This window comes from Trachypithecus francoisi, unplaced genomic scaffold (assembly GCF_009764315.1).
Source record: "Trachypithecus francoisi isolate TF-2019V2 unplaced genomic scaffold, Tfra_2.0 Lachesis_group12, whole genome shotgun sequence".
Lineage (NCBI taxonomy): Eukaryota > Metazoa > Chordata > Mammalia > Primates > Cercopithecidae > Trachypithecus > Trachypithecus francoisi.
The window spans coordinates 88273759-88557041 of NW_022681457.1; the positions used below are offsets into that span (position 1 = coordinate 88273759).

Sequence of the window (283283 nt, forward strand, 5' to 3'; positions counted from 1 at the left end):
GTCTCAAACTCCTGACCTCGTGATCCGCCCATCTCGGCCTCCCAAAGTGCTGAGATTACAAGCTTGAGCCACCGCGCCCGGCCGAAAATTTTTTAATATAATACAAAATAAGACAGTTTTCCATAGAAAAGAACTAGAAGCGGCTGCCAGAATAAGTGTCTTTCCCCCTTCTTAGAACAAAAAAGCCGGGCGCGGTGGCTCAAGCCTGTAATCCCAGCACTTTGGGAGGCCGAGACGGGCGGATCACGAGGTCAGGAGATCGAGACCATCCTGGCTAACACAGTGAAACCCCGTCTCTACTAAAAATACAAAAACTAGCCGGGCGAGGTGGCGGGCGCCTGTAGTCCCAGCTACTCGGGAGGCTGAGGCAGGAGAATGGCGTAAACCCGGGAGGCGGAGCTTGCAGTGAGCTGAGATCCGGCCACTGCACTCCAGTCCGGGCGACAGAGCGAGACTCCGCCTCAAAAAAAAAAAAAAGAACAAAAAAAATGACAATGCTCACATTTGAAATTTGTGCACTGGATTCCCTTCTGAATGAATAAAAAGGAAAGGGTTTGGTATAATTCCTGATGGGTATGTCTTGTTTTTCGTGCCACCGTTTGTCATTGTGGTTTTCCATTTTGCTGTCATAACTGGACAGACATTTTTGTAAATTCAATAAAAATACAAAAAAAAAAAAAAAGGTTTTAAAAAACTGGAAGCACATGGGTAGAAGTTACCAAAAGCTTCCTGACCGTGAAGTGATCAGCTGGCAAAGAAGTAAGTTGCTGTCACTGGAGTGGTTCAGATAGAGGTTAAGGGAGCATCACAGAATGTCATAAAGAGTATGTTGGCACTGGGTGGTAAATTGGAGCAGGTGACCTGGGAGTCGACCCTAACTCTCAGGATTTTGTGATCCTCTGACAACTGGAAACAGAACCACAACAGAGCTCACCTAAAGAGAACAGAGAGGCTGTGTGCAGTGGCTCATGCCTGTAATCCCAGCACTTTGGGAGGCAGAGGTAGGCAGATCACCTGAGGTCAGGAGGTCGAGGGCAGCCTGGCCAACATGATAAAACCCTGTATCTACTACAAATATAAAAATTAGCTGGGTGTGATGGTCTACGCCTGTAATTGGGAGGCTGAGGCAGGAGAATTGCTTGAACCTGGGAGGCGGAGGTTGCACTGAGCCAAGATTATGCCACTGCACTGCAGCCTGGGCAACAGAGAGAGACTCCGTCTCAAAAAAAAAAAAAAAAAAAATACAGAACAGAGAAATTCAAGGCTCCTGGAATGAACTCATTTCAAGTGTACCTTGTACTAGTTAGGGTTTTGGCTATAAAAAACTGAAACCAGTCCTAGCTATTTCAATAGAAAAAGAATTTACTGAAAGGACATCAGGCAACTCAAGAGTTGTCAGGAAGACGGGAGAACCATCAAAAAATGGCCAGGAACCAAGGAAGGGCGGGCAGTGGAGGAAATAATTCCAGCACTAGAACCACCATCGGAAATGCAGCTCTGGATGACGCAGACACCAGGACAGAGCCTAAACAGTTCCTGGTGGTTTGTGTCACTTGCTCCTGATGTAAACTCTGATAATGCTTGAATTTATGTCACAAGCCCACATCATAGTGGACAAGAATCAAAGACAGTATCTGGCCTTTAAATCATCCATTGTGATGAGATTCCCCCACTGAAGTCCATGGAACGTCAGATTTCCCCAAACATAGGGAAGGAGTTCAGTTGCTGAGTAGCTAAACAGTGAGATCTCCTCCACGGGCAGCAACCCCAACTCCACCCCTCTTATTATTAACGATCTCTCCAGATACCCAGTGTTAATTTTTTTTTCTCTCTTTTTGAGATGGAGTCTCTCTGTCGCCCAGGCTGGAGTGCAGTGGCGCAATTTCAACTCACTGCAACCTCCGCCGCCCAAGTTCAAGCGATTCTCCTGCCTCAGCCTTCTGAGTAGCTGGGATTACAGGTGCATGCCACCACACCTGGCTACTTTTTGTATTTTTAGCAGAGAGGGGGTTTCACCATATTGGTCAGGTTGGTCTCAAACTCCTGACCTTGTGATCCGCCCACCTCGGCCTCCCAAACTACTGGGATTACAGGTGTGAGCCACCACACCCGGCAATTTTCGTTTTTTTGAAACAGAGTCTCACTGTGTTGCCCAAGCTATAGTGCAGTGGTGCAATCTCAGCTCACTGCAGCCTCGACTTCCTGGGCTCCATCAAGTGATCCATCTCAGCCTCCTGAGTAGCAGGGATGCCTGGCTAATTGGCTAATTTTTTAAACTTTTGTAGAGATGGGGTTTTGCCATGTTGCCCAGGCTGGTCTCAGCCTCCTGGGCTCAAGCAATACGTCCATGTCATCGTCCCAAAGTGCTAGGATTACAGGCATGAGCCACCGTGCTCAGCCTCAGTGTTAAAACTGATTCCTCCTTCCTCCTCCTTCCACCCACATTCCAGATGTAATCAGCCTCCAAGATTCCAGCTGGCTCTTCTCATGGGTCTTTAACATTCATCCCTCCTTTCCATTCCCGCTGCAACTGACCATCTTCATTTAGAACCTGATCACCTTCACATTCATAAAACTAGTGTTCCTCATACAATTGCAGTTTACAGTGTGAAGCATCTGGGCCTCCTAAGGTCTTCTCCCTGACCAACATTCAGGAGACTAGCAGAGGTGGTATGATTTATATATTAGCTGGGCATAGTGTTGCCTGCCTGTAGTCCCAGCTACACAGGAGGTGGAGGTGGAAGTATCACTTGAGCCCGAGAGGTTGAGGCTGCAATGAGCCATGATCACGCCACTGCACTTCAGCCTGGGCAACAGTGAGACCCCGTCTCAGAAAAAGAAAAAAAAAGAAGATTTACGTAACACCTATGGTGAAATCTGCATGCAACAAGCAAACTAGGAAAGGTGTGAGCAATATGCTATAGGGGTCAGAAGAGAGACATCGCTTCCAGCTCAGGTAGCAAAAGCAGAGGTGAGAGTGTAGGGTTCCGCTGTGGATTGCTAAGTGGCTGAGTCTGACTACAGAGTAGGCCAGTGGGTTTCAAATTTTAGTGTACATTGTTAGATGTGCAAATGCATAGGCCCTACTTCCTATTCCATAGGTCTGGGATTGGGTTAACAAGCATACCAGATAGTGTTGAGGCAACCCATTCTCCTACCACACTTTAAGGAACACTGAATCCCAGCATTTTGGGAGGCCAAGGTGGGCGGACCATGAAGTCAGGAGTTCGAAACCAGCCTAGCCAAGATGGTGAAACCCTGTCTCTACTAAGAATACAAAAATTAGCCGGGCATGGTGGTGGGCGCCTGTAATCCCAGCTACTTGGGAGGCTGAGGCAGGAGAATCACTTGAACCCAGGAGGCAGAGGTTGCAGTGAGCCGAGATCACAACACTGCACTCCAGCTTGGGTGACCCAGCAAGACTCTGTCTCAGAAAAAAAAAAAAAGAAAGAAAGAAAGAAACACTGACTGGGGAGTTTGGGCAGAGAACCTAACAGAGATCCAGCTAGAAGATCAAATCAAATTATGGAGGACTTACTTAAATGTCAGCATTGGAATCTATTCTGCTAGTAAATTGAAAGTGTTCTTAGAAGGTAAATGATAAGATCAGAACTGCGTTTTGAATCTGTTGGCAAAAAATTGTAAGCGACACAAAGACCAGTGAGATGGTTTTGATAATAAATTAAGGCCAGGCACGGTTGCTCATGCCTATAATCCCAGCACTTTGGGAGGCCGAGGCAGGTGGATCACCTGAGGTTGGGAGTTCAAGACCAACCTGACCAACATGGAGAAACCCTGTCTGTACTAAAAAATACAAAATTAGCTGGGTGTGGTGGCACATGCCTGTAATCCCAGCTACTCGGGAGGCGGAGGCTTAGGCAGGAGAATTGCTTGAACCGGGGAGGCAGAGGATGCAGGGAGCCGAGACTACACCACTGCACTCCAGCCCAGGCGACAAGAGCAAAACCCCCATCTCAAAATTAGCCAGGCATGATGGTGTGCACTTACAGTACCAGCTACTCAAGAGCCTTGAGAAGGGAGGATCATTTGAGTCCAGGAGTTGGAGACGGCAGTGAGCTGTAATCACTCCACTGTACTCTGGGCTGTGCAGCAGAGCAAGACCCTGTCTCTATTTAAAAAAAAAAAAAAAAGTAAGTAAATGATGGCAGAGATACTTCCAATAATTTGCAGGGCTAGTGATTGAGTGATTGTGACAGCTGTGGGGGAATCAAGACACTATAGAAGTTATCAGCTGGGCGAGGTGGCTCATGCCTGTAATTCCAACACTTTGGGAGGCCGAGGCAGGAGGATCTCTTGAGCTCAGGAGTTTGAGACCAGCCTGGGCAGTGTGGTGAAACTCTGTCTCTACTAAAAATACAAAAGAATTTAGCCAGGTGTGGTGGTGCATGCCTGTAGTCCCAGCTACTCTGGAGGCTGAGGTGGGAGGATCACTTGAACCTGGGAGGTGGAGGTTGCAGTGAGCCAAGATCACGCCCCTGCACTCCAGCCTGTGTGGCAGAACAATAACTTGTCTCAAAAAAAAAAAAAAAAAAAAGCAAGGAAGAAAAAATTATAGAAGTTATCAAGGTTACTCAAGGTGCCCAACTTAGGTAGCTGAAAAATAGTGGTAGCAACTGCAGAAATGGAAAAACTCAGAGCAGGAGCTGATTTGGAAGGGACTTGATGAATTTTCTCATAGACCTACTGGGTTTTGAGTAGCAGTAAGACATCTGGGGAATAAGCAATGTAAGACATGGGAAAATGGAGATCCAGAGAGCACTGTGGGCTGGGGCACAGACCTGGACTCGGCAGCATGGGAGGAGACAGCTCAAGACAGCTACCCCCAGGCAGAGGAAATACAGCCCCAGAGGAAACACACACATTAGGGGACAGGAGAATGAAGTGGGCTTAAAAAGAGAGAGAGAGAGAAATGGAAAAGAAGCAGTCAGAGAAATGGGTGAAGATAAGTGACACAATGCCCAGAAAAAACAAAACACCAAGGAGGAGGGTGATCAGAATGCTCGAGCACTGAGGGGGATGCCAGAAGTGAGGACTACAAGAGGGGATTTGGGTTTTAGGAACAAGGGTATCATTAGCAACCTTTGCTGAAAAAGTTAGTGGGGGCTTGGGAATAGAAACCAGGTTCCAGTAAGCAGAGCCATTGGTGTGAGAAAGTGGAAGCCTCACTGTTCAGCAGCAGTTCTCAAACTTCTCGGTCTTGGAACCTCTACATACTCTTCAAAATGATTGACAGCTTTTGTTTATGTGGGTTATATATATTATCTGTCATATTGGAAATTAAAATAAAAATAATATTAATTCATTCAGAAATTAACTCATGAACATAAATTTATATTATATATAAAATAAACTCACTAACATACATTTATATATAAAATATATATTCACTTACAAATTTATATACATATATAAAATATATAAACTCACCAGCATAAGTTTATATGTATATAAAATGTATAAACTCACATAAATTTATATAAACTATATAAACTCATTATCATAAATTTATATAAATTATATAAACTCACTAACATAAACTCACTAACAAAAATTTGTATGTATATAAAATATATAATCCACTATAAAAAAGTATAAATTTTTTATATATATAAAATTTATAAACTCACTAACATACATTTATATATGTAAAATATATAAACTCACTAACATAAATTATATATATAAAAATATAAACTCACTAACATAAATTTATATATATAAAATATATAAACTCACATAAATTTCTCTCTATATAAAACATATAAACTAACATAAATTTCTATATATAATATATAAACTAATATAAATTTATATATAAAATATATAAACTCACTAACATTAACTCACATAAATATGTATGTATATAAAATATATAAACTAACAAATTTATATACATAAAATATATAAACTTGCTAACATAAATTTATATATAAAATATATTAACTCACTAACATAAATTTATATAAAATATATTAACTCACTAACATAAATTTATATATAAATATATAAACTCACTAATAAATTTGTGTATATAAAATATATAAACTCACTAACACATTTATATATAAAATATATAAACTCACTGACATACATTTGTATATATATACAATACAAAAACTCACTAACATACATTTTTATATACATAAAATATATAAGCTCAGTAACATACATTATATATAAATATAAATATATAACTCACTAACATTAACTCACATAAATATGTATGTATATAAAATATATAAACTCACTAACATAAATTTATACAAATATATATATTTATATATAAAAAATATAGGCCAGGTACAGTGGCTCATGCCTGTAATCTTAGCACTTTGGGAGGCTGAGGCAGGTGGATCACCTGAAGTCAAGAGTTCGACACCAGCCTGGCCAACATGGGAAAACCCTGTCTCTACTAAAAATACAAAAATTAGCCAGGCATAGTGGTACGCACCTGCAATCCCTGCTACTTAGGGAGCTGAGGCAGAAGAATCGCTTGAACCTGGGAGATGGAGGTTGCAGTGAGCCAAGATCGCACCACTGCACTAGCCTGGGTGACAGAGCAAGACTGTCTCAAAAAAAAAAAGTATACATATATATAAATTTATGTTAGTTTATATATATTATATATATAAACATAAACTCACTAACATAAGCTTAAAACTTACGTAAGTAGCAGTATTATCACTAATGAAGTTTATCTGAGGCACAGTTCTCGCTCACTGAAAAATCCCAGTACCCAGCCATGAAAACTCTCAATATAGTCAGCACTGGCAACTTTTGACAGTCTCTATGGAGACTGAATATTTAAAAGAAGAGAAGCAAATCCAGTCTCAGATAGCTGGAAAAGTGATCATACTTGAGGAAAGGCTGGCATAAGGGCCTTTTGAGAAGTTTGACTGTGGAAAGTAAGAAAACAGTAGATTGCATGGAGGAGAAAGACAATTTTAGTTTTAGAATAAGAGGAGCCCAACAGTGATTGCTGATAAAAAGGGAAGCCTCCTGGGGAGATGGAAATCAATGAATGAGAGAGTGAGGGAATGAAAGAAGCCTTTTTTTTTTTTTTGAGACAGGGTCTTTGTCACCCAGGCTGGAGTGCAGTGTACAGTGGCACAATCATAGCTCACTGCAGCCTCAACCGCCTGGGCTCAAGAGATCCTCCAGCCACAGCCTCCCAAGTAGCTGTAATGGCAGCAGAGGCCCATCTGGAGCGGCCAGCATCAACCACTTCATGCCAGCTGCAGCAGTGGAGATGCAGCCAGTTCTCTGCTGCACAGGGGCTGCGTGCTCTGTGGAGTCAGCTGGAGCCAGAAACAGGTGATACCAGCAGGAGCCCCACACCCTACCAAGTTGGCAGGGCATGGAGCCCTCACTCCTGGGCACAGCTGCAGCCGCCCAGCCATGGTTCCAGAGTCGGGCATCCCTGTGCTCTTGAGGGCCCAGAAAGCCCCTGCCCCTGTAGGTTCAGAAGTGCCTGCTCCCACTCCCTGGCCTCTCCCCACTCCTGGCGCCCACTCCAGTGCAGAGCAAAGTTGTGGCTAAGCCCGGCCACTGTTGTGACCCAGCTTGGGGTGTGTGCACTTGGGGTGACACTGACACACCAATCCCTGCTGCCTCAGCACCTCCCCCACCCCCAGACTTTGGGTGCCAATAAGCTTGGGATGGAGGCCAAGGGACTGAGGGTGGCTTGGTGCAGGCCTGCAAGCCCCCATCAGCGAAGGCAATCTGGGCACCAGCAGATGGCATGTTAATAGTGCCAGGAGGCAGTCAGGTTCCTAGGCAGAAGGGGCAGATCCACCACCTTCAAGCCAGGGGTGGCCTGAAGCCTGAGGGTGGGGCTGTTCCAGGTGGAGTCCAGGACAGGAGTAAGAACTTCACTGATGCCTTCCAGCCAATTGGATGGTACTTTTTCCAGGCCCACCCATGGCCACCCATGGGCCAACCAGCATGCACTTCCTCCATTCTGAGCACATGAAAACCCCAGACTCAGCCAGCCTCAGACACTCCACAGGACCTGCCTGCAGAAAGCAGCTACCCACTTCAGGGGTAGGAGAGCTGTTCTGTCACTCAATAAAGAACACTCCCGAGAGCTGTTCTGTCACTCAATAAAGCTCTCTCCAGCTTGCTTACCCTCCAGTTATTCACATAATCTCATTCTTCCTGGATGCGAAACAAGAACTTGGGACCCACCAAACAGCGAGAGTGAAAGGAGCTGTAACATATTCCTGGCCAGCTCAGCTGAGCTGTGGGTGGTGACACACTCCCAGATTGCAGGAGTGAAGAGTGGGGACCCTTCTGGGGAACCACCCTCCACCAGCGGGTAGCTGCGCCACATGACAGGAAGCAGTGGCGGGGCCCAGCTAGCCCAGGAGCCACGAGCCAGAGCAGGGCTGCACAGGGCGGTAGGACTGAAAAAGCTGTAACACACATGGACTGAAACACGTCCCCGCCCCCCAACATGCCCCGCCCCTGCTCCTCGGGAGGTGAAAAGCAGCAGCCCTTTTTGGGACCCAGTCCTCGGGGCTCCCCAAGCCAGGGCTGTGACACACTGTAACACCCTCTCTGGGGCTCTGTGGTTCCTGGTGTCTCTGAGCTTTTGGCCACCACTGTGGTCCCCTTGTCCAGATGCTGGTGCCCACAGCAGAAGCCACTGGCGGTATGTCTGGTCCAGCTGCAGCCTTGCACAGAGCCAAAGCCTGTGCCGGCGCCTGGAGCTGCCCACCTGCGGCAGCAGCCATCATATCTGGCTGTGTGTAGTGGTCGGACCCTGTGCTCACTCACACACCCCTCACTGCTCCACACCTGGCACGCCTTTGGCAGGCGTGGTATCCGGGCCCGTAGTGCGAGCTGAGCTCAGCCTCCAGACTGAGTGGGCAGAACGAGCCCAGCAGGCACAAGCAAAAGTCAAGCACAGGCGCTGCTAGCCACAGAAGTTTCCAGATGGCAAAGTGACACCCTAAGGTTCTTGTGACAGCTGGGACTATCGGCACACCCACTACACCCAGCTAATTTCTTAAAACATTTTTGGCCAGGCTCGGTGGCTCATGCCTGTAACTCCAGCACTTTGGGAGGCTGAGGAGGGCAGATCACCTGAGGTCAGGAGTACGAGACCAGCCTGACCAACATGGAGAAACCCGGTCTGTACTAAAAATACAAAAATCAGCCGGGTGTGGTGGCACATACCTGTAATCCCAGCTACTTAGGAGGCTGAGACAGGAGAATCACTTGAACCGGGGAGGTGGAGGTTGTGGTGAGCCGAGATTGGGCCATTGCACTCCAGCCTGGGCAACAGGAGTGAAACTCCATCTCAAAAAAAAAAAAATTTAGAGATGGGATCTCACTATGTTGCCAAGGCTGGTCTCAAACTCCTGAGCTTGAACAGTCCTCTTGCCTTGGTCTCCCAAAGTGTTGGGATTACAGATGAGAGCCACCCTGCCCAGTCAAGAAGCCTAACTTACTGAGCGTCTTCTCTGTGCCAGGTGCTTTCACACATTAATGAAGGTCACTCAAATCTCCCAGTTCTCTGAGAAAAACCTTATTTTTTGTTTTCATAATAAGGAAATTGAGGCTGAGGAAGAAAGTAATTTTTCCAAGGCTATACAGAATGACTTTTTAAAAATGTAAATTAGGTAGGGCACAGTGGCTTGTGCCTGTGGTCCCAGCTATTCTTGAGGCTTGGGTAGGAGGATCACTTGAGCCCAGGAAGTTGAGGCTGCAGTGAGCTATGATCACACCACTGCACTCCAGCCTGGGTGACACGGTGAGACCCTCTACGAGTAAATCAAATCACGTTGCTCCCTTTCAATAGCCTATCATAGCACTTCTAGTACTAGTTGAGAAGACTGAAGCACAGAGAAGATAGCTAACTTGCCCAGTCACAGTTAGCCAAGAGCAGATTTGAACATAGGCACTGTATCCAGAGGCTGCACTCCTAACCATGAAATCTAAACTCCTTACCTTGGCTCACAAAGCCCTATGTGCTCTGGCTCCTGTTTCCTCTCTGGTCTCTTGTTATACCACTCTCCCCAGCTTCCCTGGCCTTTCCTGTGTTCCTAAATTGTCAAGATCATTTCCCCCAGGTTCTTTGCATGAACTGTGAAAAGAAAAAAATTGACTTTTAATTGGTGATTTGGCTTTATTTGCTAAACGTGTTAAATTTGGCTTTTATTTGCAACTCCAGAATTGGGCAACACCTCATTCTATAAAACGGAATGAGTGTTCAAATAAGCTGAGCAGAGGAGATTAGTTTTACCCACAGAAAAGGGCTGAGGAAAACAGAAACAGAAAACAAAAAGCACATTGGTTGTTTCAAAGTTACTTTCCTTGTAACTTTGAAGGCTAAAGCAGAGGGGACTTCCTTATCCTGCCAGCTAAAACTGGATGATTTGGAGATCTAACTATCTCTCACTCTTCTGGTTTATCTGAACATCAGATAAGCAACTTAGTTTCCACTTGGTGATGTGGAACTTTAGCATGAGTGACTCCATTTTGGTTTTGTCTTTTGGGCTTGGTGCAGGAGCCCTGTCCAAACCAATGGCTTCCTTTTTTTTCTTTGAGGCGGAGTCTTGCTCTGTTGCCCAGGCTGGAATGAAGTGGTACAATCTGAGTTCACTGCAGCCACCACTTCCTGGGTTCAGGCAATTCTCCTGCCTCAGCCTCCCAAGTAGGGGGGACCAGAGGTGTACACCACCACAGTGGGCCAATTTTTTCTATTTTTTGTAAAGACAGGGTCTCCCTATGCTGCCCAGACCGGTCTCGAACTCCTGGGCTCCAGTGATCCTCCCGCTTTGTCCTCCCAAAGTGCTAGGATTACAGGTGTGGGCCTCCGCGCCCGGCCCTGCCTCCTATAAATTTTATTTAACAAACTGTTCCCTCTAATTGCAATGCTCCTCCCATAGTTTTCACAAGCTTGGCTTCATGACACTAATCTCAACTCAAATGTCACCTTCTCAGGACACCCCTGACAATCCAATAAAAGACCACCTAGTCACTACCACGTCACACTTTTAATCTTCTGAAGAACTTTTTCCCTATTTTTCTTGTTTGTTTTCCTAAGACTCTCTCCCCTGAAGCGCCATCAGCTCGGGGAGCCACTTGATCTTTGTCACTGCTCTATGCCGAAGCCTGGGAAGGACCCCGGCCCAGGGTGTCCGTTCAATGAATGCGTGCGGAATGAATGAACGACTAGTGAAGGAGACTTCAATGACGCAGGCCGGCATTTGCTGAGGGCGAGCCCCGCGCCGCGAAGCATTCTGGGAATCGTAGTTTCTCCGTGCCGCGATGACTCGCAGAGCACTGACGCACTCCGCGCCCGGAGGACAGAGCGGCCCGGTCGCCGGCGTGGTTTCTCCGTCCTGCTGCAGCCGGCGGGAGGCAGCCTGTCCAGGCGCCCGCTAGCTTCGGCGGCGACCCAGACGGGGAAAGCGGAAGGAATGTCGCGTGGTGGGTCCGGGTTGGCGGTGCAGGGAGCCCCGGGGCGGAATGCGGGGGATGCCAGGACCTCCGGAAGGAGGTGCCGGAGCCCAGGAAGCGTTTTCTTCCCCATTTACCGAGTATAGCTCATTTCCCCAGACCTGCTCCCGCTGCTCTGAGTAAGGGGTGCTCATCCCGTTTTACCGGTAGCTTAGCTAGCTTGGAGAAGCTAAGTGGTTTGCTAAGTTGGTCTCCCTCCTAGAAGGTGGCAGAGCCTGTCCTAGAACCCGGGTCTGACTCGAGGTCCGGTGATTGCTCTTTGCAGTCACAGCAGCAACCCCCTACCTTTGCTTAATCGCAGATTCGTCAGGCTGCAGCCGAGTGGCTGGTCGTTAGGCCCTGCCCAAGGACTTAGCTCCCAGCTCCGCTCATCACTGGCCTAGTCTAGCTTGCCACGCTTAGTGCCACACAGCACAGCCCTGGACGGGATGCTGAGTGAGGTCGTAAAGAGATGAGCGTTTCACCCCCGTTAACTCAGGGTCTGAAAATAAGGGATAGGTAAGACATAGTGCACTAATACAATATCGGGGTACGTTGAAATCAAAGGAGAGTACCTTCAGTGGAGTGTGATTCTGGTAGCTTTATTTCTCCTGTAGTTTAATAAATGTGGAAACAGGTTCAGAGACATTAACTTTTCTAGGTTTACATAATTCGAGGTGGAGTGAGGATTCCAACCTGGGTTTCTCTACCTTCAAAACCTATGTACCTTATATACTACCGGTTGGGTTTCCCGCCCCCCATTCATTATCTAGATTTATTTTCTTTCTTTTTTTTTCTGAGAGTCTCACTCTGTCACCCAGGCTGCAGGGCAGTGGCACAATCTTGGCTCACTGTAACCTCTGCCTCCTGGGTTCAAGCGATTCTCCTGCTTCAGCCTCCCAAGTAACTGAGATTACAGGTGCTCCCATGCCCAGGTAATTTTTGTATTTTTAGTGGATACTGGGTTGGCCAGGCGGGTCTTGAACTCCTGACCTCAGGTGATCTACTCCCCTTGGCCTCCCAAAATCCTGGGATTACAGGCATCAGCCCCTGCGCCCGGCCTCATTACCTAAATTTCTACTTATGTAACAGCTGCGTGGTGTAAACCAATAGTTCCCAGAGCGTGGGCCCCTGACCAGCAGCATCAGCATCACCTGGGAATATGTTCGAAATGACCATCTCTGGCCTCACCTCAGACCTCCTGAGTCAAAATGGGAGTGCGACCCAGCAAGCTGAGATAATAAGCCCCTCAGATGGTTCTGATACACACTAATGTATGAGAACTATTGGTGTCAAGCACTGAGTCTCAAACCTTCACGTGTATCTAATTCACATACAGGGTCATGTTGAAATGCAGAGTCTGTTTCCAGTCAGTGTGGAAGAATAGCAGTGAGCCACTCAGTGAAGGAGTGGATTATCTCAGAACAGGCCTGGGGAGAGACCTGAGATTATGCATTTCTAACCAGTACCCCTCAGCACTTTGGAGTTACCTGGGGAGCTTTTTTTTTCTTTTTTGTTTTCTTTTTTTTTTTTTGAGACAGAGTCACTGTGTCGCCCAGGCTGGAGTGCAGTGGCGTGATCTCGGCTCACTGCAAGCTCCACCTCCCGGGTTCATGCCATTCTCCTGCCTTAGTCTCCCGAGTAGCTGGGACTACAGGCGCCGCCACCATGCCCGGCTAATTTTTTTGTATTTTTAGTAGAGATAGGGTTTCACCGTGTTAGCCAGGATGGTCTCGATCTGACCTCATGATCCACTCGCCTCGGCTTCCCAAAGTGCTGGGATTACAGGTGTGAGCCACCGCGCCCAGCCGGGAACTTTTACAAAATAGGAAATCTGGGCCCACCCCTCTAACCAAATGAATCAATCTGGGGTGGGGAAGGTCGAGTTAAAAACTCGCCAGATGATTCTAATGTACACCTGGTGTGAGGTTTGGAGCCAGGCAGCTATGGATTTTTTTTTTTTTTTTTTTTTGGAGACAGTCTCTCTCTGTCACCCAAGCTGGAGGGCAGTGGCATGATCTTGGCTCACTGCAGCCTCCACCTCCCGGATTCAAGCGATTCTCCTGCCTCAGCCTCCGGAGCAGCTGGGATTATAAGTGCACACCACCATGCCCGGCTAATTTTTGTATTTTTAGTAGAGACAGCATTTTACCATGTTGGCCAGGCTGGTCTTGAATTCCTGGCCTCCGGCGATCCACCCGACTCGGCCTCACAAAATGCTGGGATTACAAGTGGGAGCCACTGTGCCTGGCCTACGGCTACGGATTTGAATTCCAGCAATTCCACTTATTTACTGTGACCTTGGGCAAGTTACCTCTCCTAGCCATATTTTTCCTTTTTAAAAATTAATTGATTTATTTAAATTAATATATTATTAGGAATGATACTGACTTTTGTTGTTGGTCCTAATAATTTATCTTGAATTCTCAATGTAGATAATCATATAATTGACAAGGACAGTGATCTTCCTTTATAATTATTGTTTCTCTAAATTCTTTCCCTTCCCTTCTTTCTGTAATCGTTTTTTGAACATTGCATTGACCATTACCTACGTTTTACTGTTGATTAGAAGCCATAAGGCATCCTTTTCTTGTCCCTGGCTCAATAGAAATGCTCATCATTTTCTTTATTTTATTTTATTTTTATTTATTTATTTTTGAGACGGAGTCTCGCTCTGTCGCCCAAACTGGAGTGCAGTGGCCGGATCTCAGCTCACTGCAAGCTCCGCCTTTCGGGTTCACGCCGTTCTCCTGCCTCAGCCTCCCGAGTAGCTGGGACTACAGGCGCCCGCCACCTCGCCCAGCTAGTTTTTTTGTATTTTTTAGTAGAGACGGGGTTTCACCGTGTTAGCCAGGATGGTCTCGATCTCCTGACCTCGTGATCCACCCGTCTCGGCCTCCCAAAGTGCTGGGATTACAGGCTTGAGCCACCGCGCCCGGCCTATTTTCTTTATTTTTTGAGACAGAGTCTTGCTCTTGTTGTCCAGGCTGGAGTGCAATGGCGCAATCTCGGCTCATTGCAATCTCTGCCTCCCGGCTTGAAGCAATTCTCCTGCCTCAGCCTCCTGAGTAGCTGAGATTACAGGCGTGTGCCACCACGCCCAGCTAATTTTTTGTATTTTTAGTAGAAATGGTGTTTCACCGTATTAGCCAGGCTGGTCTCAAACTGAGTGGATCTTGCTATGTTGCCCAAGCAGGTCAGCAGAACTCTTGGGCTCAAGTGAAGCTCCTCCCTCAGTCTCCTGAGTAGCTAGTACTACAGGTGTATCCCAGTGTGCCTGGCCATCCTAGCCATATTTTTCTCATTCATAAAATAAGCATAAGTAATCTTTGCCTTGCAAGTTGGTGTGAGGATTCCATGAGACATGTGCGGGAAGTATCTGTGTCCACAGATACAAAAATTGCAGAGGTGGTCTGTGGTGGGAATTTTGTTTGAGAACCTGGTGGAGGTGAGTTGGCAACTGTACCCCCTACTCTGCTATAGCTGCCATCTGTGTGCTCCTGTCCACAGCAAGCAGGTAGCTGGTGTGGAAGAATGGCACTGAGCCATTCAGTGAAGGAGCGGACCATCTCTGAGAACAGCCTGATCATCCTACTGCAGGGCCTCCAGGGCCGGGTAACTACTGTGGACCTGCGGGATGAGAGCGTGGCCCACGGACGCATAGACAATGTCGATGCTTTCATGAACATCCGCCTGGCCAAAGTCACCTACACGGACCGTTGGGGGCATCAGGTCAAGCTGGATGACCTCTTTGTGACAGGCCGCAATGTCCGCTACGTCCACATCCCAGATGACGTGAACATCACCTCGACCATTGAGCAGCAGCTGCAGATTATCCATCGGGTGCGGAACTTTGGTGGCAAGGGCCAAGGCCGGTGGGAATTTCCCTCCAAAAACCATAAGTGAGGGCCTCAGCAAGCCCTGGCCCCAACTCGGCTTCCTCCAGTGTTCTCTGGAGCCAGCTCCCTGCCCTCATACCCTGTCTGGAACCCGAGAAGAGAGCAAGGCCAGGCCAGAAGCTGGTGTCCAACAGACACCACCTGTCAAAGCTGCCTTTCACAGGGTTCCACCTCCCAGACTGCCTCTAGGACCCAGAATCCTATCTGTCTGTGGCCTTGGGGTAGGTGACAATCCCCCTTTTTGATGATCTGAATCTCTGACTTATTGATCATGGAACCTGTCAAGTAGTTTTCAACTCTCCCAGTGAGGATAATTAAACATGCTCAGTCTAACTGTCTCCATTCCCCTTGCAGTTGTGTTCATTTTCTTGTGAAACCCAACTTGAATACAAACAGGTCCATGCCCCAGGCTTTCCCTTCTGTGTGCTGGGCTCCCAGACCGTCCTGTGTAGTCGGGGGCAGACTCAAGCTTGGCTGCACATTGGAATCACCTGTCCCACTCTCAGAGATTCATATTTCGTTGGTATGGGGTATGGTCTGAGGGCTGGGAGTTTTTTTAATTTCCTAGGCAATTCTAATATGTAGCAATTTGAGAATGGTAGGAGAGTACTTCAGTCTGGGCAGGTGGAAAATGGCTTTTCTACTCAGAGTCCCTGTTGAAGAGGCTGTTAGTCTCATTGCTGTTTCTTGAAGCAGGGAGATTGGAGTAACCTGGGCCCTCCCCGGGGTGTGAGAGCGCTGCTAATAGCAGGAATTCCATCTCTGATCTGAGAGTTATTGGGTTCTCAGGGTTAGAACCCACGTCCTTGCCGGGCGCGGTGGCTCAAGCCTGTAATCCCAGCACTTTGGGAGGCCGAGACGGGCGGATCACGAGGTCAAGAGATCGAGACCATCCTGGCTAACACGGTGAAACCCCGTCTCTACTAAAAATACCAAAAAAACTAGCCGGGCGAGGTGGCGGGCGCCTGTAGTCCCAGCTACTCGGGAGGCTGAGGCAGGAGAATGGCGTAAACCCGGGAGGCGGAGCTTGCAGTGAGCTGAGATCTGGCCACTGCACTCCAGCCTGGGCGACAGAGCGAGACTCCGTCTCAAAAAAAAAAAAACCCACATCCTTGTAGTAGCTGTATTGTTGTCATTCTAGGCCTGCCACAGGCAAACAACTGTCTTAGTGAAAGTGGCTCACTTGTGGTCAGGAGTTCGAGACCAGCCTGGCCAACATAGTGAAACCCCGTCTCTACTAAAAATATAAAAAATAAAAAAAAATTAGCCAGGCGTGGTGGTGCACACCTGTAATCCCAGCTCCTCAGGAGGCTGAGGTGGGAGAATCGCTTGAATTGAACCAGGAGGTGGAGGTTGCAGTGAGCCAAGATCACGCCACTGCACTCCAGCCTGGGCAACAGAGGGAGACTCCATCTCAAAAAAAAAAGAAAAGAAAGAAAAAAATGGCTTTGTCCCGTGGAACCAGAGGTTTGAACTCATCAGATATCCACAGCACACCTGCCATGTGCCAAGGCCTTCTGCTAAGCACACATCATCTTTTTGTTTTGTTTTCAATAGAGATGAGGTCTCACTATGTTGCCCATGCTAGTCTTGAATTCCTGGGCTCAAGCCATCCTCCTGCCTCAGCCTCCCTGACTGGTAGGATTATAGGCGTGAGCCACTAGGTCTGGCCAAGCACACATTGTCAAGTGAGATTTGAACCTTTTTATATAGGAGCTTATACCCTAGTGGGGGAGGTGGTCAAAGAAAACAAAGATGAGGCTGAGCAGAGTGGTTCACACCTGTAATCCTGCATTTTGGGAGGCTGAGGCTGATGGATCACTTGAGGCCAGGAGTTCCTGACCAGCCTGGCCAACATAGTGAAACCCCATCTCTACTAAAAATAGAAAAATTAGCCGGGCATGGTGGCGTGTGCCTGTAATCCCAGCTACCTGGGAGGCTGAGGCACAAGAATTGCTTGAACCCAGGAGGCAGAGGTTGCAGTGAGCCGAGATCATGCCATGGCACTCCAGCCTGGGCAACAGAGCAAGACTCTCAAAAAAAAAAAAAGAAAGAAAAAAGAAAACAAAGATTAAATCCAGCTTGAGAACTGCTGTGGCAGAGTTTTGAATAAAGCAGGGCCCCTGACCTTAAGATGCTGTCATTCTTGAGAGAGATTTGAGAGGAATGTTCATGTGGACATTAGCAGCCCGAGGGCACTGCATTCACATTCTGGTTCAGTCTGTCAGATGTTATCTGCAGACCACCTCATCAGGACCAACTGGGATGTGTGTAGGAAATGCACTTTCCTGGCTCCTCCTCACCTAGACTTGAACTGGAATCTAGCACCCAGGAATCTGCATTCACATCCACCCATCCACTGTGATTCTTTTGCATACTGTATTTATTTTATTGCCTACAGGTCTAGAAGCCCCTTAACTCTGCCCTTTGCCTTTAGGGAGAACTTCTGAGTTTTCCAGCCCCTCTGACAACTGGAGTTAAGAGGACTGACCCCACAAAGTGACTGCTGGAAAGACAAACCAGAGGGCAGGCGCAGAGGGAGGGCCTTCACTGTGGGAACGTCACCATACCCTCGCAGGTGGGGAGAGAGATGAGGAACTGGTGGGAGTCCCACAGCAGCTTCCCGTGTGTGAGAAATGGAAGAGGTCTTAGCTGGGGGTTCAGCTTAGGGATGCAGGAAAAGTCGAGCTCTGAGTCTGTGATGACACTGGGGGCTTCTCCGTCCTCAGCAGAGCAGCAAGGAAAGCAGTAAGGCTAGTGTGGGTGCTGAGAAGAGAGGCTCAAGACATGTTCCTTAAGTGTCGTGTGTCAGACCTCAGTGGCCCTCTGTCATTCCTAGGCAAGGTCTTGGGAAGACATATGAGAATGAGGGGAACCAGGCCCTGCAGAGACACGTTTTTGCCAAGCCCCTGGGTTAGAGCACAGCTGAGTCTTCAATCCCCAAAGATGGGTCTTTTGTAATCTGGTCTTGGCTTGCTGGAAAAGGCTGTCAGGGGCCCAGGAAGGGGCTCACCAGCCTGTGGGAAGCCAGGAACTCCCCAACTGTCACTGGTCAGCCATTCCACAGGTCATTCTTGAGCAGCAGCTATGTACCAGGCACAGTGGTAGCAACTGATGAACATCAAAATGAACAAGGGTCTTGCCTCAGGAAGTGAACATTCTAGTGAAGGAAACAGATAAACTAAAAAAGTAAAAATATTTACAGGTGCCCTGAAGGAAATAAACAGGGCCTTTTGAGACAATAACAGGTAGTTTTATTTTGGAAAATGTAGTCTGAGGAAGTGAAATCTTTTTTTTTTAAGACATGGGGTCTTGCTCTGTCGCCCAGGCAAGAGAGCAGTGGTGCGATCATGGCTCACTGCAGCTTTGAACTCCTGGGCTCAAGCCTCAGCCTTCCAAGTGGCTGGAACTGCAGGTGCATGCCACCACACTGTCTTAATTTCATAACTTTTTTTTGTTTTTCCCTAAGAGACGGTATCACTATGTTGTCCAGGCTGGTCTCAAACTTCTGGCTTCAAGCAATCCTCCTGCCTTGGCCCCAGTCACTGGGATTAAGGGCTTGAGCCACCCCATCCAGCAGGAAAGTAGTTAAACTGAGAAGGAGGCTGTCATTTAAAAAGCCAGGGCAAGGCAGAGGAAACTGCCTGTGCAAAGGTCCTGGGGTGGGAAAGCTTGGGGATTTGGGACAATAATAATAACACTGGCTATTGTGGGGGAGAGAGGCAGATGAGAGTGGAGAAATGGGAGGGGTGGGGCACATGACACAAGACATGTGGACAGAGTGTAGTTGGTTCCAGTTCCTGGTGTGCACGAAACAGAACTTGAATTTTCTTTAACTCACTTGAATTCCTGTATTTTGCCCCACTCAGTCAGAGTGGCAGAAAGTTAATTGCAGTCAATTCACAGTTCCTCCATTTTCCTTGGCATTATGTTAGAATTCTAGGCTCTTCCTTTCAAGGTGCCAAAGCATGGGAAGCGTAGTCTGATTTGGTCATCCAGTCACACTGGCATCCACTGAGACACTCGCATTTGGTTGTGATCTTTTGTCATCAGCCCATGAAGGTTGCTGTTGAGTTGCTCCCCACGCCCCCCCCCCACCAAAAGACCCCCTCCAAGTGTAACCCATACCCCTCTCAGGTATGCAGAGTTTTGTTTTGTTTTTCTGCTTTCCCCAGGCCATGTTCGGCCTAGGACACTCTTGGGTCTTAGGTGAGTTAGGTCCTGTTTGTCCGAAATGCAGCATACAGCCATTTCTCCAGAGGGTTTTGTGACTTCCCTGGTGCCCCACCCAGGAAAAGGAGCACAGCTCCTCTCTGCTTCTCAAGCCCTTGGGCCCAGGTGATATTCCCAGTTAGAAGACTGAGAAGAAGCTTCTCTCTTCTCAGGGAGCCCCCTCCTCAATCTCAGACTCCCAGATCCCCCTGTTATACAGTTTTCTAAATTTGTATCTGCACAAAAATTCTGTCCATTCCTCCCTGAAAGCTAAGCTTTTGCAATTCAGAAGCTAAAAATGGGCTTAGCATTCTGTTGTATCCTTTGTTTCCTGAAGTAATGAATACAGAATAACCTATCTGTGTGAGAGAAGGAGGGGAGAACACCAAGGAAAAGATGAAAAACAATGCAAAGTGTTACTCTCCCACCAGATTCTGGATCGTGTGGAGGCAGAGGGAAAAAGACTAAAAAAGGCTTTGAAGGTGGAAGGTTGGGAACTGCTGCTACTGAACCAGTCCAACTCTGTCATTTTACAGCTGAGGAAACTGAGGCCCAGAGAGGGAAAGGGTCTTTCCCCAGGTCCCATGGCTAAGTTAGAGGCAGAGTGCCAAGATGGGCACCATAATGGTCAGGAAAAATAGCTACTGGCCAGGTGCAGTGGCTCACACCTATAATCCCAGCACTTTGGGAGGCTGATGGTGGGAGGATCACTTGAGTCCAGGAGTTCAAGACCAGCCCTGGCAACATAGTGAGACCCTGTCTCTATAAAAAAAATTTTAAAAATTAGCAAGACATGGTAGCACACACCTGTAAGTCCCAGCTACTCGAGAGGCTGAGGTGGGAGGATCTTTTGAGCCTGGGAGTTTGAGGATGCAGTGAGCTGTGATTGTGCCACTGCACTCCAGCCTGTATGACAGAGCAAGACCCTGTCTCTAAAATAAAATATATAAAAAACAGCTACTCTTTGTCGAATTGTACTACTTGCCCTGTGCTGGGTGCTCTGATGCTCCACGAGGGCAGAGCTGTTGTCTGGTTATGCCCAGTCTCCAGCATCCAGCTCAGTGCTCTGTACATAGTGGGCACTCCATCAATCTTGTGGAATGAAAGTAAGCCTTTTTTTTTTTTTTTTTTTTTTTTGAGATGGGCTTTCGCTCTTGTTGCCCGGGCTGGAGTGCAATGGTGCAATCTCAGCTCACTGCAACCTCTGCCTGCCAGGTTCAATTGATTCCCCCCACTCAGCCTCTCAACTAGCTGGGATTACAGGTACCTACCACCACCACGCCCAGCTAATTTGTGTATTTTTAGTAGAGATGGGGTTTTGCCATGTTAGCCAGGCTGGTCTCAAACTTCTGACCTCAGACAATCCACCCACCTCGGCCTCCCAAGGTGCTGGGATTACAGGCTTGAGCCACTGTGCCCGGCCCTGAAAGTAATCTTATTGTATCATTATAAAAACCCCATATATTGGCCGGGCGCGGTGGCTCAAGCCTGTAATCCCAGCACTTTGGGAGGCCGAGACGGGCGGATCACGAGGTCAGGAGATCGAGACCATCCTGGCTAACATGGTGAAACCCCGTTTCTACTAAAAAATACAAAAAACTAGCCGGCGAGGTGGCAGGCGCCTGTAGTCCCAGCTACTCGGGAGGCTGAGGCAGGAGAATGGCGTAAACCCGGGAGGCGGAGCTTGCAGTGAGCTGAGATCCGGCCACTGCACTCCAGCCTGGGCGGCAGAGCGAGACTCTGTCTCAAAAAAAAAAAAAAAAAAAAAAACCCATATATTAATAGCACCATTTTACAGATGAGCAAACAGGCTCAAAGAAGTTATGTGACCTGCTCAAGGTGAACAACAGAATGGGGATTTGAATTCAGGCCTGTATGACTCCAACTCCATGATCTTAACTACTGTGCTATTCCGTTTCCCAGCACTCTTGGCATCATACTGATGATAGAGTATGATAAGAGGTGCCTTTGTTCATCACAGTGGTGGTACCTAGCCACAGAGTGTAGGTCTGACACTCCGAATTTGCCAGACTTAGGCCTTGCGATTTGGTGACAAAGAGAAGCCAGAGCCAACCAGTAAGGCAGACTGGGGTTCAGAAGCCTGAGGAAGCCCCTAGGGGTTAAAGGTCTCTTTCCCTCTTTCTGTGATAGGCAGATCTGCCTATACCTCGTCAAGCAACGATCTCATGCTGTTGTGACAGGCGTCACTTTGTTATGGCAGCACCGTCTGCCAGTAAGCCCAGAGTTGGAGAGCCAGCAAGAGTATGTCAGCGTGAGTGTGAGTGTGTGTGTGTGTGTGTGTGTCCCAGCGTTCTCCTCATGCTGGTGTCCTGATGACAGTTTCTCATTTCCTCTGGCTGACACCTTTGGTTTCTATTCATTACTTCTCCTCCCAGCTTTCCGTTCCTCCTCCTCTCCTTTGTTAAAATCCTGTATTTTCAATCAGCTGAGAGTCTCCTGGGGGTAGGGATGGTGGTGTCAGCACAGAGTGATTCATCTAGCTGATAATTAGAGCTCTGGAAAACCCAAAACTCATTTTTGTCAGAGTCAGGGCTTCCGGAATCCCTAGGCTTTTTGTTTTGTCAGAGAGAGGAGTTTGGTGGGCTGGGGCCTTCTTTATGCCTGTCTTTTGGTCACCCACCTCATTGAAGCCCTTTAACTGAGATGAGTATGAGCACTCGCTGGGTCTTGCAAAAAGCTGTTTCCATAACTCCAAGTCCTCACAGTGATCTCCCAATCGTTATCCCTATTTGGACAGAAGGGGAAGATTGGGCAACTTGCACATGGTCGCCCAGTTTGTAAGTGATGCAGCAGGGATTCAAAGCCAAGCTTTTTGGAATCCATCAGACTTGATTCAAATCCTAGCCCTGCCATTATTAGCTGTGTGTGTTTGGGCACATTAATTTCCTTTTCTGAGGAGCACTGGCTTCCTCAGCTGTAAACAGCCGCCTACCTAATATTAATGTCTCAAGTGCTCCATGCAGAGCGTGGCACAATGGTGGGAGCAGTCCTGATTACTCTTGTTATTCAGCCCCATCAGCAGCTCAGTGGGCATCAGGCATTCAGAGACAAAGGACACAGATAGAGGCAGCCAGACTTCACTCATACCAGCTCTCATGTCCTGGCACTGCCTAGGTGGAGATGACAAATGCACACACACACAAGTGGCCACACACCCTAGGAAAACCCAGCGATGCACACAAGCTTAGACACGTGTGCCCACACATGGATATAGAGTGACCCAGGGGACAACTGGAAAGACAGCCAAGAGTTACACATCATAAGCAGCAAACATCCTGACTCACACCTCTGGGACAAGGGAGTAGGGCTATGGCCGCTGGTGCTGCTGACACTGAGCCCTTTTAGCTGCTTCTGCATGCCAAGGGAGGGAAGCCAGGCTCTTAGAGGGCCCCAGTGAGTCACTTGCCTGATGCAATCCCTTTAAAGGGCTCATCTGCTGGTGCAAGAAGCTGATTCATGGAGGGCGTGGTTGCTGGAGGAGGAGGAGAAAGGGACCGAAACTGCAGCAGGAGGAACTAAGGTTAGATAGCTGTAGTCGCTAATAGGAACGCTTCACTGTCAACCTCCCTGGTCAAAGCTTCAGGGATCTCCAGGTTGAAGCTGGCCATCCTCGGGGTTTCTACAAAGGCGAGAGACCGAGAGGGAAATGAATTATGAGCGTTGCGACAGGAATTTCTGTCTTTTATTGAGCCTAACTGCAGCGCTTTCCTCACAGAGTTCCACAAACCGGGAAATGGGGATCAAGGATGAGTCACTTTTCTAATAAATACACTACAATTGGCCGATCTTCCAACCGCCGGGGACTTCAACCTCGGCAGGGCGAGTGTGGGGCCGGCGAGGTTCTGTGGGGTCGGGCGGGGCGGTGCCTCACAGTCCAAGCCTCGCCGCCGACGTAGATCAGCAGTAAGTACCGCCCCATTAGAGCCCCGGCCTCCAATCGTATAACAGGTTTCGCCCAGGCCCCACCCTGAACCAATCCTCAATCGGACTCTGGCCTGTTGCCTGAAGTCTTCCGCCCATCGTCAAGATGGCGCCCCAATCCGAAAGCCGCCGGGCTGGAGGCGCAGGCAGGGGGCGGGGCCCGAGACGCAGGCGAGGGGCGGGGCCCAGAAGGGGCGGGGCCGCGGCTAAGGCTGGGGAGGAGGGGGCGGTGCGTCACTTCCGTTGTCAGGTGGCGGCGCCGCAGCCATGGAGGGAGGCGGCGGCGGCGGCGGCGGCTCGGTTGGCTGCGCTGGAAGGCGGCGGTGAGCGACTCGCACGCCCCCAGCCCGGCCCCGGCCCCCCGGGACGGAGAGCCGAGCAGCCCTGGCTCTGGGCTACGGACTATGGGCGAACAGCTCTGACCACCCGGCGAAGGTGAGGGCAGGGGTCCAGGAGCGGGGAGCCGGGTGGGGGTTGCGAGGAGGCGGGGCGGGCCCCGGCGGCCGCGGCGGTGGAATCGGAGTGACAGCCTGAAGCCATCGGGTGCAGCAGAAATGGCCCCGGCGAATGCCTCCTCCTCGGCTGGGGGCTCTGCCCTTCCCCGGCGGCAGGGGCGAGGGCTGCCTCGCGCCGGGTACCCGGAGGCCGCGGGAGCTTCAGTCCCCGCCGCAACTCTGGGAAGTGGGCACTGCCAGCTTTGCCCAGAGTCACCCAGCCAGTGAGTGAAGCAACCGGTGTGTGAACCCAGCCAGATTTTTCCAAAAAGACACCTTCTGCCTCTCCGTGCTTCCCTCCTAATCCCAAGAGTGAGTTGATAGAACGAGTCCCAAGGGAGGGCCAGCCAAGGCTTCCTCCAAGAGCCCTCACTCTTTGGCACGGGCGCTACCGTTGCTGGGGAATTTTTATATCCCGGGCGGCGTTCAGGTACGAGTCACAGCTACCTGCTTGCCAAGGCCATGTTTGGCCGGCCTTTTCCAAGGAGAGCTTGCTGTGGTCAGTGTTTCACCTGCCGAGCCGGTCAGGCCCGCCCATTCCCACGCCACTTGGCCCCGCCTTCCAGCCAGTAAGTAGGGACATTCGGATTCCCGATGCCGAGTTTTCTGCCCACCCCAATCCCCAGGTTTGAAGCCCTTTTGTTAGCGGAAGGAAGAGATGACAGCCGCCCTCTGTGTGGCAGGATAGACTTTGCTCTGTTTTAAGTCACTAGGGGAAACCGGTTGGCTTTACTTTGATTTTGAGAGCCAGTGGGGAAGAGGGTAGGCATACTGGGCTGGGCGCCTTTCCCTCTGAGTAGTTTTATGTGAGATAAGGAAGAGCAGAATGTCTAATTGTAGGGCCAAAAGAATCTTGTTTGTAAACAGTGCCTGTGAGCTCCTTTAGTGCTTCCTGATGGCCCTGCTGTGCAAGTTGTTGGTTGGGTTACTCTAGACAGTCCTCATTCATTCATTCATTCATTTCTCACATGACCACAACAAGAGTCCTTGCTTACAGGCAAGTGCTAGACAGTATAGTGGTTAAGAGTAGGCTTTGGAGCCAGATTTCTGAGTTCAAATTCTGGCTCAGCAACTTTCCAGCTGTGTGTCCCTGAGCACATTGCTTAGTCTGCCTGTGCCTCAGTGTCTTCATCTATAAAACAGGGATGATAACATAGAGAGACATTATGAAGAGTAAAAAGTTAACACGTAAAACATACAACCGTGTTTGCCACATAATAAGGATTCAATAAATGTTACCTATTTTTATTTCAAGGAGCATACAGTCTAGTTAAGGGAAATTGACCTGTAAACAAATGGTTGAAATGTGGTCTAAAGAAGCTAGTAGGCCGGGCGCGGTGGCTCAAGCCTGTAATCCCAGCACTTTGGGAGGCCGAGACGGGCGGATCACAAGGTCAGGAGATCGAGACCATCCTGGCTAACACAGTGAAACCCCGTCTCTACTAAAAAATACAAAAAACGAGCCGGGCGAGGTGGCGGGCGCCTGTAGTCCCAGCTACTCGGGAGGCTGAGGCAGGAGAATGGCGTAAACCCGGGAGGCGGGGCTTGCAGTGAGCTGAGATCCGGCCACTGCACTCCAGCCTGGGCGACAGAGCAAGATTCCGTCTCAAAAAAAAAGAAAAAAAAAAAAGAAGAAGCTAGTAGTGGCCGGGCGTCGTGGCTCATGCCTGTAATCCTAACACTTTGGGAAGCCGAGGCGGGCGGATCACCTGAGGCCAGAAGTTTGAGACCAGCCTTGCTAACATGGTGAAACCCCATCTCTACTAAAAATAGAAAAATTAGCCAGGCGTGGTGGAACAGCCCTGTAATCCCAGTTACTTGGGAGGCTGGGGCAAGAGAATTGCTTGAACCCGGGAAGCAGAGATTACAGTGAGCCGAGACTGAGCCACCGCACTCCAGCCTGGGTGACAGAGTGAGACTCTGTCTCAAAAGAAGAAGAAGAAGCTAATAGCAGCAGCATCAGAGTGCTGTGGGAGCCCAGTGGAGAAAGGGAGAAAGGTGCTAGCTCAGCCTTGGAGGTGCGGTAGGGTCCGGAGTGTGCCATGGGAAGGCTTGGCAGAAGTGATGCTGGAGCTGAGTCTAAAAGGAGAGGAGGAGAGGCTTAGCTAGGTGAGAATGAATACTTAGAGGGTGAGATAGACAAGTAAACTCTAGTTTATTCCAGAAATCTCAGCTTGTTCAATCTAGTGGAATGGAAGTTGATATGGTACAAGTGAAGCAGTATAGGTGGATGAAAGAATGCCATATTAACAATTTGAGATATCATGCCCAGGGCAGCCAGGAGCAAGTGAAAAGGTCTGAAGCAGGGGAATGACGTGATTGGTTACATATTTTAGAAAGATTTCACTGGAGTCCCAGTAGAGGAGCGAAGGAGGAAGACAGGAGGGACTGAAGGGCTGGAGAACTCTTCAGAGACAAACCTAGGCTTCTGAGAGGAGAGCTGGTGCTGGGGCGATGGATGTTTGCTGAGGAAGCACCATGTGCAACCAGTGCCAGATGGCAAGCTCCCTGCATTGGCCTGGGCTTCTCTGCCTGGCGCAGAAGTGCCTGGCACATGTGCCCCTCTCTTCCTGGGATTGCAGGTTGCTTGAGCATCTGGGGAGATAAGACTGCCCTCTCAAAGGCCAGTTGTAAAGGGTGCTGTGTTTGCTAACTTGTGCTTTTAATTTGACCTTTGGGGAAGGCAGTAGATTGTAGTAGTTAAGAGCTTATTTGAGGCCAGGCGTGATGGCTCACACCTGTAATCCCAGCACTTTAGGAGTCCGAGGCGGGCAGATCACCTGAGGTCAGGAGTTCGAGACCAGTCTAACATGGAGAAACCCCTTGTCTACTAAAAATACAGAATTAGCCAGATGTGGTGGTGCATACTTGTAATCCCAACTACTCGGGAGGCTGAGACAGGAGAATCGCTTGAACCCGGGAAGTGGAGGTTGCAGTTGCAGTGAGCCAAAATTGCGCCATTGCACTCCAGCTTGGGCAACAAGAGCGAAACTGTCTCAAAAAAAAAAAAGCTTATTCGTCTCTGCCATCAGACAGATCTGTGTTCTACTCCTATCCATGCTGGTCGCTAGGGGTTACTTTCTCCATCCCAGCTTTCTCATCTGTAAAATGGGGACAATAAGAGTACCTTCCTAACAGGGCAGTTGTGAGGAGTAAGATGTTACAGGATGAATACTTAGCAGACACTGAATAGTAAATGTTAGCTCTTATTACAGGCTACAGGAAAGAACTTAGGAATTAGTTGCAGCAATTCATGGCAACTAGAACTATGTCCCATTGAGCTGTCGGAAGTGTCCTGAGGGATCACAAGATCACAGAATTTTATTTTATTCTTTCTGAAAAGAAAATCTAAGGGGAGTTTACCCAGTCTGTATGGGAGCCATGCAGATGATTCAGCTTGGCTCTTTAAAATAACTATTTTTAAATATAGAAGTAGGACTGCTGAGAAAAAAATAGTACTTTAAAGTATACATGGGTTGGCCAGGCGCGGTGGCTAGTGCCTGTAATCCCTGCACTTTGGGAGGCTGAGACAGGCAGATCGCTTGAGCCTAGGAGTTCAAGACCAGCCTGGGCAGCATGGCGAAACCCGTCTCTACAAAAAATACAAAAATTAGCTGGGCATGGTCATACGCACCTGTAGTCCCAGCTACTAGGGAGGCTGAGATGGAAGGATCTCTTGAGTGCAGGAGATCGAGGCTGCAGTGAGCCAAGATTGCACCACTACATTCCAGTTCAGGTGAACAATGAGACCCTGTCTCAAAAAAAAAAGTATACGTGGGAGAAAATGTATTTAGAATTTCTTCTCTGTGTGTCCCTGCTAGCAACCCTAGTCTGGTACCTGATTAAGCAGCATCAAGAGGCGTCACACACGCTGATGAGTGTGGTAACTCAAAATATAGAGCCCTGATTCCACATACATGAGCTCCCATGTGTGGCTGAGGCTGTGCTGGGTCCTGGGGGCAGGAGGAGGATGGAGAGGCCGGCCCTACCATGGGGGAGGTTGTGGTCTAGCAGGACGGGGCAGGCTTCTAACCAAGTAACATGTGCACAGTTTGGCAAGTCTCTCACAGAAGTCTGTAGCATGTGGGGGACCCCAGTGGAAGAAGTGATTGAGCTCTAGGATGAGGAGGAGACTGGGGAGAACTTCAGAGAGCCCTTAGAACTTGGACTGGGACTAGGTACAGCAGCTCACGCCTATAATCCCAACACTTTGGGAGGCTGAGGCAGGAGGATCGCTTGAGCCCAGGAATTGAAGACCAACCTGGCCAACATAGTGGAACCCTATCTCCACAAAAATTAAAAAAGAAAAAATTAGTTAAGCGTAGTGGCATGTACCTGTAGTTCCAGCTACTTGGAAGGCTGAAGTGGGAGGATCATTTGAGCCTGGGAGTTCCCAACTCCCAGTAAGCTGTAATCACACCACTGCACTCCAGCCTGGACAACAGAGTGAGACCCTCAAAAAAAGAACTTGAACTGGATCTTGAAGAATGAATAGAGTTTTCTGGGGGTCTATTAAGCCCCCCAGGCACGGGGAGCAGCCTGGCACAAGCATGGATATGTGGTAATTCATGTGTCACTTGAGGAACCACAGGAGTTCTAGCCCAGAGTGTGAAGGGACAGACTGCAGGACGTGCCTGAGAGGTAGGCAGGCACTAGGGCTCAGATGCTTGAATTTTGTATTCTGTTGGTGATGGATGCCTTGCATTAAGTGGAGGAAACATACCATTAGACCTGCATCTGCTTTGGAGGATGGAGTGGGTCGAGGGGAGGTTGGAGTCCCCATAGGAGGCTTTTGCAGTAATCCCAGCAAGGGCTGAGAGGGGCTTGGATCAGGGCAGAGGCAATGGGGTTGAGAAGAAGAGCAGAGATTAGCTGTTTAGGGGGAAATCAACTGGACTCTGGGAGTGTCTGGAAGTGATGCCAGAGGGAGGAGGAATGGTAACAGTGACCTTGAGGTCCTTGGTTTTGGTGACAGAGTGAATAATAGTGCAGACACAGGGATGGCTCAAGGAGAAGATAATGGCCAGTGAAATCTGCCAGCTTCATTCAGTAAACCCTGGGCGCACCCTCTTGGGAAAGGATCAGTTGGAACGTCTTACAGAACCCTGTCTGAACTTGGGCCAGGCTTCCCTTTGCTTTCACCTGAGTCAGCACCAGGGAGAAGGGCAGCTTTCCGTCCTTCACCTGTCCTCTGCCCAGATTTAACCAGGGAGGTGAACCTCTTCACGTTTCACATCTGTAAAATGATAAATCTTCAGCTTTCCAATGGCCCTGAGAGCAACCCTTCCCTCTGGCAATATCCACCCCAATTCAGCATACTACGGGGTCCTGAACAGCAGAGACCCTCAGGGAGAGAGGCTTTCTCTGTGTCCCCTGGAGATCTGATCTAGAGAGAGGTCTGGAAATTGAAGTTGCTGCCTGATGCTGGCTCAGCAGATTCAGCCCCTCAGGAAGGATTGGTATCTGCCAGAGGCCACCCAGGACTTGCTCAGAACCTTTAGGGAAGGGAGAGAAAGCTGCCCAGTGTCCTTGACCCTTGAAGTTCTAAGGGAGCCAGAAGCTGTCCCTCAGCTGGATTGGACTAGAGCAAGGGGTGTGCTGGTGGGCGGGCCTTCAAACAGACCCTTTGGAATTTGGGAGATTTTTTTACATGATTTGTCCTTGGGTTTGTCGTGTAAAGAAAGTAAATGAGAAAATGGCCTGAAACAAGAGCATTTCTTTCTCCTCCACCTGCTCAGGTGAGACTCTGGCCTTGAAGGTAGCTGAGGGCCCACAGCACCCCCAGCGTATCCTCCTAGGCTCTGTAATCAAGATCCAAGAGGGGAAAGGATGGAATTGCTTGCTGTAATTTACTTACCGTCTTAGAGATAGTTCCACTTCGGTACATGCAGGTCTGGGTCGTTTGTGGCTATGATGTGTCCCACTGCGAATGTAATTTATTCAACAAACTCTCTGCTAACACTTGGGTTGTTTTCTGTATTCTACTCTCTAAACACTTCTGCTGAAGTGACTTTCTTCATACGTATGAGTTTGCCCACCTTAGGTATCATCTGCAGGATAAATTTCTAGAAGTGAATTGCTGCCTCAAAGACTATCCTTTATTATTATTATTTTTAAATAATTTCTAGGCCTCCTTTTAATAAATTGGGGCAGCCTTATTTTTCCCCCAGCAAGTGAATCTATTCTTTTGGGATGAGGTCGTACTTCCTGAGGGGAACGCAGGTGTTCCCTCTCGCTAAAGAGGCTACAACCCAGGCCAGCCACGGTGGCTCACGCCTGTAATCCCAGCACTTTGGGAAGCCAAGGCGGGCGGATCACAAGGTCAGGAGATTGAGACCATCCTAGCTAACATGGTGAAACCCTGTTAGAACCCTGTCTCTACTAAAAATACAAAAAATTAGCTGAGTGTGGTGGCAGGCGTCTGTAGTCCCAGCTACTCTGGAGGCTGAGGCAGGAGAATGGCATGAACCTGGGAGGTGAAGCTTGCAGTGAGCCAAGATCGCGCCACTGCACTCCTGCCTGGGCGACAGAGCAAGACTCCGTCTCAAAAAAAAAAAAAAGGCCACAACCCAATGGTGTTCATTCTGTCCTGGCCATGACAGTCAGTCTTGGGTGTGAGTTCAGGCTCCCCAGAGCTTAGCAGTCCACAGGCCTGATGGTTTCAAAGGAACTCTAGTTGTTGGAAAGCAGCAAAAGTAGAAGAACTGAGAAGGGGTCTTGACATGCAGAATAAAGCTGTCCCCTCTAAATATGTTTACACACTGCCATCTACTTGGCAAAAGACATAGAGGATCTTCAGCTTTTAGAAAGTCTGGATCAAGGGTCCAGAAGGCAGAGAGAGTGGACTGGTCATTGTAATGGGAATTGGCAAGAACAGGACTGCTGTGCTTGTCATTTCTCTCTGGGACAGAGCTGATGTGAGGTGTGTTGAGGGGACAACAGTGCCTCTAGGGATAAACTCAGTTCAGCGCCTTGGGGACCTTGGACCTGGTGTAGCCCAGCATTCCATGGGGCTTTTGGAATCCTGTTGCTGGCATCTGCCAACTCTAGGGAACAAGGGTCCTGCTACTTTTTGCAATAAGTGTGGCGCTCCCAGCATTACTGAGTTTGGGGTAAGTTTCATAGTGTGCGTTCTTTTCTGACTCCTGGAGTGGGCCCTTCTGAAAAAACAGGAAGGAAACCAGCAAAAAAACAAGGAGGCCCGGCCAGGTGTGGTGGCTCACGCCTGTAATCTCAACACTTTGGGAGGCTGAGGCAGGCAGATCACGAGGTCAGGAGATCAAGACCATCCTGGCCAACATGGTGAAACCCCATCTCTACTAAAATACAAAAAATTAGCTGGGCGTGGTGGTGGGTGGCTGTGGACCCAGCTACTCAGGAGGCTGAGGCAGGAGAATTGCTTGAACCCAGGAGGCAGAGGTTGCAGTGAGCCAAGATCACGCCACTGCACTCCAGCCTGCTGACAGAGCAAGATTCCGTCTCAAAAAAAAAAAAAAAAAAAACAAAAAAAAACAAAGGAGCCCCACCACCTCGCAGGTCCTTTGCAATACTGCAATACATTATTGACTCTAAGGAAGTAAGGGTTGTCTCTTATTTTACAGCGAATACCCAGGCTCAGCATGGGGGTAAACAGCCTGTCCACTATTACACAGCCAGTAAGGGCAGAGCTGGGATTTCCAACTCAATTTGTATGACTCTAGAGCCCATGTCCCCTTCCTCCATCCTGGCCGGCCTCTGGCCCGGGGAGTCCAGCCCACATAGAATCTTGGCCTCATAGAGCCAGCCCCAAAGCTGAACCAGTCCCTTTCTTGCCTGAAGAATGGAAACCGCCACTGCCTTGAGACAAGTCCCTCCCCGACCTGCCCTATGGGTACTGGGCAAGGAGACTTGCAACCATGTCACCCAGCAGTTAAGGGCCTAGGCTCAAATCAGATGTGGCTTCAGATACTGAAGTGAGTGACCTTGAAAAAGTCACTTCCTGCCTCCAACCCCAGCTTCCTCCTCTGTAAAATGGGCATAACAATTTTTGCACTTAAGGTAGTCATGAGATACAAGGCTTTATGGCCTGTAGCACGTTCAGCCTGGTGCATGACAGGCAGACAAGACCCAGGGGCCAGCTCTAGCAAGGCCCAGGTGAGTTCTTGCCAGTGAGCCTGTGAGTGTCCCAAAAGAGGCATCCTGAGCCAGTTTTCAGCCTTTATGGATGCCAGGTCGCAAGCAGAAAGTTCCTTACAGGCATGTTTGCAGGCTATCTGGAGAGCTGCAGGGGTGTTCGCTTTGTCCTTCTGCCTCTCACTCTTTTGCTGCACCATTGCATTGGCACACAAGCTCACACATCCAGGGCACTTATGCTTACACCTCTTCCCAGGCCATACTCTCTCAAGTCCACCTTCTCTGAGGCCCAGCCTCGCCTGATTCCACTACTACTATTTTTTTTTTTTTTTTTGAGACGGAGTCTCACTGTGTTGCCCAGGCTGGAGTGCAATGGCATAGTCTTGGTTCACTGCAACCTCCGCCTCCCAGATTCAAGCAATTCTCCTGCCTCAGCCTCCCGAGTAGCTGGGACTACAGGTGCGTGCCACCACACCTGGCTAATTTTTCTATTTTTAGTAGAGACGGGGTTTCACAATTGTGGCCAGGCTGGTCTTGAACTCCTGACCTCATGATCCGCCACCTGGCCTCCCAAAGTGCTGGGATTACAGGCGTGAGCCACCACGCCTGGCTCCACTACTACTCTTAATAATTCTAATGGGTTCAGAAAATCTTTAGATTTTAAAAAATTATTGTCGTTTTAGTAGTTTATGGTACAATAGTTAAACAATACGGAAGAATATATAATAAAGCTCTCCCTCCCCTCTTTGGGCCCTTAGTTCTATTGACTGGAGGTGTCCACTTAAATTTCTTCTAGGCTGAGTGCGGTGGCTTATGCCTGTAATCCCAGCATTTTGGGAGGCCGAGGCTAGTGGATCATGAGGTCAGGAGTTCAAGACGAGCCTGGCCAAGATAGTGAAACCCTGTCTCTACTAAAAATACAAAAATTAGCCAGGTGTGGTGGCAAGCACCTATAATCCCAGCTACTCGAGAGTCTGAGGCAGAGAATTGAACCAGGGAGATGACGGTTGCAGTGAGATTGTACCATTGCACTCCATCTAAAAAAAAAAATTTCTTCTAGAAGTTTCCTATGCGTATTCAAAGGTGTATATAATCTTTTTTAACCTAAATAGGATTATGCTATACATATATTCCTTCAGTGTGCTTATTTTGGTAACATAGATGTCTTTATCAGCAGGCGTGGACCTAGTTGGAAAGGCTGCATAGTATTCCATTGTCTAGATGAACATAATTAACCAGTCCTCTCTGGGTGGCCATTTAGGTAGTTTCCTGCCTTGGGGGCGTGTGTGTGTGTTGATTTTTATGGTTTTGTTTTTTGCTGCTACACGTGTCTCTATTAGGGACCCTTGTTGAGCACATTATCTTTGTGAACCTGTGTGAGTATATCTGCAGGATCCATCCCCAGAACTGGCATTGCTGGGCCCAAGGCAGGTACATTTTCTTTTTCTTTGTTGGCTATGGTTTCACCCCTGTTTTCTGCATACCATCTGGGCTTGTGCAGAGCCTGGGAGGCCTGAGGTGGACCAGACCCTTCTCGAGACCTACATATAAGCAGACACATAATGAACACGCCCTCAGTGCATGGACATAGTCTTGCAGTGGTGGCTCCTGGCCCTCGTGATCTGCCACGTCCAGCTCTTGGTGATTCAGAGCAGGGGAGGCCAACAGAGGAGCCCTCTGAAGGGACCGCCTGCTGTTGGCCTTTCTAATCATACCAGGCAGCCTGTTGCCCCTCTGAGCAGCCATCGCCCTCAGCATTCAGTCAGACTTCAGAAAGTGAACTGTATTGTTCACTGTCAAAGTTGTGAAATTTTTTTTTTTTTAAGACGGAGTATTGCTCTTGTTGCCCAGGCTAGAGTGCAATGGCACGATCTCAGCACACTGCAACCTCCGCCTCCCGGATTCAAATGATTCCCCTGCCTCAGCCTCCCTAGTTGCTGGAATTATAGGCACCCGCCACCATGCCCAGCTAATTTTTGTTATTTTCAGTAGAGACAGGGTTTTGCCATGTTGGCCGAACTGGTCTCAAACTCCTGACCTCAGGTGATCCACCCGCCTCAGCCTCCCAAAGTGCTGGAATTACAGGCGTGAGCCGCCGCGCTCGGCCTAAAGTTGTGAAATTTAATTTAGCTTTTAACAGAGGCAGTTAAGGAAAGGCGATTTGCTGGCCCCAGTCCAGATTGCCTTTCTCACAGGATAATTGTGGTGATTTTTGCTATTGAGAACAGTATGAAGAGAATCGCAGGCACCTAGGCCTGGCCTGGCTGGGCTTTCCTCTCTGTCACTCTGGAAATCTGGGATAGAAGGAAGGAAACGTAACATTTCTTTTTTTTTTTTGAGACAGAGTCTCACTCTGTCACCCAGGCTGGAGTGCAGTGGCACGATCTCGGCTCACTGCAGCCTCTACCTCCTGGATTCAAGTGATTCTCAAGTGATTGTCCTGCCTCAGCCTCCTGAGTAGCTGGGATTACAGGCGTCCACCACCGCACCCAGCTGATTTTTGTATTTTCAGTAGAAATGGGGTTTCACTGTGTTGGCCAGGCTGGTCTCAAACTCCTGACCTCAGGTGATCATCCTGCCTCGGCCTCCCAGTGTTGGCATCACAGACGTGAGCCATCGCACCTGGCCAGGAAAGGTAACCTTTCTAAGTTAAGCATCTAGTGCCTCCTATGTGCTGGGCCCTGGCAATCCTGAAGGGAACTGTTTTTGGGAGTAGCGCTGTCCCCGTCCTCTAGACAGAAGACTGCAGAGCAGAGAAGCATGTGTCCAGGTCACACAGTGAACAGAATGGTGGCTTTTAGACTCAACCAGTGGTTGTTTGCTGCTTTCTCCTTGCCTGATTTGGGCTATTGAGGGTGGTAAGAACTTGAACTCCACATGGGACCCCATGGCAGGCCTTATTCCAGGGCTGAGTCACTGCACAAAGCAATAACTGATGGTTGGAGCTGAGGGGCCTCTTAGTCACATGCCCGTGCCAGGATCTCCCTTGTTGCAATCTCCTCTTCTAGTCCAAGTGAGCCAGAGCAGGCCAGTATGACAGGGAAGACCTGCCAGTGACTCAGTCTGCCTTCACTGCGCATGGCAGAAGGCACCCTGCAGAGCCAAGGGGCCACCGCAAACATCCCCTAAGCCAGTGTGCTTGGCTGCTTTCCCAGGCTACTTCTTGGGATGGAGATGCCAGGCCAATACGGCCCAGAGAAAGAGCTTGTAAGTCTGTCCCTTCCTTCTCTGACACCCACACACAGTGACGGATTATTTGTTGTCACATCAGCTGCTTCCGGAGGCCCTTGGGAGGGGAGAGCCAGTGGCAGGTCTGGCAGTGCTGCCCCGGATTCTGCTCTGGTGGCTCTCATCATGACTGCTGGTAAAGCGCTTTGCTCCCAGGAGCAGCCGGCCTGGTTCAGGGCAATGGGGACCGGTCTCTAACTCCATTTATCTTTCCCCCAGGAGAGCCTGCAGAGAAAGCTCCTCCGTGTGCACAGCCCTGAGACTTTTCTTCCAGAATTTCTCTGGGATGCATCCCCTTGGCCAGGGGCCTTTAGCTTCTAGACTTTCTTTGCAGCCTCCAAAGGAGGTCACAGAAAAGCCCAGTGGGGACTTCCTGGGGGCAATGGGATGAGGAGGGATATCACTGATTACACAGTCTCCTTTTGTGGGGCTAACTCATGAACCTTGCCTCCTGGAGGAGACTAGAGCTAGGTCACCAAGCTGCAGACCCTGGAGTTTCAGGCCCTGCCTGGCCCCCAGGCCTGCTGTGCTCTGCACATTGGACTCCTGCTGAGGAAAGGCAGCGGTGGCAGAGGATGTGCTGGGGGAGCAGGCTGGGCGCAGGGCCCTCTTGCTGACCGCCCCTCCCACTTCCCACTGGGCTGAGTCACTTCCTCTCTGGCTGCAGCAGGTACTCTCCCACAGGCTGGGAGCAGAGCAGGCCTCAGGGGGTGGGGTCACCCCATACAAAGAGAGCTCTGGTTAGAAGCAGCCAGTTCACTTATAACCCCCAAGGCAATAAAGTGCAGCATTTGGAGATGTGATATTGTGCATTAGATGATGATATTATGTATTCTTGACAAATTGGAGCTATACATGTCCTGCGTTTTAAAAATGAACAAAATCATCGCTCTCTTTTGGAACAGTGAAGATGACAGCACATGCATGAATCTTTGTCATCAGGGAGTCCTGGCTGAAATCGAGGGATTACTAATCCTCCTCTCTATCCGCCTCCCCAGCCTGTCAGCATCTGTCCTGAGCACAAAACAAATGGCTTCCAGTGGGTTCCTAAGGAGATTGTTCACAGCCACCAAGCTCCTGGGGAGAGGGTGCGTGCCTCCTTTGGGGCTGGCTGTCATTCAGACTCAGCGAAAAAGCCCTCACCAGAGCCTCGACCTGGGCCACAGTCTTTAGGCTTTGCTTTTTCAATAATGGAAGGGGAGAATCCACATCAGAAAGTGGTGCCAGTTAAAGAGAGAATCTGGGAAACACTGGGAATGGTTTCTGGCAAGCGGTGGGTGCCCATCAAATAATGAAAAAAAGACACACCTGCAGAGACTTGTCACAGGGAAGCGTCCTCAGCACGGAGCAGGGAGCACTTGCCCTTCACCTAGCAAAGACCTGGTGATACTGCCAGCCACAGCATCATTCAGCTGTCCTGTGAAGGGAGGCATACTACCATCTCTGTTTTACAGATGAGGAAACTGAGGCCCCCAGAGGGTAGGTGACTAGTGTAGAGTCACAGGAGATGTGAGTGTCAGAAGTTGAAATTTGAGCCCAGACCTCCATGACCCCCAAATCCATCTTGTTATCCCAGTTGGCATTTGCGTCACTGGTCCATGGCTTGAAACCCTTGGTTCTCTGAGCTATGAATTCCTCTGGGTTTCCTGGACTGCCTTTGTGGATGGAGAGCAGGTCTGTAGGTGTCCCTGGTAGAAGCGTGTAAACGTGAGTATTAAGTGCACCAGGAGTGGTGCCCAGAGTGCTTGTGTCAGGGAAGGGTGGGGGATGCTGCCTCTTGGCTCATGGAGGGATATCTCAGTAACCCAGCCTCTGACTCAGCCCTTTTCTCCAGAGAGGCCCCAGTCAGCAGCCCCTGAAATGCCTCCTTCCGAGGGAAGCATGGCTTATCTCCCTCCCTGCTCACCTGCAGCTTTCTGGCTTGATGGCACCTTGGTTGCAGGAGAATGATTGTTTAGAAGTAAGTCTAGAGGGTACTGTCCTCTCTATGCTTGGCATGCCTGGAACTATGCAGACATTGGGTGGAGAAGGAACAATTGAGGAATCAGTGTAGTCAGGGAAAAAGAATATGGGATACAGCATTGGAAAAGCTGTTTTTATATCCCAACTCTTCCAACAGCTAGCCAGGTGACTTCAGGAAGGTCTCAGAGTTCTGAGTGTCAATTTCTTTTTTCTTTTCTTTTTTTTTTTTTTTTTTGAGACAAGGTCTCACTCTGTCCCCCAGGCTAGAGTGGTACTGTCGTGGCTCGCTGCAGCCTTGAACTCCTGAGCTCAACAATCCTCCAAACTAAGCAACCTAAAACTCCCAAGTAGCCGGGACTACGAGCTGTGCCCAGCTTTGAACTCCTGGGCTCAAGTGATTCTCCCACCTCGGCCTCCCAGAACGCTGGGGTAACAGGCATGAGCCACCACGCCCGAGCTCAATTTCTTTTTCTAGAAAATGTTGTGTTTTGTGTGTGTGTTGGGGGACATGATCAGTTGTCATTATGTACCAGCCCTCTACATCCATGGGTTCTGCATCTGTGGGTTCAACCAACTGCAGATCAAAAATGTTCAGGAACAAAAATGGATGGTTGTGTCTGGACTAAACATGTACAGACATTGTCTTTCTCCGTGCCCTCCCCTCCCCTTCCCTCCCCTCCCCTCCCCTCTTCGGTGGAGTCTCGCTCTGTCACCCAGACTGGAGTGCAGTGGCGCAATCTTGAGTCACTGCAACCTTGGCCTCCAGGTTCCAGCAATTCTCCTGCCTCAGCCTCCCGAATAGCTGGGATTACAGGCAAACGGTGCCACGCCCAGCTAATTTTTTTTGTATTTTTAGTAGAGATGGGGTTTCACCATGTTGGCCAGGCTGGTCTCGAACTCCTGACCTCAGGTGATTGCCCACCTTGGCCTCCTAAAGTGCTGGGATTACAGGTTTGAGCTACCGCACCCAGTCCTTTTTTTTTTGGTGACAGGGTCTTGCTCTGTCACCTAGGCCGGAGTACAATGGCACGATCACATGATCTGTGATTACACAGGCATGACCCATGGCACCCAGCCATACTGTTTTTTTCTTGTCATTCTTTCTTTTTTTTTTTTTTTTAGACAGAGTCTTGCTCTGTTGCCCAGGCTGGAGTGCAGTGGTGCGATCTCGACCCACTGCAAGTTCTGCCTCCCAGGTTCACTCCACTCTCCTGCCTCAGCCTCCGAGTAGCTGGGACTATAGGTGCCCACCGCCATGCCTGGCTAATTTTTTGTATTTTTAGTAGAAATGGGATTTCACTGTGTTAGCCAGGATGGTCTGGATCTCCTGACCTCATGATCCACCTGCCTTGGTCTCCCAAAGTGCTGGGATTACAGGCATGAGCCACCACACCTGGCCCTTCTTGTCATTATTTCTTAATACAGTATAATAACTACACAGCATTTCCATTGCATTAAGTATTATAAATCTAGAGATTATTTAAAGTATATGGGCCTGGGCGTGGTGGCTCCCGCCTGTAATCCCAGCATTTTGGGAGGCCGAGGTGGACAGATCACTTGAGGTCCAGGAGTTTGAGACCAGCCTGGTCAATATGGTGAAACCCCATCTCTCCTAAAAATACAAAAATTAACTGGGCATGGTGGCGTGCACCTGTAATCCCCACTACTCAGGAGCCTGGGGCATGAGAATCACTTGAACCCAGGAAGCGGAGGTTGCAGTGAGCCAACATCGTGCCACTGCACTCCAGCCTGGGTGACAGAGCGAGACTCCATCAAAAAAAAAAAAAAAAAAAAAAAGTGTAGCATGGGAGTATATGTACGGGTTATATGCAAATACTACATTATCTTATATTAGGGACTTAAGCATCCATCCTTGGATTTTAGTATCTGTCAGAGGTCCTGGAACCAATCCCCATGGATACTGAGGGATGATTATATTCGCAAGTGCTTTGTAAACTATAAAGCCATGTGTAAAAATTAATTATGTTGGTTAATCTGAGAGTGTGAGCTGCCCTTGGCGGGTTCTAAGTCTGAAATTCACCACCCAGAGAGGTGCACAGCAGTCTACAAGAGACCTGGCAGCCACCTAGTGTGGACAGGTGGTCCACACTAGAGCATGGGTGGTGACCTCAGTTGGATCACACATTCAGATTTCACATCACTCACCTCGAGTGTCATCTTTTCACCCCAGGTGTAGTCAGATAAATGCATAGTTAGGCCAGAAGTTCTCTTCAGAGAAGCGAAAGTGGTTGAAATTTTTCTGACCAACAGAAGGACCTTCACACCACAAACCTGGAGTGGCATGGAGGACCTGTCACCAGTGTGAAGGGACAGGCCAGGCTGTCACTCCCACACTCCCCACATCTTGTCGCAGGAAAGCAGATCGTTTGGCTGGATTTGGGGCATTCTCCCACACAGGGCCTGGTCCATCCCTTCATCAGTGAGGGGTTCTGCACAGCTGCAGGCGTGTTGTGAATAGGTTTAATTCTTCAGTAGGGGTTCCTCTCCAGCAGCAAATGCTGTCTACGCGTAACCCCTGGTGACCAGCCAGCTTAGACCCCGTTCTGCCTCCTGCGTTTCTGACGTGGGACTTCTCCTGGACAGACCATCGAGTGCAGCCCCAGTTCCCTACAGCTGCGGCGCCCTGTCTCCAGCCGTGAGTTGGCAGATACTGGCTCGTCTGACCGTCTGTACTTGCTTCAGCGTCCCACTCCAGCCACTGACCTCTCCTTGGACATAGCTTTCCTGTGAATCACACTTTGTACCTCTTTATTCACCTGCGTCTGTCTCCTGCCCCAGCAGGAACCACGGTGCCTTATGGATGCCCAGCAAACAGCCCCACACTGTGCTCTCTTCCAGCTTTGCCCGGGCAGTGGGCTGGGTGCAGGGAGGCAGCAGTGGGTGGGAGTTGCTCCCTCAGGGGAGCCCACAGCCTGAGATGGGGGAGTCAGACAGATACACCAATGTGCAGCACAGTGGGAGGGGATGGAGGTGTGCTCAGGTGCTCTGGGGGTTGGAGGAGGAGCAGCCAGCTTTGGCAGGAGGCCTTCTGTGAAGACTTTCTGCAGCAGGTGACATTTCATTGAGGACCGAGGGAGAAGGATGTGCCAATCAGGGAGAGCGGGGCGGGGCAGGGGTGTTCATGGCATACTCGGGATTGTGTCATTTGGTGTGGCTGGATTTAGGGTGCATTTAAGGGCAGTGAGGCTGGAGAGGTAGTCTAGGTCTGGTTAGGCTCACTGAGGAATTGGGGTTCTTCCTGAAGAGCATGGAGCCTTTGGAGGACCTCCACAGTGGGCAGAGAGACAGCAGCCTCCTGGGATCTGATTGCCCAGCCCCACTCACGAACAGGTGGCTGAGGTGGGCTGTTCGCATGGCGTGCATCCTTCCTGATCAACCTGCGGAGAGCAGGGCCCCACCATCCTGCACCTGGTGCAGAGAAACCATGTGAAGATGCACTGCAGAAAGACGCCACCAGGTGGCAGGCCTGGAGATTGCATGGAGGCCCCCCCACCCACCATTTCCTTGATATAGCACAGTACTGAAGAGAGGGGGCCATACAAGACTGAATTCCTGTTCATGCCAGGCTGGTTCTGCCCAACATATATGAGACTGCACGTTCTGCCACTGTTGGCTGTGTACCCACAAGCCACAGGTCCCTCTGAACCTGTGAATCAGGTCTTGGTAGCTATTTGAGCAGGTTGGACTTTCTCCTCTACCTCCGGGGACCTGAGAGTAAGTTACAGACTTCATGACCGTTCACCCCGAAACACTTGAGTATGTATCACCTAAGAACAAGGACATTCTCCCGTAGAACCACAATGCAATTTGCAAGTTCCGGAAATTTAGCTGATACAATACTATTATCTAATAAACAGTCTGTATTCAGATTTTACCAGTTGCCCAGTCATGTCCTTTATACCTTTTTTCTCCAGGATCACCCATTGTATTTCTTTGTTGTATGTCTTTAGTCTCCTTTAATCTAGAATCATTCTTCAGCTTTTCTCTAACTATCTGACATGGATGTTTTTGAAACATACAGGCCTATTGTGAATGTCCTTCAATTTGGGTTTGTTTCATGAATAGATTCGAATTATACATTTTTTTGGGGAAAAAAAAACTGCATGAGTAGATCGGGGGCGGTGGCTCACGCCTGTAATCCTAGCACTTTGGGAGGCCAAGGTGGGAGGATCACTTTAGTCCAGGAGTTCGAGACCAGCCTATGCAACATAGCAAGACCTCCTCTCTACAAAAAATTTAAAAAATTAGCCAGGTATGGTGACGTGTGCCTGTAGTCTCAGCTACCCAGGAGGCTGAGGTGGGAGAATCACTTGGGCCTGGGAGGTGGAAGCTGCACTGCGGTCTGGGTGACAGAGCAAGACCCTGTCTTGGAAAAAAAAAAAAATAGCATAAGTAGGACATGTTGATTAAGGGCATCATGTCAGGAGGCATGTGATGCCAGTTTGTTCTATTATTGGTGATAGTGACTTTGACCACTTGGCTAAGATCGCAGCTTGCCTTTTAAAAAACGTAGGTGTATTTACACACAGTGATTTCACGTCTTTTAACTGTACTGTTCAATTGTTTTGACCAACGCACACACTCAGAAGCTATGTCCTTCGGCAGTAAAAGTTTTACAGCGCAATATATGTGCTCTGCCCTCCTCCTGCAATCCAGCTCCAGGAGATGTTAAGCTGGAGGCACCAGGTCTGAATTCCAGACTTCTCTCCACCACCCACACTTCACCTCCAACTGGAGCATGACCACAGACCCCTTCAGGGAGGCTGGCGGCCTCTTCATCCTGGACAGTCCCTTACTGTGTGCCAAGTAGGTAATTGCCAACATGTGTGCGCTCCTATGTGGCCGCCTGTGGGGATGCTTCTCTGTGTGTGGGGGGGACCCTCCATGCCTTGGCCAGGCTTCAGCTGCTTTGTAGTTGGGTAGACATGAGGACAGACTGAGCTGGGGAGATCAGTGGCGACGTTTCATCCACTCAGTGCCATCTTTGTTTGTATCCCACATCCCTTTGGAGATTGGTGTGTCCACCAGGTTGAACCATGGGGTAGAGCTATCCCTGCCAGCTCTCCTGGACCTGGTCACATTATACCACTGGACTCTGGGCATCTTCAGCCTTGGAACCCTTATGTAGTTCTGATGGCCTGACTTTCACTGCCTTGCTGGGAGACCTGGGCTCACATAGCCCAGTAGCTTTAGGGTGAGATGACTTTAGCCCCAAATTGACAGAGTAAGATCAGGTACCCCCTACTCAGGCCGTGCAGTGGGAGCTGTCCCACAGGTGAGGCCCTCTCACCCTGAGGCCCATGCTTGCTCCCCAGGCTTGGCAAAGCAATGAAACCCCTTGCTTTCAGAATCGGGCACAGCTACAGCCTGCGGACGGCGGGGTGCCAGCTGGGCTCTCTTGCTTTCTCCTGGCCTCCTCCCCTTACCCTCATTGTTGCCTCACTGAGCTTCTTGTTGAGTTCAGGTTCTAAGGGGACTGGTGCTGACTTGTGAGGATAGAATGTAGAAGAGTTGGCCGGGCATGGTGGCTCATGTCTGTAATCCCAGCACTTTGGGAGGCCAAGGCAGGCAGATAAGGTCAGGAGTTCGAGACCAGCCTGGCCAACATGCTGAAACCCTGTCTCCACTAAAAATAAAAAATAAATTAGCTGGGTGTGGTGGTAGGTGCCTGTAATCCCAGGTACTTGGGAGGCTGAAGCAGAAGAATCACTTGAGCCTGGGAGGCAGAGGTTGCAGTGAGCAGGGATTGCGCCGTTGCACTCCAGCCTGGGCGACAGAGCAAGACTGTGTCTCAAAAAAGACAAAAAAGAAGAATGTAGAAGAGTTAACAGATTCAAAGCTCCAGAGACTGCTAAGCAAGGACGGTTGAGTTCCTGGGGCACTGAGTAGTGGGCCCTGCACCCCAGCCTGTGAACCAGGTGTCTGGGGGGACCTGGCCTCCCAGTCTTCCTGAGACCAGAGTAGCCAGGGCATCATCATCACAGATCTCGCTGTGAAGCCAGGGTCCCTCTGAGCGGGCCCCCTAGAGGAGTGTTTGTGGACCACTTGCAGGCGTGTCTCTGGTGGGACGCACAGCTGTATGATTGGAGGATGGGGCAGGGAGAGGAGGGTCTGTCCCTGGGAACTGTGTCTTTGCTCACCCTACTAGTAAGTCTGCAGCAGCTTCCGGTTTTCTGGGCCTGCCTCTTCATGACGCTTCCTTTGCTTCAGTCAACTGTGGGTAGCATGAAGGGGTGGCAGGAAGGGAGGCAGCCTTGCTCCCTCTTCCCCCGCGAGCGTCTTTTTCGTCTCCCTGCCCGTCTGCTGCCATCCTTCTGTCGGCCTGTGTCTTGGAGCAGTTCCCGTGCCATTTGCTTGAGTCGAATCCTGATGGGGGGAGGGATGGGTCAGGCTGAGCCCACTCATTGTCTGTGCTGCAGCTGCTCCCTACAAACTGTTGTCTAGACCATGCCTGTGCGTAGGCGTGTAGGCAGCGTCTACACAGATGTGACACGCCTCCATGATGCTCTCCAGAGACCTGGGAAAGAAAGAGGAGGCTTACTGTTCCCAGGAAGACAGGGAACAGGGTCAGAAGGGTGGTGATACCAACTTACTACTGGAGGCAGTGGGCAGCGCAGGACAGGCCCAGGGCCACCGACCCTGGCAATGACTGTCACCAACTGGAGGGAGGGTATCCATTCACTCATGGAGTATCTGCTAGGCCAGGCAGTGGGCTGCAGTGGTTTTGTATATATGTTTATACATTTGTTTTTCCTTGTGAAATGTTTAGCTGTGGTGGAATTTTTCTGGTGGAGGGGGGGCAGACATTGAGCATATAAACACAAATAAATACATAATTACAAAATTTGGAAAGTACTATGGAGGAAAATTACAGACCACCGTGAGTGAGACTAACTGGGACCCACTGGTCATGAGGCTATCAAGGAAGACTTCTCTGAGGAAGTGATACTTACATTGAGAAGGATGCGTGGGAGTTAGTCAAGTAAAGAGCAGGAACACAGTGCCAGACACATGACTGCCCAGCTTTTAAAGATGTCTCTAGAAGCAGTTTTACCCTTCTCTGCTTTTATGTGAATGACATTGAATCTGCTTCCAGCATGAGCCTCTTTGGCAGAAGGCCCAGCCAAGCCTAACTGTGGCTTCTGCTCCATCTGGGGACTGTTGGGGCTCAGTGAGTTACACAATCCTAGTTATTCTCAAAATTAAGTCATGGCTGTGCTCCCCAGTGGCACAGCTCTGAAAACAAATTGGGATGATGGGAGGTGAGCCTGGTAGATTAGACCTGCAGTGCATTGGATCATCCCTCCTACTTTCCAGTTCACCACATATAGTCAGTCTCCTAGAGTTTAGAATAAGGGCCAAAACAGGCCTGGCACGGTGCTTACGCCTGTAATCCCAACACTTTGGGAGGCCGAGGTGGGCAGATCACCTGAGGTTGGGAGTTGGAGACCAGCCCAACCAACATGGAGAAACCCCGTCTCTACTAAAAACACAAAATTAGCTGGATGTGGTGGCACACGCCTGTAATCCCAGCTACTCGGGAGGCTGAGGCAGGAGAATCGCTTGAACCTGGGAGGCGGAGGTTGCGGTGAGCCAAGATCACGCCATTGCACTCCGGCCTGGGCAACAAGAGCTAGACTCCGTCTTAAAAAAAAAAAAAAAAAAAGAATAAGGGCCAAAACAATAGTATGTGAGGATTCCACCTTATTGGTGAAGACACACCTGTTCTTAGAGTAGGAGACGGCTTCCAAGAGTATCAGCAAAAACAAACTGAAGGAAAAGACTGAAATATTTAACTACATAAAAAATCAACCTTATTTTAATTTTAATTTTAAAAAAATTTTAAATGTTATACTAATTTTATTGAGATGGGTCTCGCAACATTGCCCAGGCTGGTCTCGAACTCCCGGGCTCAAGCAATCCTCCCACCTCGGCCTCCCAAAGTGCTGGAATTACAGACATGAGCCACTGCACCCAGCCCTTAACCTTTTCTGTTTTTTTTTTAATTAAAAAAAAGGTTAAAGATGAAAAAGCTATATATTAGTTACATCCTTACGTAGAAAGAGCTTCTAAAAATCAGTAACACTAATACACACATAGCAGTAAAAAATAGAAAAAGAATATAAAGGAAATTCGTAAAAGAAATAATAAACACAGCCAGTAAGCGTATGAAACAAATTCAATCTCAGAAATAATGAAAGAATTACGGATTTTAAAATGCTATGCTTTTTGTTGCCCACCAAATGGGCCATTTATAAGAGTAAGGAAATAACTGAGTCCTGGTGCAAGTTCTGGAACTCACTCTCCCACACTGCTGATGGGACTGTAAATTGGCATAGCCATACTAGAAGCAGCCTGGCAACATATGTCAAATACCCTTAAAAACATGCCCCCCTTGTATTAGCCTAATGGGGATTTTTTTTAAATGCGCCCCACTTGACTCTGCAATTCTGCTTCTTGGAATTTATCCAGAGAGAGACTTATCTAAGTATGACAAGATGTATAATTGTTTTTTTTGAAATGGAGTCTTGCTCTGTTTCCCAGGCTGGAGTACAGTGGCGCAGTCTCAGCTCACTGCAAGCTCTGCCTCCCGGGTTCATGCTGTTCTCCTGCCTCAGCCTCACGAGTACCTGGGACTACAGGCACATGCCACCACACCCGGCAAATTTTTTGTATTTTTAGTAGAGACGGGGTTTCACTGTGTTAACCAGGTTGGTCTTGATCTCCTGACCTGGTGATCTGCCCTTGGCCTCCCAAAGTGCTGGGATTACAGGAGTGAGCCACCGCACCCGGCCAACAAGATGTATACTTGTATGTGCGTGACTATTAATTCTTTTTTTTTTTTTTTTTTTTTTGAGACGGAGTCTCACTCTATCGCCCAGGCTGGAGTGCAGTGGCGTGATCTGGGCTCACTACAGGCTCCGCCTCCCGGATTCACACTGTTCTCCTGCCTCAGCCTCCTGAGTCGCTGGGACTACAGGCGCCCGCCACCACGCTCGCTCATTTTTTTTTTTTTTGGATTTTTGTAGAGACAGGGTTTCACCGTGTTAGCCAGAATGGTCTTGATCTCCTGACCTTGTGATCCGCCCGCCTTAGCCTCCCAAAGTGCCAGGATTACAGGTGTGAGCCACCACGTCTGGCTAATTCTTTTTAAGTGGAAAGAACCTAGATGCCCATAAATAGGGAATGGTCAGAGAAATCACTGTATATTGTACCAAGGAACCTGTGTAGCTATCTCAAGTGATGTTGCAAAAGAATATTGTGATGCAGGGATGTTAATGGGTTTTTGTTTTGTTTTTTACAGCTTTATTGAGATGTATTTCACATACTATGAAATTTATCCTTAATGGTTTTTGTTTGTTTGTTTTGAGATGGAGTCTTGCTGTGTTCCCTAGGCTGGAGTGCAATTGCGCCATCTCAGCTCATGCAACCTCTGCCTCCCTGGTTCCAGCGATTCTCCTGCCTCAGACTTCCGAGACAGGCGCCCACCACCATGCCCAGCTAATTTTTTTTTTTTTGAGACAGAGTCTTGCTCTGTTGCCCAGGCTGGAGTGCAATGGCATGATCTCAGCTCACTGCAACCTCCGCCTCCCAGATTCAAGTGATTCTCGTGCCTCAGCCACCAAGTAGCTGGGATTACAATAGGTGTGCGCCACCAGGACCAGCTAATTTCTGTATTTTTAGTAGAGATGGGGTTTCACCCTGTTGGCCAGGCTGGCCTTGAACCCCTGACTTCAAGTGATCCACCCACCTTGGCCTCCCTAAGTGCTGGGATTACAAGCGTGGAGTCACTGCGCCTGGCCTCCCTTAATGTATTTTAGGTGGGAAAAAAGGAAACTTATAAAATAGCATCACAGTGTGGTCCACGCGTTTGTGATAATAAAACTTTCTGTAAGCACACACACAGTCACACACAGGAGAAACATGCTTCAATGTCAACACAGCAGTTACATCTGGGAGGTAAGGTCATGGGTACCCTATTTTCTTATTTTTGCATATGTGTATTTTCTAACGTTTCTACAGAGAACATCAGTTACGTTTTTTTGTTTTTTTTTTTGAGGCAGAGTTTCACTCTTGTTGCCCAGGCTGGAGTGCAGTGACACGATCTCGGCTCACCTCAGCCTCCGCCTCCCAGGTTCAAGCAATTCTCCTGCCTCAGCCTCCCTAGTAGCTGGGATTACAGGCATGTGCCCCCAGGCCCAGCTAATTTTGTATTTTTAGTAGAGACAGGGTTTCTCCATGTTGGTCAGGCTGGTCTCGAACTCCCAATCTCAGGTGATCCACCCGCCTCGGCCTCCCAAAGTGCTGGGATTACAGGCGTGAGCCACTGCGCCCGGCCTATCAGTTACTTTTATATGAAGAAAAAGACAGGAACAGGCTGGGATTCTGTGTTTTTGAGTCCATTATGGAAGGGTAAAGGCTACACTCCTAAGGTGGATGTCAGGCCTCTATCCTAGGCCACCTCTCACCACTCCCTGCCTCACGTTGGATGCTTCGACAGCACAAACTACCTGGAGTTGGTTGCTTGCATGCCATTTCTTACCTGGGCATGTTTGCTCACTGAGGCCCTCCTACCACGAATGTCCTTGCCCTTTGCCTGGCCCACTCCTGTATCCTTAGGGAAGTTTTCCCGGAGCCCCCCGGCCACACTGGGCATCCTGTGACCCCCAACCTTCCCCACGTGGAACTCGTCTGTACACATCTGTTCCCTTGTCCCGCTCGGACGCTGCTTTGCCAAGGTGTTTGACTTTGGAGAGCTGGAAGAAACAACTCCTCTTTTGTGTTTTTATCTGGTTTTTTTTTTTTTTAATCTGTGTCCAGAGGTGTCTTTTAGTCTCTGGCCCCAATGTCCGCCTTTCATTTTTACACGGGAGGATCTCGGGATTATCAGGCAAATCAGTGCTCAGTGATCTTCAGTAGTGTTCTTTAACTGACTCTTAAATACACAATGAATTGTCTTTTTCTGAAAAGTAATTCAGGAAAAGTTTGAGTTTATGAAGGAAGAGAAAGTAAACCCTGCCATTGATAGCTTTGGGGAGTTCTTTCATCTGAGAGGACCAGAGAGTCAAGGAAAGATGGGAAGAGGGGTTCTCAGGGCTGTAGTCATCAAACTCTATGGGCATAAGAAGCCCCCAGGCCTCATGTGTAATAAACATCCCATTCCTGGGGCCCACTGTCCAGATATGGGCCCGAAATGGGCACTTCGGGTCATTAGGCTGTAGGTATTTGGAGGGCAGGTCTCACTTTGGGAATAGTTGCTCAGGGTTGGTGTTCAGCTGGATGGGGCTGGCTCTCCTCTGTGTCTCTGTGGTGGTCTCTTGGGGCTCTGTTTGGCATTAGCATCTGCACAAAGCCCAGTTTTCTTCTCTCTGAATTTAACTGGATACTTGGTGGTGGTGTGTTGGCTCCCCACCTCTGTACCCTGTATATGCTGCCTTAAAGGATGTCCACCTTTAGCATCTAATTAATCCAAGTAAAGGAGCTGTGGTTCTTTGTCACTTGGAGCCTTGGATGCTCCTCTGGGAGCGGGAGGAGGTGGCAGCTGCAGCAGAACAGCAGAAGCGGCAACTGTGTGACGCATCCCAAGTCAAAGACCTGCAGGCTGGATTAGCATAAGGAAACTCGCTGACTTACTCAGTGAGAAGGGGTCTTTCTGTCTTATCTAGAGCTGAGAATGAAGCGGAGAGCATCAGACAGAGGAGCTGGGGAAACGTCGGCCAGGGCCAAGGCTCTAGGAAGTGGGATTTCTGGAAATAATGCAAAGAGAGCTGGACCATTCATCCTTGGTAAGCCTCTGACCTTTGGGAAAAATGGGTGGCCTGGGAGGCAGGGGCAGGGTACATTGGCTCACATGATCTGACCTGCAGACATCAGAGTGGGGTGGCCCACCCTCAGCAGTGTGTGGTCCTGCCCTGCCCCAGGCCTGGTCCCTAGCCTCACTACTTGAAGCGGAGTGTATTTATATCAGTGGAAGACCCGAGCCTTAGGTCACTCTATACCAGGGGCTGTCAGTGTTTTCGCCGCGCCAGCCTTACATCAGTCTTAGCCAATAGCTAGGCTCCGTGTCTTCCCCCAGAGAATCCTGTGTGTGCCCCTAGAATGTTGATGTGCCCACAGGAAGCACACCCATTAGAAGTCATTAGCTGCATTAGAACCCAAGCTCTGGCCAGGTGGCAATAGCTCACTTATGTAATCCCAGCACTTTGGGAGGCCGAGGTGAGAGGATAACTTGTGGCCAGGAGTTCAAGACTCTGCAAGTTTGGGCTCGGGCAACATAGTGAGATCCCGTCTCTACAAGAAAAATATAAAAATTAATTGGGCATGGTGGCACCTGCCTGTAGTCCTAGCTACTTGGGAGGCTGAGGCAGGAGGATTACTTGAGCCCAGGAGTTTGAGGTTACAGTGAGCCGTGATCACACCACTGCATTCCAGCCTAGGAAACAGTGTGAGACTCTGTCTCTAAAAAAATAAAATAAAAACCCAAGATCATCCAAGGCACTGCTTTATGCCATTCTTGGATGGCATAATTTCACAAAGCATTTTGTATAGCCCCCCAAATTTCTTTAAGTTGGCACAGAAATCCTGGCACAGGTGTTGGCAGTTGGCCAGAGGAGCAGCAGAGCATTTCTACATGATACGTAAGGACCAGCAGTCCAAATTGCTTATAGTCAGAGTTGTGGCCAGAGACTGGGCGTGAGTTTTACTTTGGGAGAGCATTTTGGACTTAAAGGCACAGGATAGTTCCAGCTCCAGTCATTCAGTACATAGTTAATGGTGCATGCCTGCTACATGCCAGGCCTGTGCTGTTTGCCAGGCATGCAGCAGTGAATAAGACAGACAAGTGCCTTCCCTCACAGAGAAACAAACAACTCACCAGTCATCACCGGTGGTGCAAGTGCCTTGAAGAAGTTCCATGATGATGTGAGATGAGAAGGGCCTGTGGGTAGGGCAGGCAAGAAAGGCCTGTCTATGAGGAAGCTCCATGTGAGCTGACACCTGAGGAGGACGAGCAGCATCTGTGGGAAGAACATTGCAGACAGAAGAAACAGCACTGCAGAGGCCCAGCAGCAGGAAAGGGCTTACCACGTTGGGAACTAGGAGCCCAACATTAGGAGCTGGAGTATGGCATGGGACGGGGAATCCTCGCTTAGAAAGGTGGGAAGGAACCGAATCATGCCAGGCCTTGGAGGCCAAAGAGTTTGGGTGGTATGTTAAGAGCAGTGGGTCTATGAACATGTCACTGGTAAAAAGGAAAACAAAGAGCAGCAGACTTTGTTAAGAGTTTTTCACGCAGCAGTGGCACTGTGACATCAGGTTTCCACTCTGAAAGCTCAGGCAAGGCGCTGTCAAGGGACAACAAGCGCTGTGCATCTCCAGAAGTACAGAAGGTCCCCAAAGCTGGCACTTGAACAGGGGCCAGGTGGCTGTCTCAGAATCACCAGGGAACCTGTTGCAGCTGTAGTTTCCTGGATCCTCATCCTGAAGTTGCTCTTCAGAGGATCCAGGATCTCTTGGGTTTGTTGGTTTTTTTGAGACAGGGCTTTGTTCTCTTGCCCTGACTGGAGTGCGGTGGCACAAACATAGTTCACTGTAGCCTCAACCTCCTGGGCTCAAGCGATCCTCCTACCTCAGCCTTCCAAGTAGCTGGGTCTACAGGTATGCTCCACTGTGCTCAGCCAATATTTTATTTTTTGTCGAGAAGAAGTCTCACTATGTTGCCCAGGCTGGTCTCGAACTCCTGGGCTCAAGCAGTCCTCCCACCTCAGCCTCCCAAAGTGTTGGGATTACTGTAAGTGTTGTGAGCCACCGCACCCAACCTGGATCTCTTGTTTTTTTTTCTTTTTTTTTTGAGACGGAGTCTCGCTCTGTCGCCCAGGCTGGAGTGCAGTGGCGCGATCTTCGCTCACTGCAAGCTCCGCCACCTCCTGGGTTCACGCCATTCTCCTGCCTCAGCCTCCCGAGAAGCTGGGACTGCAGGCGCCCGCCACCACGCCCAGCTAATTTTTTGTGTTTTTAGTAGAGACGGGGTTTCACCGTGTTCGCCAGGATGGTCTCGATCTCCTGACTTCGTGATCCGCCCGCCTCAGCCTCCCAAAGTGCTGGGATTACAGGCTTGAGCCACTGCGCCCGGCCAGATCTCTTGTTTTTAATAGATGCTCCCCAGAGACTCCAGCGTGCACCCAGGGTTGAAAACCTCTCTTTGGGAAATGTGCCTGCAAACGCTGGATGTGCTCCAGGCAGAGCACACATACCCCTCTATTTTTGGAGGGGAGACCTTGAAAACTCTACCAGGAGACCTTGGCGGGGGGGGTCAGTTCAGTGCACGTGAGCTATGGTGCCCTCCTGAATAGAAGGTCTAGTAAGAAAGACCACATGGTGACCTGGCATTGTGACAGCCAGAGCTTCTGAAAAGGAGACCAGCAGCTCTCTCTGCCGTAGGTCCTCGTCTGGGCAACTCACCGGTGCCAAGCATTGTGCAGTGTTTGGCAAGGAAAGATGGCACGGATGACTTCTATCAGCTGAAGGTAAGTGAGACATGAGGGTGAGGGTGCCTCAGAACCAGGGCCTGTCATGCCAACCCACTCCTCTCTCCTCCACCTTCACACCTGCGTCATTGTGAACAAGAGTAGTGCCATTTCTTCCCGAGAAGCAATCAAGTTCACAGTCTCCCTCAGAACAACTTCTGATTTAAAGAGTTTTGTCTGTGCATAAATTACATCACCATCATATTAAGAAAAACTATTTCACTTGGTGTGTCTATGTGTGCGCTGTGCGCAAATGTCATGTGGTAGAAAGCCCCCTGCTTCCTCCATTCTGGTTGTTCTGCTGTGTCAAGTGAGGTGTTCTGGTTTTGGTTTTATTTTTGTGCTTTCCTAAAGATCCTGACCCTGGAGGAAAGGGGGGACCAAGGCATAGAGAGCCAGGAGGAGCGGCAGGGCAAGATGCTGCTGCACACCGAGTACTCGCTGCTCTCTCTCCTGCACACGCAGGACGGCGTGGTGCACCACCACGGCCTCTTCCAGGTGAGTGGCCTGCCCACCCCCCCCCCGCCAACCCTTCGCACCCACCTCTGACTGGCTCCAGGGGCTGCTACTTGCTGGGGCCGCAGCCATACGAGCAGCTCACGTGACCCTTGGGTGTCCCTGCCATGCTGGGTACATCAGGACTTCCAAGGTGGGTGGCTGGGCTGGGCTGGGCTGGGCTGGAAGTCAGGCTGGACCACACTGGCTGTGCTCCTGTGGGGATGGTTACAGCCTAGCCAGGAATGCATACAGTTTGCATCTTACAGCAGCCAGGCTTTCTTTGAAGAGCCACTTTTCTGAGAAAAGAGGAAAGCAGGAAGTCACTTAAAGACACTCGGGCCCAGGCCAGGCATGGTGGCTCACGCCTGTAATCCCAGCACTTTGGGAGGCTGAGGTGGGTGGATCACAAGGTCAGGAGATCAAGACCATCCTGGCCAACAAGATGAAATCCCATCTCTACTAAAAATAGAAAAATTAGCTGGGCGTGGTGGCACGTGCCTGTAGTCCCAGCTACTCGGGAGGTTGAGGCAGGAGAATCTCTTGAGCCCGGGAGGCAGAGGTTGCAGTGAGCCGAGATTGCACCACTGAGCTCCAGCCTGGGCAACTGAGTGAGACTCCATCTCAAAAGGGCCCTCTTGTCCTTTTTTTTTTCTTTCTTTTTTTTTTTAATGGAGTCTCGCTCTGTTGCCAGGCTGGAGTTCAGTGGCGTGAACTTGACCCACTGCTACCTCCGCCTCCCAGGCTCAAGCGATTCTCTTGCCTCAGCCTCGCAAATAGCTGGGACTACAGGCATATGCCCAGCTAATTTTTGTATTTTTAGTAGAGACGGGGTTTCACCATGTTGTCCAGGCTGCTCTCAAACTCCTGACCTCAGGTGATCCACCCACCTCGGCCTCCCGAAGTGCTGGGATTACAGGCGTGAGCCACCGCGCCCAGCTCCAGGCCCTTTTTAGCTGCATCGTCAGAAATTGGCCAGGCTAGGGTGGGAGGGAAGGCGACAAGGAGGAACCAGCATTTGGGGCCGTCTGTAGATCTCCACAGTTGTTTTGGAGCCACCTGTTCTTCCACCTGCTCAGGCATTTCCATTTGTCCAGCAAATGTGCCTGTGCTCCTGTGCTCAGATGTTCCAGGTCCCTTAGGAAAGGCGTTGATTAACTGTGTGTACCTGACAAGAACCATTCTTGGGGCAGCACTGAAGTTGTCTCTCCAGAAATGAAGAGTTGGGTTCAGAATGACCCGAGCCCTCGTTAGAGGCCTGGGAACAGCCTCATTCCTCAGCTGAGCGTCCACTGAGCCCTCAGCCATTTGCTGGCCAGGACCAGCTCTTGCTAAGACAGACCTGTTTCAGAGGCAGCACAGTGCCAGAGAGAGCACTCAGGTTTTGATGCTGACAGTCCTGGATTCAGCTAGTATGACCTTGGGCAAGTCACTTCAGGTCTCTAGGCCTCAGATTCCCCATCTGTAAAATGGGGAGAGTGATACCAGTACCTACCTCCAGTGGTGGTTGAGATGATGAATGAGAGTGTGTCAAGCACCGAGCTGCTGCTGGAACTCTCTCATCATCATTGTTGTTCAGGCAATAAAAACTCCTTGTCAGCTTGAGTTCCTGAAATAAAACAAACGGAAAGCACTTCCCACCCCCCATGTATACATCCCACCAAGGTCTTCGTTCTTATATTTGCAATTAGAGGTGACTCAGAGTATTATTAGGCAACTCCAAAAATTAAGAGTATCCCCGTAAACATGAAAAAAAATTGAGAGTGGTTGTGGTTTCTTGGTATTTTGTCTCTGATATCTTCAGAAGCTTGGCCTTAATTCATGTCATTTTGGATGAGAAAACCTGGGTGATCAAAAGTGTTTCTAGTGTACCGTCTGTGTGCCAGACACTGTGCTAGGGCCTCTGAGAAAAGCAAATATGAGGTGTGGTCCTGCTCTTAAGAAGAAATGTGGAGACTGGGCTCAGTGGCTCACACCTGTAATCCCAGCACTTTGGGAGGCTGAGGCAGGTGGATCACAAGGTCAGGAGATCAAGATCATCCTGGCTAACATGGTGAAACCCCGTCTCTACTAAAAATACAAAAAATTAGCCAGGCGTGGTGGCGGGCGCCTCTAGTCCCAGCTACTTGGGAGGCTGAGGCAGGAGAACGGCGTGAACCCGGGAGGCGGAGCTTGCAGTGAGCTGAGATTGTGTCACTGCATTCCAGCCTGGGCGACAGAGTGAGACGCTGTCTCACAAAAAAAAAAAAAAAAAAAAAAGAAAAGAAAAAAAAAAGAAAAGAAAAAGAAGAAATGTAGATATTTAGTTCTCCAGGAGTTCCCCAGAGGGGACAGGTCAGTCTACCCTGCATGACACCAAGGACTTCCTCAAGACGGTCAGATGAAGTCGGCAGGTTGTACCTATTTTTTGTCTTACTTGAAATACTTTTCAGCAAGGAAAATGGGTCTAGAGCTTGCTAGCATTGTGTCCATCTCGCAGCCACAACATTGGTGACAGTACCCACTTACTGAGCCCTGGCAGTGCAGGACCTAAGCACAGGACATGGATTGTCTTAAATTTACTTCTCTCGGGCTGTGAGGGAGGGATTACCAGCTCCCTTTTACTGATTAGGAACTAGAGACCTGGAGAGGGTAAGCAAACTGCCCAGGTCCCACAGGTAAAACAAGGTGGCTGGGGCCTGAACCCAGCAGTCTGAGGTCAGAGTCACTCTTAGCCACCACTGTGTGACTGTCAGGAGCACTACATCCATGAGGAAAACAGGTGTCCTGGACACAAAGAACCTGTGTGGCCTCTGGAGCCTGCCAAGATTGACCTCTTTCTAACTTCTACATCTTAGACATCAAAAGGAGGTTCTGTTGGTAATTACTGGAATCTGGGTGCTCTGGAGGGAGGATGCCATTTTTGCTGCTTAAGCACTGGGCTGAGAGGGCCCTTGGGCTTTAAATGCCCAGACCTGATCTGAATCCTTTGCATTATTTTTTTTTTTTTTTTTTTTTTGAGGCGGAGTCTTGCTCTGTCGCCGGACTGGAGTGCAGTGGCGGATCTCAGCTCACTGCAAGCTCCGCCTCCCGGGTTTACGCCATTCCCCTGCCTCAGCCTCCCGAGTAGCTGGGACTACAGGCGCCCGCCACCTCGCCTGGCTAGTTTTTGTATTTTTAGTAGAGACGGGGTTTCACCGTGTTAGCCAAGATGGTCTCGATCTCCTGACCTCGTGATCCGCCCGTCTCGGCCTCCCAAAGTGCTGGGATTACAGGCTTGAGCCACCGCGCCCGGCCTGAATCCTTTGCATTATGATCGAAGCATTAAGCTTTCACCTGAGATGTTTTAGCTTCAGCCTCTTGCTGGTCCTGGCATTTGGCACACAAGAGGCTTCACAGTGCTGAGCCACCCCATGGTCTAGGCTGCCCAGGCCTCAGTCCTCTATGGCCTGCACATGCAGGCTAATTCCAGGCTCCCTCACTGGTTTGAGTGTCCAACTCCAGAGAGTCCCAAGCCCTGGCCTTGGCCCTGTCGAGTTCACAGCCAAGCCCTGTGCTGCCCCCTTGCCTCCCAGGACCGCACCTGTGAAATCGTTGAGGACACAGAATCCAGCCGGATGGTTAAGAAGATGAAGAAGCGCATCTGCCTCGTCCTGGACTGCCTCTGTGCTCACGACTTCAGCGACAAGACCGCTGACCTCATCAACCTGCAGCACTATGTCATCAAGGAGAAGAGGCTCAGCGAGCGGGAGACTGTGGTCATCTTCTACGACGTGGTCCGTGTGGTGGAGGCCCTGCACCAGGTGAGGCCACACTCTGCTGTCACACCTTCTGGCCACAGAGAGCCACCTTTCTTGCTGCTGCTGAGCAGAAGGCAGCTCTGTCCTGCGCACCTGGGTGTGCTTTGCAGCTAGGAGTGTCCAAAAGAAGAGTGGCTGAATGGCAGGTGCATAGGGGGAGGCACAGTGCCACCCTGCAGGCCACCTTCCTGGAGAGGGCTGACCTGCAGCCCAGCAGAGCCCGTGTGGTAATTCCCCATCAGTTAAGAGGCCTGGTGTCCCCCATGTAGTGATGACAGTGAGATACCCCCCCAAGCAACTACAGCACGTCTGAGTTTTTTGTAGGATTAGAGGTGTCAGACATGCCGGGACAAAGGGTAGGAGGGCCTGAGCCTCTTCCCGGTGCACCACTAATGTGGGCCGAGCCTGTGGTACTTAGTCACAAAGCGATGACAGCTCCTCCCCGACCCCCAGATCCATCCTGTCTGTGGAATGTCTAATGGAGATGAAAAGATGAGTGACTTTCCCCACCAGCCGCTGCCCAGAGGGGAGAAAGAGCTGAAGAAGCCGCTGCAGATGGGGAGACACTGACTAGGTGCACATTTGTTCCCCATCCAGATGCATGGGTCATGTGAACTTAGAACTGTCCTGATCTGCCTGTGGATGGAGCCTAAAGAGACACATCATAGAATTTTTCCCACCTTCTCTAACACCGGGAGAGCCCCCATCTTACAGGGTAGGCCCTGACCCCACCTCTCACATTGACAATATAAACCATACGCCTGTTGTTTTGCAGAAGAACATCGTGCACAGAGACCTGAAGCTGGGGAACATGGTGCTCAACAAGAGGTAAGATCCCTGTCTCTTCGTCCACGCTGTTACCCTAGGCCTGGGGCCGGCTACACATTGCAACTCTCTGGTGCCCTGCAGTGTCCTCATGGAGATTCCGACTCAAAACAACCCACTTCCTCCAGGAATCCCAGGACTCTGGGGATGGGATGAACATGGGAATTGGAGGCTTGCTGAGACTGGGAGTTTTGAGCCACAGAAAGGGAGCTCTGGGAAGAACTTTAGATCTCCTCCTTGGTCCATTTATTTGTCATGCCTGGCTCCTGGTGGATACTCAGAAAATTACTATAAAAATGGACTAAATGATCAGGCACAGTGGTTCCTGCCTGTAATCCCAGCATTTTGGGAGGCTGAGGCAGGAGGATCACTTGAACCCAGGAGTTTGAGACCAGCCTGGGCAACATAGCGAAGACCCCATCTCTACAAAAATATGTCTTTTTTGAATGGACAAATGGGGTGAAGGAATGAGCAAAATGAGGCCTTGCTGTAGGTCAGTTTCCTCAGGAGACAGACTCTGAGGTTTACGTGCAGGAGGTTTACTGTGGAGTGCTCTCAGGGTGACGGGGTGGAATTAGGCAGAAGGAGAAGCTGAACCTCAGTGAAGTCCCAGCAGGGCCTCAGCCTGAAAAACTTGAGAGTGGGATGGCCCTGCAGATGGCCTGCGCATGGCCTTTGTGCCCCGCTAGCAGTCACTGAATGTCTGCTGTCCATAGGGAGGGACACTCCCTTAGGCAAAAGGCAGCTTCTTTTGGCTAAAAGAGCCTCCTGGAGAGGGATGCAGCTGTGAGTAGTTACTGTAAAATTTGACCAGCTCTCTCAGCAGCAGGGAGAGCATGCCTTAGACTTGGAGGGGATCAGGCGGCCCACCCCAACATTGTTGGTGAACCAGCAACAGAGGGAGACCAAGCATGGCCCTGGTTTCAGGTTGTCATCCCACCTCAGCAGAGGGTCCTGGGCCTCTTTGGAGTGATCTGGGACAGTGCTACCACTGTCTCACCATGTTGGAGGGACCACCAACCATGTAGGGACCCAGGACCGACAGGAAGTGGGCCCACTCTGTGGACTACCACCATCCTCGAAATGCAGGGCTGGTAAGGGCGCATCTCCCCCAGCCTGCCCTGCCCCCACCCATTCTTCCTGAGCCTCCCTCCCTCACCTCTCAATTCAGCGTTGAGCAGGTTGGAGGGCTTACAAAGGCAGCCCGAATCGCCCAGCAGAATGGTTGTGGTGGGTGATTCGTTCCATGATGTGGCTGTCCCAGCCCAGCCCAGGAGGGGCCTGAGGCCCACTGTCCTCTAGAGGGGCCAGAGCCACAGTGGTCAGAGGAAGGAGCTGCCTGAAAGCTGGCCTCCGGGGAGGGGCATTGCCTCGTGCCCCATCTCAGCTGATGGCGAGTTACTGCTGGGGGCTCTAGACCCACAGCTCCAGCCTGAGAGGCCATTGGGACGATGCTGTGCATCTCAGCAGCTAAGCCTTCTCCATCCTTCGACTAGCACCACCTGGTGCTGGGGCTGCAGACAGAAACTCTCAGTGCCACCACTACCCTCTGGAGCCCACCATCTGATGGGGTACTGACCAGAAGATGGTATCATGTGTGGAGGACCAGCATACAGAGGGCAAGGGGCATGTGGAGGGACAGTGGCTGCTGCCTGAGTTGATTCGTGAAGGATGAGTTGGGATTTGCCAGACTGAGAAAGTGAAGGGATGAGAACCTTGCCCTGCTATGCTCTGCAGGGAGAAGGGAGGGAAACAGGAAATTCCAGGGCTGCTTAAACCCTGGACTGGCTGAGTGAGTGAGTTGGGGAGGACGGAAGCAGCACTGACATGGGGGTCAGACCGCTCACTTCCCAGTGCCAGCTCTTCATTATCTTGGAGACTGTGAGAATGTGTTCGTTTGGTTACTTATTGATTGAATTCATTTATTGAGGTACCAAGCACTTCTCTGAGCTTCCGTTTCCTCATCTGTGAAAGTGAAGGTCATCCTGGCTTCCCGGGAAGATTGGCCTGAGATGCAAATAAGTGGATGTAAGGCTACCTAATATGACGGGGTTTGGCGCATCACAAGCACACCCCAGTGCTAGTCTAGCCAGGACTGGAGAGCCTGTGGCTGAGAGACAGGAGAACAGGACCCATGGGCTCACGTCTCTGGAAATGAGGCCTGCTGTGTGTTGAGCGGCCAACGAGGACACCCCTGGTGAGGGCCCAGCGGTCCCCCAGCCATAGCTCTGCACCATGAGAGGAGGTTATAGGGAGCCCCGACCAAACCAGCCCTGGACTATGGAGAGCCAGTTGTCATAGAGTTGGGAAATTGGGTCCTGCCCCTTCCCCTGGCCCTCTCTGGGGCCTTGGGGCAGTCCCATCTTGCTGTGGACTATAGGCTCACTGTTCACAAAGAGGGCATAATTTTTGGGCACCTAAATCCATCTGGCCACAGAGCCCATGTCCCCTCCAGCTGGACTAGAGAGCTCCCAGGCCTTCCACAGCAGCCATTCATTGGCTCTAAATGAGCATCGTGGGGTTGTCATGGGAACGTGCCGGGCCCGTGCCTGCTGACCACACCAGCACTCCTGGCCCCTCTGTGTTGCTGGGGGATTTGCTTCCAACTCACTTCTGCAGGCCCCCTTGGTCCTGGAAGTATAGTCAAGGGGTCGCACCACCCTGCAGACACTGCGTGCTCCTCGGGGTGCAGAATGCCGACGCCTCACTCACACCCAGAACCAGACAGAGGTTCTGGCTGCCTTCCACTTGAGTCATGGGCACTCCAGAGGGGCAGGGTGGTGTGGTGCAGAGAGACTCACTGCTCTGTGTGTGTCCTCTGGCACATCTTCTGCTCTGGGGCCCCACTCTCACCTCGCTCAGTTGAGAGTTAACCTGAAGGAGCTCCAACCCACTCCAGCCCCTTCCCACCGGTCATGCCAGGCTCTACCTGCACTGGAGCAGCAGGCAGGCCAGCTGGAGGCCTTCTCAGCAGAGCAGAGAGCTCCCAAGGAGCAGACAGGGGAGGTGTTGGCAAGGCAGCTGCAAGGACAAGTTCATCCTGCTTTGGATTTTAAAAGGATCGAAATTCGAAATCCTCTTCTGGGGTTATGTGAGGTGCTGTGGGGTCTTTCTGCTTCCTCCTTTCTTTTTGGTAGGCAGGCAACATACCAAGTTCCTAGAAAAGGAGAAAAACACTGTGGCAGCCCAAAGGGCCATAGCTAAAGCGTGACTCACTCAGAGCCAATCCTACTGACAGACGTCCCCTCCCTGTCCCACTCTGCCCTTGCCCCCTCCTGTCAGGACCAGACTAGGGGGTGTGGGACTCCCAGGGAGCTGTGCACCTCCTGCTTGGGTGGTGGTGGCGGGGCAGGGGAGTGTTGCCAAACCTCAGGAGGCCTTGGAGCTGCCCGTGCCGCTTCCTGTGGAGAGACTCCAGTGCTCCTGCCGCTCAGCCCTGCAGAGCCTCAGCTGTGCCTGCCCGTGTCCTGACAGAGGGCGGGAAAGTCCCACCAGCAGTGTTGAGTTGAAAGCTCAGCCACACTGGCGCATGCTGTCCCAGGCCTGTTGTCACACCATGGCACCTCTCCTCTGCTGCCTCCAAGACGGAATCTTTCCCACCAGGTGTGCCAGCCACCAGCTGCTACTATTTGTCAGGCACTGGACAAGAGATTCATACAGCAAGGACGTGGCAGAGCCAGGACTAGGAACCTGACTCCCAAACCCACCATACTCTCTCCTGAGCTGTCCTCCTCCCAGCATCTTGAGCCTCAGAGACCCACAGGATGCATTTGCAGCTTCCGCAGCCATCTCCGACCAGGAATGCCTCTGCTCTGTGGGAGCCTTCTGGACAAGAGGCCTGAGCAGTCCTATATTCAGGGCAGCGGCACTGGAGCTTCAGAGCTAGAGCAGTCCACTCCTTGACGTGCACGTGACCCTGCGCTGTGACCCTTCACCTGTGCACTCAGGCTCTAGCCACCCGTGGGTCACCAGTCAGATTCCTATGGCAGCTGACAGGGCAGGCCTGTGTAGGTGCTGGAGTCGGCGTTTCCATGAGGAATCCAGAGGACAGACTGGCCTTTGTTTCGCATCAAGGCCTTTGCCAGCAGAATTCCCCAAGATCGCTGAGGGCTCTCAGAGCCTCCTGGACGCAGCTCCTGGGGAAATCCACCGGCAGCCACGCATGTGGTGTGCCTCTGAGAGCTCTGAGAGTTGATTATAGTGAGAGGCAGCCCAAGGCCCCCATGGAGCTTTCCTTCCTGCTGTCCTCCCAGCTTTTCCCCCTAGCTTCTCCACCCAGCCAGCCAACACAGGAGCTGGGCAGCTGGGCAGAGAGGCACCCTTCCTCATTGCCTGCCCCCGTGGGCCAGGAAACCTTTCCCAGGCCTCTTAGACAGGCCCTGCCCACCCTCCCAGCCCCCGGTGTGGTGCAAGGTCCTCTCAGGGCACTTCCTTTTGTCCACATGTGAGTTTTCTCCAAAGGATCAGAGCCCAAAGCTGCTCTGCCCCACGCCTTTCAGAGGGAGAGTCTGTGATGTTCTAGCCAGGGCAGAGTCACAAATACAAGGTAAGGGATGAGTCAGTTTTGATGGAACAGAAGGAAAAGTCATTCAGGGCCTGGGGCCTTGCCTGGGGACACATCTGGGCATGAGGCAGCTGTCAGTTGTGTGCGCAGCTCTGGGACCTCGCAGACCTGGGCTTGGATTCTGCTGTTCTGCTCACCAGCTGCATGACCTTGGCCAAGTCCTTTCACTTCCCTGTGTCTTTGTTGTATCATCTGAAACCGGACAGTGAGAAAATCCCCCTCACTGGCCACTGTCAGTTTCTTCCTCTGCAGTGGTTGTGGGGCCAAGTGAGACAGTGACCTGACAGACTCCGTGGTGTGGGGGTGGCTGGGGCCAAGTGAGACAGTGACCTGACAGACTTCGTGGTGTGGGGGCAGCTGGGGCCACCCTGGGGTCACCTCCCAAGGTGGAGTCACTCATCTCTGCTGGCCTTCCTTTTCCTCATGTGTGAATGAGGAAATTGAACTAAATCTCAGATCACTCCCAGTCTAGAATATTACACGAGGCTGTTTTTGGGAAATCTCTGAAAGTTGTTCTAAGCCCTGTGCTGTACCCCGAGATTCATCCAGGGCAGCGGGTCCGGGGATGGCCTGTGCAACACTCAGGACCTGGGAGAGAAGCCAATCCCTGCTGAGACAGCTTGGCTGGTGGCCAGAAACGTCTGGGGCCTGATTCCTCTGCTCCCTGGAGAGGGGGTTGGGGCAGCTGCTTCGTCCTCTGGCGAGAAGCCCGCCTCCGGCTGTTCAGGATCGAGGACTGGCCCAGCGAGGTGTACCCTGCCTGTGTGTCTTGTGCCCCTTGCTATAGACACTGAGGTTTGTTCACTCTCTGTCTCCCACTCCTAGGACACATCGGATAACCATCACCAACTTCTGCCTCGGGAAGCATCTGGTGAGCGAGGGGGACCTTCTGAAGGACCAGAGGGGCAGCCCTGCCTACATCAGTCCTGACGTGCTCAGTGGTACGTGTGTGCCAGGCAGTGGGCCTCCGAGCTCAGTACAGCCAGGCTCTGTGACAATCCACTCAGCAAATCTGTGGGCAGGCCCTGGGCAAGGTGCTGGCGCTTCACTGGGGGCCCAGACCAGTACTGTCCCTCCCCATACAAAATGTTTGCTCTGTTGGAGGTGGAAGACGTAACGATAACACGAATGCATGTTTAATTCCTCTGAGATTAGTGCTAGGGAGGAACAGGATTGCCATGAGCGTGGATGAAGGGTGCTTGGAGGACTTTCCCCACAAGGTGACAGTTGAGCTATGATCTTAAGGGGAACTAGGAATTCCCTGGGTGTGTGTGACTGGGCTGAGGCGGAGGGTCCCAGAGGCAGCACAGCACATTGGAGCAATTGCAAGCTGCTCAGAAGTGAGCCTGGTTCAAGAGGAAGCCAGAGAGGTGCGCAGGGGCCAGATCAGGCAAGGCCTGGCGTAGGCCTCGTTAAGAGACGTCATCCCTTACTTCAAGTGCGAGCGGAAGCCTTTGAACAGTTCTCAACTGAGCGTGCCACTGTGAGTTTGCGTTTCAGAGCCCTCACTCCCTGTCTTTGTTCACTCATTCTGTTACTATTTGCTGAGTGCCACCTAGGCCCAAAGCTCTGTTCGAGACAACAGTGAACAAAGTAGACAAACATCACTGCCTTCATGGAGCTGACTTTCTAGTGGGGATGAGACAGATAATACACAAAACAAATAAATAACTTACGGGCCGGGCGCAGTGGCTCACGCCTGTAATCCCAACACTTTGGGAGGCTGTGGCAGGCAGATCACAAGGTCAGGAGTTCGAGACGAGCCTGGCCAATATGGTGAAACCCTGTCTCTACTAAAAATACAGAAGTTAGCGGGGCATGGTGGCAGTTGCCTGTAATCCAAGCTACTCGGGAGGCCAAGGCAGGAGAATCGCTTGAACCCGGGAGGCGGAGTTTGCAGTGAGCTGAGATTGCACCACTGCACTCCAGCCTGGGCAGCAGAGCGAGACTCTTATCTCAAAAAATTAAAAAAAAAAACTCCCAAAGTTACTGCCCACTGATCTGATTTCCAAGTTCCAGACACAGTCCTGAGTGTGACTCGCATTATCTGTTTAAACCACACAGCTATCCTGTGTGGTCAATATCTTAAGTCCTTTTCTCACAGATGAGGAAATTGAGGCTTAGAGATGACATCTCTTGTCCAAAGTCATAGCTAATAAATAGTAAACTGGAAAATGGAGGCACAGCCCCAGGGCTGCCTCCTGCTAAAGCCCATGCTCCCAACTCTTTCACCGTAGACTCTGTTGCTTTCCCTTTCCCCCTTGTTCTCGGCCCAAATCCTTTAGGGAACTGGGGCTTACACCCACTCCCATCCCTCCAACATGGAGAACTTGGGGTTGTCTCCAGGATCCTTCACCCCCACCCCACACATGAGTGCGCCCTTTCTGTGCAGTGGCAGAGCCAGCCTCGTCCCAGGTCTTCACACACATCCTGGTGAGCAGGCTGCTGTAATATAAGCACTTACAACTCCCTCAGAGGCTCCCCCAACTGCTGCTTCTGCTGGAGAGCCAGGCCTGTCCCCAGGGCTGCCCGTGTGCAGACAGTAGCACCATTCCCCAGACCTGGGGGTTTTGGTTGGAGTCACCACAGCCTCTGCTAGAGGGATCTGGGTGCCAAGGGTATACCCTAACTCCCTGGGCACCACCCCCATGGCCCAGCACAGCCTGGCACCCTCCACAGTAATCCCCAAAGCATCCCTATAGGAGATAGAGCCACTCACCCAGCCTGTGAGTGGGGCTGTGGCCGTTTGCAGGGCTCAGGCTGGGGGCTGGCCCTGGTTGGGACTCTTCTCTCGCAGCACCAGGCTAGAGTGGCCTTCATTTGCAATCTGAAGCTCTGTGGGCCTCCCTGCTGTTGCCAGCAGCCTATCCTGGCTCTTCCAGACTCGTGCCAGTCTTGGAGGATGAAACAAAGGGATCTGACTGAATCAGAACGAGTCCTCGACTGGGAGATCAGAGACATGGGTTCTCAGTCTGGCCTTGCTGTTGAACAAGCTGTGTGATCACGGCCTCCAAGCTCCTCCCTCCTGGGTTAGAAGCTGAAGTACCAGCCCTGCCATGTGGGTTTCGGGCCCAGGTCTGCCCTTTCATTTATTCTCCATGTGCCCAGCATGGGCATGGGGCATGGGGCTGTGAAAAGGCAGACCTGGTCTGGCCCTCATGGAGGTGATAATCTGGCTCATAACTGTGCGAATTTGGGGAAGTTACAGACCTTTCTGGGCCTCTGTTTTTTCATCTATAAAATAGGGATGGCAGTAGTAGTAGTACCTGAGGGATTAAATAATGCCCTTAACCAGCCGGGCATGGTGCCTTACTCCTGTAATCCCAACATTTCGGGAGGCCAAGTCGGGTGGATCACGAGGTCAGGAGATCGAGACCATCCTGGTTAACATGGTGAAACCCCGTCTCTACTAAAAATACAAAATATTAGCCAGGCGTGGTGGCGGGCGCCTGTAGTCCCAGCTACTCGGGAGGCTGAGGCAGGAGAATGGCGTGAACCTGGGAGGCCGAGCTTGCAGTGAGCTGAGATCACGCCACTGCACTCCAGCCTGGGCGACAGAGCGAGACTCTGTCTCAGGAAAGGAAAAAAAAAAAAAATATATATATATATATATATATATATGTAATGCCCTTAACCTAGTGTCTGACATGATCATTTGCTGAAAGGGAAGCTTGCGGGTGCAGTGTCCCCTCAGAAGCCAAGCCCAGGGAAGGTCGCCTGCCTAGGTCAGGCTCCCAGCGAGTTTGTCTGGGGAGGGGCCAGTCATACCTCCAGGTCAGGGCAGAGGCTCAGGCTGAGGGAACCCTCTGCAGGTCCTGGAAGCAGATCCTTCCTGCCTAAGCCAGCAGGACAGCTCAGCAGGAAGCATCTTCCAGACACGGGAAGAGAGGCAGCACCTTTTTTGGAGCCATACACAGCTAAGAATGGTGGCACAAGTAATCAGTTCTGTACTGGCGACCCCACTTGATGAAGCAAGTTCTAGGAAGAGGGGGCTGTCCTCGAGTCAGCCATGGGGTCAGCCACACAGTCACCGCAGCTGCTCTTTGGCACTGGGGGCTGGAAAGAGCCAAGGATGACACAGCCTGGAAAGAGCGTGGGAGAAGCTCGTCTTCCACAGAACTACCTGCTGTACCAGCCAGGGCAGGTGCTTATTCCCCACAACAGCCCTCTGTGGTAGGCGACAGCGCTATCCTGAAGGTGCCGTGGTACCTTCTGAAGACACAGGCTAAGGCCTGTAATGGCACTGCCATGCACACATGGCACACCCTCTCCCGGTTAAACTGCTTGCCCTTCACTGGGCCCTGGGCGCCCAGGGAGATGCCGTTAGGGTGCCTAGCAGCATCTCTTCCACGCCCACGGAGAACAAAGTTGTGTTCTGACGTCCAGGCTGCCACAGCCTGCTGGTGTACCAGAGGGTGCATCGCAGGGAGTGGGGCAGGGCCAAGGACTTTCGAACGCTCCAGTAGTCCTCATATTTCGCATTTGGGGGAGTGGGTCAGAAAATGGCTGGCACATGGGAGGTGCCATATTGCTGCTGGGTGGGTGGACAGGTTGCCCTGAAAGCAGGCAAGCAGCAGGGCCTGACGGTCAGATGTGGGCCCACTGAGCAGCCACGTGGCCTTGGACAGGGCAGAGCACTGGGCCTCAGTGTCCTCAAGCCATGGAGTACAGTTAGTGAAATGAAAGTGTTTCTTCCAGTGCTGTCCTAAAGCGGGTGCTCAGTTAGATGTCTGCTCCTTTTTGCTTTACAGATGAGGAAACTCTCACAGAGATGTTAATTAAGTGGACATCCTTCATTTGGCAAATACTTGGGTCCATGCTGGGCACTGGGGCTCAGCAGTGAACACCGCAGGGAGGCACCTGCACCTGAGAACTTCCCTTCTAGAGGGCAGACGGGGAGTCACAAGTAGACAAAGGAGGGGACTCTGCAAGTGGTCATCCGGGTGGTGAAGGAGGCAGCAGGGTGTGGGGATGGTGACAGGCGGAGTGGCTGGCTCATCTGGAGCCAGCTAGTTACCTGCTGTGCCAACGTTCTTGACCCCCTGCTTGTGAGCTGTTGTGCTGGGTGCTGGGGCTGCAGACCCAGGCCTGGCTCCCAGGGGCTTGCCGTCTGGCCGGGCAGGGCAGGTGCTGTGAGCAGGTGCAGAGTGAGCCCTCTCCTCGGGGGTCAGGAGAGGTGCATCCTGAGGAACAGGGGAGCGGGGAGCACAGGCAGGAGCTCAGAGGACGGCTCGGGGGGGACCGGAAGTGAGGGTGGCAGGTGGAGGGCCCCGGGTGGGGTTCCAGGCTGGTGAGCCGTGGCGGTGCTGCAGCCTGAAGGCTAAGTGTGGTGTGTGTGCCTGCAGGCCGGCCGTACCGTGGCAAGCCCAGCGACATGTGGGCCCTGGGTGTGGTGCTCTTCACCATGCTGTATGGCCAGTTCCCCTTCTATGACAGCATCCCGCAGGAGCTCTTCCGCAAGATCAAGGCTGCTGAGTACACCATCCCTGAGTGAGTCCTGCCGCCCGGGGGGCGGGGGGCGGCCAGCCTGATGGGTTCAAGGCAGGGAAATGACACAGTGAGCCTGGGCATCCTGGCCACAGACCCAGCACCACCCACTGAGCCCTCCTTCCCAACTCCCTGCCTCAGGGATGGCCGGGTTTCTGAGAACACCGTATGTCTCATCCGGAAGCTGCTGGTCCTTGACCCCCAGCAGCGCCTGGCTGCTGCCGATGTCCTGGAGGCCCTCAGTGCCATCATTGCATCATGGTAAGTGGACGGGCACTGGGCTGGGCACAAGGCTGTGTCCTCAGGGCCTCTGCCCATCCTACCCAGAAAAAGCAGCCTGCAGTCAGCCTGCTTCTCTGCCAGTTAGAGTCCGATTTCCAGATTCTCTGCATGGGCAAGATCGGGAAGGCATAGGCAGAGCTGAAGGTTGAGCAACTATGGGCTGCCATAGCTGCCCAGGCCATGCCAGTGGGGGATGGGCATTGCCTCACTGAATTCTCACCACCTGTAAAGGAGAGATTGTCCCCCTTTATGGATAAGAAAACTGAGGCTCAGAGAAACAGAGTCTTATGGCAGGAACACAACCCAGGTGTGTCTGACTCCAGCTAAGTCTGGGATCCATGGACCTGGTCTCTCTGCGGCCAGCCTGACCTGTCTGCCTCCCTGCAGGCAGTCCCTGTCATCTCTGAGTGGGCCTTTGCAAGTAGTTCCTGACATCGATGACCAAATGAGCAATGTGGATAGCTCCCAGGAGGTGAGTCGGGGAGAGCAGATGGGCCGCCACCCAGCCCCAAGGGACGGGCTTCTGGGGGCAGGCAGGGCAACGGCAGAGGTGGCAGCTCTCCGCCGTCCGCAGGGTTTCCTTGGTCTTCTTGCCCAGCCTGGGGGTGGGAAAGGGAGACTTCAGTCCTCAGCCTGAGCCGCCTGGGGCCTGCCTTGGGCTTGGTGTAGCTGGAGATCTTTGGCCAGAGAGGCCTGTGGGGCAGCCGAGCTCGAGCCAGTGCCTGAGTGGCCCAGGCCAGCCCCCTCAGCTTCCTCCTGCTGCCCACATCACATTTCTCTGCCCCTCTGAGTCAGAGTTCTCTCTCACCCTTCCTGCTTTTCATTTTTCAGATGATTCATTTCTCCCTGTTTCTTTCCTCCCCATTCCCTGCACTGGAGAAAGTGTTGGGCCTAGGGTGGGGGCGGAGACTTGGCACCAGGCAGCAGCGGGCAGGTGATCTTAGGGTGCCCCCTGGAGGGCAGGACTTGGCCAAGCAACAGCATTGCTGGGCCCTGGACATTGGAAGGACCTTCCCTCCCTGGCCCACCTTGGAGCTCCACAGTGAGCAGTGTGTAGGTAAGACCAGCAGGGCCGTGCCTGGGAGAGCCTCCCAGAGCCTCCTGGCCTCCGAGGATAGAGAGTTCCAATCCCTGCCCACCTCCAGCTTCCACCCTTTAGCTGTTTGGCTAAAATGATCATCACTAGCCTGCAGTGAGTACCTACCCCGAGGGCACCTCGTTCAGCCCTCAGTGTGGGCCTGCGTGGCCTGTGTTCTTAGCCCCATGTTACAGAAAGGAAACAGGGTTAGAGAGGTAAGGACTTTCCAAAAGCCACATAGCTCAGAAGTAGTGGAACTGAGCCTTGAACCTAAGTCTGATCCTGAAGCCCTGCTGTCCTCTGTGGTGACTGGCACGGGGACACCACTTCAGCTTCTGTTACCATCTGCCTGGACCACCCCAGGGACTCAGCATGGGGCTCCGTGTATGTGGCTCCCCCAGGTGCTGAGCCCCTAGCCCAGGGCTTGCTCGTACCTCCTGACATGCATTGGCCGCCTCAGGGCTCAGAGAACCTTTGTGAGGGGCCAGACAGCTGAGGCTTCTGAGGTAAAGTGACCTCTCACGCAGCCAGTGAGTTAGGAAGCGTGAGTCTGCGTCAGTCCCAGATCCACAGGGTGGCCTGCAAGGCGAGTGCTGGTTGGCTGGAGGGTGTCAGGGACCTGCCCTCAGCGCTACTCCCGCCCTCTGCCTTGAGGCCTGAGGCTGTGGTGCCTGGAAGGGTGACTGCAGCAGCCAGGCTGCCAGCACTCATGCCCGCCCTCCGCCACGCTGCCTTCATCTGGGTTTATCTTTGTCTTGCTCCCTCCCTCTCTCCCGGCCTCAAAGGCAAAGGTGACGGAGGAGTGCTCCCAGTATGAGTTTGAGAACTACATGCGGCAGCAGCTGCTGCTGGCCGAGGAGAAGAGCTCCATCCACGACGCCCGGAGCTGGGTGCCCAAGCGGCAGTTCGGCAGTGCGCCTCCGGTGCGACGGCTGGGCCATGACGCACAGCCCATGACCTCCTTGGACACGGCCCTCCTGGCACAGCGCTACCTGCGGAAGTGACAGCCTCAGCCAGGGCCACCAGCACTGCTGCCACCTCTTCCAGCCCCAGCCAAGGGCATGGCTGTCAGGGCTGGGCCCTGTAGTGCTGGACTCTCCCGGGCGCAACAGGGACAGGGCAGGGACAGGGACAGCCCAGGTCACATGTGGGGTCAGCAGAGGTACCACGAAGCTACCTTTTGGGATGATTGCTCGACTGTTTGGTTTTTAAATCTGAGAAGCCTAGATAACTAATCTGCTTTTAATCATGATGTTTTAATCTACCTCTGTCTCTTTAACCATCCTGTCTCTGGACTGAGCAAGAGGGAGGAGGAGGGAGCCCGCTCACCCCGCCCCAGGGCCTTCCCCAGCGGCCACCACCTGACCTGGGGCGCTGCTCCCCACAGTCCAAGTAAGCTGAAAGTGCAGCTCGCTGCGTGCCCCAGAGCGAGTGGCCCCTTCTCCCTGCTCTCCCAGGTCCCTGCCACAGCCTCTTTCCATCCCTCTCCTTCTGACCCGGGCCCCTCAGTCCAAGCTTTGGAAAACCTTCACCTCATCTTAAGCCGAACTCAAATATATTTATTTTTTTACCGTACCAACTTCTCTCCCATCTCTAGGTGGCGCAGCCCATGGCCACTCCCTGCCCCCAGCCTGGCTGTACAGCAAGGAGTCCACAGCCCACACGTGGGCTCCCTCCTCATCCCCAGGCAGGGAAGCCCCTCCTGCTGGCCCCTGTCCCCTTTCAGCCCACCAGTCCCTCTCTGCTGCCGGTGATGGGAGGCCTTTCTAGACCTGGCTCTTTCTCTCCCGTCTCAGTGGCTTCTCTGAGGTGCTGTACACGCGCGTTAACCTGTTCCCTTATCCGTCCTTCCCTGTGGTACCAAGCTCACTTGGACTCCCGATGCAAAGGGGCCCAGGGGTTGGGCTGCAGGCCTGGCTGTGAGTGGGGGGCCTGCCGGTATGCTCCCCTACCCTACTCTTGGGTTTAGAGGATGGTGAGGACATCTCCTGTGCCCTTGCCTCATAATAGATGTGGTGTCTCTCCCAGTAGACCCTAGCAAGGGTCCTCCATGGGCGGTGGGGCCTGGGAGAATCGTAGGGATTAGGGGAGCCTGCCTGGCTTGAGAACAGCCCTGCTGCCCTTTTGAGCCGAGATTTTGAAGTGGATGCCCGTCTTGCCAGAAATGCTGTTCTCACCAGAATGCCCCCTCCCCTTGCCCTCACTGGGCTTGGCCCTGCCTGATGCCAAGCAAAGACCCTTCCCCAGAGGCCTCCCCCCCGTATGTCCTCAGAGAGGCTGAGGGTCCCCTCCAGGCAGTCCTGGGCCCTGAGGCCCCTCCTGCCTGGCCCTGCTCCCCAGTGGGGAGGCGACTGTGTTTCCCAGAGTGTGAGCTGCTCTCCTCCCCCTAAAAAGCTGACTCACTGTGAGTGACCTTGGGCAAGTTCCCAAACCTCCTTGTGCCTCAGTTTCCCCATCTGGAAAAAATGGGGCCACCTCTTGCCAGCAGTAGCAGGGCTGCCCACGCCCCTTTCTCCCCATGCCCCATCCAGCACTTGGGCGCCTCATGCCTCTGCCTCAGTGGGCCTGTGGGAGCCCACTGGAGCCCAGCACTTACTCCCCATGAGCAGCAAGCCTGCGTCTGTCTCAGCTGTCCAGCACTGAGGGCCAGGGTCTTGTGCTGTGGGGCTGGCGGATGCCCTCTTTTCTATATTTATTTCATAAAAGTCTCCTGCGGGAGCGGAAATGCAGTCCGGCCTAGGGCTCCCAGCCCTTGACTGTCCTCCTGTGAGGGCCTGAAGCTGGGCCAGGGCCCGTTGCGGCGGAGCCTCCGCTCTGCAGCCCACCCGGCCCCTCCAGGCTGCTGCCCATGCGTGGTCTTTCTCCTCCTTTTCAAAGCAATAGCCACCGGGTCTGCAAAGCCCTGCCAGACAGACTGGGCCCTTCCAAGGTCAAGCCATGTGTCTGATTACATTTCTGGTGAAGCAAAGGAGAGGAGGATGGGCCAGCCCTCACTGGGTGTCACACACTGAGAGAAGTCCTATTGTAAAGAAATGGAAAAAGTCACAAAAAAGTTTGTATAAAGACATATTTTTGTACTACATGGGGACTCTTCCTGCATGTCAGCAATAAAACTTCCTGATCTGGAACCACTGTGGCCTGTGTCTCCCGCGTTCTTGCCTTCCCTGCCTGCGTCTCGGCCTCTCCAGCCCCAACCCAGCCCCATCTCTCGCCATCGCAGCCGAGTGATGCAGGATTCCCAACTGGCTTCCCGCAGCTCTGAGTGTGCCCCCTCCCTGCTCTCCGCAGCCAGCAGGTGGCACCTGGCACCACTGTCTTGGCAGGGGTAGGGGAACCTGAAGCACCCAGCAGTCTCTTGAGACCTATGCATCCGCCCACTGCCCAAGTGGGAGCTCCCTGCTTGGCTTGGCCCACCCCTGACCTTGCATGCAGGAGGTAGCGGGGCATCCCAGGCAGGGTATTGATCATATCTCTGCCGAACTCCATCTAGGGTGGGGGAGCCTGTTGCCCCAGACTGCCCATATGCCCATGTGCCCACCAGGGCAGCCAGGGAAGGAGAAGGCCCAGCCAGGACTCTTCCTGCTCCACCCACCCCCTCCCTCTCCTCAATAGGAAGCCAAAGGCTTCCTTCCTTCCTTCCTTTCCTTCCTTCCTTTGCTTAAATTTAGACTTTGGGCCGGGCACAGTGGTTCATGCCTGTAATCCCAGCACTTTGGGAGGCTGAGGCAGGTGGATCATGAGGTCAGGAGTTCGAGGCCATCCTGGCTAACACAGTGAAACCCTGTCTCTACTAAAAATACAAAAAATTAGCTGGGCATGGTGGAGGGCGCCTGTAGTCCCAGCTACTCTGGAGGCTGAGGCAGGAGAATTGCGTGAACACGGGAGGCGGAGCTTGCATTGAGCCAAGATGGGCCACTGCCCTCCAGCCTGGGCGACAGAGCGGGACTCCGTCTCAAAAAAAAAAAAAATTAGCCAGGCATGGTGGCGGGTCCCTGTAATCCCAGCTACTCAGGAGGCTGAGGCAGAGAACTGCTTGAATTTTCTCAAAAAATAAAAGAAAAAAATACAGACTTTGCAGATTGCACTTCATTCTAGCAGTGAAGCTAGAGGTAGGCTGGCCCTTCCCCGGCACACCACAGCACCCATGTGGACCCACTTCAGTGTCCAGGAGCCACACCCAGGCCACCCAAGGAACAAGATCTGTGCAGGCAGAGCCCCTTCCCAGTCAGGGGTCCACAGGGCAAGAGGGGCACCTCCAAGATGTGAGAACACGCTGATCCCCTGCAGTGCTTCCGAGCACAGCCCCAGGCCCCTCACTCCTCCCTTCACCTCACAGTTCCACACCTGCCCCAGCAGCCAGCTGTCCAAATATTTTGCCCATTACATTTGGCCCATGCCTTACCCATCCTGGATGCTCTGCTGGGAGGTGCCCCCGCTCCCAATCCACCAGTGCCACTCTCAGCTCTGGACCTTGTCTCTGTTCAGCCTCACTCTTGTCCCGCCACCCGTTAAGCCTCTGTTCAGGGCACAGATACCTCCTGGGCACCTACACGTGTCATTCTTATATTCAGCAAAGCACAAGACAGGAAGCTCCCTGCAGGCAGGGGCTTTGTTTTGCTCACCCTTAACCTCCTCAGCACCTGGGTCTGGGCCTGGTACACCTGGGCACTCCTGAACAGTTTGGCGTATTGATCTAAACTTCTTGGCTGTGAGTTGGTCAATTGAAAGAAAAAAAAAGTGCACTTCTTGGATTTCTGTTCCTTCACAGGTTTTTACTGTGAGCCCTGTGGCAGCAAAGGAAGGGGAAAGTACCAGAAGGATGGATGGGACTAGTGCGGTCACACTGACCACTCTCATGCCCCTGAAAGGTCAAACCAAATGACAGCTGAGAAGCTGGCATTCCCCTTTAGCCACCCTGTCTCCAGTGTCCCTGGGAAGAGTCAAACCGGACCTGTCAAAGTAGCGGAAGTGGGAAAGGAAGTGAGGAACGGTCTTGGTGGCTGGATTGTTCAGGCTCTGAAGCCAAGTTGGCCTTGACTTTCTTTGTCCCTCCGTCCCTCCTTCCCTCCCTCCCTCTTGTCCTTCTCTCTCACACCCCATGTCCAAGCCACTGCTACTCCTGTCGGCTAGCCCTACTTTCAGAACACAGGCAGAATCTAACCACTTGTCACAGTTCCACTGCAGCCACCCTAAGCCTCCATCTCTGGCCTCCTGGTCTCCCACTCTTCCCCTGCCACAGCCCAGGCAGCACGTGGTAGCCGGAGTGAGCCTTTAAAAGCCCTGATTGTGTCCCTCTTCTGTTTACAACCCTCTGATGGCTTCCACTCCGTGCAGGAGAAAATCCAAAGGTCTGTGTGGCTTATAAAGCTCTACACCGCGAGTCTGCACATCTGGGTACCTCCCCACCTTCCCAGCCCTTCACCCCTCACTCTATTCCTGCTGCTCGGGCCTCCCGCTCCTGAACAAGCCAAGCATGCTTCCACCGCACGGTCTCTGTGTACAGTTAGCCAAGAGAAAGGATGAGTAGGCCCTAAGTCAGGCAAGCCATTTTTATTTGTCCTGCCAGGCTGCTCCTTGACAGGCAGAGGAGGCAGCCCCACTTACAGACTGCAGCAGGGCTTTACAGGGCGAGGAACTGGGTCAAGGTGTGTGAACCGAGTTGGGGCTGCAGGTGTCTTGATTGCATCCTGGAGATGTTTTTGCCAGCTTTAGTTAGCAGGTGTTCTGACCGCATCTTGGAACCATTTGCCAGTTCAGCTGAAGTCTTCTGGACAAACAGGTACTCGAAGGGTCAGTTGTGGCGGGGGGTTTGCCGTTAGCCTTGGGGGAGCTATGTGGAGGTCACAAAGGACTGTATTGTAAGACCCATGGGAAAGGAGGGGAACAGTCTGGTTGGGGTGACCCTAACATTCCAGCCTTTTAATAGATGATAGAAAGAAGTTGTTCTCGTCAGGCTGCTTCTAGCTGAGAGTGGGTGGTGGTTAGGGGGAGAGGCTGGAAGGTAGGGGTTAGTTTTGATTCTGGCTTTGAAATTGTTGGTATTCTTGGAGTAGCATCATGTCTTGTATGGTTCCGTGGATGAAGGCTCAGATGCGGTTCTGTAAAAACTTGGGTAAAGAGGCCGGGCGCGGTGACTCACGCCTGTAATCCCAGCACTTTGAGAGGCCGAGGCGGGTGTATCACGAGGTCAGGAGATCAAGACCATCCTGGCTGACACGGTGAAGCCCCGTCTCTACTAAATATACAAAAAACTAGCCGGGCGCAGTGGCGGACGCCTGTAGTCCCAGCTACCCAGGAGGCTGAGGCAGGAGAATGGCGTGAACGCAGGAGGCAGAGCTTGCAGTGAGCAGAGATCGTGCCACTGCCCTCCAGCCTGGGCGCCAGAGTGAGACTCCGTCTCAAAAAAATAAAAATAAAATAAAAATAAAAACACTGGATAAAGAGATGTAAGAGGCTAGACCCAAAGATTAGGAAAAGGAGAATGATTATGACGGGTACAGGGAGTGGGAGTAGCCAGGAGGTCCGGGAGCTGAAGGGCCATAGAGGCCAGGTGGAAGAGCTGTTTTCCCGGATTTTTTGAGCCCGATCCTTCCATTTTTTTTTTTAAATGGAGTCTCGCTCTGTCGCCCAGGCTGGAGTGCAGTGGCCGGATCTCAGCTCACTGCAAGCTCCGCCTCCTGGGTTCAGGCCATTCTCCTGCCTCAGCCTCCTGAGTAACTGGGACTGCAGGCGCCCGCCACCTCACCCAGCTAGTTTTTTGTATTTTTTAGTAGAGACAGGGTTTCACCGGGTTAGCCAGGATGGTCTCGATCTCCTGACCTAGTGATCTGCCTGTCTCGGCCTCCCAAAGTGCTGGGATTACAGGCTTGAGCCACCGTGCCCGGCCTTTTTTGTTTTTTTGAGACGGAGTCTCACTCTGTTGCCCAGACTGGAGGGCAGTGGCACGATCTCGGCTCACTGCAAGCTCCGCCTCCCGGATTCACGCCATTCTCCTGCCTCAGCCTCCTGAGTAGCTGAGACTACAGGTGCCCGCCACCTTGCCCGGCTAATGTTTTGTATTTTTAGTAGAGACTGGGTTAGGTAGGATGGTCTTGATCTCCTGACCTCCTGATCCATCCACCTCAGCCTCCCAAAGTGCTGGGATTAGAGGCGTGAGGTACCATGCCTGGCCAGTCCTTTCATTTTTTAACTGAATCTTGAACCAGGCCTGACTGGTTGAAATAGAAGTAGCATTCTTCATCTAGGAAGATGCAGAGACCTCCTTTTTCTGCGGTAAGTATATCGAGGCCCCTGCGGTTTTGAAGGCCTACTTGCAGCTAGGGAGTCTAGTTGGGCCTGCAGGGTTGATACGGTGGATGCTAGGTCATCAATGTTATCGGACGGGTCCTTGGATAGGGATTTGTAGTAATAGGTAGAGGTTGCAATTCCTGCAACTCGCGTTCTTGCAGCTGCTGTAATGCCTAACCCTAGTAGCAGGGGAATGAGCTGTACGGCTCGGTGTCTGCGGGATAGTGTTTGAATTTGGAAGGGTAGGGGTCTATCCGCAGGGGCTATGTCTATTTTTGGACTAAAGAAGACTAGTGTGCAGGTTCCTGTCCAGTTAGTGGGTAAGCAGAGATTGGTGGAAGTGCCCCAGAGAAAGAATATGCCCTGGCTAGGAAGGCAAAACTGGAGGTCTGTGGCAAAGAGGGGCTTTAGGATTTTTGTTTTCTGACCACCAGCCAGAGAGGAAGACAGGGCCGCCCGGGTAAGTGGTTGGAAGGGGCGGGTTGAGGTTAGTTGGCTAGCCCTACTGTTTTGTTTTCCCAGTGTAGGAGGAAACATTGTGTGTCCACTAAAAGTTGTTCCCCAGTGGGGGCTCTGGCTACCTGAGCTTGTAGACAATTGGAGGTTGGGTGGGGGCTAGGGCACGCAGTCCATCCTGCAATTGTCATACGGGGTTTGTGTCGATCGATGCAGAAACCCGAGTTTATTGTGTTGAGATTAGTGGTTTGGATTTTTGGGGGGCCAGAAACTTTGAGTACTTGAGTGGGATTGTATATTGTTAGCATCTGGATACCAGCAGGTGGGGTGAGCTGTAGGGTGTAGTTGCATGAGCCTGTGGGGAGACTGCCTAAAGGGGTTCCTGAGGGAAGGTCGCGCTGTATACAAAGGGGTGCCTGTTGGTCTCATTTGGTATCAGATGTAAATGCCCCTAAGATAACTTTGTTCCTGCAGATGTAGGGAGTGAGGTCAGTTTTGTAACTTCTAAGTGCATTTACCCCTCCGGAGCGTTGATAGCGAGGATGGAGTGTCGTGCTGGTGAGGGTCCAATCTTGAAGTGGGAGCGGGAAGGCATTTTTTTCATATGGTTTCTGAGGGACGGACACAAAACCAGCAGTTTTGTGCGAGGTCAGGATTGGTTTGATTAAGTATTGTGTGTGCCTGTTGGATGGTTCGTTGTAGATGGAGTGATAGTGAGGAGGAGAAGGGAAGGAGGAGTAAGCAGGCAAAGGATAAGAGTGAAGGTGAAGAAATTGATTTCATCTGGGCTAAACTCACACAGGGCCCTTTGGAAGGTGAGATCAGTCGCCCAGTTACGGAGTGCTGTGAGAGTGGGTTGTTCTGGGTAAGAAAGAGAGTGAAGTGGCAAGACAGGCAAAAGCAGGACATTTAGGAGGGGCAGTCACTTATTAGTGGCCTTTATTCTGCTATGAGGAGGCTTATGAGGCTAAAGTTCCACCCTGGGGGTGTTACAGTATATATTCCTATGGCAAAGAGCAGAGTAAGTGAGGCAACTATATGGACAGCGCAGTAAAGGATTTCCATTAATGAGGGTTTCGATATTTCACAGTAAGGGGTGGTAACTTACCTGTTATGTTTCATGGAGGGTAGGGGGTGGGGTCTTCTGGGATGGGTGTAAGGCTGAGTCAGGTGGGTCCAAGGAGGGTGCTGGAGTATTTACAGGGAACAGCTGGTTACAGTATTTATAGGGAACAGTTGGTGGCAGGTCAGCTGCAGGCGCCCTTTTTACCTGGAAAGATGGTGCCAAGAGTTACGTCCCGACAGCCTGGCTGCAGTGGGGATAGTGAGAAGAACTTGGAAAGGGCCTTCCACTTTGGTTTAAGGTTTGTTGGAGTGAGGGTTTTTAGGAAGACATACTCTCCTGGGAAGAGAGTTTGGTCGGGGGGGGCCTCGGTGGGGTTTTGGAAGGGCCTGGTCAGCTTGCTCGTGGAAGAGATGACGGATAAGGGAGTGTTGGGAGGTATTCTCCTAATTGAGAGTTAGTGGGGATATGTTTTGTAAGAGGAAAGGGGCCGGGCGCGGTGGCTCAAGCCTGTAATCCCAGCACTTTGGGAGGCCGAGACGGGCGGATCACGAGGTCAGGAGATCAAGACCATCCTGGCTAACACGGTGAAACCCTGTCTCTACTAAAAAATACAAAAAAACTAGCCGGGCAAGGTGGCGGGCGCCTGTAGTCCCAGCTACTCAGGAGGCTGAGGCAGGAGAATGGCGTAAACCCGGGAGGCGGAGCTTGCAGTGAGCTGAGAACCAGCCTGGGCGACAGAGCGAGACTCCGTCTCAAAAAAAAAAAAAAAAGAGGAAAGGGCGTCCATACATTAATGCAAATGGACTGAGGAAGGAGAGGGCTTCTGGACTGGCTGTGATGCGGGCCAGTGCTGTGGGTAAAAGGGAGGTCCATGGTTTTTTGACTTCAAGAGCGAGTTATTTTGGTTAACTGAGTCTTGAGAATTCCGTTTGCCCTTGCGACTTTTCTGGATGACTGGGGTCGGTATGGGATATGGAGATGCCACTGGACACCAAGGGACTGAGAGACTTGTTGGGTGATTTGAGAGATAAAGCTAGGGCCAGTGTCTGATTGTATGGACCGAGAGGGAAGAAGTCTGGGGATGATTTCTGTTGTAAGAATTTGAGAGACTTCTGCAGCTTTTTCCAACGGGGTAGGAAATGCTTCTACCCAACCTGAGAAGGTATCTATGACACTAAGAAGATACTTGGTTTTTTTGACGAGAAGCATATGTGGGTGAAGTCCACTTGCCAGCCCTCCCCTGGAAGTGTTCCTCTGAGCTGATGCGTAGGGATGGAGGGAGAGCCGAAGGCCCCTTGGGAGCAAGTAACAGAACATATACGACAGTTCCAGGTTACGTCTCTTAGTGAGGTGAATAGATGGGGGGAGGAGAAATAAGGGCGAAGGAGCAGGTACAGGGGGTGCGCACCGATATGGAAGGATTGGTGAAGAGATATCAGAATTAGGCCGGGTGCGGTGGCTCATGCCTGTAATCCCAGCACTTTGGGAGGCCAAGGCAGACGGATCAAGAGGTCAGGAGATCGAGACTATCCTGGCTAACATGGTGAAACCCCGTCTCTACTAAAAATACAAAAAATTAGCCAGGTGTGGTGGCAGGCGCCTGTAGTCCCAGATGTTTTTGCCAGCTTTGGTTAGCAGGTGTTCTGACTGCATCCTGGAACTGTTTGCCAGTTCAGCTGAAGTCTTCTGGACAAACAGTTACTGGAAGGGTCAGTGCAGGGCGGCAGGGGGGGGTTGCCTTTAGCCCTGGGGGAGCTGTGTGGAGGTCACAAAGGACTGTATTGTAAGACCTATGGGAAGGAGGGGAACAGTCTGGTCAGGGTGACCCTAACACTCCGCACCGGTTATTCTTTCTTGAAGGCTCTTCTTCCAGGTATTTCCGTGACTCCTCCCTCACTGAGGTGACTGCTCAAAATACCACCTCCTCAGAGAGGCCTTCCCTCACCTGTCCACCTGGTCTTCTCTAACCCCTTACTCATTTTTTGTTTTCATTGTGTTCATCACAACCTGACATATATCCAATTATTGATCATGCCTGTCTCCCCTGTTCAAACGCTGAGCTCCATGAATAAGGGCGGGAATCTTTCCTGTTGTGGCCACTGTGGGGGAAGGGGATGAGGCGACTGGTCACCACAATGACTGGCAGTTACAAGGGTGGCGCCAGGGAATCCAGACAGCTTGGAAGGAAGGCAGATTCTACATCCTGCACAACATAAGTGAAAGGCTTGTTTTTAATTACCAGAGCCAAGGCTCTAACTCCATTTTGCATATAAACACAAAGTGTATGCATTCTAGTATACATTGAATTTTCCAGGAATGCAACTACTGTGTAAAGAGGAGGAAACGTGCACTTCATTGTGTTCAGAAGTTTACCAAGAGTTCATCGTTTCAGACGTTGACACCACCACACTCCAGCGTCAGTCTGTGCACAGAGCTTCCCCAGCAATTGGGCACTTCACAAACACACTATCATTACCTTGTATTTCTTATATATTAATAAGGACAAAAAAACCATTGGATGAATTTTAATTAGATATAAAGGTTGGCATATTAGCCGTAAATTTCATTTCAGAAGCATAAAGGGAGCAACAGCAAGCATTATGAAAAGGCAGCTTTGGGTCTGAGGGGTGGAGAATCATGGCCTAGAGTTGCCCCGTGGAAAGTGGTGGGGAGCATGGACTCTGCAGTCCAGTCCAGGCCACTACTTGCAGCCATGTGACTCCACAGGCACTGCTTAACCTCGCTGAGCCTCACTTCTCTCTTGGCAAACGGGAGCCATGCTATAAACTGCACAGGATTACTGGGAAGACTGAAGGGTCGGAGCGTGCCCAGCATTTGGCAGAGTGCCAGGTACCAGAAAGGGTACTCAGTGTCCCTATTATTGTTTTCTTGTTGTTGCTGTTTTGTTTGTTTTGAGACAGGGTCTTCCTCTGTCATCCAGGCTGGAATAGAGTGGCACGATCACGGCTCACCGTAGCCTTGATCTCCTGGGCTCAAGCGACCCTCCCACCTTAGCCTCCTGAGTAGCAGGAACTATAGGTGTGCGCCACCGTGTCCAGCTAATTTTTGTAGTTTTCTGTAGAAGCCGGGTTTCGCCATGTTGCCCAGGCTGGCTGGTCTCAAACTCCTGGACTTAAGTGATCTGCCCACCTCGGCCTCCCAAAGTGCTAGGATTACAGACATGAGCCACCACACCAGGCCTATTATTGTTCATTTAGCAAATTTTTGCCAGTACCCTCTTTCCAGCAGCTGTGCCGGTGCTGGGGTCGTGGGGACACTCAAAGGACTCAGGAGGCCCCTGGTGAGTCCCCCTCTTCCCTCCATCCAAGACCTATCCCCATGGTTGGGTGAGGCCCATGTCAACAGCAGAAAAGACACGGTCAGCCTTCAGTTTGGCCACTGGGGCTGGGAGCAGAGCTGTGCTTGGGTTTGCACCGGGTCCTGAATATGCCAGAATTCCCAAGGCCCCTCCCATAGGCTCTGGATCTCTCAGCCCCCTGACCTTCCATCAAGGCCTGTCCTTCCCGTGTTTCATCTTAGGAGCACTCTCCGTGCTTTCCAAGGTGACAAATCTCTAGTCTCACAGGCAGATAGCAGTCAACAAGCAGGTGGGTGAGCAGACGGCAGGTAAGTCCTGGGCAGACAGGCAGCGAGGAGGTAGGGAGGAGATGGGCAGGTGGATAGTAGGGATGAGGGCCAGAACAGCAGGTGACACACCTGCAGAGAGATCCAAAGCAGGTGGCTGGGCTGACCCACTGACAGGCTGGTGGGCTGGGGAGCAGCAGGCAGTCAAGCAGCTAGGCAGGGGGTGGGGAGGGCATGTGGACCGTGGGGACAGCCACATTGGCCAAAGGTTTCAGGCACGTTCCCCAGGTCCTCCAGGAGCAGTGCTTCTCAAAACCCTCCAGGGCAAGGCTGCCGCTTCTCTCACCTGGCCTGGCTTGGCCACAGCAAGCCCTTGGAGAAGACAGCACTCTGGTTAATGTGCGTCCCTCTCTTTGAAGCAACCAGCAACCATCTCAACCCTCATCCTGCTCCACTAGGGCTGAGTCATACCTGACGCACTACAAACACATATGTCACATACCAACCCAGACACAAACACAATTTTGCCTGCAGGCAGAGATACAGAGAGCTGCATAGCACAGAGGTGCATGCAAACAGCTTAACAGAAACAGATCCAAAATGTTAGACTGCACATAGAGGAGCACACACGTGGACTCTCACAGACACAGGTATGTGCCACATGAACTGAGGCACACAACACATGTGGTCATACAAGCACCCTATAGCACACACCGCTATTTCCGTGGATGGCAGGCATTAAACATGCTCATGCACTCCCAGCAATGCTGCACATAAATAAGCTACCTGTGCAAAGAGTCAGTGGCACACATCTCTTGAAGAAACAGGAATACAACCCACAGAAACAATATTGCTGACGGTCTTCAAATCTCGACCAAGGCAGCGGGCAAATTCTGGCCTCATCTTCATCTCTCAGCCCGATCACACTTGGCTGATCACATCCCTGTTCTGGCCTGTTTCTCCTCCTACTTCACTGGTCTTTCCTTGCTGACTTCACCTCCAGGAGACCCTTCAGTGGGCTTGAGCTTCAGACCCTTCTCTCTCTGCCCCCTCAGCCCAGGTGTTTGGTCTCATCCACTTCTGGGGTGGTAAATCCATGTTATGTGGTAAGGACTCTCAAATATCACTTCCAGCCAGATTCCTGGGGGTTCTACTTGCCTTGCCAACACCTGCACCTGCATATCTAATGGGCATCTCAAGTCTAACCTATCTACAGTGAAACTGACTTCCCCCAAACCTGCTTCCCCACATGGGCTTTCCTCAGGTGCCCCAGCCCAGTGTGAAAGTGTTCTAAACTCCTCTCTCCCTCACGTCCAAGTCCAGTGCAGGAACTCCCCTCAGAACACCACCTGAGTCTGAGCCCTCTCGCCTCTCCACTGGCCCCGTGAGGGCTCGGACAGCTGCCAGCCTGCTCACTGCCCTCCCTGCTCCCCTTCTTGCCCACAGTGGCCCACCCTACACTGAACCACCACAGGGATCTTTCCAAAATGTGTATGGGACCATGACACTCCCCTGCTTAATGCTCCAGGGGCTCCCCACCACACTTACACTAAAAACCAAGCACCCGGGCACGGTGGCTCACACCTGTAATCCCAGCACTTTGGAGGCCAAGGTGGGCAGATCACCAGAGGTCGGAAGTTCGAAACCAGCCTGACCAACATGGAGAAATCCTATCTTTACTAAAAATACAAAATTAGCAGGGTGTGGTTGTGCATGCCTGTAATCCCAGCTACTCGGGAGGCTGAGGCAGGAGAATCGCTTGAATCCGGGAGGCAGAAGTTGTGGTGAGATTGAGCCATTGTACTCCAGCCTGGGCAAAGTTCATCAGCAAGGCCAGTGAGTCCCTACTCTCCCCTGCACCCACACACCATCTACATGGCTTTCTGCCCTTGGAGGGAGGTATCCCAAGCACGCTCTTACTCCTGCCCACTCTCCCCAGATCCTGGCACAACTGCCCCCTCCTTAGGATTCAGGTGTCACTGTGTATGTCCCTGTGAGAGCCACCCCCAGGTGTTTTCCATCACGTTATCCTATCCTGTCACCCCCCCCAGCACTTAAAAGCATCTGAGATTATCTTCTATTATTTCTTCAATTTAGTGTCAGCTCCATGGGGGCAAGGATTTGTGTCTGTTCTGTTTATTGTTAAATCCCCATTAAAACTGTCCCTCAGGGCCGGGTGTGGTGGCTCACACCTGTAATCCCTGGACTTTGGGAGGCTGAGGCAGGCGGATCACGAGGTCAGGAGATCGAGACCATCCTGGCTAACACAGTGAAACCCTGTCTCTACTAAAAATACAAAATTAGCAGGGTGTGGTTGTGCATGCCTGTAATCCCAGCTACTCGGGAGGCTGAGGCAGGAGAATCGCTTGAATCCGGGAGGCAGAAGTTGTGGTGAGATTGAGCCATTGTACTCCAGCCTGGGCAAAGTTCATCAGCAAGGCCAGTGAGTCCCTACTCTCCCCTGCACCCACACACCATCTACATGGCTTTCTGCCCTTGGAGGGAGGTATCCCAAGCACGCTCTTACTCCTGCCCACTCTCCCCAGATCCTGGCACAACTGCCCCCTCCTTAGGATTCAGGTGTCACTGTGTATGTCCCTGTGAGAGCCACCCCCAGGTGTTTTCCATCACGTTATCCTATCCTGTCACCCCCCCCAGCACTTAAAAGCATCTGAGATTATCTTCTATTATTTCTTCAATTTAGTGTCAGCTCCATGGGGGCAAGGATTTGTGTCTGTTCTGTTTATTGTTAAATCCCCATTAAAACTGTCCCTCAGGGCCGGTGTGGTGGCTCACACCTGTAATCCCTGGACTTTGGGAGGCTGAGGCAGGCGGATCACGAGGTCAGGAGATCGAGACCATCCTGGCTAACACAGTGAAACCCTGTCTCTACTAAAAATACAAAAAATTAGCCGGGCGTGGTGGCGGGCGCCTGTATTCCCAGCTACTTGGGAGGTTGAAGCAGGAGAATGGCTTGGACGCGGGCGGCGGAGCTTGCAGTGAGCTGAGATCTGGCCACTGCACTCCAGTCTGGGCCACAGAGCAAGACTCCATCTCAAAAACAAAAACAAAAACAAAAAACCCTGTCCCTCGGTATTCTCAAGGGATTGGCTCCCTCCCATAAACACCAAAATCTGAGGATCCTCAAGTCCTTGATGTAAAATAAATTGGTTCAGTATTTGCATTTAACCTACACACATCCTCCTGTATACTTTAAATCATCTCTTGATTACCTTTAATATCTAATATAATGTAACCGCTATGAAAATATACTATTGGCTGACACAATGGCTCACACTTGTAATCCCAGCACTTTGGGAGGCTGAGGTGGGTGGATCACTTGAGCCCAGGAGTTCAAGACCAGCCCTGGGCAACATGGCAAAACCCCATCTCTACAAAAATTAGCCAGGCATGGTGGTGCGTGCCTGTGATCCCTCCCAGCTCCTTGGGAGAATGAGATGAGAGGCTCACTTGAGCCCAGGAGGTAGAGGCTGTGATGAGCTGAGACAGCACCTCTGTACTCCAGCCTGGGTGACAGCATGAGACCCTGTCTCAAAGAAAAATAAAATAAAATATATCTATTGTTTAGGAAATAATGACAAGAAAAAAATTCTGTACATGTTCAGTACAGATGCAATTTTGGTTTTGAATATTTTTGATGCAAAGTTGGTTAAATCCACAGATGCTGTGGACTAGACTAGGAAGTGCTAGGCATACACAATATTTGTTGACTAGTGGCTGCACAGATTTATATACAGACATACTCGCCCCCACAACAATACTCAAATACATCACATCAACAGACAAATATACAGATGTGGGCAAAAATACCTCCCCGCATATTCACAGAACAGACTCAACAGTCACAAAGACACCCAGGAGTCCCTTTTCCATCCCCATAGGAGTCACTCCTGGTCCTCCCCCATCTAGATCTGCCCTCCACTTGAACCCAGTCTCGGGACTGGGGGAGTAGGGGTCTGCAGCCCGGACAGAGAAAGGGTCGCTGGCCCACAGGCCTCAGGCAGCGCCTTCAGCTATGTCTGCAATTTCCTCTCCCCCTTCCCTCCTCCTCTCTAAGGCTCCCGCCAAGACGGCCTCCCCCTCATCCTAGCTCCAACAAGGGAGGGGAGGCCCATGATGGGGGGCCCCAGGGAGACAGGGCAGAAAGAAGCCCCCAACCACACACACTGATCACACACCACATTGCATGCACAAGCCCAGGTGGGAAATGCGTGTGTGAGCACAGGTAGGTTTAGCCTTGGGGTGGGGGCGGGATGGGGTGGGATCTGCCACAAGCCGCCACAAGCTGCTTGGTGCACAAGAGCGCAGGAGCTTGCAGGCACAGAGGCCCCACGCTGGGGACTGCGAGGCTGCTGGACGGTGCCTGGCTCAAAGCTGGAGTCTAACAATCATTAACCCTGCGTGACCAGACCAGAGCTCGGCCGGGGGGCACATTCAAGCCTGGGCCCAGGGAGGAGGGGTGGACAGTCCCCTCCCTTCCAGACCGGCATGGGTCTAGGGAAGAGAAGCAGCGCCTTCCCTGGATGGGGCCTCCTAGAAAGGGGAGCGGTGGTTTCGAGCTCAGGCTTTAGGGTCAGAGAACAGCAGGTTCAAATCCCGACAGTTTTTGTAAAGTCAATTCAATCTCTCCAAGACTCCGTTTATATTATCTGCGAAGTGGAGATAATGGTACCACGTCGCAGGGTTGTCAGCTGGAGTAAGTCAAAGAACCTGTCCAGGGTTTAGCCCTTGGTCCGCACGCAGGCAGAGCTCCATCCTCACTGTTGTTGTTAGTGGCCTGGGGGCGGGTCCCTGCCGCGGCCTCCCCGGCGGTTTCCTGTGGGGGACGGACGGCCCGCGGGCCGGGATCTCCCTCCTCCCGGCTGCCCGCTCCTCTCCCCTTCCTCTCCCAGCCCTTTTCCTCCCCGCCTCCCCGCCCGCCCCGCCCCGTCCCTCCTCTTTCCTCGGAGGAAACTTTCCGCAGGCTGGTCCCTCCGCCCGTGTCCCGCCCGCACTGCCGCGGTCTGGGAGCCCAGCGGGGCCGGAGGGGCGGCGGGACCAGAGCGGGCGGGGGCGGCCGGGCCCAGTGTATGCGACCGCGGGACGCGCCGGGGCCGGGCAACAGGGAAGCGGGGCGCTGACGGTGAGTGAGCCCGGCCCCGGGCCGGTGGGTCCCCGCAGGGCGGCTGGGCGAGGAGGGAGGCGGCTTCCCTTCCCGGAGCCCGCCTGGGGCGTGGAGGCTCAGCGTTCCTATCCTCCATCCCGCCCCGGGACAGCGGAACCGGGCTTCAGCTGGGGACCTCACCAGGGGGCGGGGCCTCCCGAGGGCCGCGACGCTGCTCCCCGGGCTGGAGGGGCGTCCGCGCCCGGGAGAGGGGTTCCCCCGGGCAGAGCCCAGGGCCGCCACGAAGTTAGGGAAGCGCTGTTTCCAGGGTGGAACCTGGGGCCGCGGCTCCCGGGAGAGGAGCTGCCCGCCGAAGGGGTCGCCGTGGGCTCCAGCCTGGGAGGAGGATCTGACTTTGCTGACCTCGCAGGCTGGCAGGGGAGCTACCCCCCAGAGCAGCATGGATGCCCCGCGAAGGGACATGGAGTTGCTCAGCAACAGCTTGGCTGCCTACGCGCACATCCGCGGTGAGGGCGGGCGCCGGAAGACTGGGGGCCTGAACCCTTCCCTGCCCACCATCCCCTTCCCTGCCCACCATCCCCTTCCCTGCCCACCATCCCCTTCCCTCCCCAGCGCCTTGCCCGTCCCCTCCACCCCGCTCCCCGCCCCTTTGCCCGCTGGCGGTTCCCTAATGCCCTTGAGTAGGGGTTACAGGCCTCGTCCCCACACCTAGAACCTGGGGTCTTATAGAAGTGGGACGACCCCCGCCCTGTGCCCCGCAGCCAACCCCGAGAGCTTCGGCCTCTACTTCGTGCTGGGCGTCTGCTTCGGCCTGCTGCTCACCCTCTGCCTGCTCGTCATCAGCATCTCGTGGGCGCCCCGCCCGCGGCCCAGGGGCCCGGCTCAGCGCCGGGACCCCCGCAGCAGCACCCTGGAGCCTGAGGACGACGACGAGGACGAGGAGGACACGGTGACGCGGCTGGGCCCCGACGACACGCTGCCGGGCCCCGAGCTGTCCGCGGAGCCCGACGGGCCCCTCAGTGTCAACGTCTTCACATCGGCGGAGGAGCTGGAGCGGGCGCAGCGGCTGGAGGAGCGTGAGAGGATCCTGCGGGAGATCTGGCGCACCGGGCAGCCGGACCTGCTGGGCACAGGCACGCTGGGGCCCAGCCCCACGGCCACGGGCGCGGGCACCCTGGGCCGCATGCACTATTACTGATGGGCCCCGGCTCCAGCTGCAAGGCGCTCGGGGTGCCGGACCTGCACATGAGCCCAGATCTCCTCCGGACCTTCGGACTGCCACGGCCCCTACGGCTCCCAGGTGCTACTGGGCGTGGACCGCCAGCCCCCGCGAGGCTCCCTTCCCCAGTCCTGCCAGAAGACCCCGGGGGAGGGGAGGGGGCAGGATGCAGGGTCCCCACTCCCTCTCTGGGGATGATGAAGAGGTGAAGTGACCAAATGAAAGAAAGCTGCATTCTCAGTGACTCAGTCTCTCCCTCTGTTACTTCTGCCCCCAGCGGCCCCCAGGCTCCTGCCACGCAGGGGTCCCAGGGCTGAGGCCCCCCTTGACTCCCTTACCCTAGCTGCACCACCCCCACCCACCAACCCCACGACACAGCACACCTGCCCGCGTTCACTTCACAGCCAGCAGAAAGGCAGAAGGCCACAGAACTGCACCCAGCCTCACACACAGAGCAAGTGCACGCGCATTCCTCACTCATAACGCATTCCTTACCGGCAAACGCATGGACACATGCAGCCCTGTCCCCACAGTGCCTTGGGTTCATACATTGCAATGACACACATACACCAGGCCTCGAGACCCTGACCTCGAGGCTAAGGTCCTACTAGTCCCGGTGTAAGCATGCGCGCTGGGCTGGGCCGTGAACTTCACGTCTGCGGCGAGGTGCGTTCAAGCGAGAGGGCAGGAGTCCCTCAGGCCCGCTCGGCTCCTCCCCGGCGCACAGCTGGATTCCGGAATCTAGGCTGGGCGTCAGAGCCCGACCCCGCCTGGGCCCCTCCTGCCCGCCATTTCTCCAGCGCGCTGCTGACGTCCGAAGGAGACACTCTCCCCCGCCCCTCACCATCCGGTGGATAAAAATAGCCGCGCGCAGGCCTTGGGAACGGTAATGGGAGCCACATGTTGGACAGATGTGCCCGGGAGGGACCGTTAGGAATGCGGAGGCCCAGGCCCTGCCCCCGCGCAGGCCCCGCCCCTAGCGACCAGACCGGCGTGGCGCCTTGCAAGGCAGAGTTTACTTTCTCGTGTTTCCCAAAGTCGTGTGCAAAGGATGTGGGTGGCCCCAGCCAGGTCGGGCCGTGGTCCCTTCCCAGGCCCGCCCTCAGTAGGTCTGCGTCTGCGCGTGGATGATGCCCGGGGTCTGGGACTTCTGGGTCCCCTGCATCACCTGGACCTGGCCGGGAGTGAGGTGGAGACTGTGTCAGGGGGCCACCCGCCACCAGCCCCCTCCCGCCAGGACCCGCGCCTCACCTCCAGCCGCCGGCGCTGCTCCTTCTCGCTCTTAAGCTCCTCCCTGATGTCGGTCAGCTTCCTCCTGCGGGCCAAGGCGGAGGTGAGGCGCTGGGCAGGTGAGAGCTAGGGGGGACCCTACCTTCCACAACCCCCGCCGCTACCCACTCACTCCAGCTGCACCCCCATCAGCTCCAGCGCTCTCCTTAGAGACTCCACTTCGCCCCTCAGCGACGTTACATCAACTCCCTCATTCTTGTTTTCCGTGCAATTTTGCGGGAGCAAGGAGGGGAGCGTGAGTGTCTCTTGGGAGTCTGGAGACGGCTTGATAGGATGTTTTTGGGCAAAGGCTGTTTCTATAGGGGGCACCTCCTCTTTTGGAGCCACTTCCTCTTTCGGGGTAGCCTCCTCTTTGGAAGCCACTCCCCCTTTGGGGAGCACCTCCTCTTTGGAAGCCACTCCCCCTTTGGGGAGCACCTCTTTGGAAGCCACTCCCTCTTTGAGGAGCATCTCCTCTTTGGAGGCCACTCCCTCTTTGAGGAGCACCTCCTCTTTGGAAGCCACTCCCTCTTTTGGGAGCACCTCCTCTCTCAGAGGCCTCACCTCGTTGGTGGATGCCTCCTCTCCAGGGGTCCTCTCCTCTTTGGAAGGTGCCTCCTCTAGAAGGGTTGTAGCCTCTGCCTGGGGGTGGGGCTTCTCAAGGGCAGGCCTGGATGCTGGCCCAGACTTCAACTCAGCCTGGTGTGGGGAGCTGTCCCCTCTAACTAGGGGACATTTCATCTCTCCCAGACACCCCTCTGAGGAAGGAGGCTGGAGTAGGGGTGCCTGTGGTGTGTGGGCCTTCTCCTGGGATGATGGGGCCTCTTTGGCTACAAAGGACTTGACCTTCTGCAGGGCTTCCTCCGAAGAGAAGTGATGGAATTGAGTGTCATCTCTGGTGGACACCTCTTCTTCAGAAAGCTCTGGGGTCAGGACCTTTTCTAGGGTGGGGGCCTCATCCCCCAGAGGGGCCATCTTTGGATCAGGGACTTTATCCATTGGTGGGACTTCTGGGGCATTGGCCTCTTCCACTGAAAAGACCCTCTCTGGAGTGGAGGGTTTGTCCACAGTCAGGGCCTCCTCTGGGATGGAGTTCTCTGGGATAGAGGCCTTGTCCTCTGGAGTCACCATCCTCTCTGGGGTGGGGACTATGTCAGGAGCTGGGATCTTCCCTGAGGTGGAGCTCCCTGGGATAGAGGCCTTGTCACCTAGAGTGAGGTTCTTCTCTGGGGAGGGGACCTTGTCAGGAACCGGGATCTTCTTGGAGCCGGAGGCATTCTCTGGAGCTGGGGGCCTCTCTGGGGTTGTGGTCTTGTCCAGCATGGGGGTTCTCTTCACAGAGGGGGCCTTTGCCAGGCTGCTGTGCTCTTCCTCCTGCCATGATGGGAGGTGAAGTCTCAGCTCAGGTTGAGTCTGGTTCCCCTTGGCCTGGGAGACTTCACCCGTGCACACCACAGCTGGGAACCAGCCTCTGCCCAGCGTCCCCACTCTCCCATGTCTCCTGCCCCTCACCTGACTGGACACAGAGCGTTGTTGGGGAGTCTGGGTTTTGGATCGCTTTCGGCCAGGGTGACATGAACCCCCACTTTGGAAGCCACCATTGGGGCCTAAGAGAGCAGAACTTCAGGGACCCAAGCCTACTCTGACCCTCAGTCTCTTCCCACCTCTGTCCGTCCGCACAACCACCCCATCCCTGTCCTCCAGTCCTCCCTGCACTGGAGGGCAGCCCTTACCTGAGTCTCGGGAAGTGAGCTTCTGACTGTCCCTGCTGGGTGTCCGAGATGTCCTGGAACATATCTTCATCAGGCCCTCAGGGTGGGGCACAGGGAGGGGTGTTCCTTCTACCCTCCTCCTTCCCCCAACCCCATCCTGCTCCTTACTTGGCTTTGCTGGGCCCAGTGGCAGCTGTCACTAGTTTCTTGACTGTGGGGAGGGATGTTTTGGGCATCAACTTTTTTGGTTCCTTAATAGGAGCTGGGAAGAAAGAGGAGTGGAGCATTCATCCATCTGACAGTCGCTGGCCCTGTCTTGTGCTGTGTGCAGGGGACTGTGGGCAGGAGGCTAATCTTGTCTGAGTATGCGCCACCGCACCCGGCTAATTTTTCTATTATTATTGTTATTGAGACGGAGTCTTGCTCTGTGCCCAGGCTGGAGTGCGGTGGCGCAATCTTGGCTCACGGCAAGCTCTGCCTCCCGGGTTCACGCCATTCTCCTGCCTCAGCCTCCCGAGTAGCTGGGACTACAGGCAGGCGCCCGCCACCATGCCCGGCTAATTTCTTTTTGTATTTTTAGTAGAGATGGGGCTTCACCGTGTTAACCAGGATGGTTTTGATCTCCTGACCTCGTGATCTGCCTGCCTTGGCCTCCCAAAGTGCAGGGATTACAGGCGTGAGCCACTGCGCCTAGCCAATTTTTGTGTTTTTTTTTTTGAGACGGAGTCTTGCTGTCGCCCAGGCTGGAGTGCAATGGCGCGATCTTGGCTCACTGCAAGCTCTGCCTCCCAGGTTCACCCCATTCTCCTGCCTCAGCCTCCTGAGTAGCTGGGACTACAGGTGACCGCCACCACACCTAACTAATTTTTTGTATTTTTAGTAGAGATAGAGTTTCACCGTGTTGGCCAGGATGGTTTCGATCTCCTGACCTCGTGATCCGTCCACCTCGGCCTCCCAAAGTGCTGGGATTACAGGCGTGAGCCATCGCACCCAGCCCACCCCCAGAATTCTTTATCTTCTCTCTCATTTACTCTCTAAGAGATATCACACATTCTTATGGACTTAATTATCAGTAAGTCAATGATTCCCAAATTTTCATCTCTAGCTCCTTCCTCTCTGACTCCAGACTCATATCTGACTTCCCTCTCAATATTTACACTTGGAGAGCTGATGGGCATCACACTGTTAGCATATCCCAAACCAATCTCTTGCTTCCCAAACCCATGCCCCTTAAATCTACCCCTCTCCCCACGGTCCCCATCTAGCCCATTTACCCACTTGTTTGGATGACAAATGACTCCTTTATTTCCCTGTGAGGTACATCCAAACCATCAGCAAATCCTGTCCACACTACTGTCCAGGTATTTCCTGAATTCCATCCCTTGTCACCACCTCCACCACTAAGTGCTCTAGGTCAAGTCACCATCACCTTCACCTGGACATTCCAACAGCCTCCAGCCTGGGTTTTGGCTGTACCCACCCCACCTAGTGTGTTCTTCCCACAGCAGCCAGACTGAGCTCGTGTTCTATTGGGGAAGCAGACATAAATACGAGGAGTAAAATACATAGTGTGTTAAAGAGTTATTAAGTGTGACTGACAAGACTAGGCAGAGGGGCTGGGCACGGTAGCCCACACCTGTAATCCCGGCATTTTCTTTTCTTTTTTTTTTTTTTTTGAGACGGAGTCTCGCTCTGTCGCCCAGGCTGGAGTGCAGTGGCCGGATCTCAGCTCACTGCAAGCTCCGCCTCCTGGGTTCCCGCCATTCTCCTGCCTCAGCCTCCCGAGTAGCTGGGGCTACAGGCGCCCGCCACCTCGCCGGCTAGTTTTTTGTATTTTTAGTAGAGACGGGGTTTCACCGTATTAGCCAGGATGGTCTCGATCTCCTGACCTCGTGATCCGCCCGTCTCGGCCTCCCAAAGTGCTGGGATTACAGGCTTGAGCCACCGTGCCCGGCCAATCCCGGCATTTTCAGAGGCCAAGGTGGGCAGATCACTTGAGGTCAGGAGTTCAAGATCAGCCTGGTCAACATGGTGAAACCCCGTCTCTACTAAAAACACAAAAATTAGCCAGGCATGGTGTCGTGCTCCTGTAATCTCAGCTACTCCGGAGGCTGAGGCAGGAAAATCGCTTGAACCCAGGAGGGCAGAGGTTGTAGTGAGCCAAGATTGTGCCACTGTACTCCAGCCTGGGCAACAAGAGTAAAACTCCGTCTCAAAAAAACAAAACAAAACAAAAAAAAACACTAGGCAGAGGAAGGAACCATTTTAAATGGGGTGGCCAGAGAAGGGCACACTAAGGTGACATGAGCATTGCCTGAAGGCAGTTACACACAGCGACATTCAGATCCACAGAAAAACAGCCACTCTGGCTTGTGCACAAGTGCTGATATTAACTCCTATATCTAATCACACGCAGATAGGTATACACATCCACAAATCTGACGGTGGGGGCACGGATCCCACAGCCTGACACCAAGCTCTGAATTTCAGGTCCACTCCTTGCTAGTTGTGTGAGAACTTGCCAAGTGATCTATGCCTCAGTGTCCTCATTTATAAAACATGGACAACTAACACACACCTTTGTAGGGTGGTTGTGAGGTCTGAGTGACTTTTATTTTTATTTATTTATTTATTTATTTTTTTTTTTTGAGACGGAGTCTCGCTCTGTCGCCCAGGCTGGAGTGCAGTGGCCGGATCTCAGCTCACTGCAAGCTCCGCCTCCCGGGTTTACGCCATTCTCCTGCCTCAGCCTCCCGAGTAGCTGGGACTACAGGCGCCTGCCACCTCGCCCGGCTAGTTTTTTGTATTTTTTAGTAGAGACGGGGTTTCACCGGGTTAGCCCGGATGGTCTCGATCTCCTGACCTCGTGATCCGCCCGTCTCGGCCTCCCAAAGTGCTGGGATTACAGGCTTGAGCCACCGCGCCCGGCCCTGAGTGACTTTTAATACATGCGAGGTGCCCAGAAGACTGTTTGGCATCCAGATGGTCAAAGCTCAGTAAATGTTAACTTTGACTTCTGCTTCTTACACAGTATGGCTGATTAGATGCTCTGTAGGGTGCTCCCATCAGAAAGCAATTATATCCTGCTGAGGACACAATTTTGAGGCACTGTTGGAGTTAAAAGAGGTAAAGGAGGTCTACATAAGAGAGGACTGGGCCAGGTGCAGTGGCTCACACCTGTAATTCCAGCACTCTCAGTGGCTGACGCCTATAATCCCAGCACTTTGGGAGGCTGAGGTGGGAGGATCAACTTGAGGTCAGGAGTTCAAGATCAGCCAGACCAACATGGTGAAACCCCATCTCTACTGAAAAATACAAAAATTAGCCAGGTGTGGTGGCGGGCGCCTGCAGTCCCAGCTATTTGGGGGGCTGAGGCAGGAGAATTGCGTGAACCTGGGAGGTGGAGGTTGCAGTGAGCCAAATCACGCCATTGCACTCCAGCCTGGGTAACAAGAGCAAAACTTAATCTCAAAAAAAAAAGAAAGAAAGAAAAAAAAAGAAGGCCGGGCGCGGTGGCTCAAGCCTGTAATCCCAGCACTTTGGGAGGCCGAGACGGGCGGATCACGAGGTCAGGAGATCGAGACCATCCTGGCTAACACAGTGAAACCCCGTCTCTACTAAAAAATACAAAAAACTAGCCGGGCGAGGTGGCGGGTGCCTGTAGTCCCAGCTACTCGGGAGGCTGAGGCAGGAGAATGGCGTGAACCCGGGAGGCGGAGCTTGCAGTGAGCTGAGATCCGGCCACTGCACTCCAGCCTGGGTGACAGAGCGAGACTCCGTCCCCAAAAAAAAAAAAAAAAGAAAAAGAAAAAAAGAGAGAACTGAAGCCAGAAAGGCAGAGAGAGGGCAGCTCTGCTCTGTGGCTACTGAGCCTGGGCCCTGTGGGTGTGAAGCCAGGGCCCTGGGCTCTGCTTCCTCAGCTCACCACAGGCTCAGTACCACACAGCAGTGCCACCTTTCTTCAGTAGGACCAAAGCGGCTTCTGGTGGGTGGTGTTCTCTGGCCACTGGCAGAAGTAAAAGCAAATTCTTGGCCAGGCACGGTGGCTCATGCCTGTAATCCCAATACTTTGTGGGGCCGAGGCAGGTGGATCACCTGAGGTCAGGAGTTCGAGACCAACCTCGCCAACATGGTGAAACCTCATCTCTACTAAAACTACAAAAATTAGCCGGGCATGGTGGCACGTGCCTGTAATCCCAGCTACTAGGGAGGCTGAAGCACGAGAATTGCTTGAACCCGGAAGGAGGAGGTTGCAGTGACTGAGATCACATCACTGCACTCCAGCCCAGGTGACAGAGCAAGACTTCATCTCAAAAAAACAAAACAAAACAAAAAATAAAAGCAAATTATCGCTGGAAGAAGCCTTCTTCTACTAAGACCTGCAAGAGTCCCACAGATTAAAATCCAGCTATCAGCTCATAAACAAAGGTCATAAAACACGCCAGAGGGCAGGTCACCAAGAATGGAGTCAGCAGACACAACACACAACAGATAGTGGAAGTGTCAGGTAGAGAATACTGCATAGCTATGTATAACATATTTGAAGAAATTCAGCATGTGCATGCAACAGAGGACAATCAGGAATAACCACACAGGTTTGGAAAATTACCACATAGAAAACGGAAATACTGGAGATTAAAAATAGCATTCTTGGAAAAAAAAATGCAATATAAATCCACTTATTTACATGCATATTGCTTATGTTGCCAGTACAGGTTACAGAGCAAACAGAGCCAAAAGGCTAGAGAGAGAATTTATAAACTAGAGGTGCAGTGAGACAAGGAATGAACCAAATGAGAGCAATGTTAGGAGGGAGGAATGACAGAAGCAGGGCTTGGCTCTGGCTGAATGAGGTGGTGGACAAATCCTCTCCTCACAAGGCAAGTATGAAGCTGGACAAAAATGATCCAACAGGCCGGGCGCAGTGGCTCACGCCTGTAATCCCAGCACTTTGGGAGGCCGAGGTGCGTGGATCTCCTGAGGTCAGGAGTTCGAGACCAGCCTGGCCAACATGGTGAAACCCCCCCCTCTCTGCAAAAATACAGAAATTAGCCGGGCATGATGGTGGGTGCCTGTAATCCCAGCTACTCAGGAGGCTAACGGGGGAGAATCACTTGAACCCAGGAGGTGGAGGTTGCAGTGAGCCGAGATTGTGCCGTTGCACTCCAGTTTGGGAGACAGAGCGAGACTCCTTCCCTACCCCCAAAAAAAGAAAAAAAAAAAAAAATCCAACAACCATTTCAATGCTCTGGAAATTATCCAAAGGCATGAGATAATTTGCGAAGGATTTTTTTTTTTTTTTGAGACAGTCTCGCTCTGTCACCCAGGCTGGAGGGCAGTGGCGCGATCTCGGCTCACTACAACCTCCACCTCACAGGTTCAAGCGATTCTCATGCCTTAGCCTCCCAGATAGTTGGGATGACAGGCGCCTGCCACCACACCCTGCTAATTTTTGCATTTTTTGGTAGAGACAGGGTTTTGCCACGTCGGCCAGGCTGTCCTCAAACTCGTGACCTCAAGCAATGTGCCCGCCTCAGCCTCCCAAAGTGCTGGGATAATTTGCAGAGCATTTTGTATGCTTGATAATGTTCTTGCCTAGGGCTGCTTTCATCCCCGGCCCCTCAGCTTGGTCCACATGGATGTTCTGCTGGGTAGGGCAAACTGAGGATCAGCAGCTTCACTGGCTAAGTGGAAGGCATCTCAATTTGGAGTGTAATCTTGGGATTTGACATTGGTTCAAAAGCACAGCCAACCAAAAAGTTAGATAAATGGGACTTCATCAAAATGTAAAACTTTTGTACATCAAGGGACACCATCAAGAAGTGAAAAGACAACCTGAAGAAAGAGAAAAATTTTGGGAGGATGAGGTGGATGGATTACAAGGTCAGGAGTTCAAGACCACTTGGGCAACATGGTGAAACCCCGTCTCTACTAAAAATAGAAAAATTAGCCAGGTGTGGTGGTGCACACCTGTCATCCCAGCTACTTGGGAGGCTGACGCAGGAAAATCGCTTGAACCCAGGAGGGGGAGGTTGCAGTGAGCTGAGATCATGCCACTGCACTCCAGCTTGGGCAACAGAGCAAGACTTAAAAAAAAAGGGGAGAATGGGAGAAAATATTGCAAACCATATATGCATATATGTGATTAGGGACTTCTATCTAGAATATATAGAGAACTCTTCTAACTCAATAGTAAAAAGACAAATAATCCAATTTTTTAAATAGGCAAAGGATCCAAACAGACATTTCTCCAAAAGAAATAAGCACATGAAAATATGCTCAGCATCATTAGCCATCAGAGAAATACAAATCAAACCCACAATGAGACACCACTTCATACCCCCCAGGACAGTTTTCATTAAAAAGGTAACGGAAAGAGCTGAGTGAAGTGCCTCACAACTGTAATCCCAGTATTTTGGGGAGGCCAAAGCAGGAGGATCACTTGAGCACAGGAGTTCAAGATCAGCCTGGGCAACATAGCAAGACCTTTTCTCTACGATAAACTTAAAAACTAGCCAGGTGTGGTGGTGCACACCTATAGTCCTAGCTACTCAGGAGGCTGCAGTGGGAGGATCACTTGAGGTCTGAGGCTGCTGCGAGCTCCGATTGTGCCACCACACTCCAGCCTAGACAACAGAGCAAGACCCTATCTCTCCAAAATAAAAGAGTATACTATGAACAACTTTATGCAAATAATTAGAAAACGTACATAAAATATACAATTAAAAACATGTAACTCCACAATTGATTCAAGAATTTTACCCTGACTTTAACTATTAAAGAAATTGAAGAAGTTGTTTAAAATAATCCCATAATGAAAAAAATATGGCAAGATGAATTTACAGACAAGTTTTACTAGCTTGCAAGGAAAGATGATTCCCATCTTATTTATTTATTTAGAGACAGAGTCTCGCTCTGTCACCCAGGCTGGAGTGCAGTGGCACGATCTCAGCTCACTGCAACCTCTGCCTCCTGGGTTCAAGCAATTCTCCTGTCTCAGCCTCCTGAGTAGCTGGGACTACAGGCATGTGCCACCACACCTGGCTAATTTTTTGTATTTTGAATACAGACGGGGTTTCACTGTGTTAGCCAAGATGGTCTCGATCTCCTGACTTCATGATCTGCCCGCCTCAGCCTCCCAAAGTGCTGGGATTACAGGCATGAGCCACCATGCCCAGCCGATTCCCATCTTATATAAGATCCATCAGATAGACCAGGCATAGTGGCTCACACCTATAATCCCAGAATTCTGGGAGGCCGAGCCAGGCGGACCACAAGGTCAGAAGTTTGAGACCAGCCTTGCCAACATGGTGAAACCCTATCTCTACTAAAAATACAAAAAAATTTAGCCGGATGTGGTGGTGCACACCCGTAGTCCCAGCTATTTGGGAGGCTGCAGCAGAATCAAGTGATTCTCCTGTCTTAGCCTCCCAAGTAGTGTGCACCACCATGCCCAGCTAATTTTACATTTTTAGTAGAGATGGGGTTTCACTATGTTAGCCAGTCTGGTCTTTGAGACCAGGGCACAGTGGCTCACGCCTGTAATCCCAGCACTTTGGGAGGCTGAGGCAGGCGGATCACGAGGTCAGGAGTTCGAGACCAGCCTGACCAACATGGTGAAACCCCGTCTCTACTAAAAATACAAAAACTAGCCAGGTATGGTGGCGCACACCTGTAATCTCAGCTTCTCGGGAGGCTGAGGCAGGAGAATTGCTTGAACCCGGGAGGTGGAGGTTGCAGTGAGCCTAGATGGCACCACTGCACTCCAGCCTGGGAAACAGAACAAGACCCTGTCTCAAAAGAAAGAAAAAAGAAGAAAAAGGAAAACTAGATTCAAAATCAGGAACATGACAATGATGTTCACCATCACTATTTCTATTTAACATTGTATGAGAGATCCTAATTACTATAATAAATTAATAAAATGAAATTAAAAGGCAGGAATGAAGAGAATGAAACAAAATTATTATTCACAAATGACATGTCTGTCTTCATAGGAAAGACATGTAAGAATCTACAAATGAATTACTGGAAATAATCAGAGTTTAGCACCATGGCTGGCTATAAAAACAATATACAAAAATCAATGCATTTCTGTATTCCTGCAATAAACAGAAGAATGTCTGTTTTTTTGAAGACACATTAAAAACTCTGAGATACCTAAGAATATCTGGGAATAAATCTTATGAAAATTATAGTTTTATGGCCGGGGGCAGTGGCTCACGCCTGTAATCCCAGCACTTTGGGAGGCCGAGGCAGACAGATCATGAGGTCAGGAGATCAAGACCATCCTGGCTAACATGGTGAAACCCCATCTCTATTAAAAATACAAAAAATTAGCCAGGTGTGGTAGCGGGCACCTGTAGTCCCAGCAAGTCGGGAGGCTGAGGCAGGAGAATGGCATGAACCTGGGAGGCGGAGGTTGCAGTGAGCCAAGATTGTGCCACTGCACTCCAACCTGGGTGACAGAGCAAGACTCTGCCTCAAAAAAAAAAATTATATAGTTTTATGTATAAAACTAAGTCAGGCACCGTGGCTCACACCTCTAATCCCAGCACTTTGGGAGGCCAAAACAGGAGAATTGCTTGAGCCCAGGAGTTCGAGACCAGCCTGGGCAACACAGTGAGACCCTGTCTCTACAAAAAGATTAAAAGATTAGCTGCACATGGTGGCTTCTGCCTGTAGTCCCAGCTACAAGAGAGGCTGAGGTGGAAGAATCACTTAAGCCCAGGAGGTTGAAGCTGCAATGAGCTACAATTGCCACTGCACTCCAACCAGGGTAACAAAGACCCAATGACCCGTTCTCAAAAAGAAAAAAGAAACCCCCAAAATTGTATAAAACTCACATGTAGAAAATAATAAATGATGCTGGAACAACTCATTGTCCATAGGGAAAAAGGTATAATTGTATCACTCATTAAAATCATTACTATATGAATAAAAGCACTAATATGAAAAACATTTTAAAAGTTTCAATATAGATGATTATCCTTCTAAACTTGGAGCGGGAAATGAGTTCTTTTTTTTTTTTTTTTTTTTGAGACAGAGTCTCACTTTGTTTCCCAGGCTGAAGTGCAGTGGTGCCATCTAGGCTCACTGCAACCTCCATCTCCTGGGTTCAAGCGATTCTCACGCCTCAGCCTCCCAAGAAGCTGGGATTACAGGTGCCTGCCACCATACCTGGCTAATGTTTGTATTTTTAGTAGAGACGGGGTTTCACCATGTTGGTCAGGCTGGTCTCAAACTCCCAACCTGGTGATCTACCTCACTCAGCCTCTCCAAGTGCTGGGATTACAGGCATGAGCCACTGTGCCCTGGTCTCAAAGACCAGACTGACTAACATAGTGAAACCCCATCTCTACTAAAAATACAAAATTAGCTGGGCATGGTGGTGCACACTACTCGGGAGGCTAAGACAGGAGAATCACTTGAACCCGGGAGGCAGAGGGCAGTGAGCTGGGATTGCACCACTGCACTCCAGCCTGGGATTACAGGCATGCCCACCACGCCTGGCTAATTTTTATATTTTTAGTAGAGACAAGGTTTTGCCATGTTGGCCAGGCTGGTCTTGAACTCCTAACCTAAGGTGATCCACTTCCCTTGGCCTCCCAAAGTGCTGGGACTACAGGCGTGAACCACTGTGCCTGGCCTGTGGGTGTTAAATTTTATAACATATGTGTTACATATACTTTTGACATGTGTCAAATATTACATTAAAAGATAAGTAAGGCTGGGTGCGGTGGCTCACGCCTGTGGTCCCAGCACTTTGGGAGGCCGAGGCGGGTGGATCACGAGGTCAGGAGATCAAGACCATCCTGGCTAACACGGTAAAACCCCGTCTCTATTAAAAATACAAAAAATTAGCTGGGTGTGGTGGCAGGCGCCTGTAGTCCCAGCTACTTGGGAGGCTGAGGCAGGAGAATGGTGTGAACCGGGGAGGCGGAGCTTGCAGTGATTCGAGATTGCGCCACTGCACTCCAGCCTGGGCGACAGAGCGAGACTCCGTCTCAAAAAAATTAATAAAAAAAGATAAATAAAAAGATATTCTACACACTCACGGACAGAGCTATTCACTGACAGATAAGACATGTGAACATATACAGTCTTATATATGAAGAGACAGATTCATACGTTTCCTCACAAAATGAAACAAGTCTATACCCACCAAGAGCCACATTCTCAAGACACACAGAGAAACACTAACATATTAACACACACACACACTGACCCACACATCGATTCACATACACTCCTACCCAGCTCTTGGCCCACAGGTGAGGGGACTCCTACAGGGGCATACTGGACCACTGGGGTGCTGTGGGTGTTTATAAGCAACCGGACTGGTGGGTCTCCCAGAGAACACCTCCCAATCCCGGGTTCCCTGGGCACTCACCTGATTGCCGAGATAGCACTTTCCGTGGGACCAGCTTCTTGATCTATGCAGAAAAGAAGTAAAGGGTGAGCATCCCTAATCTAAAAATCAGAAATCCAAAATGCAGGCCAGGCACAGTGGCTCACACCTATAATCCCAGCATTTTGGGAGGCCAAGGTGGGTGGATCACTTGAGGACAGAAGTTCAAGACCAGTCTGGTCAACATGGCAAAATCCTGTCTCTCCTAAAAATACGAAAATTAGCCAGATGTGGTGGCATGCACGTGTAATCCCAGCTACTCTGGAAACTGAGGCAGGAGAGTCGCTTCAACCTGGGAGGTTGCAGTGAGCGTCGATCCTGCCACTGCACTCTAGTCTGGGCAACAGAGCGAGACTCTGTCTCAAAAAAAAAAAAATAATAATCGAAAATGATCCAAAATCTGAAACTTTTTGAGTGCCAATATAACGCCTTAAGTGGAAAATTCCATACCCGACCGAACTCATGTGACAGGTCTCAGTCAAAATTTTGTTTCATGCACAAAATTATTAAAAATACTGCATAAAATCACCTTCAGGCTATGGTTTAAGGTGTATATGTAACATAAATGAATTTCGTGTTTAGATTTGGGTCCTAAACACCAAATTTCGTGTTTAGGTTTGGGTCCTAAACATGAAATTTTGTGTTTAGGTTTGGGTCCCATTCCCAAGCTCTTTTTTTTTTTTTTTTTGAGATGGAGTCTTGCTCTTGTCACCTAGGCTAGAGTGCAATGGCACGATCTGAGCTCACTGCAACCTCCGCCTCCTGAGTAGCTGGGATTACATATGAGCGCCACCACGCCCAGCTGATTTTTGTATTTTTAGTAGAGACAGGGTTTCACCATGTTGGCCAGGCTAGTCTTGAACTCCTGACCTCGTGATCCATCTGCCTCAGCCTCCCAGAAGTGCTGGGATTACAGGTGTGAGCCACCGCGCCTGGCAGCTATCTCATGTATATGCAAAAATTCCCAAATCCGAAACACTTCTGCTCCTGAACCTTTTGGATAAGGGATACTCAACTGGTATTATATTCCAAAAGGAGCTGCCACATGTCTAGGTCCACCCTCATTTAGTGACCCTCCAGTTAGGTCTGGAGAGTGCCATGATCCCCACCTTTGTCCAAAATAGCCTGCCCCCACCACCTGAGTCTTGGCTGTGTACTCACTGGCGGTGGTGGGAGTACGAAGTTGTCTGGAAAAACTCCTCTTCGTCCTTGACACTCTCCTTCCCACCAGCCCTTATCCTCTGTGGTCTGGGAAAGAAACACGCCGGTGGGGAAGTGAGCCAGGTCCCCCAAGGTCCTTTCAGGGGTCCCACTCCTTATAGATGTAATTTCAACATTTATTTTAGATTCAGGGGGTACATGTGCAGGTCTACCCTTTCTCAACACCCACTTCCCTGGGCCCCCCACCCTGTTCCTCTCACACCTTGCTGAGTACTTTCACCACGTCCCCCCTCCGCAGCGTCAACTCGTCTGGGGCCTCAGGCTGGTAGTCAAACAGGACCCTGTAGGCCTCAGGGTGGGAGACTGGGAAGAGGTCAGTCCACGGTCCACTGAAGCCAAGCCTCCCCCATTCATCAGCAGCCCCCGCCTCCATCAGCCTAGCTGGCCCCAAGTCACAACCTTGGGAGTGGCTGAGGGGGTGGGGGACCCTTTGGATGGGTGCTCACCTGTCTGCAGGTAGTCTGGAGGGCTGTCATAGGCCAGGCTGCTCAGCTAGTGGGGGAGGGGCAGGGAGGAACCAGATGAGCCTCCAACTACCCCAAGAGGAACTCACCACCTCTGTGCCCACTCTGAGCCAAGTTACCTTGGGAGGTCGCTGGGGACCAGGGCTGACTGAAGCCATGTCTGGGTTATCAAAGCCTGGTGGGGGATAGTGAGGTTAGGAAGGGTGCTAATTCACAGGTTAGGTCATGGGAGAGGGTCAAAGGGGTCACAGGGTCAGGATATGTGAATCACAGGCTCATGCCACTGGGAGGGTCATTGGAGATTGCGAGTCACAGGGTCGAGGTCTCACTTGGGGGCCCACTGTCCAGCAATTCCACAAAGTTGGATGGGAAGGCTCCCAGCTGCCCGTTCTTCTTCCCCAGCCACCAGCCGTCCTCAATCTGGGGAGGGGGAGGACGCAGGGGCATCTGGTTCTGCCCCAAGGATCCCTAGGATAATCTTCCACCCTTGGTTCTGCCCAAGCACCCCTTCCTCCCTCAATCCCGTGCTTCTCCATATCTGCGCCGTTGCCATTCCCACCGTCCACACCCTCACTTCCCACCCTGCTCACTTGGGAGGCGCGTTCCATCATCTTTCCCCAAACGGTCCCATCACCTCACCCCTCACCTCCTTTATCATTTCCACGATCTCCCCAGCTTGCAGCTTCAGCTCGTCCGCCTGCTCTGGGCTGTAGTTGAAGTTCACTTTGCACCATCTTTGGGGCCTCGGGTATTTGGCAGGATGACCTAGCACCGGACAAGCGCAGCAGAGCTGGAGCAGGACACCCCAGTACGAGGAGCTGGGGGTAACGCGAGGCGCGCACGTAGCCTTTGGTACCTCCAGCCCCGCCCCAGGGCGGAGCATTGTACTCGAGAACCAATCACAGGCCGCAGAGCGGGCCCCGGGGCCCCGCCCAGAGCCGCGCCCGTCACCAAGAGCTAGAGGCGCCCGGTTAGCACTGACTCCGCGCGCCTGCCCACCGGACCCCGTCCCGGCCCTTGCACTCACCTCGGCGGCGCTCACAGCGCGGTCTCCGCGCCTCTCTGGAACCCCGCAGGGTTTCTGGGATCTCCTGGGAATCAGGGCACGGGGAAGGCTCTCTCAGCTCCCGCGGGGCGCGCGCTGAGACCCCACAGCCCGCCCCTGTCTCGGCCTCACCTGCACCAGGCGCTCGGGGAAGAGGCCATAGCGGCCCCCTAGCTCTCCGCGAAGCCAGCCCCGCGCGGGCACCCAGCGCACCTGCCGGACCACGTCCCCGGGCGCCAGACTCAGCTCGTCCTCCTTCTGCGCGCGGTATCCGGTCAGGACGAGGACCTCTGCGGGCGGAAGAAGGGGCCGGCGCGCGGCTCAGAAAGGCGCAGGCGGGGCAGCCTGGCCAGGGCGGGCGTGTCCCCAGGCACCGTAGAGGGCAGCGGGGGCCGGGGGGTGGTGTGGGCTCTCGCCATGTCCACGGTTGCAGAGAGAGGCCACTCAAAGCCTCCGCACTTACCCATGGTTTCCGGGCCGCCCTCCAGAGCTTGGCAGCTCCCGCTGACGGCCGAGTACTGGGCCCGCGCAGGGTGCGACCGGAGGCAAGACAGTAGGGTAAAGGAGGCGTAGCTGCCAGCCGATAGGTCGGGCCAGGTGCTGGGAGTGGGTGTGGAGAGGGGGCGGCCCGGCTCAGCAGGTTCAACCCCCAACCCCGGGGTGAGGAGGACTCTAGGGTCTCTGGCCTGTGCAGCGGTTACAGCTCCGTCACAGGCTTTTCCCGCCTACCTAAATTTTAGGCCAGCCGCCTCTCCCTTTCGCTCAGCTTTTGCCCGGAGGCTCCCAGCTACAATTTGCACAGAGCCTTCCCAGGCCCACCCTCCCCCAGCTCACAAGCTTTTGGCTTCAGGGGAAAAGGTGGAGAGAGGCACATACCAGGGTGGGGTCCCCCAGCAGGTAGCAACCGCTCTAAACCGGCCTTGAGTGAACGAAGTGGCTGCCCTTGTACCAGCAATAACTTTGAGTGGACACTTCCAGTCTTTCTTGCAAGGCGTACTCCTCTCTGGCCGCGTACCCACCCTCTACCCCCATATAGGAAGGAGACAGCAAAGACCCCTGCTTTAGGGCCAGAGGTCTGGTTTGGTTTCAGAAAACACCTCCAGGTTCTCCCTGGGAGTTAGGCAGGGAGAATGAACTTTACGAGCTTCCAAGGTTTCTGCTCACAGTTAAGCCCCCAGCCAGCAGGAGTCTGAAGGTTAGGGCCCACCTATGGCCAGTTCATGTGGGATAGGCTCTTTCAGGAAGAAGGCTGAGCCTACTAACCACATCCCTTGACCCCTGCCCCACCACCATGGAGGAAGCCAAAGTCCTTGCCTATGACACCAGTGGAAAAAATGTTTCTCCTGGGGAGTCCAAGGTACACAATGCTCCTCCCAGGAACGAGTGTGTCTGTCTGGGAGGGACTTCAGCAGCCTGCGCAAGGCCCCACAGGCCCTTTGTCTTTCAGGTTTTCTCAAACTGTTGTGGGAAGTTATCTACCACCCTCAACACACACACACACACTCAGGGTGACAATGAACAAAGCCCGTTTACATCTGCCACTTCATTTATTTTATTTGCAGGAGGAGTTGAAACAAATTTTAAGGGAGATTTTCATTTTCCCCCTAAACATGAATCATTCAAGTAAAACCAACTTAACTATAGAAATGTAGCAAAGTAAGGGGAAAGCAGCACAACAACCCAAGAGGCAAAGGCTGGGGGGAGAGGTGGGTGCAGTCCGCATATAACATATGCATAAATGCCTTATGATTCACCTGCTCAGGACCGCCTCCCCAGAAGGCAAGCACAAGGACCCATTTTAAGAGGTTGTTTCCCCCCAAACATCTGAGAATGCTTCAACTTAAACAGCTTAAGGTTAAAGACAAAGAAAGAAAGAAAAAACCCAAAAAAACCCCATGAACCACTCAGCCATAACCACCTTCCTAATCGATCACAGGAGTTTCTTTTCATTTTATAAAAAGATTAATAAAAAATATTGAAAAAATTTTCTCATATTTGTAAAGATAATAGAATTCATAAGTTTCTTAGAAAACAGACCAGACACTGCCCTCCAGTTTCCACCCCGTTGCTGGGAGGATCAGCAGGACTAGAAAGTTTGGGATACTGGAGCTGCTGGTGGAGAATAGGGAAGTCCAGCCCAGAAGAAATCAGGAAATAGGGCTCAGGGGCACGTGAGGTGTGGTTAGGAGCAACTCCACGTGATACATGGCTGCGCAGAAAAGGGGAACACAAGGTGGTCGGAAAGGCCTTAAACTCCTCCTTGACATACAAAATCGGTTTTTACAAAGATCCAAGCAGTTTGGTCCCAAACTGAGGTGAACACTTCAAAGTTTATTCACATGCTTTGTTTTCTCTTTCAAGAATCAAAGTTTCCCAAATTAAATGTTTCTAATATTACTACATATGCCTAAAAAAAGAAAAAAGAAAAAAAAAGGGGGCTTTTTAAAATCAGGACAGGGGAGAAGAGATTGAAAATCATCGAATTAGTCCTCTTAGCTCCAAATGAAAAGAAATTAGAACAGAACTGTTGGTTTCTAATAGGAAACAAAAATCCAAGCATCGCTCTCCCGCCCTACCCCTGCCCCCACCCCCACACACCAACAACAAATGAGAAAAACAGCTAAAGCCCAATGCATTGTGTTCTGCTCAAGAGCTGGGCCTGACCCCGGGCTCCACGGCCAGCCTCCTCTGTCCAGTGGGAGACAGTGCCAGGGATGCCTTTTGTGGTAGTACAATCTGCACGGCTGGTGGGGGGTGGGGTAGGATTTACGCAATCTTCTTGAGGTTCCTCTGTGAAGCCAGCCATCTTCCCAGTGCCTCTCTCCCCTGGGCAGGAATCCCGTCAAGGGTGGCCCCTACTCGGTTGTGGGCTGTATATTGTCCTTCTCTTCTCGGTTCTCTGTCCCACTCTCGTCGTCTTCAATCTCCCCTTCCTCTCCACTGAACTTGTCATGGGCCCACTTGGGGCTGGTACTTGATTTCCGGAACATGAACCGGCCCCGACCCCGAGGAAAGGCTCCTCGGCCCCGGCCCCGGCTCACCCACTTGTCACTGCCTTCTCCTTCACGGTCATCATGCTGAGGGGAAAGAAAATTGCCATCAGTGCCAGAGTGAATAAGATGTGGCCAGAGCTCTCTCCTCTGCACCCACCCAAATGTGCCTTTCCCAAAAGAACCAGTGCCCTAAACTCCCCCTTTTGCTCCTTTTCTGCACTTCTCCCTGTCCCCTGCTCCAAAAATGCCAGTGGTTCAGATCCACAAGAATATCAGTTGAGTGATGTAGAAATTTTAAGGTAACAGCTTGAGCACTGTAATGATGACAACGATGACGATGATGATTCACTGAGCATGAACCCTTCATAGTTTAAGGAAAATAAAGTCACTGAGCACTGAAGTAAGACATTTATATACTATCTCATTTAATCCTCATATCTACCCTATCATTATCACTTCCCACTCTGCAAATGAGGAAAAAGCTTAGGAACTTGAAGCAACTCCATATGATTTAGTACATCCTCTCTCAAAGGATGGGTCTGAGAAAGCCAATCACACCAAAACGTGAAACTCCATGTGAACCGGGTTGTTAAGCAGTTAAGAAAGGAGGCAGGCCGGGCGCGGTGGCTCAAGCCTGTAATCCCAGCACTTTGGGAGGCTGAGACGGGCGGATCACGAGGTCAGGAGATCAAGACCATCCTGGCTAACATGGTGAAACCCCGTCTCTACTAAAAAATACAAAAAACTAGCCGGGCGAGGTGGCGGGCGCCTGTAGTCCCAGCTACTCGGGAGGCTGAGGCAGGAGAATGGCATGAACCCGGAAGGCAGAGCTTGCAGTGAGCTGAGATCCGGCCACTGCACTCCAGCCTGGGCGACAGAGCAAGGCTCCGTCTCAAAAAAAAAAAAAAAAAAAAAAGAAAGGAGGCAATGCGGCTGGGTGCAGTGGCTCATGCCTATAATCTTAGCACTTTGGGAGGCCAAGACAAGCAGATTGCCTGAGGTCAGGAGTTCGAGACCAGCCTGGGCAACACGGTGAAACCCCTGTCTCTATTAAAATACACACACACACACAAAAAAGCCAGGCATGGGGGTGTGTGCCTGTAGTCCCAGCTATTCAGGAGGCTTGAGGCAGGAGAACGGCTTGAACCCAGGAGGCAGAGGCTGCAGTGAGCCGAGATAGTGCCACTGCACTCCAAATGCTCAGAATCCAATGCTGGGGCTGGGGCTCTTCCTGACCCTCCAACCCCACTCTCATTTTGTATCTCCCCTGTTTTATGCAAGGAGGCAGTGTGACAAAGTAGAAAGAACACTTAACCTACATTTCATTTTTTTTTTCTTTTTCACTTAGTTCAAGGAAAGGATTAACCTACATTTCAAACAATCCTTGCTCTGACAATCTCATGAGACAGAAGGAGGGATCCAATCAAACAACGAATGAGAAAACATTTTGAAAACCAGCAGTCATTACCTTATCAGCCCCAAGACTTCAGAACCTAAACCACCCCCCACACAAGCTAGGGTCTTAGGCTGTTGGAGCTCAGCTCAGAGGAAGTGTCAGCTTCTTCTGACCACGGCTGCTTGTTCACATTAAATCAATCAGGCTGGCAATACTCTCTCAGGTGGCAGATGGGGCAAGGGAGATGGCCTTTAATTCTTCCCCTACAGTAGTCCCACTCCAGCACCCAACCTGGGCCCAACCAACTACAATTCCCTAGAGATAAGTTCAAAGGTCCTCTAGTAGCCTCAAAGCAGCTACCAGCAGCAGCAACTCTAGAAATGGGATGGTGGCCATGCACAGCCATGCACAGGAAACACACAACCTGTTTCCTAGCTGTCCAACTGACAACATAGATTCATTCCAGCCATTCTAGCAGGTGATGGAGATTCAGCTGCTCCTTTACCTTAGTTGTAACACTCACACCGGCCTGGATCTTCGCCTGCTATTACATACCAAGGCCAAGAGAGCTCACTCAAGGCCAGGAACTCCAGCCTATAACAGTCCTAATCTGAAGGAGGCCCAGAGTGCAGGGGAATGATCAACAGCTTAGATGAGACAAGCCCCAGTGGCATTTCATTTTGGAGAGACATCCCTTTCCTCAAAGAGATCCTGAGCTCTCTTTCTGGTCATTCTTGCATGAAGGAGTGGCAGTGAGGGACAGCAGCATTGGGGAAGGGTTATGGCTCTATCCACAGGAATGAGGGAGGCTGAGGGTGGGGTGGTGGTTGAGCAGTAAAACAAGTTCACAGACTAAAAAGACAAGACCAACACTTCTTGGTTATCTTGGAATCCATAAACATCTTCAATGATAAACCCTTTGAAGACCAGGACTGCCTCTCTAGAGGACACCCATCCAGTTAGCACTATGCAAGTATACACGCCTCAGTGCAATATTCCTGCACATAAATTTAATCACAGTTTTGGACAAACTAATTAAGGCCTGGTATCAGCTACTGTGTGTGTCAAAGGCCCTCTGACCCTTCCTGGTTATCCCCAGACACATACCAAGTAATACTTCTTGCTTTTGGGTGTGTATTCTGGGTCCCACTCCTCTTCCCGGTTTCTTTTTTGAAAATCGTTGTTGCTGTTGTTGTTATTGTTCCCAGAGTAGTTGCCTCTGCCCCAGCCTCTTCCTCTGGCTCGAAACTGCTATTGCAATAAATGAGGGAAAAAGGAACAAAGGATCATGCCAGGAATGGGGAACAAACCCCCCTGCTTTCTGTTCAAACACTTTTCTGGTGTGGAAGAGACAGCTGTCTTCCAGTCATATGCTGGTCAGCTGGTTTCCAGCCATTCCCTTTCTGCTCATCTCAAGTCTGTAGCCTGCACAGAGGACAAACCTGCCCCAAGGGCCTCCCTATAAACAGCAGTAGTCGAAGTAAGTGGGGGAAGTTCTGAGACCAGAAGCCGTAAGAGGCTTTCTAGCTAAGTGATTATGAACAGAAAAGCAACAAAAAATGGAAAGGCCAGGAAATGTGGGAAGGAGAACCAAAGATTCCAGGGTCTTTGGACTGGATTACTTATGTCAAAGGCAACAGAACTGGTATTCTGATGAAACATAATCAGAGTTGGTAGGAGCAAGGGGCTTAGAGAAAGGGGGAGAGGGAAGGGTCTTACAAAGGTTCCTCGAGCTCTGCCACCTCCTCTTTCACTTGGACCCACAAAGTCTTTGGTCCCCAGTCTTGATTTGTCAAAGCCCGTGGTGCTCTCCTCTCTTTCCTCTGTCTCTTCAGTGTACTCTTCTGCTTTGTAGGAGTGAGACGACTGGGAGGAAGAGGAGGAGGATCTGGACCTGTCTCTTGCTCTCCGATGCTTCCTGTGAAAAGAGAAGAGCCAGGGTAATCAATCATCCTCTAGGGGACACTGCTTGGCTGGGGCCTCATGGATAAGCACAGGACAATCAAAAGTGTGCCTGTGATGAAGAAACTGATGATGAGTAACCTTATAAAACCAGCTCACCCCCAACCTACCCACCCAAGATACTTCCCCTCAATTCTGTCAGTCATGTTCACATGACACATCTATGTTCACAGACACATCTATGTCTGAGTCTGTGATAAACATATGACATACACAGAAGCAGGAACAAAACACAGTCCATGGCCTCCAGTAGCTCAGTCTAAGATACAGGTATGAATTAATAAGGGAGAAGGAAATTAACACTATATTGAGAGCTCCGAAGTATCTGGCATTGGGCCAGATAAATAGCTTTGTATATTATCATTGGTTAGTGCCTTCTATTACTTTTTTTTTTTTTTTTTTTTGAGACGGAGTCTCGCTCTGTCGCCCAGGCTGGAGTGCAGTGGCGCGATCTCGGCTCACTGCAAGCTCCGCCTCCCGGGTTCACGCCATTCTCCTGCCTCAGCCTCCTGAGTAGCTGGGACTACAGGCGCCCGCCACCACGCCCGGCTAATTTTTTGTATTTTTAGTAGAGACGGGGTTTCACCACGGTCTCGATCTCCTGACCTTGTGATCCGCCCGTCTCGGCCTCCCAAAGTGCTGGGATTACAGGCGTGAGCCACCGCGCCCGCCGGCCACCTTCTATTACTTTTATTTCTTACAGGAATGCTACCTATCTTATAGGGTTCTCTAAATAAACAATGTGTTTAAACACTTTATACCAACATAGCTGGCATACAGTAAAGTGCAACATGACTCAGTATTATTTCCCTCATTTTACAGGTAGGAGGCTCAGGTGAGAGAGTCAAGCAGAGCCCGGATTCTAACCTAGCTCTAATTATACGACGACTCCACATATTACCTCCCACTGAGCTCAAACAGGTTGTGTCACTAAGCCTAGGATCTGGCGTAACTCTCCCAGAGTTATGTCCCTTCCCTTTCCTTCATGTGGGGGAAATTACAGACTAGGGCAAATTATCTTAATACGATGAGTCACTGTCTATGTACTAAGGTCAGTACCAGCCCTGCCATGTGATAGTGGAGGTTACTGCATACCTCTAGGGGGCAGCAAGGCCAGGATCCCAGGAGTAGAGGAGTAGCAGAGCCAGCCAAATGTCAGTAACCTATCATTGTCCTTCCCTCCCTCAGTCTTCCATTATGAAAGGTATCATGCTCCCTGCTCCTCACCTACACATACTTACTCATACAAAGGGGAAATATAAGTTACTGTCATAGAATTCACATAATTTCAACTCTGACCCCACTAAATATCCGTGCTACTTCAAGAGGTTTTCAAAAATAAGACTCTCTGGCCGGGCATAGTGGCTCTCTCCTATAATCCCAGCACTTTGGGAAACCAAGGCAGCTAGATCACTTGAGGTCAGGAGTTCAAGACCAGCCTGACCAACATGGCGAAACCCCATCTCTACTAAAAATACAAAAATTAGCTGGGTGTGGTGACAAGCATCTGTAATCCCAGCTACTCGGGAGGCTGAGACAGGAGAATCACTTGAACCCAGGAGGCAGAGGTTGCAGTGAGCCGAGATCATACCACTGCACTCCAGTCTGGGCGACAGAGTGAGACTCTACCTTAAGAAAAAACAAACAAAAAAAAACTCTCAGAAGGCCTCAAATTTGAGTCTTAGCATTGTCTCTCTTTTTTTTGTTGTTGAGACAGAGTCTCCCTCTATCACCAGGCTGGAGTGCAGTGCTGCGATCTTGGCTCACTGCAACCTCCACCTACTGGATTTAAGCGATTCTCCTGCCTCAGCCTCCTGAGTAGCGGGAATTACAGGCGCCCACCACCATGCCCGGCTACTTTTTGTATTTCTAGTAGAGACAGGGTTTCACCATGTTGGCCAGGATGGTCTCAATCTTCTGACCTCATGCTCTGTTCACCTCGGCCTCCCAAAGTGCTGGCATTACAGGCGTGAGCCACCACACCCGGCCAGCATTGTCTCTTATTAGCTGTGTGACCTGGGTAAGTCATTCTTCAGTTATTTTTTTTTTTTTTTTGAGACGGAGTCTCGCTCTGTCGCCCGGGCTGGAGTGCAGTGGCCGGATCTCAGCTCACTTCAAGCTCCGCCTCCCGGGTTTACGCCATTCTCCTGCCTCAGCCTCCCGAGTAGCTGGGACTATAGACGCCCGCCACCTCGCCCGGCTAGTTTTTTGTATTTTTTTAGTAGAGACGGGGTTTCACCGTGTTAGCCAGGATGGTCTCAATCTCCTGACCTCGTGATCCGCCCGTCTCGGCCTCCCAAAGTGCTGGGATTACAGGCTTGAGCCACCGCGCCCGGCCATTCTTCAGTTATATAAAAAAAAGTTCTGGCTGGGCATAGTGGCTCATGCCTGTAATCCCAGCACTTTGGGAGGCCAAGGTAGGCAGATTGCTTGAGTCCAGGGGTTCTAGACCATCCTGGACAACATGGCAAAACCTCAACTCTATAAGAAATACACAATTAGCCAGGCATGATGGTGCACACCTGTAGTCCCAGCTGATTGGGAGGTTGAAGTGGGAGGAACACTTGAGCCCAGGAGGTCAAAGCTGCAGTACGTCACTGATATCATCACCGCACTCCAGCCTGGGTGACAGAGTAAAACCCCGTCTCAAAACAGGCCAGGTGTGGCAGCTCATGCCTGTAATCCCAATGCTTCGGGAGGCCAACGAGGTGGGTGGGAATCACTTGAGGCCAAGAGTTCAAGACCAGCATGGGAAACATAGCCAGCCCTTGTCTCTACAAAAAAATTTAAAAAATTAGCCGGGCATCGTGGTGCACATCTGTACTCCTAGCTCAGCCTACTTGGAAGGCTGAGGCAGGAGGATCACTTGAGCCCAGCAGTTCAAGGATGCCATGAGCTACGACTGTGCCACTGCACTCCAGCCTGGGCGACAGAGCAAGACCCCGTCTCAATGGGCCAGGTGTGGTAGCTCAAGCCTGTAATCCCACCACTTTGGGAGGCCAAGACGGGCGGATCACGAGGTCAGGAGATGGAGACCATCCCGGCTCACACAGTAAAACTCCATCTCTACTAAAAATGCAAAAAAAATTATCCGGGCATGGTGGCCGGCGCCAGTAGTTCCAGCTACTTGGGAGGCTGAGGCAGGAGAATGGTGTGAACCCAGGAGGCGGAGCTTGCAGTGAGCCGAGATCGCGCCACTGCACTCCAGCCTGGGCGACAGAGCGAGACTCTGTCTCGGAGAAAAAAAAAAAAAAAAAATCACAGAATACTGGGGTTTGCAGGGGACTCGTTCAAGTCACATAGCAAGTCAGAGGTAGGCATGTGTTCCAGGGAGAGGAAATCAAGAGTTAGTTATCCAGACTCAACTCTGAAATGCTTAAGGGGTTCATGTTCCACTTCTAAGTGGCGGCCCAGGCACTACTGTACTACTACTTCCATTCCCTGCTGAGGATTCGCAGGTTCTTTATCTATGGGCAGCCCTGAAAGCTGCCAAGGCTCCTAATGCATAAGTTACACACTGGAATGGGAGACAAAGTAGAACAAAAGATCTGTGTTTGAGGTCAGCTGATACTTGCGATTTTTTTTTTTTGGTGCGATGAAGTCTCCTCTGTCACCCAGGCTGGAGTGCAGTGGTGAGATCTCGGCTCACTGCAACCTCCGCCTCCCAGGTTCAAGCGATTCTCCTGCATCAGCCTCTGGAGTAGCTGGGACTATAGGCGCGCAACACCATGCCTGGCTAATTTTTTTTTTTTTTTTTTAAGTAGCAACAGGGTTTCATGATATTGGCCCAGGCTGGTCTCGAACTCCCGACCAGATGATCTGCCTGCCTCGGCCTCCCAAAGTGCTGGGATTACAGGCGTGAGCCACTGGGCCCACGCCCAATATTTGTAATCGTAAGGCACATCATTCTAAGCTTGGCTTATCTTTCAAATGGGCAAAATGGGTATCACACCAACTGTTCGACTTATCTCAAGGGGTTAGCAGAAAATTGATACAAAAATACAGCCGGGCACAGTGGCTCACACCTGTAATCCCAGCACTTTGGGAGGCCAAGGTGGGTGAATCGTGAGGTCAGGAGTTCAAGACCAGCCTGGCCAACATGGTGAAACTCCATCTCTAAATACAAAAAATTAGCTGGGTGTGGTGGTGGGCGCCTGTAATCCCAGCTACTCAGGAGGCTGAGGCAGGAGAATCACTTGAAGCAGGGAGGCGGAAGTTGCACTCTAGCCTAGGCAACAGAATGAGTCTCTGTCTCAAAAAAATAAAAGCTTGCCAGCTGAAGTTCAGAATCAGCAGAAGTGTTGGCTTCTTACCAGAAGGTATGGGGCTTCAACTGTGCTACTTTTTGTGACACATGATTAAAAACTCATGGAACATTCAAAAACATAAACAGAAACATCAGGACATAGGCATGAATGTTGCCCCACAAAGTTCAACAATGGCACCTTTGTTTAAGGAGTACCTGGAACACCTCTCCTGGAACTGTCTGTAAAACTAGTTTAAAAAGCACTTAAGATCAACAATCATGTCCTATCTAGTTCCACACCGTTTCTTTGACTAAACAGTGTTATTACTTGACAATGACTTTGTGCCATTTCTAAAATACAACCTCCCCATGAAAATGTGTGACGAGAAAAGGCACATCTGAAACTACAAAAGGAATTCCCAAATGATTCTAATGATTCTCCACACCATCCCTGTGGTCAATTTAACAGATTAACTTCTGTCATGAAGTCTTCTTTGGACAAAGATCACACTATTTTGATATAGAAATTGTTTTCAAACTAGGGACCCTACTGACATTTCTATGGATTAAAAGAAGAAACAGGTTGCTGTAATTACTAACCCTAAACTGTGATTTGAAAGTTCTGGTGTACAGCCCAAAGGGGGCAGACAAGGAACTTAAGAGTCTGAAAGGGGTGACAGGGGCTTACGTACTTCTGTTTCTTTGATCCTTTATGAGTTTTCTCTGTTTTCTCAGCTGACCTTTCCCTTGAGTGGCTGGAGTCTCGGGAATCCACTGATTCTCTCGATTTACCTCGTTTAAGATCTCTCTCCTTATGTTTTTTACGACGTTCAATATCAAGGCGGAGATCAACAGGATCATCTTTGTATTTTCCCTCAGCCTATCAAAAGATAAGTCAAAATTAAGGTTTCTGGGATTCAGAGCCATCAGCTCAACCATCCCACAAACTGTGGTTTTTACTCCAATGGAGGGGTGCAGAGGAAGCACTGGGAAATGTGAGGCATCTCACCCAACCTTGGAAGGGATGCAGGATGTCCCACAGAAGTTACTCCATAAGGATCCCTCACAGAACCCAAGCCAGTTCTCCAAAACAATGATGCTGGCCTTCTGAAAATGCTATGCATTGATCTCAGTTTGTTTCTTTTCTGGCCCAGTAATGACTCTGGCTAGTTTAGAAGTTGAGAAGGCTGGCCGGGCGCAGTGGCTCACGCCTGTAATCCCAGAACTTTGGGAGGCTGAGGCAGGCGGATCACTTCAGGAGTTCGAGATCAGCATTGCAACAACCAAAACCCTGTTCTCTACTAAAAATACAAAAATCAGCCAAGCAAGGTGGCGTGTGCCTGTAATCCCAGCTACTAGGGAGGCTAAAGCAGAAGAATCGCTTAAACCCAGGAGGTGGAGGTTGCAGTGAGCCAGAGATCGCGCCACTGCACTCCATCCTGGCCAATAGAGCAAGACTCTCTTCTCTCTCAAAAAAAACAAACAAACAAATAAATAAATAAAATAAAAATGTTGAGAAGGCTAAAATTAGCTCTGGAAGAGTAGGTGGTTGGGCTGGCTCAGGCTTAGCCACCACTGAGAGTAGAAATGCTCACCTTCCCCTACCTATACTGTAGTATCCACGCATGGCTTATCCTCCACTTGGAATTATCTCTGAGTACTGAGTCCAAAGAGGGACAATGGAAGAAGACTTAAGCAGCCTTCAAAACCCTGAGTTATGCTGAGAAATTTCTCTAGAAAGGGAATATTAAAAACTATAGGGAATTCATAAACTGGTATTACCAGGTGAAAGAAAAGGGAAGGGAAGGGGAAGGGGAAGTGGGAAAGAAAGAAAGAAAAAGGAAGGGAGGGAGGAGGGGAAGAAGGGAGGAGGGAAGGAAGGAAAAAACTTCTCTGCTAGCTTCCTAAGCAATACAGCTATGAAGGTATGTTTTGCAGCAGCAACAGCACACCTGCTCAGACCACTGCAGCAAAGGCTTTCAACAATTCTTGGGAAACTCAGTGGGGGCAAAGATGCATGGTAGTTCCAGGACATCCCACACTAGGATTTGTCTCATGGAGGTACCTCAGGGAGGAAGAAATGAGCAGTTCACTCTGCATTAACAATTTATATACATGAACTACTAAACTTAAAAAAATTAAGTTTAACAACAGGAGTGGCAGAAAGTAGGTTTATAGTTTTGTGGTTTTTTTTGAGACAAAGCTTCGCTATTGTTGCCCTGGCTGGAGTGCAGTGGCGCGATCTTGGCTCATTGCAACCTCTACCTTCTGGGTTCATGTGATTCTCCTGCCTCAGCCTCCCAGGTAGCTGGGATTACAGGCATGCACTACCACACCAGGCTAATTTTGTATTTTTAGTAGAGACAGGGTTTCACCATGTAGGTCAGGCTGGTCTCAAACTCCTGACCTCAGGTGATCCGCCCACCTCAGCCTCCCGAAGTGCTGGGATTACAGGCTTGAGCCACCTTGCCCGTCCGTTTATTGTTTTATCACTTAATTTGTTTCCTAACAGAGGGAACTGGGCCTCTGCATCCTCCAATGAGCAAAACAAGACAAAAAGACAAATGCAACACTGCTCCCAGGGGTTGGCTTTTTAGGGCATGGAGGACAAGATCTCTTCTGATGTTTTAAAGAAAACCTTGGGTTTTACATGGCTAGTGCCAAGCTGGAGAAGGGGTACTCGGAGGAGGAAAGAGGGGTGGGAGAGAAGAGAGACTGCCCAAGAGCGCCTCTCATCACATTCAACCAACAAGACAAATTTTTTTTTAGAAAAGGTTTCAGCAGCATTGGAATAACCATCTGTAATTTTAAATGTCAACTGTATATGTGAATGAAGATCAATAAATACTAAGATTTTTTAAAGCCCAATTTCGTTATTTCACAGTAAAAGATTGTATACAAGCTTTAACTTCTTAATAACAGTGTTTACGTGCACATCATGGCAAATGTAGCTGGGCCATCAAAGTAATGTTTAACAGTAATTGACAGATGATAGATATGGTACAATGTTAGGAAAAAAAACTGGACCAGCTGTTTAAAAACAGTCTACTTAAGTTAAGACATGAATATTTCACTCTTCTCTGACATGCATGTCTTTCTGAAATCATGGTTGGAAATAGTGCATGTATACAGTTGATTTGATAATACTTACAAGCAGAAAAATATCACAAAAAGTTTCTTCTCTCATCATGGGCACTTGTTCCAAAACTCCTCTCTTTTTTTTCTCAAGCTCACCTCAATAGACTTTGGGGTCATTTACCATATTCTAACCACTTCACAAAGGTTGTTGATACATTTAATAAAAATTAACCCTTTGTAGTTCATTTTTAGAATTATGCCCATCCTTAAAAGAAAAACACAAACTTAAGTAGAGAGTAATTTAAACAAACACATTTCTGTCAAGTTCATGCCCAACGCACTCATTTTGTTGGAATTACTGATCAAATCAACAGTTCACCTTGTAGCCAGGTTCCCGGGGACTTTTCATTTCATCATGAGCCAAACCATGTTTTCTGAATGTACTGGGGGAAATGTCTATTCTCCTAAAATTGAAAATACAGAACAATATAGTACTCCATTGTGTGAATATGATACTGGTAATATTCTAGCTCCTAAGTTGGGTAACAGATTCACAGGCATTATTTTTCCTTATGTTTCATGACTTATGTATGTATTACTTTTACTCTTTACTTACATACTTATACTCTCCCGTAGGCATACACACACACACACACACACACACAGAGCCCCAGGTTCCCAAAGTGTGACAGAAGTTAGAGGTTTTTGTTCTCTCCCGGTTTTGCTACACACAGAAAGATGGACTCACCCACAGCCTTAAAGGTAAGGCCAACTTTGTTTCTAGTCCCTATCCACTGAACTGACTCCCACAACCAAATGGAATAGTCTTTAAACCTACTGGGCCTTAAAATTCTTTGAGACAATCCTACAAGCTACCGCTTCTAGCCCCCAGGCAAATTCTTCTAAAGGAATCCAACTACCATGATTTAATCCATGACTAAACTACCATGAAATATTAATATATGGGTTTGCCTAAACAAATTAGCATTAGGCCGGGCACAGTGGCTCATGCCTGTAATCCCAGCACTTTGGGAGGCCGAGGCGGGCAGGTCACCTGAGGTTGGGAGTTCGAGACCAGACTGGCCAACATGGTGAACCTTGTCTCTATTAAAAATACAAAAATTAGCTGGGCATGGTGGCGCACGTCTGTAATCCCAGGTACTTGGGAAGCTGAGGCATGAGAATTGCTTGAACCTGGGAGGCAGAGGTTGCAGGGAGCCTGGTTGTACTCCAGCCTCGGTGGCAGAGCAAGACTCCACCTCAAAAAAAGTAAGCCGGGTGCGGTGGCTCAAGCCTGTAATCCCAGCACTTTGGGAGGCCGAGACGGGCGGATCACGAGGTCAGGAGATCAAGACCATCCTGGCTAGCCCGGTGAAACCCCGTCTCTACTAAAAAATGCAAAAACACTAGCCGGGCGAGGTGGCGGGCGCCTGTAGTCCCAGCTACTCGGGAGGCTGAGGCAGGAGAATGGCGTAAACCCAGGAGGTGGAGCTTGCAGTGAGCTGAGATCCGGCCACTGCACTCCTGCCTGGGTGACAAAGCGAGACTCCGTCTCAAAAAAAAAAAAAAAAAAGTAAAGAAAAGAAACTAGCATTTACTCTACTTACTCACGGTAATTTCAGGCTAACATTTGCCAGCTCCCAGTAATACAGGAGTTAATCTATGTCAAGAGAGCTGTTTTCCTCAGGCCCAACGTGAGAGACTATTATCCCAAAGCATGTTCTGTACACTCTAAAATATAAATGCCTACAGCTCTCTTAGAGTCTGAAGGATGCTACCGTAAATTTTGTATTAAAGGTGCATTAGCAGCAGAATTTAACATGGTGAGTTTAATGTCTGGTACAAAGTCTTTTTTTTTTTTTTTTTTGAGACGGAGTCTCGCTCTGTCACCCAGGCTGGAGTGCAGTGGCCGGATCTCAGCTCACTGCAAGCTCCGCCTCCCGGGTTTACGCCATTCTCCTGCCTCAGCCTCCCGAGTAGCTGGGACTACAGGCGCCCGCCACCTCGCCCGGCTAGTTTTTTGTATTTTTTAGTAGAGACGGGGTTTCACTGTGTTAGCCAGGATGACAAAGTCTTTTATTACAACATCCAGTATAAGGCCAAGGTCCTTACCTGTGTATCTCTGGGCTTTTCTTGTTTTTGGCTGCCTCCTGCTCAGTTCCTCTCTTTAGGTATTTAGTAAAGCGTTCATGTAATGTCATTCCTGAGGACCCAAAGTGATGCTCTGTTGGAATTAAAAGAAACACAGTATGTTACCAAAGGCAGACACAATGTTTTAACTTTTTTGCAGGAACCGGTAACCACAGAGATGCAACTGAAGTAGTTAAAGCCACACAACAAATATATTGAGAAAAGGAAGGAAAAATGGCTGGTCCAAACACAGTCCCATATTGGGCATTAGATTTCCACTGTAGTTCCCATGTCTTAGGACAGAGAAGCTTGAAGTTTATTCTCCTCAGAAACACAGCACCAACTCTTGCTTGAGTTTATATTCAGATGGAACCTGCCAACTGGCCCAACCCAGCTTCTCCATCACTTCTCTTAGCCATTCCCTAACCTGCCCAACTCCATTTGCCCAGGGGGATGACAGAATACTCTGGAGGAAGAAATTCACACCACAAGGTCCGTAAGAGATCACTTAGAGGAGAGAAGACAGAGATGCTAGAAAAGTCATTTTGCTATTGGCTTAACCTGTTCTCTTGGTCACAGGTTACCAGCATTTCAAAATGCTAAGCTCTGCAATTAAAACATGGAAATTGTTCCCTGAACACAATTTCCTTCAAGCCAGCCCCTAGCTTCAAAGGCCCTTTAGATGAGATACAGGGCCCCCCAAAACTCCTTATCCACCCACTCATCCTTCTTCTAAGTGTGGAACACCGGCCTGAAGCAGGCCAGGGTCTGGACTCACCTTTAACATGGTGAACAATGGTCACTATATGCTGGGCAAACAGTTCTGAGGGGCTGCGCTGAGACTGAGCTGATTGTATGTGTTGGAAAATGGAACGAAACTCCTGTTCCTTTTTGTTGCTATGGACTAGATCTCGGCAAAGCTTGCGTTCCTGAGCCAATAAGCCACTGGGTCTGAAAAAGAAATATGGGGAGGCCCAATTAGAACATGATATACAGAAAGAACATTAAAACCATAAAAATACTTTTTTGAAGAGTTTTAAATCTATCCATAAACTTCTTTTCTTCCTACCGAAGTTGAAAGTAACCTCAATGCACTGTAACTATGGAAAAGGATATCCAAAATCTCTCTATTCTTTTTTTTTTCTTTTTTTTTTGAGGCGGAGTCTCGCTCTGTCGCCCGGACTGGAGTGCAGTGGCCGGATCTCAGCTCACTGCAAGCTCCGCCTCCCGGGTTTACACCATTCTCCTGCCTCAGCCTCCCGAGTAGCTGGGACTACAGACGCCCGCCGCCTCGCCCAGCTAGTTTTTGTGTTTTTTTTTTTTTTAGTAGAGACGGGGTTTCACCCTGTTAGCCAGGATGGTCTCGATCTCCTGACCACGTGATCTGCCCGTCTCGGCCTCCCAAAGTGCTGGGATTACAGGCTTGAGCCACTGCGCCCGGCCTCTATTCTCTTTTTTACTGGAATCTTCAAGTGGAGTGAAGTGTTAAACCTTAGTCACTGCTGGTTTTAACACACCCAACAAATGAGAAAGTATTTTAAAAGATCAACTACAGCTGGGTGCAGTGGTTCATACTCGTAATCTCAACACTTCGGGAGGCAGAGACAGGAGTATCACTTGAGCCCACGAGTTTGAGACTCCATCTCCATCAATCAATCGATAAAAAGATCAGCTAGCGGCCGGGCGCGGTGGCTCAAGCCTGTAATCCCAGCACTTTGGGAGGCCGAGACGGGCGGATCACGAGGTCAGGAGATCGAGACCATCCTGGCTAACACGGTGAAACCCCGTCTCTACTAAAAAATACAAAAAAATTAGCCGGGCGAGGTGGCGGGCGCCTGTAGTCCCAGCTACTCGGGAGGCTGAGGCAGGAGAATGGCGTGAACCCGGGAGGCGGAGCTTGCAGTGAGCTGAGATCCGGCCACTGCACTCCAGCCTGGGCGGCAGAGCCAGACTCCGTCTCAAAAAAAAAAAAAAAAAAAAAAGATCAGCTAGCATGACCAGCCAAGGCCTGATTCAGGGAGGTGATGTCATGAAGCGGGAGTGGGGTGTGGCTGGAATGCTGTTCACACAGACTTCCAGCTGGCTGAGTAGTTTACGCCAAGTAAAAAACCAGTTAGCCGTGGCCTCCCAACTCTTTCCTAAAATTTAGGGGACAGCGGGTAGATGTATTGCCTTCCTTAACTCTAAAATTGTGGCCAGGCACAGTGGCTCGTGCTTGTAATCCCAGCACTTTGGGAGGCTAAGGCAGGCACATCACCTGGCTTCAAGGGTTCGAGACCAGCCTGGCCAACATGGTGTAACCCAGCCTCTACCAAAAATACAAAAATTAGCCAGGTGTGGTGGCAGGTGCGTGTAATCCCAGCTACTCGGGAGGCTGAGGCAGGAGAATCGCTTGAACCTGAGAGGCAGAGGTTGCAGTGAGTTGACAGTGCACCGCTGCACTCCAGCCTGGGTGACAGAGAGAGATTCTGGGCCAGGTGCAGTGGCTCACGCCTGTAATCCCAGCACTTTGGGAGGCCAAGGTGGGCGGATCACGAGGTCAGGAGATCGAGACCATCCTGGCTAACACGGTGAAACCCCGTCTCTACTAAAAATACAAAAAATTAGCCAGGCGTGGAGGCGGGCGCCTGTGGTCCCAGCTACTTGGGAGGCTGAGGCAGGAGAATGGCACGAACCTGGGAGGCGGAGCTTGTGGTAAGCGGAGATCGCACCACTGCACTCCAGCCTGGGTGACAGAGGGAGACCCCCATCTCAAAAAACAAAAAAAGAAAAAGAAAAAGAAAAAGAAGAGAGAGAGACTGTCTCAAAAATAAAATAAAATACAATAAAACTGCTACGTTATCTGATGGGGAAGGGCTATACTATAGACTTCGGTGACCCAGCTAGGAAGGAAGAAGTGGATCCAGGATGGCTTCACAGGCAAAGCTATGTTAAACACAAGAAACAGTATTGGACTTGGTGGTGTAGTGATGAACAGAGAATGAGCCAGTCACTAAGGACTGAAGAGATACTTCATCACCCCAGGGATACTGTCCCCCTCAAAGCACACAATCACTCCGTGATACATACTCTCTAGTGAACACAGGTGGACATGAAAGTACCAGCACTGAAGCTTAAGACAGCAGGGGGAACACAACAGAATGTCTCCAGGGAGAAGGGCTAGGAGACACCACTTAGGCCACTAAAGCACTGAGGATTAAGAAGAAGCACATCTCACCGTGCAAGGTCCTCATCAAAAGAGTCCATCCGGACATTGACCTGTGCCTCTCGAGTAATGGAAAAGGAAGACTTCCCCGTGGGAAAATCTCCTTTCACTCCCAGCTTGTCTCGGCTCTCAGAGGTCTTTCTTGGGGGAGGTGATGAGCTTTTCTCCTGGACTGCTTTGTAAGCAGTCACTCGGAAATTCTTCTCAGGCACAAAGCCCCTGTGCCCCCCTTCGGTTCTCTTGCCCCGATCCTCCTTTTTGGATCTCTCTGGGAAAGATTCCTCCTCCAGCTCCTCTGTTTTCCTCTGCTTTTCCTTCCCTGGAGGTGCATATACCAGGCCCTCCCATTTGCCTGACTTCTCCTCCTCCTGGTTTTTGTTTGCACCTATGACTTTAGACATATATTTGGGTTCATCATCAAACTCAGACTCTTTCCTTCCCTTAGCTTTGTCCTTATCTTGATCATCCATCTCCTCCTTGTGGAAGTCAGCCATCTTCTTCTCAAAGTCATCTCGGAGCTTATACCTTTTGGGAGACTGACTGCCCCGAAAAGGCTTCTCGGAATCAGTTTTGGGAGCAAAAGAATCAGATTTCATTTTTCCATCACCCAGGCCTGTGTCAGAGAAGCTCCCTTTCTCTTTTATTTTTTCTTTATCGGTATTTGTTTGTTTCTGTTCCTTATCTTTTCCATTCTCTGTCTTCTGCTCTTCTAGATACCTAGTTATAAAAACACAAGAGAGACACACAAGAGGCTTCTTAAGCATCCCTTGCTCTAAAATAGTGCCTTACTGTTTTTGGTTTTGATTCTCTGAAAAAATATGTCTTATGGATTTCAGTATTACCAAAGGACTTTCTATGTGGTTACTTCCTAGTAATTTCTGAAAAACTGCCATTCACAGTTCTATGAACTTGGCAATTAAGAGAAAAATACATGATCCATGGAGTTGTGTCTTACAAAAGCAACCAAAGAGAACAGCAAAAGTTATTTTTAGGATACTAAAAAACAAAAACAAAAACCTACTTACCTGTAATGTGATCTAGGGCAAAAAATAACTAAGGTCTTACCCAACCTTCACTCAGTCACTTAAAATCTGCTTTCAGCAAAGTTAACATAGAACACCTTGGACAGTTTTGCTTTTATACAACTCACATTTGGAAATACAAGTCTAAAAAGAGACTTCAAATTTGCTTCAAGTCACCTAGAAGATCTAAATATGAAATATACTGTGAACACAAATAAAAACAAAATACATGTTAATGGGGGAGAGGGTGACAGCAGCAAAAATCATCATTCTCTTTCTTATGGAAAAACAGAGCTCATGCTCAAGTCTTCTAAAGATTCACAGTCCTGGCATGGAACAAAACTCATGCTTTAAAATAGACTTACTTGGGAGCTAGACTATGAGGACCCAAAGGCATAAGAATGATACAATGAACTTTGGGAACTCAGGGAGAAGGATGGGAGAGGGCAAGGGATTAAAAAACTACACACTGGGTACAGTGTACACTGCTCGGGTGATGGGTGCACCAAAACCTCAGAAATCACCACTAACAAACTTATCCATGTAACCAAACACCACTTATTCCCCCAAAAACCTACTGAAATAAAAATGTAAATAAATAAAACAGACTTACTGAAGCCAAGTACAGATTCAAAATGTCTCATCTGTACCATTAATGCAGAAAGCCTAATAATCAAGTCAAAGTCGTATTAATACAACCAAGAAGAATCAAGGGATTAAAAAATATGCTAAATACGATAAAATAAAGAAAAAAGGGAAACCACTTACTGGGTTAGTCCCTCTTGACCACAACCTGGTCCCAATGCAACTTCCCTGTAACTTCTCTGCCATCCCAATCCATCCAACCATACAAACAAAGATTCATGTTCCAACTCACCGTGTCCCCCAGGGGAGAAAGACGGAAGCACTGCCATGTCCTCTCCTAACACGCAGCCGTGTTGGCTTCTACTGGGACATACACCCACCTTGTGGTTTTAAAACAAGGCCTTCCCGGACTAAGCCTTGGCCTTTCCCATTCTGCCCAGTCTCAACTGGAGGGTATTGAGGGTGCAGCTCTTCACCATGATAGGCTGATGCAGATCAAACATAGCAGATGGTGGGTGCTACAGGGTCTAAGAGCTCCAATGGCCATTCATTTTGGCAAAGACCATACTTTTTTTTGATAGCTGACCCACAAATCTCTACTGTTCTTTGGCTTACATTGGTAGAATCCAAGGCAAATTTTAAATGTGAAAACATCATTGCAGAGTAGTCTAAAGAAAGTTTATGCTGCAATACAAATTCAGGAAGGTAGGAAAGCTAGAGTTAACCTAAAGGTTTCCTTGGGTGATGCTTTTAATGTTTACTAATGAAAAGTCTAGGAAATAGGGATTACCTTTTACCATTAATCAGAGCTCTTAACTTAGATCACATTACAATTAAACTGCCAGCTAGTGAGACAAAAACACAACCAGGCAGGGGAAATGAGATACTTGCCTCTTTGTATAGGCTGCTCCTCCTGAAGCAGCACTCTCCTCCTTCTGAGATGAACCATATGTGGAGCCAGTGGATGGTGGACTTTTACCCACAGGGCTCTTTTTGGATGGACTCAGGGACCCAGAACCATGGTCGAACTGACCTTGGTGTGTCCCAGACTGATACCCAGTACCACTTGGCAGAGCTGAGCCCATCTGGGATGTGCTGGAAAGTGGAGGACTAGGTTTTGGCACAGGGCTAGGACGGGGTGACCGCCGCCTCACCACCACAGACTGGAGGGGGCTTTTGAGAGCTGGGCTTCGCTCCCGAGGACTCAGCTCAGAAACTGCTGAGGCCCGTGATGCAGAACCAGTGCCGTAGGTGGCATCTGGCCATGGCTTCGAGCTCTCAGATGCTTTTGTATCTTGAGAGGTGCCTCCAGAGAATGTCTGATCCTTGGCCTCATCTCCCTGGTTATCCCCGGCAGCCTGAGATGGCCGGCTATCCTTGGAAGAGGACTTTTTCTCCTTTGCAGACTTGCGCTTAGAAGATTCAACTCGGCTATGGTTGGAGGAAGAACGGGAGGATGAGGAGCGCCTTGACCGGTCAGAAGACGACTTATCAGAGTTTCTAGAATGGCTCCTGGACCTTGGTGAAGGGGACCTTCTCTTTGGGGACCGGGATCTTGAACGGCCTCGACGAGGACTGTATGCTTGCCGATAATTCTGCCAATTTGAGCGGTAGTTTCCATAGCCTCCTCGGTTATACTGGCCCCATGGATAAAAGCCTCTGTTGCGCCCACGGAAATAATAGGGCCTTCTATAGCCTCTGTTGTGACCTCGGAAATCCCGATTCTGATATACTCTTGGGTGGTTTCTTTCTCTGTTATGAGCTGGAGAATATGATCTGGAACGAGACCTAGAACTGGAATGGAAAGGAAAGAGACAAATGTTTGAATTTTTGACAGAAGTGTTTTTATTCAAGAAAAATCTGTTCTGAAATCCCTGTCCTTATGTGTCACTCACTTTCAGTTTTGTTTTCAAAGCAAGGGCACAAATATTTAATCCCACTACGTATGGCCCTTATTAAGTACAAAAACATGGATAAGAATCATTTGAACAAGTGATGAAACACAGGTCACTTCATATTGCAGCACATTTAAAATGGAGGAGTACTTCTACAGTGACTGAGAAACTATCAACATTTTCTTAAGGTAGTCAACCACACAAAGACCATTTTAACAGTTTCACAGGCACAGGGATTTTAACAGGGCTGCAAGTCATTGGAAATGAGAGAAAAACTGCTAGCTGCAGTACCTAGACAGGTACTCTGACCCCTACCCACACTGTGGCAACACTTCACACCCTATCCTAGTCAGCTCTCCCTCTTGTGCGTGACGAATTTCTTAGATACCACTAAGGCTTGGGATCGTAAAAGTGTAGTTACAACAGGTATACACCAAAGAAAACTTGGAGAATGCATCTGCTCAAAGCTTAAAAGAACTTACTAAAATCACATAAACAAAACATACAATATTGTTTTTTTAAATTGGGGACCTGGAAATGGTCTCACTACTTACTTAGGTCATATTTCTGTGGCTGAGCTACATGATCTTACATAGGTGCCACAAGAGGGCACTATCTGACCATAAGGTACCCAAGGACACATGAAGTTAGCAAAGAGGAACTAAAAAACCCCCCACCACCCCGGTGTGCAGAGGGGCTAGTGTTGTGTTCTTCTCCAGTTAACAATATAGAACTCTGGTAGAGCACGGTGAATTTCCAGAACCACAGGCACTTGATAGTAACCTAACTTGGTAAAAAAAAAAAAAAACTGTACATTCCTGAGCATCAGGCTTGTCAACGATGAGGAACTTTGTTTCCATCAAAAAGTCAAAAATTACGTATGTTGGTGTAAAAATCCACTGGGGTTCTTGGATCCACTTTTCCCATCTACTATGATATAGATCATTAACATTAAAAAAACTACTCCTAAGCAGCTGGCTAGAAATAAGTAAAAAACTCTTCAGTTAATCAGCAGACTTCTCATATCTGACTGGGAACAGATGCGTTTTTGTTTTTCCAAATAACTCCATTTAACAAATATACCAGTTTTTTTCAGGATTTAACAACTAAACAAAACAGTATTTTTAAGAAGAAAGTACATTCAATTTAATCTAAAGATAAAGTGGGATTGGTTTTCCACTATTTATTGCCCACTGTACTCAGGATTTTGTATCTACACCATGAATAAGAGCAAATGGCAAAGATATATCTTACTGCTGGCTGTTATTGTAATTAAGTACAATTAAAAAAAAAAAAAACTTACCTTCCACACTTTTCATTTGAAAACAGTAACAATATAAGAAAAGAAGGGAGAGGCAGATGCAGATTATGAAAGTGAGTATGACCCGATTAAAGGGCTATGCTTGAGGTAGGTGATCCACCACCAGCACTAAGGAGGGTTTAATTCATGTTCCCATCCTCATAGGCTACTGCTGCTTCTGTTACCAATAACTAGTGAGGGCCCTGGGCATACTGCATCCAAAACTCGCAGTCATTGCACAGATGCAGGAAAATGAGTCTCTGCAGATTGCAAATGAAGTTATTTAAGAGATGTCACTTAAAAGGATACAGTCTGTGAAATACAAGGAAATAATCAATTTTCTCCAATTCTGTAGAACTCAGCAGTTAGTTAATTTAAAGGCATGGTTTCTCAAACTCTCTGGATAGATACTTTCCTTGCAGGAGAGGGAAAACAAAAGAAAAAACCATGAAACAGATAGGCCAGAAATAAAAACTGAACATCCAGTGGCAAATTTATCTGTTTCTAAAAAACAGAGAAGTCAGACTATAATCAAGTATAAAAGCATACTTTCTAGTGGAGAAATTCCTCCAGAACAAGTCTCTTCTAGATATATGATAGCATGTTAAAGTATCTTTAGACCTACCCCAGCACATACTGCCTCCCTAAAATATTTTTTCCTCATTTGCCAAGTCAGTGAGCAAGTGCCAAATGATTTGCACAACAAGGAGAAAAGAACTGCCCAGAATTCCAGCTGTCATAAATACTTCAGAGTTGGTTAACATTTTTCAATTCAATTCAATTCAATTTTGTCTCTCAGTTTTGGTGGCATAGAGGCTATGCAACCAAAACTGAATAATTGGTAAATAATTGGTAAGTACTTGAACCAATTATTTAGTTTCTTCTAGTTACCAGATTAAATTTTAAAAAGGTATCTTTCATAACCAAATGAGCTAAAACTGAGGTTTAAACTCCCTAAATCAAGATTCTGGGTACAGGGTAGGAGTTACTAAGAGTCTTGCTTGTCCCATGGCTTTAAAAGCAATTTCCTGAGGTAGATAAATTTAGGGTTTCCCTTTTCAATATTTATGCATACCTACTTTTTCAGGATGTCTTCTCACAGACTTCATTTAACATCTACCTTGTTTTTGTTAAATGGTAAGAAACAAAACCACCAATCCTTTGTTTAATAGACCCCTTAGAAGTACTATAGGGCTCTGGAAATCATCAAGAGTAAAAGTTTAATCACTGACTTCTAAGGTTTATTTTAAATTTCGTAATCAATTCATCTAAGACAAAAATTCTAGATACTCATCTGAAATAAACAGCAGGGGTTCCAAGTGTCAAACATGACAAATTATCTCCTTGCTAATATACTTCTGAGAACAAGAATGAAAATGTACAAAGATTCCCCTTTATTAAGTATTTAAATACCAATATTTCCCAAACTCACATACAGAAACTTGTATCTACTGAAAGCTTCTTATCTGTCCACAAAAGAAAGTTAAAACACTTTTAAAGAATGAAAAATCCAACTCACAACACACACCAAGAGAGGAAAGACGCTGGAGGTCTGGCATCCTATTGCAAGACATAATTAAAATAGGGAAATCCACCTGAAGCTGTGAAAACTGACTGAATTAGGAAATATTGGCAATAAATTCAAAAGAAGTGTTCTTATGTTTAGTGAGATAAAATGATGTTTTCAACAGTGATTTTTAAAAAGTTTTAAGATACATTTACTAAATAGATGCAGCTTATTCGTAATTGGCACACTGTATATAAATGACTCCTGGTTAAGTTTCTAAAAGTTTATTTTAGTGAGTTGAAGCTTCTTTTCCTTGCCATGTTGTTCATATTATTAATCCTCTTAGCTATCCTTTATTTGCGGTGATGCAAATAAACTTTGGTTCAGGCCTTCAAAAATACTTTGGTGAAAAATAATCACTATAGAGATTTGAAGCAAGCAGCTCAAATAAAAATAAAACGTTCTTTCTTCCAAAGTGGGTGGGAAATACTATGTGCTGGCAGAGGAAAGGAATCAGGCAATCAGCATGGCAATCAAAGCTTATCTGGATTTGTCGTTTAAAGAGACCTGGAATATCTTATAGCCCAACCCTGCACCTCAAGCCAACCCCCCAGTCCATTTGACACTCACAGAGAAAGTCTAACAAAAGATCTTCAAACATCCACATCAACTGATGCAATGATTACCTCAATATACAAAGTCACACCACCTTACCTCAGCCTGCGCTTCCTTGAACGAGAGAGAGATCGGCTTCGGGACCGAGACTTCGAAAATGAACGAGAACGAGATCTTGATGCAGATCTTGAGCGAGAAGAGCGAGATCCAGACTTGGATTTGTTTGTTTTTGACATCTCTGAAGAGAGGATCACTTTTCAATTACACCTAATGTAAGAAAATGCATTAGAACAAATGAGTGAGTTCCTTTGCAAATGTGAACCTCTGGACATTTTAAAAACACCTTTCTTTTAATCTGGGCAACATAAGAAGACCCCACATCTACAAAAAAAAAATTTTTTTTTAAATCAGTCATAGTAGTGTGTACCTGTAGTACTAGCTATTTGAGAGACTAAGACAGGAGGGAGTGCAAAGTTACAGCGAGCTGTGATCACGCCACTGCACTGTAGCTCTGGAGGAAAGAGCAATACCCTATCTCCCAAAAAAAAAAAGAGAAAGTGGCTGAGCATGGTGGCTCACGCCTATAATCCCAGGGCATTGGGAGGCCAAGGTAGGAGGACTGTCTGAGTCCAGGTGTTGTTGTCCAGCCTGGGCAACACAGCAATATCCTGTGTCTACAAAGTAAAAAAAAAATTTTTTTTTTTTTGAGATGGAGTTTTGCTTTTGTTGTCCAGGCTGGAGTACAATGGCTCGATCTCAGCTCACTGCAATCTCCGCCTCTCGGGTTCAAGCAATTCTCCTGCCCCAGCCTCCCAAGTAGCTGGGATTACAACCACGTGCCACCATGCCCAGCTAATCTTTTTGTATTTTTAGTAGAGGCAGGGTTTCTCCTTATTGGTAAGGCTGGTCTTGAACTACCGACCTCAGGTGATCCGCCTGGCTCAGCCTCCCAAAGTGCTGGGATTACAGGCGTGAGCCACCACACCTGGCCTACAAAGTAAAAATTTTTTAAATTAGCTGGATGTGGTGGTAAGGGCCTGTAGTCTTAGCTACTCTAGAGGCTAAGGTGGGAATGGCCTGAGGCCAGGATTTTGAGACCAGCCTAACCAACAAAGGAAGATTCCCCCACCTCTACGAAAAAACAACTTGTTTAAATAAAATAAACTTTAAAAACAGAAAGTAACATTAAAAAAAAGATGAAATGACTGATTTTTAAAGAACCCTTAATTTGTTCCAGCTCTTTATTAGACAAGAGTCAGTAGGGCGCAGTGGCTCACGCCTGTAATCCCAGCACTTTGGGAGGCTGAGGTGGGCTGATCACCTGAGGTCAGGAGTTCGAGACCAGCGCGGCCAACATGGTGAAACCCCCATCTCTACTAAAAATACCACAAATCAGCAGAGCGTACTGGCGGGCGGCTGTAATCCCAGTTACTCAGAAGGCTGAGACAGGAGAATCGCTTGAACCCAGGAGGTGGACATTGCAGTGAGCGGAGATCACACCACTGCACTCCAGCCTGGGTGACAAGAGCGAAACTACATCTCAAAAAAAAAAAAAAAAAAAAAAAGAGTTAACTTTCAGGGTCATTTTCTCACCAAGAAACAAATTCTCTTTTTCCTTTTCTCCCCGTCCAGGAAAGAAGAGCACCTCTAAGTTGCCCTGAGAAGTTAACGCCTGGTCTACAAGGTACACTTCTCCTTTATACTCTATTAGTGCCTTGGACATCTTCCCAGCAGTAAAAACTCTAAGTGCTAAAGTACATGTCCACCAAAGACAGAGTAAGGAATCTGTCAAAGACCACAAACCTAGTTAATAGCCAAACCAGGCCAAAACTCCAGGGCCTATTCTATCACAGTTCGCTGCCTAGCAAGATTCTGCCAAGTAATGCCACCTCTTGTCTATGAAGGGAAAATAATAATCAAATATTTCTCCCCTCCTACCTCTCAGAATTTGAAGATCTCAGCTCAAAAGCTATCTCCTCAGAGGTTCACCCTGACCACCCAATCAAAAACAGCCACCCAGTCATTCTCTATGTCCAGTACATATCTTATTTGTTTCTTCAGAGCAAAACTCAGTATGTGAAACTATCTTGTTTACTTGTTATTCTGTCTTTAATAAGCTCTATACCAACAGAAACCTCATCTCTCTTATTTAGTGCTGTATACCCAACACCCAGAATAGCAAATGCTTAACCAGTGTTTTTATTAATTCAATTTATCCTTGAGGAGGGCTTTTTTTTTTTTTTTTTTGAGACGGAGTCTCGCTCTGTCGCCCAGGCTGGAGTGCAGTGGCCGGATCTCAGCTCACTGCAAGCTCTGCCTCCCGGGTTTATGCCATTCTCCTGCCTCAGCCTCCCGAGTAGCTGGGACGACAGGCGCCCGCCACCTTGCCCGGCTAGTTTTTTGTATTTTTTAGTAGAGACGGGGTTTCACCATTTTAGCCAGGATGGTCTCGATCTCCTGACCTCGTGATCCGCCCGTCTCGGCCTCCCAAAGTGCTGGGATTACAGGCTTGAGCCACCGCGCCCGGCCGAGGAGGGTATTTTTAATCCCGTTTTACAGATAAGAATTTTGAGGCATAGAGAGGGTAATTAACTTGCCCAAGGTCATATTGCCAAAATCCAAACCACAATTGGCTCGCTCATTCACTCATTCATTCAGACAGAGTCTCCCTATGTTGCCCAGGCTGGTCTCAAACTTCTAAGCTCAATGGATCCTCCTGCCCCAGCCTCCCAAAGTGCTTGGATTACATGCGTGAGCCACCCCACCGAGCCTCACTGTTGGCACATTTAACCGCTACGTTACATTGCCTGTCTACTAGAGCAGTGTCTGGCATACAAGGGGTACTAACGAACTTGTGGAACCAATGAATGCCAAGTGTCCACCCTTACCAAGTTTACAATCTGGTAAAGGTGACAAGATACAGATAAACTGAAAGGTGGTATTTATTTCTGTTATATTCGAATAAAATACTTGAATTTCAAGAACTGTCCGAAAGACAAAAAAATGCCTAGGAAGCTGCTATAGCTCCAGCTCACTGGGGAAACAACCATAATCTTAGAGACATAATTTAGAGGAGGACTGAGAAACCAACAGGAAGTCAGAGACAAAAGGTGATGAGTAAAAGACTGCTAGATGAGGATGCCAAGAACCCACAGTTTAAATCCTGCCAAAAAGATCACACTGTTGCAAACTCTAGCAAGGTCAAAGATATTTCAATTTGGAGCTACTTTTGGCAGTAGTGTCACTATGTGAAGTAAGAATGAAGGAGTAAGTTACTCAGGAGTGGGAGGTGGAGGTGTAAACAAACAACTTACAATGAGAATATTAAAAATAAAAATACATTTTTTCGGTTGGTCTTAAGCATTATTTTGGGGTTCTCTGGGTTCACTCTTGCCAAATGGAGACCTTTATTTCTGTCACAAGTTCAGGGATATCTACCTATGTCTGCCTAGTAAGAGACTGGGTAACATTCTATTTTAACTTGGGTCAGAAATAAAAATCCATCTAGATGACTTACACAACAGGTGGATATTATCAGACTTTAAAAGAATTAAAAAGGCTTTGGGAGGCCGAGACGGGCGGATCACGAGGTCAGGAGGTCAAGACCATCCTGGCTAACATGGTGAAACCCCGTCTCTACTAAAAAATACAAAAAAACTAGCCGGGTGAGGTGGCGGGCACCTGTAGTCCCAGCTACTTGGGAGGCTGAGGCAGAATGGCGTAAACCCGGGAGGTGGAGCTTGCAGTGAGCTGAGATCTGGCCACTGCACTCCAGCCTGGGTGACAGAGCGAGAATCCATCTCAAAAAAAAAAAAAAAAGAATAAAAATGGGCAACAAGTTAGTGGAAAAGGAAACACTCAATTCAACACTCAGAAACCAGAAAACTAAGAAGCTAATTTTCATTAAGATGAACAAAAGCTGCCATATAAATACAAACAGAGACAAACTTAACAATTCTGCACATATTAAGCTTACTAGAACTGACAAGTGCACTCAAGAGCTGCAATATCGTGACGCCCCCCGATCCCCATTCCCGGAGCTTCCTCTTTAGTGTGAACTGCAACTAATTATTTTATTTACGTATTTATTTTATTTTTATTTATTTATTTTTTGAGACAGAGTTTTGCTTTTATTGCCCAGGCTAGAGTGCAATGGCACAATCTCAGCTTATTGTAACCTCTGCCACTTGGGTTCAAGTGATTCTCCTGCCTCAGCCTCCCAAGTAGCTGGAATTACAGGTGCCCGCCACCACACCTGGCTAATGTTTTGTATTTTTAGTAGAGATGGGGTTTCACTGTGTTAGCCAGAATGGTTTCAATCTCCTGACCTCGTGATCTGCCCGCCTCGGCCTCCCAAAGTGCTGGGATTACAGGCATGAGCCACTGCGCACGGTGCAAGGACAGAATTTCAAATAGCCTTTTGAAATGATTTCAGCTATAATTCTGTCACTAGGAGAAAGAATTTATTTTCAAACTATTCTGCAGAGCCACTTGAGAGGGTAGCACAAACCCATCATCCTTTTCAGAAGCCCAAGTCTTCTTGACTCAAACTGCTTGTCTAATTATCAAGCAGATCAATGGTCCTTGAAAACAGATGCGTTTTACTTAAAACACAACTGTGTTTTAAAAAATTTATCCTTACATTTATGGTCAAAACCCGATTGATGCCTGGTGGAGTGACTCACGCCTGTAATCTTAGTCCTTTGGGAGGTCGAGGCAGGAACATCACCTGGGGTCAGGAGTTTGAGACCAGCCTGGCAAACGTGGCAAAACCCCGTCTCTACTAAAAATACAAAAATTAGCCAAGCGTGATGGCAGGCACCTGTAATCCCAGTTACTCGGGAAGCTGAGGCAGGGAGAATTACTTGAATCCAGGAGGGGGAAGTTGCAGTGAGCCAAGATCACGCCAGTGCACTCCAGCCTGGGCGACAGGGCAGGACTCCATCTCCCAAAAAAAAAAAAAAAAAGGGCGGGGTGGGCACAGTGGCTCATGACTGTAATCCCATTCAGCACTTCGAGAGGCCAAGGCAGGTGGATCACCTGAGGTCAGGAGGTCGAGACCAGCATAGCCAACACGGTGAAAACCCCTCTCTACTAAAAAAAAAAAAAAAAATACAAAAATTAGCTGGGCGTGGTGGCGGGAATCTGTAATCCCAGATACTTGGGAGGCTGAGGCAGGAGAATCGGGTGAACCTGTGGGGCAGAGGTGGCAGTGAGTCTAGATCGCGCCACTGCACTCCAGCTTGGGCAACAAAAGCTAAACTCCATCTCAAAAAAAATAATAATAATAATAATAATAATTAAAAAACCCAATTGACCATAAATACAAAAACTCATTTGGTTTTTCACCATTATCAAAAACCAACTGACCATAAATTTAAAGCCAGGCATGGTGATGCATGCCCACAGTCGCAGCTACTTGGGAGACTGAGGCAGGAGGAATGCTTGAGCCCAGGAGGCTGAAGATGCAGTGAGCCATGTTTATGCCACTGCACTCCAGCCTGGGAGGCAAAGCACATATCTGTCTCCAAAATAAAACATAAATAAATGTGAGCCAGGCGTGGTGGCTCACACTTGTAATCCCAGCACTTTGGGAGGCTGAAGTGGGTGGATCACTTGAGGTCAGGAGTTTGAGACCAGCCTAACCAACATGGTGAAACCCTATCTCTACTGAATATACAAAAAGCAGCCAGGTGTGGTGGCAGCCGCCTGTACACCACTGCACTCCAGCCTGGGTGACAGAGCGGAATCCATCTCAAAAAAAATAAATTAAATAAATAAATAAATAAAATATGAGGCTGGGTGCGGTGGCTCACGCCTGTAATCCCAACACTTCCTGGGAGGCCAAGGTGGATACAAGTCCCTTGTTGGATGTATGACTTGCAAATATTTTCTCCCATTTTGTAGGTTTTCTTGTTTTCTTTTCACTTTCTTTTTTTTATGTTTTTTGAGACGGAGTCTCCCTCTATTTCCCAGGCTGGAGTGCAGTGGCATGATCTGGGCTCATTGCAACCTCCACCTCCCGGGTTCAAGTGATTCTCCTGCCTCAGCCTCCCGAGTAGCTGGGATTACAGAGGTGCAACACCACACCCAGCTCATTTTTGTATTTTTAATAGAGACGGGGTTTCACCATGTTGATCAGGCTGGTCTCGAACTCCTGACCTCAGGTGATCTGCCTGTCTCAGCCTCCCAAAGTGCTGGGATTACATGTGTGAGCCACCATGCCCAGCTTTACACTTTCTTGATGCTGTCCTTTGAAACACATTTTGTTTTTTACTCTGATGAACTCTATTTTTCTTTTGTTGCTTGTACTTTGTGTGTCATAGTCTAAGCAGGTTTTGTCTAACCCAAGGTCACAGATTTACTCCTAGGTTTTCTTGTAAGAGTTTTCTAGTTTTAGCTCTATGTAGGTCTATGATCCATCATGATTTAATTTTTATGAATGGTGTGAAGTAAGGGTCCAACTTTATTTATTTATTTAGAGACAGGGTTTCACTCTGTCATTCAGGCTAGAGTGTAGTAGTGCAATCTCAACTCACTGCAGCCTCAATCTCCTAGGCTCAAGTGATCCGCCCAACCCAGTCTCCTGAGTAGCAGGGACTACAGGCATGTGCCACCATGCCTGGCTAATACTTGTATTTTGTAGAGACGGGGTCTCCCCATGTTGTCCAGACTGGTCTCAAACTCTTGGGCTCAAGCAATCCACCCATGTCGGCCTCCCAAAGTGTTGGGATTACAGGCGTGAGCCACCACACCTAGTCCAACTTGATTGTTGTGCATATAGCTATCTAGATGTCCTAGCACCACTGGTTGAAAAGACTATTCTTATGCCGTCGCACTCCAGCCTGGGCAATAACAGTGAAACTCCATCTCAAAGGGGAAAAAAAAAAGACTAGTCTTTCCCCACTGAATTGTCCTGGTACCCTTGTTAAAAACCAATTAATTGGCCCCGCTCAATGGCTCAAGCCTGTAATCTCAGCACTTTGGGAGGCTGAGGTGGGTGGATCACGAGGTCAAGAAATTGAGACCAGCCTGGCCAACATGGTGAAACCTCGTCTCTACTAAGAATACAAAAATTAGTTGGGCGTGGTGGCGCGTGCCTGTAGTCCCAGCTACTCAGGAGGCTGAGGTAGGAGAATCACTTGAACCCGGGAGGTGGAGGCTGCAGTGAGCCGAGATCACGCCATTACACTCCAGCCTGGGTGACAAGAGCGAAACTCCATCTCAAAAAAAAAAAAAAGCCCAATTAATTATAAATGTAAGGATTCATTTCCGAACTCTCAATTTTACTCTACTGACCTGTCTCTCCTTATGTCAATACCACAGTCTTAATTACTGTAGCTACATTTTAAAATCAAAAAATGTGAATCCTCCAACTTTTCTCTTTTTCAAAATAATTTTGGCTATTCTGGGTACATGTCCATATGAATTTAGAATCAGCATGCCAATTTCTGCAAAAAGACCATCTGGGATTTTGACAGAGTGTGTGCTGAATCTGTAGATCAATTTGGAGAATATTGCCATCTTAACAGTAGTAAATCTTCCAATTCCATGAACATGAAATGTGCTTTCCACAATGTTTCACAGTTTTCTGAATATAAGTTTTACACTGGCCTTTGTTAAATTTATTCCTGTATTATTTTGATGCTACTGGAAATGAAATTACAATTCATTTTCACTTGTTAACAGCTTCATTTTCTTGTTCATTGCTACTGTATAGAAATACAGCTCATTTTGTGTGAGTGTATATATATACACACACTGTCTTTTTACTTTTTTTGAAGTGGAGTCTTGCTCTGTTGCCCAGGCTGGAGTGCAGTGGCCTGATCTTGACTCACTGCAGCCTCCACCTCCTGGGTTCAAGCAATTCTCCTGCCTCAGCCTCCCCAGTAGCTGGGATCACAGGTGCACGCCACCACACCCAGCTAATTTTTTTGTATTTTTAATAGAGATGGGGTTTTGCTATGTTGGCCAGGCTGGTCTCAAACTCCTGACCTCAAATGATCTGCCACCTCAGCCTCCCAAAGTGCTGGGATTACAAGTGTGAGCCACCATGCCTGGCCTGATTTTTGTATATTGATCTTGTACCTACAACCTTGCTAAATTCATTTATTAGCTCTAATTGGTTTTTAGTAGAATCCTTAGGTTTTTCTATTTAATATTATACCATCTGCAAAAAGAGATGATTTTACTTCTTCTTTACCAATTTAAATGCCTCGTGTTTCATTTTCTTGCCTTATTGCTCTGGCTGGAATGTCTACTACACAATGGTAAATAAAATGGTGACAGTGGACAGCCTTGTCTTGGTCTTGTTCCTCATCTTAAGGAGAAAGTGCTCAGTCTTGCGCCTTTAAGTATGATGTTAGCTGTAAATTTTTCATAGATGCCCTTTATCATATTGATGAAATTCCCTTCTACTTTGTTGACTATTTTTATAATGAGAAGGTGTGGGACTTTATTGAGATGTGTCTACTGAGATTTTCTCATCTTAAAAGAATGGGGAAAGTTCCTGAGAACTGATCCCATGTGAGCCTGCACTCCTTATCCCTCAACCAGACCTCAGGACGAAATCTCTGCTGAGAAGATAAGCATGCTTTTCCAGATTAGATAATGCTACATTTGATGACTGTTAGGTAACACAAAAGAGTTAACTAAATGAGTTTAACAATTCAGGATACCAAACCCAGGCGGCTACAAAATGAACCAGAGACCACATCTGATTTGTTCTCCATTTCATCTTCAGTGCTTTGCATTTAGCCACAGAGTGGACACTTTGTACTTGCTAAATGAGTAAACACACTCACACTTCCTCTTCAATCTCAATTCTCTTCACCACATAAAGAACAATAATTATAAAAATCAGTTTATCAAATATTAACAATACAGCCACGGAATAAAGTTATGCATGTATCACAGCTCTGCTAACCTAGAAATTGAGATCATTCTCATCCCTTCTACACCTTATTCAAAGGCACAGAAGACCAAACTGATCTTGTTAGGGAAACACACTTCATTTACTAGTGTCACGTTTCAACAAAACTTCACTGCCAACATCCAGTCAAGAGAGCCAGGCTTTCAACAGTCATTAAAGGGAAGAAGTAGGACATTCTTAGTGAACAAGCCATAAACTTATAGAGATAAGACAGACAAAAATACCAAGAAAGAAATACCACTACCCATAAAGCGTTTGAGACAAAGCAGTGGGCCTGACTTGTGTTCTGAATGCCTCTGGATAGTTATGGGAGGAAAGCTGAGCTCAAGTGAAATATGAAACATGTTTACTATTTTACTCTTTTCCCTGGAGATCATCCTCTCCTGAGTAAAACAGACACGGAAACAGAATAGAGGGCAGCTGTGGTATCTCTAGAGTAACGCTCTGCCAAGGCTTCATACTGCACCCCACTCCTGAAGAAATCAAATCAGAGACCCCTTTATGACATGTACTCTGCTATTAAGTGGCTCTCAAGTTACTAAGTAAGGTAAATCAGTAAATACTAATTTCAATTCTAAGGTCTTAAATTTATAGAAAAGAAAATCCATATGTGCATTGGGTACTCTCCTAAAAAGTGGGGGTGATGTCTCTCTGGCAAGAATGGTTATTTTACTGTTTAAAAATTTGAAAGATATAGGCTGGGTGTGGTGACTCAAACCTGAAATCCCAGCACTTTGGGAGGCTAAGGAGGCTTGCTTTTCAATCCATAAGTTCAAGGCCAGCCTGGACAACATGGCAAGACCGTCTCTACAAAAAAATAAAAAATAAAAAAATTATCCAGGGCCAGATGCAGTGGCTCATGCCTGTAACTCCAGCACTTTGGGAGGCCAAAGGGGGTGAATTACTTGAGGTCAGGAGTTCCAGAACAGCCTGGCCAACATGGTAAAACCCTGTCTCTATTAAAAATACAAAAACGAGGCCAGGCACGGTGGCTCACGCCTGTAATCCCAGCACTTTGGGAAGCCGAGGCAGGCGGATCACCTGAGGTCGGGAGTTTGAGACCAGCCTGACCAACATGGAGAAACCCTGTCTCTACTAAAAATACAAAAATTAGCCAGGCGTGGTGGTATGCGTCTGTGATCCCAACTACTAGGGAGGCTGAGGCAGAATTGCTTCAGCTTGGGAGGTGGAGGTTGCAGTGAGCCGAGATCACACTACACTCCAGCCTATGCGACAGAAAAGAAACTCCATCTCAAAAAAAAAGACAAGAAAAAGCCTGGGCGTGGTGGCTCATGCCTGTAATCCCAGCACTCTGGGAGGCCAGGGCAGGCAGATCACGAGGTCAGGAGTTTGAGACTAGCGTAACCAACATGGTGAAACCCCATCTCCACTAAAAATACAAAAATTAGCCAGGTGTGTTGGCGCGTGCGTGTAATCCCAGCTACTCAGGAGGCTGAGGCAGGAGAATCGCTTGAACTCGGGAGGAGGAGGTTGTAGGGAGCCAAGATTACACCACTGCGTTCCAGCCTGGGCAACAAAATGAGACTATATCTTGCGGGGGGTGGGGAGAGAGTTTGCTTGTGTTATAAAAACAAAATTATTCTGGAATTTGGTACTCAAATTCTTAAAACTTTAAATACTGAATTCTGTGGAATTTGGTAGAACTTACTTTAAAAATATGACATCCAGGCCAGGCGCAGTGGCTCAAGCCTGTAATCCCAGTACTTTGGGAGGCCGAGACGGGCAGATCGGGAGGCCGAGACGGGAGGTCAGGAGATCGAGACCATCCTGGCTAACATGGTGAAACCCTGTCTCTACTAAAAAATACAAAAAAACTAGCCGGGCGAGGTGGCAGACACCTGTAGTCCCAGCTACTCGGGAGGCTGAGGCAGGAGAATGGCAAACCCGGGAGGTGGAGCTTGCAGTGAGCTGAGATCCGACCACTGCGCTCCAGCCTGGGCGACAGAACGAGACTCTGCCTCAAAAAAAAAAAAAAAAAAAAAATGAAATCTGTAGGTACAGATGTACGTATAAGACATATCTACATAAGGACATACAGCAAACTCTCATCAGTGGTTATCTCTGCAGAGCAGAAAGAAGCTAACAGGAAAGGAACAGAAGGAGGAGGAGGAACAGGAAAGGAACAGAACAGGAGAAGGGGGGAGATGAGACGGGAAAAAAGGACAGGAGCACTTGCTTCTTAATTTTTCTATGCAGAGATTTCTCCCCCATTATTCTAAAAAAAAAAAAAAAAGTTAACATTCCATGAATTGTGTAGATTATTCTATTTTTAATATGAAATCAAACATCTGCCTGCTTTTTTCTGATATTAAAAAAACCTGGCCGGGCGCAGTGGCTCACACCTGTAATCTCAGCACTTTGGGAGGTCGAGGTGAGCGGATCACCTGAGGTCGCGAGTTCGAGACCAGCTTGACCAACATGGAGAAACCCCATCTCTACTAAAAATAAAAAATTTGCTAGGCATGGTGGTGCATGCCTGTAATCCCAGCTACTCAGGAGGCTGAGGCAAGAGAATCGCTTGAACCCAGGAGGCAGAGGTTGCGGTGAGCTGAGATTGCGCCACTGCACTCCAGCCTGGGCAACAAGAGCAAAACTCTGTCTCAAACAACAAAAACAAAAAACAAACAAAAAAAACTAAATAAACAGAACTGTATTTAAAGTCCATGTCCATTTTGGAAATCTTCTCATAGTAAAACTACTTTGTCTTTTCATGACGTTAAAGAAGGTTTAAAAGGGCCTGTCTTATAGCTTCGGAAGCGCGCGTGCGCGTGTCAGGTTGTTCAGACTGGAGTGCAGTGGCTCGATTATAGCTCACTGCAGCCTCAACCTCCCTGGCTGGCTCAACCGATCCTCCCACCTCAGCCTCCTGAGTAGCTGGGACTACCGGCACATGCTACTACAGCTGGTTAACTTTTTGTATTTTTGTAGAGACAGGGTCTCGCCATGTTGCCCAAGCTGGTTTCAAACTCCTGGACTCAAGCAATCCTCCCTCCTCAGCTTTCCAAATTGCTAGGATTACAGGCATGAGCCAACGTGCCCAGCCGAATGTTTATTTTATTATTATAGAAGTATTGATTCAAACACACACAAAAGTAGAAAGAACAGTATAGGGAACCCAAGTGTTTCCATTATCCAGCTTCAAACATTATCAATACTCTACAGGCAAACTGTATTCTTGGTCAAAATCCTAACAAGTGTGGATAGATACAGCCAGTTTCTGCAGCTCCTTTCCTGTATTTTCCTCCTTAAAAAAGACGTTCTTTATTTAAAAAAAGAGACATGCAGCTTTGCATAGTGGCTCACACCTGTAATGCCAGCACTTTGGGAGGCTGAGGGGGTAGGACTGCTTGAGCCTGGGATTTCGAACCAGCCTGGGCAACACAGTGAGACCCTGTCTTTACAAAAGATTTAAAATAAATAAATTAGCTGGGCATGATGGTGAGCTCCTGTGGTCCCAGCTACCTGGGAGGCTGAGGTAGGAGGATGGCTTGGGCCCAGGTCCAGGCTGCAGTGAGCAATCATTGCTCCACTGCACAAGAGCCTGGGTTATGTGCTTTTCCACGTGCGTGCTCTGCAAATACATCTAAAAAGAGAATCATTTACAGCAAATAACATTCTGATTCAAACTCAAACACATCTAAAGCTAGCTCCAAAGTACAAACTTAAACTCTCTCCCAATTGCAGGACTTGAAGTGGTCAAAATGTCATTCCCAGTGGAGGCTGTTCCATCAACTTGTTTTTTTACATGAGAATACTTCATAACCACTGAGAAAATTATCATGAGAGGGGAGAAAATACATAATAAATTACTTTTTCATTAGCAACCCCAAAAGGCTACAGCTTCTAACTCTATGGTGTCCAAAATCCACTGTAAAAAATGTGAGCACACTTCAACTGTTTGTTTGGCATCTGGGTAACCAGTGGAACCAGCTTGGCAAATTTCACCAAAATTAAAAAAAAAAAAACCAGCAAAAAGACTCCTGTATGTTCAGAAACTGGAGGGTTAAGGGATGCCAGTGAAGTCCATGCCCTCAGGAGAAACAATACTTGGTCCTTAGTTCTTGTCAAGATAACTGCCAAGACAAAACACCCAATTCTGTGTATTGTTTTCTGCAGATTAAAAAACTAACTTGGCTGGGCAGGGTGGCTCACACCTGTAATCCCAGCACTTCTGGAGTCCGAGGCAGGTGGATCACCTAAGGCCAGGAGTTTGAGGCCACCCTGGCCAACATGGTGAAACCACATCTCTACTAAAAATACAAAAATTAGCCAGGCGTGGTGGCGGGCACCTGTAGTCCCAGCTACTTGGGAGGCTGAGGCAGGAGAATTGCCTGAACCTGGGAGGTGGAGCTTGCAGTGAGCTGAGAATGCACCACTGCACTCCCACCTGGGTGACAGATAAAGGGAGACTCCATCTCGGGAAAAAAAAAAAAAATTAACTCATGTTGGACACACGGATGACTTTTCTTTTTTTTTTTTTTTTTGAGACGGAGTCTCGCTCTGTCGCCTAGGCTGGAGTGCAGTGGTGCGATCTCAGCTCACTGCAACCTCCCCCTCCCAGGTTCACGCCATTGTCCTGGCTCAGCCTCCCGAGTAGGTGGGACTACAGGCGCCCGCCACCGCGTCTGGCTAATTTTTTTTATTTTTAGTAGAGACGGGGTTTCACCGTGTTAGCCAGCATGGTCTCAATCTCCTGACCCCGTGATCCGCCCGCCTTGGCCTCCCAAAGTGCTGGGATTACAGGCGTGAGCCACCGCGCCCGGCCACGGATTACTTTTCTAAGTAGCTATTAAGAAGTTTCTCGCCGGGCGCGGTGGCTCAAGCCTGTAATCCCAGCACTTTGGGAGGCCGAGACAGGCGGATCACGAGGTCAGGAGTTCGAGACCATCCTGGCTAACATGGTGAAACCCCGTCTCTACTAAAAAATACAAAAAACTAGCCGGGCGAGGTGGCGGGCGCCTGTAGTCCCAGCTACTCGGAGGCTGAGGCAGGAGAATGGCATAAACCCAGGAGGCGGAGCTTGCAGTGAGCTGAGAACCGGCCACTGTACTCCAGCCCGGGCGACAGAGCGAGACTCCGTCTCAAAAAAAAAAAAAAAAAAGAAATTTCTCTCCTGGGCACAGTGGTTTGTGTCTATGGTCCCACATACTATGAGGCTGAGACCAGGAGTATCGCTTGAGCCCAGGAGTTCAAGGCGGCAGTGAGCTACCATCGTGTCATTGCACTCCAGCCTGGGCAACAGAGCAAGATGGGTCTATCCTTAAAAACAAAACAGTTTCCCCAAAAATAACCTCTGAAGTACTTTAAAGTACAGCAATTAAGGAATGGCAAGCCTGGCATAACACTGCCAATGTAACAAATACTGGACCAGCTCTTATTCATAGAGGTTCAATTCCAAGCCCTCCAAAATGTCCAAAATGTCGATCTCTGTTCTTCCTTTTCTAGTCTAATATTTCTTTTTTTTTTTTTGAGACGGAGTCTTGCTCTGTTGCCCGGGCGGGAGTGCAGTGGCCGGATCTCAGCTCACCGCAAGCTCCACCTCCCGGGTTTACACCATTCTCCTGGCTCAGCCTCCCGAGTAGCTGGGACTACAGGCGCCCCCCCACCTCACCCGGCTAATTTTTTGTATTTTTTAGTAGAGACGGGGTTTCACCGAGTTAGCCAGGATGGTCTCGATCTCCTGACCTCGTGATCCGCCCGTCTCGACCTCCCAAAGTGCTGGGATTACAGGCTTGAGCCACCGCGCCCAGCCCTAGTCTAATATTTCTTTGGATGATAAAAAAAGTACACTGAGTCATCTGTTTCTCAGAAAATTCATACTAAACTGTACAGAAAAAAAAGATGCTGACCTTTTTTCTGTCATCTTCAATGCAAGAAAATGGGTAAGGAAAGGGTAATTCCTTTCTTTTAAGACAGAGTCTCGCACTGTTGCTCAGGCTAGAGTACAGTGACACACGATCTCAGCTCACTACAACCTTCACCTCTTGGGTTCAAGTGATTCTCATGCCTCAGCCTCCTGAGTAGCTGGGATTACAGCTGTGTGCTACCACACCCAGCTAATTCTTGTATTTTCAGTAGAGATGGGGTTTCACCATATTGGCCAGGCTGGTCTTGAACTCCTGGCCTCAAGTGATCCACCTGCCTTAGCCCCCCAAAGTGCTGGGATTACAGGCGTTGAGTCACCATGCTTGGCCAAGGGTAATTCCTTTCTAACAGTACTGCTATTCACTTTGGATGTTTTGGATTCCCAGTTGTAAAACAGACCTGTTCTAACAGAGCTCAGTCTCCGAAAGCCCCTGGATGCCCGGTATTCTGTGAGTAGGTGCAGGGAATATGGGCTCCCATCTATCCAGCAGGGAGCCCATCCTATCTCTTCTTGACTTACCTCCTTTCAAGCCCTAGTATCAGTTAACAAATAACAAAAGAAGTTGCTCTGGCCTCCTGTTTGACTATTACTAATTACTTTCTTTCCTCTTTCTTCTCCCCGCAAAGTATCAATACCCCTGGAATTGGGTGGAACTGATCCTTCTCGATGCCACTAGTAGGTAAGAAGCTGAAAAACATAACCGCTGCCAAACAAGTGTTCAGGCTCCCTAAATGAGAGAAAGTTACCAAAACTAAGGCTCCTACTGAATAAACCACAAATTTTTATTTGGGGCATGTGTTTTTACCTCTATTTTTTCATCAGTAACATGATGATTTGGAACAGCTGTATTGCCGACAAAAAACCTTAAAAATTATACATGAATAGAGCAGGACATTCCTTTTTTACTACTTCAGCCATGTCCTAAAAAATGGAATTAGGTGGTAAAGAAACTTTGCTTTTAAAGGAATCACCCCCACCACATATACACATACACTGTCATTCCACTGACTCTGAAATTAACTGTAGAAGAAATTATTTAAGATTCATACTATAGGTTGGGCACAGTGGCTCATGCCTGTAATCCTAGCACTTTGGGAGGCCGAGGTGGGTGGATCACCTGAGGTCAGGAGTTCAAGACCAGCCTGACCAATATGATGAAACCCCATCTCTACTAAAAATACAAAAAAATTTAGCCAGGCGTGGTGGCATGCGCCTATAATCTGAGCTAGTTGGGAAGCTGAGGCAGGAGAACTGCCTGAACCCGGGAGGCAGAGGCTGCAGTGAGCCCAGATCGCGCCACTGCACTCCAACCTGGGCAACAGGAGTAAAACTCCATCAAATAAATAAGTAAATAAATAAACAAATATTCATATCATAATCTATTCCTTTTTTAAAACAAGCTACAAAAGTGAAAATCCATCAATTAAATAAATAAATAAATATTCCTATTATAATCTACTCCTTTTTAAAAACAAGCTAATCTGCCTGAAAATAGGTATCAACTGTCCAGGGACTTGGCCACTTACCTTCTGACTGTACTTAAACTTATCACTTGCATCTGAGACAATCCAAATTCAGGCAGTACCAACCTCACTCAGAAATGAGAGGTTCCAGAGCAAGTTAGAGCTCGGCTACAGACTCCTACTGGGGTGAGGGACACTGTGCTGCTGGCTTCTTTCCATCAGAACCAGCAAGAGATCACATTTCCTTCCCCCTTTTCAGCGAGTGAATTAGTTTCTGCTCCTATCATATGGCAAATTCCACTTCTTCCATCATTTACTTTTTAAAGGAACAGGACCACATTACTTCTCAGTAACTTAGAGAGGTGGAGAAAATTCAATGAGAAATGTATTTTCCATGGGTTACAAAATACAGCAGGCAGAGGGGCACTGCTTATCTCAAGAAGATTTCCACACAGGAATTGGAATTTTTCTTCTTGTTTGTTGTTGTTGTCGTATTTTGAGACACAGTCTGGCTCTGTTGCCCATGCTGGAGTGCAGTGCAGTAGCTCAATCTCACTGCAGAGGTGACTGCAACCTCTGCCTCTGGCTCAAGCAATCCTCCCACCTCAGCCTCCTGAGTAGCTGGGACTACAGGTACGCCACCATGCTTGGCTTTTTTTTTGTTTGCTTGTTTTTGAGAAGGAGTCTTACTGTGTACCTCAGGCTAGAGTGCAGTGGTGCCATCTCAGTTCACGGCAACCTCAGTCTCCCAGGTTCAAGCAATTCTCCTACCTCAGCCTCCCAAGTAGCTGGGATTACAGGTGCATGTCACCACGCCTGGCTGATCTTTGTATTTTTAGTAGACACGGGGTCTCACCATGTTGGCCAAGCTGGTCTCGAACTCCCGACCTCAAATGATCTGCCCGCCTCAGCCTCCCAAAGTGTTGGGATTACAGGCGTCGAGCCACCACATCCGGACCATTTCACAATTTTAAAAATAATGTTTTTGGGGTGGGGGGCAAGGGAAGAGAGAGCATTAGGACAAACAGCTAATGCGTGCAGGGCTTAAAACCTAAATGACACGTTGATAGGTGCAGCAAACCACCATGGCACACATATACCTATGTAACAAACCTGCACTTTCTGCACATGTATCCTAGAACTTAAAAGTAAAATTTTAAAAATAAATAATTTTTGCTTTCTTTACCATTAAAGCAGATTTCACAATTGCTATACTTTACAGTTATTTGGTAAGACTGGAGTTTATGCTTCAAAAATATGGCCCAACAAGTACCAAGAGCATTCTTCTGTTCATCTTATCAGGATTTACTGAACATTTACTGTGCCATGCATGCCATGTGCACTAGATGCAGCAAAAAAAAAAAAAAGGTAAGTTTCCTGTCTTGTACCTAACTGTAAGTAGAAAATTATTTTTTAATATTTTCAGGCTCATAATGTGACTTTGGAGGTTTTTGTTTGTATTAGTTAACAGTGTAAAAAGCACCAGAGTAAAATAAAAAAGATCACTACTAGGAAGCTCTTTTCCAAGTTCCTTCTCTTTGAACTAAAGTTTTCTTATGTGTTCATAACAAGGATGACACTTTAGTTAATAATATTCATACTGGTTCATTAAATGTAACAAATGTACCATACTAATATGTTATTTACAGTGGAAACTAGGCATTGGGTACATAGGAACTGTTATGGGTCCAGTTGTGACCCATCTACCCATCCAAATCATATATGAGAAGTTCTAACCTCTAGTACCTCAGAATGTAACCTCATTTGGAGTTAAGGGTCTTTACTGAGGTATGTGACGCTTATAAAAAGGGGAAATTTAGGCCGGGCGCAGTGGCTCACGCCTGTAATCCCAGCACTTTGGGAGGCCGAGGCGGGCGGATCACAAGGTCAGGAGATCGAGACCATGGTGAAACCCCGTCTCTACTAAAAATACAAAAAATTAGCCGGGCGCGGTGGCGGGCGCCTGTAGTCCCAGCTACTCAGGAGGCCGAGGCAGGAGAATGGCGTGAACCCAGGAGGCGGAGCTTGCAGTGAGCCGAGATCGCGTCACTGCACTCCAGCCAGGGGGACAGAGCGAGACTCCATCTCAAAAAAAAAAAAAAAAAAAAAGGGGGAAATTTGGAACCTGATATGCAGAGACACAGGGAAGCCGAGGAAAGGGGCCTGGAACAGATCATTCTGTAACAGCTCTCTAGCAGAACCAATCCTGCCGACACCTTGATTTTGAATTTCTAGCCTCCAGAGCTGTGAGACAATAAAACTGCTGTTGTTGAAGCCTCCCCATTTGTGGTACTTTATTATAACAGCCCTAGCAAATATAAGCTCTGTATATCTTCACAATTTTCAATACATCTTCAACTATTCTCAAATAGATACTTAAAAAAAAAAAAAAGAAGATAAGGGTAATGTTACTCATATTTCACAGTTAAGACCAAAAGAGATAGATAACTAGCAAATCTCTGCATAATCTCAACACACAGTAAAGAACTGAGACTAGAATCCACATTCCATTCTGAGCTATCCACATGTTCGTAATACAATGTTACTTCAAGAGAGGCACTAAGGTGGGTGTCAGGTGAGGAAATACACTAAAGCATATTACCAACCTAAAATGCCTAGTCCTAAATGGACAAGTCACTTTGTAACACTGGGCCAGGTTCCGCAGTAAGTAGAGGCTTTGGCAGCAAAAACGAACTGGGTTCAATCTTGGCTCTGCTACCCATTCCTGGACAAAATACTTAACTCTCTCCATCTTCCAAATGTGACCTACACCTTACAGGACTGCCCTGAAAATTAAGGAAGTACATACAAAGTGCCTGACACACAAGTTAGTAAACACCTTAAGCTATGTTTAGCCACAAAACCAGAGTGGTCAGAAGGAGATATTTAGGAACTTCCCCGGAAGTAAAGAGATTTCATAACTGATTCTATTTTCTTGCTATTTATTAAAACCTGCCTACAAGAAGGAGAATGGCATGAATCCAGGAGGCGGAACCTGCAGTGAGCTGAGATTGTGCCTCTGCACTCCAGCCTGGGCAACAGAGTGAGACTCCATCTCAAATACAAAAACAAAAACAAAAAACAAACAAACAAACAAAAAAACAACCTGCCTACAAGTAATAAATGATCAGGTATCTTCCTACACAGCAATAAAGCGTTTTTATATCTTTACTGGGCTAAATAAGCACGTGTCACACTGAAGAGATGTGCTAGAAGGAAAGGTCATATTATCAAGAAAGACATTAAGTCAAAAGGTCACACTGACCTTTGGAAGACAAATCTCTTTGATGCTGGATGTTAGTAGGGAAAATCAACAGCAAGCTAAAAGTTCATTTAGAACTTTTTCATCACAATATCTCCAGTGTAGGCAACCTGAGATACTCCTCTGAGAATTCAGTCAATGGGTGTCTATTAAGCTTAGGATCATCTATGCAATTAATCACTGGGGAAACAGAATGAATAGTACAGCTGGTGGCTTAAAAAAGTCTTCAATTCACCCAAGAGGCTCCTCTCCTATGTCTCTCAGGGGCAGTAACAGTAATTTTAGTCCCCACTTTAAATGAGTATTTTACCATTGGGGAATATTTTCTTCTCAATTCTTAGGAGAAATTCTCAGCTTTCCTTACTTAATAAAGACACTATAATCTGTATTAAATAATGACTTGTGGTTTCCTTCCAACTCTCATTATGATAAATCTTTTCTAAGCTAAATTAAGCAGCCAATCATGACACTTAACTATTTTTAAAAATGGAATTATTGGCCAGGTACAGTAGCTCACCCCCTGTAATCCTAGCACTTTGAGAGGCCAAGGCCGGTAGATTACTTGAGCCCAGGAGTTTGAGACCAGCCTGGGAAACATAGTGAGACGTCATCTCTACAAGAAGTACAAAAATTAATTGGGCATGGTGGCTTGTGCCTATGGTCTCAGCTACTCAAGAGGCTGAAGCAGGAGGATCACTTGAGCCTGGGAGGTCGAGGTTGCAGTGAGCCATGATCTAGCCACTACACTCCAGTCTTGGCAACAGAGCCTCCAAAAAATAAATAAAACAGACCGGGTGCGGTGGCTCACGCCTGTAATCCCAACACTTTGGGAGGCCGAGGCGGATGGATCACGAGGTCAGGAGACAGAGAACATCCTGGCTAACACAGTGAAACCCCGCCTCTACTAAAAATAAAAATAAAAAAAAAATTAGCCAGGCGTGGTGGCGGGCGCCTGTGGTCCCAGCTACTCCAGAGGTTGAGGCAGGAGAACAGCGTGAACCTGGGAGGTGGAGCTTGCAGTGAGTCAAGATCACGCCACTGCACTCCAGCCTGGGAGACAGCAAGACTCCATCTCAAAAAAATAAAATAATAAAATAAAGTAAAATAAAATAAAATAAATAAAATAAAAGTATTACTATAAAGCCTTGGGCTAAACACTGATAAATACTGTAATCACCTACAGAACTTTTTAAAAATGTCCATCCATCAAGATTCTTTTTTTTTTTTTTTTTTTTGGGGACGGAGTCTCGCTCTGTCACCCGGGCTGGAGTGCGGTGGACGGATCTCAGCTCACTGCAAGCTCCGCCTCCCGGGTTTATGCCATTCTCCTGCCTCAGCCTCCCGAGTAGCTGGGACTATAGGCGCCCGCCACCACACCCGGCTAGCTTTTTTTGTATTTTTTTAGTAGAGACGGGGTTTCACCGTGTTAGCCAGGATGGTCTCGAACTCCTGACCTCGTGATCCGCCTATCTTGGCCTCCCAAAGTGCTGGGATTACAGGCTTGAGCCACCGCGCCCGGCCTCATCCATCAAGATTCTAACTGAAGAAACTGAGAATGGGATTCAGAGCCAGTGGGCCATGGACGTTCTTTGCAGATCACCCCTGTACTGATATACAGACATCCACTGTTTACAAAGAGTTCTACATAAAGCCTGTATAGAACTATAGTAGGAGAAATAAGCTGTTTGACAGTTTTTACAGACAATGGTCTTTTTAAGATCAAATCATCTTCCCAAAGATGATCACATGGAGGTTTAGAGGAGGAAAAAAACGTGTGTGTTAGATTTATTTTGTTTTATATTACTATATCACTGTTTTGTATTATGTTTGGAATGTGGCAGGCCATTATTCAATAACTTAATCATACTAGTTTATCTGTTCCTTCAGAAGTATGAACTCTTAGAACTGTACTATCCAATACACATGTAGACTGAACACGTGAAATGTGGCTGATCTGAACTGGGATAAGCTGCAAGTATAAAATAAACATGGGATTTCTAAGGCTTGGTATAAACAGAAAGTAAAATAACTCACTATTCTTTATATCAGGTATATGTTGAAATGAGAATGTATTGCATATATTGAATTATATAAAATGTATCGTTCAAAATTATTATTTTTTTTAAATGTGACTATTAAAAAATATTAAATGACATGTGGCTCACATTCTTCTTTTGGGCAGCACTGTCCTTGAGAACAACGATTGTATCTTTTCAAATTGAGAACCCAATCTAGTACTGTCCAGTCACTTTTAGATTTGTCATTTATTTTTGCCATTTCTAGTCTCTACCGCTAAGCCTTTCCTGTTACAGTAACTATCTGGTATCTCTCCACACGAGTTTGGGGGAGCAGGCGGAGATGTGTTAAATACAAACACAACTCTACATAAAAGACCAAAAATAATTTAAAGATCTACTACCATTTTGGATCATACTAATCATCTAAGTTTACAAAAGAAATCAAGGAGAACCCGACCTGTTGCTTCCACTTAAAATTATTTAAAATACTCCTCAAAGCTACCTAAAAATAGAGACGCTGATGCCACCTCAGGTAGATCTACACACTCAACCAGAACTTAGTCCAGATACATGTGATCAGTGAAGCTCCTGTCTCTGGGATTTCCTTCTGGAACAGCATATGAACTAACTGCCTACAGAAATGGCTTTTTTTTTTTTTTTTTTTTGAGACGGTGTCTCGCTCTGTTGCCCAGGCTGGAGTGCAGTGGTGTAATCTCAGCTCAGTGTAAGCTCCGCCTCCCAGGTTCACGCCTTTCTCCTACCTCAGCCTCCCAAGTAGCTGAGACTACAGGCGCCCGCCACCATACCCAACTAATTTTTTTGTATTTTTAGTAGAGATGGGGTTTCAAAGTGTTAGTCAGGATGGTCTCAATCTCCTGACCTCGTGATCCACCCACCTCGACCTCCCAAAATGCTGGGATTACAGGCATGAGCCACCGCACCCGGCCAGAAATGGCTCTCATTTCTTCCCAGAACACGTTGTATTTGGTTTTTTAAAAGAAACAAGACTGGCCGGGCACGGTGGCTCAAGCCTGTAATCCCCGCACTTTGGGAGGCCGAGACGGGTGGATCACGAGGTCAGGAGATCGAGACCATCCTGGCTAACACAGTGAAACCCTGTCTCTACTAAAAAAAATACAGAAAACTAACCGGGCATGGTGACGGGCGCCTGTAGTCCCAGCTACTCAGGAGGCTGAGGCAGGAGAATGGCATAAACCCGGGAGGCGGAGCTTGCAGTGAGCTGAGATCTGGCCACTGCACTCCAGCCTGGGTGACACAGCGAGACTTCGTCTCAAAAAAAAAAAAAAAAAAGGCTGGGCGCGGTGGCTCAAGCCTGTAATCCCAGCACTTTGGGAGGCCGAGGCGGGCGGATCACAAGGTCAGGAGATCGAGACCGTCCTGGCTAACACTGTGAAACCCCGTCTCTACTAAAAAATACAAAAAACTAGCCGGGCGAGGTGGCGGGCGCCTGTAGTCCCAGCTACTCGGAGGCTGAGGCAGGAGAATGGCGGTAAACCCGGGAGGCGGAGCTTGCAGTGAGCTGAGATCCGCCGCTGCACTCCAGCCAGGGCGACAGAGCGAGACTCCGTCTCAAAAAAAAAAAAAAAAAAAAAAAAAAAGAAACAAGACTGAATTTATCAGATTTATATACGAAAGTTCTAGACAGACATACTCGAAGGATTCTAAATTCTCTGGCCCCTGCCTACTTCTCTAGCATCATCTCAAACCACTCTCTCCCTCATTCAGTCTATCACAGCCAAAACAGTCTGTTTTCTGTTCCTTGAACAAGCCAGATGTTCATCTAAACACCTTTAGACTCACGGCTCCTTCCACACGAACATTCTTCCTTGGCCTCACTGCATGGCTGATCCCTTTCTCATCCTTCAGATCTCAGCTAATCGCCTACTTGAAAGGAAGTCTTCCTTTAGCATACATCTATGAAACCTCCCTAAGTTATCTTACAGTCCTATTCCTTTCTCAACACTTAGAAAAATCTGAAATCTTGTCTGCATCCCCCAACTAAAATGTTAAGCGCCCCAAGAACAGGGATCCTGTCTTAATCACTACTGGTATTCCTATTACAAAAAAAGCACAAAAACAAGCACTCAAGCATCTACTTTATGAGTGAACTAAAAAATCAAAAGCAAGCCAGGCACCATGGCTCACTCCTGTAATCCCAATACTTTGGGAGGCCGAGGCAGGTGGATCACCTGAGGTCAGGAGTTCGAGATCAGCCTGGCCAACATGGTGAAACCCTGTCTCTACCAAAAATACAAAAAGTAGCCCGGCATGGTGGTCCCTGCCTGTAGTCCCCAGCTACTTGAGAGGCTGAGGCAGGAGAATTGCTTGAACGTGGGAGGTGGAGGCTGCAATGAGCTGAGATCACACCACTGCACTCCAGCCTGGGCAATAGAGGAAGACTCCATCTCCAAAAAAAGCAAAAACAAAGACAGGCCAGGTGCTGCTATTTGATCATGTCTGTAATCCCAGCACTTTGGGAGGCCGAGGTGGGCAGATCACTTGAGGTCAGGAGTTTGAGACCAGCCTAGCCAACATGGTGAAACCCCATCTCTAATAAAAATACAAAATTAGCTAGGTGTGGTGGTGAGCGCCTGTAACTGCAGCTACTCGGGAGGCTGAGACAGGAGAATCACTTGAACCCAGGAGGCAAAGGTTGCAGTGAGCCGAGATCACGTCATTTCACTGCAGCCTGGGCAACAAGAGTGAGACTCCTTCTCAAAAACAAAACAAAAAACCAAAAACAAAACCAGAAGCATAGTGTTTAAGTGGGAATAGTTAACAGTTACTAAAGAAATTTTTTTTTACTTAAGTTTCAGTCCACTGAGTGGCCAGCAAACTGTATGGAAACAGCCACACCAGGAACATCATTATGAAATTTCAGAATACTTTTGGACAAAGAGGTCTAACAGTTTGAGAGGTTATAGGCAAGTAATATGCAAAGGCAACTGACATCTCACCAACAGTGGAAGCCAAAGACAATATAGCAGTATTTTCTTGTTTTTTTTTTTTTTTTTTTTTTGAGACGGCGTCTCGCTCTGCCGCCCAGGCTGCAGTGCAGTGGCCGGATCTCAGCTCACTGCAAGCTCCGCCTCCCGGGTTTATGCCATTCTCCTGCCTCAGCCTCCCGAGTAGCTGGGACTACAGGCGCCCGCCACCTCGCCCGGCTAGTTTTTTTGTATTTTTTAGTAGAGACGGAGTTTTACCGGGTTAGCCAGGATGGTCTCGATCTCCTGACCTCGTGATCCGCCCGTCTCGGCCTCCCAAAGTGCTGGAATTACAGGCTTGAGTCACTGCGCCCGGCAATATAGCAGTATTTTCAAATTCTGAAGCAAAATTGTTTCCAGACTAGAATTCTATACCTGGTCAAACCAGCGATCAGCATGAGGGCAGAGAATAAAATGCATTTTGAAACACGTAATGTCTAAAAAAATTTACCTTTTCAGTACTCTTTTCTCAGGAAGCTAACTGAAATAGCTTCTTCTCTAAAACAAGGGACTGAATCAAGAAAGAAAAAGAAAGAGAAAGAAACGGGAAAAGATAATAGGATGTCCATCCTGGCTAACAGGGTGAAACCCCGTCTCTACTAAAAAAAATACAAAAAACTAGCTGGGCGAAGTGGCGGGTGCCTGTAGTCCCAGCTACTCGGGAGGCTGAGGCAGGAGAATGGTGTAAACCCAGGAGGCGGAGCTTGCAGTGAGCTGAGATCCGGCCACTGCACTCCAGCCTGGGCAACAAAGCAAGACTCCATCTCAAAAAAAAAAAAAGATAATAGGATGTAGGTAAAATCACCATAATGGCCCAGGCACGACAGCCTAGAGCACACAGCCAGAATGAAGCAGATCAGACGGTATCTCCAAGATAAAATGTATTTCTTTAATTTTTATTTATTTATATTTTTGAGATGGAGTCTTGCTCTGTCATCAGACTAGAGTGCAATGGCGTGATCTCGGCTCATTGCAGCCTCTGCCTCCTGGGTTCAAGTGATTCTCCTGTCTATGCCTCCCGAGTAGCTGGGAGGCACACGCCACTACATCCAGCTAATTTTTGTATTTTTGGTAGAGTTGGGGTTTTACCATGTTGGCCAGCTGGCCTCGAACTCCTGGCCTCAAGTGATCTGTCTTCCTTGGCCTCCCGAAGTGCTTGGCTTACAGGTGTGAGCTACTGCGCTTAGCCCAAGGTAGAATTTATAATATAGCCAAAATGCTTAAATGTATTGTGGAAGATTTACACTTCTGGTTAGAGTTTAGGGAGAAATTACTGATAAAGACATAGAAACTAAGCAAAATAGACAAAAAGGTAATTAAAAACAGAAAACAAATAGTTGTGCAAAAAAGGAAAAGTAAACACAACATGTAAAATGACTGGGCTGTGAATAAGCTTTATGTAATCATAATATTGTAAACCATGATACTGCCATGACTAAAACTACATTATAAACAGAGTGACTTTTTTTTTTTTTTTGAGACAAGAGTCTCGCTCTGTCGCCCAGGCTGGAGTGCAGTGCCGCAATATCTGCTCACTGCAAGCTCCACCTCCTGGGTTCATGCCATTCTCCTGCCTCAGCCTCCCGAGTAGCTGGGACCACAGGTACCCGCCATCACGCCCGGCTAATTTTTTCTATTTTTAGTAGAGACGGAGTTTCACCGTGTTAGCCAGGATGGTCTCGATCTCCTGACCTCGTGATCCGCCTGCCACAGCCTCCCAAAGTGCTGAGATTACAGGCGTGAGCCACCGCGCCCGGCCTGAGTGAAAATTAATGTTGGCATATGAGGTAGTCAGGTAAGCCTACCAAAAACTACCACTATATAAGAAGTGAAGTTAATAAATAATGACAAATACTATAAAGCATAAGAGGCTTATTATTTAGAGAGATATACCAAAAGGAACTGGAGAGTTGAAAATGACTGCTTCTAAGGGGCTGGGAAGAGGAGTGTGGAAGAACTGCTGTTTTTCATAAAAAGCCCTAGGGAGCTGATGGTCTGATATATCTACTGTAGTGTTTTTGCACATGTATAAAGCTTTTGTTTGTTTTTGTTTTTCTGAGACAAGGTCTTGCTATGTTGCCCAGGCTGGAGGGTAGTGGCGAGATCTCGGCTCACTGCAACCTCTACTTTCTGTGTTGAAGTGATTCTCCTGCCTCAGCCTCCCAAGTAGCTGGGATTACAGGTGTCCACCACCACGCCTGGCTAATTTTTGTATTTTTAGTAGAGACGGGGTTTCACTATGTTGGCCAGGCTGGTCTCGAACTCCTGACCTCAAATGATCATCTGCCTTGGCCTCCCAAAGTGCTGGGATTACAGGCGTGAGCCACCACGCCTGGCCCCCAATTTTAATTAAACACGTAACATAAGCATGAAAAGGGACTGCTTCCCAAAATATTAACAATGATTACAGATGTCAAGTTTATAGACAACCTTTTTCAAACAAATACTGTTTCATAAGAATCCAGAACTTCCATTAAGGAATCGTCTGGATAATCAATTATTTTCTTTTCTTGTTTTTTTTTTTGGGACAGGGTCTCACTGTCACCCAGGCTGGAGTGCAGGGGCATGAACATGGTTCACTGCAGTCTCCAACTACTAAGCTCAAGCTATCCTCCTGCCTCAGCCTCCCAAGCAGCTGGGACCACAGGTGTGCGCCACCATACCTGGTTAATTTTTTTATTTTTTTGTAGAGACAGGACTTCACCATGTTGCACAGGCTGGTCTTGAAATAATCAATTTTTAATATATAATGGGTTTTACAAATTAGTGAAGTTATTAGTTTCTTTTACCACCATGCTTTTACCTTATGTGAACAATGATTCGACTTGCACTGGATCCCAGACACTACTCCAAAAGAACACCCGCAGTACCACCGGCTTCTTCAATTTACAAGTCAGGATACACTTCTGAAATGAGAGAAAATAAGTAGTGATAAAATGGCCACCCAAACGCAGATTCTGTTACTGATGCTTGAAATGTATAAACACAAACCCTACTTTAGCCCTCATCTTTACTCCAAAAGGACCCAAGCTTTTCTCTCAAAGTATGAGATAGTCTGCCTCTGTCTGACATGTTTTCATCCATCTAACCTCCTAGAGTATGGAAAGCAGAAACCTTCCTTCCTGTAACCTGATACTTTCACTGGCAATATTTCAGGTGCTAAGGTTTTCATTATGCAAGACTAATTCACAAGTTCCATAAAACTCAACCTGGTAAACCTGACAAGAGTCAGATGTTTAAAATAAGACAGAAATGAACAGAGGTATACTAAAATGAACTTAACAAATGCATTTCAAGGTAAAATAACTCCCTGTACCCACCCATAAAAGCACAAAAATTCCCTTCTGCTCCAGTTGTCTATTCCCAGATCTATGAACATAGTCATACATCAAAGCTCTGTACAATGTTTTCTAAAAGAAATAGGAAAATCAAGTTCCAAGACCAGCAAGCTCATGTAAGTAATCAGATGTCCTCACTCCTGGCTTATCAAAGCTTTGTTGTTATTCATATTACTATAATGAAAGACCGGGGCAGCAGCTCACGCCTGTAATCCCAGCACTTTGGGAGGCCGAGGCGGGCTGATCACAAGGTCAGGAGATCGGGACCATCCTGGCTAACACAGTGAAACCCCGTCTCTACTAAAAACACAAAAACTAAATTAGCCGGGCACAGTGGCAGGCGTCTGTAGTCCCAGCTACTCAGGAGGCTGAGGTGGGAAGAGTGGCGTGAACCCAGGTGGAGGCTTGCAGTGAGCTGAGACTGCACCACTGCACTCCAGCCTGGGGGACAGAATGAGACTCCCCCTCAAAAAAAAAAAAAATTACTAACAGGATACGACTGTCTTATCTAGACGAGGCTTAGTATTCAGATCTGTTGGTAGATCAGGTCAGAAACATGGCTGAATGGACAGGGCCTTGCAATCATCGTAAGGATTTTGGTTTTCCTCTGGGTAATGAGGGCAGCCACTGGAGTGTTTAAGAGCATAAAATAGAAGCATAATTATGTTTCAAAATACCACAAACTGCAATGACACATGCTGGCGCTGAGTGGAGAACAGATTTTAATGGGCCACGAATAGAAGAAAGTAGTAGACAATGCCCAAAATAATCCAGGCAGGCGGATGTGGCAGCTCACACCTATAATCCCAAAATTATGGGAGGCTGAGGCAGGAGAATTGCTTGAGCCCAGGAGACAAGAGGCTGCAGTGAGCCACGTTCACACTACGGCACTCCAAGCTAGGTGACAGAGCAAGACTTTGTCTCAAAAAAGAATAAAATAATAATAATAACCCAGATAAAGGACAACAGTGCCTTAGACCAGAGTGTCACTCAGAATGCTCCCAGGTTCCACACATTATTAGACCTTGAATAACGATACGGTTTCCAAATCCAAATAAAAGGTAAACATTAACATTCTAGGACCATATCATTTTTATCTCCTATGGTAAACAAGATTGATTTTTTTTTTTCCTTATCTCACCTCATGTACCCCTGGTAATTTTTTTTTTTTTGGAGAGACGGAGTCTCACTCCCTGGCCCACGCTGGAGTGCAATGGTGCGATCTCAGCTCACTGCAACCTCCGTCTCCCGGGATCAAGCAATTCTCCTGCCTCAGCCTCCCTAGTAGCTGGGATTACAGGCGTGCACAACCACACCCAGCTTTTTTTTTTTCTTTTTTTTTTGTATTTTTAGTAGAGACAGCGTTTCACCATGTTAGCCAGGCTGGTCTCAAGCTCCTGACCTCAAATGATCTACCCGCCTCAGCCTCCCAAAGTGCTGGGATTACAGGCATGAGCCACTGCGCCTGGCCTGGCAATCTTTTTTTTAATTAAATAGAGACAAGTTCTCACTATGTTGCCCAGGCTGGTTTCGAACACCTGACCTCAAATGATCCACCAGCCTCAGCCTCCCAAAGTGCTGGGATTACAGTGTGAGCCACAGCACCCGGCCCCTGGCAATCTTTTATTGAGAACTACAGAACATAAGGAAACACCTTGCCCACTCTTGTGAACCTGAGGTCAAAGCTAGTCCTTTAAACCACCAGGCGTTAACAAGTTTATGTAATACTTGAGGACTAATGTGTTCTTGTTTCAAAAGCATGATGATAGCAATTAAAAAGTGAAAAAAAGAAGACAGTGTCTTCTATTCAAGTTAACCCAAAGTATCTAATGAATAACAAAACGTAATCTCAGCCATTCCCTGCTGGAAAAACAAAATACTAAGAATAAGATAATGACAGCTGAGGAAATAAGCCCTTAGGTTTTACCACAGAAAACTGCAATGTCTGGTCCAGGCAGTTTTCATGGTATTAGTGGAAACCAAGATTGATTCAAGACTGATAAAATTACTACACATGGGTTTGGAAAGAAAACAGATCACTTCCAAATGAGTCATGTATACAGAGCCTTCTGTAATAGGGGATAGCAATTATGGCACACAGACCAAATCTAGTCCAGTGTCTGGTTTTGTACCATACATGAGCCAAGAATGGTTTTTGTTTTAAATTTTTTTTTTTTTTTGAGGCGGAGTCTCGCTCTGTCGCCCGGGCTGGAGTGCAGTGGCCGGATCTCAGCTCACTGCAAGCTCCGCCTCCCGGGTTTACGCCATTCTCCTGCCTCAGCCTCCCGAGTAGCTGGGACTACAGGCGCCCGCCACATCGCCCGGCTAGTTTTTTGTATTTTTTAGTAGAGACGGGGTTTCACCGTGTTAGCCAGGATGGTCTCGATCTCCTGACCTTGTGATCCGCCCGTCTCGGCCTCCCAAAGTGCTGGGATTACAGGCTTGAGCCACCGCGCCTGGCCTTAAAATTTTTTTTAATCAAAAGAATACTTCGGGCCAAGCGCAGTGGCTCATGCCTGTAATCCCAGCACTTTGGGAGGCCAAGGAGGGCAGATCACAAGGTTAGGAAATCGAGACCATCCTGGCTAACATGGTGAAACCCCGTCTCTACTAAAAAATACAAAAAACTAGCCGGGCGAGGTGGCGGGCGCCTGTAGTCCCAGCTACTCGGGAGGCTGAGGCAGGAGAATGGTGTGAACCCAGGAGGCGGAGCTTGCAATGAGCCGAGATGGCGCCACTGTACTCCAGCTTGGGTGACAGAGCAAGACTCCATCTCGGAAAAAAAAAAAAAAAAAAGGAATACTTCATTACAAGTAAAAATTATACAATATTCCAACTTATTTTTTTCCCCCATATCAGCTGCTGGGCTAGAGAAATTCCAATTTACACACCCATAAACAATTTTATAGGAACAGTCACATTCATTTACATATGGCTACCTGCACACTAAGACAGGAGATCTGAGTAGCTGCAACAGGGACTGCCTTCAGTGGTCTCACTGCTTTGCTGCTACAAATTGCAGTGACACAGTTATAACTCAACAGCATAGGCAGTATCACATTTTATTATTTTTAATTACCAGTGCATATCCATCATATCAAAACAAGAAAAGCAGACGTTGATGTTACCCTTTTAAAGCACAGTGTGAAGTGTGGATCATTTTGTTATTGAATTTGATGGCAAATCATTGTGTTTATTATGAAATGACACCACAGATATGCCAAAAATACAACTAATACATTGATGTTACAAAACTAAGCACTCATCACAATATTCCCAACTTACAGGAAAGCAAATGATGGCAAAAAATATGTGTAGAGAAGAAATGGACTTAGTTGGAAAAATTGACAAATGTTGTGAAAATGTAAGGTTATTTATCAGCAGCTTCTCTGCAGATTTTTTTTTTCTTGAGACATGGTCTCCATCACCTAGGCTGGAGTGTAGTGCTGAGAAAAAGAAGGTGAATGTCCTGACTTGCCCTACCACACAGCAGTTTGATGAATCAGAAGCAGCAAAATTTTATCTTTCTTAAAAAGCTCAGGGCTGAGTATGAAATTTTTCAACAAGAACCACCCTTAACCACTATTATCGTTGTGGATACCAAACAGCTTTGGAAGTTAGCTTTTGTTGCAGACTTGATAATGTTTCTTAATGAATTCAATTTAAAATTACAAGGACCTGGCACAGTAGCTCACATCTGTAATCCCAACACTTTGGGAGGCCAAGGTGGGAGGACAGCTTGAGGTCAGAAGTTTGAGACCTGCCCAGTGAACACAGCAAGATCCAACTCCACAAAAAAAAAAAAAAAAAAAAAAAAAAATTAGCTTCACTCAATGATGTACGCCTGTGGTCCCAGCTATTCAGGAGGCTGGGACACGAGGCTTGCTTGAGCCTAGGAGTTTGAAGTTGCAGTGAGCTACGACCTCACCACTGTACTCCAGACTAGGTGACAGAGGGAGACTCTGTCTCAAAGAAATAAAATACAATTAGAAGTCAAAATAGCACTTCTATGGGAAACACATACTGTGATAAAATAATACTAATGACAATAAATGTTTCGATTTTAAGAAATGTCAAATTACTTTATTCACTTCTCATACTGTCAAAAGTTGAACAAGAAGTGGTATCTCCATCCCCACACAAATTTGAAGCAGATTTTCTGAACTCAAACTACAGTTCCAGCATATTTCCAGTCTCAATGCATGCGTAAAGTAAATCTCCATATTTCAAATTCTGTCTAACTGTGCAGCTAAGGAGCTTCCATCTAATCTTCAATTGGAAGTGATTTATCTGCAATGTTACGGTATGCTAAAAGACAAATATCAAGAATCTAACACACTTCTGTGCCTTCCAAAAGATAAATCTGCTCAATTAAAATCACATGCTCACAGATTAATATAAGTATTTGGCAGTACCCATCTGCGTGAAGACATTTTCAAAGATGACACATACAAAACTTCACAACAAATCAGCATTAACAAAAATATTTGCCCTCAATTTTGAAAGGCAATGCTAACTTGGAGCCCCAATTAAGTGAAATTGTATTCCCCAAAAGCAGAATTCCATTCTTATAGACCTGTTATTATAAAAATTATACTCATTATTTACATTTACAGATACATATATGCATATCTATAGATATCTTTTGAGACAGTCTCACTTTGTTAACCAGGCTGGCGTGCAGTGGCGTGGCCTTGGCTCAGTGCAACATCTGTCCTCCAGATTCAAGAGATTCTTGTGCCTCAGCCTCCCGAGTAGCTGGGATTACAGGCGTGCGCCACCACGCCTGGCTGATTTTTTGTATTTTTAGTAGAGACGGGGTTTCGTCATGTTGGCCAAGCTGGTCTTGAACTGACCTCAGGTGATCTGCCTGCCTTAACCTCCCAAAGTGCTGGGATTGCAGGTGTGAATCACTGTGCCCAGCCTGATTATTGTATTTTGAAATAACAACTTTGTGCAAATTTGTTTTCTCTCTTGTCATGTAAGTGCCCACATAGTAGTCTCAACTTTGCCTCTTGGCCAGCAAAGCCTAAAGTACCTGACCCTTTGGAGAGAAAGATTGTCAACCCATTTTCTTCATCATTTGTCTAACAAATGCATTTAGTACAGATGACCAATAAGAATAAACCCTGGCCAGGCACGGTGGCTCACGCCTATACTTTGGGAGGCCAAGGCAGGTGGATCACTTGAGGTCAGAAGTTCCAGGTCAGCCTGATCAACACGCTGAAACCCCGTCTCTACTAAAGCACACCATTAGCGCGGCATGGTGGCACATGCCTACAATTCCAGTTACCTGGGAGGCTGAGTCAGGAGAATTGCTTCAACCCAGGAAGCAGAGGTTGTGTGAGCCAAGATCATGCCACTGCACTCCAGCCTGGGCAACAAGAGCAAAACTCCATCTCAAAAATAATAACAATAATAATAATAGTAATAATAATAAACCCTAATGAATAGTAATTCTCAAAACTGTAAGGCTCCCAAATGGCAGGAACTGATATTTTTTAATATTTATGCCCAGCAACTCAGAGTAACGCAAATAAAAGTCAGTAATTAGTCATCCCAAAGCAATTTCCAAAGCAGCTGACAATAAATAATAAGAGCACATCTGGCTCTGAAGCCTATGTTTGATTCCCAACTCCACCAACTACTAGTTGTGAGACCCTGGATAAGTTATTTAATTAAATCTCACTATCTGTGGTCCCTTATCTGTAAAACTGTTCCCACTTCACAGTGTTGTTGGACACTGAGTAAATTAATATATGTATAAAGTTCTCAAAAAAGTGCTTGGCACAAAGGAGTACTCAATAAATATTGTTAATTGGGCCAGTATCAAAATGACAGTGAAAATACATGACTTCAACGAGCTGGTTTGGGTAGTCACGTGGTCATTAAACAACTACATTGTCATGAGAATTCAGAATTTAGCTTTATGGCAAACTCAGAATGTAAGACAATAATTCGATCTTCAAAACCTATGAAAAGAGCAGTATGCTCTGTCAACAACAAACCCAAGCCAGGCCGGGCGCGGTGGCTCAAGCCTGTAATCCCAGCACTTTGGGAGGCCGAGACGGGTGGATCACGAGGTCAGGAGATCGAGACCATCCTGGCTGACACGGTGAAACCTCGTCTCTACTAAAAAAAATACAAAAAACTAGCCGGGCGAGGTGGCGGGCGCCTATAGTCCCAGCTACTCGGGAGGCTGAGGCAGGAGAATGGCGTAAATCTGGGAGGCGGAGCTTGCAGCGAGCTGAGATCCGGCCACTGCACTCCAGCCCGGGCGACAGAGCGAGACTCCGCCTCAAAAAAAAAAAAAAAAAAAAAAAAAAAAAAAAACCAAGCCTATGCCTAATTCCAGGTTGAATGAGTCTGCTCCTTAAATAACCCTATCATTCTGTGCCTCAAGTTCTCAGTGAGGCACACAGAGAAGAATCAAACATGCCAACTGATGCACCTGAACGTTTCTATCTAGACCAGTGGTTTTTAAACTCATGTTCTCGGGCTGTGCAGAGAGGTTGGGGCAAAGTAACTTTTCCATCTGAGTTATCCCAGCCCAGTAGAGCAGACTGAATTGTCAAGAACTCATAATGACTACTTTCCCAGAACTTATCTTTTTATCACATTACAAAACTTTTATGAGCTACCAGCATTTCCTTACCACTTCAGCCTCTATTTCCTTGAAAATCAGTGGTCATGCACTTTATAAGTAAACTACTCCTTGAGGGCAGGTATCAGATCAAATTCCTTTTTATATCTCCAGTGCCATAACATACAACTGACCATTTTAATCATTTTTATATGTACAGTTCTGTGACATTAAGAACATTCAGGTCAGGTGTGGTGGCTCATGCCTGTAATCTCAGCACTTTGGAAGGCCAAGGTGGACGGATCACTTGAGCTTAGAAGTTCAAGACCAGGCCGGGCGCGGTGGCTCAAGCCTGTAATCCCAGCACTTTGGGAGGCCAAGACGGGCGGATCACGAGCTCAGGAGATCGAGACCATCCTGGCTAACACGGTGAAACCCCGTCTCTACTAAAAAATACAAAAATCTAGCCGGGCGAGGTGGCGGGCGCCTGTAGTCCCAGCTACTGTGGAGGCTGAGGCAGGAGAATGGCGTAAACCCGGAAGGCGGAGCTTGCAGTGAGCTGAGATCCGGCCACTGCACTCCAGCTCGGGCGACAGAGCGAGACTCCGTCTCAAAAAAAAAAAAAAAAAAAAAAAAAAAGAAGAAGTTCAAGACCAGCCTGACCAACATGGTGAAACCCCGTATCCACTAAAAATACAAAAAATTAGTGGAGTATGGTGGCACACGCCTGTAATCCCAGTCACTGAGGAGGTTGAGGTGGGAGAATAGCTTGAACCCAGGAGGCAGAGGTTGCAGTAAGCCAAGATCATGCCATTGCACTCCAGCCTGGGTGACAGAGCTAGACTTCAACTCAAAAAAAAAAAAAAAAAAAAAAAAGTTAATTTGTTTTTTTGAGACAGAGTCTCGCTCTGTCGCCCAGCCTGGAGTGCACTGACTCCATCTCACCTAACTGTAACCTGTGCGTCCCGGGTTCAAGAGCTTCTCCTGCCTCAGTCTCCCAAGTAGCTGGGATGACAGGTGCCTGCCACCACGCACAGCTAATTTTTGTATCTTTAGTAGAAAAGGGGTTTCACCATGTTGGTCTGGCTGGTCTGGAACTCCTGACCTCATCATTCGCCCACCTCAGCCTCCCCAAGTGCTGGGATTACAGGGGTGAGCCATTACACCCAGCCAAAAAAGTTAATTAAAAAAAAAAAAGACTAAGAAAGGCCCTTGAGCCCTCAATGTTTTTGCAAAAGTTATAATGTGAACAATGTATGTTATCAAACAATTTTTTTCAGAAAATTAGAAAAAGAACCATTGATACAATTTTGATAAATATGCAGTGATGCCTGTAATGTTACTAATTTATTTATTTATTTATTTATTTGAGACACAGTCTCGCTCTGTCGCCCAGGCTGGAGTGCAGTGGCGGATCTCGGCTCACTGCATTCACCTCCTGGGTTAACGCCATTCTCCTGCCTCAGTCTCCCCAGTAGCTGGGACTAGAGGTGCCCACTACCACGCCCGACTAATTTTTTTTGTATTTTTAGTAGAGACGGGGTTTCACTGTGTTAACCAAGATGGTCTCAATCTCCTGACCTCGTGATCCACCCGCTTCAGTCTCCCAAAGTGCTGGATTACAGGTGTGAGCCACCGCGCCCAGCCCATATTATTATTATTATTTTTTTTTGAGACGGAGTCTCGCTCTGTCGCCCAAGCTGGAGTGCAGTGGCCAGATCTCAGCTCACCGCAAGCTCCGCCTCCCCGGGTTCACGCCATTCTCCTGCCTCAGCCTCCCGAGTAGCTGGGACTACAGGCGCCCGCCACCTCGCCCGGCTAGTTTTTTGTATTTTTTAGTAGAGACGGGGTTTCACCATGTTAGCCAGGATGGTCTCGATCTCCTGACCTCGTGATCCGCCCACCTCGGCCTTCCAAAGTGCTGGGATTACAGGCTTGAGCCACCGCGCCCGGCCCATATTATTTTTTAAAAAGAAAAGGGCTGGGCACGGTGGCTCACACCTATAATCCCAGCACTTTGGGATGACAAGGCGGAGAGATAACGAGATCAGGAGTTCGGGACCAATCTGGCCAACATGGTGAAACCCCGTCTCTATAAAAATACAAAAATTTGCAGGCATGGTGGCGTGCACTTGTAGTCCCAGCTACTCAGGAGGCTGAGGCAGGAGAATTGCTTGAACCCAGGAGGCAGAGGTTGCAGTGAGCTAAGATCGCTCCACTTTTCTCCAATGACAAGACCTCACTCTACATATTCCTATATACTGTGCTTGAGATTCTCACAGATACAATACTGTTTATACTCTCATGCACCAGTCTGCCTGCCCCAGTTGCCTTGGAGTTCCATGAAAAAATGGACAAAGATTTACATGCTCTAGGACCAGACTCTGGGATTGAATTCAGCTCTACCCCCTTTATTGTGCAATCCTGGATCTGTTTCATCTTTCCTTGCCTCACTTCCATCCGTAAAATGCAGATTATAATCATACCTCCCCCTAGGATTGTAGGGAATAATTAAATGGTTAATACATGGAAAGTACTCAGCCGGGCGCGGTGGCTCACGCCTGTAATCCCAGCACTTTGGGAGGCCGAGGCAGGTGGATCACGAGGTCAGGAGTTCAAGACCATCCTGGCCAACATGGTGAAACCCCGTCTCTACTAAAAATACAAAAAAAAAAAAGGCTGAGGCAGGAGAATGGGATGAACCCAGGAGGCGGAGCTTGCAGTGAGCGGAGATCGAGCCACTACACTCCAGCCTGGCGACAGAGCGAGACTCCATCTCGGGAAAAAAAAAAAAAGGTAAAATTGTACAGGTAGATATGAGAAAAGGAGCTTTCCTCACCAGGCATCCAATAGCAATGGAAATGAGAACTCACAGGAGTGAAATCTGAAATTGCTTTACACACACGGCATTCAACAAGTAACTGCCGAGACTTAGAAGCAACAAAGAGGAGGTTTCAAAACTAAGTGACTAAGAAATCAGTTTGACATTGAGTATAGTAAAGCTAAGAAGATATAATCCAGATGAAATTTTGAATTCGGTTTTAGATATGTTAGTTTGCTCATGCTGGAGAATCCATGAAGGCACATTCAACCTTTGAAGACTTTTTCTTTTTTTAACTACAAATTGGAAGTAGCTACTAGATTTGACACAGAGTTCAGAAACTTATTTTCTTTTTTTTTTTTCTTTTTTTTTTTGAGACGGAGTCTGGCTCTGTCGCCCAGGCTGGAGTGCAGTGGCCGGATCTCAGCTCACTACAAGCTCCACCTCCCGGGTTTACGCCATTCTCCCGCCTCAGCCTCCCGAGTAGCTGGGACTACAGGCGCCTGCCATCTCGCCCGGCTAGGTTTTTTTTTTGTATTTTTTAGTAGAGACGGGGTTTCACTGTGTTAGCCAGGATGGTCTCGAACTCCTGACCTCGTGATCCGCCCGTCTCGGCCTCCCAAAGTGCTGGGATTACAGGCTTGAGCCACCGCGCCCGGCCCAGAAACTTATTTTCAACCAAACTTCCTAATTAGAAATAATCTTACCAATGTTGGAAATCTCTAGAAAATTAAAAAGATGCCTATCCAAAATGTCCATATTATCCGATTCTCCTGTTCCAGAAAATAAATTAGTAGCTGCTTTGCAGCTTATAGTAATCCAACAGCAATTTATAAACACCATTAACAAATGGCAACCCTCTTCCTTCCCACAAAAGATCAATCCCAAGGCCACTTAGTCATTCTTAAGTATAAAGTTCCTCACAAAATGCATCTTATTTCCAAAGCATTTATAAGCAATGTTAGCAGCTTACCACAATCAGCTTTCTATTTTTGTTTTAAGAGATAGGGTCTTACTCTCACCCAGGCTGGAATGCAGTGGCATGATCATAGTAATCCTCCTGCCTCAGCTTCCCAAAGTGGTAGGATTACATGTAAAAGCCACCATGCCCAGTCTGTCTCAAAATAAAATGAAATAAGCAATTAAAAAAAAAAAACTAACTGTGAAAAGCTTTAAAATTTTTAGAACAGAAGAGAATATCTGTATGAATTCAGGGTGAGGAAGGATTTCAAACAAAATTCTATGAGTATAAACCATAAAGGTAAAGACTGACAAATCTATCTACATGCCTTAGAAAATCAAAACAGAGACCGGGCGCAGTGGCTCATGCCTGTAATCCCAGCACTTTGGGAGGCCGAGGCAGGCGGATCACGAGGTCAGGAGATTGAGACCATCTTGGCTAACATGGTGAAACCTCATCTCTACTAAAAATACGAAAAATTAGCTGGGCGTGGTGGCGGGTGCCTGCAGTCCCAGCTACTCGGGAGGCCAAAGCAGGAGAATGACATAAACCCAGGAGGTGGAGCTTGCAGTGAATGGAGATCCCGCCACTGCACTTCAGCCTGGGGAACAGAGCGAGACTCCATCTCAAAAAAAAAAAGACAAATCGGCCGGGCGCGGTGGCTCAAGCCTGTAATCCCAGCACTTTGGGAGGCCGAGACGGGCGGATCACGAGGTCAGGAGATCGAGACCATCCTGGCTAACACGGTGAAACCCCGTCTCTACTAAAAATACAAAAACTAGCCGGGCGAGGTGGCGGGCGCCTGTAGTCCCAGCTACTCGGGAGGCTGAGGCAGGAGAATGGCGTAAACCCGGGAGGCGGAGCTTGCAGTGAGCTGAGATCCGGCCACTGCGCTCCAGCCTGGGCGACAGAGCGAGACTCCGTCTCAAAAAAAAAAAAAAAAAAAGACAAATCAAAACAGATGACTCGCACCTGTAATCCCAGCACTTCGAGAGGCTAAGGTGGGAAGATCACCTCAGCCCAGGAGTTCAAGATCAACCTGGCAACATGGCAAGACCTGCTCTCTACAAAATATAAAGAAAATTAGCCAGGCATCGTGGCACACACCTGTAGTCGCAGCTACTCCACAGGTTGAGGCAGGAGGATCATTTGGACCCAGGAGTTCGTATGTTTGTGCCACTGTACTGTGGAAGAGTGAGACCTTGTCTCAAAAAAACAAATAAATGAACAAACAAAAAAATGAAAGCAGAATACATAACCTGAAAGTAGAATGTAGACCTAAATACCCGGAAGCTTCATCAGTTAGGTTTATACCAAAAATTATTATGAATGGAATAAATAATTCCAGTGGGATGGCGGATGCATGGAGCATACCACTGTTAGCAAAATGGCAAAATCCATATAGCATTAAAGCTGTACTTCAAGAGCTAAGACATCTAATGACATCCAAAGAAAATAAGTAGCTTCCACAGCCACCAGAAGTAAAACCATGACAATTAATTTTAGCAGATCTTGGCCACGCACAGTGGCTCACACCTGTAATCCCAGTACAATGGGAGGCCGAGGTAGGTGGATCACTTGAGGTCAGGAATTCGAGGCCAGCCTGACTAACATGGCAAAACCCCATCTCTACTAAAAATACAAAAATTAGCCAGGGATGGTGGTGGGTGCCTGTAGTTCTAGCTACTCTGGAGGCTGAGGCAGGAGAAGTGCTTGAACCCAGGAGGTGGAGATTGCAGTGAGCCAAGATCACGCCACTGCATTCCAGCCTGGGCAAAAGAGTGAGACTCCGTCTCAAAAAAAAAGAAAATTTTAGCAGATCTTAAATTTAAGTCAACCTTCTACTCATGTTAATGTCTTCATTAAATATCACAATGCAAAATACCCACACATTAATTAAAAGAATTTCTGTTGGTAAACATGACCTGGGCATTTGTAAGAACATGTTTTATTTATATATGTGTGTGTGTGTGTATGTGTACATATATATGTGTGTGTGTATGTGTATATGTGTGTGTGTATATATATATATATACCCATTATGCTTTCAGGTAATGGGAAGAAAAATACAGCACAATTTTTTTTCTCGTTAGGGCACTGTCATTTAAACATAAACCTGGAGTACTCTAAAGAGAATTCAGGTTTATAAGACAAAAGCGTGGCGAGAAGTGTCAGGTGGCAGCAGCACGTATTTCTGAAAAGTAAAAATTTTAAGAAGGAAAAACAGAAATGGCATGCCTTATCCATTTTGCTTAGCGACAAGCTGCAGCCAAAACTGTTTAAAGTAGCAGGTAAAATAAATATTATCACAAATTATGTTAATTTTGGAAGTGGTGCAGGTGCTGACTTCTAGTAGTATCCAAAATATGCACAAGAAAAAAAAATCCAAAATATTGGATAAAAAAACCCAGGATTATTTTGATACCTATATTTATACCAAAAAAATGGTAAGGGCTGTGATGGTTAATATTAGGTGTCAACTTGACTGGACAGAGGATTGGCTATATGGCTGACGAGGCAATGTTCCTGGGTATGTCTGTGAGGGTGTTGCCAGAAGACTGACATGTGAGTGAGTGGACTGTGAGAGGAATCAGCCCGTGTCCAGCTGGAACCTCAATGTGGGTGGGGCACCATTCAATCAGCATTGTGCACAGCTAAACAAAGCAGGCAGAAGAAGGGGGATAAGTAGATTGCGTGCTGAGTCTGCTCACTCTCTCATGCTGTGACAGATGCTTGGCATCCTCTCCTCCTGCCCTTAGACATCAGACTTCAGGTTCTTCAGCCTTTGGACTCTGGGACTTGCACTAGAGGCCTCCCAGGGGCTCTCGGGCCTTTCACCTCCAACTAAGGGCTGCACTGTTGGCTTCCCTGGTTTTGAGGCTTTTGGACTTAGACTGAGTCAAGCGATCAGTTTTTCTCTTTCCCCAGCTTGCAGATAGCCTATCATGGAACTTCACCTTATAACTGTGAGAGTCAATTTTTCCTAATAAACTCCCTTTTATTTATACATATATCCTTGGGTTCTGTCCCTCTGGAGAACCTTAATATAGGGGGGTTGATGAATTTCTGTCACAAGCTGTTCTTATGTGTTACATGTAACAGACATGGCAAATATTTATATTCTTTGTGCAACAAGCCATGCATTTACGTGAAGTCAACAAAAAAAAAACACATATAGGGATATGTGATTTTGAGATCAAGGTTAGTCTTAAAATGTAAATAAACTGTGAAATGTATCCACAAAAACAAATGATTAAGATGATAAAATTTTATGTTATACATACTTTACCACAAAAAAAGTAAAATGAGTTATTAGTGGAAATAAATGACAAAGTAATTAAGTAAATGCTAACAAATGTAAAATCTAGGTGATGGACATGTAGGTCTCACTGTACTGTACAATTGTTTCAACTTTTTTGTATGCTTGAAATCTTTCATAAAATGTTGGAGGAAAACAGAAATCAAAGATATTGCCATCCCTGCTAGAATACACTTGATACACAGTGATTAACTTACCCAGAACTAGGGAAACAAAGGCCTTACAGGGATGATGAAATGTAAAAGCCAGTTTGGCCAGGTAAGGTGGCTCATGCCTGAAACCCCAGCACTTTGGGAGGCCGAGGTGGGAGGATCACTTGAGCACAGGCATTCAAGACCAGTCTGGGCAACATGGTAAAACCTCGTCTCTACTGAAAACACAAAAATTAGCTGGCCACGGTGGCACAAAACATGTAATCCCAGCTACTTGGGAGGCTGAGGCAGGATAATCCCTTAAACCCAGTACGGGGGCAGCGGAGGTTGTAGTGAGCTGACATCGCACTACTGCACTCCAGCCTGGGTGATAAAGCAAGACACTTTCTCAAACAAACAAACAAACAAAAGACCAGCCTGGGCAACACAGGGAGACTCCGTCTCTACAAAAAATAAAAAACAGCCGGGCATGGTGGCAAGAACCTATAATCCCAGCTACTTGTGAAGCTGAGGTGGAAGGATCACTCGATCCTCTCAAGATCAGAAGTCACCTTTCCAGCCCAGGAGTTTGAGGGGCTGCAGTAAGCTGTGATTGCACCACTGCACTCCAGCCTGGGCAATGAAATGAGAATGAAGCGAGACCTTGTCTCCAAAAAAAAAAAAGAAAAAAAATTAGCTGGCTAGCTAATTACACTAAATTTGCTAAAACTGTTGCTGACTGAAAGTCCATTTTAGCTACACTCAGTGAGATCATCACAACAGCTGTAATAACACTAACCAGAGGGAAGAGATCTGCCTACCATAGCCCCAAAATAGACACTAAGCAAGCTTTAGCTCACTCATCATAAATACCCAGTATCCTGAAGACAACACTTGAAGCCCCAATCTAAGCAATAAATTAGTCTACCCCTAAAAAAATAATCTGGATAGGAATTAAACCTGAAAATGACACCAATCAAAAAAGATTTTTCATACCACGTATTTCCATTCCAATAAATGCTTAGCACTCAGGCAAGTACGTAATGCCTAATTTCCAAATTTCCCACAAATTAAAAAAAAAAAAATCAAGGAACATCAAATGTGGTACTTACTTACATCAATCCAAATTCTAGCGCAGGCTGAGCACGATGTTTCACCCAGATAAACCTAGCACTCTCTTTGGGAGGCCGAGACGGCCGAATCACGAGGTCAGGAGATCGAGACCATCCTGGCTAACACGGTGAAACCCGTCTCTACTAAAAAAAAAAAAAAAATACAAAAAACTAGCCGGGCGAGGTGGCGGGCGTCTGTAGTCCCAGCTACTCGGGAGGCTGAGGCAGGAGAATGGCGTAAACCTGGGAGGCGGAGCTTGCAGTGAGCTGAGATCTGGCCAGTGCACTCCAGCCTGGGCAACAGAGCGAGACTCTGTCTCAAAAAAAAAAAAAACCCTAGCACTCTGAGGAAGCTGAGGTGGGCAGATGGCTGGAGGCCAGGAGTTTAAGACTATCCTGGGCAACAAAATGAGACCCTGTCTCTACAAAAAATTTGCTACATCACCAGGCATGGTGGTACACACCTGCAGTCCCAGTTACTCAGGAGTCTGATGCAGGAAGATCACTTGAGCTCAGGAGTTTGAGGCTACAGTCAGCTATGTTCATGCCACTGCACTGAGGCCTGGGCAACAAAGCAAGGCTGCCTCCAAAAAAACAAAAACAAAAAGAATCTAGTTCCTACCTAGTTGTTTTTTTTTTTTCCAGATACTCTCACTTTGTCACCCAGACTGAAGTACAGTGGCATGATCTTGACTCACTGCAACCTCTGCCTCCCAAGTTCAAGCCATTCTCCTGCCTCAGCCTCCCGAGTAGCTGGGATTACTGGCACCCACCACCACACCTGGCTAACTTTTGTACTTTTAGTAGAGAGAGGGTTTCACCATCTTGGCCAGGCTGATCTCGAACTCCTGACCTCAAGTGATCTGCCCGCCTCAGCCTCCCAACATGCCGAGATTACAGGCATGAGCCATCGCGCCCAGCCTTTTTGTTGTTGTTTTTGAGATGGAGTTTCACTCCTGCTGCCCAGCTTGGAGTGCAGTGGAGCAATTCCGGCTAACTACAACCTCTGCCTCCTGGGTTCAAGCAATTCTCCTGCCTCAGCCTTCTGAGTAGCTGCGATTACAGGTGCTTACCACCACACCCAGCTAATTTTTATATTTTTCGTGGAGGCAGTGTTTCACCACGTTGGCTAGGATGGTCTTGAACTCCTGACCTCAGATGATCCACCTGCCTCAGCCTCCTAAAGTGTTGGAATTACAGGCATGAGCCACCAAGGCTGGCCTCTACCTAGCTGCTTTTTGTTTGTTTTGAGACGGAGTTTCACTCTTGTTCCCCAGGCTGGAGTGCAGTGATGTGCTCTCGGCTCACCACAATCTCCACCTCCCAGGTTCAAGTGATTCTCTCTCCTGCCTCAGCCTCCCAAGTAGCTGGGATTACAGGGATGCGTCACCACATCCGGCTAATTTTGTATTTTTAGTAGGGACAGGGTTTCTCCATGTTGGTCAAGCTGGTCTCGGTCTCCTGACCTCAGGTGATTTGCCCACTTCGGCCTCCCAAAGTGCTGGGATTACAGGCGTGAGCCACCACACCCGGCATTGTTTTTGAAGAACAAAAACTCTAATAAAAGCTAAATATATGCATACTCCAGAGCTAAGAGGTTCAGTAAAACTGTCCCCAAATTGTTTACTTTCAGCACAGAGATAACAGCATTCTCTGTGCATTCTGAACATGTCCATTGTGGGCTAAGAAGTAGAGTTTAATTAGTTAATATGAAAATGGTAGGCCGGGCGCAGTGGCTCAAGCCTGTAATCCCAGCACTTTGGGAGGCCAAGACGGGTGGATCACGAGGTCAGGAGATCGAGACCATCCTGCTCGATCACCATCACATGGTGAAACCCCGCCTCTACTAAAAAATACAAAAAAAAAAAAAAAAACTAGCTGGGCGAGGTGGCGGGCGCCTGTAGTCCCAGCTACTCAGGAGGCTGAGGCAGGAGAATGGCGTAAACCTGGGAGGCGGAGCTTGCAGTGAGCTGAGACCCAGCCACTACACTCCAGCCTGGGCGACAGGGTGAGACTCCGTCTCAAAAAAAAAAGAAAATGGTGATACATAAATGACAAAGGAAATTCGGAAACTCTTCTGTGAAATCTAAGGATGGAAAACTGCATGTACTAGGAGACCCCGGCAGAAGATGCTGACAAAGATACGAAGAGGCAAGGTAGGCTGGCGCATTGGTGGCTCAAGCCTGTAATCCCAGCACTTTGGGAGGGGGAAATGGGAGGATCTGTTAAGCTCAGGGGAAGGGAGGGGAAGGAAGACTGGAGTGGGGAGAAGGAAGGAGGAAAAGGAAAGGGGGAAGAAGGAAAGGAAAAAAGGAAGAAAGGGCAATGTATACCAGCACTATCTGTCTACTAGAACTTTCTGAGAATGAAATGTCCTATATCCATATAGTTGTATATAGCTAGCATGACTGAAGAACTGAATTTTTAGAGTTCAATATATACTTAATAGACACTGATCAAGGAAGAAATGGAGACACATGAAGGTTTGGTTTTTGCGCCCAGTCTGTCATAAAGTTTTTTTTTTTCCTTATTTTTTTTTTTTTTGAGATGGAGTCTCGCTTTGTCGCCCAGGCTGGAGTGCAGTGGCCGGATCTCAGCTCACTGCAAGCTCCGCTCCCAGGTTCACGCCATTCTCCTGCCTCAGCCTCCCAAGTAGCTGGGACTACAGGCGCCGGCCACCTCACCCGGCTTTTTAGTAGAGATGGGGCTTCACCGTGTTAGCCAGGATGGTCTCGATCTCCTGACCTTGTGATCCGCCCATCTCGGCCTCCCAAAGTGCTGGGATTGCAGGCTTGAGCCACCGTGCCCAGCCTTTTTTTTTTTTCCTTTTAAGACAGTTTTGCTGTGTCACCCAGGCTGGAGTGCAGGGGCGTATTACTCGGCTCAATGCAACCTCTGCCCTGCTGATTCAAGCAATTCTCCTGCCTCAGCCTCCCAAATAGCTGGGACTACAGGTGCCTGCCACCACGCCCAGCTACTTTTTTTTGTATTTTTAGTAGAGACGGGGTTTCACTATGTTGGCCAGGCTGGTCTTGAACTCCTGACCTCGTGATCCACTCACCCCAGCCTACCAAACTGCTGGGATTACAGGTGTGAGCCACCACGCCCAGTCCGACATAAAGGTTTTTAAACCAAACAAAAGCATCAGTTTTGGACTTTTTAAAAACTCACTGTATTATGTCAATAAACATGACTTTCCAGTCTACATCTCTTTTCTACCTAGCATTCCACTATAAAAATGTACCATAAGCAGTCCCATGGTAACGTATATTTAGGTTGTTATCAATTTTTCACTTACATAAATATTGTGATAATTATTCTTATCTTTAAGGACCTGTTCAATAGGAAATCCTTAAGGTGTGTTCATCGAAGTACATACTGTTGTCCTCTAGAAAAGGCTACAGCAATTTATACTGCTACCTCCAGTGTCTGAGAATTTCTCCAAACCTTCACCAACAATAATCATCATTATTTTTTTGTCATAGTGGAAATCTCAGGAAGAAAACGGTATCTCAATTTCATCTGTATCTCTCTGGTTTTCATATGAGACTTATTTTGTCAGTATTAATTATCTAATTTTCAAAACGGTCAACCAATTGTTCTAGAACCATTTATTGAAAAATTACACCATTATTCCTTCACTATCTTAAAATATTGCCTTTTTGGTATCCTTTGTTCTTTCCAACTGCTGTGGGTTGAGGGTTCTGAGTGTTTCTCATTGTCTTTTCAGGTTTAACTTCTTATGACTACTTTCCTTTTCCAAATAGCTATCAAACAACCTATCTTCTTGTTTCCATATACAATAATATTAGTATCTATGGTGTCAAAATCTTCATAGAAATAAGAAGGTAATAATGATATTCATGTGTTGAATACCTACCACACGCCTGGCATTGGGTTAATCATCTAACCATCACAATAACCCCACTGGAGCCAGACAGAGATTTCTACCTCCATTTAAAATTGAACAGGCTGGTCATAGTGACTCACACCTATAATCCCAGCACTTTGGGAGATCAAGGTGGGCAGATCACCTGCGGTCGAGTTCGAAACCAGCCTGGCCAACACAGCGAAACCCCCAATCTACTAAAAATACAAAAATTAGCCAGACGCAGTAATGGGCGCCTGTAATCCCAGCTACTCGGGAGGCTGAGGCAGGAGAATTGCCTGAACTGGGAGGCAGAGGTTGCAGTAAGCCAAGGTCGTGCCACTGCACTCCAACCTAGGAGACAGAGTGAGACTCCAACTCAAAAAAAAAAAAAAAGACTGAAATAGAAATAAAGGAAGAGGCAAGGTTCTACACTATGAATAAGACAAAGCATTCACCATTAACCCAAGAATTAATGCCACCTTCTAAATTTTCAAGGAAAAGAGGAATCATCAGAATGGGCTTTTACAATTTAAGTTCTTCTGAAGCAAGATGCTAAATATTAAGCTTTCATAATAAACGAACCCAAGAAGTGTATCCCTATTTCTCCTCCACGGTTCCTATTTATCTTTACTATTCAGACATACCTTCATCTAGTACCAAAGGAAAAGATATATATACATACAACACAACAAAACAGTAAAAATCTCTTTTACATATCCAAACACTGGCCTGAAGAATGACATTACGAGAAACTTTTACTTTCAACATTACCTATTTTGCTGTAATGTCTGAATTTTTTCAACCGGCATCTGTCTGTGAGCGGGGGGGGCAGAAAATGAAGATACCTCCCAACCCCACCAGGGCTTTCATAAAATGTGTGCTCTGCTTGAAGAAACCCTGGGGTAGGGTAGAAGAGTATTAGGGGACTTACAGTTTTACCTTTTTAAAAATAAAATGTTGGCAGGGTGTGATGGCTCACACCTGTAATCCTAGCACTTTGGGAGGCTGAGGAAGGAGTTCAAGACCAGCCTGGGCAACATGGTGAAACCCTGTCTCTATAAAACTACAAAAATTAGCCAGGCATGGCGGTGAATACCTGTAGTCCCAGCTACTCAGGAGGCTGAGGTGGGAGGACTCCCTGAGCCCAAGAGGTCCAGGCTGTGGTGAGCGTGATCACGCCACCACACTCCAGCCTGGGTGACAAAACAAGACCCTATCTCAAAATAAAAATAAAAACAAAAAATGAAATGTCAAGCAGAGCCTCAAAGTATAAAATATAAATGCACAACTGTTCTGACTGAAGGAGAAGGACAACTCAGAAAACTATCATTATTACAACCTGTTTATTATAGTTACCTACAGTTCTGCCGAATACTCTTGATAGAATGGGTTTGAACACAAATTTTTATAAACCTTTTTTTTTTTCTTGAGACGGAGTCTCGCTCTGTCGCCCAGGCTGGAGTGCACTGGCCGGATCTCAGCTCACTACAAGCTCCACCTCCCGGGTTCACGCCAGTCTCCTGCCTTGGCCTCCCGAATAGCTGGGACTACAGGCGCCCGCCACCACACCCGGCTAATTTTTTTGTATTTTTAGTAGAGACGAGGTTTCCCCATGTTAGATAGGATGGTCTCGATCTCCTGACCTCGTGATCCGCCCACCTCAGCCTCCCAAAGTGCTGGGATTACAGGCGTGAGCCACTGTGCCCGGCCAAATCAACTTTTTAATTCACACACAATGTATGTACACACCTTAAGAATACAGTTCCATGGCCAGGCGCAGTGGCTCACACTTGTAATCCCAGCACTTTGGGAGGCTGACGCGGGTGGATCACCTGAGGTCAGGAGCTCAAGACCATCCTGGCCAACATGGTGAAACCCTGTCTCTACTAAAAACATAAAAATTAGCTGGGAGTGGTGGTGTGTGCCTGTAATCCCAGCTTCTCAGGAGGCTGAGGAAGGAGAATCACATTAACCTGGGAGGCAGAGGTTGCAGTGAGCCAAGACGGGGCCCCGGCAATCCAACCTGGGCAACAGAGCGAGACTCTGCCTCAAAAAACAGTTCGATGAGTTTTGATAAAACATACTGTGCAACCACCACCACAACCAAAACAGAATATTTCCATCACTCCAGAAAGTACCCTCTTGCCCCTTGGCAATCTACTCACCTACCACTGTACAAATTATTTTCAACTAACTTAACAGAATCTGAATGAACTAGGACTTGACAATGGGAGCACTTCCAGAGACTGCCACCAAGTCACTTATTTACTTATTCCCATATTAACTCACCCTTTTATCAATATTTACTATGCCTCTTCTACGTGACTCAATGTCCTAGGTAGGGACTGCGTTCAACACTGAATAAAACAAATCCCTTCTCACTCTCTAAAGAGGTGAAGGATGAAACACAATAGATTAAAAATAAATATTATGTTATATAGCAATAATGTAGGGTTGAGGAGGGAAACAGTAACAGTTTTTGAAGAGGAGTACTATTATAGAGGAGTCAACAAAGGTCTCTTTCAAGACATTTCCCAGTGTAATAGATACATATATATAAAAATACATCAAAAGTGCCAAAGCCAAAATACAGCAACTCCTTAACACTTAGGTAGTAAGAACTTTGAGTATACAAAGCAAGGCTATGTAAAGGGTCATCTTATGCCTGAAACAAGAATTTCTTATATTTAAAAATTTAACCTTTTTCTTTTTCTTTTTTTTTTTTTTTTTGAGATGGGGTCTCCTCTGTTGCCCAGGCTGGAATATAGTGGTACAATCTCAGCTCACTGCAACCTCTGCCTCCCTGATTCAAGTGATTCTCCTGCCTCAGCCTTCCAAGTAGCTGGGATTACGGGCGCACGCCACCACACCTGCCTAATTTTTCTATTTTTAGTAGAAATGGGTTTCACCATGTTGGCCAGGCTAGTCTCAAACTCCTGACCTCAAGTGATTCACCCACTTCAGGCTCCCCAAGTGCTGGGATTACAGGCGTGAGCCATCACACCCAGCCACTAGTTCTCTTTTTCTATTTGGCAACCCAACACTGGAATCTGACCAATTCCTCAATCACCTTCATATGAAAAGTTTTTTTCTGATAGTCGATAGTCTTGCAAGCCAAAGGAATTAGTCAAGACTCTAGGACATAGTCTTTAGATAAACTGGGACCATCTTCTGTGAAGTCCTGATATAATGGAAAGCCCTTGAATAAAGAAACTTCCTCATTAACTTTACGACACAGTCTCACCTCTACGCATTCCTCTATCAATCCTTTATTCATGCCATCCTTTTTACCAAAATCGAGAAAAAGGAAATTGAGTTGTTAACCTCACACACACACACAAAAATCACATGGCATTACTGAAAACAATGCAACGGACTTCATAGTTTATTTTAAAAAATAATAGAATAGGCCGGGCGCGGTGGCTCAAGCCTGTAATCCCAGCACTTTGGGAGGCCGAGACGGGTGGATCACGAGGTCAGGAGATCGAGACCATCCTGGCTAACATGGTGAAACCCCGTCTCTACTAAAAAATACAAAAAACTAGCCGGGCGACGAGGCGGGCGCCTGTAGTCCCAGCTACTCGGGAGGCTGAGACAGGAGAATGGCGTGAACCCGGGAGGCGGAGCTTGCAGTGAGCTGAGAGCCGGCCACTGCACTCCAGCCTGGGCGACAGAGCGAGACTCCGTCTCAAAAAAAAATAAATAAATAAAAATAAAAATAAAAATAAAAAATAAAAAATAATAGAATAATCTTAGTTGTTATGTCTCAGGACAAGAGTCAAAAGTCTTTTTTTTTTTTTTGAGACGGAGTCTTGTTCTGTCACCCGGGCTGGAGTGCAGTGGCTGGATCTCAGTTCACTGCAAGCTCTGCCTCCCGGGTTTACGCCATTCTCCTGTCTCAGTCTCCCGAGTAGCTGGGACTACAGGCGCCTGACACCTCGCCTGGCTAGTTTTTTGTATTTTTAGTAGAGACGGGGTTTCACCGTGTTAGCCAAGATGGTCTCGATCGCCGCCCGTCTCGGCCTCCCAAAGTGCTGGGATTACAGGCTTGAGCCACCGCGCCCGGCCAAGAGTCAAAAGTCTTATAAGCAGACATTCAACAAATCTGCTTGGCCTTCTATCTTCTGAGACAGGCCAAGCTACGCAGTGACAACATTCCAGATGCTGTAAAGCAAATCAAGCAGAACGAAAGTGAGGACACTGAACACATACCAGCTAAAGAAGGCACAGGCAGGGGTCAGACCAATGCCTCTATGCTTTGAAAGTCTGGGTTTCTTCAGTTTGGAAACAAAGTAATTCAGTGTTTTGGGGGTTCCCCTCCATTGTTTCAACTCCATCTTTCCTTTTTTTTTTGAGACGGAGTCTCGCTCTGTTGCCCAGGCTGGAGTGCAGTGGCACGATCTCGGCTCACTGCAAGCTCCGCCTCTCAGGTTCACGCCATTCTCCTGCCTCAGCCTCCCGAGTAGCTGCGACTACAGGTGCCCGCCACCACACACGGCTAATTTTTTGTATTTTTAGTAGAGACGGGGTTTCACAGTGTTAGCCAGGATTGTCTCGATCTCCTGACCTCGTGATCCACCCGCCTCAGCATCCCAAAGCACTGGGATTATCAACTCCATTTTTCAAAGCTGCCTAAAATCTTTTTTTCTTTTTTTTTTTTGAGAAACAAAGGAAGGATATAAGGTGCCAAGACGGAAAAAAAGATAAATGGTGATGTAAGACAGCAAAGTGACTTTGAATGGGAGTATCAGAGACCTCTATGACATATCCAGAAGAGGTTTAAAAAAAAAAAAAAAAAAAAAGATATAAAATATACAAGTAATATAAAGGTATAAAATAGTAAACACTAACTGACACTCTGTCCATGTCAGGGCTACATGTCAGCTTGTTGGCAGAGTCTAGGGCAAACTGGAGATGACATGCCCCAACTATAAAAGACAGTTGGCCGGGTGCGGTGGCTCATGCCTGTAATCCCAGCACTTTGGGAGGCCGAGGCGGGAGGATCAAGAGGTCAGAAGATCGATACCATCCTGGCTAACACGGTGAAACCCCGTCTCTACTAAAAATACAAAAAATTAGCCGGGCGTGGTGGCGGGCGCCTGTAGTCCCAGCTACTCGGAGGCTGAGGCGGGAGAATGGCATGAACCCGGGAGACAGAGCTTGCAGTGAGCCGAGATCGCGCCACTGCACTCCAGCCTGGGCGACACAGCCAGACTCCGTCTCAAAAAAAAAAAAAAAAAAAAAAAAAAGACAGTTGCTGCAAAGCAGAAAAGCAGGTCCATGGCTGCCAGATCTGCTTTTTCAAAAGCAGCCTGAATCCACATTTTTATACAAAATCTCCTTTTTAAATGTGGACAACGAATTCAAATTTACAACACTGTATGAGCCAAAGAAAACATATCAGCAGATTGGATTTAGTCCATAAAACTTTTTAGGCAGAAGTTGAAAACATCTGCCTAAATACATGCTTTTTTCAGTGGTAATACTCAACTCTGTGGCAGAAAGCACATCCTGTGCTTCCAAAAACACACTATTACCTGAAAATACACTACAAAAGACATGAGTATATATCTGACACACTTAATCACTGAAGGAAAGCACACTTAAAATACCCCATTTCTAGGCCGGGTGCAGTGGCTCAAGCCTGTAATCCCAGCACTCTGGGAGGCCAAAGCAGGTGGATCACCTGAGGTCAGGAGTTCAAGACTAACCCGGCCAACTTGGCGAATCCCCATCTCTACTAAAAATACAAAAAAAATTAGCCAGGGCTGGGTGCCGTGGCTCATGCCTGTAATCCCAGCACTTTGGGAGGCCGAGGCGGGCATATCACCTGAGGTTGGGAGTTCGAGACCAGCCTGACCAACATGGAGAAACCCCACCTTTACTAAAAATACAAAATTAGCTGGGCATAGTGGCCTATGCCTGTAATCCCAGCTACTCGGGAGGCTTAGGCAGGAGAATGACTTGAACCTGGGAGGTGGAGGTTGCGGTGAGCTGAGATCGAGCCATTGCACTCTAGCCTGGGCAACAGAGACTCTGTCTCAAAAAAAAAAGGGGGGGGGGGGCTGGGCGCAGTAGCTCATGCCCGTAATACCAGCACTTTGGGAGGCCAAGACAGGAGGATCAGTTGAGGTCGGAAACCCAGGAGGCAGAGGTTGCAGTGAGCTGAGATTGCGCCATTGCACTCCAGCCTGGGCAACAAGAGCGAAACTCCATTTCAAAACAAAAAAAACAAACAAAAAGCTCCATTTCTGGAACGCCTAAAATATGTACTGTAAACAAAATTCAATGAAGGAGAACATTAGCAAATGAATTTTTGTCAAATTGGGCTCACCAAATTTTAGCTTCCTCACTATGGGCAAAACCAGCCCCTATCTTCCAGAAAAAAAGAACCTAAGATTTCTACAGCACATCATTAAAACATACTACTTACCCTCAAAAAAAAAAAAAAAGGTAGGCCAGGCGCGGTGGCTCACCGCTATAATCCCAGCACTTTGCGGGTCTGAGGCGGGCAGATCACGAGGTCAGGAGATGGAGACCATCTTGACTAACACAGTGAAACCATGTCTCTACTAAAAATACAAAAATTAGCCAGGTGTGGTGGCACGCGCCTGTAGTCCCAGCTATTCAGGAGGCTGAGGCAGGAGAATCACTTGAACCTGCGAGGCTGAGGATGCAGTGAGCCGAGATCACACCACTGCACTCCAACCTGGGCAACAGAGCAAGGCTCCGTCTCAAAAAAAACAAAAACAAAAACTAGTCCCCTTGAAAGATTAATAAAGTCAATCTTTTAGAAAGGGTATCTGTGGCCTCTTACTGCCTTGGTAAGCCTTGAGCAATTACCTTTCTTTTTCCTTAGAGACAGGGTCTGGCTCTATCGCCCAGGCTGGAGTGCAGTGGTGCAATCACAGCTCTCTGATACCTTGAACTCCTGGGCTCAAGGGATCCTCCCACCTTACCCTCCCAAAGTTCTGGGATTATAAGCAGGAGCCACCATGCCCACCCTATATTTGTATGGATTATAAAGCTGCATTATAGGGTCTAGAACAGTAGTTCTTAACTTTTTTGAAACTCTAATGAATATGGTAGGAGAACACATTTTCCTTGAAAAAATGCACCCCTACTCAAAAACATTTTACAGAGTTCTCAGGCTCCCTGGAGTCCACAGGCCACAGATTAAGAATGCAATGTCGCCGGGCACAGTGGCTCACGCCTGTAATCCCAGCACTTTGGGAGGCCAAGGCGGGTGGATCACGAGGTCAGGAGTTCAAGACCAGCCTGGCCAAAATGGTGAAACCCCATCTCTACTAAAAATACAAAAGAATTAGCTGGGCATGGTGGCAGGCGCCTGTAATCCCAGCTACTCCAGAGGCTGAGGCAGAGAACTGCTTAAAACCTGGAGGGGCGGAGGTTGCAGTGAGCCGAGACCGCGCCACTGCACCCCAGCCTGGGCGACAGAGCGAGACTCTGTCTCAAAAAAAAAAAAAAGAATGCAATGTCCTGCCGCAGGCTAGGCGTGGTGGCTCACACCTGTAATCCCAGCACTTTAGAAGGCCGAGCCAGGCGGATCACCTGAGGTCAGGAGTTCAAGACCAGCCTGGCCAACATGGCAAAACCACGTCTCCACTAAAAATACAAAAATTAGCTGGACATAGTGGTGGACGCCTGTAATTCCAGTTATTCGGGACACTAAGGCTGGAGAATCACTTGAACCCTGGAGGCAGAGGTTGCAGTGAGCCGAGACCATGGCATTACACTCCAGCCTGGGTGACAAGAGAGAAACTCCGTCTCAAGAAAAAAAACAAAAAATACAAAAATTAGCCAGGCACGGTGGCAGGCGCCTGTAATTCCAGCTACTCGGAAGGCTAAGGCAGGGAGAATTGCTTGAAACCAGGAGGCAGAGGTTGCAGTGAGCCAAGACAGTGCCACTGCATTCCAGCCTGGGCAACAGAGCAAGAATGCCTCCAGAAGAAAAAAAAAAAGAGGCCAGGTGTGGCGGCGGGTGCCTGTAATCCCAGCTACTCGGGAGGCTAAGGCAGGAGAATCACTTGAACCCAGGAGGCAGAGGTCGCAGTGAGCCAAGATTCCACCACCACACTCCAGCCTGGGCAACAGAGCGAGCATCCCATCTCAAAAACAAACAAACAAACAAACAAACAAACAATGTCCTACCATCGAGAGTAAGTTTACTTGTTTTGAATCCAGGTATCACTCTGTTGCCCAGGCTGGCATGCAGTGGCATGATCATGGCTCACTGCAGCCTACAGAGACTATTAAACCTACTTACTCTCCAATCTCTGCTGCTTCTTACTCTTCCATCTCTATCTTCTTCTTCTGTCAGGTAACTAACATCTTCAGTCTCTTTTTTTTTTTTTTTTTTTTTTTTTTTTTTTTGAGACGGAGTCTCACTCTGTCGCCGGGGCTGGAGTGCAGTGGCCGGATCTCAGCTCACTGCAAGCTCCGCCTCCCGGGTTCACGCCATTCTCCTGCCTCAGCCTCCCGAGTAGCTGGGACTACAGGCGCCCGCCACCTCGCCCGGCTAGTTTTTTTGTATTTTTTAGTAGAGACGGGGTTTCACAGTGTTCGCCAGGATGGTCTCGATCTCCTGACCTCGTGATCCGCCCGTCTCGGCCTCCCAAAGTGCTGGGATTACAGGCTTGAGCCACCGCGCCCGGCCCAGTCTCTTAACTAACGTACCTCACAATCCATTTTCCATACTTCCGTGAAATGATTTTAAAACATAAATCAGCCCTTAAACTCCTTCCTTCCTCCCTCCTTCATCTGTACTACTGAACGTGTTGTAGGCTGCATGCAGTGGCTCATGCCTGTAATCTCAGCACTTTCAGGAGGCCGAGGCAGGGGGATCACTTAAGGGCGAGTTTGAGACCAGCCTGACCAACATGGAGAAACCCCGTCTCTACTAAAAATACAAAATTAGCCAGGCGTGGTGGCACATGCCTGTAATCCCAGTTACTTGGGAGGCTGAGGCAGGAGAATCGCTTGAACCGGGAGGAGGAAGTTGCAGTGAGACGAGATCGCGCCATGGCACTCCAGCCCAGGTAACAAGAGCAAAACTCCATCTCAAAAAAACAAAAATGTGTAAATAATTTATGTGTCTACACATATTAGAGAAAGAAAGAGACGGCAATCCTTCGTACCATCAGAAGGCTTCAATGGCTTCCCCCTAACGTTACCTCTCCAACTCAACTGTAATCACTCTCCAAAGTGTCAAACACAACTGGCCTTTCAGTTCCGAAAGCACACTAAATTCTTCCCATCCTCCAGTTTGGGCACTTACTGTTTCCTCTACCTGGATACCCTCTCCTCGACATCCTACAAAATTGGTTCCTCACTCTCCCCAAAAAGAACTTCATTCCCCCTTTTCAGTGTCTATCAGAGTCCTGAACTGGACACCTCTGTTACTTTTCTCAATTTGTAATTTATTTGCTTACCTTTTGTGCCCCCCGCCCCCAACAACTGTGTTAAGTTTCCAAAAGACAAGACCTCATCTGTCATTGTACCCCAATATATTCACAGGCCCACAACAGAGCTGGTAAATCATAGGCTCTCAAGTACTATTTGTTGAATAAATTACCCAATCAATCAGAGTCAAATAGTGAACAGATCTTAGATGTTTACAGAATATGTGTGAAAAAAATCCACCAAAACCCTGCATTTGAGAGAACAGCATTTACCAGACTTCCTTCCATTTAGGATGTCACTATGCCCTACAGAAACAGGGTGGCGCCCTGAAATGCTTAGTGGTTAGGACTATCCATTCTAAAAATAATTAAATCGTGGCCGGGCACGGTGGCTCATGCCTGTAATCCCAACACTTAGGGAGGCCGAGGCGGGTGATCCCCTGAGGTCAGGAGTTCAAGACTAGCCTGGCCAACACGGTGGAACCCGGTCTCTACTAAAAATACAAAAATGAGCCAGGTGTGGTGACACACACCTGTAATCCCAGCTACCCAGGAGGCAGAAGCAGGAGAATCGCTTGAACCCAGGAGGCAGAGGTTGCAGTGAGCCAAGATTCTGCCACTGCACTCCAGGCTGGGTGACAGAGCGAGACTTTGTCTCAAAAAATAATAATAATAATAAATCGTAGGTCTGTGTGCCCTCCCAGTAATCATAATTCCCCATCTCTGTGTTCATCTCAGAAATATTCCAAGCTTCCTCCCTTCAATTCCTTGGAACAAAACAGATCACACTTTTTGTAATCCATATTTTACAGGCTAAATCAAATTCAAAAGTACCTATATACTTGGTATTACATAAATACACTAAGGTAGTACTACTACTACCACCACCACTGCTAAAACTGAACTGTACCTAGTCTACAAAACTAAAAACATCGGCCGGGCGCGGTGGCTCAAGCCTGTAATCCCAGCACTTTGGGAGGCCGAGATGGGCGGATCACGAGGTCAGGAGATCGAGACCATCCTGGCTAATACGGTGAAACCCTGTCTCTACTTAAAAATACAAAAAACTAGCCGGGAGAGGTGGCGGGCGCCTGTAGTCCCAGCTACTCGGGAGGCTGAGGCAGGAGAATGGCGTGAACCCGGGAGGCGGAGCTTGCAGTGAGCTAAGATCCGGCCACTGCACTCCAGCCTGGGTGGCAGAGCAAGACTCCGTCTCAAAAAAAAAAAAAACTAAAAACATCAACCTCCAAAACTGGAGATCTTTCTCTGGTGCTAAAAGGTTTAAAAAACAAAGAGATGGAATTACACTGCATATAGAGGTTTTTAATCAAATCACTTATTAAAGAAACCTCAATACAACTCTCTTACAAAACGCATTAAGCCCAAATGGTTGCAGTAAAACTTATTATTAATGTATGAACACTAGTTCACAAAATACATGTCCTGGCAAAGAACAAACTGAGCCCGATTTGCTCCACAAGTTGTTCATGGCAGCCACCGGTTTTGGCTATTTAACAAGCTTCTAAATCATAATACACACGTCAGGCTGTCTAGAATAACAGGAGAGACTACAACAGTACTTCCACAAACGAAAAAAGTCAGGGTCATCTGAAAGACAAGAAAAACAATGGTGTGATATATGCCTTACCTCCCTGGGCGCACACTCTAAAAAAAATCGTATAAATGATGATAGTTGTAACAGTGGCTAAGTGATTTTTATTTTGTCTCATTTAGTCTCCACAATAACCCTGTAAAGGGGTCACTGCCACTCACTGCTGCTTTAGTGATAAGAAAACTGAGGCACCTGGAAATGAAGACTCTTGACCTCAGATCAAAAGATAGCAGGGCCAAGATTTGAACCCAGGCTGACTAGTTCAGAACACTTCTGTTATGCTCCCCACAGAAGCTTCACTGCCTCTCTCCTGCCAGGTCCTTCTATACTCTCAAAGGCTTTCCCTTCAATCCAATTAACAAATTCCCCATAAACCCTGTACTGCCACTGATGGCTTCCAACTTCTGTGCACCACTGCTGCTCCCCAGCTTCTGCTGCCATGCTCCACCCTAAGATTTGGAAAGTCAAAGACAACAGTTGATAAAAGTTTCTTAGGCGCTAAGAGAAGCAAAATAAGTCACCTCATATAAGCAGAATTCACGCCGATTGCCACTGGAATGCAAGCCGGCCTCAGCTCCAGCCCAAAAAAAAAAGTGAGAACTCTAATATTCCCGTAGGAGACAAATTTGAACTATCCCTTTTTTGGCCACCAGGCTGGAAAGAACGGAAACGATACTAACATTTACAGAGTGGCAGCCACATGCGCCCTAGGAGAAGACAGAACCAGGCCAATGGGGACTGGATGGGGGGGAAGGGCACACAGGAGTTTCGGGAAAATAAATACAAATAATGGGGTTCATACGACCAAAAGGCAAAGAGTAGGGAGTGGCCGCCCCCAGGCCGACTGCAAGAAAAAGTGGCGTTATGAGCTGCTCTGGAGAGAAAGCGATCCAGAGCCTCGGGAGCTAGGCCGGGGCCAGGGGAAGCCCTGAAGGGCGGGGAGGGGGAGGAGCCGGAGGGAGTGGAGCCCGCTCAGAAGAGGCCAGGGTGTAAGCGCGGGGGAGCGACTCCGCGCCAGGCCTTCCCCGAGCCCTTGACCAAGCAGCTGGGGAAAAAAGATAGAGACGAAACCACTGGAGCCGGTTAAGCTGCCCTAACTTCCATCAGAGGCGCTCACTCACCTGGGCCTACCACAGCGATCGCAGCTGCAGCTCGCAACGGCACAACCAGCCCGAACCTCGCCCCCGCCCCACAGCGCGCCCAGCGTCTCCGCTCTCCGACGGCGGCGACGGCGTAGACCCGCTGCCTCCTGGGAAATGTAGTCCTACGCCCGCCTCTCTTGGCCGACTTGGCTGCCACCAGAACTACCTTTTCCAAAAGACAAGGCGACCGTTGGGCCCGCCGCTTTGCGTCACGCGCTCGGTTGTCGGCAGTCACGTGGATTGCTCGGGTCCATTCCCCTCCCCCCGCCTGGGTGGCCTGGAGATGGAGGAGGGCGGTGAACGGAAGGGGCGGGGGCGTTGCTGACGCCACTGCCCCCACCATTTTGGAACCGGCCTGCAGGGAGAGTCTGAACCCCACCCACTCCGGGCCAGCTTACCTGATCGAAAAGCTTCCGAGTTGGTAGTCTGCCGATTTTGGGTCTCTGCTGTATCCCCTTCCGCTTTGTGACCTTGAGCAAATGCATCCCTCCTCTCTAAACCTGTTTCCTCCCCTTTGAAATGAGACTCGTAATTTCCACCCCACAGGATTTTTGCGAGGCTCCGACAAAGTAAGGCACAGGAAAGCCTCAAGCACCCTGAAGGCGCAACGCAAATGGAGGGGTTGGTTTGGTTTCGTTTTTTTAAATTTTAATTGTGTGCCCTCATTCGGAGACCCAGAAGCCGCCGCTCCCCAGCCCGCCTTCTGTAACTATGATTTTCTGACTAGCCTCCTGGGAAGCTTGTTAAAATGGATGCTACTTCGGTATTGAACCCGAAGTTTACTGGGGAGTGTATCCCTGCAATCTACATTTTAAACCAACATCTCGGGTGATTCTTACCCACCTACAAGTTTGAGAATCCCAGCGTTTATCAGTTTTAGACGGGCTAGTTTCCTCCGGAATTTCTGCTCTAGTGCCTTTGAACATTTAAGACCCATCTCGTATGTCACCTGTGATGCTTTCAAAGTTGACTAGCTCCTCCCTGTGCCTGTGTTCCCACCTAAGTTTGCATCTTACTCTATAAGCCTTCCCCGACCAGACTGTGAGCTCTCTGAGAGCCGAGATCAGTTTTGATGGATTTCTGCACCTCCAGAGAAAAGTAGACAAAGTACACATCAATGAATAAAGAAATCAATGCTCCTCCTAAGAGAAAAGCTGCAAGGCTCAACTCGAGTCGCAGACCACGGCACATCAGCCCTTGCCCTCAGTGGTTTCGGCAGCATTCCTTCACACGGCTTACTCTTTCTTCCTTCTTTGAGCACTTCCTGTGGTCCACGTACTGCGTAGTGCTTCTTAAAACGTTCTAATTTAATTGTTTTTTGTTTTTTTGAGATTCTCCCTACATGGCCCCGGCTTGAGCGCACTGGTGCGATCTCGGCTCACTGCAACCTCTGCCTCCCAGGTTCAAGCGATTCTCCTGCCTCAGCCTCATGAGTAGCTGATTTTACGGCCATATGCGACCACCCGGCTAATTGTTGTACTTTTTGTGGAAACGGGGTTTCGCCATGTTGGCCAAGCTGATCTCGGACTCCTGACCTCGAGTGATCCACCTGCCTCGGCCTCCCAAAGTGCTGGGATTTCAGGCTGGAACCACGGGGCTGAGTCAATTTAATTTTAAATTCAAAGATTTTCTGGGTATCTACTGTAATACCATGCCCAGTGTAAAATACTGGGAACATGGTAGTAAACTAGATGGATACCAAAATACCTAATTTGCTCCCCTTTTAAGAAATACAGGCATATGCCAGAAACGGTAGCTCACCGTTTAGGAGAATGCTGTGACAGATCTGATCCTCTTTCTAGGCCACAAAAACTTTCTCCATATCAGCAATAAGGCTGTTTTGCCTTCTTATCATTCATTTATTTCCTGGAATTGCACTTTTTTTTTCTTTCTTTCTTTCTTTCTTTTTTTTTTTTTTTTTGAGATAGAGCCTTGCTCTGTTGCCCAGGCTAGAGTGCAGTGGCGCAATTTCAGCTCACTGCCACTTCCGCCTCCCACGTTCAAGCAGTTCTCCTGCTTCAGCCTCCCAAGTAGCTGGGATTACAGGCGCCCGCCACTGTGCTTGGCTAATTTTAGTATTTTTAGTAGAAACAGTGTTTCACCATCTTGGCCAGGCTGGTCTCAAACTCCTGACCTCGTGATCCACCAGCCCCTGCCTCCCAAAATGCTGGGATTACAGGTGTGAGCTACCACGCCCAGCCTGGAGTTGCACTTTTAATTTCTTTTTTTTGTTTTTTGTTTTTTTTTTTTTTTGAGATGGAGTCCCGCTCTGTCTCCCAGATTGGAGTGCAGTGGAGTGATCTCAGCTCACTGCAAGCTCTGCCCCCCCGGGTTCACGCCATTCTCCTGCCTCAGCCTCCTGAGTAGCTGGGATTACAGGCATGTGCCCCCAAGCCCAGCTAATTTTTTTTGCATTTTTAGTAGGGACGGGGGTTTCACCGTGTTAGCCAGGGTGGTCTCGATCTCCTGACCTCATGATCCACCCGCCTTGGCCTCCCAAAGTGCTGGGATTACAGGCGTGAGCCACCATGCCTGACATTTTTTTTTTTTCTTTTTTTGAGACGGAGTCTGGCTCTGTCGCCCAGGCTGGAGTGCAGTGGCACAATCTGGGCTCACTGCAAGCTCCGCCTCCTGATTTCAAGCGATTCTCCTGCCTCAGCCTCCCAAGTAGCTGGGACTGCAGGCGCCTGCCACCACATCTGGCTAATTTTTGTATTTTTTTTTTCAGTAGAGACAGGGTTTCACCATGTTGGCCAGGCTGGTCTCGAACTCCTGACCTGAAGTGATCCACCCACTTCGGCATCCCAAAGTGCTGGGATTACAGGTATGAGCCACAGTGCCTGGCCTAATTTCTTTCAAGAACTTTTTCTTTGCATTTGCAACTTGGCTAATTGACACAAGTGGCCCAGCTTTCTGCCTGTCTAGGCTTTTGACATCCCTTCCTCACTAAGCTTAATCATTTCTAGCTTTTGATTTAAAGTGAGAGATATGGGCTGGGCGCAGTGGCTCACACCTGTAATCCCAGCACTTTGGGAGGCCAAGACGGGTGGATCACGAGGTCAGGAGATCGAGACCATCCTGGCTAACACGGTGAAACCCCGTCTCTACAAAAAAATACAAAAAACTCGCCGGGCGAGGTGGCGGGCGCCTGTAGTCCCAGCTACTCCGGAGGCTGAGGCAGGAGAATGGCGTGAACCTGGAAGGCGGAGCTTGCAGTGAGCTGAGATCTGGCCACTGTACTCCAGCCTGGGCGACAGAGCCAGACTCTGTCTCAAAATAAATAAATAAATAAATAGAGAGATATGAACAGTTAGAGGCCATTGTAGGATTTTATAGGGTTATTAATTGACCTATTGTCAATATTGTTGTGTCTCAGGCAACAGGGAACGGGGAGACTGGAGGAGAAGGAGAGAAACAGGGAATGGCCAGTTGGTGGAGCAGTCAGTACACACACAACACTTACTAAGTTCACACAACACTTATTAAATTCACTTACTAAGTTCATCGGTGCAGTATGTCGCACTGCCAAACAATTACAATACTAACATAACTGATGTTAATTGATAGGAATATCGCTGATCACTATAACAGGTATAATAATAATGAAAAAGTTTGAAATATTGCAAGAATTACCAAAATGTGACAGGGACATAAAGTGAGCACATGCCTTTGGAAAAATGGTGCCAATAGACTTGCTTGACATGGGTTGCCACAAACTCGCAGTTTATAAAAAACAATGCCATATCTACAAAGCACAATAAAACAGGATCTATCTTGGATCTGCTCTAACCTCTCTACCAACCTCTGCCCCTTCCCTGGCCCAGAAACTTACCCCAATGTTCCAGTCTCTGTCCTCTCCTCTCCTTATTCAGCCTCTCTCCCTGAGTGACCTCTCCTCTTGAGTGATGTGACATCCTCAGGTAGCTTTAACATCTCTTATTTTTAATTTTTTATTTTTTATTGTATATATTTATTTATTTATTTTTGAGATGGAGTCTCGCTCTGTCGCCCAGGCTGGAGTGCAGTGGCGCAATCTCGGCTCACTGCAAGCTCCACCACCTGGGTTCTGCCTTTCTCCTGCCTCAGCCTCCCAAGTAACAGGGACTACAGGCGCCCGCCACCTCGCCCAGCTAATTTTTTGTATATTTAGTAGAGATGGGGTTTCACCATGTTAGCCAGGATGGTCTGGATCTCCTGACCTCATGATCCACCCACCCGCCTCAGCCTCCCAAAGTTCTGGGATTACAGGCGTGAGCCACCGCACCCGGCCTATTTTTTATTTTTTGAGATGGAATCTCGCTCTGTCACCCAGGCTGGAGTGCAGTGGCACAATCTCAGCTCACTGCAAACTTCGCCTCCCAGGTTCACGCTATTCTCCTGCCTCAGCCTCCCGAGTAGCTGGGACTACAGGCACCCACCACCATGCCTGGCTAATTTTTTGTGTTTTTAGTAGAGACAAGGTTTCACCGTGTTAGCCAGGATGGTCTCAAATCTCACTCTGTCACCCAGGCTGGAGTGCAGTGGCGCCATCTCGGCTCACTGCAAGCTCTGCCTCCTGGGTTCACACCATTCTCCTGCCTCAGCCTGCGGAGTAGCTGGGACTACAGGCACCTACCACCACGCGCGACTAATTTTTTGTATTTTTAGTAGAGACAGGGTTTCACCCTTAGCCAGGATGGTCTTGATCTCCTGACCTTGTGATCTGCCCACCTTGGTCTCCCAAAGTTCTGGGATTATAGGCGTCAGCCACCGCACCCGGCCACTTTAGCATCTGTTTTAAGCACCTTATTCCCTTATCTACATCTTAGATTCAACTCACTTAGTTCCAGATATATAGGAGCCACCATACTCCGATTTCCCACTGGTATCTCAAATTCACCCTGCCAGAAACCAAACTCTTCTTCCTTCCAATACAGCATTACCTAGTTAGGTGTGTATTTAATTGTATGTCTGCATTCTCCATGAGGCTTTGAGTTCCTCTCAAAGCAGAGAAAACTGTATCACTTCATTCATTTGGTGGGCACATACCATGAGTCAGGCCCTGTACTATGATGCTCAGGAAAAAAAAGAGTAAACAAAACAGATGTGGTCCCTTCCCTCACAGAGCTTACCTCCAACTGGGGAGATAGCCTCAAGAAGTCTGTCGCATGCATAATTAATTACTAATGGCATGAGTGCAATACAGGAAGAGTATATGGTATATGCTATGATAGCACAGAACAGAGGTCAGCAAACTAAACCTATGGGCCAATTCTGGCCCATCTCCTGTTTTCATATGGCCAGAAACTAGGATTACTTTTACATTTTTATTTACTTGTTTGTTTTTGAGACAGAATCTGGCTCTGTCCCCCAGACTGGAGTGCAGTGGCGTGATCACAGCTCACTGCAGCCTTAACCTCCTGGGCTCAAGCGATCCTCCTACCTTAGCCCCCAAAGTAGCTGGGACCACAGGCATGCACCACTATGCTCAGCTAATTTTTTTTTTTTTTTTTTTTTTGAGACGGAGTCTTGCTTTGTCACCCAGGCTGGAGTGCAGTGGCACAATCTCGGCTCACTGAAGCCTCTGCCTCCCAGGTTCAAGCGATTCTCCTGCCTCAGCCTCCTGCGTAACTGAGATTACAGGTGCCCGCCAGCACGCCTGGCTAATTTTTGTATTTTTAGTAGAGATGGGGTTTCACCATATTGGCCAGGCTAGTCTCAAACTCCTGACCTTGTGATCCGCCTACCTTGGCATTCCAGAGCACTAGGATTAGAGGTGTGAGCCACCGCATCCGGCATTTTTTTTTTTTTTTTTTTGAGACGGAGTCTTGCTATTTCACCCAGGCTAGAGTGTAGTGGTGTGATCTCCACTCACTGCAACCTCCACGTCCCAGTTCAAGAGAGTCTCCTGCCTCTGTCTCCTGAGTAGCTGGGATTACACACCACCACACCCAGCTAATTTTTGTATTTTTAGTATAGACAGGGGTTTCACCATGTTGGCCGGGCTGGTCTTAAACTGTTGACCTCAGGTGATCCACCTGCCTCAGCCTTTCAAAATGTTGGGATTACAGGCGTGAGCCACCGCGCCCAGCTGGTTTTTTCTTTTTAATTTTTTGTAGAGACAGGGTCTCACTGTATTGTCCAGGCTGGTCTCAAACTCCTGGGCTAAAGCAGTCCTCCTGCTTAGGCCTTCCAAAGTGCTAGGATTTCAGGTATGAGTCACCATGCCCAGCCTATTTTTACATTTTTTAATGGTTAAGGGAAAAAAAAAGAAAATTTTATTGGCTGGGCGTGATGGTTTATGCCTGTAATCCCAGCATTTTGGGAGGCCGAGGCAGGTGGATCACCTGGGGTCAGGAGTTTGTGACTAGTCTGACCAACATGGAGAAACCCCATCTCTACTGAAAAGAAAAATTGGCCCGGCGTGGTGGCTCATGCCTGTAATCCCAGCTACTCAGGAGGCTGAGACAGAAGAATTGCTTGAATCCCGGGAGGCGGAGGTTGCGGTGAGCCGAGATCGTGCCACTGCACTACAGCCTGGGCAACAAGAGCAAAACTCTGTCTCAAAAAAAAAAAAAAAAAAGGAAAACTTTCTTTTTGTGACACGCAGAAAGTGTATGAAATTCAAAGTTCAGCGTCCAAAAATGCATTCTTGTTACTGTCTATGGCTGCTCTGACTGCAGAGTAGAGTGGTTGCAACAGAGACTCTGTGGTCTGCAAAGCCTACAATATGTATGATTCACCCCTTACAGAAAAGGCTTGCTGAGTTGGTGTAGAATCTGGAGGTCCCATTCTAGGCTAGAAGTTTAGGGGATGCTTCCCTAAGGGAATGACCCGTAAACAATATAGTTAGCCAGGCCAAGAATTGGGGAAGAGCATTCCAGACAGAAGGAACAGCACATGGAAAAGCACTGTGGCCTGAAGGAACATGGCACATCCTAAGTGTTGTTAGGCCTGCCATTGACTCTGGAGTGTAATAGGAGGAGAAGCACAATAAGGTTGGCGAGGTCCTAAGCAGCCAGATCCCACTGGGTCTGACAGTCCAAATTGAGGATATTGGATTTTATTCTGAGAACAATGGGAAACCATTGAAAGGTTTATAAGCAAGGGAGGGACGTGATTCTCATTTCCTTTTTTATTTTTATTTTACTTTTTTTTTTTTTTTGAGACAGAGTTTTGCACTTGTTGCCCAGGCTGGAGTGCAATGGTGCGATCTTGGCTCATTGCAATCTCCACCTCCCAGGTTCAAGCGATTCTCCTGCCTCAGCCTCCTGAGTAGCTGGGGTTACAGACATGTGCAACCATGCCTGGCCTAATTTTTTTGTATTTTTAGTAGAGACGGAGTATCACCATGTTGGTCAGGCTGGTCTTGAACTCTTGACCTCAGGTGATCCACCCACCTCAGCCTCTCAAAGTGCTGGGATTACAGGCATAAGCCACTGAGCCTGGCTCGCATTTCCTTTTCTAAAGGATTACTGTGGTATAATGTGAGAAAGGATTAGGGCAAACTAGAGTGAAAGTGGGGAGACCAGTAAGGAAGTTATATCACAGTATTCCAGATGAGATGGGACAATGGCATGGTCTAGTGTATTCTCAGTGGGGATGAAGAAAAGTGGGAAGATTCAAAAGAGAGAGGACATTTAGGAGATCATATCTACTGGTCTTGGTGATCAGCTGGCTGAGAAAGGGCAGAAGGAGTCAACTCCCTAGCCCACGCTGCTTATACAGGTTTTACCACATTCATCACAATGTGTTGAAATCTCCCATCTGCGCCACCTACAGAAAGCCAACTCCTGAAGGGCAACAACTAGTTTGTTCTTTGTCTTCCTAGAACCCAGCAGTTGGCTAAGCATGGAGTTGACAGCAGTAGGTACGTGTATGTATGGACTTTCCTTAGCTCTTTCCTGTTTCTGTTAGGAGCCCTTCCCTGCCCTGCCCTGCCCTCCCTTCCCCTCCCCACCTCCCCTCCCCTTCCCCGCCTCCCCTCCCCACCTCCCTTCCCCTCCCTGCCTCCCCTCCCCTCTTCCCCTCCCATCCCTGCCTCCTCTTCCCTCCCCTTCCCTCCCCTCCCCTCCCCTCCCCTCCCCTTCCCTTCCCTTCCCTTCCCTGACAGAGTTTGGCTCTTGTTGCCCAGGCTGAAGTGCAGTGGTGCGATCTTGGCTCACTGCAACCTCCGCCTCCTGGGTTCAAGCGATTCTCCTGCCTCAGCCTCCAGAGCAGCTGGGATTACAGGCGCCCACCACCACGCCCGGCTAATTTTTTGTATTTTTAGTAGAGACAGGGTTTCTCTATGTTGGCCACGCTGGGCTCAATCTCCTGACCTCAGGCGATCCACCTGCCTCAGCCTCCCAAAATGCTGGGATTACAGATGTGAGCCACCACGCCCGGTCAGGAGTTCTTCCGTCTTTCTGATCGCCCAGCTTCAAAATCTCAGAGGAATCTTAGCTTCCTCCTTCTATATTTTTTTGTTTGTTTGTTTGTTTGTTTGTTTGTTTGTTTTTGAGACAGAGTCTCGCTCTGTCGCCCAGGCTGGAGTGCAGTGGCCGGATCTCAGCTCACTGCAAGCTCCGCCTCCCGGGTTTACGCCATTCTCTCGCCTCAGCCTCCCGAGTAGCTGGGACTACAGGCGCCCGCCATCTCGCCCGGCTAATTTTTTGTATATTTTAGTAGAGACGGGGTTTCACCGTGTTAGCCAGGATGGTCTCGATCTCCTGACCTCGTGATCCGCCCGTCTCGGCCTCCCAAAGTGCTGGGATTACAGGCTTGAGCCACCGCGCCCGGCCTTCTTTTTCTTTTTGAGACATGGTCTCACCGTGTCTCCCAGGCTGGAGTACAGTGGTGTGATCACAACTCACTGCAGCCACAACCTCTTAGGTTTAAGCAATCTTCCCACCTCAGCCTCCCTAGTAGCTGGGAACACAGGCGCATGCCACTAGGCCCAGTTAATTTTTTTTTTTATTTTTTGGTAGAGACAGAGTCTCTCTATGCTTCCCAGGCTGGTCTTGAACTCCTGGGCTCAAGTGATCCTCCTGCCTTGGCTTCCCAACGTGTTGGGATTACAGGAGCGTACCACTATGCAGAGACAGGGTATCACTTTGTTGCCCAGGCTGGTTTTGAACTCCTAGGCTCAAGCAATCCTCCCTCCTCAGCCCCCGAGAGTGCCAGGATTACATCATGAACCACCGCACCTGGCCCGTCTCAAAATGTTTTTAAAATTCCAACACTTAGACCACATGTCAAACCAAGCAAATCACAGTCTCTGGATGGATCACAGGCATCACTATTTTTTTTTGAAGTTGATTCAGGTGATTCCAATGCACAGATACATTTGGGGGGAACCACTGCCAAAAGCTTCCATCTTTTTGCTTCCAAAACTGATACTTTAAAATTATATATATATATATATATATATATTTTTTTTTTTTTTTTTTTTTTTTTTTTTTTTGAGACGGAGTCTTGCTCTGTCACCCAGGCTGGAGCGCAGTGGTACAATCTCGGCTCACTGCAACCTCCACCTCCTTGGTTCAAGCAATTCCCCTGCCTCAGCTCCTGAGTAGCTGAGATTACAGGTGCACGACACTACATCCAGCTAATTATTTTGTATTTTAGTAGAGATAGGGTTTCACCATGTTCGCCAGGCTGGTCTCGAACTTCTGACCTCAGGCAATCCACCCGCCTCAGCCTCCCAAAGTGTTGGGATTACAGGCGTGAGCCACCGTACCCAGCCTATACTTTTAAAATAATTTTATATAGAGATGAAGTCTCACTATGTTGCCTAGGCTGGTCTCGAACTACTGAGTTCAAGTGATCCTCCTGCCTTAGCCTCCCAAAGTGCTGAGATTAAAGGCATAAGCTACACACCCAGCCTCCAAGGCTAACACTTCTATAAAGCAGAGATTCTCCCTCTAGCTGCCCATTAATCCCCCTGGGAATCGATTTTTTTTTTTTTTTTTTTTTTTTGAGGCGGAGTCTCGCTCTGTCGCCCGGACTGGAGTGCAGTGGCCAGATCTCAGCTCACTGCAAGCTCCGCCTCCCGGGTTTCCGCCATTCTCCTGCCTCAGCCTCCCGAGTAGCTGGGACTACAGGCGCCCGCCACCTCGCCCGGCTAGTTTTTGTATTTTTTAGTAGAGACGGGGTTTCACCGCATTAGCCAGGATGGTCTCGATCTCCTGACCTCGTGATCCGCCCGTCTCGGCCTCCCAAAGTGCTGGGATTACAGGCTTGAGCCACCGCGCCCGGCCGGGAATCGATTTTACCAAAAATCCCCACGTCCATGTTCATGCTCCACCTCCCAGATTCTGATCTATTTGGTATGGGCTGGGGCCCCAGTAATGGCATTTTTATTTGTTTGTTCATTTTTTTGAGATGGAGTTTTGCTCTGTTGCCCAGGCCAGAGTACAATGACACAATCTCAGCTCACCGCAACCTCTGCCCCCGGGTTCAATCAATTCTCCTGCCTCAGCCTCCTGAGTAGCTGGGACTACAGACGCGTGCCCCCATGCCTGGCTAATTTTTGTATTTTTAGTAAAGTTGGAGTTTCACTACATTGGCTAGCCTGGTCTTGAACTCCTGACCTTGTGATCCACCCGCCTCAGACTCCCAAAGTGCTGGGACTACAGGCGCGTGCCACCATGCCCGGCTAATTTTTGTATTTTTAGTAAAGTCGGGGTTTCACTATATTGGGCAGCCTAGTCTTGAACTCCTGACCTTGTGATCCACCCGCCTTAGATTCCCAAAGTGCTGGGATTATAGGCGTGAGCCACCGTGCCTGGCCCAGTAATAGCATTTTTAAAATGCTGACCTACGCCAGGTACGGTGGCTCACGCCTGTAATCCCAACACATAGGGAGGCCAAGGCAGGAGGATCACCTGAGCCCAGGAGTTCAAGACCAGCCTGAACAACGTAGTGAGCCTCTATTCGCTACAAAAAAAAAAAATTTTTTTTTTTTTGAGACGGAGTCTCGCTCTGTCACCCAGGCTGGAGTGCAGTGGCACCATCTCGGTTCACTGACAGCTTTGCCTCCCGTGTTCATGCCATTCTCCTGCCTCTGCCTCTGGAGTAGCTGGGACTACAGGCGCCCGCCACCACACCTGGCTAATTTTTTGTAATTTTTATTTTTATTTATTTTAAATTTTTTTTTTTAATTTTTAATTTTTAAAATTTTTTTGTGACGGAGTTTCGCTCTGCTGCCCAGGCTGGAGTGCAGTGGTGCGATCTTGGCTCACTGCAAGCTCTGCCTCCCGAGTTCACGCCATTCTCCTACCTCAGCCTCCCGAGTAGCTGTGGACTACCATCACGCCCGGCTAATTTTTTTTTGTAATTTTAGTGGAGACGGGGTTTCACCGTGTTAGCCAGGATGGTCTCGATCTCCTGACCTCGTGATCCGCCCGCCTCGGCCTCCCAACGTGCTGGGATTACAGGCGTGAGCCACCGCGCCCTGCCCAAAAATTTTTTTAAAAGGCTGGGCTCGGTGGCTCACGCTTGTAATCCCAGCATGTTGGGAGGCCAAGCCGCGCGGATCACGAGGTCAGGAGATCGAGACCATCCTGGCTAACACGGTGAAACCCTGTCTCCACTAAAAATACAAAAAATTCTCTGGGCATGTTGGCAGGCGCCTGTAGTCCCAGCTACTCTGGAGGCTGAGGCAGGAGAAAGGCATGAGCCCGGGAGGCACAGCTTGCAGTGAGCCGACATCATGCCACTGCACTCCAGTCTGGGTGACAGAGTGAGACTCCCTCTCAAAAAAAAAAAAAAAAAAAAAAATCAGCCTGGCCAACATGGTGAAACCCCATCTCTACTAAAAAATACAAAAATTAGCCAGGTGTGGTAGCTCGTACCTGTAATCCCAGCTACTCAGAAAGCAGAAGAATTGTTTGAACCTGGGAGGAGATTGCAGCAAGCCAAGACCGTGCCACTGTACTCCACCCTGGGCAACACAATGAGACTCCATCTAAAAAAAAAAGACTTACTAGAACTTACTAGAAAAATAAAGTTTAAAAAGACATAGAAAATACATATTTTTGTTATTACACACAACAGACATAAATTTCCTCAGTCTGATTGCTATTAAGCACCAAATGTGGTGGCTCACGCCTGTAATCCCAGCACTTTGGGAGGCTGGGGCAGGTGGATCACCTGAGGTCAGGAGTTCGAGATCAGCCTGGCCAACATGGTAAAACCCCATCTCTACTAAAAATTAGCTGGGTGTGGTGGCGGGTGCCTGTAATTCCAACTACTCGGGAGGCTGAGGCAGGAGAATCACTTGAACCCGGGAGGCAGAGGTTGCAGTGAGTGGAGATCGTGTCACTGCACTCCAGTTTGGGTGACAGAGCTAGACTCCATCTCAAAAAAAAAAGGGGGCCGGGCGCGGTGGCTCACGCCTGTAATCCCAGCACTTTGGGAGGCCAAGATAGGCGGATCACGAGGTCAGGAAATCGACACCATCTAACACAGTGAAACCCCATCTCTACTAAAAAATACAAAAAACTAGCCGGGCGAGGTGACGGGAGCCTGTAGTCCCAGCTACTGGGGAGGCTGAGGCAGGAGAATGGCGTGAACCCGGGAGGCGGAGCTTGCAGTGAGCTGAGATCCGGCCACTGCACTCCAGCCTGGGCGACAGAGCGAGACTCTGTCTCAAAAAACAACAACAACAACAAAAAAGAAGTTTTTAAACACTCTCAATTCATTGGGGACCAGACAAAAACCAGTGTATGGACCACACTTTGCGTAGCACTGTTCTAGAAGATACTTGCAGCCCCTCCCACATCCCTCTCCACCACCACCTGTGCAAAAGCAGGATGTGGCACCCACTAACTGTTACCACTCTTTTTCCACACTTGGACCCCAAACAAGTTCCTCTTACAGTTGGGGTGTCCCCTTTCGGGTGGCAGTGACTATAACGTCACTGACTCCTCTCAGAATTAGATTGGATAGTGGTGGGCTCCTGCAAAGACAGTTATTCCCAAGAAAGTCAAAGGTCAGTCCTCAGGGGATCCATCCAGGCCCTGCTGTAGACTAGGATTCAGATTTTAGAAGCTGCTTCCCCAGCCCCTCTTGCATCAGAAGCAAGAGCCTGGACCTCACTGATCTATCTCCTCCAAGCTACTTGCTGGTGCATTTTATTTACTCCTAAGACCTGCTTCATTGAAATGGGCACTTTATTATCTGGTCTAATTCGGTGTTTCCCAACCAGGGACAATTCTATCCCCCAGAGGATATTTGGCAATGTCTGGAGACATTTGTGGTTGTCACAACCCCGAGCATGGGGGAGTACTGCTGACATCTATTGGGTATTGAGGCCAGGGATGCTACTAGACATCCTACAATGCACAAGACAAATCCCTCACAACAACGAATAATCCTGCTCAAAATAGCAGTAGTGCTAAGGTTGAAAAACTCTTTATCTTGCTTAGAGAGGAAAAGTTCAGTAACGCTAAGCTTTAAAACATGATTGTGTTGGGCCAGATGCAGTGGCTCCCTCCTGTAATTCCAGTGCTTTGGCAGGTCAAGGTGGGGGGATCACTTGAGACCAGGAGTTTGAGACCAACTTGGGCAATATAGCAAGATCCCATCTCTACAAAAAATTTTAAAATAAGCCAGGCATGGTGTCAGCCTGCCTGTAGTTCCAGCTACTTGAGAGGCTGAGGTGGCAGGATCACTTGAGCCCAGGAGTTCAAGGCTGCAGTGAGCCATGATGCCATCACTGCACTCCAGCCTGGGCAACAGAGCAAGACTATCTCTAAAAAAAAAAAAAAAAAAAAAAAAAAAAAGTTTGAGACCAGCCTGGCCAAACATGGCGAAACCCTATCTCTACAAAAAATACAAAAATTACCTGGGCATAGTGGTGCATGCCTGTAGTCCCAGCTACTCAGGAGGCTGAGTTGGGAGAATTGCTTGAAACCGGGAGGTGGAGGTTTTAGTGAGGCAAGATCATGCCACTGTACTCCAGCCTGAGGTGACAGAGAGAAACAACATCTCCAAAAAAAAAAAAAAAAAAATTATGTTGATTACATGGACATGCCAAAAAGGAAACTACAAAAGAAAAAGAGAATATTACTATGGTTTATTCAGTAATAACTAACATAATTCTGTTGTTGGCCAGGCGCGGTGGCTCAAGCCTGTAATCCCAGCACTTTGGGAGGCCGAGACGGGTGGATCACGAGGTCAGGAGATTGAGACCATCCTGGCTGACACGGTGAAACCTCGTCTCTACTAAAAAAAATACAAAAACTAGCCGGGCGAGGTGGCGGGCGCCTGTAGTCCCAGCTACTCGGGAGGCTGAGGCAGGAGAATGGCGTAAATCCGGGAGGCGGAGCTTGTAGTGAGCTGAGATCCGGCCACTGCACTCCAGCCCGCGCGACAGAGCGAGACTCTGCCTCAAAAAAAAAAAAAAAAATTAAAAATTAAAAAAAAAACATAATTCTGTTGTTGTAAAGTTCATCAATAAATTCATGCTTTCCTTCTCCCACCTCCTTTACAGTAGGGGGCACAGGGGTGGTGGAGGTTGTGGTGGGGGAGGCTGCAAAAGGTAGATTGGGGTGAGATGGAAATGAGAGGTGAGGTCAAACAGCGGGAAGAGCACACAGATTTTGATGCCAGATCTGACTTCACATTCCCACCCTTGACTACTGCTTTAGCTGTGTGCCTTCGGGCAAGTGACCTATCCTCTCTGAGACTCAGTTTTCTCATCCATATGACGACTCCTATCTTACAGGGAAGGTCCAGGCACTCAGCCATTAACAGGACTTCATCCTGAGGCAGTGGGAACTATGAAAGGAAGCTCAGTGAGCCTGGGGGAGGCTGCCAGCTTTGAGTGCTCACATGGGCAGCCTGGAGGGGAGCCGACTTACCCTCACAGTGCCTGTGTTTAGTCTCCCTCCAGGTAGGCTAAGAAGTCTTTCTTGGCTGGTTGCGGTGGCTCATGCCTATAATCCTGGCACTTTGGTAGGCTGACGCGGGTGGCTCACCTGAGGTCAGGAGTTCAAGACTAGCCTGGCCAACAGGGCAAAACCCTGTCTGTATTAAAGTTACAAAAATTAGCCGGGCATGGTAGTGGGTGCCTGTAATCCCAGCTATTCAGGAGGCTAAGGCAGGAGAATCGCTTGAACCCGGAAGGCTGAGGTTGCAGTGAGCCAAGATTCTGCCACGGCACTCCAACTTGGGCAAAAGAGCAAGATTCTGTCTCAAAAAAAAAAAAAAAAAGTCTTCAGTCTTTCTTGAAGTCTAGCCAGAATCTCTCCTTTCCTAGCCTGGACTCTTCTTTTTGTTTAGTTCAGAGCCTCAGGTGTTTGTTGCTATCACCCTGGTCTATCAATGCAGCAGGGAAACGTCTTGAGGTTGTAATTTGTGTTTTGCTCTGCTTACTGCGGGTGTTTACTCCTTCCGGCCTGGGGGTGGGGACTGCGGTTGTTACAGGCTTTGGGATTGCCAAGCCAAAAGCAGAGGTTGCCAGGCACCAAAAAACATCCCCCAGCCAGGGCTCTTGTTTACCAAGGCCCAGCTCCAGGAGCCAGTTACTATGCTGAGTTACTCCACAGCACAGGGCTCCCAGCTTGGGAGGGGCGGAAGTGGGACCCATCAGAAAAGTCTTGACGAGTTTTCCCAAGCCAGAGAAAGCGAACAGGGGTCTGGGTGTTTTTGCTGCTGCTGTTGTCTTTTCTTGAATAATAGCAACTTTTCGTCACTCCCATTCAGATCTCCCAGGACCTCCGCTAGGTGCAAAGTTGCTGTTTGTGGGGAGGGGACGGATATGGGAGCATGAAGTGGTCTTGGGAGTCACAGCAATCTCTATGGCTAAGCCAAGCTGATCCAAGAAGATAGAATTGACTGAAGACCAGAGAATCTTCCTCTAAACATTCCAGACCGGATAACCCTCCAGGAATTATACCCAGGGCTTCAAAGGGGTGGGGGCAATATAAAAAATTTAATTATGGCCGGGCGCAGTGGCTCATGCCTGTAATCCCAGCACTTTGGGAGGCCGAGACGGGCGGATCACTTGAGATCAGGAGTTCGAGACCAGCCTGGCCAACATGGTGAAACCTCATCTCTACTAAAAATAAAAAAAAAAATCAGTTGGGCATAGTGGCGGACACCTGTAATCCCAGCTACTCGGGAAGTTGAGGCAGGAAAATCACTTGAATTTGGGAGGCAGGGATTGCAGTGAGCCCAAATCGCACTCTTACCGGTTGAAGGTATCCCCAGGTTCTTGGCGTCTTGAACAAAGAATTGGACAAAACACACACACAAAGCAAAGAAAGGATGAAGCAACAAAAACAGATTTACTGAAAATGAAAGTACACTCCACAGTGTGGGAGCAGGCCGACATAAGGGCTCAAGAGCCCTATTACAGAATTTTCTGGGGTTTAAATACCCTCTAGAGGTTTCCATTGGTTATTTGGTGTACACCCTATTTAAATGGAGAGGATATTTCCTGTCATAGCTGAAGTGCTTCCATTTGATTTAGCTCTAGGAAGTCAGTGTGAATCAGCCTTAGGTTTCCTGCCTATAGACCTTATTTTCCTGCCTCAGCATCACTGCACTCCAGCCTGGGAGACAGAACAAGACTCCATCTAAAAAAAAAAAAAATTAATTATAAACTTAAAATTTAATATAGTATATTCAAGGCCACTAACACTCAAAGTGCATCTGTCAAGTGCGTCCGTGTGAAGAGACCACCAAACAGGCTTTGTGTGAGCAACATGGCTGTTTATTTCACCTGGGTGCAGGCGGGCGGAGTCTGAAAACAGAGTCAGCGAAGGGAGATAGGGATGGGGCCGTTTTATAGGATTTGGGTAGGTAAAGGAAAATTACAGTCAAAGGGGGTTGTTCTCTGGCAGGCAGGAGTGGGGATCACAAGGTGCTCAGTGGGGGAGCCTTTTGAGCCAGGATGAGCCAGGGAAAGGAATTTCACAAGATAATGTCATCACTTAAGGCAAGGACCAGCCATTTTCACTTCTTTTGTGGTGGCATGTCATCAGTTAAGGTGGGGCAGGGCATTTGCACTTCTTTTGTGATTCTTCAGTTACTTCAGGCCATCTGGGCATATATGTGCAAGTCACAGGGGATGCGATGGCTTGGCTTGGGCTCAGAGGCCTGACAGCATCATGTCCTAATTACTTTCCTACATTTTACTGTTTTTTTGAGACAGAGTCTTGCTCTGTCACCAGGCTGGAGTACAGTGGCGCCATCTCAGCTCACTGCAACTTCTGCCTCCCGGGTTCAAGGGATTCTCCTGCCTCAGCCTCCCGAGTAGCTGGGACTACCAGTGCGTGCCACCACACCCAGCTAATTTTTGTATTTTCAGTAGAGACGGGGTTTTACCATGTTGCCTAGGATGGTGTCGATCTCTTGACCTCGTGATCCACCCTCTTCGGCCTCCCAAATTGCTGGGATTACACGTGTGAGCCACCAAGCCCGGCCTTTTTTTTTTTTTTTTTGAGACAGAGTCTTGCTCTGTCGCCTGGGCTGGAGTGCAGTGACCGAATCTCAGCTCATTGCAAGCTCCACCTCCTGGGTTCACGCCATTCTCCTGCCTCAGGCTCCCGAGTAGCTGGGACTACAGCTAGTTTTTTGTATTTTTTTTAGTAGAGACGGGGTTTCACCGTGTTAGCCAGGATGGTCTCTATCTCCTGACCTCGTGATCCGCCCGTCTCAGCCTCCCAAAGCGCTGGGATTACAGGCTTGAGCCACCGTGCCCGGGTTTTTTTTTTTTTTTTAAAAAACAGGTGGGTCTGTTGCTCAGACTGGAGTGCAGTGGCGCCATCTCAGCCCACTGCAACCTCTGCCTCCCGGGTTCAAGCAATTCTCCTGCCTCAGCCTCTCAAGTAAGTGGGATTACAGGCATGTGCCACCACGTCTGGCTAATTTTTCTTTTTTTTTGAGACAGAGTCTTACTCTGTCGCCCGGGATGGAGTGCAGTGGCATGATCTCGGCTCACTGCAACCTCCGTCTCCCAGGTTCAAGCAATTCTCCTGTCTCAGCCTCCTGAGTAGCTGGGATTACAGGCGTGTGCCACCACATCCAGCTAATTTTTGTATTTTTAGTAGAGACAGGGTTTCGCCATGTTGGCCAGGCTGGTCTTGAACTCTTGACCTCAGATGATCTACCCACCTCAGCCTCCCAGTGCTGGGAGGCATGGAGCCACTGCACCTGACCTAATTTTGTATTTTTAGTAGAGACAGGGTTTCACCATGTTAGCCAGGCTGGTCTCAAACTCCTGACCCCAAGTGATCCGCCCTCAGCCTCCCAAAGTGTGGGATTACAGGCATGAGCCACCACACCTGGCCCAGTTTACTATTATGAATGCTTTTAAAGTAGTTGGCATCTGCCGCGTGAATACCTGCGTGACAGTGCGCCACTGCTCACTCCTCCCTGCTCCACCTTTACTGACATCATGTTGGCAGCTTGAAACTAGCCGGGCGACGTGGCGGGTGCCTGTAGTCCCAGCTACTCGGGAGGCTGAGGCAGGAGAATGGCGTAAACCCGGGAGGCGGAGCTTGCAGTGAGCTGAGATCTGGCCACTGCACTCCAGCCTGGGCGACAGAGCGAGACTCCGCCTCAAAAAAAAAAAAAAAAGAAATTGGCCATGGGGAGTGTTTACATCATGGAAATTGGCAAGTGTGACAAATCAAGTCCCTCCCTAATGCACCCCAAGCCATTTGTAAACATTCACCAGCACACCACTGGGTAGAGATTCCCAAAACATGACTGTGATTGAATTTCTCACCAGCCAGCCTGGCAGGGGGTTTTGGAGCAGATCACCTGGTTTAGAGAATGAAATAAATGGGACATTTCCTTTTTTTTTTTCTGAGACAGAGTCTCGCTCTGTTGCCTAGGCTGTAGTGCAGTGGCGCTGTCTCGGCTCACTGCAAGCTCTGCCTCCCAGGTTCACGCCATTCTCCTGTCTCAGCCTCCCGAGTAGCTGGGACTACAGGTGCTCGCCACCACGCCCGGCTAATTTTTTTTGTATTTTTAGTAGAGACAGGATTTCACTGTTGGCCAGGATGGTCTCAATCTCCTGACCTCGTGATCCACCCGCTTCGGCCTCCCAAAGTGCTGGGATTACAGGCGTGAGCCACCGCGCCCGGATAAATGGGACATTTCTTACATCTAAGCATCATACAATAAAATGCATACTTGTTACCTGTATCTTGTCCAGACACATTTGGGGGCCCATCTCTTCCTCCTCCCTTAGAGACGAGAGTGCACACCCACTCATGAAACACCCCTAGCACATCCCAAAACACACCTGGGATGCCTTTTGGGTGGAATAAGAACAGAAGCTCCATGAGGGCAGGGACTTCGTTACTGCTGTACCTAGACTGCTCCTCAGTCTCAGCGGCTCTCCTAGTTTCCCCGACTTCTGACTTAGGGCAATTTAAGCCATGTTAGGGCCAGGGGGCCCTGTGCACACGGGCCGAAGGAAGAACCAGCCAGACACCCTGGGGTAGCCTCTTCTCAAGAACATGAACCTACTTGAGGGATGGTTCTCAGTCAGGAGCAATCCCTTCCCAGGAAACATCCAGCAATGTCTGGAGGCAATTTGGATTGTCACAAGAGCAGAGGAGTTGGGGGAGTGCCAATATCTGTTGGGTAAGGGCCAAGGAGGCTGTTAAGCAGCCTATAGGGCACAGAACGCCCCCCATGCCCCCACCCCCACCATCCAAGATTATCCTGCCCCAAATGTCAATAGTGCTGAGGTTGAGAAAGCCTGGGAGCGGGACACAGCGGGGAGGAACTCAGAGAGGACTGGGTCAGAGAAGAGACAGGAAAAGGTCAGCCTGTCCTGTAGCTACTGATCCCTCTCTCCCCACAACCCCCTTGCTCTGTGTGGGACTTTGCTCTGTGTGTCTCTTCTTTTACCTCCCGCCCTGCTTCTGTCCTCTGTCTCTTTGGTGTTGTCCCTGTTTATTTCTGTTTATCTCTCCGTCTCCATTTCTCACTCAGTCATGCCATCCACTCTGGCTGGATCCCTGTGTTCTGAGACATGAGACAAGCCTTTGGCATTTGTACTCCTTCACCCACACTAATCACTCCAGCTGCCTCGGCCTGGGAGCGGAGCCAGGAGGTTGACAAAGGGGGAGGGTACAAAGAGGGGGGTTGGGGGTAGGGGGTAGCACACACTCCCTGCTATCCTCACCACTCTTCTTCCTCTTGTTCCTGGGGCCCCACTGTCTGCCACTGAGAGCCCTAGAGATCCAACCACTGTTTTTCTCTCACCCTCCAGGGCCTGGGACCAAGCCAGCATGCCCGAGTGGCCTTGCCCTGCCCACTGACCTCTTCCTCTTTACCTCACCCCCTGGCTCCTTAAATTTCCCCTTCAGCCCAGTCCAGCAGCTGTTACAAAACAACTGGGGGCTGGGCAGCTCCTTACCCTCGGCCTTGCCCTGGGCAGCAAGTCATGACTGCCACTCAGCCCAGCACCCTCCGCCCAGAGATCAGGGACCTGTGGTCTCTGCCCTGGTCCTAGTTTTTAGGACCTGGAGACCACTGCCTTGAGCCAGGAAATGGTTTCTTGTGTTAGGACCCAGTGCTCAGTGTCCGGATTCAATTGCCAGTGCCTGTCCCCAGTACCTAGGACTCAGCCCTTTGTGCCTGAGGCCAGAGCTGCCTGCCCTGTTCCTACCACACACCTCGCCTGGCCTAGGCTGCTGTGTTTTAGGGGTGGCCACTGTTTGAGGCCAGGAACCCTGCAACTGACATTGCAGAAAAGTGTGGCGGCAGTTTTTAAAACAGAAAGTTGAGGGACTTTTGGCCAGGCTTGGTGGCTCATACCTCTAATCCCAGCAGTTTGGGAGGCTCAGTCAGGAGGATCACTTGAGGCCAGGAGTTCAAGTCCAGCCCGGGCAACATAGTGAGATCCTGTTCCCATCACTATTTTTTTTTTTTTTTTAGATTCCATTCCTTTTGGGAGGCTGAGGCGGGCGGATCACTTGAGGTCAGGAGTTCAATACCAGCCTGACCAACCATGTTGGTTTTAGTCCCTATCAAAAATACAAAAATTAGTGGACATGGTGGCAGGGGCCTGTAATGCCAGCTACTTGGGAAGCTGAAGCAGTAGAATCGCTGGAACCCGGGAGGAGCAGGTTGCAGTGAGCCAAGATCACGCCACTGCACTCTAGTCTAGGTGACAGAGTGAGACTCCGTCTCACCAAAAAAAAACAAAAACAAAAACAAAGTGTAATCTCAGCACTTTGGGAGGCCGAGGCAGGCAGATCACCTGGGGTCAGGAGTTCGAGACGAGCCTGGCCAGCATGGTGAAAACCTGTCTCTACTAAAAAATACAAAAATTAGCTGGGCATGCCCAGGGACAATGGCTTACACCTGGAATCCCAGCACTCTGGGAGGCCGAGACTGGTGGATCACGAGGTCAGGAGATCAAGATAATCCTGGCCAACATAGTGAAACCCCTTCTCTACTAAAAATACAAAAATTAGCTGGGCGTGGTGGCACGTGCCTGTAATCCCAGTTACTCTGGAGGCTGAGGCAGAAGAATCGCTTGAACCAGGGAGCCAGAGGTTGCACTGAGCCAAGATCGATCGTGCCACTGTACTCCAGGCTAGAGACAGAGTGAGACTCCGTCTCAAAAAAAAAAAAAAGGCCGGGCACAGTGGCTCAAGCCTGTAATACCAGCACTTTGGGAGGCCGAGATGGGCGGATCACGAGGTCAGGAGATCGAGACCATCCTGGCTAATACGGTGAAACCCTGTCTCTACTTAAAAATACAAAAAACTAGCCAGGCGACGAGGTGGGCGCCTGTAGTCCCAGCTACTCGGGAGGCTGAGGCAGGAGAATGGTGTAAACCCGGGAGGCGGAGCTTGCAGTGAGCTGAGATCCGGCCACTGCACTCCAGTCTGGGTGGCAGAGCAAGACTCCGTCTCAAAAAAAAAAAATTTAAATTGAGCGACTTTTTTTTTTTTTTGAGCCGGAGTCTTGCTTTTGTCCCCCAGGCTGGAGTACAATGGCGCAATCTCAGCTCACTGCCTCCCAGCTTCAAGCAATTCTCCTGCCTCAGCCTCCCGAGTAGCTGGGACTACAGGCACCCACCACCATGCCTGGCTAATTTTTGTATTTTTAGTAGAGACAGCGTTTTATCATGTTGGCCAGGCTGGTCTTGAACTCCTGACCCCAGGTGATCTGCCTGCCTTGGCTTCCCAAAGTGCTGGGATTACAGGCATGAGCCACCACGCCCGGCCTTTTCTTTCTTTTTTTTTTTTTTAAACAGAGTCTCGCTCCATCACCCAGGCTGAAGTGCAATGGTATGATCTTGGCTCACTAAAACCTCCGTCTCCCAGGTTCAAGTGATTCTCCTGCCTCAGCCTCCCGAGTAGATGGGATTAAAGGCGTGTGCCACCAGGCCTGGCTAATTTTTGTATTTCTACTAGAGACAGCGTTTTATCATGTTGGCCAGGCTGGTCTTGAACTCCTGACCCCAGGTGATCTGCCTGCCTTGGCTTCCCAAAGTGCTGGGATTACAGGCATGAGCCACCACGCCCGGCCTTTTCTTTCTTTTTTTTTTTTTTAAACAGAGTCTCGCTCCATCACCCAGGCTGAAGTGCAATGGTATGATCTTGGCTCACTAAAACCTCCGTCTCCCAGGTTCAAGTGATTCTCCTGCCTCAGCCTCCCGAGTAGATGGGATTAAAGGCGTGTGCCACCAGGCCTGGCTAATTTTTGTATTTCTACTAGAGATGGGGTTTCACCTTATTGGCCAGGCTAGTTTCGAACTCCTGACCTCAAGTGATCTGCCTGCCTTGGCCTCCCAAAGTGGAGAGATTTTTAAAGTAATATAAACCATTCTCCAGCCTTGCCAGTGTGGTGAATCCCCATCTCCACTAAAAATACAAAAATCAGCCAGGTGTGGTGGCATACGCCTGTAATCTCAGCTACTCAGGAGGCTGAGGCTGTGGAATCACTTGAACCTGAGAGGTGGAGGGTGCAGTGACCCGAGATTGTGCCATTGCCCTCCAGCCTGGGTGACAGAATGATACTCCATCTCAAAAAAAAAAAAAAAAAGAAAGAAAGAAAAAAAAAGCCATGGTGGTGCATACCTGTAATCCCAGCTGCTCCAGAGGCTGAGCCAGGAGAATTGCTTGAATCCGGGAGGCGGAGGTTGCAGTGAGTCGAGATCATGCTACTGCACTCCAGCCTGGCAACAAAGCGAGACTCTGTCTCGAAAAAAGAAAAAGAAAAGAAAAAGAAAAGAAATCATTCAAATGAGCATTTAAGATAAAATTTGGGGAAGGGACTAGCAGTACGGGCAGAAGAAGGAGAGAAAAGTCAGTGGGTATAGTTGCCAGATAAAATACAGAATGCCCAATGCAAGGTGAATTTCAGGTAAACAATAAATAATTATTTAATGTAAGTATGTCCAATGCCATATTTGGGACACACTAAAAAATTATTCATTGGTTTTCTGAAATCCTCCTTTGTAACAGGGACTTATGTTTTGATGTGTGAAATCCAGCAGCATTGTCCAGAGATATCTTCCAGGTTATTTTCCAGTAGCTTTAAGTGGAGAAGTGGAGTGTTTCTCTTTTTTTTCCTTCTTTTTCTGTTGAGACAGGGTCTTGCTCTGTCCCCCAGGCTGGAGTGTAGTGGCAAGATCTTGGCTCACTGCAGCCTCGACCTCCTGGGTTCAAGTGATCCTCCCACTTCAGCCTCCCAAGTAGTCGGGACTACAGATGCGTGCCACAATGCCTGGCTAATTTCCTTATTTTTTTGCAGAGACAGGGACTAGCTATGTTGCCCAGGCTGGTCTTGAACTCCTGGGCTCAAGTGATGCTCTCGCCTCAACCTCCCAAAGTGCTGGGATTACAGGTGTGAGCCACTGTACTCAGCCCCTAGTTCTCAGTGTTTCCTTCCAGGCACTTTTTACTGCCATGGCTTCTTAACTGGCTCCCTGTCTCCAATCTTGCCCATCTGCTACCACACCCTGACTGGCTGGTGCTTCACCTGCAGTCATGTTACCTCCCGACTGAAAACCCTTCTGTGGTTTTCCATGCCACATGAGGAAGAACAAAATCCCAGCCTATCAGGATACAAGGCCCTCAATGCCTGATTTCCTGCCCAGCTTCCAGGACATTTGGCAACATCCCCGCCTGCCTCACACTGCACCAGAAAAATGCTTCTTCCCTATTAGTCTCCCCAACTCCTGCGATGATTCTGGCTCCCATGTCTTACGTTTCTCTCCATCAGCTATGTATTGCACACAGACAGCACCTACTGCATGCCAGGCACTGGGCTAAGAAGGACACAGTGGAGAACACGACAAATGTTCCTGCTCTTGTGACTTATATTTTGGCAGAGGCGCATTTAATAGATAAACAGTTACAATGAGGTGTTTGTTGTGGTAGGGTAGGTAAAGAACACTGGGGTCAAAGAAGGCCTCCTGGAAAACATGATATTTAAGATTTGAACAGTCATTAGCCCACTAAAGTGGGACAGCAGGAGAGAGCGTTCCAGGCAGAGGGAACAGCTTGTGCAATGGCCGTGAGGCTCAGAGAGGAGGTGCAAGTCCAGGATGGTGGGAATACAGAGAAGAGAGGAAGAAAGCAACAGGGTGAGGAGGCCCCAGGAAGCCGTCGGACAGAATGTGCCTTTGATTCTGAGAGCTATGAAAAGGCCTGGGAGGAATTTAAGCGGGAGAGTATCCTGAACAGGCTTGTGGCTACTGTGCAGAGACTAGATTGAAGACCTTGTTTCTCTTTTCAGGATGGCAGAAATGACAGCAGCCTGGGTTAGGGTGAGGGCACTGGAGACGGAGTCACAGATATGTCAGAGGTGTCAGTTTTGGACTTGTTGAGTTGGTGACGCTAGCAAGACATCCAGTCGATATGCTGTCGATCTCAGGAAAAAAGTCTGGACCTGAGAGATTCTGGTTTTTTGTGTTTGTTTGTTTGTTTTTTGAGACAGAGTTTTGCTCTTGTCGCCCAGGCTGGAGTGCATTGGCGTGATCTCGGCTCACTGCAAGCTCTGCCTCCCGGGTTCATACCATTCTCCTGCCTCAGCCTCCTAAGTAGCTGGGACTACAGGCACCCACCACAGCGCCTGGCTAATTTTTTGTATTTTTAGTAGAGACAGGGTTTCACCGTGGTCTCCATCTCCTGACCTTGTGATCCGCCCGCCTCGGCCTCCCAAAGTGCCGGGATTACAGGCATGAGCTGCCACGCCCGGCCTGTTGGATCTTTATATACATTTACTTATTGATTCCTCACAACAACCCTATGAGGTATGTGCCTTCACTCTTGCCATTTTACAGATGAGGGAACAAAAGGTTGTGTGCAGGTGGGGTGCAGTGGCTAATGCCTGTAATCTCAGGCAGGTCTTGGACAACATAAGACCAAAAAAACAGTGTGTGAGGTAATCAAAGCTACACAGTTACTAAGTGCCAGAGCCAAGGTTCCAATTCCAGTAATCCAGCTCCGGATCTATGCTCTTAACCACACCACACAGCCTCTCACTGAGGCAGTAATTTAAGTCCTCAGAATTGATGTGATTAATTTCAGAATTGTGAACCAGAAGGGCAAATGATCATCCTTAGGAATACCAGCATCTAGCCGGGTGCGGTGGCTTGCACCTGTAATCCCAACACTTTGGGTGATTGAGGTGGGTCAATCACTTGAGGTCAGGAGTTTGTGACCAGCCTGGTCAACATGGTGGAAACCCAGTCTCTACTAAAAATACAAAAATTAGCCGGGCGTGGTGGCGTGAACCTATAATCCCAGCTACTTGGGAGGCTGAGGCAGGAAAATTGCTTGAACCCAGGAGGCAGAAGCTGCAGTGAGCCGAGATTGTCCCACTGCACTCCAGCTTGGGGGACAGAGTGAGACTCCGTCTCAGAAAAAAAAAAAAAAAAAAAGCATCTAAAGCCAAGGTGGCAAACAGGTGGCTCAGGGGTTGAATTCGGCTCTCTTTTTATTTTTGAGATGGAGTCTCACTTTTTCGTGCAGTCTGGAGCACAGTGGCGTAATCTCAGCTCACTGCAACCTCCACCTCCTAGGTTCAAATGATTCTCCTGCCTCAGCCTCCGGAGTAGCTGGGATTATAGGCATGTGCCACCACACCTGGTTAATTTTTGTAGTTTTTAGTAGAGACGGGATCTCACCCTGTTGGCCAGGCTGGTCTCGAACTCCTGACCTCAAGTGATCTGCCCTCCTTGGCCTCCCAAAGAGCTAGGATGAATCCTGCTCTTGAACAAGTCTTCGCAGAAGTGAATTTTTAAAAATTAATTGCCATACAAAAATGAACCCAAAATGATCAAAGACCTAAACATAAGAGTTAAAACAATAAAACTCTTAGAAGAAAACAGGGGAAGGCTGGGCATGGTTGGCAGTGACTCATGCCTGTAATTCTAACACTTTGGGAGGCTGAGGTGTGAGGATCACTCGAGCCCAGGATTTGGAGATCAGCCATGGTAACATGGTGAAACCCCATCTGTACAAAAAATACAAAAATTAGCCAGGCATGGTGGTGCATGCCTGTAGTCCCAGCTACTCGGGAGGCTGAGGCAGGAGGATCACTTAAGCCTGAGAGGTTGAGGCTACAGTGAGCTGTAATTGCACCACTGTACTCCAGCCTGAGCAACAGAGTAAGACTCTATCTCCAGGAAAAAAAAAAAAAAGAAAAGAAAGAGAGAGAGAGAGAGAGAAAGAAAGAAAGAAAGAAAGAGAGAGAGAGAGAAAGAAAGGAAGGAAAGAAAGAACTGGCCGGGCACGGTGGCTCAAGCTTGTAATCCCAGCACTTTGGGAGGCCGAGACGGGCGGATCACAAGGTCAGGAGATCGAGACCATCCTGGCTAACACGGTGAAACCCCGTCTCTACTAAAAAATACAAAAAAAACTAGTTGGGCAAGGTGGCGGGCGCCTGTAGTCCCAGCTACTCAGGAGGCTGAGGCAGGAGAATGGCGTGAACCCAGGAGGCGGAGCTTGCAGTGAGCTGAGATCCGGCCACTGCACTCCAGCCTGGGCAACAGAGCGAGACTCCGTCTCAAAAAAAAAAAAAAAAAAAAAAATAGTTAAAACAATAAAACTCTTAGAAGAAAACAGGGGAAGGTCGGGCATGGTTGGTGGTGACTTATGCCTATAATTCTAACACTTTGGGAGGCTGAGGCATCACTTGAGCCCAGGATTTAGAGACCAGCCACGGTAACATGGTGAAACCTCATCTGTACAAAAAATACAAAAGTTAGCTAGGCATGGTGGTGCATGCTTGTAGTCCCAGCTACTTGGGAGGCTGAGGCAGGAGGATCACTTAAGCCTGAGAGGTTGAGGCTACAGTGAGTTGTGATCGCACCACTGTACTCCAGCCTGGACAACAGAGTAAGACTCCATCTCCAAGGAAAAAAAAAAAGAAAGAAAGAAAGGACTGGCCGGGTACGGTGGCTCAAGCCTGTAATCCCAGCACTTTGGGAGGCCGAGACGGGCGGATCACAAGGTCAGGAGACCGAGACCATCCTGGCTAACATGGTGAAACCCCATCTCTACTAAAAAATACAAAAAAAAAAACTAGCTGGGCGAGGCGGCGGGCGCCTGTAGTCCCAGCTACTCGGGAGGCTGAGGCAGGAGAATGGCGTGAACCCGGGAGGCAGAGCTTGCAGTGAGCTGAGATCCGGCCACTGCACTCCAGCCTGGGTGACAGAGCAAGACTCTGTCTCAAAAAAGAAAGAAAGAAAGAAAGGACTATAGAGTGAAAAGATAACACACAGTGTAGGAGAAAATATTTGTAAATCATATCTGATAAGCAATTAATATCCACATTATATAAAGAACTCCTGAAACTCAACAACACAAAAACAACCCAATTAAAAAACAGGCAAATGACAACTTAAATAGGCATTTCTCCAAAAAAGATATACAAATAGCCCATAAACACAGGAAAAAATGCTCAGTATCACTAATCATTAGAGAAATGTAAATCACAGGCCGGGGGCAGTGGCTCATACCTGTAATCCTAGCACTTTGGGAGGCCACGGCAGGCAGATCTTGAGGTCAGGAGTTCAAGACCAGCCTGGCCAACATAGTGAAACACTGTCTATTAAAAATAGAAAAAAAGTAGCCGGGCATGGTGGCAGGTACCTGTAATCCCAGCTACTCGGGAGGCTGAAGCAGGAGAATTGCTTGAACCCGGAGGCGGAGGTTGCAGTGAGCCGAGATCGTGCCACTGCCCTCCAGCATGGGCGACAGTGTGAGATTGTGACAGTGTGAGACTCCGTCTGAAAAGAAAAAAGAAAGAAAAAGAGAAATGCAAATCACGGCCACAATGAGATACAACTTCATATCCATCAGGATGGCTATTATCATTCAAAGGAAACAAAAATCAGTGTTTTTGAGGATGTGAGGAAACTGGAATCTTTGTGCATTGCTGGTGGGAATGTGAAATGACACAGCCATTATGGAAAACAGTACGGCAATTTCTCAAAAAATTGAAAATAGAGTTACCATATGATCCAGTAATTTTATTTCTGGGTAGATGCCCAAAAGAATTGAAAATAGGGACTTGGACAGATACTTGTACACGCATATTCATTGCAGCATTATTCACAGTAGCCCAAAGGTGGCTACAACCCAAGTACCCACAGACAGAAGAATGGAAAAACACAATGTGATATATATGTACAATGGAATGTTATTCAAACTTAAAAAGGAATGAAATTCCGACACATGCTACAACACCGGTAAACCTTGAGGATATTATGCTGAGTGAAATAAGCCAGTCACAAAAAGACAAATATTGTATGATTCCACTTTCGTGAGTTACCAAATTAGTAGTCAAAGTCATAGAGACAGGAGGCTGAGGCAGGCAGATCACTTGAGGTCAGGAGTTTGAGATCAGCCTGGCCAACATGGTGAAGCCCTGTCTCTACTAAAAATACAAAAATTAGCCAGGTGTGGTAGCAGGCACCTGTAATCCTAGCTACTCAGGAGGCTGAGGCAGGAAAATAGCTTGAACTCGAGAGGCAGAGGTTGCAGTGAGCCGAGATCGCGCCACCACACTCCAGCATGGGCGACAGATCGCGACTCCATCTCAAAAAAATAAATAAATAAGTGAAAAAATGAAAAGGATAACTTTAACTTTTACCTTTTTTTTCCAGACGAAGTTTTGCTCGTCGCCCAGGCTGGAGTGCAGTGGCATGATCCAGGCTCATTGCAGCCTCTGCCTCCCAGGTTCAATTGATTCTCCTACTTCATCCTCCCGAGTAGCTGGGATTACAGGTGTCTTCCACCATGCCTGGCTGATTAACTTTAACTTTTAAATTTGGTAAAACATTTCATGTTTGAATTAAAATTTGTTTTTTTTTTTTTTTTTTTGAGACTGAGTTTTACTCTTGTTGCCCAGGCTGCGGTGCAGTGGCACAATCTTGGCTCACTGCAACCTCCACCTCCCAGGTTCAAGCAATTCTGCCTCAGCCTCCCTAGTAGCTGGGCTTATAGGCATGTGCCACCATACCCAGCTCATTTTTTGTATTTTAGTAGAGACAGGGTTTTGGCCAGGCTGGTCTCAAACTCCTGACCTCAGGTAATTCACCTGCCTCCGCCTTCCAAAGTGCTGGGATTACTAAAATTTGTTCTTAGAAAACAAAAATATTACATTTTCAGTTCTCATGGTTTTTAATTTTAAACACAAATTTCTGGTCATCATTGGGTTTTTTTGTTTTTTTGTTTTGTTTTTATCTTTTTTTTTTTTTTTTTGAGACGGAGTCTCCCTCTGTTGCCCAGGCTGGAGTGCAGTGGCAGGATCTTGGCTCACTGCCATCTCCTCCTCCTAGATTCAAGTGATTCTCCTGCCTCAGCCTCCTGAGTAGCTGGGATTACAGATGTGCGACACCACAACATCATGCTCGGCTAATTTTTGTATTTTTAGTGGAGACGGGGTTTCACCATCTTGGCCAGGCTAGTCACGAACTCCTGACCTCAAGCGATCTGCCTGCCTCGGCCTCCCAAAGTGCTGGGATTACAGGCATGAGCGACCTCGCCTGGCCAATGATTGAGTTTTAATAATACTTGTAAATTTTAAATTAGCACAAGAGCCAGGCATGGTGGCTCACACCAGTAATCCTAGCATTTTCAGAGGCAGAGGCAGGAGGATCGCTTGAGCCCAGGAGTTCAGACCAGCTTGGGTAACATGGTGGACCCTGTCTTTACAAAAAATTTAAAAATTAGCCAAGTGTGGTGGCATGTGCCTATAGTCCCAGCTACCTGAGAGGCTGAGGTGGGAGGATCGCTTGAGCCTGGGAGGTTGAGGCTGCAGTGAACTATGATCACACCACTGCACTCCAGCCTAGGTGACAGAGTGAGGCCCTGTTTTGAAAAACAAACAAATAAATAAATAAATTAGCACAGGTGGTCACATAGAATTGAAGTAACTTAAGTTTTGTTTCTTCACCTTTAAAATCACTGTGTCATCATTGCTTATTCTGCAGTAACTGTTTAATCTCAGGAATATGTTGCTTCCTGGAGTTGGAGACACCAACAGAGCTCAAAGCAAGCTTGAATGATTCCAAACTATATTTTTTTTTTTGAGGCGGAGTCTCGCTCTGTCGCCCGGACTGGAGTGCAGTGGCCAGATCTCAGCTCACTGCAAGCTCCGCCTCCCGGGTTTACGCCATTCTCCTGCCTCAGCCTTCCGAGTAGCTGGGACTACAGGCGCCCGCCACCTCGCCCGGCTAGTTTTTGTATTTTTAGTGGAGACGGGGTTTCACCGTGTTAGCCAGGATGGTCTCAATCTCCTGACCTCGTGATCCGCCCGTCTCGGCCTCCCAAAGTGCTGGGATTACAGGCTTGAGCCACCGCGCCCGGCAAGAAATTACTTTCTTTTTTTTTTTTTTTTTTTGAGACGGAGTCTCGCTCTGTCGCCCAGGCTGGAGTGCTGTGGCCGGATCTCGGCTCACTGCAAGCTCCGCCTCCCGGGTTCACGCCATTCTCCTGCCTCAGCCTCCCGAGCAGCTGGGACTACAGGCGCCCACCACCTCGCCCGGCTAGTTTTTTGTATTTTTTAGTAGAGACGGGGTTTCACCGTGTTAGCCAGGATGGTCTCGATCTCCTGACCTCGTGATCCACCCGACTCGGCCTCCCAAAGTGCTGGGATTACAGGCTTGAGCCACCGCGCCCGGCCTAAGAAATTACTTTCAAAATGAATGTGTTTAGCTGTGTCAAGAGGCAAGTTATACAAGTGGGATTTCTCCCAATTGACTTTGGCACACATGTTTATTAAAAGCTAAATAGGGGCCGGGCGTGGTGGCTCACGCCTGTAATCCCAGCACTTTGGGAGGCCGAGGTGGGCGGATCACGAGGTCAGGAGTTCAAGACCAGCCTGACCAGCATGGTGAGAACCCATCTCTACTAAAAATACAAAAATCAGCTGGGCGTGGTGGCAGGCGCCTATAATCCCAGCTACTCAGGAGGCTGAGGTGGGAGAACCACTTGAACCGGGGAGGCGGAGGTTGTAGTGAGCTGAGATCGCGCCATTGCACTCCAGCCTGGGCGATGTCTTGAAAGTCTGCCTAAAAAAAAGAAAAAAAAAAAAAGCTCAGCTGGGCACAGTATCTCACGCTTGTAATCCTAGCACTTTGGGAGGCCGAGGTAGGCAGACCGCTTGAGTCCAGGAGTTCGAGACCCGCCTGGGCAACAGGGTGAAACCCCATCTCTACAAAAATATATAAATATTAGCCGGGTATGGTGGCATATGCCTGTAGGCCCAGCTACTTGGGGGGCTGAGATGGGAGATCATTTGAGCCTGGGAAGTCCAGGCTGCAGTGACCCATGATTGTGCCACTGCACACCAAGCCTGGGCAACAGAGCAAGATACTGTCTCAAAAAAAAAAAAAACAAAACAACAAGATTCAACAATAAATAGAGCCACTATTTAGAACTCAGACGGTGAAATTCTTTTTCAAGAAGTATTTTTTTAATGTTGTTTAGAATGCCAATGCAAGGTAATAATAAAAAGCAAACTGACTTTTAGTCATTTTTTATTTTGGTTCTTAAATTCTCTACACATGATGCACTTTTATTTCCCACACCTGCGGTAGACCCTGCCCATCATCCTACCCTTGATAAGCCACTGCAAGCCATACTGGAACCCGATTTGACCTGGCAACTGTGGACAGGAGGGGAGTGACAGGGACTGCCCCTTGGGAGTCATTCAAATTTTTAACCCTTAATTCAGAGGATATTCTCAGGTATTACCTCCTATAGGAGGCCTCCCTTTGACAGTCTCTCCCTGCTTGAACCCGGGTCAAATATTTTTCCTTGTCAGGTATGGTGGTGTACACTTGAAGTCCCAGCTACTAGGAAGGCTGGAGCAGGTGGGTCCCTTGAGCCCAGGAATTTGAGTCTAGCCTGGGCAACGTAATAAGACTCTCATCTCTAAAGAGTGTTTTTTTTTTTTTTTTAAATTACGTTTTATATTCCCAAAGCACCGTGTGCTTAATTCTGTTACTGACCTCACACTGTATTCTATTTTTACGTATTCTTCTACTTCTAGGCCGAATGCATTGAAGCCAAAGACCATGTCCTTACCAGCCAAGTGCAGTGGCTCACACCTGTAATCCTAGCACTTTGGGAGGCGGAGGCAGGAGGATCATTTAAGGCCAGGAGTTCAAGACCAACCTGGACAACAAGCGAGCTCCGTTTCTACAAAAAATTTAAAAATTAGCCAGGCATAGTGGTGTGCACCTGTGGTCCCAGCTACTTAGGAAGCTGAGGTGGGAGAATCACTCAAGCCCGAGAGGTCCAGGCTGTAGTGAGCCATGATCATGCCACTGCACTCCATGCCCTGTTGGTCAATTAGGGCTCAATGTTCTGGCCATATTGGGACATGTTTAATACGGCTGTCCCAAAGTGAAGTGATTTGGGGAAGGGACTGGCAGTACACAGGAGGTGATGTTAAGCTACCTCAGGATATCATGGCCCCTCATGGTGGGAAGGGCACCTTGCAACTAAGACTCTTACTCTGTGTGTTAGTTCAAGAAATACCTTACCCAAATCACTAGCCCTAATTTGCAGATAAGGAAACTGAAGCTCACAGAGGTAAGGGGGGTTGCCCAGTTATAGAGTGAGTCACTGGCCAAGCCTAGAGCAGAGCACACATTTCCTGCAACCAGGACATCGGCCATAGGCCTGTGGTCCGGTCCACCGTGGGCCGGGCAGTTCCAACCTCAGCTGCCTTGCCAATGTGCTCATGTAACCACCAGGGGGAGCGAGATAGCCGTTCATGGGGAAGCAGGGCACAGGCTTCGGGTTGGACTGAACGTTCTTTTGAGAGGGCCCAGGGGCACACACAGTGGAGCTGGGGAGTCCTGTTAAAGAAAGATTGTGTGTGTGTTGAGGGGCGGGGGTGTTGTAACAGAGCTGGAGTTCAGGAGTGTTGGCAACTGGGATGAAGAGAGGAGGAGGGAAGGGCATTTTGCTGCCTCCCTCTGGCCCTGCCTGCTCTAGCCCTATTGGGAAAAGGGCAGAGCTGGGGAAAGGGAGGGATCTCCAGAGGGAATGGCTCTGCCTCCACCTCCGTTCTGTTCAGGCTCAGTCAGGGCCTAGATCGGACCGGACATTCCTCAATCTCCAGCTGAAAACCAGGAAATCAGACCTGGAGGCTACCTCCCTGCAGCCTGGGCCAGCTCTTCCAAAGCCTTCCCTGCCCCCAGGGCCCTGCTGCCTCAGAGGAGCCACACTCCAGGCTCCCGAAGGCTGAGTCACTCCTAGAACTTCTGTGTTCTTCCCTCCTTCTCTCCTGGCTCCTCTTTCCTGGGCTACGGGATCAGACCCTTCTGTGAGCACCACATCTGCATAAGAAATTGCTATCCCAGGAAACTGCTATCCCGGCGTGGTGGCTCACACCTGTAATCCCGACACTTTGGGAGGCTGAGGCAGGATAATCACTTGAGTCCAGGAGTTCAAGACCATTGTGAGTAATATAGGGAGACCCTGTCTCTACAGGAAAAAATTAAAAATAATTAACCAGGCATGGTGGTGTGTGCCTGTATTCCCAGCTACTCAGGAGGCTGAGACAGGAGGATGCCTTGAGCCCAGAAGGTTGAGGCTGCAGTGAGCCATGATGGTGCCACTGCACTCCAACTTGGGTGACAGTCTCAAAGAGGAAAAAAAAAAAGAAGAGGCCTGGTGCGGTGGCTTATGCCTGTAATTAATCCTAGCACTTCGGGAGGCTGAGGCGGGAGGATTACTTGAGGCCAGGAGTTCAAGACCAGTCTGGACAAGATGGTGAAACCCTGTCTCTACCAAAAACACAAAACTTAGCCAGGCATGGTGGCATGTGCCTGTAGTCTCAGCTACTTGGGAGGCTGGGGTTGGGGGATGGTTTGAGCCGGGGAGATGGAGGTTGCAGTAAGCCGAGATCTCATCAGTGCATTCCAGCCTGGGAAACAGAGCAAAACTCCATCTCCCCCACCCCCCCAAAAAAAGAAAAAAGAAAAAAAGGGAAATCTGTACCCACAGAGTGCCAAATCAAGTCAAACTCATGGTCTGTCCCCATCTCTTACCAGGATTGGTGCTCCTGTCTGGACTTCTCACTACCACTCTTCTCCCCGTCTTTCCTTAGTCCCTTCTCCAGGTGGTAGTGCTGATCATCTTTTCAGATTGTTAATCTGACTATGTTGTCCATCTGCTGAAACCTTTCAGGTGCTTTCCCAGCACTCTTGTAATAAACTCTTCCTTAGTATGGTGCATAGGTCCTTCATGGTCTGGTCCTTCCCACCTCTCTGACACTATGCTCCCTCTCAATCTCTAGGTTCCGGCTACACTGCCTATGCGCATCACGGGGCCTTCACGTGTGCTGTTTCCTCTGCCTGGAATCTCACACCTCTTTAAAAAAATTTTTTTTTGAGACAGAGTCTCGCTTTGTCGCCCAGGCTGGAGTGCAGTGGCGCGATCTCAGCTCACTGCAAGCTCCGCCTCCCGGGTTCACGCAATTCTCCTGCCTCAGCCTCCTGAGTGGCTGGGACTACAGGTGCCTGCCACCTCGCCCGGCTAATTTTTTTTTTTTTTGTAATTTTAGTAGAGACAGGGTTTCACTGTGTTAGTCAGGATGGTCTCGATCTCCTGATGTGGTGATCTGCCTGCCTCGGCCTCCCAAAGTGCTGGGATTACAGGCGTGAGCCACTTCGCCCAGCCTAATTTAGTATTTTTAGTAGAGATGGGATTTCACCATGTTGGTCAGGCTGGTCTTGAACCTGGTCAGGTGATACGCCCGCCTTGGCCTCCCAGAGTGTTGGGATTACAGGCGTGAGCCACTGCGTCCGGCTTATTCACTGTCTTTTAAAATTTTAATTTGGTTTGGGTTTTTTATTGTTGCCCAGGCTGGAGTGCAGCCCACTCACTCTGTTGCCCAGGCTGGAGTGCAGTGGCACAGTCACGGCTCACTGCAGCCTCAACTTCCAGGGCTCAAGTAATCCTCCCACTCAGCCTCTTGAGTATCTGGGACTACAGGTGTGCACCACCACACCTGACTATTTTTTTGGTATTTTTTTTTTTTTTTTTTTTTTTTGAGACGGAGTCTTTCTCTGTCACCCGGGCTGGAGTGCAGTGGCCGGATCTCAGCTCACTGCAAGCTCCGCCTCCCAGGTTTACGCCATTCTCCTGCCTCAGCCTCCGGAGTAGCTGGGACTACAGGCGCCCGCCACCTCGCCCGGCTAGTTTTTTGTATTTTTAGTAGAGACGGGGTTTCACCGTGTTAGCCAGGATGGTCTCGATCTCCTGACCTCGTGATCCGCCCGTCTCAGCCTCCCAAAGTGCTGGGATTACAGGCTTGAGCCACCGCGCCCGGCTTTTGGTATTTTTTTATAGAGACAGGGTTTTGCCATGTTGCTCAGGCTGGTCTCAAGCTCCTGTACTCAAGCGATCCTCCCTCTTTGGCCTCCCAAAGTGCCGGGATTGTAGGAGTGAGCCACTGTTTGTCATAATTGTAATTGTAATTGTACATTTGTTTGTAATATTATTTAAATAATTATTAATAAAGCTCTATGAGGTAAGAATCATGTCAATTCTTGCTCATCTAAAGATCTCCAGCACCTCTGAATCTGGCACATAATAGATGCTCAATAGATGTTTGTTGTTTGTTGTTTTTGTTTTTTGGTTTTGTTGAGATAGGGTCTCACTCTGTCACCCAGGATTGAGTGCAGTGGTGTGATCTCGGCTCACTGCAACCTCAGCCTCCTGGGCTTAAGCGATCCTCCCATCTTAGTCTCCCAAGTAGCAGGGACTACAAGCATGCACCACCATGCTGGACCAAAGTTTGCATATATATGTGTGTGTGTGTGTGTGTGTGTATGCAAGGTGCCCGCCACCACACTGGCTAATGTTTTGTATTTTTAGTAGAGACGGGGTTTCACCATGTTAGCCAGGATGATCTCAATTTCCTGACCTCGTGATCCACCCACCTCGGCCTCCTAAAGTGCTGGGATTACAGGCGTGAGCCACCATGCCCGGCCCTGCATATATATATATTTTTTATCGAGGCAGGCTTCCACCTGGTTTCCCGGGCTGGTCTCAAACTCCTGAGCTCAGGCAATCCACTCATCTCAGCCTCCCAAAGTGCTGGAATTACAGGTGTGAGCTACTCTGCCCAGCAAGATGCTCAATAAAGGTTTTTTGAATGAATAAGTACATTTAATATTACACACTCCTCTCCATCTCTCTTTTTTTTTTTTTTTTTTTTGAGAAGGAGTCTCGCTCTGTGGCCCAGGCTGGAGTGCAGTGGCCGGATCTCAGCTCACTGCAAGCTCCGCCTCCCGGGTTTACGCCATTCTCCTGCCTCAGCCTCCCGAGTAGCTGGGACTACAGGCGCCCGCCACCTCGCCCGGCTAGTTTTTTTTTGTATTTTTTAGTAGAGACGGGGTTTCACTGTGTTCGCCAGGATGGTCTCGATCTCCTGACCTCGTGATCCGCCCGTCTCGGCCTCCCAAAGTGCTGGGATTACAGGCTTGAGCCACCGCGCCCAGCCTCCTCTCCATCTCTATCTCCCAAGCATAAGCCTCTATCATCTCTTATCTGGACCTCAGCAATCACTTCTTGGTTTGTCTTCCAGTTTATAATCAAGTTTCTGTCAATCAGTTTCCCACCCAAAAGCCAGAGTGGTCTAATAAAATAGCCTATCTGGCCGGGCGCGGTGGCTCACGCCTGTAATTCTAGCACTTTGGGTGGATCACAAGGTCAGGAGATCGAGACTATCCTGACTAACACAGTGAAACCCCATCTCTACTAAAAATACAAAAAATTAGCCAAGTGTGGTGGCGGGCGCCTGTAGTCCCAGCTATTCAGGAGGCTGAGACAGAAGAATGACATGAATCCAGGAGGTGGAGCTTGCAGTGAGTCGAGATCACACCACTGCACTCCAGCCTGGGAGACAGAACGAGACTCCGTCTCAAAAAAAAAAAAAAAATTCACCGGAGGTGGTGGTGTGCGACTGAAGTCCCAGCTACTCTGAAGGCTGAGACAGAAGAATTGCTGGAACCCAGGAGGCAGAGGTTATAGTGAGCAGAGATCACACCACTGCACTCTAGCCTGGGCCACAGAGCAAGGCTCCATTTCAAAAAAAAAAAAAACCCAAAAGCTGCCTATCTGATCATGCCACCCTTCCACCCCCTGTTGAATAGCCTTCAGTGGCTTCCCATGGCCCTTGGAATAAAATCCAAGCTCCTGACGACAGCCTTACAAGGACTTGCATGGTCTGGCTCACCTCATGCCAAGCTCCACCTCCTCAACTGACATTTCTTAATTCAACAAATACTGAGCGCCTGTTCCACCAGGCACTGGGGTGAGCAAAAACAGACTCCTTCAGCTCTGCTTAATCCTCTAGATACTTGAACATACCTCCTTCCCATTCACAGCCTGTGCATGTCGTTTCCCTTGTTCTGGAATCCAGTCCTTTCCCTCTCCTTCTTTCTCTACCTTCCTGACTTTGCCTGGTCAACACCTACTCACCTATCAATCAGATCTGATTACACACCATTCATTCAGGGATATCTTATCCGAACTGAAGCTAGCTTAGGTCCCCCTGTATACACTCTTAACTGCTCCCTATATTTGACTTCACAGCACTCACCACATTTTCTATTTTTACATTTGTTCCTGTGGTGATTTGGTGACTTGGTTTATACCCACCTTCCCCACCAGGAAGCGCCAGGAGCTTCTGTGTCTGGTTTTTGCTTACCATGGTTTCCCTCCAGTGCTCAGCTGGTGCTCCACAGGCAATTTACTGATTGACTAAATGAATAAGTAAAAGAGTAAACGATTTCCCCACAAGAGCATTCAGAGTTCTGCCCTTCAGGGAAATGTTGGCACCTCTGCCTCATTGTGCATAGGAGCTGGTGGGTGATGGCTGAGGAGGGGAGGCCTGGAGGGGCGTACATAGGAGCTCTCACCAAGGAGAGAGCTGAATGAGTATACGTATTGGTCCCTTCCTGCCCCTTCTTGTCCCTAGAGCGCTGTGACTTAGCCCTGCCCACCTCTCCAACCCCACCTAGCTCCTGTCCCCTTTGATGCTCCAGCAAGAGGAGCTCCTGCTCCTTTGTCCCTGGAATTCCCAGCCTCCTGCATACTGACCCCTCCACCTGCAACTTGCCTCCTGCTTCCTTCCACAAAGCTGGCTCCTTCCTATCCTTCTTCAGGTCCAGTTTAAATGCCGTTTTTTTTTTTTTTTTCTTTTTGAGATGGAGTCTCACACTGTCACCTGGGCTAGAGTGCAGTAGCGAGATCTCGAGTCACTGCAACCTCGGCCTCCCAGGTTCAAGCGATTCTCCTGCCTCAGCCTATTGAGTAGCTGGGACTACAGGTGTGCGCGACCACACCCAGCTAATTTTTTGTATTTTTGGTAGAGATGAGGTTTCACCATGTTGGCCAGGCTGGTCTTGAACTCTTGACCTCGCTATCCACCCGCCTCAGCCTCCCAAAGTGCTGGGATTACAGGCATGAGCCACTGTCAAAGTGCTGGGATTACAGGCATGAGCCACCGTGCCTGGCCTAAATGCTGCTTTTTTTTTTTGAGACGGAGTCTTGCTCTGTCACCCAGGCCAGAGTGCAGTGGCACGATCTCAGCTCACCACAACCTCTGCCTCCCGGGTTCACGCCATTTTCCTGCCTCAGCCTCCCGAGAAGCTGTGACTACAGGCGCCCACCACTACGCCAGGCTAATTTTTTGTATTTTTAGTAGAGATGGGGTTTCATCATGTTAGCCAGGATGGTCTCAATCCTCTGATTTTGTGATCCGTCTGCCTCAGCCTCCCAAAGTGCTGGGATTACAGGCGTGAGGCACCATGCCCGTCCTGTTTTTGTTTTTTGAGATAGGGTCTCACTGTTGCCCAGGCTGGAGCACAATCACGGCTCACTGCAGGTTTGACTTCCCAGGCTCAGATTATTCTTCCACTTCAGCCTCCTGAGTAGCTGGAATTACAGGTATGTGCCACCACACCTAGCTAATTTTTGTGTTTTTGTTAGAGATGGGGTTTCACCATGTTGCCTAGGCTGGTCTTGGTACTCTTGGGCTGAAGCAATCCACTGGCCTTGGCCTCCCAAAGTGCTGACATTATAGGCATGAGTGCAGTGGTTTTTTTTTTTTGAGATGGAGTCTCGCTCTGTCACCCAGGCTGGAGTGCAGTGGCCGGATCTCAGCTCACTGCAAGCTCTGCCTCCCGGGTTTACACCATTCTCCTGTCTCAGCCTCCCAAGTAGCTAGGACTACAGGCACCCGCCACCACTCTCGGCTAATTTTTTAATATTTTTAGTAGAGACGGGGTGTCACCATGTCAGCCAGGATGGTCTCGATCTCCTGACCTCGTGATTCACCCGCCTCGGCCTCCCAAAGTGCTGGGATTACAGGCGTGACCCACCGTGCCCGGCGAGTGCAGTGTTTTTTATACCTAATCTCAGACGTGACACACCATCACTTCTGCCGTGTTCTATGGGCCACTCAACCCAACTCTGATACAACATAGGAAGGAACTACACAAGGGTGTGAGTACTAGGAGGTAGGGGACATCATCGAGAGGTCATCACCGAGGCTGACGACCACACTGTCAAAAATGAGAATGCCGGTGGCTCATGCCTGTAATCCCAGTGCTTTGGGAGGGCAAGGCAGGCAGATCATGAGGTCAGGAGATAGAGACCATCCTGGTTAACACGGTGAAACCACATCTCGACTAAAAATACAAAAATTAGCCAGGCATGGTGGTGGGTACCTGTAGTCCCAGCTACTCAGGAGGCTGAGGCAGGAGAATCGCTTGAACTCAGGAGGCAGAGCTTGCAGTGAGCCGAGATCGCGCCACTGTACTCCAGCCTGGGCGACAAGAGACTCCGTCTCAAAAAAAAAAAAAATGAGGACGCCTTTCCTGAAGCCCCCAGGAGGCTTCCCTTCATGTCTACTGGCTGAAACTGTCACATGTCCATGCTTACACCAGTCAATCATGAGGGATTTGGGACCATTGTTTTTGGTCTCAATCACAATCATGATTCACCCCTGGAGCTAAGATCCACCTCCGCTGAAGCACAGGGCGCCATCTAAGAGAAAGATGGCTACCTGAATAGAGATTCTGTTTGGAATGAGGAAGGGGCAATGGGAAAAGTTGTTGAGTGGGCAGCCCACAGTGTCCACGACACTCACCCACTAGACTATAAACTGCACAAGGAGTAGTGTATGTAACAGAGGTTACATCTTTTCTGACTATTGCATCCCCAGTGCATAGCCCATTGCCTGATACAGAGTAGAAGCAACAGTATTTATTGAATGAATAAATGAATGAATTCATGACTAAACTGGAAGACCATAGGGCAGGGGTTCAGGACCAGTATCACTAGCCCGAGGCTTCTTCAGTTCTTAGAACTCAGGAGACCACCTGCTCCCACCTCCACCACTAGCTCCAAGAACAGGCAGGATTGGCAGAATTATTCTCACTTTATTTCTGGAGACATTTAATCAGATGCAGTAACACTGATTCCAGGCAAGGGCAGGGGGCATGGGTACCCCTGAAGCAACCAGTATCCTGTGGCCCAAGGTGTCCCCATCCCCAGACCTGGGATCCCCCTCAGTTACAGTTAAATAGAGAGAGGAAGATCTCCCCAGGGGGCTTTGCGGGGAGGGTCTGCCTCCTGCACCCACCCTCTCCACGCAGAGGAGTCTGAGCACAAGCTATTTACAGTATTCACATCCACTGTACCCCACCAAACCAAGGCAAATACTACAGGTGGCCCCTCCCCAAGTGAAGAGGCCAGAGAGGCTGTGAGTGTATGTGTGTGTATGGGGGAGAGGGGATGTCTGCGCGTGCGAGCACACAAATGCACTGAGGGGCAGATCTGGCTCCAGCCAAAGAGACATCAGTCTATAAGGTGCAGATTAAAAACAACAGAGAGGACCCACCCCCAGGGGCCCAGGCCACTTCCATCTTTGCTCTGTCTTTTTCTCCTCCAGACATCCTGGTAGGTGATGCAGAGGAGCCCTCACAGCTGTGCCCAGATCCAAGGCAAACCCTCTTAAAGGACTTCTGGGGAAAAAGGGGAAAGGAAACAGTCAGGGCAAGCAGCACCCAAACCCAGATAGCTGGGGGTCTTCAAGGCGGAGCAGGAGAGGAGGCCTGGCAGAGCCAGAAGAGAAGGCAGGGCTAGGGAGTACAGGGAAGGCTGCTGGGAGGCATAGAGCTGGGTCCAGGAATCAGGAGACCTACCTGTGACCTGCGGGGACTGCACCACAGCTTTCTTGAGGAAGGCTTCTGCCTCTGCAAAGGGCAGGAGTGCCTCTGGTGTTCGGCTCAGACTCTTGTCCCCAGAGGGTCCCTTGGGGGAGAAGCCATTCTCCTGGTGTGCTGGGAGAGGCTGCAGGCCATTCACCAGGGAGCCTGGCAACTCCTTGCTTGGGAGACTGTGGATGCAGAGGCCAAGGCTCAGCAGCTCACCTCCCAGGAAAGCCCAGGCCACCCCGCAGCTCCAGCTGCAGTCTACCTCCCTGCTCGGGGACCCTGGGATTGGAAGCTGGTACCTCCACGGAGGCTCCTGTGGGGTGGGCTCCTCTTTCTGCACAGCCTCCTTCTGCAGCCCTGGGGGCCGAGCCTCCACAGCTTTCACAGGTTCTGTCACAGGGAAAGAGGCGCCATCAGCCAAGGGCTGGCAAAAGAGGCGAGGATGGAGGAGGAGGGTGGCAAAGGGAAAGAAGGCGAGGGTAACGGGGGCTTTACCTGGGCTGGAACCGTTGGCGTTGGCCTCCTTGCTGTCCTGCTTCTGCTTTGAAGAGGAAGAGCAGTCAGGCTCAAGGGACAGCCGGTCCCATCCACTTAGGACTGAGTTCTGCCCTCCCCTTGCCCGGGCCGCGGCGGCCTCCCCGACAGCCCCGCTCTCCTTGGCCACAGATGCCTTTCCGCAGCCTCCTTTTCCCATCCTGGCCCCCACGCCCAGCACTGCCCTTCGGGGAAATTCTGACCTTGGTTTCAGAAACTTCTGACTTCCGAGTCCTCTTCATGATCTCCTCCAGACGCTGTTTGGAGGCCGCATATCAGTTAGTCTCGAGCCCCGCCCCTAATCCTAAACCTCCCACCAGCCAGCCCCGGCCTTGTGGTCTTAGGGCCTCCCTGTTCATAGTAGCCTTCTCCAGGACAGGAACTGGAATCTGCCCCAGCGCTTTTCCGTCCCACCCGCTCTAAGCCCAGGCCCCGCCCACCTGGTCGCCCCGCCCAGGCCCGCCTACAAATCCCCGCCCTCGTCCGCACACCTTTCTGCGCTCTTGGCGCTCCTGCTCCTGCTGCTGGAAGTGCTTTTCCCGCTCCAGACGCTGCCGCTCCGCCTCTTCCCGCGACCGAGCTTCGGCCTCCTCTTTCTGCCAAAGACCCCCATGAGCGTGGAACCTGACTCCAGCCTTCCCGGCCCGCGGCGCCGGCGCCCAGCCGCCTCCCGCCCGCCCGCCGGGGGCACCTGCTTCTGCAGCCGCTCCTGCTCCTCCTGCTCGGCCTGCGCCTTCTCTCGTGCCTCCTGCTCCTCCCGCCTCCGGGCCTCCGCCTCCCGCTCCGCCCGAGCCTCGGCCTCCCGCGCCAGCTGCTCCTCTCGCATTCGCCTGGGGGACGGAGCAAACGGCTCAGGCTCGGGCTCTGCTTCTCCAGCGCCCACGAGGGCCCCCTCAGTCCCCGAGGCGCACTCACTTGTCTCTTTCTGCCTGCAGCCTCCGCTCCTGCTCCTCGCGCTCCCGCTGCTCCCGGGCCTGGCGCCGCTTCTCAGCCAGGAGCCGAGTGGCTTCTTCTCGGTCTGTGGTGCCGGCCATTGGTTTGCTAGGGGTCACCGGGGGAGCAGGGGCTGAGGGTGAGGTCAAGACAGCAGCGTCTGGAGGGGGATCCGGGACCAGGCGTCAGTCAGCACACCCACGCAGGCACCGCCAGCATCCCTTCCTGCCGTCAGCTCCCAGCGGCCTGTGTTATGGGCCTGGGACTGCTGAGAGCAGGAGTCTCCTCTTTCCATGTCCCACTCCCGGTCCTCAGGCATCTCTGGCGGCCCACATCCCCACGCAGGAGAAGCTGGCTCCTCTCGCTCGGCTCACCCCTCCCCTCTCTTCATGCCTACCTGCAGGGGTCTCCGCGGGGGGCTGCTCCTTCTGGGGCGGGGATGGGGTGGGCGAGGGCGCCGGAGAAGGTGCCGGTGAGGCTGGGGCTGCTGGCTCCTTCTCGTCACTGGCCCTGCACTTGCTCTGGCTCTTGTCCTCGGGCCCTGCGGCGCTGGGGCTCTCCTTTGCCTCCTCCTTCCTCCGAACCCGCCCTTTGGGGGATGCAGTGGTGCCTCGGGGGGACGGTGGCTTTGGAGGCAGAGTGTGGCCTGGCCCTGGGCTGGGGCAGGGGGAGGCAGGCCTGTGCCAGGATGTGGAGGGAGAGGATGGCCGGGCCTTGGATTTGGAGCTAAGAGAAAAGGGAAAAGGGAAGAGTTAGGAGACACACACCCACATGCTGAGAACTTGTCCCTTCCTCTGGGAGGTGCCCCCTCCTCCAGCCTACATCAGCACCGTTCCCCCTTGCTCTCACAGAAACGCACCATTCCCTTTTAGATTATATACCCCAGTTTGTAATAACATATGTTTCTGTGGGATTGACTATTGTCTGTGCCCCACCAATAGCCTGTAAGCTTAATAAGAGAAAAAAACCACGCCTGGGTTAGCTCAGCAACTTGTCCTCAGCACCTTGAGTGCTACCTGGAAGGTCCCTTCATTCAGCAGGTTTTGTTGTTGTTTTTAAGACAGAATCTGGCTGTCCCCCAGGCTGGAGTGCAGTGGCATGATCATACCTAGCTCACTGCAGCCTCGACCTCCTGGGCTCAAACAGTCCTCCCCTTGGCCTCCCAAAGTGCTGGGATTACAGGCGTGAGGCACTACCCTTGCTTTCAGTTCAGTAGGCATTCACTGAGTGGTTACCAGGTGCCAGGCACTGTTTTTGGTGATGCGGTACTTCAGTAACCAAAATACTTAAAAAAAGAAAAAAAAGAAAAAGAAAAAAAATGGAGGCTGGGTGAGGTGGCTCACACTCACACGTGTAATCCCAGCACTTTGGGAGGCCGAGACAGGTGGATCACCTGAGCTCAGGAGTTTGAGATCAGCCTGCACAACGTGGCGAAACCCCCCTCTACCAAAAAAACAAAAAATTAGCCGGGTGTGGTGGCGCGCCTGTAGTCCCAGCCACTTGGAAGGCTGAGGTGGGAGGATAGCTTGAGCCCAGGAGGTCGAGGCTGCAGTGAGCCGAGATTGTGCCGCTGCACTCCAGCCTGGGTGACAGAGGGAGACCCTGTCTCAAACAAAAAAACAGAGAGAAATTTGCCCTCAAGGAAGTTGCATTCCAGAGGTGGGATGCCCAATAAATATTTGTGGGTGATGAATAAATGACCCGGTGAGGGGCAGGGTCCCTCGCACCGCCCGCGCCCACCTGAGCTCAGAGGCGGCGCTGGCGGCGAGGCGGGTGCGCGGGGAGGCGGGCAGCGACTGGCGCTTCTTGAGGCTGCGCTCCCGGGCTAGGGCACTCTTCTCTTTCTCGTTTTCCCGCTCCTTGTCCTTCTTTTCCTTTTTCTGCACCTGGCAGGGAAGAAGGAACGGAAGAGGAGAGTAGAGGTCAGCAGCGCCCGCGTTCCCCAGTTCCAGGCTACCTGTCCCACCTGCGCGGCCGCTCGAACCAGTCGAGCCACTCACCGGCGAGGCCTCCGGCCGGCGGCGCACCGGAGCTGGGCTGCCCCCGGCGCTGGGCTTGCGGCGCTCCCCGCGCTCACCGGCGGGGGCGCAGCGGTGCACGCTTCGGGGGCCGCTGCACGGCGTCAGAGGGCTGGCGGAGGCCGAGCGCGGGCACACCGGCACGGCTGCAGAGGGATGAGTGCGGTCGGGTTGCGGCCCGCGCGCCAGGCTGGCCCCTGCCCGGCCCCACGTGGGGCCTCTCCCAGGGTCGCAGCCCCTACCCTGGTCCCGGCCGTTGCGGGGCAGTGTGACCGCGCTGCGACTCCGAGCAAGGAAGGAGAGGGTGGGCGTCATCAGACGATCCACGATGCTGCTCTCCCATGCGCTCAGCTGCAGGCTGCGATCTGGGGGTAGAAGGCCAGGCGAAGCCGGTCACTGTGGGGGCCGCAGGAGGCAGGGAGAGGCATGGGGGCAGACCAGGCACCATCCCCATGCCAAGGCCAAGGCTTCTCACCCGGGAGGCCTCTCCCCACAATCACACCAGGGCCACATTTGTCCTCCCTACGATCTGGACTTCCACTGCAGACCCAGGCAACCAGACACTTCCCAGGGCAACATCCTGCATCAGATGAGGGTCCCTGCCTACAACGCTCCCCAGGTGAAAGGGCCCTGAACCGCGCATATAGGAAGGAGCCATCCAGGATTGGAAGAAGACCCAATTGCCCTCTGCCATGTCCCAGTGTAAGGTCTTGCCCCTCCTGCTCTCAGAGGGCTGACCCAGCTGAAGCTGTCCCATAGATTCGGGACAGTGAGGGTCGTTGTGCTCCTGTGACCCAGCTTTTAGCAGTCCTGTGCCAAGGAGAGGCTGCTAGGGTGCCTGCCTTCCCTAGGCCACCCTGCTCTGTCCTCTCAGCTGCTGGGCTATTTTTAAGCCTCAGTCAGGTGGGGTTGGTACAGCAGCTGATTTGGTTGCTAGGCAACAAAGCAACCAAACAAATGCAAGAGAAACTTATAAATAACTCCCACCATGGCTCCTTCACATATGAGCACCAGGGCATGGTGGGAATGCAGGGGCTATGCCACCTTGGTTGGCTCAACTCTGGAACCAGCCAAGGCCATGGCTGGGGCTCTGAAGGCAGAGAAGGCAGGATTGCATGGGCCCTTTAGGGCAGAGCCAGAATGAGGGACCCCTCCACCCCACAGCACCCAGGCCAGTCTGACACATGGGGACAATGCCACCTGGCTAAGGTTGGCCCAGGCCAGCTGGCTGTGGTTGCAGAAAAGCCTGCCTGCCTGTCCCCACCCCCAGCCACCACCTCCAACTTGCTCTTGAGGCCCCTGCCAGACTTCCTGCCCTCTGAGGCATTGTGCTTTGTCTCCGTTCTCCTCTCCTACAGGGGAACCTCTGTCCTCAGGGTCCAGACCCATATGCCGGCTCCCCCGAGGGGCACAGAGCCCTGGGTAAGGTAGAGTGGGGATGGGGACCTGGAGTATGTGAGGGCTCCAGGGACCTGGTGTTCTTGCTGAGCTCTGGAGGAAACTTGGTGGGAGCTACAAGGGGCTCTGGAGGGGGAAGGGCTGGGCCTTCTCTTACTTCTACTGGGGGAGTTCCAGAGCGTGGCAGAGGACTTTGAGAGCCGCTTGTTGATTATAGAGTCCACGTGTTTGGGCAGGTTAACTGCCGACACGGAGCACCTGCTCCCACCTGGAGGGGAAAAGACACGGCATTAGGGCCGGGCCAGGCAGGAGCCAGTGGGGGGCACCGAGGCCTTCCATGCAGGATGCTCTGAGGGCAGGGTGGGAGAGGGAGGAGTGGGCAGGCTAGGATGAGGAGCAGGAGGCAGCCTTGGCCCTGGGAGAGGGAGGGTGGCAGGTAGGTGACCAGAGACAACCTGGCTTGGGGGAGCCGACGGAGAAGAAACAAAGGGGGGAGATGAGTAAAACTAGAGAAACTACAGCTTTCCTGGCCAGACCAAGGAAGCCATTCCTTATGGCTGGGTACTGCAACCTCCCCATAACCCCCCAGCACTGGCACTTGCTGACACTGCCAAGCCAACGCGTTATGGATACAACACCCATGTACTGGGATAAATGCAAAACGCTCCTAAACAGGACCTACACAGTCACAGTCACTTGCACAAATCCACGTATTCATCCAGAATCACAAAAAGACATGCAGATACAGGCATATAGAGTGGCAGATACTTTGGCATGCACACATGTGTGCAGACATGCACAGGGACAGAGACACAAACACTAACAGATAGTGTGTCAGACCCAGATGCACACAAGCCACAAACACATCGAAGCAACCTCATGATGACATTTGTAGCAGCTCACATTTGTTGATGCTTACCATGTGCCAGGTACTGTGTGGGGCACCACACACATGTGACCTCATTTGATCCTTCAAACATCTATCTACCACTTCAGGGGCAAGTAGTAGCATTATCCCCAGTTTATAGATGAAGAAAGTGAGACTTCAAGAAGTTAAAGGTCGCGCTGCAAGTGCCAGAGCTGGAACCCGTCTGTCTGACTTAGGAGCCCTAACTGAGGTACACAAGGCCACAAACACGCCAAGGCAAACACATATTAAGACACACAATGCACGGGTCCAGGAGCACATACACCGAAGATACACAGCTAGAAATACTGAAACTTGCCATTGCATAAAGACATCCAAGCACAGTGGTACATACATGCCAGCAAAGAATCAGACCAAAATCCATGGTGGCCCTACGCGGAGAAAACTCAGAGACAAAAATCTACCTTCTGAGACAAGGAGTGACAGTTTCTTTAAGATCCAGTGTCTGTAGGGCATTAAAGTCTTTTATGTATCAACAACTAATAATAATTGACAGGCGCAAAGAAGGCTAATCCTAAAATGACAGAGGTTTGAAGAGCAAACCAAATGGAGAGAATCCATCTCTGATTTGATAGTGGAAGTCCTTGAAAAGGGACAGTTTGGCTTACCGACCATTCTACAAGACACAAGTCACATAAAGCAAGGCACACCTGCTGCAGGGAGCCACCAGCTCTTTGTAGGGAAGTTGTTCCCTTCCTTTACTTGCCATCCCAGCCTTGCCCACCCACTCCCCAGCCCCTCCAGCCTACTCACTGGTCTTATGTCCTGGAGAGCTGTGGTGCAGGGCCCCTGCCCAGGACCAGCGCTGCTGCCGGATTTCAGCCCACGTCTTCTTCACTGACCGTTGGATGGCTGCTTCATAGCGCTCCTGGGGGAAGGTGGGGAGAAGAGAGAGATGTGGACGGAAAACATTCATTGAATTTGGGATAGAGGCCCTTCTTCCTCCTGTGACAATGCCTCCCCCACTCCCTTCCCTCCGAGTCTTTTCCTGACTCATTGCAGGTATCCAAGGTTACCAAATCCTTGCTATGATTAAGGACCAAGATCCCTTTCGACTTGTTCTTGGGGAGCTTTTCACTGTTCTTGAGTCATTTCCTGAGTGTATGAGTTGCTTCTCAGATGATTGGGTGGGACTCCCCCTACCTGGGGCTCCCAGGCAAGGCCATAGCTCAGGCACTGAGGGTCCTGACCTTGGGGCTATGTGTTCCCTCTAGCCTGAGGCCCCCCAGGTAGGGCCAGGTGGCCATTTCCTTCATTTCCTCACCAGCGCTCAAGCTAGGGCTTTACCCATGTGACAGAGCTAGGCATGCGCACACAGACGCATACCTGCATATACATACACAGATACACACCTGCACACATACACACAGACACGTGGGGCACACGGACGAACACAGGTACTGACAGTAAACAGTTACAGGGGCCTACAGTGGCACATTCAGAAGCAAATGTGCCTGCAGTTGCACAGGTCCCCAGATAGTCTAACACAGGGACACAACTGTAGATGTGAACACAAATAGGACCACGTAGACACAGATAATGCAGAACCGTGAACAAGGATATGCATACACACTGCACCAGTATGCAGACGGTGAGCACACGTGTACACAGATTCATGGAGACCCATCCCGCACCTTGTTTTTCTCGAGCTTCTGCCGCTGCCGTTCCTCCAGGGCTGCACGACGTTGCTCGGCTTTAAGACGTTGCTCCTCCAGCCGGCGCCGGCGCTCCTGGAGCTGCTTCTCCCGCAGCGCCTTGGCCTTCTCCTCCTTCTCCAGCCACACTGCCTTCTTGGCCGCTGTGGACAAAGGAGCCCAGTGGCATGTGAAGGGTTCTGCAGCAGGCCTGGGCCAAGGGCATTTCCTCCAAGTGGCCAGCCCTGCTACCCACATCCTGGGTGGGTTTTTCTCCTGCCTGCTTAGGTGGAGCTTTCAGTCTGAGACAACCCCCTCAAAGTGAGAGGCTTACTGAAGACAGGACTCAGGAGAGGCCTGTTTCTCCTCCATTGGCCTTATGGGCTCTCAGGATTGAAGGAGAAATGAATGCTTTAGTGCAAGATCCCCATCTGACTTGGGGGGCTACCAGACAGAGGTCCACATACTGTGATTAAGAGCATGCATGAGATCTGGGGTGACAGGAGGCTTCTGGGTCTGAATTTCAGCTACTGTACTAGCTGTATGGCTTAAGCAAATGATTTCATCTCTCTGAGCCTCTGTTTCCTCCTCAAAATGGGTTAAGGATTAAATTAGATAATGCGTGTCCTGCTCTTAGCACAGTGCACATAATTAAGTGTTGCAGAAGTGTTGGTGTTATTATCATTATTTTTTTGAGACGGAGTTTTGCTCTTGTTGCCCAGGCTGGAGTGCAATGGCGCAATCTTGGCTCACCACAACCTCCACCTCCCAGGTTCAAGTGATTCTCCTATCTCAGCCTACTGAGTAGCTGGGATTACAGGGATGTGCCACTATGCCCGGCTAATTTTTTGTATTTTTAGTAGAGATGGGGTTTCTTCATGTTTGGTCAGGCTGGTCTCAGACTCCCAACCTCAGGTAATTCGCCCGCCTCGGCCTCCCAAAGTGCTGGGATTACAAGCGTGAGCCACCGCGCCCGGCCTGTTGGTGTTATTATTAGAATGCTGATCATGATGATGAAGATGATGAGACTTCCTGCTCACTCACCCAGGTACTTGGCCCGTTCTTCTCGCCGCTCCTTTGCCAGCTTGTGTCTCTCTCCTGCCTTCTTCACCTCTGAGCAGAGGGAACAAGAACAGACAGGTCAAAAGGCTGTCCCCAAAGAGGAGTCAGCCTCAGATCCCTCCCTCCGGGCCTCACCCCATCCTTTCCTCATCTCCTCTAGGGCAAACAGGACTCTTTCAGTTGGCATGATCCAGGGCCAGGACCCTGAGCCAAGGGGTTTAGGCCCAGGCCGGGATCATTACACACACCTTGCTTGGTGGGAGGGCTGTCGGAGGCTGGCACTGCTGTTGGAGATGGCTGGCTGCTCCTTCGAGGAGGTCTGGCATCCCGTGGGCCCGTGGCTGGTGGGGTGGGTCCTCTGCTCTTTGCTTCAGAGGAAGGGGACTCTTCCTGCAGGGGGACTGGCCTAGGCCCGACCTGCCCTGGTGGGCTCTCTGGTTCCAGTGGGAGCTGCTTAGAGCTAGTGGCATTCTTCATGGCAGGAGGGGTGTCCGGGGGAGTGTCGGGGACCACGGCTGACATCGGTGGTGGGGGGGGGAAGGGTCACCTTCTGGAGAAGGTCTTGGCTCTGGGGGGGTCCTGGCGACCACAACTGAAAGACCAACACAAGAGAGGAGAGAGGTCAGATTGCACATCTGTGCCATCAGCTCAATATGTGGCCCTCTCCCTTGTTCAACTGACTTCTTCATTCACGTGTGTTTGAGTTATTTCTATGTGCCGGGCCCTATTCCAGATACTCATGATATAATAGTGAGAAAATAGCCATGATCCCTGCCTCTGTGGTGCTTACCCTCTAGCAGGGCAGACAGACAAATAGCTAGGCAACTACAGTAGAGAATAAATACTATGTCTGGGGCAGCACAGCAGAGATGGTTAACCTACATGGGGAGGGCTTGCTGAAGAAGTAACAACCAAGCTGAGATCCGAAGGATAAGCTGGAGTCAGCAAAGCGAGGAGGAGAGATCTTGGCAGAGAAGAGTATATGCGAAGGGGCAGAATGGAGCAGGGTGTGTTGGAAAAGCTGAGAACAAGCTTGCAGCACTTATTGAGACACCAAATGCACCGATTTGTTTCCAGGTCTGCCTCCCTCTCCTTTCTGTTTTATCTCTGGGTGACTGTGCCCAACCCAAGGTCTGTTCAGAGAGGGTGCCAGTGCTGGGCACATGGGACTGACCAAGAGGAAGGATGTAAGTATGGGCTCTAGTGGGATGCTTTGTTGTGAAGATTCCCATTGGCAATAAGCTACCCCAAATTTGTGCTTTTAACGTATGACTATTGTAGGAACCCTGTAAAAGACATCGAAGTGAAGGAAGGGAGCCACACGATTTGACATACACACATGTGGGGCAATTGAGAGACAGGCCTCAGAGTCAGTCAGATGAAGATGGGAAGGGAGGGCTTGCTTCCCCAGCAGACAACCACGGACAAGCCAGCCAACCTCTCTCAGCCTCAGGTTTTTTGTTTTGTTTTGTTTCCCCCCAAGTCCACTTGCTGCTAGGGAATTTTTAAGGGTCTAGTTAGTTCCTTTAAGTCCCTTTTTCTTATTTTTATTTATTTATTTATTTATTTATTTATTTATGAGACGGAGTCTCGCCTCTGTGTTGCCCAGGCTGGAGTGCAGTGGCCGGATCTCAGCTCACTGCAAGCTCCGCCTCCCGGGTTTACGCCATTCTCCTGCCTCAGCCTCCCGAGTAGCTGGGACTACAGACGCCCGCCACCTTGCCCGGTTAGTTTTTTGTATTTTTTAGTAGAGACGGGGTTTCACCATGTTAGCCAGGATGGTCTCGATCTCCTGACCTCGTGATCCGCCTGTCTCGGCCTCCCAAAGTGCTGGGATTACAGGCTTGAGCCACCGCACCCGGCCAATTTTTATTTATTTTTATTGCTGGAGTGCAGTGATATGATCTTGGCTCACTGCAAGCTCCGCCTCCCAGGTTCACGCCATTCTCCTGCCTCAGTCTCCCAAGTAGCTGAGACTACAGGCACCTGCCACAATGCCCGGCTAATTTTTTGTATTTTCAGTAGAGATGGGGTTTCACCGTGTTAGCCAGAATGGTCTCGATCTCCTGACCTCGTGATCTGCCCGCCTCGGCCTCCCAAAGTGCTGGGATTACAGGCGTGAGCCACTGTGCCTGGCCAATTTTTACTTTTTAAGAGATAGGGTCTTGCTATGTTGCCCAGGCTGGATTCGAACTCCTGAGTTCAAGACATCCTTTTGCCTCAGTCTCCCAAGTAGCTGGGATTACAGGTACCTACCACCATGCCTGGCTCAGCCTCAGTTTTGATATCTGTAAAACAGGGATAATAAGCCAAGCTAGTAGGGAATGTCAGCAAAGTGCCTGGCACTAGCCACATGCCAGCAAACAGCACTCCCTGTTGGTCTGATGAAGCCTCCTGGTCTCCCAAACAGAAGTTTCTGTATATTGAGTCCTGGTGCCATCTGCTGCTACCATCCAGGCACTGAGGAGATCAATGGGAACACAGCTACCGACTTGGGCTTAGGAAGCAGGGCCAGCATCTGTGGGAAGTTTCATCTAAGGAAACGTTTTTCATTCTTTTCTTTTCTTTTTTTTTTTTGAGACGGAGTCTCACTCTGTCGCCCAGGCTAGAGTGCAGTGGCGCAATCTCGGCTCACTGCAAGCTCCACTTCCCGGGTTCATGCCATTCTCCTGCCTCAGCCTCCCGAGTAGCTGGGACTACAGGTGCCCGCCACCACGCCTGGCTAATTTTTTGTATTTTTAGTAGAGATAGCATTTCACCTGGTTAGCCAGGATGGTCTCGATCTCCTGGCCTCGTGATCCGCCCGGCTCAGCCTCCCAAAGTTCTGGGATTTTTTGTTTTCAAGACAGAACCCCACTCTGTTGCTCAGCCTGGAGTGCAGTGGCATGATCTTGGCTCACTGCAACCTCTGCCTTCCAAGTTCAAGTGATTATCCTGTCTCAGCCTCCTGAGTAGCTGGGATTACAGGTGCCTGCTACCATGCCCAGCTAATTTTTGTATTTTTAGTAGAGATGGGGCTTCACCATGTTGGCCAGGCTGGTCTCGAACTCCCGACCTCAGGTGATCTGCCCGCCTCGACCTCCCAAAGTGCTGGGATTACAGGCATGAGCCACCGTGCCCAGCCTCATAATTTTTATATGCATTAGTTCTTTTTTTTTTTTGAGTCAAAGTCTCACTCTGTTGCCCAGGCTGGAGTGCAATGGTGTGATCTCAGCCCACTGCAGCTTCTGCCTCCCAGGCCCAAGTAATTCTTGTGCCTCAGCCTCCCGAGTAGCTGGGATTACAGGCATGAACCACCATACCTGGCTAATTTTTGTATTTTTAGTAGAGATGGGTTTGTGCCATGCTGGCCAGGCTGGTCTTGAACTCCTGGCCTCAAGTGATCCGCCCACCTTAGCCTCCCAAAGTGCTGGGATTATAGGTGTGAGCCACTGCGCCTGGCCTTATACATTATTAGTTTTAATCCTCACTGACAGTATGAGGGAATAGTTGTTATGCAATAAATTATCTGAGGCTCACACTGTTTCTCCCTCATTCCTTCCCACCCAGCTTTCTGGGATCAAGGCAAGAGCCCCAGCTGAGGCCCTGTCTCCCCCATTACCCCTCCAACTCCACCAACTCCTAGGCTCCATGACAAGATACCCATCTCTTCCCATACCAGCAGGAGACGGCTGCCTGGTCACTGCTAATCTATTTCCCAGCCAGCTGCAAACTCCTTTACCAATTCCAATAGTCAACAAAACCAGTTACTCACTCTAGTGAGTGCTTACTACTCACTAACAGTGATGCATCCTGTGTCCTCACAACTCTGAGAGGCAGACTCTTATTCCCATTATACAAGTGAGGCAACCAAGGCCCAACATGCTAATTGGTCCACACAGAGTCATACAACTAGTATGTGGCAGAGTTGGGATTTTTTTTTTTTTTTTGTAGATGGAGTCTTACTCTGTTGCCAGGCTGGAGTGCAGTGGCGCAATCTTAGCTCACTGCAACCTCCGCCTCCCAGGTTCAAGTAATTCTTTTGCCTCAGCCGCCAGAGTAGCTGGGACAACAGGCATGCACCACCACACACAGCTAATTTTTGTATTTTTAGTAGAGATGGGGTTTCACCATGTTGGCCAGTCTGGTCTCCCTCTCTTGACCTCATGATCCACCCATCTCAGCCTCACAAAGTGCTGGGATTGCAGGCGTGAGCCACCGCGCCCGGCCCAGAATTGGGATTTGAACTCAGGACTGTTTGAAGCTAAAGCCTGGGTGAGTAAGTATGAAGCTTGAAGGTTGAGGGTGAGGCCTGTTTATTGCCATTCTCCAAGCACCTGTGCGTGCTGCAGGTGTTGCAAGGAAAACTGGTAGGCGGGTGTTTGTCTGCACCTAGGCAAATCACACCCACCAGGCAAGACAGTCAGTGAGTCCCCAGCTAGGTCCCGACTCGCCATGTGAAGGGAGGTTGGGAGGAGGTAGAGGAGTGAGGTTTGGAAGAACCTGCACCCAGGCATCAGATGCGGTGGAGCAGAAAGGTCATAGCCTTCAGAGTCGGACAGGCCTGACTGAGGACCTCGGCTCCAGGTGAACCTTGGGCAAGCCCTGAGCCTGTGTAACCCCAGTTCTCTCATGGAGTTGTTGGTACACATGGGGAGTTGGTATAGATGGGTACATCATTGGTGGCACCTGGCAGGGGCTTGGTAAGCAGCACCTGTCCTGAAGAATATATCCACGTCTCCCCATCTCTGCCAGGAGGAAATGCTTTGGCCAGGCCTTACCCCCACTGCTCTGCAACACTGCACTTCTCAAGGACCTCCATGCTGCTAAATCCAACAGGCAGTTTTCCAGTCCTCATCTTCCTTGGCCACTATGCAGCTGCATCTGCCACAGTTGATTTCTGACTGCTCCTTGAAACACTGTCTTCACCTGGCTTTGAATACAGCACATTCTCTTAGTTTTCCTTCTACCTTGCTGACTGTCACTTCTCAGTCATCTGTGCTGATCCTGCCTGAACTTCCCAACCTCTCAGCACTGGAGTGCCCTAAGGCTGAGTGGAGGACCTCATTTCTTTTCTGTCCACACACACTCCCTTGGTGACCTCATCCAGACTCACAGATTTAAATACCATCACTGCTGATGACAACCAAATTTGTGTCTCTAGCCCAGGCCTCTCCCTTGAGGTCTAGTTTCACTCCTGCAACTCCCTGCTTGACACCCCTGTGTGTCTCACAGATGCCCCCAATTTAACACATCCCAAACGGAGCTCCTGATCTTCCCCCAAAAGTCTACTTCTCCCCATTTTCCCCATCTCAGTTAATGGCAACTACATCACACCCCATGTCTCATCTCTCGGCAAATCCTTTTGCCTTTATCTTCAAAACAGATCTCAAATCTAATCACTTCTCACTATCTCCACTTCTATCACTTAGGTCAGAGCTACTATCAGCTCTGATAAAAGATTCCCTGCTCCAGTCTTTGTTTCCCCTGAGTCTTTTCTCAACACAGTAGCCAGAATGATTCTGTTTAAAAATAAGTCAGATTAGCTGGGCGCGGTGGCTCATGCCTGTAATCCCCGCACTTTGGAAGGCTGAGGCAGGCAGATCATGAGGTCAGGAGATAGAGACCATCCTGGCCAACACGGTGAAACCCCAACTCTACTAAATATACAAAAAATTAGCCGGGCGTGGTGGCGGGCGCCTGTAGTCCTAGCTACTTGAGAGGCTGGGCAGGAGAACTGCTTGACCCCAGGAGGTGGAGCTTGCGGTGAGCCGAGATTGTGTCACTGCACTCCAGCCTGGGCAACACAGCAAGACTCCGTCTCAAAAAAAAAATTTAAAAAGGCAGATCACATCATTCCTCTGACAAAATCCTGCGAAGACTCCTCATCTGAGGGGAAGAAAAAGCCAAAGTCATCACGATAGCCTATCAAGGACTCCCCAGGATCCTGACCTCTTTTTTTTTGTTTTTGTTTTCGTTTTTTTGAGACGGAGTCTCGCCCTGTCGCCCAGGCTGGAGTGCAGTGACCGGATCTCGGCTCACTGCAAGCTCCGCCTCCCGGGTTTACGCCATTCTCCTGCCTCAGCCTCCCGAGTAGCTGGGACTACAGGCGCCCGCCACCTCGCCTGGCTAGTTTTTTGTATTTTTTTAGTAGAGACGGGGTTTCACTGTGTTAGCCAGGATGGTCTCGATCTCCTGACCTTGTGATCTGCCCGCCTCGGCCTCCCAAAGTGCTGGGATTACAGGCTTGAGCCACCGCGCCCAGCCGATCCTGACCTCTTTGACCTTCTCTCCTCTTCTCCCCCTGCTCAAGTTTTCAGTCACTGTCCCTTAAGGGTGTTGGGGAGGTTTCTGCCTCAGGGCTTTGCACTGAGGAAACAGTATTTCCTCAGTGGCTGTTTCTCTGCCTTGAATTATCTGCCCCCAGATTCTGCGTGCCTCATTCCCTCCCCTCCTTCAGGTCTTTACTTTGATGTCACTTTTTTTTTTTTTTTTTTTGAGACGGAGTCTCGCTCTGTCGCCCAGGCTGGAGTGTAGTGGCCGGATCTCAGCTCACTGCAAGCTCCGCCTCCCGGGTTTACGCCATTCTCCTGCCTCAGCCTCCCAAGTAGCCGGGACTACAGGCGCCCGCCACCTCGCCCGGCTAGTTTTTTGTATTTTTTAGTAGAGACGGGGTTTCACCGTGTTAGCCAGGATGGTCTCGATCTCCTGACCTCGTGATCCGCCCGTCTCGGCCTCCCAAAGTGCTGGGATTACAGGCTTGAGCCACCGTGCCAGGCCTGATGTCACTTTTAAATGGAGTCTTCCCTTAGCCCCTATTTAAAACTACAAACTGGGCTGGGTGCGGTGGCTCATGTCTGTAATCCCAGCACCTTGGGAGGCCAAGACAGGTAGATTACCTGAAGTCAGGAGTTCGAAACCAGCCTGGTAAACATGGGAAAACCCTGTCTCTACTAAAAAATACAAAAATTAGCTGGATGTGGTACCATGTGCCTGTAATCCCAGCTACTTGGGAGGCTGAGGCTGGAGAATCACTTGAACCCAAGAGGCAAAGGTTGCAGTGAGCAGAGATCCTGCCACTACACTCCAGCCTGGGTGACAGAGTGAGACTCTGTCTCAAAAAAAAAAAAAAAAAAAAAAGCTACAAACTGCAGGCCTGGTGTGGTGGCTTATGCCTGTAATCCCAACACTTTGGGAGACCGACACAGGAGGATCCCTTAAGGCCAGGAGTTTGAGATCAGCCTGGACAACACAGTGAGATTCCATCTCTAAAAAAATGTTTTTAATTACCCAGGCGTCATGACGTGTTGAAATAGAGATTGAGGTTACAGTGAACTATGATCATGGTGCTGTACTCCAGCCTGGGTGACAAAGCAAAACCCTGTCTCTAAAAAAAAAAAAAAAAGAAAAAGAAAAATTTTAAATAAAATTAAATAAAGGCTAGTCAAGGTGGCTCACACCTGTAATCCCAGCAATTTGGGAGGCCAAGGTGGGAGGATCACTTAAGGCCAGGAGCTTGAGAATAGCCTAGGCAACACAGCGAGACCCTATCTCAACGAAAAAGTAAAAAACAGCTGGGCATGGTGGTGCACACTTGTAGTCGCAGCTACTCGGGAGGCTAAGGCAGGAGGATACTTTGAGCCCAGGAGTTTGAGGCTACAGTAAGCGATGATTGTACCACTGTACTGCAGCTTGGGCAACAGAGTAAGATGCTGTCTCAGAAAAAGAAAAAGAATTAAATAAAACTACAAACTGCAGTTGAAGTCTCCCTCCCAGCTCCAACTGTAGATTTTTCTTTCCAAGTCTTCTTTTTCTCCATAGGCATTAACACCATTTTAACAGTCTCCCACTGCTACAATATAATCTCTATGAGGACACAAATTTTTGCCTATTTTGTTAGCTGGTCTATCTCTAGGGCCAACAGAGCCTGGCACATAGGTGCTCCACAACCATCTGCTGAAGGAAGAAATGAATGAACTCCACCCAGGCAGATAGCGTCACCACCATCATTGCTCTCACCTGGATGACTACAAAGTCCTCTCACTGCTCGCCTGTACCCATTCCCACTCTCTGCTCCACTGAGCAGCCACAGCAAATACAAATCTGATCATGGTACTCTTTGCCGCTTGAAACTTGCCAGTGACTTCCTCTTCTTGAACTCACCCTACTAGTCCAGTATAGTCTGAAGTCCCTGACTCCCTCCCGCTACTTCTTGGATCTCCTACCCTGCTCCCCACTTGCTCTCTGAACTCCATCCACACTGACCTTCCTTTAATGCTGATGACCATCCACACTCCCTCCTGCCACAGGGCCTTTGCACATACTCTCCCTCTTTTATTAGCTAACTCCTATTAGCCCTTCATATGTTAGTTCAGTCATCACTTACTCATGGAAGCTTTCTTTGGCTTCTCTGATTGGGATAAATTCCCTTGTTGTATACAGCCATGGCCTCAGGTACCTCTGGAACACTGTCATTGTTACGATTTTAAACTTCCTTGCATGGTTTTTCCCTTATTGTCAGCCTCCTCCTAGAAGGTGAGGGAGACCCACAAGAGCTGGCCATCTCTACTTTGCTCACTGCCTCATCGCCAGCAGCTACCACAGTGCCAAGTACATGGAGACAGTCATAAAATAGTTGAATAAACAGTACAGCACAAATAAAGTGCTATACTATGAGGCTGCCCTAGCCTAAAGTAAGTGCATATAAAAGATTTTTACTCTAATAAAGAGTAGATCCCGGCTGGGTGCAGTGGCTCATGCCTGTAATCCTAGCACTTTGGGAGGCCAAGGCGAGCAGATTGTTTGAGCCCAGGAGTTCAGAGGCAGTCTGGACAAATGGCAAAACCCCATGTCTGCTAAAAATACAAAAATTAGCTGGACGTGGTTGTGCACGCCTGTGGTCCCAGCTACTTGGGAGGCTGAGAGAAGGATCCCTTGAACCCAGAGGTGGAGGCCGCAGTGATCTGAGATTGCACCACTGCACTCCAGCCTGGGTGACAGAATCAGACCCTGTCTCAAAAAAAAAAAAAAAAAAAAAAGTATAGATCTATGTGGCAACTTACTGCAAAAAGATAAACATTTGAAGAGAAGCAAAACAACTCCATCTCAATAGTGTTTGGACAGCTTCCTGGACTAAGCCACACAGGTAGAAGTTAATAAAAATAATAATGAGTGTTTACTCCAGCAGCTCAACAAGAAAAACCTCTCAAGAGGCAAACAAGAAGGTTGGAACTCCTCTTGTGACCTGGCACACTGTTGACCCCGAATACAAATATTTTCTTCACAATTATGCCAACCCTGATGAAATGTCATTGGGACAGTGTTATGTGGAGCAAATCACATTAAGCCAATTAACTCCTTGGTTAGTTATCTATACAGTACAGTTAATCTATATATGATCATTCTCATTTTTAACCATCAAATATGATCCTTCGGCTACTTAATTTTATCTTATTTTTGGTCTATGCCAGATTGTGAGGTTTTGCCACTGTCGGTTTTATTTTGCTACACTAATATCTACCAGAAGTATTTGTTAAGAACGAGGTAAGAGACAAATAATTTGTATTTATTTCTTGGCGCGAAGAGCATTAGCAGGGCAAAGGTGCAGTGGTGGGTTGCATTTTAGGGTCAAAAAGTCCTGTCTTCCTAAGAGCCCCAAGAAGGGCTGTGCCTGGGGTCTGCAGAAAGATCAGGGCCAAGTCCCTCAGAGAGACTGTCACATGTCTCCGAATACTAACACCCCATCTCCACCCTCTGGGAGCTGGCAGTCCTTTTCTTTTGTCTCTCCCTCCTCCCACCCCAGCAACTCTTGCTGGGCCAAATATTCCTCTCACAACACTGATAACTCAGTCTAGCTGTTCTGTTTGCCTGCCACCCCCTGCCCCATCAGTGTGAGAGCTTATCAAGAGAAGAAACTCAGTCTTAGTCCTTTTTGCAGCCCCAGAGTCTTATACAGGACTTGTCTGGCACAGAGTGGGAGTTCTGTGTCTGTTTAATGAATGTCCGATGGGTGGGTGGGTGGCTGGGCATGTAGATGTGTGGGTGGGGGTACTGTAGAAAGCTACCTAGCTAGTGTGTATTTAGACCCTCAAGCTGCTCCAAAGTTTAGTCTCTCTAAACACTAAATGTCATTTTCATCTCAGAGCCTGCATGTCCCCAGCCAGTTTCCAGGCCCAAACTAATTTACTGAAGCTCTAATATAAACCAAGCACTTTCCCTTATCTCATGTGATTCTGATGACAATCCTAAAAGGATAGTTCTATGATGGCCCCCATTTCACAGGTGAGATAACTTACTCAGACAGATTAAGTGGATTGTGCATGTCAGTGTCAGAGGTAGGATTTGAATCCAGAGTTGTCTGATGACAAAACCCTCAAAACCCTTAGGTCATGCTATTTCTGGTGGGCGGTCACATCACCCCGCCCTGAAGCTCCTGCGTGTTCTCTGAAGAAGGAAGTGATTCCGTGGTTCCCCCAGGGAGACTTCCCCTACAAAAGTCAAGGGTGCAGGTGGGGCAAGCAGGCACTGAGCTCAGAGCACAGGAATGTAGGGAAGGCAGGCTCCTGCCCAGGCTGGCTCCCAGGAGGCGGGAAGTGAGGTGGGGGAGAACAGCCCACCTCCAAGGGCAGCGCAAGGGAGTGCCTGGGTGAGGGCTGGTTGTGGGGTGGGGGGTGCACAGACAGCACCTCAGGCAGGAAGCATGGGAGAGGCAGAGGCATGAGGCCGAGAGAAGACAGAACAGAGATCAGCACCTCTAGCAAGAGCCCTCCTGGCCCTCACACAGATTCCTAGGTGACAACACTAGAGCAGGTGAAGACAGAGAAGCAGGCAGAGGGCAGAGACACACGGGGAGACGGACATGTGCACACAACAGAGACAGACACCAGACAATGTAAACAGGGCCTGCACAATGGCAAGAGACAAGACACATTCTCTCTCTCTCTCACATACACACACACTCACACACACATACATACACACACACATGCAGAGGAAACAGACTTCCTGGGATTCAAAACTCTACATATATCAGGCCGGGCGCGGTGGCTCACGCCTGTAATCTCAGCACTTTGGGAGGCTGAGGCAGACGGATCACGAGGTCAGGAGATCAAGACCATCCTGGCTAACATGGTGAAACCCCGTCTCTACTAAAAATACAAAAAATTAGCCAGGTGTGGTGGTGGGTGCCTGTAGTCCCAGCTACTCGGGAGGTTGAGGCAGGAGAATGGCGTGAATCCGGGAGGCGGAGCTTGCAGTAAGCGGAGATCACGCCACTGCACCCCAGCCTGGGCGACAGAGCGAGACTCCATCTCAAAAACAAAAAAACAAAAAAACAAAAAAACAAACAACAGCAACAACAAACAAAAAACTCTACACATATCTGAGACACACAGACATACCCACACAAGTACAGGGCCAGGTACCTCCTCTAAGGCACAGACAAAGCCTCAGAGACACATACAGCACACAGAAACACAAAGTCCCCGGAATATGTATACCGCGTCATCCAGGTCACTTCTGTTCCTTCTGAGCAAATTATTTCCCTAGGCCCAGAGAAAGTCCAATTAACAAGAGTAACAGCTAATGCTTTTGTCAGGCACAGCTAAATACGTTAAACTCATTAGTTCATTTAATCTTTGCCACAATCTTATGAGGTAGATATTATTACCCCATTTTACAAACGAGGAAACAGATTCAGAGATTAAGACACTTGCTTAAGCTCCACAGCTAGTGAGTAGCAAAGCTGGGGTTTGGACCTGATCAGTGTGACTATCTTTACCCCGCCTGCATCCCAGTGGAGAGATCTGGGCTGGGAGAATAGGAGGTCGGTAGAGGCCGGGCGCGGTGGCTCAAGCCTGTAATCCCAGCACTTTGGGAGGCCGAGACGGGCGGATCACGAGGTCAGGAGATCGAGACCATCCTGGCTAATACGGTGAAACCCTGTCTCTACTTAAAAAAAAATACCAAAAACTAGCCGGGCGACGAGGCGGGCGCCTGTAGTCCCAGCTACTCGGGAGGCTGAGGCAGGAGAATGGCGTAAACCCGGGAGGCGGAGCTTGCAGTGAGCTGAGATCCGGCCACTGCACTCCAGCCTGGGTGGCAGAGCAAGACTCCGTCTCAAAAAAAAAAAAAAAAAAGGAGGTCGGTAGAAAGGACAAACTCTGGGGAAAGCCTAATTGTGGGACCGGGAGAGGAGGTACCCTTAGGGGCAGCATTATCCCTGGCCTGGACAGAGCTAAGCCGGTTCCGAGAGGGAGTGCCCTGGCGGGGGTCAGCCTGCTCCAGCAGTTGGGCAGTGGGGCACTGGGACCAGGCCACCGGCTTCTGTGGGTGATAAAGTCGGGAACCCAACTGAGACTACAGATCTGAAGGCGCTCTCTGGCCCGGCTGGCGGCCATTGTTCCCAGCCTCCAATCAGGAGCACCCACTTCCTGTTATTTTAGGCGGCAGGAAATGACCCCATCCCGCAGCCTGGGCCCCACCACATCCCTCCCTCAGCCCCAGCAGGGCTGCCCAGGCACTGAAGACAGAGGCCCAACCTCAGGCCAAGGCCTGGAGATGCCCCTCAGCTGGACTATTACCACTACCTGGGTCCAGGGCCTTCCTCCTGGTTCAACTGCTTAGGCTTCAACCTGGCAGGCTTCCCAGAGGACCCAGGGTTCTGCTGGGGCTACCTCTGCCTGCCGGAGAAAAGATTATGGGGTCCCCAAGATCAAGATGCCCACACGGGCCAGTCATGGGAGGGAAGCAGGCCAGACCTTGTCACTGGCTGGCTTAGTCATAATTCACCTTAGAGGTTTGAGGCACAGACTTCAGAGTCAGACAGATTTGAGTTCAAATCCTGCCTCTGCCAGTTGCTAGCTGTGTGACTTTAGGCAAGTGACTTCATCTTCCTGAGTCTCATCTGTAAAATGGGGATAATGCTAGTCCCTACTCATGGGACTGTGGTGAGGAACAAATGAGACAATGCCCATGACATGCTGAGCATTGTGCGTGGCACAGAGAAGGCCCTTAATGAGTAGGAGATAATAAGTCAGAGATAATTAATGGGAAATAACTTGGTTCACCGGGGAGTTTCTACCTGGCTCACATCATCTCTTACAACTGCTGAGGAGTGCTAGTAAGGGCAGCAATACCATGTTCCCCACACCCTCCCAGGCTCTCTGCTCCCCTCAGGGCAGAGCTGCAGCTGAGAAGTGGTGGAGGAAACACTGAAGGCTGTGCCCCTGGGTGCCAGGCAGAGCTACCAGCAGCCAACAAAGCTGCATTATCTGGGCCTGGCTAGTTGGCTCCCTTACTAGCCCCAAGGTCCAGCAGGGACCTAAGGACATGGGTCCTAGCTGCCTGTGGCCTAACTTCCAGCCTGGGTCAGACGTGAGACCTGACCTGATGGCCCTCAAGTATGGCCATTCTAGTCTGGACCCAGTTTTCAGTCCCTTCCCTCAGCCCTTGCCCACTAGCCTGTTGGGAAAGGAGACCTGAGTTGGCCTACTGTCCCTTCCACCTTATTTGCATATGCATGACTGCACATTAGGGGCTCATTAGAGGCCTCATTATTGGGCCCACCAGCCCAAGAAGGGACTAGGACACTGTCATTGGGAGGTGCCAGCCAGCTGGCTCCTGGATGTATGGCCAAAGCCCCCTGTGCCAGTCTTACCAATGTCTATTCGTCCTTTCAGATCCACCTCAAATGCTGCCTCCTCCATGAAGCCTTCCACAAGCACAGCCCACTGCACACTATCACCATTATACCTGGTTTCCCTGCAGTGAACGCATCTGCCTCCCTGGCCAGGTTAAGACCCCCCCAAGGGTCAAAACTCCATCTGATTCACTTCTCTGTCATCCACATAGACTGCACTGAGCTGGCATATGGTGGGGCATCAGCATGGGTGTGCTAGATAGCCGGTTGCACCTGTTTCTTGGGTCTTCTCTCCTATTCCCAGTGTCCCACTTCAGGTATGGGGCCCCTCTGATCCCTGGATACACCCTAGCTCATGTCTGCCTAGAACTCCCCTCTCCCCTGCATTCTTGTCCTATAATTCTAATCAATCAATCACATCTCAGGCTTCTGACGGAATTAAAAATAACAACAAAAAACAAATAGCTAGGCCGGGCATGGTGGCTCATGCCTGTAATCCCCACACTTTGGGAGGTCAAGGCGGGAAGATCATGAGGTCAGGAGTTAGAGACCAGCCTGGCCAACATGGCGAAACCCCATCTCTAGTAAAAATACAAAAATTGACTGGCCGGGCGCGGTGGCTCAAGCCTGTAATCCCAGTACTTTGGGAGGCTGAGACGGGAGGATCACGAGGTCAGGAGATCGAGACCATCCTGGCGAACACGGTGAAACCCTGTCTCTACTAAAAAATACAAAAAACTAGCCGGGCGAGGTGGTGGGCGCCTGTAGTCCCAGCTACTCGGGAGGCTGAGGCAGGAGAATGGCGTGAACCTGGGAGGCGGAGCTTGCAGTGAGCTGAGATCCGGCCACTGCACTCCAGCCTGGGTGACAAAGCGAGACTCCGTCTCAAAAAAAAAAACAAAAAACAAAAAAACAAAAATTAGCCGGGCACGGAGGCAGGCACCTGTAATCCTAGCTACTCGGGAGGCTGAGGTAGGAGAATCCCTTGAACCCGGGAGGCGGAGGTTGCAGAGAGCCGAGATCGTGCCACTGCACTCCAGCCTGGGCGACAAGAGCAAGACTCTGTCTCAAAATAAATAAATAAATACATAAAAAACAAATAGCTAGCACTTATTGAGCACTAACTATGTGCCAGCACCTAGTCTAAGTTTTTCTGTGTTCATCTAATTTAATGATGCCAATATCTCTATGAGATAATTTCTAGCATTATTCTCATTTTACAGATGGGCAAACTTAAGACTAAGGTTAAGCAACTTACTGAGATCACACAGAAGTATGTTACAAAGTGGAGACTTAAACTGTTTGATTCCAGAATCTACGCTCTTAAACAAATTGACTCCCAATTCCTGCTCCCACCCTCCTCTATATTTCATACCTCCCTGCTGGCACCGGTTGCCGGAGCATAACCACAATAATGGTAATAACACTTTATTGCAGGTGTCTGGTGTCTGCGTGCCAGATTCCTTGAGTTACATCATCTCTAACCCTCACATTAACCCCACAAGGTTGACAATACTGCCCCTATTTTCCAGGGGCAGAAACTGTGGCTCCAGGAGGTAAGTCACTTGCTCCAGTCCAGAAGCCAGTACATGGCTAACTGGGATTTCCACCCAGGTTTTCTGACCTGAAAGTGGGCCCCACACTTGTCCTCTACTCCATGCCACCCTCTGTTACCGCTCAGTGTCCAAGTGTAAAAAGGAACTCAAAGGGAGCAGGGATTGTGTCACATGCTCTCGGAGTGTCAGGCCCATGCCTCAGACTATCACAGGGCACATGCTGTGAGCACATTTACTCCCACAAAGCCCCATAGAGGACTCCTGTCACCTTTGACTATTCTGTGTGGGGAACCGCCACTATCCCGATCCAGGTTCTCACATGACTCCATCTAGATCCCTGTGTATAGAAGAGTCCTCCCAGTGCAGGAAGCCTATATGCAGTATCTCCACCGGCCCCTGACCCAGCCCTCCCCCCCAACCCAGCCTCCCCACTGCCCCTAGGAGAGCCAAGCATCTCACCCATGCTCTCATATTCAGTCTAGGCATCCTACCCAAGTATCCTAATTATAAAGTAGCCACAGCTCAGGCTCTCTGTATCCCAGTCACCACCCCCATTCAGGCCCCCAACTATACACCAGTGCCAGAGGCCCTCAGGTGCAGAGGGCCAGTAAGCTGAGGTTGGACTCAGGCTGGGCCTCCCTGGGTGTCCCCTCTCAGGTCAGCCAAACCAGGACAGACCCAGCCACCCTTGTTTCCAGCCCAGCCTACAAGCCTCCTGAAACCCACCAGTCTGATGGTAGCCTCCCCTCAGTATTCTCCCAGATTCCACACCCAGACAGTCCCCTAGAAGCATCCTTGCTGGCATGGGGAGGAGCCCATCCACAGCCCATCAGCCCTACCTTATCCTGGGCTCTCTCCGCACCCACACACTGTTTCATCCTGGGCCCACACCCCAAGGGGCAGGGAGGTGACAGGATTAGGCTCAGGACTCCATGGGGGTGTGGGGATGGAGCCACCTCCCCCCTGAGTCAATGGGAACAGAACTTGGGTCCTCAGTAATCATGTTCTTCCCTCCCCTTCCAGGAAGAAAGAGAAATCGCCTCCTTCCAAAACCAAGCCCAACCAGAAACCTGTCCCCACCCCCTCATCAGCTGCTCCCAGATCCGAATGGGATTTGCAGAAGTCCTGAGCACTGGTGGTTGGTGGGGTGAGCGGCGGAGGGGAGCTTTGGTGGTCTGAGGTGTGGGCAGAAAGAGAAAAAGAGAGTAAGCGGGGAGGTATCAAAGCCTCAGGCTGGGGAATGATGTGGCAGGTCCAGGGAGTGCCGGCTTGGAGCCTTTACCTCATTCTCTAGTGAGAGATTCCGGCCCAGAGAGGCTGGGAAGGAGGGCAGGCAGAAGCAGCAGATTTACTTCTGTCCCCCTCCTCCCCGAATCGGGCTGGGTGGGCTCCAGAGTGGCCTGGCTGCAGGAGAGGCGGCCCACTCCCCAGCTCCCGCCCTCGCCCCAAACAATGCCGCCTCCCCCTCCCCCTCGCCTTTATCCGGCGGGTTACTTGGCAGCCGCGGCTAGAGACCTCCCTCTCCTCTCCCCTCCCCTCCCTGCTTTCCCCTCCCCGCCGGCCCGCAGCAGCAACAGGCCCTTTGCGCGGCAGCTGGACGGATGGGGTGGGGACGAGGTCTGGGCCAGGGCCTGAGGGTACGGGCACTAAGGCCGAGGCGTCGGTATGCAGGGCCCAGGCCTGAGAATCTGGACCCCCGACAGACTCAGGCTGGGGTCACATGTGCCACGGGGGATGGGGAAGGGGACGGAAGCCCTAGCTCGGTAGAAGAGGATCTTCAGGGCCCGGGGTGGATCGGGAAGGGATGTGGGGGCGGGGAAGCTGAGATGGCACTAAGCTGGGGCAGAAGGGTCACCCCAGCAACTCCCGCGCTGGGTCCCCGCGGTTCCCGACGCCCGATGCGTCCGGCTCCCGCGGTGGGGGAGGGGGCAGCTGTCAGAGGATGCGTCGGGAGCCGCCGCCGCCGCAGCCTTTATTTTTAAACTTCCAAGTGGTCAGAGGGCGCGGCGGCAGAGGGGTCCCCGCCCAGCCGGCCGGCCTCATCCTCGGCCGCCCCGCAGCCCCTCCATCTACCCCCATCTCGCCTCCGCGTGGCTCCCGGCATACCTGGGGGTGCGCCCGCCCCCAGCTCCGCACGCGGGCAGCTCTCCATGGCTGCGGCGTCACTGGGGGTCTGGGGTCTCAGCGGCGGCGGCGGCGGCGGCCAGCGGCCAGGACAGGGGTCCCGCGGCGCATCACGCCCGGCCCGGCAAGCAGCAACTCGGAGGCAGGGGCGCTCCGGGGAAGGTCGAGGCAGGTGGCTCGCGAGGCTCGGAGGTGCCGGTTGCCCAGGGTCTCTCGGCTGCGGCCGCGATCCCGTTCCCTGCCCAGCGCCGGCCCAGTCCCGGCCTCGGTCCAACCCTATTGTACCGCCCGGGCTGGGCCTGGCCTCTCGCTGGCGCGTACCAAGTTCGACGCGGGGGAGTCCGCCCCAGCAGCGCCCGGGGATCCAGCCCCGCGCGTCCGCGCCGTCCGCGCCGCCCCCGCCCCGGAGCCCCGCGCCCGCAGCCTCCCGGCGCCTCTTCCACGGCCACGGCCGAGCGGGCGCCACGGCTCCAGGAGTTCGCCGCGCCAGATGCCTCCCCCTGCTTCCGCGCCTTGGTACGCGCCACAGCGCCAGAGGACTATGTAGGGAGCGCTCGGGTGACTCACCCGCCGCGGGGACTGGGGGAGAGGGGGAGCAGGGCTGGGACTCCCCTTTCCCACCCTGGAGTTTGGGGGCTCTGGCGCTGGGGCTGAGAGGGCAGCTTCGAGTCCAAATTCTTTCTCAAACCCACCTAAACCAAAGCGGCCCGGGGGACGTCGGGAGGCACGGAGAGTCGGAGAGTCACAAGGAGGCCCCTGAAAGGGCTTCGCTTTCTCTCCCCTGCTGATGGCTGGGTTGGGGAGAGGTCCTGGAGCCTTGCTGCCGCCCTTGCTCCGGCATCCTGGGCTTGTGTCTTCCCTGCTCCTCTGGGGTAATTACAGCCCTGCGCAGCTGCCTTACCCAGGTCTCTAATCTGCTGGGTCCCTCCCGGCTCCAAACTGGGTGGTCCTAGCCCTGAACCACCCCCACCCCCACGAGACGACCCCGCCAATCACCCCAGAAGGATTTTCTCCCTGTGGTCTGTCGATGAGGGGGTGGCGACCCCCTCCAGAATCCACTCCCTAAAGTAGCCCTTCTTCCCAGCCCTCCAGAGTGGACTCCCAGCCCCCTTGTTGGTGCCAGCCGAGGTGAGGGCTTCAAGCCAAGCCAGGCCCAGCCCGGGGCAGAATGGGGAGCTTGCTGGGAAGGTGGATGGATGATGGTGCTGCTGCAGGGACTTGGGTTGGTGGGGAGGAGGAGGGGCAGCTGGGCCCTGCCCACCCTGGCCCTGCCCTTTGTCCTGACTTCTAGAAGGTCAGTTCTCCAGTTCTTCATTGTCCAGAGATTAGGCCCAGTGAGATACTGTCCCCCTTGCCCCCCTTCCCGCCAGTGCCTCCTTCCTTTTAGCAGCTCCAGAAAGCGGCCATTTGGAGGGATAGAGTGGAAAACAAAAGGGTCACCAGCTCAGGCAACCTGGGAGCAGCTTGTCCTGGGATGTGTGCATACCTGGGGGCTTGGACACTCTTGGGAAGGCCTGGGAAGGGAATAGTGTCCCCTCTGGCCCAAAAACATTAGAAAAGGATGATGATAGAAGGGCGGCAACTGGAGCCGGCAACCTTGAGCTTGTGACTTAACTTTTCTAAAATCTAATTTGCTTTCCTACAAAATCAGAAAAATAATAGTGCCATGAGGTATCTTGGGGTCTTTGTAAAGATTAAATAAGGCAATGGAAATGAAGTGCTGAGCACAGAACCTGGCATCTAGGAAGTGCTCAGTAAGTATAATGGTGATAAAGGCGTTGATGAGTAAAAGTGGAAGGACGAGAAACAGATCCCGCATCTTTGTGTCAGTCATCTTATCTGCAGGGTGCGGGGACTGCGGGGATGTTGGAGTTCATGACAGTCCTTTGTGAGGTCAGAGGCCTCACAGCCTGCCTCTTCCAGAGCTGGACAGGCCAGACCTGACCCAGGCAGTGGACAGACAGCAGAATTCAGAAACACGTAAGGGGAGAACCCACTGGGATGGTTCTTCTCCTACCTCCCACCCCTTGTCTTGAGATTACTGCAGGGATGAAGATAGATGGATGGATGGATGGATGGATGGATGGGAGTAGTGAGATACCCACCATTGGCTACGGTTCAAGAATAGTGGCTGGCTGTGGTGGCTCACACTGTAATCCCAGCAATTTGGGAGGCCAAGGTGAGAGGATCGCTTGAAGTCAGGAGTTCGAGATCAGCCTAGCCAACATGGTGAAACCCTGTCTCTACCTAAAATACAAAAGTTAGCCAGGTGTGGTGGTGTGCGCCTGTAATCCCAGCTACTCCAGAGGCTGAGGCAGGAGAATCGCTTGAACCTTGGAGGCGGAGATTGCAGTGAGCCAAGATCGTGCCACTGCACTCCAGCCTGGGCAACAGAATGAGACCCTGCCACAACAAAACAAACAAACAGCCAAACAAACAAAAAGAATAGTGGAGGCGGAAATGGCAGCTAAAAATGAACAGATAGGTCAGGGACAGCCCACGCAGGAGGACTTGAATGCCAAATGGCTTGGAAACGAGCATGGGGAGCTGTTGAAGATCATGAGGGTTTTCAGTAGAGGAAAGGAGAGCAGACTTTAGAACTGGAAATCTATTGTCTTCGGGATTGACTGTGGGGAGCTCACTAAAAAGAGACAGCGCTTGGTATTAGCCTACGTCAGGGGTTCTCAACCAAGGGTAATTTTGCCCCCCAGGAGACATTTAGCCATGTTTAGAGACACATGGCGGTGTGGGGGGGGGGGTGTGTCTCTAAACATGGCAGCTACTGCGTAGAAGCCAGGGATACTACATCCTACATTGCGTAGGACCATCCTCACAATAAGGAATTCTCAGGTGCAAAATGTCAGTAGTGCTAAGGATGAGGAACCCTTCCCTAGCTTGAGGGTGAGGCACTCATAATATGTTGATTCTGGAGACCAGCAGAGCATCTGGGGGTTTGGCAGCTTAAATGACAGTTCTCCTGGCCAGATCCGAAGGCTTCCTGCACTGCTGAGGAGTCCACGGGGAGTGCGGGGAGGATGGCTGAGGGGGTGCCTGGAGAGCACCCATTTTCCGTGATTGAGACAGTTGGTGGACAGAGGAAGTGGACTCCTCTCCATTCTCCTCCTCACTGGCCAGGATCCCTGGTGGATCCCAGGCCCCAGCAACCAAGAGGGTTAAGAGTGGACATCTCTGAGTTTGGGGCTAGGTGACGCTGCATGGGGCACCACAAATATTAGACATCCCAGAGAAGGAGCAAGTTGGGTACTTGTTGAAACCCTAACATAAGAGGCTGAAGTCCCGACAGCATTCTCTTCAGTCTTTGCGCGAGGGACAGGGACCTCTGGACCAGGGCAGTCTCCTCAGGGCAAGAGGCGATGGTGGCCCGAGGTGGTCTCCTCCTTCTGCATGGAAACAGGCATGAGTGAGCTGTTCCTTTCCCTTTGGAAGGCTGACGCAGGCGGATTGCTTGAGCTCAGGAGTTCGAGACCAGCCTGGGCAACATTGTGAAATCCTGTCTCCATCAAAAATACAAAAAATTAACCAGGCATGGTGGTGCATGCCTGTAGTCTGAACTACTCAGGAGGCTGAGATGGGAGGATCACTTGAGCCCAGGAGATCAAGGCTGCAATGAGCCATGTTTGTATCACTGCACTCCAGCCTGGATAACAGAGACCCTGTCTGAAAAAAGAGAGAGACAGAAAAGAGAGAAAAAAATATATTTTAAAAAAGTATAATAGAAAAATTTTTGGCCAGGCGGGGTAGCTCATGCCTGTAATCCCAGCACCTTGGGAGGTGAAGGTGGGCAGATGACCTGAGGTCAGGAGTTCATGACCAACCTGGCCAACATGTCAAAACCCAGTCTCTACCAAAAATACAAAAACATTAGCCAAGCGTGGTGGCACATGCCTGTAGTCCCAGCTGCTCAGGAGGCTGAGGCAGGAGAATCACTTGAACTTGGGAGGCAGAGGTTGCAGTGAGCCAGGATCACACCACTACCACTGCACTCCAGCCTGGGCAACAGAGCAAGACTCTCTCAAAAAAAAAAAAAAAAAAAAAAATATATATATATATATATATGTTTCCATCCTGTTTCCCTAGGGGAAGAAAGGCAAGGGCATTTTCAGCCTCCTAGGTTTGGTGGGGCAGGATCCAGGATGAACCTGATGGAGAGGTGAAGGAAATCACAGGGGGAGTTAACAAAGTTACAGATCTCACGACTGAGGCCCTGGATGCTGCTCCCACACCCACAGAGTACTGCAGGAAGTGGGAGGAGCCTCACAGTGGGGGCAGAGAGAATAGGCATCACATTCTCACTCCCACCCCAGCCTCAAGGCACTGCAGCAACAAGGGGTCTCTAACCAGCACCGGCCTTCCTAGGGGGCCACAGCCTCCAGGGCCCACTCCCTGGGGCTGGTGATGCCAACTGCCCTTCCCCCTCCAGCTCTTGGGGAGGCGGGGAACTCAGATACAGGACTAAATAGGTTCAACCCTTTGGGTTCCTAGGAGAGAGTCTTTGTCTAGAGCCCCTGATAGGAACAGAAAGCTATCCCTTGTGTTGTTTTCTAGGGAGAAGGAGAAGAGGGTGGCAAGGGGTCATCTGGTGTTCCTAAATGTCCTGGCCCCTAGAGGTTGTAGGGAGGGTTTGGGATTTGGGAATGATGGAAACCATACCGAGAATCCTTGGAACAGCTGTCTAAGGAGTTTTTTTGTTTTTAAAAGACAAGGTTTCAGTTCTGTCACCCAGGCTGGAGTGCAGTAGTGCAAACATGGCTCACTGCAGCCTCCACCTCCTGGGTTCAAGCAGTTTTCCCACCTTAGCCTTCCTAGTAGCTGGGGACCACAGGTGCATGCCACAATGCTCAGCTCGTTTTCTTGTTTTTTTGTTTTTTAAATTTTTATTTATTTTTGTTAGTAAAGAAACAAAAGGGTGACTATTTCATAACAGAACAGCCTTTTTAAAAATAATTTTTTATGGAGATGGGGGTCTCACTATGTTGCCCAGGCTGGTCTCAAACGCCTGGGCTACAGTGTTCCTCCTGCCTTTGCCTCCCAGTATGCTGGGGTTACTGGCATGAGCCACTGTGCTCGGCCTAAGAAGCCTTTAAGAACCCATCTGAGTGAGGAGGGGATCATATAGATCAACCTGAGATGACCCCCACCCCCACTGTTAATTCAGGACTAATGACACTGCAAGTCCCAAAGAGGAAGAGACGCCAAAGAGGAGGAATCCCAGGCAGAGAGAGGCAAAATCTCAGAGGCTGTTGGACAGGCAGGGAAAGGCTCCACCTCCAGTCTCTGTAGAACCGCCCTGCTTGACAGCAGGCAGGGTGGGGTTGGGTCGCTGGCCGTGAGTATGACTCAGGTTTCTGTGGGCAGCCAAGGGCAGCCGGCAGGGAGGAGCCCAGACCGACAGACAGGCTGGCCAACTGCAGCTTTCACCTCAGCTGTCCTCTCTCCTGGGAATGCAGAGGCCTCTTCTCAAGATGAGCTGGCCCTTGGGGGCTAGTTGACCCCTGCTTTCCTCCCCCAACCCCAACCAACCTTCAAGTTCCTTCCCAGAGCCCTCGGCCCTTGGCTCCTTCCTCTGTGGCATTACACAGGATGGAGAGTGAGGGGTCACTGCCTCTAGGGAGGAAACAGAATGTCTGGGGAAAGGGGTATAATAATGTTTGGTCCTGCAACCTGAGGGAGGGACTGGGGGAACCCTGGGCACCAGCCTGCAGCCTGAGCGGCTCCCCCCAGCCCTCCCTAGCCTGGCTGGCTCATGTCTGGACAGGCTGGTTGTCATGGTGAGGGCTAGGGGCCAGAATGCAGCTGCTACAGTCAGGCTACCAGGCCTAAGTGAACGGAGTGCTCAGGGACCCCCCAGCCCAGCTTCCTCAGAGTTGATCAGCTGAGAGACCGCTGGAGCTGAAACCAATGAGCTGTGGTCAGGGACTGTAGACTTCCCCTTGGTGATGGGTGAGGGTTCCGCCAGCACATTCCCTTCGTGTTTCTGGGGCCTGTTTGTTGGCTTGTTTTTGGAGGGTGGCTGGAAGGGAATACACATTTATTTTATGCCTTTTATGCGCCCAAGTGCTGGGCATGCGTGGCTCACCAATCTTTACAACAACTGAGAGAGATTCAGCAACTTGCCTAAAATGGCAAAACTGGGATTAGAACTCAGAACTGACAGCCACGACAGTTAGTGATCTTTGTTTCCTGGGAACCAGGCAGTGTAGCTGTTCTAGGGGGAGGGAGTGGGAGAAAGTGACTTGAACTTTATCTAAAAGACTGGATATTCCATCACGAGGCCACAGGTGGCAGAATGCAGATGCTGGCAACATTTGGGGTTTGGGAACAGATGGTAGTCTGAAGAGAAAGACACTAGCGAAATGCTTAGCACATAGTAGGTCATTAAATATTTTTCTAATGAAGAAGCCAATTCTGTGTGAGTCATTGCTAGTTTTCTGGGACATCTTGGGAGCTTCTGGAGCTGAATCGCAACAGCGGAAGAAGCTAGCTCGAAAGAGGGACTTTCCAAGACCAACCCTGGCGAGAGAGGAATTTGCGGAGCATCATCTCTGAGCCGGGCGCGGGGGGAGGGGGACCGGGGGAACCGTGTGGATTACCCAGGATTACTGAAGGCTGCGGACGCCACCCAGTGGCTGGGATGCTGTCCAGGGTGAGCTGGGCTCTACCAGGCAGGCGCGCGCGGAGCACTCCGGGAGTGGTAGTTGATTGCGTTAAGAGGCGGTGCTGCCAAAGAGGCTGTTGGGTGTTGTAGTCCGACGTTTGTTGGGCGGGAGTTACCCACGTCGGCCGGACCACGAGTGCCGTGGTGCCCCGCGGCAGGCCGCGCAGGCGCAGTGAATCAGTGCCGGTCAGTCCCTTGGGCTGAGGGGCAGTTTCTAGGGGAGCGGCGTCTGCAGGGGTCGCCGAGCTAACCCTTGGCTAGGAGAGTGGGGCGGGGCGGCCGGCACCATGTCGAGGCAGGCGAACCGTGGCACCGAGAGCAAGAAAATGGTAACTTGGAGCGCGTGACCTCGGCGGGCGGGGCGAAATTGAGGCGTACAGGGAAGGGGCCCGGCGCCGAGCGCGAGGCGCGTTTGGAAAAGGGCCCTTCTGTGAGCTCTGGCAGGGGGAAGCCTCTTGCTGGATCACTCCGGGGCGTCCTAGGCAGGTTAGGGGACCGTCGGAGACGTTCCCCGGAGGAGACCTCTTTCCCGTGGAGACCCCGCCCCCAAGGCCTGAGTGCCGCTCTGTCCTAAGCCAACAACAACGACGGTAATAAATACCAGTAACTGCCACTTACTGCTCCCTTACTGTGTGTTAGGCACCGGGCCATGCACGTTACATGCATTCCAGTATCTCAGTTAATCTGCAGAGTAGCCCGTATCAGATGGATAACATGATTGCCGTTTTTACAGCTTGGAGAGCTTACGTAATTTGCTCACATTTACACCTGGAAAGTTAGGACTTGGACCCATGTTTAACTCCAAAGCTAATGCTTCAGACTGTTAGGCTATACTCTTAGGCTATAGTGACTAGCACTGTGGCGTGGTATTGTGAGAGATGTTCAGTTACTGGTCGTGCCAGAAAGGAACGTTTTATTCAATGAAATAAGAGATGGGCCAGAGTAAGCAGTGAGTGGTGCCCCTTATGGAGTGGGTGGCTCCCTTCTTTCCCGGGGAATAGTTGGACACCATATGGTCCTATAAAGTTGGACTAGGGGCTGGGGCTGCAGACTTAGGTCATTTTTCTTTTTTTCTCCCCCCTCCCGCCCCCAGACGAAGTCTCTCTCTGTCACCCAGGTTGTAGTGCGGTGGCACTAATTTGACTCACTGCAACCTGCCAGGTTCAAGCAGTTCTCCTGCCTCAGCCTCCCGAGTAGCTGGGATTCCAGGTGCCCACGACCACGCCTGGTTAATTTTTTTATTTTTAGTAGAGATGGGGTTTCACCATGTTGGCCAGGCTGGTCTCGAACTCCTGACCTCAGGTAATCCGCCTTCCTCGGCCTCCCAAAGTGCTGGGATTACAGGCGTGAGCCACCGCTCCCAGCCAATTTTTGTATTTTTAGTTGAGATGGGGTTTCACCATATTGGCCAGCCTGGTCTCGAACTCGTGGCCTTAAGTGATCTACCTGTTCAGACTCCCAGAGTGCTGGGATTACAGGGTGAGCCACCTCGCCCGGCCAAAAGATGAGAATATTTTGTTAGGAAACAATGTCAAGTTAGGGGAAACACATGGACCCTGGTTGGAATTCTGACTTGATAGATCTTCAATTTCTTTATCTATAAAATGGGGATAGTAACATCTACCTAATATTACATGGGGTGGTGTAAAATGTGAGGGGTGTGGTAAATGTTTCTTTCTCCTTTTCCTGTGAGATGAGCAGAGGTCTTCCTGCTTAGTTTTCTTACTTTGCTCTCGTTTTATCCATTTTTTAAACCTGAAATCAATATTGAAATCTTTAACAAAACCCTGCAGACTCTACCCCCAACCCCCAGTATTCTTGGTTTCAGTGAAGTAAGGTAATTAGGGAGGGCAGCAGCATGCTCCTGCCCTCAAGGCTCTTGGAACTCCCTTCCTCTAGATAGTCACCTAGCCCACTCCTGGCTTCATTCATAGTTACTTACATGTCACCTCCTTTGAGAGGCCTTTCCTCCTGGTTATCTAATTCTCTAACCTCTAACTCTATGCTGATTGTCTTCATAGCACTATTTAATTTTAAATTTTAAATGGTATACCCAGGCTGGAGTGCAGTGGCATGATTGGGGCTCATCCAGCCTGACCTCCAGAGTTCAAGCAATCCTCCCACCTCAGCCTCCCAAGTAGCTGGTACTATAGGTGTGCACCACCATGCCTAGCTATTTTTTTTTTTTTTTTGTAGAGCTAGGGGTCTCCCTGTGTTGCTCTGGTTGGTCTCGAGGTCTCAAACTCCTGGATTCAAGCAATCCCTCCAGCTCTGCCTCACAAATTACTGGGATTGCATTTGTGTTCCATTTCAGCTTTCTAAGACCTAAATTGTTTTGTTTTGTGTTTTGAGACAGAGTCTTGCTCTGTCACCTAGGCTGGAGTGCAGTGGCCCGATCTCAGCTCACTGCAACCTCCACCTCCCAGGTTCAAAAGATTCTCCTGCCTCAGCCTCCCAAATAGCTAGGATTACAGGCACCCACCACTACGCCCGGCTGATTTTTGTATTCCTAGGTTGGTCTCAAACTCCTGACCTCAAGTGATCTGCCCGCCTCAGCCTCTCAAATTGCTGGGATTACAGGTCTGAGCCACTGCACCCAGCCTTCGTTTTTAGCATTGATTTATTAAAATGAAAGTACACTCCACGAAGCAGGAGCAGGATTGAGCAAACGGCTCAAGAGCCACCTAAATTGTTAATATGCCCAAGTAACTAGATTTTAGTCTGTGCAAACAGAAACAGCCCTTTTGTCCAATAAACTTTTCCTCAGCCCCAACTATATGCAGAGCTCTGTGCTAGATGCTGTGGGAGATGCAAGGATGAAGTCCTAGTCCTTAACTTTGAGAAGCACATACTCTGTGAGGGAGACAGAAATGTATACCATATATACTGTGTATCTTCTAGCAGTGGAAAAATGAAAAGAAATGTATGCCATACAGAGGTATAGTACCGGCTACACCTGAGTTCTAGTTTCACCACTTACTTGCCGTGTTACCTTGGGAAAGTTTGTTCATTATTCTAGCATCAACTTCCTCATCTTTTTTTTTTTTTTTTTGTAGAGACGGGGGGGCGGGGTTTCACTGTTAGCCAGGATGGTCTCGATCTCCTGACCTCGTCATCCGCCCGTCTCGGCCTCCCAAAGTGCTGGGATTACAGGCTTGAGCCACCGCGCCCGGCCTTTTTTTTTTTTAAATAAAGGAAGTAGGCCAGGTGCGGTGGCTCACACCTGTAACCCAGCACTTTGGGAGGCTGAGGCGGGTGGATCATGAGGTCAAGAGACTTGAGACCATCCTGGCCAATATGGTGAAACACCGTCTGTACTAAAAATAGACAAATTAGCTGGGTGTGGTGGCACACACCTGTAGTCCCAGCTACTCGGGAGGCTGAGGAAGGAGAATGGCGTGAACCTGGGAGGTGGAACTCGCAGTGAGCCAAGATGGCGCCACTGCACTCCAGCCTGGGCAACAGAGCGAGACTGTGTCTCCAAAAAAAAAACAACCTCCTTAAGGAGATTTGACATTTTGTTTGGGGCAGTGACTGGAAGAAAAGCCTCCTGAAAACTGTCAAGTGGTGTCTCACCTGAGTGTAGAGCTGGTTTCATTTACTTTGTTCACGTTGTACCTGAAGTAGTTGGAGATCATGTTAGCATAGCTGCTATAAATCCTGTGGTTTCTTGTCTGCAAAGCACATTCAAGTCCATTATCTTACTAGATCCTACCAACAACCCTGTGAATGGTATGACAGATTTTACTGTTTTACTGTTGCTTTTTTTGAGTTAGAAGATTGAGGTTTAGCTCGGTGAATTGATTTACCTAAGTATTCACAGCTGTTAAGCAGCAAGTCCGGACTCCAAATCAGGCTTTCAGGATCTTGCTGTGTCGTCCAGGCTGGAATGCAGTGGTGTAATCACAGTTCACTGCAGCCTTGACTTCTTAGGCTCAAGCCATCCTCTCACCTCAGCCTCCTGAGTAGCTGGGACTACAGGCATGGGCCACCACACCCAGCTAATTTGTTCTATTTTTTTTTTTTTTTTTTTTTGAGACAGAGTCTTGCTCTGCCACCCAGGCTGGAGTACAGTGGCCGGATCTCAGCTCACTGCAAGCTCCGCCTCCCGGGTTTACGCCATTCTCCTGTCTCAGCCTCCGGAGTAGCTGGGACTACAGGCGCCCGCCACCTCGCCCGGCTAGTTTTTTGTATTTTTAGTAGAGACGGGGTTTCACCGTGTTAGCCAGGATGGTCTCGATCTCCTGACCTCGTGATCCGCCCGTCTCGGCCTCCCAAAGTGCTGGGATTACAGGCTTGAGCCACCGCGCCCGGCTTATTTGTTCTATTTTTTAAAAGATGTGTTCTCATTTTGTTTCCTAGGATAGCCTCAAACTCCTGGGCTCAGGTGACCACTTCTGACCCCTGCCTCGGCCTCCTGAAGTGCTGGGATTATAGGCATGAGCCACCATGCCCAGCCAGAAAGTTGTTTATATTAATTCAGAATCTCTTTCTTTCCTTATTACTTGCCCTCCTTTTTTTTTTTTTTTTCAAGACAGGGTCTAACTCTTGTCTCCCAGGCTGAAATGCAGTGGCGCGATCTTGGCTCACTGCAATCTCCACCTCCTGGGTTCAAGCAGTTCTGCCACAGCCTCCTAAGTAGTTGGGATTACAGGCACCTGCCACCACGCCCGGCTAATTTTTGTAGTTTACTAGTAGAGAATGGGTTTCTCCGTGTTGGCCAGGCTGGTCTCAAACTCCAGACCTCAGGTGATCTGTCCGTCTCGGCCTCCCAAAGTGCTGTACTTGCCCTCCTTGAACCTAGTTCAGGGTGCTCTGTAGCACCACACCACATGGAACCAGTTTAAGAATAAAAATAAGCATGTATTTCTTGAGTACCTGCTGTGCAGTGGGTGCTCCACAAACATCATTATCTGATTGGAATTTCGCTGGAATTGCACAGTAACTGAAAGGCGAGTCACATCACCATTTTACAGATGGGAAAAACTAATGTTCAGGGAGGTTAAGCAGCAGCTTAGGATAACAAAGCTTTTTACAGGATAAATGCTCAACTATAAGAAGGCTGTTGAGTCTCAGTTACTTAACCTGTCATCTGTTAAATGGGGATGAATAATATTTGTGCTGCTAGCCTCTCATGGTTGTTATGAGAAACTGTTACCAAAATAGATGTGTTGGCTGGGTGCGGTGGCTCACGCCTGTAATCCCAGCACTTTGGGAGGCTGAGGCGGGCGGATCACGAGGTCAGGAGATCGAGACCATCCTGACTAACACGGTGAAACCCTGCCTCTACTAAAAATACAAAAAATTAGCCGGGCGTGGTGGTGGGCACCTGCAGTCCCAGCTACTCAGGAGGCCGAGGCAGGATAATGGTGTGAACTCGGGAGGCGGAGCTTGCAGTGAGCTGCGATCATGCCACTGCACCCCAGCCTGGGCGACAGAGCAAGACTCCGTCTCAAAAATAGATGTGTTGCAGAAGAGATTCATGTTTCTGGTGGTAGCAGAGATGTGGTGCTTACGTTCAGTGAAGAGATTGGGCTGGTTGACCTTTATGATCCCATGAGAACTTTTGTTTTAAAGGTCACAAGGGCTGAAAACCCAGATCTTCAACTCTGCAACCTCCTGTCACCTATCTGATACCCTCTTCTGTTCTCTCTTGCTTACTCCTCTCTAATGCCAAGAGTCTCCCGCTGTTTCTCAAACACACCAGGCATACTTCTACCTCAGAATCTTTAGAAATAGTGTCCAGAATTTTTTTAGACCAGATATCTATCCAGATATCTTCATGGCTTACCAAATATCACCTTAGTGAGGCCTTCCCTGATTATTCTATTAAAATTAACTACCCCCCAATACACACACACACACACACACACACGTACGTACACACATAAATACCCCCAATCTGTTTTTGTGCTTTATTTTTCTCCATAGCATCTATCACTGTTTGGCAAATCATGTATTTTATTTGGCTGTATTGTCTTTTCCCCTCCTGTTAGATAGCCTGGTACACAGTAAATGTTGAATGAATGATTTGTTTTCATTATACCATAGCCCACTCCTATTTTATTTGTTTATATTTATATTTATTTTTATTTTTTGAGACAGGGTCTCACTCTTTTACCTAGGCGGGAGTACTGTGGTGCAATTACAGTTCATTGCAGGCTTGACGTCCCAGGCTCAAGCCATCCTCCGCCTCAGCCTCCCGAGTAGCTGGGACTATAGGCATCCACGACCATGCTTGGCTAATTTTTAAAATTTTTTGTAAAGTTGGGGGGTCTCACTATTTGCCCAGGCTGGTCTCAAATCCCTGGGCTCAAGTGATCCTCCCGCCTCAGCCTCCCAAAGTGCCGGAATTATCAGTGTGAGCCAGCACACCTGGCCCTCCCTTCCATTTTTAAAGCATAAAGGCCTTTAAATTATACATTTATGTCACTCACAGTTCCACAGAGGCTTGGTTCGTAATTGAAGATGAAGATAGACTTGCAAATCAAGAGAGGGTATGGAGAGCCTAACTTAAGGATCCCATTCCCAGATCCCAGGTATATTGATTCCATGACCACCAGCAGGTCTGTCCACGACCTTGATTTTTCTTATTGGTAAATAGGAGGTAGTTGCATGTATAAGGTGCTTGATAACATCATGATTTGCTTGTTACTTGGCATCATGGTGGCCTGAGGCTCTTGGAGTCTCCATCCAAGGGCTCATTAATAATGGAATGAAAGCTCTCCTGATTTAATGCAGTGGTGCCAATTCTCTGGACTGGTAACTGCTGGATTGTTTCCATCCATTCATGCCCAAACCATTCTAGTGCCAAGCCCTTGACTTTACTAAAAAAATCCTTCCCCTCCTTAACAGCTTCCCCTTAATTGCCATATTTGGTAAATAGTCTCTTGGAGATACTGATCTGACTGTTTAGTTGAGTTCAAAGGGCCTCCTGATCCTGAAACTGATTTTCTTTGACTCTAGTACAGCTAAGTTTTTTGGGTGTTTTTTTTTTTTTCCGTCCTGTTTTTCTTTTTATTGAGTAGGGCTTATTAATATTGCAGTTGTGGGGAAGAGTGGATAGGTTGACCTCTGGCTTGGAAACTTTTGATTTTTTTTCTCCCCAAATTACTTATTTCAATAATTAGCTGTTTGACTTGGGGCACATTCTTTTTGTTTTGTTTTGTTTTGTTTTTTTGGAGACGGAGTCTCGCTCTGTTGCCCAGGCTGGAGTGCAGTGGCATGATCTCAGCTCACTACAAGCTCCGCCTCCCGGGTTTACGCCATTCTCCTGTCTCAGCCTCCCGCGTAGCTGGGACTACAGGCACCCGCCACCTCGCCCGGCTAGTTTTTTGTATTTTTTAGTAGAGATGGAGTTTCACTGTGTTAGTCAGGATGGTCTCAATCTCCTGACCTCGTGATCCACCTGTCTCATCTCTAAAGTGGGATTAATTCCTGCCTTTCCTAGATTACTGTGTTATCATGGGATAGATAATGAGATACAAGTAGAATGCAGTATTTAAGCAAAAGGCATTCAAATTGTTATTCTTGTAGTGCTCCCATCATCAGGTCATGGGGTGGCATGAGGAGCATTGGGTTCTGAGAGCCTGGGCTTTTATATTTCTTACACTTTCTTCCCCAGAAAACTTGAAGAGAGGAAGCTTCTTTGCTTCAAATCTGACAAGCCTCCATTCAGAAGGAAGTCAGTGGGTAGTTATCCTGATTTTTCAGCCTTATTTCTGAGTTAATCCGTTGGTCCAGATGTGCTGTTAATATGTTTCTTGCTTTAACCCTGATAATACCTTTCACCCTGCCTGCTGCTTTCATTCTGTGGTCTTGGTATTTGTCACTCATTTCACCTTCTACATTGATTTCTTGGTAGATAGGTGACAGAATTCTTTTTTTTTTTTTTTTTGAGACGGAGTTTCACTCTGTCGCCCAGGCTGGAGTGCAGTGGTGCAATCTCGGCTCACTGCAACCTCTGCCTCCTGGGTTTACGCCATTCTCCTGCCTCAGCCTCCCAAGTAGCTGGAACTACAGGTGCCTGCCACCACGCCCAGCTAATTTTTCGTATTTTTAGTAGAGACGGGGTTTCAGCGTGTTAGCCAGGATGGTCTCAGTCTCCTGACCTCGTCATCCACCCACCTCGGCCTCCCAAAGTGCTGGTATTGCAAGCATGAGCCACTGCTCCCAGCCCCAGAATTCTTCATCTGAGAAAGGGTTTCTGTGATTTTAACTGCTATTGTAATAGGAACCAGTTGATTCTGAAGAGTCACCTCTTTTCCTGGAAATATTTTGGCTGTGCGTTAAGAGGAACATTATTTTCTCCCATGCTGGTGACTTTGGAAAGGGGTTGTCATCAGGGCGATGAACTTGGTCTGGGACTTCCTTCCTTCCCCATGGACTGGGCCCCCGGATCCTCTGTTGCTCCTGGGAGGGGCCTTGGGAGTGCAGTTTACTCTAGGCCAGGACATTCTAAGATATGTGGAAGCCATTGGTCACATCTGCCAGCCACAGAGATGAGTTTGTACATGTCTGTTTCAGTGTTTCACAGCTTCTAGTGAATGACTGTTGCTCCAATACCAGATTCTGGTGACCTGACCTTAGGCTTGACAGCTGTGGTGGAGACTTGGGTTGACTGAAGCCTACCTTGGTGTGTTGGAAGAGTGATTGCTTAGTGCATGTCTTTTACAACCCATTTTGCAATAGTTCTGGCTGCAGCCCTGCCGCTTTGACCTTGTGGGCCAGATTTCCTGGCTCCTCCGTTGGGATGATGTTCTTTTCCTTCAGACACACTTAGAGGGAATCCTGACAGTTGCATCAAGGCTGATACAGACTCTCACCACACTTTCTCTTTTGTGCTACTTAGTCCCACCTGCCTTTTGAATCTCTTTTAGAGCTCTGAGCTCTTCACCCTGACCTATGGTGCTCTGGTCACCCAGCTATGCAAGGACTATGAAAATGATGAAGATGTGAATAAACAGCTGGACAAAATGTGAGTGAGCTCCTTCACAGGAGAGACAGAAATGGGGCCTCCCAGCACATTGAGTCTACATTGTCCTTTAGAGCTTAAAACAGGGTTCTCTGTCTTTCTCAGCCAACATTTTGGGTACATTTCTCACTAAACTCATTTACTGGGATGTTTTTGAGATTATCCCCATTTTCCCTTTACCACCAACAACCTTATGTTCAAACAAAAGACATTTAGACTCCATGATAATCTCTTCTGTAACTTCCTTCCCAGGGGCTTTAACATTGGAGTCCGGCTGATTGAAGATTTCTTGGCTCGGTCAAATGTCGGGAGGTGCCATGACTTTCGGGAAACTGCGGATGTCATTGCCAAGGTCATTATTCTGGGCCAGCTGTCCATGCTGAAGAATTGCTGCTGGGAGGCACTGCTTACCACTCTTTCTAGCTCCCTTAGAGAGACTTTAATCTCCCAAAAGACTGGCTAGGCAGCTCTTTGGGTCAAAAAAGCGTTCCAGGTCATTAAGGAATAGCATAGATTATTTAATCCCCGTGGATTAAAGCCCCACTGAAATAAAAGCCTGAGCTTTTCCATTGTGAAGGTGTAGCAGAGTAGCATGGGGGCAAAGAATACAGACTTGATCGGGCGCGGTAGCTCATGCCTGTAATCCCAGCACTTTGGGAGGCCAAGGCGGGTAGATCATGAGGTCAGGAGTTCAAGACCATCCTGGCCAAAATGGTGAAACCCTGGCTCTACTAAAAATACAAAAATTTGCTGGGCGTGGTGGCAGGTGCCTGTAATCCCAGCTACTCGGGAGGCTGAGGCAGAGAATTGCTTGAACCCAGGAGGTGGAGGTTGTAGTGAGCCAAAATCAGGTCACTGCACTCAAGTCTGGGTGACAGAGCGAGACTCCGTCTTAAAAAAAATAAAAAGAATATAGACTCACAAACCTGGCTTCAGTACTTACTAGTTCTGTGTTTTTAGGTAAGTTATTTTAAATTTCTTTAATTACCAGTGACCTCATCTTTTTTTTTTTTTTTGAGACAGAGTCTCGCTCTGTCCCCCAGGCTGGAGTGCAGTGGCACAATCTCGGCTCACTGCAAGCTCCGCCTCCCGGGTTCCCGCCATTCTCCTGCCTCAGCCTCCCAAGTAGCTGGAACTACAGGCGCCCGCAACCGTGCCCGGCTAATTTTTTGTATTTTTGATAGAGACGGGGTTTCACCGTGGTCTCGATCTCCTGACCTTGTGATCTGCCCGCCTCAGCTTCCCAAAGTGCTGGGATTACAGGTGTGAGCCACCGCGCCCGGCGTTTTTTTTTTTTTGAGACTTTGTCTCGCTCTTGTTGCCTGGACTAGAGTGCAATGGCATGATCTCGGCTCACCGCAACCTCCGTCCCCCCGGGTTCAAGCGATTCTCCTGCCTCAACCTCCCGAGTAGCTGAGATTACAGGCATGCACCCCCATGCCTGGCTAATTTTAATTTTGTATTTTGGGTAGAAACAGGGTTTCACCATGTTGGTCAGGGTGGTCTCGAACTTCCAGCCTCAGGTGATCTGCCCACCTTGGCCTCCCAGAGTGCTGGGATTACAGGCATGAACCACCACACCTGGCACCAGTTACCTAATCTTTAATAGGAAGAAAATAAGAGCTATCCACAGGGTTGTTTTAAGGAGTAAATGAATAATGGACACGAACATTTAGGTAAAATGCTAGTGTTTAGCATAGTGTTGTGCATATAGTAAATGTTTACTATTACTAGTCTTAGTGTTATCTATTACAATATTAATAAATGACCTAGCACCCATAACTTTGTGGTGTCAGTTACCTGAAGTTGGTCTTTCTGTTGTAAGCTTGCTGGCCATACCCAAATCCTAAAGAGGATTGACAGTGGAGAGAGCTTTTTGAGAGTTTGGAATTAGGAGGGCGGATAGGGTAGGACTTTTTCTCTGCCCAGTAATGTGTTTTCACTTTTAAGAAGGTACATTCAGGTAACACAGACAGAGGACAGGGAAGTGGGTTAGGGGCCTCTGCACTCAGGCAGCCACGGTGTCGGGAGACTAGTGCTCCCTTCCACTGAGAAGTACAGGCAGACAGTGAGTGAGTTGTTGCTTACTTGTATGATGCCTAAGAAAGAAAAATATGGCCGGGCGCGGTGGCTCAAGCCTGTAATCCCAGCACTGTGGGAGGCCGAGACGGGCGAATCACGAGGTCAGGAGATCGAGACCATCCTGGCGAACACGGTGAAACCCCGTCTCTACTAAAAAATACAAAAAACTAGCCGGGCGAGGTGGCGGGCGCCTGTAGTCCCAGCTACTCGGGAGGATGAGGCAGGAGAATGGCGGAGAAGCTCGGGAGGCGGAGCTTGCAGTGAGCTGAGATCCGGCCACTGCACTCCAGCCCGGGCGACAGAGCAAGACTCCGTCTCAAAAAAAAAAAAAAAGAAAGAAAAATATTTTTGGGAAAACAAAACAAAGCAACAGCCAAAATTGTATGATGCCGTGAAGGAGAGGGGTGCAGCATCATGTACAGATGCTTCTCCTTTGTTGCCCTGAGTGTCCAAAGCGTCATCTTGCGGAGGCCACAGGTTTGTTCCTGAGCCACTTACTTCCCCTTTGCCAGTTCTGTCACCTTCCCAGTGGTACAGTTCCTGCTGCTCTTCCCTAAAGCGCTGTTTTGTGTCCCCTGACAGGTGGCGTTCAAGATGTACTTGGGCATCACTCCAAGCATTACTAATTGGAGCCCAGCTGGTGATGAATTCTCCCTCATTTTGGAAAATAACCCCTTGGTGGACTTTGTGGAACTTCCTGATAACCACTCATCCCTTATTTATTCCAATCTCTTGTGTGGGGTGTTGCGGGGAGCTTTGGAGATGGTGAGTGCAGCTCTTTATCTTCTGGGACACCTGAAATGCAATAGGGACTTGATAAGTGAATGAATGAAAGAGAGAAAAGACAGGGCTTTGGCTCACCCCAGCACTTTACTGTCTAAGATGGTGATGCTGCTGAGGTAGGATCCAAGTCGGACATCTTTACATGGTGATGCTCCTCCATACCAGGCTGGAAGGTGGTGCTGTCAGTCCCCAAAGCCCAGGAACATCCATTCTCAGATAGGCTTATTTGGTGACAGTCTCATTCTTGGGTATTCTTTGCTAAGTTTCTCCTTAAGGGTTGGAGCCATTGTCTTATGCAACAGAACATTGGCGCTGTCAATCCTGTCCTTGTGGGAAACCAGCCCTGCTTTTTTGGCTGCCGTGGATGAGTCAGTTATGCCCCATCCCCACTGGTTCCCTAGAGGCTGTGGCCAGGCAGCTACCCCTTCATTTTCCCCCTATCCCCCAGGTCCAGATGGCTGTGGAGGCAAAGTTTGTCCAGGACACCCTGAAAGGAGATGGTGTGACAGAAATCCGGATGAGATTCATCAGGCGGATTGAGGACAATCTTCCAGCTGGAGAGGAATAACCATCCCTAGGACTCGAGGACAGCCAGCAGGAGCACTGTTGGAATCAGCAGGCCTCTGTGCTCCCTCTGCCTTCCAGAACTCAGTGACTCTTGAACATGGATGTTATATATTCTTATAACCTGTTTCCATTCTCCATTCAAATAAAGAGCAGACTGTGATACAGTCCATTTACCCCATGTGTGCACATTCAAGAGCGACAGTCTCTGATCCCTTTCCCTTGAGAGGGGCCAGATGTAATCACCCTTTGTTGGACTAGAAAGAGCTCAAACCTTTTACATTCCTGTTTGAATTTTTCCAAGGCAAAACCCACTTTGACCCCATTAAGAGGCAAGCCTGGCACATCTATCCTTGGGCCTTTAAAAAGCCATTTGCCTCAAATGGCTATAGGGTTGTGGGGTGGAGGGAGGAAGGGCTTGGGAGGGAGTGGGGAGGAGTTGCTAGCTGTGGTGTGACACACTGTAGTGCTTGCAGGAAAGGAGCCAGCCATGCCGGAAACACTGACTTCTGGGAAGCCACCCAGCTCTCATTCCTCCCTGCTGTTTGGAGGCAACATCTCCTCTTTTTACAGAGGGCACATCCTTTTTTCTTACAAATTCTTCAATAAAGACACATTCTTGAGTGAAATCCCAGTCATGTCCTGTTTTCTTTCTGCTCATCCCCAGGTGTTTTGTTACAATGGTGTGAGGAGACCAGGTAGGTTCATGGGCCCTTTCTTTCTTTGACTTGGTTTAGCAGTGGCTTCTCTCCAGAGACGAGAGAGTCTGGGAAACCTGGGAGCCAGTATAAGCAACTGAAGCCCCTTCAGAGTCGCTTTTGGCTCTAGTGTGTGCAGCAAAATCTAGAACAGACCATTATTCCAGACGCACCTAAAATGAACTGTCCAGGGCACTTGGCCACCAAGTTGAAAGGTTTGGCTAGAAAGGCCATGTAAACCCTGTTGTTGGGGTGCCATTTATTGAGTGCTTACCACTTGAAATACACTACTGAACAGTTTGCATGCATTAGTCAGCTCACAAGAATTCCATTTTTAGAGTGGAGGCCACAAGTTGCCCAGGTCATACAGTGAGTAAGTGGAAAAGCTAGGGTTCAAAGCTGGGCCAATGGGCAAAACCCATGCTCTTAATGAATATTCTCTTTTACTGCCAGGTTAGCACTGGGGGGGAGGGAACAGGCCCACAGCTCCCTCTCCCAGGCTTAGAGAGCTTGACATAGTTTTTAAAGGGAGGAAGCAAGAGATGGTGTCAGGCTGTATTTGGTAGCACTGCTTAGGGATAGCCTAAGGCCCTGAGGTTTAGACACTCAGATTTTTGGAGGGAAATGGGGTCCCAGGCCTTGCCTAAAGTCTGTGTGCAGGCCTGAGATGGGGGGAGCCAGTTTTAGATGCATTGTGCTTGAGATGTGGTTTGGTTGTGCAAGGGTAGGACCAGGGTTTTCAGAGCCACTGAGAGGGGCAGTTTGCACAGGACTTACCTGCTCTAGCTGGATTAGGCCACCAAGGAGGGATGGTCAGTTTCATGTCCCCAAATATAGGGACATCTCTGAGCCTCTTTATGTCCCCCTCCATATTATAATTTGGGGTCCCAGGGCAGTGACTCAATTTTGGTCAACTGTGTCAACACTCAGTGTGGGTCTCAGTCCAGTCACAATGGAGTCTGAATGAATGAAAGAGATTAAGGGAATGAATGTTGGGCCCCAGATGTGGAAAGCCTTATGTAGTGTCTGGACCCTGCCAAAAAAAAGTCAGCTGCACCGCCCTTTCCCTTCTCCAGGGGGACCCTCGCCCTTCCTCTCCTCTGGGTACCACAGCCTACTTTTGAGCAGCGGTTTGTATGCCGTGAGGTTTTGGATATTTCCTTTCCCAGCGTTAAACTTGGGCAACATTACAGGATTAGGGAGTTGTGGAAACAAAGCTCCCTTAGTGACTTTTCCCAGTTACAGCCCCACAACTGGGGCTGAGGGAAGGAAAGAGCTGGAGACTGCAAAAGTATTTGGAACATGCAATCCCCAGCAAACTAACTTCCTGGTCCCCACCCATGTCGTTGATTGGTTGTAGATTACACAACCCTCTCTTACTATGACTGTGAGGCTGAGACAGCCCCCTAGGCTAGGCCATTCCCTCCCAGCAAGATGGGGCAGGTGAGCCTGGCTATATGGGAGAGGCTGACTAACGAGGATTTTTGGGGAGTCTGACTCATGGCAGAGTTCTGGAGCTGGATGGTTGATGCTGGTGGCCTTCAGGCCTGGGGCTGGCTGGGTGGAGCGCTAAGGAAAGGTCTCGGTTTTCAGCCTTTGGCCACCAGGGGTCTCCAAACCACCACTGTACTGTCCCAGAGAGTGACCACTAGACCCCTGGTTTTCAGAATTTGCTAGAAGATGCACCTGATGGAGCAACTCTTAGAGGCTGACCGGAGAGTGGAAGTGCTCCCACTCCAGTCAGCCCTACAGGACCTGAAAGCAAAGCTTACATATAGCTGCCAGGCTAAGTGCCTGCCTACTGGAGCCAGGGCATTGGAAGAGAGCATTGGCCAAGGATGTCTGGTCACATACATACTTCAAACTCTCATGCTGGCCTCCTGAGTTGTACAAGCTAGCTCTGAGCCCTCCCCTAATCAACACCCCTTACTTCCTGAGTGGAGGCCAGAGCACCAGCCCCATTACCTGATGTAACACTGTCCCCTTCCTTCCCCAGACCTCCAACACCAGTGAAATTTCCACATTCAGGTTTCACCTTCTCCTGGAGGGTTGGCCTCCCCTAAGTTTGTACTGGGCATCCAAGGCCAAGAAGCGGGTGGCAACAGAAGCCTCAGGAGCAGAAATTGCATTCAGTAAAATTAAAATAGTCTCCTAACAAGTAGTTCATTGTGGCTAGTAGGGGGTGGGGGTGCAGGAAAAATGTCCTCCCAGAGCTTAAGTGCTACCATGTGCTGTGTTTTGGAAGCCAAAGGGCCGGTGGGAGGGTAGGAGAGAGGAGGGGAGGGTGGTGGCAGGCAAGGAGCTGCTGTTACTGATCCCCAGCCTTTGATGTAGGGCCAGGCCTGACCCCAGGACAGCCGCCGGCCACTGCCAGGGGAGCGGTGGGACTCGGTGCATTCCTGGGGGCAATTTACACTCTGGCAGGAGGAGAGAGGAAAATTTCTACTGTGGGAAGGGGGAAGGGGGTGGAGGGAGGCCCCTGCAGCAGAGGTTGGGGGAGAGGGTGTTGTGAAGAACAATGGAGGGAGCCAGGACACAGAGTAGCACTCTCCTGCTTCGCCCTGGCTCCCTCACCCACATTGGGTCCAGGCCTTCTCCAGGAAGCCATCTCTGATGGTGAGGAGCTCACATGGGCTGGCCCAGCTACAGCCCAGGGGATGCAGAGAAGCAGCTGCTCTTTCCTTTTGGTTCTAGGAGCCTGGACTGTCAACCATGAGGGCATCTATGACCGAGCTAGGCTAGAGGAGGGATTGGGAGGGTGGTGCGCATGGGCAGGAGGACATTTGCCAGTGAGTGTGGATGAATGTTAGTCATAGCAATAGCTAATCTTTATTGCAGAGTGGCCATGTGCCAGCGCTAGTCAGGTGATAGGCCAGTACTTCACATGTATTTCTCATTTAGCATTCACCACAGCCCTACCACTATCTGCAGATGAGGAGACTGAGGAGCACAGCTAGTATATGGTGGATTCAGCACTTGAACCCAGATAGTCAGGACCTGAACACAAAGCTCTTACCCAGTATATTACATGTTACGTATTTACGTTTTTGTGTTTCAGTGTTTCCTGGTGTTCCTTGGGCACTGTGTCTGTGTGTGAATTCCTTTTTTTTTTTTTGAGACAGAGTCTGGCTCTGTCACCCATGCTGCTGAAGTGCTGCGGTGCCACAATCTCAACTCACTGCAACCTCTGCCTCCCAGGTCCAAGCAATTCTCCTACCTCAGCTTCCTGAGTAGGTGGGACTACAGGTGTATGCCACCACACCAAGCTAATTTTTTTTTTGTTTTTTGTTTTTTGAAACAGAGTCTTGCTCTGTTGCCCAGGTTGGAGTGCCGTGGCATGATCTCGGCTCACTGCAAACTCTGCCTCCCGGGTTCAAGCGATTCTTCTGTGTCAGCCTCCTGAGTAGCTGGGACTACAGGCGTGTGCCACCATGCCTGGCTAATTTTTGTATTTTTAGTGGAGATGGGGGTGTCACCATATTGGCCAGGCCAGGTCTCGAATTCCTGACCTCGTGATTCGCTTGCCTAGGCCTCCTAAAGTGCTGGGATTATAGGCATGAGCCACTGTGTCCCACCTCAATTTTTGTATATATTTTTTTTAGTAGAGATGGGGTTTCACCATGTTGACCAGGCTAGTCTTGAACTCCTGACCTCAAGTGATCTGCCCGCCTTGGCCTCGCAAAGTGCTGGGATTACAGGCATGAGCCACTGTGCCTGGCCAAATTCTTCCTTTTCTTTTCTTTCTTTTTTTTTTTTTTCTTTTTTTAAGACAGAGTCTCACTCTGTTACTCAGGCTGGAGTGCAGTGGTGCAATCTCAGCTCACTGCAACCTCTGCCTCCTGGGTTCAAGCAATTTTCTGCCTCAGCTCCCCCAAGTAGCTGTACAGGTGCCTGCCACCATTTTTAAATTAAAAAAGTTTTAAAATTAGCCCAGCTAATTTTTGTATTTTCAGTAGAGACAGGGTTTCACCATCTTGGCCAGGAACCCGGCTAATTTTTGTATTTTCAGTAGAGACAGGGTTTCACCATCTTGGCCAGGCTGGTCTTGAACTCCTGACCTCGTGATCCACCCTCCTCAGCCTCCCAAAGTGCTGGGATTACAGGCGTGAGCCACCTCAGTTGGCCTGAATTCTTTCATTTAACAGAAATGTAGCTCTGTGTTAGGGGCTGGGGACGTGGAGCTGACCTAGACTTTAGCCCAACCTGCCGGGAGCTTCTGCCCATGGGGAAGCAGCTGAATGCAATGTGGGTTCAGGGAGAGAGATTGAAAATGAGGAAATAGGGCAAGTCCTGGCTCTGCTAGTTATTAGCCATGTGACACTGGACAAATGATTTGACCTTTGAGCCTCAGTTTTTTTCATCTGGAAAATGGGACTCATAATGCCTCCCTTGCTGGCTTTTTTTTTTTTTTTGAGACGGAGTCTCGCTCTGTGGCCCAGGCTGGAGTGCAGTGGCCGGATCTCAGCTCACTACAAGCTCCGCCTCCCAGGTTTACGCCATTCTCCTGCCTCAGCCTCCCAAGTAGCTGGGACTACAGGCGTCCACCACCTCGCCCGGCTAGTTTTTTGTATTTTTTAGTACAGACGGGGTTTCACCGTGTTAGCCAGGATGGTCTCGATCTCCTGACCTCGTGATCCGCCCGTCTCGGCCTCCCAAAGTGCTGGGATTACAGGCTTGAGCCACCGCGCCCGGCCCCTTTGCTGGCTGTTTTAAGGATGACACAAGATGATATATATATGTCATGGCCTATGCTAAGTATTTCCTAACTGGCAGTTATGATGAGCTTGATTGTTATTGGGGAACATCTTGCAAAACCACTGCATGGATGGATATATGAATGTCTGAATGTGTAAGGAGGGTAAGTTTGTGAAATCAGGGCATGTCTCTGTTGTTCCTCACTGTAGCCCCAAGCATCTAGCACAGCTTGTCAGCACAAAGTAGGTGCTCAATACATGTTTATTGGCTGGGTGCGGTGGCTCATGCCTGTAATCCCAGCACTTTGGGAGGGCAAGGCGGGTGGATCACCTGAGGTCAGGAGTTTGAGACCAACCGGGCCAACATGGCATAACCCTGTCTCTATTAAAAATATAAAAATTTGCTGGGCATGGTTGCATGCACCTGTAATCCCAGTTACTCGGGAGGCTGAGGCAGGAGAATCGCTTGAACCTGGGAGGCAGAGGTTACAGTGAGCTGAGATAGCGCCATTGCACTCTGGCCTAGGTGACAAGAGTGAAACTCCGTCTCAAAAATAAATAAATAAATATTGTTATTTTTTATTTTATTTTTATTATTATTATTATTATTATTTTTTGAGACGGAGTCTCGCTCTGCCACCCAGGCTGGAGTGCAGTGGCCGGATCTCAGCTCACTGCAAGCTCCGCCTCCCGGGTTCACGCCATTCTCCTGCCTTAGCCTCCCGAGTAGCTGGGACTACAGGCGCGCACCACGTCGCCTGGCTAGTTTTTTGTATTTTTAGTAGAGACGGGGTTTCACCGTGTTAGCCAGGATGGTCTCGATCTCCTGACCTCGTGATCCGCCCGTCTTGGCCTCCCAAAGTGCTGGGATTACAGGCTTGAGCCACCGCGCCCGGCCTATTTTATTATTTTTTTAGAGACAGGGTCTCGCTCTGTCGCCCAGGCTGGAGGGCAGTGGTGTGATCCCAGCTCACCGCAGCCTCACTCTTCCAGGCTCAGGTGGTCCTCCTGCCCCTAGCTGGGACTAATTTTTTGTAGAGACGGAGTCTCACTTTGTTGCCCAGGCTGGTCTCAAACTCCTGGACTCAAGCAATCCTTCCACCTTCACTTCCCAAAGTGCTGGGATTGCAGATGGGAGCCACTGAACCCAGCCTTGACTGGGTATTGACTGTGAGTATAGAGTGGGGAGAACTCAGAGAGAGAGAGGTGTGAGTGCAGGGGAGCCCTCCACCAGGATATACTTTATGGAGCTCGGTACAAAATGAACATGAAGCCCTTAGTTCAGAAATTATTATAAACTTCAAGACAACCCAGGAGAGCGTTAAGTCAGGCCCTCAGGAGTGGGGAGCCCTGTGTGACTCCCATGAAGCCAACTCTGACCTCCGCTTGCCTGTGGAGCCTCACTGCCCCCCGGCCTCCCCCAGCCAAGTCGTTAGGGAGAGAGTATAAGGCCTGGGGCTCCCTGGGCTATCTGAGGGAAGGCGAAGAGGGGAAGGATAGCTCAGTGTGGGCAGGCCTGGAGAAAGCTGAGGGAAGGACCCAAAGACCAGCAGACCTCTCCCCAGGAAGCCCCCTAGAGCCCAGCCCATGTCTGAGAGCAGCCCTCTGTCTTCTGTTCCCCCACACCAACCAGGCCGCTGGGTGGTCTAGACACATGTGGTCACATTTAGATGTTGATTGAAGCAAAATTGTTATAAGATTAGAATATTTAAGGTAACTTTAATTTCCACTGCATTGCTGGGATTTTTGAGGATGAGGCCAAGAGATCCCCTGGGGTGGAAGTAGGGAGAATGGTGGGGGCTGCAGGAGGGGTCTCCATCACCCCTGCCTGGGAGGAGAGGCTGTTGGCAACTCAGAAGAAGGAAGGAGAGCTAGACAGAGGGGAGGACTTCCCAGGAATCTTAGAAGCAGGAGTTCAGCCCTCCAGCAGATGTGGGGAGTGAAGGGCCGGCCTTGGTGGAATAGGAATTCACAGCACCACACCTCCTCCCCAGACTATCTGCACATCCTGGGCCACACATCTGTGCACACATCCCTCCCTTCAGGTTGCCAGACAGACAGAAAGGAGGGCCAAAGGAGGGTCCCATCCAGGACCTCCCAGGCTCCAACCTGGGGCGGTTGGGGCTCAGAGGGTTTTCTTTTTTTCTTTTTTTTTTTTTTGAGGCGGAGTCTTGCTCTGTCGCCCGGGCTGGAGTGCAGTGGCCAGATCTCAGCTCACTGCAAGCTCCGCCTCCCGGGTTTACGCCATTCTCCTGCCTCAGCCTCCCGAGTAGCTGGGACTACAGGCGCCCGCCACCTCGCCCGGCTAGTTTTTGTATTTTTAGTAGAGACGGGGTTTCACCGTGTTAGCCAGGATGGTCTCAATCTCCTGACCTCGTGATCTGCCCGTCTCGGCCTCCCAAAGTGCTGGGATTACAGGCTTGAGCCACCGCGCCCGGCCCAGAGGGTTTTCTTATTGGCAGATCAATAGAAATTTAGAAGGAAAAGGAAAATAAGGTAATAGTAATCAGGATAACTAACATTATTATTATTATTAGAGACGAAGTTTCGCTGTGTCACTGAGGCTGGAGTGCAATGGCGCTAACTCAGGTCACTGCAACCTCTGCCTCCTCGGTTCAAGCGATTTTCCTGCCTCAGCCTCCCGAGTAGCTGGGATTACAGGCGCCCACAACCACGCCCAGCTAATTTCTGTATTTTTAGTAGAGACAGGGTTTCACCACGTTGGCCAGGCTGATCTCAAACTTCTTACCTCAAGCAATCTACCCACCTTGGCTTCCCAAAGCGCTGGGATTACAGGTGTGAGCCACCGCACCTGGCTGGATTACTAACATTATTATTATTATTAGAGACAAGGTCTCACTTTATTACCCTGTCTGGAGTTCAGTGACATGATCAAAGGTCACTGTAGCCTCGAATTCCTGGGCTCAAGCAATTCTCCCACCTCAGCCTCCTGAGTAGCTGGGATTCCAGATGTGTGCCACCACATCCCGCTTGCTTATTTATTTATTTGAGACACAATTTCACTCTTGCTGCCCAGGCTGGAGTGCAATGGTGCAATCTCGGCTCACCTCAACCTCTGCCTCCAAGGTTCAAGTGATTCTCCTGCCTCAGCCTCCTGAGTAGCTGGGATTACAGGCATGCGCCACCACGCCTGGCTAATTTTGTATTTTAGTAGAGACGGGGTTTCTCCGTATTGGTCAGGTTAGTCTCAAACTCCTAACCTCAGGTGATCTGCCCGCCTTGGCCTCCCAAAATGCTGGGATTACAGGCGTGAGCCACTGCATCTGGCCAGTCCAGCTAATTATTT

At 49.4% G+C, this 283283-nt stretch overlaps 7 protein-coding genes, 2 long non-coding RNA genes and 1 other non-coding gene across 24 annotated transcripts; 5 read left to right on the forward strand and 5 right to left on the reverse strand.

The window, feature by feature from the left end:
- Positions 1-6678: 6678 nt before the first annotated feature.
- LOC117094129 lies at positions 6679-6817 on the forward strand. Its single transcript, XR_004441438.1, has one exon. It is a non-coding gene; the product is annotated as a U4 spliceosomal RNA (small nuclear RNA).
- Positions 6818-11272: 4455 nt separating this feature from the next.
- LSM10 (LSM10, U7 small nuclear RNA associated) lies at positions 11273-15711 on the forward strand. Of its 2 annotated transcripts, XM_033227095.1 has the most exons (3): positions 11285-11460; positions 11792-11988; positions 14980-15711. In XM_033227095.1, exon 3 carries the CDS (start codon positions 15004-15006, stop codon positions 15373-15375), a length of 372 nt encoding a protein of 123 aa, XP_033082986.1. In that variant the 5' UTR covers positions 11285-11460; positions 11792-11988; positions 14980-15003; the 3' UTR covers positions 15376-15711. The 2 variants fall into 2 exon arrangements, with proteins under 2 accessions (XP_033082985.1, XP_033082986.1); XM_033227094.1 differs by lacking the exon at positions 11792-11988 and having other exon boundaries at positions 11273-11460.
- An 8049-nt stretch (positions 15712-23760) lies between these two features.
- Positions 23761-71506, forward strand: STK40 (serine/threonine kinase 40). 3 transcript variants are annotated; one of them, XM_033227098.1, is made up of 12 exons: positions 23819-23957; positions 41996-42149; positions 49006-49125; positions 51779-51864; positions 52219-52362; positions 55914-56141; positions 56914-56966; positions 62353-62468; positions 66873-67017; positions 67156-67275; positions 67684-67768; positions 69160-71506. In XM_033227098.1, the coding sequence occupies exons 3-12, from the start codon at positions 49014-49016 to the stop codon at positions 69376-69378; spliced, it is 1308 nt and encodes a 435-aa protein (XP_033082989.1). In that variant the 5' UTR covers positions 23819-23957; positions 41996-42149; positions 49006-49013; the 3' UTR covers positions 69379-71506. The 3 variants fall into 3 exon arrangements, with proteins under 3 accessions (XP_033082987.1, XP_033082989.1, XP_033082988.1); XM_033227097.1 differs by having other exon boundaries at positions 41996-42145; XM_033227096.1 differs by lacking the exon at positions 41996-42149 and having other exon boundaries at positions 23761-23957.
- Positions 25865-37105, reverse strand: LOC117092873. The gene is made up of 3 exons (XR_004440944.1): positions 36899-37105; positions 36665-36773; positions 25865-26095 (listed from the first exon to the last, which is right to left on the reverse strand). It is a non-coding gene; the product is annotated as an uncharacterized LOC117092873 (long non-coding RNA).
- A 2403-nt stretch (positions 71507-73909) lies between the features above and the next one.
- LOC117092874 lies at positions 73910-77456 on the reverse strand. Its single transcript, XR_004440945.1, has 2 exons — positions 77226-77456; positions 73910-74204 (listed from the first exon to the last, which is right to left on the reverse strand). It is a non-coding gene; the product is annotated as an uncharacterized LOC117092874 (long non-coding RNA).
- Positions 77457-85730: 8274 nt separating this feature from the next.
- On the forward strand, positions 85731-87356 carry EVA1B (eva-1 homolog B). Its single transcript, XM_033227111.1, has 3 exons — positions 85731-85911; positions 86303-86399; positions 86655-87356. Exons 2-3 carry the CDS (start codon positions 86333-86335, stop codon positions 87089-87091), a joined length of 504 nt encoding a protein of 167 aa, XP_033083002.1. The 5' UTR covers positions 85731-85911; positions 86303-86332; the 3' UTR covers positions 87092-87356.
- A 638-nt stretch (positions 87357-87994) lies between these two features.
- On the reverse strand, positions 87995-103776 carry SH3D21 (SH3 domain containing 21). 6 transcript variants are annotated; one of them, XM_033227106.1, is made up of 17 exons: positions 103698-103776; positions 103367-103524; positions 103217-103280; positions 102836-102954; positions 102519-102609; positions 102309-102364; positions 102172-102217; positions 101928-102028; positions 101666-101752; positions 100487-100529; positions 90262-90355; positions 90115-90167; positions 89894-89988; positions 88889-89755; positions 88515-88819; positions 88364-88427; positions 87995-88286 (listed from the first exon to the last, which is right to left on the reverse strand). In XM_033227106.1, the coding sequence occupies exons 1-17, from the start codon at positions 103699-103701 to the stop codon at positions 88215-88217; spliced, it is 2319 nt and encodes a 772-aa protein (XP_033082997.1). In that variant the 5' UTR covers positions 103702-103776; the 3' UTR covers positions 87995-88214. The 6 variants fall into 6 exon arrangements, 5 of the variants coding, with proteins under 5 accessions (XP_033082997.1, XP_033082999.1, XP_033082996.1 ...); XM_033227108.1 differs by having other exon boundaries at positions 88515-89755; positions 103448-103524; XM_033227105.1 differs by having other exon boundaries at positions 88515-89755.
- A 986-nt stretch (positions 103777-104762) lies between these two features.
- On the reverse strand, positions 104763-203269 carry THRAP3 (thyroid hormone receptor associated protein 3). Of its 5 annotated transcripts, none has more exons than XM_033227102.1 (12): positions 202876-203269; positions 156539-156641; positions 129268-129435; positions 124743-125645; positions 122257-122961; positions 119818-119990; positions 119022-119133; positions 117289-117373; positions 114524-114711; positions 109343-109541; positions 108731-108874; positions 104763-106311 (listed from the first exon to the last, which is right to left on the reverse strand). In XM_033227102.1, the coding sequence occupies exons 3-12, from the start codon at positions 129402-129404 to the stop codon at positions 106090-106092; spliced, it is 2868 nt and encodes a 955-aa protein (XP_033082993.1). In that variant the 5' UTR covers positions 129405-129435; positions 156539-156641; positions 202876-203269; the 3' UTR covers positions 104763-106089. The 5 variants fall into 5 exon arrangements, with proteins under 5 accessions (XP_033082993.1, XP_033082995.1, XP_033082991.1 ...); XM_033227104.1 differs by lacking the exon at positions 202876-203269 and adding an exon at positions 188027-188224 and having other exon boundaries at positions 108731-108871; XM_033227100.1 differs by lacking the exon at positions 202876-203269 and adding an exon at positions 188027-188224.
- A 25634-nt stretch (positions 203270-228903) lies between these two features.
- On the reverse strand, positions 228904-256185 carry MAP7D1 (MAP7 domain containing 1). The gene is given in 19 exon segments (XM_033227113.1): positions 228904-229508; positions 229689-229882; positions 230000-230090; positions 230196-230238; positions 230438-230491; positions 230726-230830; positions 230926-231064; positions 231150-231327; positions 231565-231893; positions 232908-233053; positions 233168-233331; positions 233428-233550; positions 234741-234851; positions 236265-236379; positions 237146-237309; positions 238190-238258; positions 238456-238746; positions 238749-238799; positions 255488-256185. Coding segments are annotated over 19 exon segments (2424 nt in total). The 5' UTR covers positions 255534-256185; the 3' UTR covers positions 228904-229497.
- A 6140-nt stretch (positions 256186-262325) lies between these two features.
- TRAPPC3 (trafficking protein particle complex 3) lies at positions 262326-275217 on the forward strand. Of its 3 annotated transcripts, none has more exons than XM_033227116.1 (5): positions 262326-262367; positions 271061-271158; positions 271408-271507; positions 273820-274002; positions 274469-275217. In XM_033227116.1, coding segments are annotated over exons 2-5 (405 nt in total). In that variant the 5' UTR covers positions 262326-262367; positions 271061-271156; the 3' UTR covers positions 274589-275217. The 3 variants fall into 3 exon arrangements, with proteins under 3 accessions (XP_033083007.1, XP_033083005.1, XP_033083006.1); XM_033227114.1 differs by having other exon boundaries at positions 262333-262510; XM_033227115.1 differs by having other exon boundaries at positions 262345-262771.
- Positions 275218-283283: the final 8066 nt, after the last annotated feature.

Excerpts from the sequence above, each read along its gene's own strand:
- LSM10 (XM_033227094.1), top strand. The coding sequence starts at position 15,004 with ATGGCACTGAGCCATTCAGTGAAGGAGCGGACCATCTCTGAGAACAGC.
- STK40 (XM_033227096.1), top strand. The coding sequence starts at position 49,014 with ATGAAGCGGAGAGCATCAGACAGAGGAGCTGGGGAAACGTCGGCCAGG. Across the intron at positions 56,142-56,913 it reads TGGTGGAGGCCCTGCACCAG|AAGAACATCGTGCACAGAGA; the intron begins GTGAGGCCACAC and ends GTTGTTTTGCAG. Across the intron at positions 67,769-69,159 it reads ATGTGGATAGCTCCCAGGAG|GCAAAGGTGACGGAGGAGTG; the intron begins GTGAGTCGGGGA and ends CCGGCCTCAAAG.
- EVA1B (XM_033227111.1), top strand. The coding sequence starts at position 86,333 with ATGGATGCCCCGCGAAGGGACATGGAGTTGCTCAGCAACAGCTTGGCT. Across the intron at positions 86,400-86,654 it reads TGCCTACGCGCACATCCGCG|CCAACCCCGAGAGCTTCGGC; the intron begins GTGAGGGCGGGC and ends TGTGCCCCGCAG.
- SH3D21 (XM_033227105.1), bottom strand. Across the intron at positions 102,610-102,835 it reads TCGTGGAAATGATAAAGGAG|ATTGAGGACGGCTGGTGGCT; the intron begins GTGAGGGGTGAG and ends CCCCCTCCCCAG. Across the intron at positions 89,989-90,114 it reads GCTCACTTCCCGAGACTCAG|GCCCCAATGGTGGCTTCCAA; the intron begins GTAAGGGCTGCC and ends CTGCTCTCTTAG.
- THRAP3 (XM_033227102.1), bottom strand. The coding sequence starts at position 129,404 with ATGTCAAAAACAAACAAATCCAAGTCTGGATCTCGCTCTTCTCGCTCA. Across the intron at positions 114,712-117,288 it reads CCCGGGAACCTGGCTACAAG|GCTGAGGGAAAATACAAAGA; the intron begins GTGAACTGTTGA and ends ATCTTTTGATAG. Across the intron at positions 109,542-114,523 it reads AAAGGATCAAAGAAACAGAA|GAAGCATCGGAGAGCAAGAG; the intron begins GTACGTAAGCCC and ends CTCTTTTCACAG.
- TRAPPC3 (XM_033227114.1), top strand. The coding sequence starts at position 262,469 with ATGTCGAGGCAGGCGAACCGTGGCACCGAGAGCAAGAAAATG. Across the intron at positions 262,511-271,060 it reads GCACCGAGAGCAAGAAAATG|AGCTCTGAGCTCTTCACCCT; the intron begins GTAACTTGGAGC and ends AATCTCTTTTAG. Across the intron at positions 271,508-273,819 it reads CTGCGGATGTCATTGCCAAG|GTGGCGTTCAAGATGTACTT; the intron begins GTCATTATTCTG and ends GTCCCCTGACAG.